This window comes from Trichosurus vulpecula, chromosome 4 (genome assembly GCF_011100635.1).
Source record: "Trichosurus vulpecula isolate mTriVul1 chromosome 4, mTriVul1.pri, whole genome shotgun sequence".
NCBI classification, from domain to species: domain Eukaryota; kingdom Metazoa; phylum Chordata; class Mammalia; order Diprotodontia; family Phalangeridae; genus Trichosurus; species Trichosurus vulpecula.
Window position 1 is genome coordinate 430251463 of NC_050576.1, and position 288358 is coordinate 430539820.

Genomic DNA, 288358 nt, shown 5'->3' on the forward strand with positions numbered 1-288358 from the left:
CTCTAAACAAAGATGTCACAGGCTGAGAGAGAATGGGCCAGCTGGGAACTGGAAGGGACTTGAGAGGCCAATCTCTTGAAAGAGAAAAGTCAGGAGACGGGAGTGTGGAATATCTAGGCATCCAAGCATTTAGGTGGTCAGTAGCCCACTTAGTAGGGCCATGCAAATGGATCCCAACTAGGGGTTGAGCCCAGAGATGATCTTTAGCCATAGCAGGATGTGAGGGAGGAAGCAGGTGAGAAAGTGAGAGCAAGAGGAGAAAGGTGCAGCCTGTAAGAAATGGTGGGGATATGAGACAAAGCAGACAGGCTTCAAGCCAGTCCTGAACTGAGTGATGAGAGATGCATGTGCTTCTATGTGGAAGTGAGCAGGGCAACATGGACCACACTGTCAGTCCCTGGATCTAGAAATTGGCCCCCAGAAAGGAATTGAAAGAAGTGTGAGCTCGTGATGGGGACCAGGCTGCCAGAGCCCAGAGCTGAGCAATGGGTTGGCCCTCTCCTTTGTTCTTTGCTTTCAGGAAGGTGGCTCTGGCTCCCAGGTGCTCACTCTCTGATGACCTCATACCTGACCATTTCTCTGAACTGAGGTATAAAGGGAGTGCTTGCCTAGCAATTTTGTACAGCCACATGAGAAGTAGAATTGAGAAACCCTTCTTGGAGACCTTTCAGATCTTGTGTATAACAGGATTTCATGTTTGCTTCCCCAGCAGGAACCTGGGAAAGGCAACTTTCATAGGGAGAGGTTCCTTGATTCCTCACACCCCCAATCTCACCTTCCAAGAGAACTAGCTTAGCAGTGGTTGTTCACAGGAGGTGTCTTGAAAAAGGAAACTTCAGAAGTGAAGGATGTGGAGTGCATAAGAGGTCCAGACGTTCTGAGTGGTCCCCACCCCTCCCCCAAACAAGTCAAAATGATAGAAAAGGGAATAAGCAAGAGTATTCAAGTTCTATCAAAGTTGCCCTTGAAATAATCCTAAGCCAATCTGAGCATTTATACCAGCATGGAGAACCTTTTCTCTATCAAGGAGCAGAGCTGTAATTAGGAATTCTCATACTAGAGACAAGTACCAGAAAATGGGCCCTGGGAAAATGGTATAAAAATATCCCCAAATCAATTTCTGAAAGCAAATTCAAGTAAGGTAGGGTGGGGAGAGCTCACTTCTCAGGCCATAAACTGTTTGGGGCTAGGGGAGACTGAGACTGTGGGCTAGTACAAGGAATCTAGTAGGGAAGGAACAAGGTTGGGCTGGACCCCGGAAAGGGCCCCATACACAGAGAAATGTTGATAGCGACATTCTTCTTTGTGGTAACAGAACTAGAAACGAAGTAAATGCCCATTGATTGGGGGATGGCTAAATAAATTGTGGTGTGTGAATATTACCGACCTGTGGGAAATGACGAATTGGAATATAAAGAAGCCTGGAAAAACATGAAAAGCTGCAAAATTACAAAGAGTAAGAACAGATGTAAGAAGACACCTCCCTCAGTTATTTTCAGAGGACAGTATGGAATATTGCACACATTTCCAGAGTTTTTCCATATAATGACTGATGAATTTTTTTCCTCTTCCTCTTTTAAAAGTTTTGTCTTTGTTATATGGGAAGGCTCCCTGGGAGGGGAAAGGGAGGAAATTTAGGTGGTATGAAAACAAAAGATACCAGTCAGAATTTAGGTGTGTATTTTTTTTAAAGAAATTCACTCCCCCTCTGGCCCCTCAGGGTTATTTTTAGACCTTAAGGGGAGCTCTTGTGCCCCCCCCTTGCAGGTTGGGGTAGGAGAGCAATTCCTGAGCATGCACTACCCTGAGATCCTATGAAACCCCAGTAGGGACCACTCCTGTTCGTGACCACACTGCTCACTCAGTATTCCATGTTGGAAACCTAGATGTTACCTTTGACTTGATTCTTCTGCATTTTCTGTCCTTGGCAAGGATGGAGTGAGTGCTGGACCCTCGGAACCAGGAGGACCACTCTTCCAATCCCACCTGACACTGCCCTGCTGTGTGACTGAGACAGGTCATGTAACCTCATCAAAACTGTTTCTTGATCTAGAAAATAGGGAAAGTAAACCATACACTTAAACCACAGGGCTGCTGTAAAGCCCGATGGGATTAATCTGTGTGTAGCCTTCACAAATATTAAAGTGCAGTGTACATGTCAGTTATTATCTGTTCAGTTGCCAAGGCCTTCCAATTTTACCTTCACATTATCTTGTCCATCTCTGGTATCAAACTCAAATAGAAAAGGATCCCTGAAGACCATGTATTGACTTAGGAAAGTACAAATTAATATCATCGATGTATTTTTATTTTGTTAAACATTCCCCAACGACATTTTAATTTGGTTTGAGTAGGAGCTTTGTGGGCTGTGAATTCGATGCCTGTGTACATCATCTGTAATGTGCAGACCCTCTAACCTCTCTCCACTGACCCCTTCATCTGGACTCTTTCTGTCTCCACTATGTCCTCCCTCTAATCATTTTTTTCACCTCTTCCAGACTATTCTTAGATCTGTTAGTCATGCCATTCCTAGTGAGCAGAACCAGGAGAACATTGTACACGGAAACAGCCATATTGTGTGATGACTGACTTTGATAGACTTAGCTCTTCTCAACAACGCAAGGTTCTAAGACAGCTCCAAAAGACTCATGATAGAAACTGCATCCATATCCACAGAAAGAACTCTGGAGTCTGAATGCAGATGGAAGTAGACTATTTGCTCTCCTTTTCTTTGTTGTTTTTTTTCTTCTTTCTTGTGGCCCTTCCCGTTAGTTTTAATTCTTTACATCATGACTAATGTGAAAATGTTTAATATGATGTATATGTGGAGACTGTCAGATTGCACACGGTCTTGGGGAGGAGAGGGAGGGGAAGAAAATTTAAAACTCAATCTTATGGAAGTGAATGTTGAAAACTAAAAGTAAACAATTATTTTAAAAAAAAAGATTTACTTCCAATCCATTCAATCAATGGGAAAAGCGCCTGTGTGTTCACCCTGACTGCAGGCAGACAAAGAGGTTCCAGGTCAGGATGAGGAGGTCGTAATCTCACCTCCCAGAATCGTGTGGATATGAATTGATCAGGAGCGCTTTATCCAAGTCTTCTGGTCAGGATGATGAGTAACAGGCTTGACATATTCCAAATTCATTAGCATAGGTTGTCAAGACTGGGAACTGCAGAGTGCACCAAGCTTTTCTCTATCCTTCACTCCTCACATCAGCCTCCTCTTTCCCTGCTACTGTTGTGGTTGAGGGGTGCTGGGAACGGGAACCACATGTTGAGGTCTAGGGGTGCTGGGAACCCCAAAATTGAAGGGCAAATGACGAGGGTCCTACCTCAAATGAATTCAACCCAAGCCTTCTTTCAATCAGAGACACGGTTTATTAAAACACTGGTTGGGGTGGGCAAGAGTTTAAGAATCTGAGCTATTTGTGATGCTTGTATTGTGAAGAGGGACAGACTGTTAAGGAATCTGAGCAGTTGTATTGCTAATGCAAGCAGGCCAGATTCTTAAGGAATGTGAGCCCTTTAGTGGAGGCAAGATGGACCTTTTATCCAGAAGATCATGGAAAGATCTGAATGTGATCTAGGAGTGGCCAAGTAGTCTGGGGTGACTGGAAGCTAGCAGAAGGGGTCTAGATGGAATTAAGGAGTGGGCCATGTGGGAAAGTCCAGGGCCTTTGAGGGGTCCTTTATTAGTGAGGGCCCCATCAGTACCTCTCTGATACTTCAGGGCTCTGTGTTGTCTGCCGTATCTCTCCCACCCCCACATTCCATCACCAACGTGTCAAACCCCCGGTGACTTGGTAGATTCTTTTCCAGCTGTGGCTGGACATCAGTCACTGCACCTGGTGGTTCCAGCCTCTTCAAACTCGAAGGCTTTGCAGTTCAGTAGGACCTTCCAGAGCCTCTGTGTCACTGATGTGACCTTCAGGACTCCATGTCACCTTCAAGCCCTGATGAAGCATCAAGGTCGGTTAGTAGGTGCAATGGATAGCATGCTGGACCTCAAATCAGGACGACGGGAATTCATATCTTCCTTCAAACACTTACTAGCTTCATGATCCCTCTCTGGACCTCAGTTTCCTCATCTGAGAAAGGAGGGTGGTGAGGGCATCTCCCTCCCAGGGTTGTTGTGAGGCTCGAGTGAGATAACGTGTGAAGTTTTGTGCAAGCCTTAGTGGGCTATATTAACGTCAGTAGAGGGAGGGCTTTCCACACTGGGAATGTGCCTGAGAAGCCAATGAAAAAGCAGCAGCTCGTGGCATCTGATTGAGGAATGTCTGAAACCACCAGGGCAGGAAAATGCTGGGATGTTATTGTCACAGGAGGAATGGCGGATGGAAGCCATCCAGAGAAATGCGGGAGGCCTGCACTGTCTCCAGGGCAGGGAGTGTTTGGGCTTTGTCTCTGTGTGCCCCAGTGCACTTCGTCATGCCCTTGGCACCTCATCAGCTATAATGCTTGTTGATTAGATGGTCCATATACACGGCGACTATTGTAACGTACACAAAAACAACTCAGCTTAATTGCAGTGGTCTGCCTTTTTTTCTGGAGGGGAGGCGACAGGGAGGCTATTTTCTTGGTTGAAAGGTAGAGGACAGAGGGGGAGTGGGATGGGGTAGGCAGGGCAAAGAATTACTTGTCAGTCTGATTTACCTAATTGTTGCTCTTTGTTACAAGTGATGGTTTAATGGAGATGGTGTCCTGCTTTGAGAAAATAATTAAAAAAGACATCAAGAAAACTTTGTATATATAAAAAGCCAAGAGCCACAGGTCCGGTATTTGCATAAATGCCACATTTATTTCTTAACTGAACAATGCCTTGAGTGTACACAAACAGTTTAAGACCCTATATTCCAACACTCATAGTTTAAGACATCAATAAAACTAGACTCATTACTTGAGTATTGTTATTATACAGTGGTGCCCACAGCAATCACATATATACAAAGCAAGAGAAATGGTCTCCCAGCACTTGGGGGATGGCATCACAGGAAGAACTCATGTGGACAAACTAATTCATGGAAGCACAGGCAAAAAAAAAAATCCAAAGGAACCACACCTCCCTTCAGTTTTAAAGTAAAGCCTCTCAGCAAATGACACCTCCTGAAGAAAGATAGTTTCCTTCCCTAGCCTAGCGGTACACAGATTGAGAGAGAGAGAGAGAGTGCAGGAGTACAAGAGATGGGTTGACCATTGCTTTCTCTTGGCTTGATAGCATCCCAGCCTTCAACATGGCAGTCATTAGGACAGGTCAGGAGGGCCTCAGAGGGCTTCTCAGCAACTTGTTTGGGCTTAGTGGCCACTTTAGAAAGTATCACCCTGAAGGTGTCGCAGGACATGGTAGGCCCTGAAGAATTCTGATTTCATCTTTTGTGTAAGCACCCAGGTAATGGTTCTAGCAGTTAGGTCTCTACCAAAAACATCGTTACATGATGATGGGCTCTTCCTATGAAGAGCTTGGAATCGATGAGCTATTGACAGACATCTCATGCATGGTCATAGAGACCAGTCAAACAGAGTGGGAAGACACCAAAGAGTGTTTTCTATTGTTCATCTCCCATGGAATTCTATTTGGTCTCAGTCTGGTCTAAAGTCATGGCCAATTTGTATAAAAGAACTTACTTTTGTGGTGGCAGTCATCTCAAGGAAACACTGTTACTCTTTTGAGAAAAAGTTATGTTTTTCCTTCCCTAGTCAGTGCTATCTCATAGTTACATGAGGTTGGGTCTGCCTTGCCTTGGCCCTATGTGGTAGGAAACACTGTTACTCTTTTCAGAAAAAGTGATTTTTTTCCCCAAATCAGGTCTATCTCACGGCTACATGAGGTTGGGTCTGCCTTGCCTTAACCCTATGTGGTGAGAGGTGCTAGAGAATTAATCATTAATTCTCACTTAAAATCATTCTTGATGGTGAAAGGTTATCCTTGTAAATAGATTGCTGCTAGATTATGAGCATTGTTAAAACAATTTCAAAATGTGTCATGTTTATGGTTTATAAATTCTTCCTCATCTTCATCTCTTCAACAATCGCTAGGATTTCTTTGCTACTATTTAAAGAAAAAAATCTATCTGGCAGCTGATTCCTGGACCCTACCAATAATAGTACCAGGACTATCATTTTGCAGTTGGGGAAAAATGTTGTGGGTTACACCAAGGCAAATGAGTTTCAGAATCCTAATCATTCCCATTCTGGAATCAGACCTTGGAGGGAATTATCATAAGTAGAGGTCTACCTAATTGTTGGATTTCAGATCTTTTGATATTTTGTAAGAAATTCACACAAACCCCCAAAAAGTCTACTGCATTTCTTTTCTGATCCCCCTCACCCTGTCCCCCAACCATCCCTCCCCCAAATAACTGTGCTCTGCAGGTTGGCTGGCCTCAGGCACAGGTGTCCTTCACTGATTGGGAGGGAGGAGGAAGAGCATTCCTAGACCATGTTCTTCAGGATGGCTGACCTGACAACATGGCCCTTAACAGCTTTGAAGGCTGTCCGTCACCTTCCCCTAAAGGAGATCCCTTCCTCCTTGGAAATCTTGGGCTCTGGGAGGCTTCAATGCTCATATTACCTTTAGTTGTTATTTCTTACCTTTCCAAGAATAATCTGGAAAACAACAGTAGGCACTTGCAGAAGATGTCTTTCCACTCAGTCAGAACATCTTACTTCACTAGGGGAAGATCTTTTCATTAGGTTTGAATGGAGACAAAGGCAAAGCAACATTTCACAAAAGACCCTTGATTCCAATTCAGAATTGAGAAGTGTTAATTTCCAAAGGAAGCATCTAGCTCTAGGGCTGTCATCAAGATGGTTTGACATGCAGCCTGTGCTACCAAGGGACGTACTTCCAGCTCTTTGTGGGTATCTTTTAGAGGGTAGGGATTCATACGGCTTTTTGTCTATGTGTTACATTTTCTATTCTAGTCATCAGGTTGTCATGAAATACATAAACGTCTCTGTCATAATTCTAGCTTCAAATCATATTTTTGGGGGCTGACATTTGTTCAAAATTTAGTGTCTTGAAAGAACTTGGATCTTCTCTCCTATATTTGTCTCTTGTGAAACACACTGGGGGAATGGAATAACTTTTAAAGGGAAAGTCTTAGAAATAGAGTCTTCTCTTAGTCATGCCATGCTAAAAGGTCAAGGGGCACCATATGTGTTTTTGGAGGTAGAACAAAAAAAACTCCATTCCTATAGCTTGTAAAAAGACAAAGGGCATCTTTTACAATTTTGCTTGGAAGGTGGGTGGTTTAAATGGTTGTTAACTTGTAATGTAGATTTGACTATGGATGGTGACCATGCTAGGACAAAAATGGGCGTGGGGGTGGGTGAGGAAGACCACGAGGAAGAACCAGTACTAACCAGTTGGGAAATATGACACTACTCACATTGACTTGGGGCCTGAGAGACAGAACAAAGTCTCATTGAAACAGAATGATGCCCTGGCCTGAATATTTGTCCTAACAACAATTAGAAAGAAAAGGGACAAGGAAGGAATCAACTAAGAAACCATCCACTAGAGAGTAGAATTTTTGAGTTATTGCAATATCTAACTATTGCCAGAAGTGGGGCAAAACTGAGCACAACTGTGAAATCTTGGCCCTGGGATTGAACAACATTGGGAGGAGGGTAGTTGGAGGAAAAGGAATCTAGAGCTTTTAGTGAGCCTGCTGAAGTTTCTGGAGGTTGGCTTTCTAGGTTATTATGGGTCCATCTTCTCTCTTATCCAAAGACAAATGTATAAATAGCTCAGTTTGGGAATCATAACATATTCACTACAACCAAGAAGATGAGAAAAGGGAAGTGAGAAGCCAGGGTATACACATGAAGATGAGCTATGATTTGGTCTAGTCCTGTGGGTACTCAGCTAAAGGTCACAGATACCTCTCTGGGCAATTGCTGTTCTGAAAGGGGACTGAATGGAGGGGTCTAGTTAAAGCTCCCATGATTGGAGAACATACCAAGTGATGCTCCAAACAATAGATAGTCTAAAAACATTCATCTTTGGAGCTTAATTTAACTGTAAAGTTTGAAACATAACTATTAGCTGAGCAGAGCCTGAACTCAAAGGTATCATTGATAAGAACTGGTTCCAAGGGAACTTCTTGTTCAGTCGATGTGGTTTGGCTAGCCATGGGATTCTAGGGTTCTTTGGTTAGCCAGACTCTTTGGGCCAGATCAACAAGTTGGGGATTCACAGGAGCATGAAATTAAAATTTATGTTATCAGGGGCAGAGGACAAAAAGAAATTCTTTTTACATAGAAAAATAAAAATCAATCACCATCCCACCCACTACCACCTCATCAATCAGTCATTCTCTCATCAAATTCACACAGCCTTCTCACTAGATGGGAGAAGGATAAAACCCTGGCCAAAATAGGTAATGAGACTGAGCCCTGTGCTTCAAGACAACAACGCTGAGTTCATGGGCTGAGTGTCTAGAGAATTTAGAGGGAATTGATGATTTAGTGAGATAGCCCATTATTCTGGAAGGAGCCTTGACCCTCTACCCTGAATTGTAGCATCTGTACCCTGGTATGCTTCCTAGTTCTAAACTAGCCAAGTGACCTCACACTCGGGAGCTCAAATTAGAATCCTATTGGTCACAAAGAGCAGACATACGGAAAGGACAGGCTATGGCTCCTTGGTTCCACTATTAGTGTATTGCTGGATCCTTCCCTGCCATTTTCTTTCCACTTGACTGTATAGTCTCTCTGCAAGGGTCTCTTACAAGTCTCCTGAGCTAGAGGTGGAGAGAATGGTCAAGAGTTGACTCTTCCAGATAACACAGGGCACAGTTCAGTATAACCCAGTTTGGCTGCATTGGTATAGTTTCTTATTTGAATGTAGTAGGTAGGGGAGCCTAGAGAGGACATCTGGGCCCTTTCTATATTACTGCCAGGTGGATGCTACTTTGTAGACTGGCTGCCTCACTCTGGGACCTTCTTTCCATATCTGTTCACCCCCATTTCTCTGGCATTACAGCTTCGGCTTCAGAAATGTCAATTCAACAAACATTTATTGTACACCCAGCGTATGCAAGGCACACTCTGCCTACCTGGTCATACCTTATGGGGCAGAAATAGTGATGAAAAGGATGAATTCATATTTCCCAGGTAAGGAACAACTATCTCCCATCCAATACACTGGTTGGGCTTCAGGAAATAAGGAAAGGGATTCATTTTTCCTCCTTGTGGCCCCCAAACCAGTCATGCTGTACACACACTTAAACCCACATACAAGGGAAAGGCAAAACCATTTGAAAAAGTGCTTTGTCTCTGAGAAGCCACTCAGGTACAGGGATGCATGGAAATCTGTGTGCTAAACATGGGGCATCATGGTGCTGGGTGTGTAGGCAGAATGTCCCAGCTTCCTCTGCACTTTGGTTTGGGTTCGGCTCTGGGGAGAGGGAGGAAGGGAAAGATCCTGGAGAGGATGAATGAATGTCCAATACGCTGGCAGACCTGCTGAGCATGCCCGCCCCGCCCCGCCCCCATCACCCCAGCCAGCTGCAATGTCTGCCTATACACCCCAGCACAGCTGGGACTCCCCTGAACTCTATAGAATTTTTGGAAGGGAATGAAAATGATGTTCTCTGATGGTTGTTCATTTCCCAGAGCTCTCTCTACTTAGGGCTGACCTGCCTCAGTGAGGACTGCTGCTCAATATTTTCTGGAGCACCATAGACCAAAAAATGAAAACTGGAATCAACTCAAATCAGTGGCCATAGGGGAAGGCATTAGAAATGAATGCTTCATAAATATGATAACCAGGGCTTAGGGTTAGGGTTAGGCAGGGATTGGTAGAGCCAAATCTTAAAACCTTGCCAATTCATGGTATTTTAATAATGGATCTATCCATCCTTTAAAAGAAGATCTGATTGGCAGCAGAAGCACCTGACTTGAAACCTTTGACCTTTTGAACACGCTCCAACTCTCTCTACCAAGAGCTTGCTCAACCTAGAAGTAAAACAGTGGTAGCTTCTGCTAATGAGCAGTATAGCCTGTGGGGACAATGGGGTCACCTGACAAAGGGAGGATCAGAAGATCTTGTGCACAAGACAATGGTCAGGCCAGGACGTGGCAGTTTAGCGGCTACCATGAAAAACGAAGGTGAAGACTGTTGGCAGGCTGGCGGAAGAGCAGGTGGTCAGGGCCGTCAATGACGTGACTGATCCAAGGTTAGGGACCATGGGGGTGGGGAAGATTGGAAGGTTGGGAAGGACCCTCCTACTGGACCCGATGCAGTTGGCAAAGAGACGACTTAGTGGAAGATGGTCATTTAGATTCTCATCTGGGCTGTTCTCCTTCGAGAGAGTTTGGATCTGTTTCAAAAGCCAAGGAGGAAACTTAAGTCAGTCAGTGGATTGTGAAAAGGAAACAGGAATTAAGACAGGGATATTTTAATGTAGTGGATAGAGAGCTGGCCTGGGAGTTTGGAAAACCTGTGTCCAAATGCTGCCTCTGATCTGACACGTCCTAGCTGAGGGACACTGGGCAAGGCAGTTATCCTCTAAGGACCCCCAAGAACAGAAGGTACAGGGTGGGTGATAAGCTGCATTGGATGAGAGGGTTTCTTCTCTGAAAGTGCCCTATACCAATGAGATTAGAAGTCTGGTTTTCTAACGTGTATATGTAATATATATATATATACAACATATACATATACAGATATACTAGCTGAGTGACCATAGGAAATTCTCTTAACCTCTGTTTGCCTCGCTTTTCTAATCCATAAAGTGGATATAACTATAGCACCTACCTCTCAGACTCGTAAAGCTCAAAAGAGATGATATATGTAAAACACCTTGTAGACTTTAAAGTGCTATATAAACGCTAACTATTATTATATGCAAATACACACACATATGACTTGATTTCAGTGATGGGGGCCCTTGGTATACACATACGGATGGAGCCCGTAGATTTGGGAAATGATTTGAGAATCACAATGCAATTACACCTTCCTCTACATGATGAATGACAAAGCATTTATTTAGGATCATAGATCTGGAGCTTTAAGGGACCTTGAGCTGGCTGCATCCAGTCCCTTCATTTTGCACCTGAGGAAGCTGAGGCAGAGGTTAAGTGACTTGTCCAGGGTCACAGAGTTAGTAAGTCTGAGACCGGATTTGAACTCGTCTTCCTGACTCGAGGTCCAGCACTCTTTACACTCTCCCACGTTTCCCCTGCGCTATCTTGGCGTGTTCCGTTCTCTGAATCATTCCGCCTGCTTCAAAGCACACTGATGCGTCCCCTCCAACCCCAGCAGCAATTCTAACTAGACTCGGCTCTTAGCTCCCCAGCTCCCTTTTTCTCTTCTCCCCACCCGTGGCCATCCACGGGGGGCTCCGCCCCCGTTCCCACCTCTTCCAATGGGTGAGTTCTTCCCCAGAGCCACCAGCTGGGGACTTGCAGCATCCCCCAGCTTCTCTGTCCCCGCAAAGCCATGCTCTCTTCTAGCCTAGCTTCCGGAGCCACGCTCTCATCCCGCAGAATCTCCTCGCCGGCTCCTAGCTTCCTTTTACGCATTGTCTCCCACCTCTGGAGTGGAAGCACTTTGTAAACAGTGACCATCTTCCCTCAGCCCTTAGCCCATTGCTCAACACAAAGTACGCTTAATAAATGCCTCATCTAGTCGAATCTACACATTCTCATTGTGGCATTTCCCCAGCAGCCTCTCAGGAGCAGGAACTCATGGAACGTCCACACTGGAAAGGCCCTGCGGGCCACCCCTGAAAGGCTTTCCGATATTACTGTACCGGGCAAGGGGCCTTCTAGCCCAAGCTTGCCTCAACGCTGTGTTACCCGTTCCTTGCCCCGCAACAGAAGATTAGGGAACTCTCCAGATGCTAGTGATGGTCAGAACAATTCACTTAGAGCTTGGAGAGGCTGCTGGGGATGGAGGTAAAAGACTGCCTGGCTGGCAGTCAGGAAAGCCTGGGTTTCGGGTCTGCCTCCGGCACACTAGCTGTGACCGTGAGCAGACCGCTCGGTTTAGTGCCCAGGGCGACTTGGATGGAAGTGACAGGATTGCTGCTCTGTAGTGGTGGAGGGGGGCTGCTAGAGGGCGCCATAGTGCACAGCGCTGGGCCAGAGTCAGAAGTCAGCGTCATCTTCCTGAGGTCAAATCTAGCCTCAGACTCTTACTAGCTGTAGGACCCTGGGCAAGTCACTTCACCCTGTTTGCCTTAGTTTCCTCACCTGGAAAATGAGCTGGAGAAGGAAATGGCAAGCCACTCCAGTATCTTTGCCAGGAAACCCCAAATGGTGTCATAAAGAGACATGACTGAACAAGTGGTGGAGGGAGTTTTCATACAAGGAGTTTTCCATATTAAAAATTTTTTAAACAGATTCCTTCTTCCCTTATTAGTGCTTTATAGCTAAAAAATCACACACACACACACACACACACACACACACCCCTACCTTATGGTTCCAGCCAAGAGAGGGTTGAATGCATACAGCCAGTCATGCATGTCCTTGTCACTGTTTGCCTGCAGAAGGATGCCTCGATGCTCAGTGCAGACAGCAAACGTGTTGGGAGTCTAGAATGGAAGAGAATCCGATGGAGATTAGGGCAGCATTGCCAGGGCGTTGTCCTCACAAGGTCAAGAAAATGCAATAGCAAGGGAAGGAGGAAATGCAAAGATCCCATTTCAAGCTTGCCCTTATGTTGCTATGATGGTGGTGCTTCTATGGGCTCCTTGTGCACGGAGTATCCAGAATGGCAGACTTTGAGGTCCAAGCCACAGTGCTGAGCTCCAGGCTTCAGAAAACAACTGGCTTAGAGCCAAGGGGTGTGTGATCAATGCACAGTAGGCAAAGGGTAGGAGTTCTTAGTCTTTTCTGTGTCATGTACCTCTCTGGAAGGCTGGTGAATCCTAGAGACCCCTTCTGAGAAGAGTGTTTTTAAATGCATAAAATAAGATACATAGTATTACAAAGGAAACTGGTAATATTGAAATACTATTATCTATCTATCTGTCTCTATCTATTCATCCACCCATCTATCTATATCTATCTATCTATCTATCTATCTATCTATCTATCTATCTATCTATCTATCTACTTACCTATCTATTTAAAAATCAAGCTCATAGAGCCCAGGGTAAGTACTCCTGGGATAGGGAGTTACCTTCCACTGCAGTACCCTCACCAGTCCTGGCCTATCCCAGAGCACAATCTATATCCATCATGGATCTCCTGACTTTTGGCCTTTCCATAGCTCTCCAAAAAACCTTTTTTCCATTGGCATGGTTTGATTTAAGATCACTTGCCTCATACTTAGTGCTAAGATACAGAAGTGGGTAGGGAGGAGAATGTAGCCTCCTCATACTAAGAATCAGTCCAAAGCAGGGTCATTTGATGGCCCAGAGGACCCATCCACTCTTGGGTCCAATCACTCCTCTACCCTTCTTGGCTGATGGCAAAGGATACCATGGAGTCTCTTGGCACCATGGGGGGAATGTCTAACACTGAGTTCACAGATATACAGAATCTCAGAGCTAGAAGAGACCCCAGAGACCTTCTAGTCTAACCCATATGTGGAAGAGACTCCCTTCTATGTCATGCCCAAGGAGGGGCCATCCAACCTTTGCCTGCTCCTTCTCTCCCGAGGCTGCCCATTTTTCTCTTGGACAGTCCTGACTAATAGCGAGGTTCTCCTTAGTCTGAATTTGCCCCCTCAAACTTTCCACTCATTACTCCTAGTTCTGCTTTCTGGGGCCATGAAGATGTCTGTGGTGTTTGGGGATGTAAGATGCCATGTGTAGTGAGGAGGCTCTTGGGGATGGGGCGATCAATGAGTGTGAAACATCAGGAATGTTTGGTTCCTCATGCCATGAATCTTCCACTTCCAGAGATGCCCAGTCCCAGGCACCGCAAGCCCTCAACTTCTCATCTTTGCTTCAGGAACAAAATTCCTCCTCCCATATTAGAGACACAGCTGAGCAGGTAACAGGGGCAGCGATTTTCCGTGGCATTGATGAATTCCCAATTTTTCAACCCCATGCTCTCCTCCAAAGGTGGTTCTTGGTTTCCTTTAAGCTGAGTGAGGAGCAGACCTATTTGCAAATGTGGGGAAAGCCAGGAATGTGCTGTGTGGGAAGCTGCTAGTGAATGATACCCTGGCCAACAAGTTGGGGGGTGGGGTGGGAGAGAGAAAAATTGGGCTAGGGAGCCACCTGGATTGGGGAAGGAACCCCAGAAGGACTTTGTGGAGCTCAAACATGTCTCCCCTACATATTCCCTTCATTCTTCTCTTGCCAAATTGGCCTATTCACTCTTTCCAAAGTCACATATTCTTTCCCATCCTTATGCATTTAAAAAAGTACCTAGACCATAGGTCAAGAAGACCCTTCACAGAATCATGGACTTTCAGGGTTTGAAGGGACCTCTGTAGGCATTCAATCTCACCTGTACCAGAAAGGAATCTCTACTAAAACATGGCCAATAAGTGGTCATGTGGCCTCTGCTTGAAGGTCTCCAAGGAGGGGGATCCCACCACCTATCCAGGCTATTCCACATCAGAACCACTTTCACTGTTAGAAACAGGGTATTATGGAAGAAAGGATTTTGACCTGGAGTCAGACAGGCTGAGTTTTGGCCCTGACTCTACCAGTAACTAGCCAGGTGATGTTAGGCAAGTCTCCTTTCTTCTTTACACCTCAGCATCATCATCTTTGGACTGGAGTAGGTGCATTGCATGAGCCAGGCTTTCCAACTCCAACGTGCTCTGCTGGTGAGGTTCTGTGCTCTTTGTTCCCAGCACCCCACTACTCCTCCCAGACCAGTTACCTTGAGCATGGCCTGCTGGTCCTCACTGTATTCCACCTGGGCAGTGGAGAGGTTGAGAATGAACCTCTCCACAGAGTCCTTGTCACTGTTGTACATGTAAGCGTAGGGGCGCCTCACCACCACAAAGCGCTTGGCCCAACCCGTTGTCTTGGGTTCCAGAAAGTGTAGGTAGCCCTTCTTGGAGACAATAGGGCTGGAGAAAAGGGAAAAGAAAAGGTTTTACTTCTTGGGGAGTTGTGGAAGATGCATTGGCCTGGAGAGATTCCACCCATCATTTCCCTATTCCCGAGGACTCATTCCCAAGTTTCCCAGGACCTTGAATCTCTCCAGATTCACGGGCAGGAAACCAGCCATCCCAATGTTCCTAGCTCTGCTACTGACTAATTGTGTGATCTCTACCAGGCCCAGAGCCTGGAAAAACTGAGGTTGGGCCTCAAGGAGAGACGTTCAGAGCAGAGTAACATGCTTTGAGGGAGCTGAAAATATGATCCATGTCTTGGAAGCTTCCTCCTCTGCCCAGAGGTGCTCCATGGGTATGGAGCTGGCAAGAAATCAAGAAACCAGATTTTTATGGGTAAATTTTTGAAAAATATTACATTTTCTGAAAAGCTCTTATCACTTTCTCCCTCTGACCCACCCTGTGTACCGTCTGACCTTCACCCATCGTGTCTAGAATAGTCTGGGGAGGCCTCATGTCATGATGCTCTGACCCACCCAGGGCACCATCTGACCTTCACCTATCATGTCTAGAATAGTCTGGGGAGGCCTCATGTCATGATGCTCTGACCCACCCAGGGCACCGTCTGACCTTTACCCATCCTGTCTGGAAGAGTCTGGAGAGGCCTCATGTCATCATGCTCTGATCCATCCAGGGTACCGTGCCACCTTCACCCATCTAGAAGAGTCTGGGGAGGCCTCAGCAACTCAGTTGCCTTTTGGGACCATGTACCCAACTTGAAAGCTCTACCTGGAATTGTGCTCAATGCCTACTGGGTTTCAGCACTTATATTTGGGGTGGAGCAGGGGCATGGAATCTCCTCTAACACAGTCTGAACAGGTCCATCCCTTTTACTCCTGCCTCCCTTCACACAGCAGAGGTGTGAGACCCAGCCTCCATACCTGACCCGGATCTCTTGTATGTCAGGCACCAACAAACGCTGGGGTTCCTTCTCTGCTTCTGGCCCACTGGCAGGAGAGGGAGATTTCTTCTGCTCTCCCTCCAGCACCGGTTCCAGTTCAGGGCTGGCTGGTCGGGAGCAGGGCGGAGGGTTCCTTAGAGAAAAAACAAAGAATATTTCATTAGACAAAAGCCTGCATGACCTGGAGTCAGGATGGACTTGGGTTAAAATCCTATCTTTGTAACTTACTCTCTCTCTCTCTCTGTAAATATATACATACAAATATACACACAAATATACATAAATACACACATGCATATATATATATATATATATATATATATATATATATACATAAATACACACATATATGCTAGCTATGAACCTGTGTCCTCATCTATAAAACAGGGGGAAAGTATCTGGGCCTGACTTCCTCACAGAGTCGTCATGAGCATCAGAAGAGATCAAGAATATCTTGCAGGTATAAAGCATTGCACACAGTGGACAGAGCTGGCTTTGGAGTCAGGGAGGCCTGGGCTCCAGTCTCATCTCTGATTCAGACTAGGCAGCTAGATGGAACAGGGCAAGAGTGCTGGATTCCGAGTCAGGAAGACCTAGGGGTGAGTTCTGCCCCAGATACCTAGTTCCTGGGTGACCCTGGGCAAGTCTTTTATTTTCTCGCTTTTCTCCTCTTTAAATTCTCGGGTTGGATCCAGCATGATTGGGCGATGCTGCCCCAAGTCCAGATATGCCATGCATCCATGACCTGCTTCTCAGGTCACCGGGTGTTTCTTGCTTTGGCTGCCCCCTCAGGTCTCGGTCACTGGGCTTACCTCAGGTCTGCGGCAGCGTACCGGCCTTCAACCAGGGATGGGCAGGTAGAAGATGGAGTGAGAGTAGCTGCACTAAGGGGAGACATGGAAGGATCTCGCAGTAAAGTCACCGACATCTCTGACAGCTGCAGGGGAGAAGGAAGGAGAGACGTGTACTTTTTCCAGGCTTGGGAGCACCGGCTGCTCTCAGAACCAGAGAACAAGCCCAGAGGACAGAGTTGTGAATGACCCACTCCTTCTCCTTTGTTCAGCCCAATGAACAAGGATTTCCAAACAAGCTCTAATCAAAGGCCTTTAGACCACTGCTGACCCTTCACGACTAACATTCAGGCCCTGTGTCCTCAGCAGGCAGGTACAAAAAGAGCTGGAGAAGGACATGGTAAACCACTCCAGTATCTCTGCCAAGAAAACTCCAAATGGGGTCAGGTAGAGTCGGACATGACTGAAAACACTGAACAACACACTTACTAGCTGTGTGACCCTGGGCAAGTCATTTACCCATTCCTCAACTGTAAAATGAGCGGGAGAAGGAAATGGCAAACCGCTCCAGTGTCTCTGCCAAGAAAACCCCAAAATGGGGCCATGGAGAGTCAGACATGATTAAAACGACTAAACAATAGCAGCGACAAACACATTTTTTTGTTGAAAACCCTGAGTCTTAGGAATTATTGTTGGAATCACGTCTCACATTTTTCCTCTAAAAATGTAATCATGGTGCATTCCCCAGCAGAACTGGAAGACCTTCATAGGCATCTTTCCTCGATTTTCCTGGCAGTAGACCCATGGGGGCCCCTGTGAGAGTCCTGCTCCTATGGGCTCGCACAATGAAGTGGATTGTTTTCTCATCCAATCCAGGCCCTGATTATGCCTTCATTTGCCAAAAGAGCCCTTTACTTCGGGATAACATAAATGAGCAATGGGACAGCAGGGCTGAGGCACAATTGGTTTTTTGCTACCTCTATCTGAGCACTTAGTAAATGCTAATTGGATTGGAAATTGAAGTGGAACCTCAACCAGTGACCTTATGCTAAATTCCTGGCAGTTCTGACAGGCAGAGGGGCAAGGGAGAGATTATACTGCCAATAATTCCTGCGCTGCATATTCATCCAGAATGAACAGGGCAATTTCTTGGGTAGACAGAGCCCAGGCTGCTAATGATCTTTACGATATGACGCAGTTTCAAAATGCTGAAGAATTTCACCCCATGTTACTTGTATGCATTGATTAGCACTTGAGAACTGTGGCAGAATATTTCTGTATTTTACAGGCTGTATTTATGACCAGTTTTTGACCGATTGCTATCAGAAGCTACCTTCAGCAGGGGTGGATCACATAGATAAGGTAGGCAGCTCCTGGCTTGATGGGATTTGAGAGGGGCCAAGATGCTTTAATCAGGTAAAAATGCCACTTTCATTTGCTCACTGTAGCCCAGAAGTGACATTGGCTTCTGAAATATCATGTCAGTGTCACAACCCAAGCTCCAGCAGGTTCTATTCAATCTGGAAGCCTCCAAGAGGGGCCTGATGATGGCATATGTGTGTTTGCTGTCCAAGACAAGCCCAGGTTAATGCAGAAGGGCTTGGCCCCCTCTGATGGTTGGTTACTGGGTGATGATAACCCATTATTTGGCCAGTCACTCATGGGAACATCTAATGGGGTGTGGAGGGACTGGGGTCTCAGCTGGTAGAGAGAGGAACTCCAATGATGAAATCACAGATATTTTTACTTACTGAAGAATTTACGAAAGTGATAAATGGGTGTATGTGTTCTTCTGAATGTTAATCCACTGTATACTGCTGTTGAGAGTTTATCTGAACTCATTCTCATATCTTTGACATTTTATTCTTGAAGTGTATCAGTCAGTAAAAATACTTTATATGCTAAAGAATTTCTAGTAAAAGCTGTAATCACTGGTTTTTGAGGAATGAGATATTGGCCAAGTCATCTCATCTCTGGGCTTCCATTCTTCCATTTGTAAAATTTGGGGGTTTAGGACTAGATGGTCTCTGAGTCCCTTCCAGGTGTAAATCTATGATGCTAGGGATGAGCTGGCTTCCTGCCTTCATTTTGGGTATAGAGGAGGATCTGATCTGCTTATTGTCTCCCTGGGCTGGTTCCTGGCACAGCAGGGTCTGGTTTATTAGGACTTATTCCTCATTCCCAAACCCGATAAAATGCAAGTACACCTAATCACATAAAGACAATCTTCTGAGGCACTTGGTCCCTTTGGTTCCATGATGGTAAGTGATCCAGAAACTAGCTTTAATTCACCAAATGAAGGGGATTTTCATTTATAAAATTGTGGCTTCCCTTTAGATTCTGAAGGTCATTAGCTAGGATGCGCTGAGATGCATCCTATGGGGTATGACAATGCTGCGGTGTTCTCAGGGACTGGGAGGGACCCGCAGAACAGGAGGCTCCCCATCTTACCTTGCTTTCACTGGCGCTGACACAGACATGGCTGTGGGTGTACTCTCTGTTGAAAGTGTGCGTGAGGAGGCGAAGGCACTGGGAAGGAAGGAAAAAGAAGCTTCAGTAAATGACCGGTCCTCATAGGAGCAGATGCTAGTCTAAGATGGGAAGAAGGCACATAGTTTGTGCAGGGTGGAGAACTCAGGTTGCTGGGCAGGAAATTTGGTTTTGACATGAGGTGAGGCCTTAAACAACTGGACTCTCCAGGTCACTTGTGTGACCGGCCATTTAGTGAAGGGCCACTTTAGTGACTGGCCACTAGGGAAGATTTACTTGGTCAACTTCCTTGGTCAATTTCTCAGCCAGAAGTCTGTTTTCTCTGCCCCATCCCCACCCCAAATACAGGTTGGAATCGATAATTTAGAGGCTCTTTCAGGGTCTTTTCGACTTCCTCAATCCTAAGATTCCATAAACAGAAGCTGGGTGGATGGAGACTGAGAGGACATGGGAGTCTAGATACCATGTGGTAGGAGGAGCTGTTCACAGTGTTTACCCTAGAGAAAAGGAGATTTAGAGGAGACAGCTTAGCTGTCTGCAAGTGCCTGAAGGGTTATCATAGGCAACAAGGAGTGGAGAGTCTTCTTCAGAGGGGACAGAATTAGCATGACAGAACCAGGCACTACCTCTCTCTGGGCCTTGGTTTCTCACTCTGTACAGTGGGGTAGCTGGGCTTGATGCTCCATCTTGAAACTCCCATCTACCTCTTAACCCTATGACCTTACAAAATAGTGTTTAAGCTGTGTTGGCTTTTAGAGCACAGCCAAAGAGTCAACTAGACTGAAGAGGAGCAGGAATTACAGAGGGAAAGCTTGGTCCTGGGCATAGACTGGAAAGCCTGCTCTTGTCTGGCTGAAGGAGGAAGAAACTCGAGGTGGGCATTCTCTTGCTGTTTTTCTGTGTGATGGTACCATGCAAAGATGTCCTGCCTACTAACAGACTGGACAAGATGTATTCTTAAAGGCATTTCCAGCTCTTAAGATGAAATGTTTCAATTCACAAGAAGGAAGGGAGTACAAATGGTGACCTTCCTATTCCTCAACTTCACTGTTAGTGCCCTCTCTACCTTCAGTCAGACGACTGTGGGGAATTCAGAGGGGGTACTGGCCAGGGCATGCTGAGGTGCCCTTGCCTCTGGCAGTTTGGAAAGCAAAGTGAAGGTGAGTAAACAGCCTCGAGTCTGTGAGTCCCTCCAAGAAGGGCTGACAGTACCTTGGCTGCCAGCTCCTTCTGCCGTTCACTGGGAATGTCAAGGGTCGTGGCGCGGCTCTCAGAGGTGCCGTCTGAGAGAGGAGAGGAGACGCAGGAAGTGCTATGGGACTCGGAATCCTCGCTGGAGCAGGGGGACAAGGTGTCCAGGCCTGATCTCTGAGTTGTCTCCAGCTTTTCACGTAGGAGGAGATAATGTCTTGTCTTTTCAACCTTTGAAAAAAAAGAGAGTATTTTCCAAGTTGTCAGATAGATAATGCTTTTCTTTCCAAACTGCATTCTGTACACTTCTCTGTGAACTGTCATCACGTTCTGGGCCTGGGAGGTGGAGGATAACCATTCTGCTCATTTTACAGATGGACAAACTGAGGCCCATCGAGTTGAAGTCCCAAGCCTCAGGGTTAATGCAGGAGTGGGGAGTAAGACTGAGATTTCCTTAGTCTAGGAACAAACTGAGCACCCCAGGTGAGCGCTCCAGAAATAAGCTACTCCCATTTTCAGTAGCTCTCTCACACTCGACTAACTCCCTTCAACAGGGTAATGATGGCACTATGTGAATTAACGTTTTGTGCCTTATATCAGTTATTTGTTTTGTGACTGTCACTGGTCACCCTAGAACTGTAAAATGACCTCAGAACACAAAAGCCAATGGGCTTCAGAATGCAGTCTGGGCTGTGGGAGCCTTCCAGAATGGCCTGTCACTTACAGACTTTCTGTATTCACCCCAAGGCTGCTCCACAGAGAGGCTTCCCCAGGGTAGTGAAAAGTGAACACGCTTGAACTCTGGAGAGCTGTTGGTTCCGATCTTGCCTTTGACCCTTCCTCAGCTCAAGTGCTTCCTTTGAAAGGGGGTACCTCCTGGTCCCCCTGGTGCTAGGGAGTTCCCCTCTAAGGCTGACTTGGATCAACCTGGTCAGTATCTTGTATATACTCAGTAATGGACATATTGCCCCCCTAGATAGAAAGGAACCTCCTTGAGGGCAGATACTATCTCATTTTTGCCTAAGCAACCCCAGAGCCCAGTGCAGCTCCTGGAATACAGCGGGTGCTTAATAAATGTTTGTTGGTTGATTGTGCAACTTTGGGCACAATCAACAAGCATTTATTTGTCATTTAATATCCCTGGGCCTTAGTTTCCCCATCTGTAAGTTGGGGGGCTGTAATATCTATAGCACTTACAGAGGGAGCTATGTGGTGCCCTGGCTAGAGCACTGGATTTGGAGTCAGAAAGACCCGAGTTCAAATGTAGCCTTAGACACTTAACTAGCTACATGACTCCACACATGTCATTTAACCTCTGCCTGTCTCAGTTTCCTCATCAGAAAAATGGGGATTATAATAGCAGCTACCTGCCAGGGTTGTTGTGAGGATTAAATGAGGCAATAACTGTAAAGAACTTTGTGAAACTAAAAGTACCATGTAAATATGAACAATTTATCATCATCGTTGTCATCACCTTGCTCATCCTCATCACCATAATTGTCAGCATCATCATCCTCATTGTCATCACCATCATCACCACCACCACCATCATCATCACCCCCACCCCCACCACCATCACCATCACCATCACCACCACCATCATCACCATCACCACCACCATCACCACCCCCATCACCATCATCACCCCCACCACCATCACCACCACCACCACCACCATCACCATCACCACCACTACCATCATCATCACCACCATCATAATCACCATCACCATCACCATCACCACCACCACCACCACCACCATCATCACCACCACCACAACCACCATCATCATCACCATCATCACCCCCACCACCATCACCACCACCACCACCACCATCACCATCACCACCACTACCATCATCATCACCACCATCATAATCACCATCACCATCACCATCACCACCACCACCACCACCACCATCATCACCACCACCACAACCACCATCATCATCACCATCATCATCATCACCACCACCACCACCACCATCACCACAATCACCATCACCACCACTACCATCATCACTATCACCATCATCATCATCCTCATTGTCATCGCCACAATCACCATCACCACCACCACCACCACCACCATCACCATCACCATCACCACCACTACCATCATCATCATCCCCATCATCATCATCATCACCATCATCATCATCACCCCCACCACCATCACCACCACCATCATCATCTCTCTGGGCTGTTGTGAGTCCCAAATGAGATCCTACATGTACGGTGCGTTGCAAACCTTAAGGTGCTTAATTGGCAGGTACCTTCTTGCCATGGAAACCATGTTATCATTTCTTGGACATTTAACTTAACTCCTGAGGGGGGTTATAAGAGGGAGTAGATACAGGACTGACCTTGGCATTAGGAAGGCCTGGATTCATGTTCTGCCTCTGACACATACTGACCATGGGACCCTGGGCAAGCGACCAAAGCTCTCAGTGCCCCAGGCAACACTCTAAGACTAAGTGGCACAAACATGCTGCCCACCTGCCTGGACGGAGTTTTCACACCAGAATTTCTCCATGTTTATGGAATCACAAGTCTGTCCTCTCCCCCATTCCACCAAAAATACCCCCAAAGTGGGGGGGAGGGTTGTAAGAATAGATTCTCACCTCCTGAAGTAGACTTAGCTTCTCAAGCTCCCACTGATGGTCCAGGATGAGACTGTCACTGCGGGGCCTCCAGCCAGCCAGGTTCTCCTCCCCTCGGACATAGGCGACAGAAGTGTCCAGGACACGCCGGCGTCTTCTCTGCATGCCTAGAATGACAAGATCACCCACGTTCAAGGCTCCTGCTCCCTCCTTAGATGGCACCATCATCCAGAAGACAAGAGATAGTGACAGAAGTCTGTTCAGTTATTCACTGAATAGCAACTTGGGGGTGATGGAGCCTCTCCCTGGCCTACCCAAGGGACACTCATAACACAGAGAGTATAACCGAAGAGTGAACATCACCAACAATGGCCCATTTGGAGTGAACTGAATGCTATGGGCGTAGGTCGATAGCACCATAGGCTCAAACAGAATAGATTCTTCTCCAGGGAGTTGCCACACTCGGGAGAGCAGTGAAGATCAGGAGGTTGGCCACGGGGCTGCTAGAAGAATTGGTCTCCAGGAGAGATCTAAGTACTTCTGGTCTTTCCTTGTGCTTATCAAACTCAGGCTATAGGGCAGGCCTGGCCCTCCATGACTTTCACGACTTGACCACAGCAAATCTGCTAACCGGGCACAAGTCTCTCAAAGTCTGGATTCTCTCTATTAGCTCAGGCTCCTTTCATAAAGATAACAGGGGCCAGATTAACACCAAAAGGATCTATTCCAATAAAAGACCTGGTGAGTCAACTGAGTCCTGAGGATTTTAGACTCAAAAGTCTTCAAATAGCTTTTGTGGGCATCTAGTTTCCTTGCAGTTCCTTTACTTAGGCCAGGATGTGCACTGACAAGGGTGAGCCTGGGCATTCAGACCCAGTGAGAGGGAGCAGGACAGCTATCTTACCTGGACTTCCAGCATCAGCCACATGGCACAGGCTAAGTTCATACACTCCCGTCACCCGGTTGCTGCAAATGAAAAGGTAACAACCTTGAGCCTGCTTAAGAACCTTTGATTGCTCCCTCTGGCCCCCAGGATAAAGTATAAACTGCTCAGCATGCCATTTAAGGACTCTAACCATCTGGTTCTAGCCTGTACCTTCAGGTTTCTTGCATATTCTATGTTCTGCCAAGAACAGCCTGCTGTTCCCTGAACTCCACCTTTTATCTTTTGCCTCCATCCCCCAGCACAGGCTTTTCCCCAAGCCTAGAATGCACACCCAGCTTCCTTCAAGGCTCCACTCAGGCACCACCTCTTACAGGGAGTCCTTTCCAATCCATTAGTGCTGGATCCCTCCCAAGGTCTGTGTACATGTTCCATCCTGTCATCCCCAGTAGAATGTAAGCTGGAGGCTAGGGACTGCTTTTCATCTTGCCATTGTATGGACGCCCCAGCACCCTGCACAGTGCCTGGCATGTATGCAGGTAAGATAGAGGATTTGTGATTGAATAGTGTGGAGATTCCTGCCCCAAATATGAAGCAAGCTATATTTGATACTGGACAAAGCATGGAAAATCGGAGGGGAACCACAAAGACTGGAGAAGGGCAGATGTTACTGCGAGTTTCAAAAAAGGCAAGAGAGCAGAATCCAAATATTACATAGGCCAGTGAGCTTGACTTTGATTCCTGGGAAAATTCTAGACAGGATCATGAAAAGAGATGGTTGGAACAGTGATGGCAAGAGGCAACCTGGCTTCTTCAAGCACAGGTCATACCAGGCTGGCCTCATCTCCTGTTGTAGCAGGACTACCAAGCCAGCACGTGTTGTGGATGTAGTATACCTAGATTGTAGCAAATATTTTTATTATGTATTTCAACTATTTTTTCATGGAGAAGATGGAGATATAAGACTTAGATAATAATCCCATTAAATAGATTCAGTGGTTGGATGGCCAGACACAAAGCATAATAGTACAGTGAGTAGTGCCCCAGGGATACAGCCTTGGTCCTATGATATCGAACATTTCCATCAATGGTTTCATTAAAGGTGGACATGGCAAGCTCATCCCATTTACAGATCCAAAAAATCTGGGATGGAGAGAGGGACCTCTACCATGATGAAGGACAGAGTCAGGATCCAGCCATATCATGGCAGGCTGGAGCATTGCGCTGAATCCAACAAGATGAAATTTAATAGGAATCAAAGTGAAGTCTGGCACTCAAGTACCAAAAAAGTCAGCTCATCCAATAGAAGATGGGGGAGGCATAGGTAGAAGCAGAGTTGTTTTGAAAAAGATCTGGGGGTTTCAGTGGACTGCAAAATCCATTTGCTTCAGTGAAATGATATGGTAGCCAGATGTGGGGTCACATTAAGAGGAGCAGAGCCCCCAGGAATAGGGAGGTGATAATCCTATTGTTCTCTGCTCTTATCAGACCTCTTCTGAAATAGTATTCAGTTTTGGACACCAATGTTTAGGAGGGACATTGACAAACTATAGAGCATTGAGAAGAGCACAACCAAGATGATGAAGGGCCTTGAGTCTGTGCTATGTCAATAGGTTGAAGGATTTGGGCTTGGAGCAAAGAAGACAAGGGGACCCAGAATGGTTGGGTGTGAGTGCTGGAAGGGCTGCCATGTGCAAGATGGAGACTTGTTTTGTTTGGTCCCAGAGGGGAGAACCAGGTGCAGTCAATGGGTGACAGTTGAAAAGAGGCTAATTGAGCCTTGATGTTAATCAAACTTCATAAGCATTGCTTGAATAGGACTGGATTACTTCTCTTCTACAGCTCACACATCTGGCAAATGCTAAATCCCATAACAAAAATAATGATGATAAGGCAGTTCGTGTTTCTTTTTCTAAAGAACAGAAAAGTCATTTGCTGGCTACTGAGAACATGAATTTTAATCTGTGAGCAAGGACATAAAAGCAATCCTTTCTATTGCCAATATCCCGAGGGTCACTCTAGGGATCAACTGGCCTAGAACTGATGGATTATGGGGATCTGAATAATAGGGAAGGGTCTATTTCTAGCTTGATCATTTCTACTGATTCTTCTTGCTCCTCAGAGGACCTGATCATGGAGCCTGTGTTCTCTATTATAGAGTCATTGAATCTCAAGGATAGGAAAAGACCCTAGAGGCTATCCAGGGTGACTTGTATCTGAGCTGAATTGAGAACTGAAAGGAAACTTACAAGCACCATATTTTCTCTTTTCTTTGCATCCCCAGCATGTAGCTTAGGGCCTAGCACATAGTCAATACATAATAAATAAATGCTTGTTGACCAGCTGACAAGCATTTTATCTTTTCTAAGGCATCTGTTAGGTGACATTTGAAATAGCTCATTCGATGACCCTTTTATAGCATAATGTCCATGGTCCATGTCATGACTAGATCTAGAGAGTGAAGGGAAATTATAGACCATCATGTCTAGCCCTCTAATTTTACAGAGGCCCAGAGAAGGTTAGGTGACCTGTCCAGGATCACACAGCCAGCTTCCTATTTCTATCCTGCTATCACCAGAAAAGCTCCAAGAGGAGGGTCCCAGTGGATGGTGGGCACTAGTCCTTCAATATGGTGTATTTGGTGGGGGTGGTTAGTTCTTACTGAGTGTTTCCCATCTCCCTGAGGGGACAACCAGGAAGGACTTTACCTCTCGGAGGCTCGCAGGCTCCCGCTGCCGAATAGGTTGCGGATGGAACGAGATGCTGGGAGTTTAGCATCCCGGGAGTAGAACACCATGCAGAAATCTTTGGTGATCACAGCAGGCTGGGTACAATTCTCCATCTGAAACACAGCAGGGAAACTCAGAGAAAGATAGAGGAAGAGAGACCCAGTGAGGGCCTTCCAAGGAGTGGATGGCTGCCAGCACCATGGACTGGACAATGACGGCCTCTGCCTCAGTGTCACCAGATCTTGTACATTAAGTCAATGGGCACACTGCATCACATCTCCACTCACAGATCGAGTGGTACCCCAGCCCCCTCAGTTATAACAGGGGACTTTAGGTGGTCTCAACAATCCATTTCAAACTTGAGGCTGCTGTCCCTCCTTCATCTTGTATCTGGAGCATCCCAGAAATGAGCAATACTTTTTAAAGATGATGCTCCATGGGTATCCTTTCCTCTGGATCTCACCATGGAGGCCACTTCTGCCTTCCTTCACGTGTCTGCCTGGACAAAAAGCACTGGGCTAGGCTTCAGTGCAGCTCACCTTCAGGCTGATAAATGGATCAAAGCTGGGGATAGTTATTTCTGGAATGAATGAATTCAGCACATACCCTTGAATGATGAATAGCAGATTTCTTTCTTATTGCCCTAATTTTGAGAATAACCAAAGTCCAAAACTGATGTGGCCTTAGAAATTATCTAACAGAGAGAGGGTGTTGCATTGTTGTGAAAAGAGGCCAGGCTTGGAATCCCATCTCTGATACCTACCTACTAGCTACGTGGCCATGGCAAGTCACTTAAATGCCTTGGGCCTCAGTTTCTCCATCTGTAAAATGTGGATAGGCATACATCTAGAACTATCTCATAGGATTATTGGAAGGATAATATGAGATAAGATTCATAAGGAATTTTATAAACCTTAAAGGGCCTTCTAAATGCCCAGCTACTGTGATGTAATTCAACTCTTTCTTTTGTAGCTGAAGAAACAAGGCTAGAGGGGTCAACAGTTTGTCTGGTTTTACTTACATAGGTAATTAGTGGCAGAGTGTGGGTCTCTGATCCAGGGTTCCTAAGACAAGTCTCCTGCACACTCTATTGTGCTACATTTTGAATTATTTTCTTTCCAGATATTGTGGGATCTACATTGTGATTTTACCTTTAACTGGAAATCACATGATATGAAATATGAACACTTCATCTCTTCCTTGTCAACCTTTCTGGCAGTTGCCAAGGGTGACAGGCATCACTCCATTACATTCACAAATTCCTGTGACTCATTTACCCATCCCCTTGCTCTGCTGGGCTAGGTTTCCCAGGTGCAGACAGAGAGGGTGCTGGATCTGGAGTCACTGGTTGGGAGTCACTGGTTCTTGTTTCTACTTTCTACTTTCTGACATTTCCTGAGGTTCCCTGGGATTTAAACCCTGTGGGGGAGGAGGATTTGGGAGATCAGAGGTAACCAGTCCCAAGCATTTGGGTCCCAGGGCTGGATCCATTGGGCTACTGATGGATTTTGCAGCTTTGCCCTGGGAAGAGGTCAAGTTCCTTGCCTCAATATAAGCAGATAGTGTCATGTAGATCTTCTCGCGATAAGGGGTGACCCGATTCAGCAGGAGGGAGTTGTGCATGGAACTGTCCCAAGCAGCTTCAAACTGGTAAAAGGTCCTGAAAAGAAGGAAACATAGGTAAAAACCTGACATAGGTAAAAATCCAGGCACAGCCGGAGGCAGGAGCCAAACATGCACACAAACACATAGACACACATGTGTGACTAGCAGATATAGCTGCCCCAGAGTGTTGAGGCAATGAAGCCTTCCAGGAGAAGGAAAGGCTGGGCTCCCACATGGCCCCTCGCCAGGAGGCTTGGGGATCAGGGCAAAAGGTGAACAAAAAGGAGCCCATGGAAGGTTGGAATATTTGAGGACCTGGTACCTTGGACAGAGACGGAAATGCTCTGAATGAGAAGGAGGAAGATATGAAGAGTCAAAGAGGGGAGAGAAGGAAGGCATCTGGTTAAATGGAAAGGAACCCAACCCCCTCACTGTTACAGCAGGGGAAACTGAGGCCTGAGGAGGGGAAGTGACTGGCTCAAAGGTCCACAGGTAGCCATGGCAGAGCTGGGATTTGGACTTCAATTCTAGGACCACAAATCCAGCACCGGCTCCTCTTTGCCATTATGTATCTGCCAACAATGGGGCAGCAGGGAGAGGAAGAAGAGAGAGGGAGAGCCCAAGATATAGAAAAGAAAGAGTGATAATGAGGAGAGAGGAGGGAGGATGGACCAAAGGAATTTGTGGAGGTCAGAGAGACAGGGAAAGATAGAGAGGGACAGAGAGGCACAGAGACAGAAAGAGATAGAGAGGTAGAGATAGAAAAGAGACAAAGACAGAGAGACAGAGACAGACAGACAGACAGGAAAGATAGAGAGGGACAGAGAGGCAGAGAGACAGAAAGAGATAGAGACAGGTAGAGATAGGGAAGAGACAGAGTAACAGAGAAAGACAGAGAGACAGACAGGTAGACAGCAAAAGATAGAGAGGGATAGAGGCAGAGAGACAGAAAGAGAGAGAGAGAGAAGAGACAAAGACAGATTCAAAGCAAGACAGAGAGACAGACAGACAGGGAAAGATAGGGAGAGAGAGAGAGAGAGAGAGAGAGAGAGAGAGAGAGAGAGAGAGAGAGAGAGAGAGAGAGAAACTGAGAGTGACAGAGAGAGACAGAAATGAAAGAGTGACAGAGAGACACAGAGAGAGTGTTAGAGAGAGCTGAAAGACAGAGAGACAGATCAGGAAGGTGACTAAAGCCACAGAGAGCTGTCCAGGCATGGGGGATAGTGTCACCTTTTGCCCCTTTGACAGAGACAGAAACCAAAATGACTTCATAGCAGCAACACTCCAGGGTGCCATCTCTGTAGTCAAACACAAAGCATCAAACAACCGTTTTCCTTCCAGGGACTGGAAGGACTCTTTGAGCTATATGAGGATGTTCAGAATGGAAACCAGCAGGGAGATCCCACTCCCACCCCCTGGATGCCTCAGCTCTCTTTTTGGTTTCCCTTTCAGTGGGAATCCCAGCCCTACAAAGGTCAGAATCCATCTTGTGGGATTTGGGAATAAAATGGCTCCAAGAGGGAAGATGTCCAGGAACTGCCTTCCAGAAATCAGAGGCAAAGCTCATTTCTGATGAAGGTGGAGCTGGGACAGTGGGAAAGCCCTGGGTTTATAGCTGAAGGGCCTGGGTTTGAATCCCAGCTCTTCTGCTTTAGAGTGCTAGGATATTGGAGGGCTTCTCTCCCTTCTCTGAGTCTGTTTCTTTCTCTATCAGATGAGAGGCTCTACTGGCCTCTACTGGCTCTTCCAGTTCTAGGTTGACAATCCCATGACATGTTCCAAGTTCCCATTTTTAAAGTCTAAAGGAAGCACAGGGCTTTGTACATTCTCCTCTTTTCACAGTGTCTCTTTGTCTTAACAATGAAACATTAGCTAGATTCTCTCTCTGGCCTAGGTCCCCACTCAACCCATTCTTGAGAGGATATCTTTATCTTTTGTGATCTTTTCTATCAGACTTGAGAGGCAACGTGGTCTAGGGGAGAGCCAGCCTCAGAGCCAAGGAGATGTGGGTTCCAATCCAGCCTCAGACACATACTGATTGTATGATCCTGGGCCCATCATGCCACCTTCTTGGCACCTGTGTAAGACCCAGGCTACAGAGGAGGGGCTGACCTGGCTTAGCTGAAGGAGCTGTCTACATTAATGAAGTCACAGGTCCAGCACCCTTCCCTTCCTTAGCTTCTGAGAATCCCCATCAAATGTCTGGCTTTCTTCCATCTTATATACTTTCTGTAAATGCTTTTCTATGTATATATTATTCCCTCTTGCTAGATTGAGAGCTTCCTGAAGGCAGGGACTCTACCATTTCTGTATTTGTATCCTTAGCACTTAGCACAGTGCCTGGCACGTAGTAGGTACTTAATAAATGCTTGTTGATTGACTGACTGAATATGCTCAAACTCTAGGAGATGAATCCTTGGAAGGTAAAACTGGTATCTAGACATACATTCCTGGTAAAAAGCTTTGGTTTCTTTTCTTTCCTTTAAGATGAGGGAACTAGAGTCACTGAACCATCAACATTGCCTAGCAACATTGAAGATTTCATATCTGAATATACTAAAGAGTTACAGTATCACCAATGTCAGAGGTGGGAGGGACTTTAGGCATCATTTAGTCTAATTCTTTCAATGAATATTGACTTCTGATGGTTAACCCAGGCTACAGGATCAATACTTTGGAAGGCTCCCATTCTTTTGGAGGAGCAATATTCTGGGGGTAGTATTTTCTGAATTATAGATTGCATCTTTAAAGTTGGAAGGTTGTTCCCCCCTCCCACCCCCAGCTCATAATAACATCGAGCCCCATCATTCCCAAATAGCATGATTTCCAAATTATTGGCCCACTCTGGAGCTCTAGAGGAGAGTAATCTGTTTTAAGTCTTATGCATATGCCTCAGTGCAAAATGTCTAGAATTTGCCTTCAAAGATTCTTGAGGTTCTCCTATCAGAGCCCTCAAGCCTTCTCCTGGTTTCCATCTGATTATCCTCCAGAAGACATGGTTCAAAGACACTTTAACACCAACATTCCATCATCAACAACACAAAAGTTAAGCCCAGCCAAAACCTCTTTAGGAAGAACAGGCAGTGCTGGCAAGAGTCCATTGGCTCAGCCCCCTCCAGTTTCCAAGGACAGGTTTCACCAGTTCTTTATAAAGTGGGTTTGGGAGGGCATTTAGGCACAGACAGCTAGATCATTAGCCTATTCTAGATGCCACAGTTGAATGACAGGAGGTCTGGGGTCTCAAACAAATCAGGGACATGGAACTACAAAGAAAAACCAGGATGGGGACCACAGTAAAACACGAATCACTTTAAGGGGGATGGATAGTTCCAAAGGAAAGGTTATAAGGAAACTGGGATTCAGAGAAAACAAGAGTAAAAAGAGCAGGAAAAAAATTAAAGAAACAGAAAAAATAAAAAAAGAAGGGTACAGACCAAGCAAGTGCGGAAGAGAAAAGTGAGGTTATACCTAGTGTCATTTCCGAATGAAATGCTATAGGTGGGAGGCAGCCCAGGACACATACACGGACACACACAGAAGAAATTAAAATGTCAGAAAACACTGTCCAAATGGTGTCCAGTGAGAAGAAGCTAACTCCAAAAAGTCACCAATGTGCACATGACAAAATGTGAGCTGTGTCCAGTCATGGGTTTTGGTGTGGCCAGAATTGTGGAAGAATGTGCATCAACAGGTGGCCAGATATGACCAACTATGCAAAGGGCAAATGACTTTATCTGGTTTCCCAAAGCCTCAGTCCTGGACAGACAATTCACATTCCATGTTAAGGCAGCTGGAGGAGGAAAGAGCTAAGGGAACTTGGGTCCATGTTCATGGAGTTGTGGGTGTAGCCACAGAGCCCTACCCAGAACCTTAGCCTTAGCCCTTCCAGACTACCCCTTCCCTTCACTCCCATGCCAGAATGAGATCTTGGGGGGCTCAGGATAAAAGTGACTCCAAGACAGGAAGATGTTCAGGAGTTGATTCCCATCACCACCACCACCACCAACAACACAGAGAAAGACTTCGTTTCCAAGAAAGGCATATCAACACCAATGCTAATAATCAGTGTCAAAGACATGGATAGTCAGAGAGGCCCAAGAACCCAAGGGGTAAGGACCCTCTGTGGTGAAGAATTTAGAAGTCACAAAACAGTCAATTCAAGGAGACAGGGGAGAAAAGGATGCTTATTCATAAGACAGAGGACAAAATGTCAGAACTGGAAGTGACCTTGTGACCACCCAGACCAAACCAAGCCTGAATAAGGATCCTCTGCTAAGTCATCCCTCAGTCTTTGCTTGAAGACTTCCGAGGAGTAGAACCTCGCTGCCTCCCCATTCAGCTCATTCTACCTTGCATTAGGAAGCTTCTCCTGCTAAATGGGGATCTCTGCTTCCACCTTAATTATGTCCTTTGGTGCTGACAGCCCTCTCCAAACTTGAAGACAGACATCACATCCCAAGTTAATCACCCAGTTCTCCTTCAGCCCAGCCTTGTCAGGCAGGCTTTTCAATCTGACTTCCTCTATACATAGCCTGACTTGTCAATGTTCAGCCTAAAATGAACCATCCAAAACTGGGGAAAAAACCCAAACAAACCAATATTTCAACTGTGGTCAGTGGAAGGAAATGTGGTAGGCAAAGAGCAACTCTGAAAAACAAAAACTCACTAGGGTTCTTGACTCTGACCTCTCAACAGGTCAGAGAAGAAGGTAATGATCAGGTTCTCCTACACACAGCCCTTGTCTTAATGAAGCCTAGGACAGGATACGTTCCCTGGTTCACTATTTTGGGTCTCCATGTCTCAGAGCATTCTCATACTTAGCAAGACTCCCTTCTCTAGGATTGTCAAAAAAGAGTTGCATTTTTTGTAGGATCTCAGAGTCAGAAGAGACCTCCAAGGCAGCTAGTTGATCTGTCTCTTCCTAATGTGTCTGACTTTCATATTTGAACCAGAGACTGGAGGATTCTAATCCTTTTTTATCTCTCACCAGGATGGCTGGGAATTCCTGGTAGCAGCTACTCCCATTTTGTTTGTTTTGGTTTTATTTTTGTTCTTAAATATCCATGCTATCACTCAGCCCTGGGCATCTGGCCTTCAAAGACATTTTGACTACAAGATACAAATACTTGGAGTCTTGTGGCCAAAGCTGTCTCTGTCTTCTCCATCTGCTGTATGGTGGTGTAAATTGGCTTCTCCACCCCATTAACTCACCCAGATCTCACTCCAAACTCATTTCTCTTCCACCTTCCTACCCCTGCCTCACTGACAAAAAGGGTTCTCCATTGTTCCTTGACCAGTGAAACAATGGATTTTTAGCAAACCACAATTCTGAGTCAAGAAGACAGAAACATGGGAACATTCCATTTTCAAGGTTGTTTAAAAAAAGCAGAAAATGGAAGAGCCACACCTTTGCTCATTAGGCTCATGTTTATTTAAAACATGCCAAGCCTCAGGATCTGGAATTTGAATTTGAAAGAAGTATCCATTACTTTGAGCCAACCAACCACTGGTCATCACTGGGCAAGCTTCTTACCCTGTTCCTTTGCAGACACTCATGTTTTTCCCAATCCAAAGCTTTGCTCTGGCAGAAGATGGTGCTGGTGATCAAAGGTGACTAGACACTGCTGATCTAACTGGCTTTGGTCTTGCAGAATGATGGGGAGTCAAGAACCAAGGTGAGCTTTTCTTTTTCAGAGAGGCTGTTAGCCTACAATTCCTTCATTATGCTCCCTCATTACTGTGGCTAAATGCACACTGCTCAAAGCTGACATACAATATTTTAACAAGATATTTAAGAGATCTGCCTCAAGTCCATTTTGTTACTTCCCCAAATGGGGAAGAACCAAGAAATGACCTTGGGATGTCATCAACACCCAATCTACTTAGTGTATGTGGCATCATTAGAGGTGGGAGCTGGTGAAATGATGTGACTGAACTGAGAATTCTGTGGGCTCTGTGGAACACAGCCTGAAACCATTATGTTGAGGTGTCTTTCTGTCTTTCTCCATCTCCTTCAAGCCTGGAAGCAGCAGGAGCCCCACCAAAAGAACAGACTGAGGGGTGGAGCAAGGGGAGAAAATCCACAAAAAGAAACCCAAAATACATATGAGTCAAAAATCAACTAATTGCAGTCAACTGAGTCAAACTGGGTCTAGCAGCCAAAGAGATTCTGGCATCCTGGGCTGATTGAAATGTGCTCAATAGATTGTTTTGTGTGATGTAATAGGAAACATGTTAGATTTGGTATCGGGAGAACTGGATTCAAATCCTGCTTCTGACACTCACTTGTTTCGTGACCTTGGGCAAGTGACTTCCTCTCTCTAAGCAGCCATTTCCTCAGCTGCAAAATAGGGGTATGCATTACCCTCACTCACCATCTATCTCATAGAGCTGGGCCAAAAGTGTTTCTAGAATTCTAAAGAGCTATTGAAATATGAGTCAGCAAGAGTCAGATATAGGATGGGAACCCAGCACTTTGACCGTAGATCTAGGGGAGTCTCCACAGCGCCCTCAAAATTGAGGCATGGAAAGCCAGCCAGTTAAGGACATTAAGCTTGTCTTGGGTAGCCCTCACCTCTGTTTTATATACTGCAGATTGAAAGTTTTCTATACCACAAGCTCATAGAAGAGATTTTGGAGACCTAGTCTAGCTGAATCACTTTACGGATGGGAAAACAGACTCAGAGAGATGGAATGGCTGGATTCAAACCATACAACAAATCTGAGGCAGAACTCACTCTTGAACCCAGGACTCCTGATTCCTTATTTGCAGCTCTCTTTTTTTTTAGCTAGAAATTCAGCCCAAACCTGCATGCCTCTAGCTGAAGACAGAAGCCAATCTTTTAAATACTTCCACGATAAAGTATCAGTGTCTTTTTAATGAGTTCCCATTTACTAGGAGAATGTAAGCCTCTTGAGGGCAGGGACAGTTTTTATTTAATTTGTTTACTCAGTGCCTAACACAAAGCAAGCTTGTCACACAGTAGGAAATTAACAAACGCTTGTTGGATTGAACAGGAGAGGACATGGAGGGAGGAGGGCAAATAAAGGATACATCTTCAATGGTCAAATACCGTGCACTGGGCTCACAAGACAAGAGAGATATTTAGGGCTTGGCTACTACTCATTTGTCTAAATGTTCTGGCCAGGTCTAGGACTTAGATGAGAAGCTGTGTTTTGTTATATGGATGGTATCTCCATGCGTGGTTAATTGTGATTTCAGCAAGCATATGACATTCTCTCAAGGGATCTGTTCTTGATGGGTCTCAAGCTTGGCTGACCTAGAGATGGGAACTCTAGAAGATTTTTTCATGAATGCATTGGCCCTCAACTCATTGTTCACTAAGCAAACCACATTCCAATAACAAGGCCAGGGAAACAGTGCAATCCAGTTGGCATTTTCCTATTCTCTAGCCAACTTAATGGAGCAAATCAAGATCGTAAGTACACCAAACCAATGACATGTTTACAAATAGATTCATAACTTTTCTAGGCAGGTGTCCTTTGACCTCAGAGCCATGTCAGAGCTGTGTGAGGCCACTGGCATGCACAAAGATGACTCTTAACATTCAAGAGCAGATCCAGCGCTTAGGTACTATAAATAACACACTGAAGAGCTGAAAAGGAGGAATCTAAAAGTGTTGGCCTCCCATCCTGAATCTTTGATATGAGATCAGCACAATCCTGCAAAGTCCTGTCCCTAGTGGTGTCTTTCTTGGGCCTTTCTCATTGCAGGGGGATAGAGCATTGGGTTTGAAATCTAGGAGATTTGGGTCTAAACCCCGGCTCTGCCACTTTTTGCCTTGGGCACATCACCCGACCTCTCGGGACCTTGGTGGCCTCTTCTGCAAACTGAGAGAATTGGACCAGTTGACTTCTAGAGCCCCTTTCAGTTCTAAGACTATGATGCTAAGTCATGGGGGTCCTTTGCATTCAATCAACAAACGCAAGACTTCTACTAAGAAGTCCCCTTGAGAAGTCCCCTCTTTATCCTATGTGATGTGATGGGGGCATTGTCTAGTTAGGAAATGGCTGCAGGGCATGACTGCCACCTTCTCTAGTGTTTATCTAAAGAGTGGCTCATTGGAGAATGTGAAACCTAGACCCTTGGTGATGCCGCATAGCCTGGGGCTGCTGTGGATGGAGACAGCTGGGTAGTGCCCTTCTCATAGCATTCATAAGCCTGGTTCAGGTGACAGAAACAGTATCCATCCTTGCCACACTAGCCAACATGAGGAGTCTGTCAGGATTGCTAGACTGGTGGGTACCTCATTAACCCAGCACAAGTGGCTGGCTACTTAGGGGAGCTTCCTTCCTGTATCCATCCATGCACCGGGCCCTCTGACCAACAGGAAGGAAGCTTCCCTGAGTAACCTCCTGGAGTGGGCTGATCAAGTCCTGGTCAACACCTCAGGAGGCACATGTGAACCAGAAAAAGGCTGCCTGGGGGAATGATTAAAACTCTGGTCCACCAACTAGAAGAGCTCAGTTCAAGTTCGGCTACGCCCACGTACCAGTTGGGTGACTAGGACAGTCACTTCTTTCTGGTTCAGTTTCCTCATTTGTAAAATGAGATAGCCTGCATGCTGTCTAGATTGATGTTGGTACTGGTCTTCTACCCATTAGAAGGTCATCAGGGGATTTTCATTCTCTGTATTTGTATCCCCGGTGCCAGGTGAAATAGGCATGTACTAGATGCTTATTGAATGACTGACTGACTGATTGATAGGGCTTTTAATCTCTCTACATGCAGGATCTCCATCTGAGGTAGGCACTGTAGGGATTATGATGCCCATGTTACGTGTGAGGAAATGAGCCCTGAGAGGCCATGACTCACCCAAGGTCACCCCATTTGTAAGCATCAGAAGCCACATTTGAATTTGGGACTGTGCCCACCCCGAGGCAGGGTTCTTTCTAGTCTCCAACATTGCCTGGCTGTTTCACGAGGTGGGGTGAGGGCCACTGAGATTTCACTCCCCTAGTGATGCACCTCTGAGCCCCAAACTTGTCCTTGGTTTGGGGTATCTCCAAAGTCTTACTGTAATTTAGGCTTAAAATGGCATTGGGACTTTGGGGAACCCCTACATTTAGATCTAGGAAGGAGCAGTGGGTTCATCTGGTCCAATCCCTCACTTTTACAGATGAGGAAAAGGAGACTTTACCTGTATAAGGCAGGAGCACTAGAGTACAACAGAACAGAAACTGGCTCTGGAAACAGAGGACTGGGGTTTGAATCCCACCCTTGAACCTAACTGCCTGTGTGACCTGGATGAATCTCTTAGTTTCCTCAACAGGAAAAGGAGGGGATTGGATGAGTAGCCTTGGGATCCTAAGATGTTTCTGGTCACAAGCCCCCTATCAAGATGCTGGGCCTGGCTTTGCCCCTGAGGGCTCTGGACTCCAAGGCCAGCCCTCATCCACTGCACTCCAGTCCAATGTAGAAAACAAGAATGATGGTCAGAATTCACAAGTACTACATCCACAGCCCTTTGAGGCAGAAGGGCAGAGCCCAAACCCAGGGCTCATCCTGCCTCTGCCTCCTCCTGGCTGTGTGACCCTGGATAAGTCACTTCTTGATGCCTTGGAGAGGACATTTCTACACACACAGGTGAAATCCCATCTCCTGATCAAAAGTACTTTCCTTACAGCCACCTGTAGCACAAGGCAGAGTGTCCCATTTTCCAGATGAGGGCCAGTTTACCAGAAATGTGCTGAGGTCACTGAGAGGTGGTTTAGAATGCCTCTTTGCATGCCCAGCATCTGGCGCAGAGGAAGTGCTTAATTACAGCTTGTTGATTGACTGACTAACTGACTGAAACAACTTGTCCATATGGAGCCAGCATAGGCCAGAATAATGACATTTGCCCAGGACATCCTCCCTTTGACCCACCGCTCTCCCTGTGCAGCAGCGGCTTTAGTCAACACTGGTCCCCAGGAAAGGCGAGGACGCTTGGAAAGCCAAAATGAGGCAAGACGGCGTCGTTCTCTCTGTGGTGATGACCGATGGCCGCCATGCCGGTCTTGTCCCTTGGTCCTTGAGGGCTCAACTTCTTACTGGAAAGGATGGAGCCGGGAGCAAACGCCAGGGCAGGATACCCAAGGGCTGCCTCTCCACAGGAAAGGAAGAGAGGATGAGGCTGGAAAGTTCCTCTCAGTGGAACATAAGCCTCTGAAGGCAAGACCTGGGCACAGCACTGAAGGGCTTAATAATTAGGGCCCTTTTGGGGGGAGTTAGAGACATCCATGAAGTGAACTCCTCAAGGGCAGGGATCACCTCCATTTTGAGCTTCAGAGCACTTGATGTTGCCTCTTTCTTGTCCCCAATAAAACTTGTCTCTCAGAGGGCAGGGGCTGGTTCGTTTGTGTCTCTAGCATCTTGTACAAAGGCTTGATACATGTTTGTTGAATTGGGTTGCATTGTCTTGAATTAAGCGTGGGCCAGAGTATGGTATGGAGAGTCAGAGGATCTGAGTTCAAATCTTGACTCCATCACTAACTACCTGGATGACCTTGGCTCTGTGCCTGATGGGTGATCCTAAGAAAGCTGATTCTCAGCTCTCTCCAATTTAAACTTTTTTTCACTTTTATCTGAATCGACCAGGTTGAATTGTTATTTTTTGTGTGCTATTATCAGTTCTATCTAGTTGCTACTGTTTTTGTGGGATGGAATCCAGATCTGGAAGAGATTTTAGGGCAATCTTAAAAGTCATCTTGTGAGGCGGCTGGTGGCACCATAGTGCTCAGAGCCCTGGGGCTGGAGTCAGGAAGACCTGAGTTCAAAGCTGTCCTCAGACACTTATTAGCTGTGTGACCCTGGGCAAGTCACTTAAGTGCCTCAGTTTCCTCTACTTTAAAATGGGGATCACAACACTCCTCCCAGGGTATTTTGAGGACTGAATAAGGTGATAGTTGTAAAGTGCTTAGCACAGTGCCTGGAACCTAGTAGGTGCTTAATAAATATTTGTTCTTTTCCTCTCTTCGCTGTCCCTTCATTTACTCCTCAGAGCAGCCCTGTGGAGCAGGTACTATTATTATTATTATTAATCACCATTTTACTGATGAGCAAAGTAGACCTCAGAGAAATAAAGAGACTTGCTCAAAGTCACAGAGCTTGTGTCTGAGGCAAGATTTGAACCCAGTACTTAGGGAATCCAAGTTCAGGTCTCTATCAACATCCCTATTAAGTGTGTGTGTGTGTGTGTGTGTGTGTGTGTGTGTGTGTGTGATCTAGAAGCCATAAGATGAAGGTTTAACAAGATCTTAAATCTGATCTCTTATTATGATGGAAGATCATGGAAATGGTATCAAACAATCCCATCCAATTTATAGTCAGTGGGTTTCAGGAGAGGAAGAAGTATGTGGACGGTGTCTTTGTTGTTTTGATCCCTTTGTGGAGCAGACTTCCCGAAGCCAGTCATCAAGGCTTTTTGGCTCCATGCCCCATGCTACATTCTTCAAGCCTTTGGTTAACTTGTTTTTTAAAAAATGAGTTCATTAGATATTTTTACTTGCAAAAATTATAGCTTTGAGCCTTGGAGTTGTTCTAATAGATTGGAAGCTCCTTGAAGGCAGGGACAATTTCTTTTAAATGCCTCTGTTTGGCATTTCAAGCTCTTCCCAGCCTTCTCCTTTCTCCCTTTCCAGTTGTTTTTAGCCCATTATCTCTGTCCCAGCTCTCTACCCTCTAGCCAGAGTGGCTTATTTCTGTTCCTTACACACAACACTTCACTCCCATCTTTGCCCGGACTGTCCTCCAAGCTTGGAATGCACTCCCTCCTCTTCTCTACCTCTTAGAATCTCTAGCCTTCTTCAAGACTCAGCTCACCTCCCACCTTTTGCAGGAGGCCTTGCCTGGCCCCCTTCCCTTCCCATGGCTGGAGGACTTTTCCCTCTAAGGTCATAGCTTTGCATGGATTTTGTACATTTATAGCTTAAGTTCATCCTGTCTCCACCATTAGAATGTATGCTTCTTGAGGGCAGAGACTAATTTCACCCTTTTCTTTGTATCTCCAGGACTTGCAGGGCCAGGAACATGGTGGGCATCTTAATGCCTGTGGATTGTTGACTTTATCTTTGAATTCGCAGAACTGACCACAGTCCCTGGGATGCAGGAAGTGCTTAATAAATGCTGGTCGAATTGGATTTGTAGAAGCAGCAAAGCGTAGAATTTGAATGAGGCCCCTTTGGTGGTTTTGGCAGGAAGAGAATGCACTGAAATGATTTTTGCCTGTTTCTTTTCTGTTGTCCATCACATCCTCCTTCCCACTTCTGTACTTATGTGGGGCTGCTCCAGGATGGTCTCCCTTTGACTCGTGGAATGCCTAGGTTCTTTCCAAACAAAGCTCATGCCCCGGGTCCTGACCAAGGCCCTTCCTATCTGCCCCTCACCTCCCACCCCTTCATATTAATACTCTCTTCTTGAAATAGCTTTGCCCAAACATATCTTTAAAGCCTTTAGGATCATGTAAGGTTTCTGAGCTTGGTTCTTGTCTTGTCTCCCCCTCTGGTGCCTAGTACATAATAAAGTACTAAAAATGAATTGAATGGACTTGTTATTATTGTTTCTGAGGCCAGTACTGGGGCTTAGCATCATAAGGAAGCAGAGACAGTCTGGTGTGTGCTGGAAGAGAGTCATGCACATGATGGGAGTGCTCAAAGTCCTCCTACTACAGCCTCTAGTCATAGCAAGTAATGAGAGTCATTTTCTCATTGTAGGTAAACTGAGGTAGGAGGTGGATGAATTTTTCAGAGAATTTTCTCTGGAAGGGACCTTCGAAGCCATCAATTTGTACCCCTTCATTTTACAGATGAATAAAAAAATCACTAAGAAGTTCAAAGGCTTTCCCAGAGACATACAACTAGACAGTGTCTGAGGTGGATTCCAAACTCAGGGCTTCCTGATTCTGAGTCTACAGTTCTATCCACTAGTCCATGCAGCCTCTGTTGGGTTTCTATTAGGAATAAGAAGCCAACTGTCCTTTGCTTTCACTCTTTGCTTTCTCCTGGTTATCATCACTGTGGTTAATTGAGTAATATTTCTGAGAATGGCTGTTTGCCAACATCTAATAGACACCCAGTGACCTCCCAGGAGCAGTATTTACGTTGGCCTCAATGTTGTAGAATGTGGGAAGGAGGAAAACAAGGCAAACGGGACAATTCTTACATCACGAGATCGGATCGATGGACCTGGAGCTGAGGTTTCCCACCATTAAAGAAAGATTCCCTGGAGGAGGAGATTGAAGAGAACAGTCTATTTCTAATGCCTTGGATGGATGGCTCCATTTAGTCAATGCTGAGGATTGCTCTACAATTCCAGTTCAGAGCAGCCTTGTAAACTCACTTCTCTGGCCTCTTTCTCTGTCGCTTCAGTGGATTGTGGGTCCAGCTGAGCTGGTGGCCAAGAGAAGAAAGGCCTTCATTTGGGTTTGCTAGACCTCACAAAATGAAGATCTTTTCAGGGTCCTGATTGGAGCTTTCATGATTCTCTGCCTGCTGCCCAATCTACCAAGGGAATTCTTTGTGTCTCAAACAAACTACTTTACTCTCAAAAATCAATCATGAAATTGAGGTCAAACATATTGCACAAAAGCAGTTCCTTCTCTTTCCCCAATAGAAACTTAAGAGTTATGCAAGGGATCATTTGCACAGCTTGGACACCAACTATCTGATGCTGAAGTCTGCCATCCTTCGGTGTGCCACATTCCTGCGGAGTATGCTCCCTTCCTCCTGGACCAATGGTAGGACCAGTTTATGGGGCTCTAAAGGGAGCGCTAATGGGAGATCCTGAATAAGGGTGGAAAGGCCAACATGACTTGGCCCTTCTCCCCTCCCCCCCATCCAGAAATATCATCATACAAATCTGCTGCTTGCCTCATGGCTACGACAGAGAACTCCTTTGGGTCTGGCCTCTTAACGACTTCAAGCAATCCGTGATCAATAAGAAGGAAGTCTCCTTTGCCCTGTCTGTTTCTTCACCAATCATTCCCTTCGCTTCTATTTGACCAGCTGGCTATTGCTTTCACCCACTTATCCTAGCTAGTCCAAGCTGCTCCTTTCTTCTCTCCACTTTCCATAAAGTATGGGTGCTATGGGCTAGATTTGGATCTTTTAGACAAAGTGGCCCTCCCGCTGCCCAGGTTCAGCTCAGCCCATGCCAGCCTCACATGCAGCCAGAGTCTCATAGCGCTCCTTCCAGGGTCAGGGCAGGTGAGGGAGGTGAGTGCTTGGGATGGGGGAGGAGGCATGTGGAGAGAGTGGGCCAGCATATGTCTACGGGAATGAGAGCAGCAAAGTTGGGGTGGGAGTAAAGTAGGAAATCAGCCAAAAGGATAAAGGAAAAAAAAAAGAAATCAGCCTAAAATAAATAAAGAAAATGTAAAGAAAAGGGGGAAAATGGGAAAAAAAATGACTGAAGAATCGGAGGAGGAAAGGGAGGAAAGCCAGTTTCTCCGGGGTGCAAAGGGTAGAAAAATTAAAGAAATAATTAGGGAGGGAAGGGATCAGTAACAAAGGAGGAGGAGGGAGAAAGGAGGAGAGAGGAAAAAGGAAAATGAGGAGAAGAGGGATTTAAATGAAAAACCAAGGGAAACAAAGAATACCTAGGCATGTCCGCATCAAGAAACTGCCTGCGGAAACACAAAACATTATATGGTTAGTGTGGGTTCAAATGGTCGGCGGCAGGACAAGCAGGGGCTGCGGCCGGCGGGGTAGTCAGGAAGGCACATTGGAGACGAGGTTGCCCCCCAACCCCAGGCCCATCCCAAGCTGGAGCGGAGCACAGCCAAGCCTTGGGCCCCCTCAGCAAGGAGGCCATGACAAGGAAAGGTGAGCAGGAGCCTCCTGGGGAATCTGGACTGGCAGGAGGCAGCTACGTAGCAGATTGCAAGCTGAGCAGCCCTAGTGTAGGAAAAAGGCCTGGGACCCACCTTGGTCTCTTGTTAAAACAGGTCCCCAGGAGAATGTGAACCCTGTTCTCCCCCCAGGCCTTGATTCCCCCTGGGGCAGCCTAATCTCAGAGCTCAGCATGGTGAGTTTGAGGGTAGAATCATAAAACCTTAGGCTTGGAAAGAACCTTAGAAGTCAGGTCCCAATAGTATCTGGGCAGAAATCGCCTATACAATTTTCTCAACAAGTGGTCCAGCCTCCTGGTTTGAGGGCCTGTACTTTTGGGAGAAGTTACTACCTACTGAGGCAGATTATCTACCATTGCACAGCTCTGGTCACTTAAATCCATCCCCATAACTCAATTCTAGTCATAAGCTTGCTGTAGGCAAGGAAGGTCAGTGCTGGAATTCTATTCATTATGGAGAAACAGAATCTTGTGATACCCCGGGCAATGGCCAAACTGAGGGGGCACTGACCAGCTCCAAGGGGTTTCATGATTGGCAAAGGAATATACCTCCTCTAAGACTTTAAAGATGGGAAAGGTCATGAAGGAGAAAGAGGTTAAGGGGTCAGTTCATCCTGGGACCTGCCCTTTGGGATAAATATCAGATGATTCGCAAAAGCAAAGCTGCGAGTGGAAGTCATTTGGGAAAAAACAAGTGACTGGTTTCATTTAAGCCCTATAACTCAGCTGTCCTCCCTGCATCCTTGGTCTTGTGGCTTCCACAAATGAGTCAGAAATTGTGCAGATCAGGAACCCAAACAATGAAGCCACAAACCAGCCTGGCACCAGACCACAGGAGAGGAGGGCTCTTCCATGGTCTGAAGAAATTATTTTTTCCTGGATCCTACTGAAAATCACTTTCCCTATTCTTTCTACAAAAGACAATATGGTTCCTGCCTCTGTTCTTTCTGGCTTACTCATAGGATCATCAGTTTCAAGCTGGAAGGGACCATAAAGGCTCCTAAAGTCCAAAACCTGCATTTTATGGGTGAGGAAACTGAGTCACAGAGAAGCTAAGTGACTTGCCCAGAGTCACACCGCAAGTAAGTGTCTGAGGAGGTGTTTGAATCTCTGTCTTCCTGACTGCAAATGCAGGCATGCAGAGCTCTATCCATTCTTCCTATGGTGCCTGCCTTTGCAGAACATAAATGTGTATGCATGCATGTATAAGTACGTATATATTACATATATAAATGTATGTATGTATGTGAATATGTGTGTAGTGGTACAGAGCATATTTCAAAGTCCAGTTCAGCTGTGAGAACAGTTACATAGTTGTAGGTGATCTTGGTCCTTGAGAATATGTATAAACTCATTTCCCCATAGCCTGAAACAGCCCTCAAAGGTTGTCTGGACTAATTATTCCTGTCCCTCCTTCCCTGGCACTTCTCTGAATTCTACAGACAACATTGAGTTATGGCTGAATGAATGTTTATTGGATTGAGTTTAATTGAATTAATAGCTTAGGAGGAGTCATCCCCATGAAGTCTGCTTGTGAGGAGCCAGACCCCGACCTGCAGTCTCCAGGTTCTCAGTCTAGGTCTCCCCTCCTTCATTACCCTGCACTGCCTCCTAATAGCTCTTCTGGTCATTTTGTCAGAAAATTGCAAGTGAGAACCCTCTTGATCACCAGACCTTTGTATAAGGGAAGATTCACAAAGAGGATCTGAGTCAGTGTGAATTTGGGCATCTCAACAAAGAAGTCAGAAAATAGAGAAAATATGGTTCTCCTACAAATGGCTTTTCTGTTTTGTTAGGCGATGACAAGGCATTAGATTTTCATTCCTTTCAAAGCTTCCCCAAACTGCAAAGTAATCTCTGCTGTGCACATGTAGTCTCCTTCCCCAAATGCCTCTTAGGTACTCTTACCCTAGGAGACGTTCTAGCTGTTAGCACCAACAAAGTCTTCCTGGACCTTTTTACCATCTATGCTAAGCCTTTTCTTAAATTCCCTACTCACCAAACCAAATGTGGCTGCCTGAGGCTCTCTAACCATATACCATGTGTTAGAGCTTTGGGGTCACTTGGACAAATGAAAAACAATTCCAGGCTCAACCCTACCTACCTCATTTTCCTGTAACTCCAAAAGTTCAAATCTGGGCTGAGGCCAAGTACAGATGATAATAACTCCAAGGGAGAAATCTTTGGGACATTAGGCAGGGTTCCATCAGCATGGACTTAAATGTTCCTGTAACTAGAGCCTTCTTTATATGACTTCTGATGTTCCAGTGTCTGCTTTTTTACTGTCTCACTTTTGTACTTCTATTCCTGATTGATTAATCAGCCAACAAACAATTATTAACTGCCTGCTATGTGCCAGGCTTTCCATTACCCCATGCTGATTCTCTATTCAAGAAATGCTTTCAGTAGACTTTTTGGTAAAGCAAAGGATGTATTTGTAATATAAAAACCACCCAAGTTCCTTCATCCAAATTATCCTTACCTTCTTTTAAGGCTCATATCACATGCCACCCCATCCCCTGTGGTCAGTGCACTCTCTTCAAATTCTCGTGCATATACTTGTCTGTTTACATGCTGTGTCCTCCCAATAGAATGTAAGCTCATCAAGAGCAGGAACTATTTTACTTTTGTCTGTGTGTGCCAGGCACATAGCAAGTATGTTTAGCAAATGTTTGTTGATTGATTTCTCAGCCTGCCTCTCCATCCCCACAACCTTATGCCTCTTTGATCAGCTCCCTGTCTCATGTCAACTGTAGCTGCTTCTGTGGACCAGTTCCTAGATGCTGGTTCTCAGCGCATGGATAGAGATGAATATGAAAATTCCTTCTGACACAGACCGTTACCACCAAGGATGATCAGAAATGACTGCAGAGACAAGGCAACTAGTTGACATTATGCTGTAGAATGGGCTGATCAGCTTTAAAGTGTTAATAAAGGAGAAAGCCTGAACAGGCATTGGATAGACCGGCAGTGCTGGATTTGGGGCAGCAGGCTGTTAGTGTCCAATAGCCTCCCTCCTCAACTCTGCCTCTCGTAATTCCTATCCCCTTTCAAAGCTCAGCTCAGGTGCTGCCTCCCATACCAGGTGCATCCTGACTTCCCCACCCCCAAAACACATTGTATTTATTTTGCATTTTAAAAAAAACCCTCTGTGTGTAAGAGGTTCCCCTGCTCAGTGATCTCCTGCTGTATCTTCTGGAAGGCAGACAGCCTACACCTTCAGCCTTCCTCCATCTGAAAGCAGTAGGAGGTCACAGAGAAAGGAGACCATGGTAGCAAGGAGGCTGATGGGGTGATCCCCTGGTGGGGAGGGAGGGAAGCATCTATGATGCATGTGGTCTTCAATCATCTCCAATGACCAGGGATGCTATTCAGACGGAGTTTAGAGGTTGAGAAAAGAAAATTAGGTAGAGGGAAAACTCACCGATCATCCTGAGAGGGCTGGACGTAGCCTGATGAAAGGATGTTGAGCGAGAGGATGTTGGGATCGATGAGGGATTCGTCTGTTTCTGGAGTGTTCCGGATCCGACCTAAATTAGACAATAGAAGCCCCAGTCATCTCAGGGAAAAGTAGGCATAAGGGGATGGAGTCCTCATCCTCAGTGCTGCTTTTGACTAAGTAAAAGAGATGACACTTGCCAACACTATTTCTAGGGATCCTAACTGACCCTGAGGCAGATGGCACATGCTTAGATACTGCTGGGGTCCTTCTATGAGCAGTGCGGAGCCAGAGTTTGTATTAAGTGAAAAAACTGCATTCATTCAGGTGAATGTAAGCTTTTTATTATCTGCGGATGCCTCACTTCTGGATTTGTATTCCTAGCACCTAGAACGGTGCCTTACACATAGTAGGTGCTTAGTAAATGTTTATTGGATAGAATTGGATCTACCTCCCCTTCAACCTTCTTGAGTATTAGAAGTGTAATTACAATTGCATTTTAAGAGTACATAAAGAATCATTTTTCGCTAAGACAAGAGTTTAAGTCACCATGAGGTCAAGGCTGCTGTAAGCTAGTCAGTGGGAGGTGCAGGACCCAAGTTCAAATTCTGGATTCGATACTACCTGCATGACCTTGGTCGAGTTGCCTACCCCCTCTGAGTCTGAGTTTAATTATCTGTAAAATGAAGTGTTGGACCAGATGCTCTCCAAGGTTCCTTTTAGCCCCAGATCTATGATTCTCTGATTCTGTGGTTGGTGACCAGGTTATAAACAATGTGCACTCATTCCCACATCTCCAAATGTTTTACGGATATTTTCCTGTGAATTTGTTGTGGAAAGGCATAATACTCACATATAACTGCCTCTATATACACCTGTATAACTCTGATTACTGCATTTTGCACAGAAATAAGGTAGATAAAGGCAGGGGTGTGTTGGTAACCAAAAATGGGCTCCTTAGCACTTAGTCAACAAGTGCCCTTGACTAGTTTGGCTTTTTCCCCTGAACTGAATGCTGTTTGTATGTTGGACTGGAGTAAGCTTGTCAGCCCCTTCACCTTGCTTCCCTTGCTTAAGCAGATTGAAAGAACCTGTGCTTTCCCTGGCGTACCTTACACCCCCGCAGAAACTGGATGGTTACAAACAGCTTCCGTTGGAGCCAGGGGCTGCTATAGCTACAGCCACAGCCGAAGCTGAAGCTGAAGTAGGAGCTGCCGGTAGCAGAGCTGACCTACGGGAGGAAGCTGAACAAGGACTTGAGGCCAGTGGGTAATCTTTTTACCATAGAGGGGAAGCATGTATATGATTTTGCCGTACACCATCATGCTTCTCTGTGGCCTCCTGGTTACTCTTGTGAGGCGGACTTATTGGGCCTGGAAGCTTTTGATCAATATATCAAAATGGGGATGCTGGTTCATGGGTTGGTTACTGTGGAGCCTAAATATATACTTTGATTCTTCTGCCTCCTACTTTGAGAGTTCTTATATCTGGCGGTTCCGAACCTTTCAGACATATATATGATCCTCTTTGAGATTACAAATCTGCCCTCCTAATACAAGGGGTGGGTTGGTACCATAGTCCCATAAAATTCTTAGCCTCATCCCATCCTACTTCCAGCCTTTTTACATTGTATGAGATTGCTAGTTTGCCTCAATTTAAGAAAAACCAAAATACCAAAAATCTGGAGTGGATCTGATTCAACCCAATCCAACAAGAATTAATTGAGTGCCCACTCGGTACCAGACACCGATAGGGGTGTTTGAGATGCAAAGACAAAACATGAATTTGTTTTTGTTGTCAAGGAGCTCACGGCTCACTGGCAAGACAACCCATGCCCACAGGTAACTCAACAGAAGGTGATTTGAGGAGAGGAATCAGGAGAGGCTTCCTGCAAGAGGGGGCACCTGAGCAAATGATGGAAGGAAGCCTAGGGCAAAGAGGGGGAATGAGATCAGGTCATGTTGACATTACAGATCAATTCTTTGCTTTACCAATTGATCTGCTGGAAGTATTCCTTTAACAATGAAGTCTCATGGTTTGCTGCATGGAGGGTGGGACTGAAGCTGGGAAGAAACTGGTTTACATCCTGGCTTTGAAGCTAGTTGGATGATCAGGCTTCTGAGCCTCAGCTTTGTCTTCTATAAAATTGGGACAATGATATTGATAGTCCCTACCCCACAGAGCTGTTCAGAGGCTCAGATGAAACAATAAATTTAAAGCACATAGTAATCTTTCAGACTGTCTGATATTATTATTTAAATGACAGCATTCCCACTACATTTAAATGTTTCTTTTCTGACCATTAGGCCATTCGACAGAAAGGGAGCTGAGGAAGAGACACTTAAAGGTTAAGTACTTGGACAATAATAATGAACATTTAGGGAAGGAAATAAGCATTTATTAAGCACCTACTATGTGCCCAGTACTGTGCTAAGTGCTTTACAAACATTTGATCCTCATAACAACCTTGGAAGGGAGGGGCTATTATTATCCTTATTTTACAGTTGGGGGAAACTGAGACAGGCAGAGATGAAGTGAATTGCTCAGGGTCACACAGCAAAGCCAGATTTGAACCAGGTCTTCCCGACTCCAGGCCCAGTGTTATATCCGCTGTGGCTCCACCCATGCAGTGCTTTTTAAGTCACTCTTTTCCCAACAATGCTGTGATTGAGGTAGTATGCCAGGGCAATGATCTTTTTTGCAGATGAGGAAACTGAGGCTCAGAGGAAGTAAATAACCAGTTCAGGTTACGCTAAATGTGTGACTAGGCAAGTTGCTTGACCTCTGTTCTCTTCAGTTTCTCATCTGTAAAATGGGAATATCTACCTCCTTTACATGCACTTACCTCTCAGGGTTTTTGTGAGGATCAAATGAAAGAATATTTGTAAAGCACAGTGCCTGTCACATAGTAGGTGCACATAAATGTCAGATTCAGGATTTGAAATCAGATCTCTTCCAACTCCAAGTTCATTTTCTATCTACTATTCTATAAGAAATGCCAAATTAGAGTGCAAAAAATAGTACTTATTTTATAAAGGCTTGACTTTTAACTTGAGTGAGATGCAAACCTTGTGCACACAATAGAAGATGAGGTAATAGCTATTCAGCATGGATAGCTCCCCAACTTACCCACAACTAACTCTCGCACTTCTTTCCAGCGGATGTGGCTGCCAGTTTCATGCACCAGGGTCACCGTGATCCTTCTCTGGATCCCCTGGGAGTCATCAAGAAGAGAGAGAAGTGTGAGAACAACAATTACAACAACTCACATTTCTACAGCAAAATGATTTCTTGACAACAGCCCTGAGAAGTAGGTGTGCAGGTATTCTCATCAACTTCCTGTGACAGGTGAGAAAACAGGCTCAGAGAATGTCAGAGCTGGAAGACAACTCAGTGGCCATATGGTCCAACCTATCCCATGCGGTTTGCAATGAGTGGCTACCCAGTCTTTGCTCGAAGCCCTTCAAAGGAAGAACCCATAGCATCTCCCAGTAGACCATTCACTTTGGGATGGCTCTCAGAGACAAAACATATTTTTCCTGATGTTAAATCCTAAACTCATCTCTTATAGTTCCTAGTGCTGGTCTCTGGAGCTAAGGAGAACAAGCGTAATCAATATTGTCTACATGGCAGCTCTCTAAATACTTGAAGGCAGTTCACTGGCATGTCTCCTACTTTAATCTTCTCTTGTCCAGCCTAAATGTCCTAGTTCCTTCAACTGATCCTCATAAATGTATCATGTCAAAGACCTCCACCATTTTAGCTGTCCTCGTCTGGACATTTTTCCAGCTTCTCAAGGAACCTAGTGAACCCAGAACTGAGCACAAGACTCTCATGTGGTCTGACCAGGGCAAAATACAGTGGGACTATCTATCACTTCTCTGGTCCTGGCTAGGTAATGACTCATCTGAAATGGTCTTGGGGCTTTAGGGGATTGGATAGTCAATGTCCCCAAGGACATTTTAGATGAGTTATCATATAGCCAGGCTTCCCTTATCTTATACTTTTGAAGCTGAATTCTGAACTTGAGTATAAGACATAGAACTCTTGTTACATTTCATCTCATTTGATTCATCCCAGTACTCTAGCCTGCAAAGGTCTTTTTTGATTCTGACTCTGACATCTAGTGTATTAGCTACTCCTCCCAGCTGTGTGTCATCTTCAAATTGGAAAATCCTGCTATCTATACCTTTATCCAAGTAACTGGTAAGAACATTAAATAGTACAGGTCTAAGAACAGATTTATGTTACCCAGGGGAAAGTCATTTAGTTGTTGCTATGGCCAAAAAGCTTGTAGGAAGCATGAGGTGTGGGCAGGGAAGATAACAGATAGCTCAGGATAAAAAGAGGGAAATACCTGATGGAGCAAGAAAGTTCCAAGGCATGGCATCCCTCCCCGGTGGTCTACAACAGCTGGAATATAGCTAGAAGAGAAGAGACCATGAAACAGTCTGTCACAGTGCCCAGAGGAGCAGGGGATTATAGATTTAGGGCTGGGAGGGACCTCAGAGGTCATCTATTCCAACACTTTTATTTTACAGGTGAGTAAACTGAGTCCCATAAAGGAGAACTGATTTCAATCCAATAGGAGATGAGTAACCTCTGCAATAATTTGTGTACCCTGCATATACACGGTAATTTATTGTACATCTCTAAATATCACGGTAGGTCTTTGATGTTGGGTGGGTCTTGCTTCTCATTGCCTTTTCTATAATGAAGACTATTCAATTAAAGATTTGATGGTGCTCTATCAATCAACAAGCATTTATTAAGCACCTACTATGTGCCAGATATTATGTTAGGTCCTGAGTGTACTACAGTAAAAATATCTAGTACTTGTATGAAGGAGCTCACATTCTAGTACCATGTGACCATAGCACTTTAAGGTTTACAAAGGACTTTATTCTTAACAACTTCACTAGGTAGTAGCACAAGACTTATCCCAATTTTTTGAGAAAATGGGGATTCAGAGAATGAAATAACTTGCTCATTGTGCGTGTATTGAGATTTGGATTGTGGATAACTTTCCATGTCACTAAGATCACAGATTCATGAATTTGAGGTCAGAACCAAGTATCCCTTTGCTCCACAAGTCAGTGAAATAAGGACCTGATGGTTTTCTCAGAGCCCCTCCGAATAAGAAATGTAACTCACTCGCCATTGGCTTCCAGCTCACAGATTTCGAAGTATACCAGCAAGTCGTATTTGCAGTGGCAGGGTCCAGCAGTGGGCCGGGTGAGGGTGCTCAGCTTGGTAGCGGGCACTACAGAGAGCCACAAAATGAAATTGGATGTCACAACCAAAATCTTATCAAACAATTTTAAAGCCAAGCCTTTGTCTCAACATCACCCAGAAAAGGAATAGAAGGCAGAATTACTGTATAGTCCCACTTGCAGTATGCATGTGAGTAGATAAGGACTATGAAGAAGTCGGGAGTTTAACTATTTGATTCATTTATTCAACACACGTTTATTAAACTCTCTTATTAGGTAAGGCCCTGTGCTAAGGACTAAGAAGAAAGCAAGACACAGAAGGCATGGTGTTCCTGTCCCTCAAGGAGTTTACAGCCCAGAATAAAGTGCCAAGTCCTTGAAGGCATGGGCATTGTCTTCTCTTTAATTGCCTCTCTCCAGAACCTACTGCTTCCCTCTTTAATCCCCTGGATCCCCTCAGGACAGCCCAGCACCACTTTGCACACAGAACATACTCCATTAATGTCAATAGATGGAACTTGAAGGAGAGAAGGCATATGTTGACATCAATCAATCGATAAGCAACCGACCAACCAACATTTGTTAAGTACCTACTATGTGCCAGGCACATGAGTACATCCAACTAGGGAAAGGAAGGTGGGCTGTAGCCTCTTCAGACGACAGACTTCTACTCATTTAGGACACCAGGGGAGACAGTATGGTGAGGGCTCTGGGGAATGAAGACCACTCTAGGTGACAACTGGAGTGGAACAATGTGGTGGCTGGAGGTGTACTCCATTTGGGCTGGAATCACAGCTCTATAACGTAGTATCTATGTGGCCTAGACCAATTCACACAGCTTCTCTGCAGTTCAGTTAAATCGGGATTGAAGGAAGGCATTGGAAAGACTGTCTCCACAGTCTTTTCTAGCTCTAATTCAGAACCTGCTGAATTTCATCCCATTTCCTGTCAGGCCTTTCTTGCCACCTCTCTATGGCTGCCTCAGCTTTTCTCTTTGACTCTTCTCACTTCCTCTCTGGCTTTCGTGAAGTCCAAAAAGCCCAGGACAGTCCAGTCAGGTCCAATCATTCAAAGTTGCAAGCCCCAATGTCACAGGGAGGCTAGCCTGGCTGTACAGGAGGTCCTAGAGGAATGGACTAGAGCAGTGGGTGGGGAATCACTTGGGTGAGGTCTAGGGGGGCACCAGGGAAGGCTCTCAGATCTATCACTGGGGCAGTGATGGATGCACAACTCAGGCAGCCCCTGGACTGGATGCTGGGGGTCCCATTGAAAGTAGGGGGCTCTTTAGCCTGATTTAGTGAACAACAATAGAATCTGGGGTCAGAGGACCAAGTTTTGAATCCTGTTCTATTACTAACTACCTGTGACCTTGGGCAAGTCACACTACTTAGTTATCAAGTTCTCAGTTCCCTCATATGTCAAAAGGGAAGGTAGGAGCAGAGAGTCTCTCTGTCAGCTTATGATTCTTTCAGTGCCATTGGGAACTCTGCCTCAGTGGCCCAGCTCTCATAAGACCCGGGAAAGATCATAGGGGCAGGAAGGCACCTAGACATCAGCTGACCTGACCTCCCTCATTTGAAATATAGGGAAGCTGAGACCCATAGAAGCAAAGCAAGCAATAAATCACAGAGGTGGGGTTTGAATCCAGATTTTCTTGTACTGAGCCTAGTATTCTATGTACTGCACTGAACTGCCTTGACTTCTCTCTTTCCAAGCTCTGGGTGATGCCAAAAACCCTTCACCCTTTTTGTCAGACTTAAATTTGGCTGGAGTCTGCTGCAGGAAGTCAGAGCTTGGCCAAGATCCTCAAATTTTCTATTTTGGTTTTTTAATACAAATTCTGCAGCCAAACCTTCACCTGAGGTTTGAGGACACAAACACAGGAGACAAAAAGATGGCCCATGTTCATGCAGTCAGGACAAACAGCTGTCTCAGATTGTCCTGGCATCTTTTAGGACACCAGGCCCTCTTGAAGTGGCTTTCACTTGGGAAGGGGCTTACTGACTGGACCAATATGGTGCCTTATTTTTTCCTTCAGAACCTCAAAGACAGCACTGGCATCACTGAGGGTAATTGAGGTATCGTGGGAAGCATGATACAAGAAGATTCATTTAATGTCTCTATGCTCTCCTTCCCCATCCCCCACATTCCTACTACTAGGCCCTAAGAGAGAAAGGGAGGTAGAAAGAACAGACTTTCTCTGAAATCCATCCTGACCCTTCCTTTTCTATGTGGGCGATTTATCTTAGTGACTGTGTAACAAGATCAGGGAGAAAGAGCGGGAGGCTTTGGAATGAGGAGAAAGGATTTCCAGGAGAAAGAGGAGTTTGAAAGTGAAGCCTCAGAGGGGCCTGGAGGGGAAGACTGAAGTCCTTGGCTTTGAGATGGACACAATACATTCATAAATGCTGAAATCTACAGGTCTGCTTAGGTCTCTGCTTAGTGCTTCTTATGGCATTCGTACCTGAGAGATGAGAGGGAGAGACGGAGATAGAATGAGAGACAGATTGATAGAAAAAGAAGCAAAGGTGAGGGAGGGAAGGAAACAGGGGCAGAGATAAATGCTTATTGGCATAGAGACATAGAAAGGGAGGCAAAGACAGAAAGGGACAGGGAGAGACAAGGAAATAAAGAGGCAGAGAGAGACAGAAGCACAGACATGGAAAGATTCAGAGACAAAGGGACAGATATAGAGAGACTGAGATATAGAAACAGAGAGCAACAGGGAGAATTAGAGAGACCCAATGAAAGGCACAAAAAGGGAGGCAGAGGTAGAAAAAGAAAAGCAGAAAGAATGAGAGAGGAAGAGAAGAGAGAGGAGGAAAGATAGAGACTGTAGGGAGAAATAGGGGAGAAAACTCAATGAGAAGGCTAGAGATGCAAATATGGGAAAAGAGAAGGAGGCATGGAGAAGGAGGCATGGAGAAGGATGGAGAATACACGAGAAGGGGAAGAGGAGAAGGGAGAGGAAGAAGGAGTTTAGGCCAGGTGGCTTCATTTTATGCCTGTATCCTAGAGCGGGCTGCACTTGTAGATGTCCCATCTATCTCAGAGAGATATCAATTGGAAAGGAGCTAGACTCTAGTCTATGCTGAATTGGGGTCTGAGGATCATTTCTGCCACCTCTGCTCCCAGAAGACAATGAGAATGGAGGGAAGTAGACCAAGATTGGGTAAAGAACCAGAAGAGAAAAGTCTGAGGCACTGAAACCAAGCCCCATCCCAGGGGGAAGTGCAGTCTTTAGGCTGGGGAGGGGTGGTAGAAGGCAGCACTGCTCACTTCGATCCTGATGGTATTGACTGAAGGAAAGACAGAATTTCAAGCCACCCTAAAGAGGAAGAATGAATGTAAGAGCAAACACCCCAACAGCTCAGGAATCAGGTGATCAATCTCCACCAGGGTTGCACTACCTCTCGAAGGCAAGAGGCCATTTGCCCATGGAGAAATCTAGATTGTAATACTTTTTCCAGGAGTGGGGGTTGAGAAGAAGGGCACCAGAAAGTCCCTAAAATCCCACCTAGGGTCCTGACATCCCTGGCACCTGCCCTGCTCCATGAATGTAGCCCAACCTGATTTCCACCTACCCTGCCTCCCAATCACTACAGTGAAACACTTCCCAGGAAATGTTCATGGAAGGAATCACAAAGCACAGAGATCTCTTCCATGGCTCCTTAAAGGCACCAACTGGGTTTCTGAGCCTTTTTCACAACCCCATCCATTCTAGGCTGTGAGGGATGAGACACAGACGCTTTGCCCTCTCTCAGCAGCAAGGAGGAAGCCATGTTCATAGCTATGAAGGTATGCCCAGAGAGCACCCTCAGCATGCTCCTGTCCAGCGTGCCTGGCATCCAATGCTCAAGTCTAAGGGCCTTTTCTTCATCTTGTGTAGCAAAGAGGAAAAAAACAAAACAAAACAAAAAAATCCAGCCAACATTGTTTGACCACAGCATGGGTGCCCCACAGAACATATGAGAAGTGGGGGACCATTTCAGGGGTGCTACAGAATCACAAGCAAAACAGCTGCGGCATCTCCTTAACTGACCCCCCTTCTGCTGTTCCTTCCCTGGAGTATCAACTTTGCTGCCATGGGACGGGATTCCAAAGAGTACCATATATCCAAGATGAAACTTCAGCCTTGGTTCCCACCCTAGTCTTACCTCATATGCCTGCCAAAATAGCATTCTTCAAAGAACTAGGTGGCAAGGTTAATGTCCTTGTGGAGGGGCTGGTGTTCTGCGTTCCTGACTAATTCCCTCTTGCTCCAATGGCTGCAGTTTAATGTCAAAGCCACAAGCTCCTCCTCTAATCTCTCAAATTATGGTCCTATTTCTGATGGGTGAATGCCCTAGTAATTGGGCAATGTCTTCTCAGAGGACTCTCTGCATGCCTTTTGTGAGGAAATGCAGGGTAAAATGATCTGCTCTTTGACTACGGCTGTCTAGAGTAATGGAAGTTGGTGTCCAACCTTCCTAATCTCTCAGGGAGCTGACTATCATTGTTCTACAATTGCCCAACATACAAAATTCACCCCTTGCCTCACGTATAGGTGCTCTCAGCTGCACTGGAGGGAACCTAAGTGAGGTCATCATAGTCTTAGAAAACTTTTTAGAAAACTGGCAATTTTGGTCTTTTCATTTAGTGATTCAACAGACTAGGAAAGGGACTCATTTGCAGATGCACTCCTTAACAGTTGAGGGAAGCCCAGGTCTGATGTCCCATTTTCTGATGGTCTTTGTCAGTCTGTTCTGATTTTAATGAAGACCACAGTCCCAAGTACCAGCTGGCAGGGATGGGATGGAGCCATTTCAAGGGTATATGGTTTTCCACTGGACACTTAATCATTCTTTTGGAACAACGCATTTGGGGGAACAAACTTTGCCCAACCTAGAGAATTATCCATCCTGGATTTTTCTGCTCTCAAGAGCTTTACAGTCTCAGCTGTATTACTTTCACATTGATCCTTCTACACCCATTCTCCAAGAAAATACTTTTAGAACAGTCAAGAGAGACTAAAGTGCTATGTGAGAAGGATGATCCATGATGTGCTTTGTTTAACCCAGGCCCCAACTGCTGTCTCACCAGGTTAACAAAATTTCCCCTTTGTAATGGGGAAATAAATAAGCCAATAGCCTAGAGGCTTCACTGTACCCCCAAGTCCATCAGTTATTTTGTCCATCAATCACATGATAATAATGTAATTCCAAATGGGATTCTTCCTGGGAAGATGCCATAACTTCAAGCCTAGTTGGACTCAAAGTGGAAAGAATTGGAGAGAGGCATGATTAGGAATAGAGGAGTGTTAAGTGCTACCAACCTGGTTTGGAGAGTGGCATGACCCGAGGGAAATGACGTCTTGATGGTCGTAGAGGACTGTGGACAAAGGAGAGAGCCATGTGACTAAAATCAAAATCTTGAGACTTGAAAGAAAACCAGATTTTGGCACCTCATCAGAATTTCTGCTTAAATACCTCTAGTCATAGGGAATTACAGAATCACTGAATTTGAGAGTTGGAAGGAAGTTTGTTGGCTCTCTAGTGTAACCCATACACCAAAGGAACCCCTACTATAACACAGCAAACAAGTGGCCATTGAGACTAATTTAGCGTCCTGACATCCCTGCACCTGCATGGCTTGCTCTGTTAATGGAGTCTAACCCTAGATCCCACATACTTTGCTTTGTCAGTGACCTATTCCTCAGGATTCTTCACAAAGACACCCAAGAAGGAATATTCCACTACTTCCTAAGTCAGCCTGGGCCACCTTGGGATGGCTCTCATTGTGAGGATGTGTTTCCTGGCATCAAGCCCAAACTGGCCATTTTGAAGCTTTTGCCCTTTGCTCCCAGCTTTGTCCTCAAGAGAGCTCACTATCGATAATAATCAGGACTCAATAACTGGTTTATTGATGGACTTTACTGTCTGATGCCTCCTAATGTCAAGAGCATTGCTTTGATTGCTTCCATCAGAGAATTATGAAACAATTCCATTGATTTTCTTATCTTCAAATCTTTCCCAAAACATATTTCTTTTAGAAATTCAATTTAGTTTATTTTGAATCATTTCAATGAACAGTGTAAAATACACTATATTAGGTACTGGGAATAGAAAGGCAAAAATGATACAATCTCTGCTGTCAAGAAGCATATGCGTGGTGTGTGTGTGTGTGTGTGGTGTGTGTGTGTGTGTGTGTGTGTGTATTCACAAAGACAACAGAGACAACATCAAGTTCAAAGAACAGCTAACAGATCAGTTTGGCTACACTGTATAGAGCACAAAGGGCAATAATATGGAAAAAGGTTGAGGAAGCTGGTGGGCGCCATGCTTTAAGGGCTTTCAATGTCAAACAGAGGAGTATATCCCAGAGGCAATAGGGAGTCACTGATGGTTTTTGAGTAGGGGAGGCACATGGTCAGATCTGTCTTTTAGGAATGCCACATCCTCCTTTCTTTGAAGAGATCATTTGTAAAATATTTGTAAAATGAATCAGTTGGATGAGATGACCTCTGAGGCCCATCTTAGATGGTCAATAGACCAGGGACCCTGAAACCCTCAGGGAAAAAAGTATCTACCTCTAGACTAAATTACATGCTTTCTCTGTCTCTCCTCTCTCTCTCTTTGTTTTTACCTTTCTCTGCCTCTCTCTGTGCTTTTCTCTTTTTCTCTCTTTCCTCTCTCTCTCTCTCTCTCTCTCTCTCTCTCTCTCTCTCTCTCTCTCTCTCTCTCTCCCTCTCTCTCTCTCTCTCTCTCTCTCTCTCTCCCCCTCCCTCCTCTCTCTCTGTCTCTCTCCTCTGTCTCTCTCTCTTTCTCTCTCTCTCTCTGTCTCTCTCTCTGTCTCTCTGTCTCTCTCTCATCAAGCCAAGTTACCAATCATTAAAAACCCTGCATCCATCGCTTACATCTATTCTGAACCCACAGCCAATTTGGAATTTGCCCTCAAGTACAATGATCTCAATGTACCTTGCATCATCTTGGCTGTACCCCATAGCTACTTTAGGTCAGCTTGCCATGGTGCCAAGATCTGGTTCTTTAATGATGAAAATTCATGAAACATAAAAATATCGAGGAGTCCCTGGATAGGGGAGTCTGTTAGAAGGAAGGTGAGGATGAGGAATCAGGTGGCCATAAGGAGAAAAAGACTGTGGTCAGCAAATTCACATGGGTCCATCGAGGGACCAAACTGGGCATGGAAAGCAAGGCATCCATGGTACTTAGATCATCTAGGATGGGGACTATGATAGCTGGCCAGGCTTCTCATCCTTCTTAGTCTCTTTTCTGGAAAGGTGACTGCTAATTTTAAAAAGGGGGGAAGAGGGAACTGATACTATGGCCAAGCGACACACTGTGAAATGCAGGCCCTGGACAGCAGTTAGGGGAGCACAGATGGAAGGATATTTCTAGGCAATGATATTCTTCAAGAGAACTATACATCTGGTCTGACAAGAGAATAGAGCAAAGCAAGAATAATCTGCTGAAGCTTTAAAGGAATTCATAGGACTCTAGCAAAGTCTATAGAAATCCCTTTATTTACATATCCCAGGTATGGGATTGGGTCCCTTGCCTTTTTTTTGATTTGTTTTGATTTTACTGGTGTTAGATAGCCTATCTTTTATTTTACTTCATCAGAGTGGTTTTTATCAAATTACACATTGGTTATATATTGTTTTTGCTCTAAACCCCAATTCTTTTTTTTCCTTTAAAATGTATTTATTTTTAGTTTACAACATTCAGTTCCACAAGCTTTTGAGTTCGAAATTTTCTCCCTCTCCCTCTCCTCTCCTCTCCCCCCAAGATGGCATGCAATCTGACATAGGTTTTACACATACCTTCACATTAAACATATTTCCACATTAGTCATGTTGTAACAAAGAATGGCTAAACAAGTTGTGGTGTATGATTGTAATGGAATACTATTGTGCTATAAGAAATGAAGAGCAGACAGATTTCATAATAACCTGGAAAGACTTATATGAACTGATGCTGAGTGAGGGGAGCAGAACCAGGAGAACACTGTACACAATTACAAACACATTGTGAGACGAATAACTTTGATAGACTTGGCTCCTCTCAGCAATGCAAGGTTCTAAGACAACTCCAAGAGATGGAAAAATCTATCCACATTCAGAGAAAGAATTATGGAGTCTGAATGCAGATTGAAGCAAACTATTTGCCCTCTTTTTTTGTTTGTTTTGTTTCTTCTTCCTCATGGTTCATTCCATTGGTTATAATTCGTCCTTTTTTCGGAGCTAAAATGTCACCACAGCTGGCAACTAATAAGTGTTTCCAGAATTGACTTAAATGGGAAAATGAAAATCCTAACTCTTGGTCTTCCTCCCCAAATATCTGAGCAATCCCATTCTGCAAATATCTGCTCATAGATTCACAGGATTTCTGAATTAGAAGGGACTTAAGAAACCAATGACTCCAACTCATCCCTGAAAAAGAATCCCCAAGATATCTTCATCAAGACGCTATCAAGTCTTGATTTGAATACTGAAGAGGCTCTCATTGTCTCCTAGGGTGGCCGAGCCCACTCATGGACAGTTCTCCTTGGTACAATATTTCTTCTCACGTTGCAGACTCCACCCATTATTCTCTGGGGCCAAGCTGAACAGGTCTGATCCCTCCTCCAGTTCTCTTGTCCCCTCTGAGTCTTTTCTCTTCCAGCCTCAACAGCCATGGTTCCTTTAACTAGACCTTATGACATGGGCTTAAGACTCTTTGATATTTTGGTTGATAGGTCTAAGGCAGGCTTACCTGAGAACATCCTTGCACAGAGGTGGGAAAGGATGCTGCTGGTAATGGCCGAAGACTTCAAATACAATCGGCTGACTCTTGATGTATTCAACAAAGGACTTGGTCACCTCAACTGCAATCTAGCATGAGGGTGGATGGAGGAAAAAGGCCACAGCATTATTATAGAGGACAAAGTCACAAATCTCATGCAACCCTCTGTCCACACAGCTCAGCTCTTATATGTGCAGACCAGAAGCCCACAAGCAGGTACACTTAGTTATGCTCTGGGGCATTTCTTACGAGGGTGTTACAAAGTAAGGCTTCTCTGTTCACAATGCCTGAGAGCACCACACAAATGCCATTACTACCGGTGGTGGTGATGGTGACAATGGACCTTTCTATATAAAGTACTCTCCAAACACGATCACATTTGGGCCTCCCCACTCTAGGCGGCACACAGTCCTGTTTCACAGGAGTTATTTCACAGATAAGGAAGCAGGCTCAGACTTGCCCATGGTCACTCAGGTTGTAAGTATCAGAGGAAAGGTTTGGAATTGAAGATTTTTTCCCTGCTCTAGACAAATAGTTCTTTCTCCCAATTTTCTTAACACACCAAGTCTCCTTTAGAAGAATTTACACTTTCAGAAGCAATTGCCTACAATTACCAAACCGGAGGCTCAAGAACTAGGAAGGCACGATAGTGTCATTAAATATAGAGTGCAGTAGAGGCATCTAGGTGGTGCAGTGGGTAGAACTCTGGTATCAGAGTCAGGAAGACTCAAGTTTGATTCTAGCCTCTGATACTAGCCGCGTGACCCTGGACGAGTCACTTAACCTCTTTCTGTCTCAGTTTCCTCATCTGTAAAATACCGATATTATTACCTCCCTCCCAGGAATACTGTAAGGCTAAAAGGAGAAAATATTTGTCAAGCATTATGCAAACCTTTATGTACTATGTACATGCCAGCTATTATTTTTATTAGCTATTATCAGCTGTAGTAAGTGGGGCATAAGGAGATGTGATCACTCCTTTGTTGAGCCTGGGCCTATGGAGACCAGAGCTCAGGTTGTATGGCCATTGTAAGTCCCCACCCTCATGTGCCCAAACAAGAATCAACGGCTAAGACAGTAATGATGGCCTACATTCTGGACGTGGTAGAATCCAAGAGGCGGCCCTCGCCCTGTATTCTTCAACGGCTCTGTGGAAAAGGCCTCATCGTGACGGTGGATGAAGCTGCAAAACAAGAGAAAGTGATTTTCGGTTACAAAGCGTTTTCTTCCTAACAACTGCACGATGTGGGTCCTGCAGGCATCACCACATCAGCCCTAGTCAGTCACGCAGCCACTAAGTGAGTGAGCCAGGATTTGGATGCAATTCAACCCAGTCCTGTGTTTTGTTTTTCTTTTAGCATACCATTCTTCCCCCACTGATTTTTTTAAAGATTCCATTGGCCTAACGTGCATTGACTTAAACTAAAAATGGTCCAATTAAATGGTAACGATCAGCTTTACTTGTTGAACAGGTTTAGAAAATCTGAGTCTGAATGGCCAAGGGGTGATTTCATTTTCTTTTTCTTTTCAAGTGGTAAAAGCTAATGGCACAGACTTGGGCCTTTTCTTCCCATAAATCATCAATCAGTAGGTTTTTATTAAGCAGCTACTCTGTGCCAGGCAAGGTGCTAGGTGCTTGGGATACAAGCACAAAGAGTAACATAGTTTCTTCTTGACAGAAGCTGATGTTCTGATGGGGAAGGGTAATAAATGCATAATGAAAATATCCAGCACAAATATAAAGTCAGTAAATGCACACATAAATGCATATATGCGCACACACACAGGTGCCAGGGAGGGAGGAAGTTCATTGTTGGAGAAATTTTTAATTAATTCTTAATTACAGAGCTTGAACTCCAGCACTCAGTGAAGTGACGATAAGGAAGGAATCGTTCCAGGTGCAGGGGATGGCCAATACAAAGATATGCAGGTGGAAGATGAAGAGTTACATGTAAGGAACGGAGACAACATTCTATGTTGAATTCTCTTAGACACAAGACTCAGATTCTTGGCTCAGTTATGGAAAGAAAGTATTGGCAGCAGCAGCAAAGAAACTAATAGAGAGAAGGACAGTCATGGAAAGCATCATAGAAACAGATTTAGGGCTAGAAGTAACCCTTCAAGGCCATAAGCCTTTTCATTTTATAAGTGAGGAAACTGAGGCACAAAGAAGTTAAATGGTCTGTCCAAGTGTTGAATTCTAGACTCCATGCTTAATGCCCTGTCCACAATGCCATGTGATTTCTTAAGAAGAAGGAGGAGAGAGGGAGGATTGATGGGAGGACCACAAGGGGAGGACTCACTTGAACTGGCAGAAGATGTCAGCGTACTCGGCAGAGATGCTGGATGCCTGGAGCACTGTCACCCGGAAGGTGAAGATGCTGCCCAGTTTCAGATGGTCCAGGGCAGATTCCAAAGGGCTGTCCACGGCACTCTTCTCAGGGCTGTCTAGTAGCAGATCTTCAGGAGTCACTGTGTGGCGAAAAGCCACATGGAAGGAGGACACACAATTTTCTGGAATGGTCTAATGCCCGTTCCCTGGTACATGATGCTCCATCTCCTACCTCCTGACTCGGCACAAGCCGGTTCTCCCATACATGGGGGACTCTGCCTTTCAGAATCCCTACCTATCTTCAGGTCTCAGCTCCAGAGCCACCGCCTAGAGACCGTTTCTGGTCTCTCTAGTAGTCAGTGCTCCCTAAGATCACTTTGTGTGTCTGCATTGGCTCATCTGTTCACATATTTTTATCTCAACAGAATGTAAGCTGTTTGAAGGAAATGACTCACTTTTGTCTTTGTAATCCCGGTGCCTAGCACGGTGCTTGGCATACAGGAGGTACTGAATAAATGCTTTTGGATTTGAATTCCACAGATTACTCAATGACATTTCCGGAGCTGAGCTTTGGAGATGGCACAGGAGGGGAGATAATATGGGCTGACCTATGTTCCTAGGGAAGGGAACGGTGGCCCCACCAGAGTGGGGCTAACCACAACCGGAGTACTGAGGCAGAAAGAGATCACCGAGGCACAGCTGCGGGGCTAGAGATAAGCCCTCCTTGGGCTGCAGGGATAGAGTGAGCCAGCTTATGCTGGGAGAGGGAAGGCATATGATGGGGTTCTCAGTTAATGAAACAAGCTCCATGCTGTTCAGTGCTGTGAGATCCCTGGGTACTTCCCCTTCCTCTGCTGATGTGTCCCTCCCTCATTCCTGGAAGTTACATGGTCTCCCCTGTTAGCCTGGGAGCCCTGTGGGGGAGCAAGAATCATCTTTAACCTTTCTTTGTGCCCCCGTGCCGGGCACAGCACCAGGAACACAGTATTCATTCAATCAATGTCATTGACTACTGACTATTGATACTCTCAAGGATTGTCAAACTCCCCTCACTGCTGCTCAGTCCCCACATCTTGGACTTTGCAACTTCCTGGGGGACCAGGAGCACCCCATGACACCCCAAGCTATCCCACTACCTGCACAGGTGTTGTTGTTCACTTCGTCAGCAGAGGGTCCGATTTCGGTGACCTGTCCCTGTCCCTCGACAATGCGCAACTCTTCCTGGGAGGTACCAGAACGAGACATCCCCACTACCGGACAGGACTCTGACTGGAACTGGAAGAGATCAGTGCAAGGACAGCAAATCATGGTGACGACGGCAACAAGACAGGGGGGAGCCCCAGAGTATGGAACCCTGGGCCTGGAGTTAGGAAGACCTGAGTTCAAATCCTACCACAGACACTTCTCACCTGGGGGACCCTGGGGAAGTGTTTTAGCCTTTCTCAGACTCAGTTTCCTCATCTGTAAAATGAGAAAATTGGGTGGCCTCAATGGACCCTACATTTCCCTTGAGCTCTATGTTGATGGTCCCTATTGCAGAGTGCTTCACACACACACACATGCTCAGGGAGTAAGTTGGAATTAGAAGTGGGATTCAAACCCACTTCTTTCTGGCTCCATCATCTTGGGCTGCCCCTCACAGTCTGTCCATCTCCAGAAGGGCTGCCCTGTTACCCACGTGCAGAAACAAGCCTTAAGTTCTGTTCTACTGGCTTGCCTCCACCTCGTGTCCTCCCTTCACAGACACCCAGGGGTATCTTGAGGTGGGTTAGACCCTGCCCTTAACCTACACCTTCATCCATCACTAGGGCAGGAGGCAGAAGGCTGGAGTGGAAACAACCATGGCTTGGGAACGGGTCCCATATTGGTCCTTGAGATCCTTCATGGCTTGGGGCAACTTGCTCTGTGACTCAGCCATGGACCTCTGGGCCTGGCTCGAGCATACTGTGCTCTTAGCTTGGGGAGGCCCCTTGTGGGAGGATCAACAGCATGTCCAGACCAAATCCTGGGGATTCTCAGAGCAGAGGGGCCACTGTGGCTTTAATGCTGGGGGTGAGACAAGGAGGTAGACTCAGGGCTCAGAGTAGGCAGCAATGAGAGACCTTTTAATAAATGAGGAGGTTTGAGGACCATTGGCAGAGCCCCCTTTCCCTGGATAGCCTTGAATGTTTTTAGGAATGTGGGTCAACTCAGTCACTGCCTCAAAGATCAAGAGAGGGGACAAGTGCAGGACCCAGAAGAATGTGTGTATGTGAGCACATGTGTGTGTGTGTGTGTGTGTGTGTGTGTGTGTGCACCTGGCAGTGCACACACATGACCATGGACAGGCAAGAAAGCCTGAGCTCGTGTAGCTGGAGCTCATCCAGCAAAGGCAGGCTGCCCAGGATTGCTGTCATCTCCAGTGTAGCGACACTTGCCATCTGGCCTTCACCCCTTTGGACCTCTCCTCTCCTATCATGTGAGCTATTGGGTACAATGGAAGGAGCCCTGGCTCTCAAGTTAGAAGAACTGGGTTCAAATCCTATCTCCAATGTTTACTCCCCATGTGACCTTCCCCTCCATGGGCCTTGGTTTCCTTATCTGTAAAATGAGGGGTTTGGACTAGATGCCTCAGAGGCCCCCTTCTGAGTTAGATCAAGGATCTTTAAGACTCCCTCACACACTGACATTTCAGGATTCTTTTAAATATCTTTAAGTTTTACAAGTTATTCTGAGGTCAACATCAATCCCTTCTATTCCAACAGGTCTCTAGAGTTTCCAAAGCGACTTAATAGGAGACCACAGATTTAGAGGCAGAAGGGATCTGGGAGACCATCTGGTCCAACTCTCCATTTTAGAGAGTGAACTGACCTGCCCAAAGTCATGCAGTCAGTGAACGGCAGAGCTAGGATTGGAACCCAGATCCTCCAGCTTCAAACTCAGTCTTTGTTCCACTGCTGAGGTTACTAACAATAACCCCACAACATGGGCAGTATGGGTAATTCCTCAACCAAAAGTAAGCTAATGTGCATGTATTCTCCACTGGATAGTGGCGACAGCTCCAGGAGAAGGTGGGGGTGGAGTTGGACCCCAGAGATCATCTGGGCTTCAGAGGAGAGGGAGGAGCAGCCTGGAGTAGCGTTCAGGAATCAATGAGAAGCAGACTGGGCTCCTGAAAGGGGAAGGTGCGTTTCTAGGAGTGATGGGAGCTGGAGATGTAAGACGCTAGGAGTGATGGGAGACGGAGCTGGAGAAGGAAGATGCTCTATGCTATTCGTGTCTGGCTAAGTGTTGTGCAAGTAGTACCTTTTCAAAATGCTGATCGTCAAAGGAAATCTTGGCTGTTCCTGATTGCCGGACACCCGAGCCATAGTCTGGAGCTTCTTCATCCGCTGAAAGCAGAGAAAACACAGCGGCCATGGCCATGTTAGCAGAGCCCGAGGACAATCTGGAAAGAGTCAGGGTGCGCATGTTATAGGAGCAGAAACAAGGAGGGGGCATAAGGGATACTCAAAAGGATCTGGGTCTTTCTTGAAGACCATTCTCCATGGACTGACATCTGTCCACCTGCAGAAAGCAGATGTACAAACTGCCTTCCAAAAGCTGAGCTCCTTCTTAAGTGAAAGTGGTTAAAAGGAAGATCAGCCAGAGCTGTATGGGAGGCCAGACAATGGAACTGTGGGGATGGGAAGGAGGCAGCCTGTGTGCCGCTCTGAGGCTTCCTGCAGAAAGAAGGCAGAACTGGGGAGCTGGAGTGTTTGTCATGGACTGTCTCCTTTCAGGTTGATGTTTGCTCTGGACTGGCTCATTAGACTGGAGTTAAAGAGTTGACTGTCTTGGGAGGAAGCTCTCAAAGAATGACAGATTTCTGAAACTGGAGTGCTATGGTTCACGAAGGTCTCACCTGGTCCTCTCACTCTCCCTCCTTGGGTAGAGAGGCTCCATCTACACGTCAGACAAACATGTATGTACATCCAACCTCCATATGGAACAGTCATTGGGGAAGCCTGTGTCCAGTGATCATGTAGGTCCCTTTGCCTAAGCCTCTGGACCCTTAGGAGTTATTTTTAAGGAAGTCTGGGTGTCTTAGGGACACATTTCTGCCTTGTAATAGAAGTGAGAAAAACTCCATGCCCCCCACTGTGGTCTGCTTCCTCCTCTGGTAATTGCTGCTGCTCCTTCCCCCTTGGGGAAGATCTGTGATACATTTTGCAGTATTTAATCGAGCTAGTTAACAGTGAGGGGCAGGGTGGGTTTTAGGAGGTGATACAAACGTTCTTTTTAATTCTTCCGACATTTCTCTGTTGTAGGGATCCGTGCAAAGGACACTGGTGTTAGGCCCAGAAGAAATGGATTTGAGTTCCTACACTGTGGCCATGGGCAAAATACTCCCCTTGTTCGAGTCTCAGTTTCCCCCTCTGTAAGGAGGGGTAACAGTGCCTCCCTTGTGATGTGGTGATTGATACTTTAATAATTTTATGGTAAAAAGGGCTTTACGTCTGCGACCTCATTTGAGCCCACAATAGCCCCGTCACAAAGGCAGCATAGATATTATCCCTGTTTGCCAGATGGGGAAGCTAAGGAATAAAGAGATGATGAAATTTCTAGCCTTGAAGGCTGGCAAAGGTCTTTCTGTACAAACATTGTTTCATTTAATCATCACAACAGCTCTTTGTGTTATACAGGTCTGGCTCTCTCCACTGTACAGACGAGGACATTGAGGTTTGCCAAGGGTCACCCACTACAAAGTGTCAGAGGTCAGTCTTCCCACCTGAGTCCAGTAAACTAGCTTCCACTGCACTTCATTGCCGCCCTCTCACAAAGGAGGCAAAAGGTGCATTGGACTGCCCAGAAGAAGGGATTTTCTACTCTTTAGATCGGCCTTCACTGTGGTGAACTCCCCGTTTCTTGGAAGTGTTCAGACACACTGGACGGTCACATCAGACTGTGGCCGACCAGAGAGTTGCTCTGTTGGGTAAGAGGTTGGGCTGAGTGAGGTCTGAGCTTCCATCCGGCTCTGAAACTGATTCTGGCCCGGAGGTATCCCCAAAGGCAGGTCAAGGTTAAACCTAATGACCCGGTGCCAGCTGATGTCCAGCAGGGAAAAACAATGAGTGATTTCATAAGCCATTCTTCTATTTATAATCCTGTTCCAAAAGGTTGAATGTTATTTTAAGTCACAACTTTGTGTGTTATCAGAGGTGTTTCCAAATGCCAGTGTTGACTGAGCCAGCTCTCAGGGGAGACTCTGACACACAAACTAGCTTGTGAAACACAGACAAAATTTCACTAGAGATCAATAAACCCTGTAAATAAGGTCTCTTGGTGATGTAAGCAAACAGCTGGATTTGCATTTTTAAAGCAACTTGATTCTCAAATATAGTAATTGTTTTCCTAGGGACCCCGCCCAAAGGACCTATGACCTTGAGGAAAACTGAGCCAAAAGGGGCCTCTTTTACTGGATGTAGGGGTCCTTTGGAACAAATACCAAAGGGGACATGGAGCAGAGGGAAAAAAAAAACACCTGGTGGGGGCTGGGTGGGAGCCCCAGGAGAAAGCCTGGAAGTCTGATGGCACTTAGATAATCTTCCATCACCTTGTGGCTCCTGTGGAGGGCTGACCTGGGATCAGAGGGAGTTTTATGTAACAATGAAGACAAAGGTCAGCCTGAAGCAGGCCTCCAAGCTGTGTGGTGTTCTGTTCATAGGATAACAGGTTTAGAGCTGGAAGGAACCTAGTCCAACCTTCTCATTTTACAGATGAAGAAACTGGAATCCAGAGAGGTTTAGTGATTTGCTCAAGCTCCCGCAGTTACTAAGTAGTCTGACCAGCTGCTGCAGCCTTTCCCTATAAGGTTCTTTCCCCATCTAATCTGAAGGTTATCTTGTATGTATCTATTTATTTACATGTTTCCACTCTGCTCCCTTGAGGACAGGAACTGTTCTTGACTTTCTTTGTATCGATATCTCTATCAGCACAACATCCAGCACTTATGGCACCTGTACTTGGAGTCTAGAGACCTGCATTCGAATCTTGCCTCCAACCCTTACTGGTTGTGTGGGCAGGGGCAAGTCTCTTCTTTCTAAGCTTTGGTTTTGGAAGTAATGTTACCTAGAATATCCAACTCCCAGGGTTTTTGTGAAGCTCTGTAGAGATAATGTTTGCACGATGCTTTGTAAAAGCTTTAATTTGTTGTGAGGATTAAATGAACTATTGGAACACCAGCCATTATTCTAATTGGTCACAAGGGGAGCTGGAGAGAGAATGGGAAGGGATTGGGACAAACCCATCATCAGCCACCCTGGAACCAAGAAGCAAAAAGGGGAAGTGCTTGCTTATGGTGAGCCCTGATGTCATCTTCTCATGCAAAGGAACAGATTCAATGATAGTGCAATGTTTGAAGGATTTTGGGTGCCATCTTTGTGCACTCTCCCCGCCCCACATGGACCACAGCCCACCATTGCTGGATGTAAAGACTCTCTTTAAGAGTCTCTGTGCCCAAAACTTCCAACATCCTGAAACCAAACCAGTTAACAAGCATCTCAGAGACGAGCTAGACGTTCTGACTCAGTCTGCTCCATGCCATAACTAAGGTGAAGTAACCACAGCTTTGTCCAGGATGTGGGCATTCAGAGGACACCAAAAATGAGCATGTGCACTCCTTCATCAAGGAGCACAATGGCTGCTAATTCCCTCCGGCTTTTGTCTCACGTACTTGATTTCTAGAGTCAGCATGGCATAGTTGAGAGAGTGGTGGGCCAGGACTCAGGGACACCATATTCAAATCCAGCCTCTGCTGTATTAGCTAGGTGACCATGGACAAATTTCTAGCCTGAGACAGTTCCTTAAGATTTGTCTGCTAAGTCCACAAATGGGCTGTGTTGTCTACTGGCAAAGGAAGTCCCTCACATTGGGGATCCCTGACCTTGATGAAACCCCAGACCATTCGTGTCCTCCTGGTGTGACGTTTGTGTTATAAGCCATGATTCCTGTGTACCTTGAACAACTTCTCCTGGGTATCTTTAGCACTGCTGTCCCTTTTCCTTGAGGTCTTACTTGATCTGTGTGCCGGCCTGACATTTATTTGTAGCCAAAGCCTTTGGGAGCACAGGGTCACCAGGGAAGTCAGAGACTTTCAGAGAGAAGACAGATGACAACTCTTTATGTCAGAGGAGATGCAGATCTGCCATGTGATCTGTCCTTCCCTCCCCCAGTTAATTCATCCATTCATTTGTTCACTTACCCACCCACCCATCCACCCATTCATTCATTTGTTCGTTCATTCATTCATTCATATGACAAGCATTTACTAGGTGCCTCTTATGTACCACAGACTTTGCTAGGTTTTTTCTCAGATGGCTGCCCCACTTTGGAATTGTGTGTACAGGGCCAAGGCCACTGAAGGTCCCTTTAAGAAAAAAATCCCAAACTCCCTATTTTGCAGGGAGGGCTCATTTGAGAGAGAACAGGCTAGAGTTTTGTCTGTGCCCGAGCATAATGCCAAGTCCTATTTTTGCCCTCCTTCTGTTCTCTTATCAGGGTGTGTTCTCTCCAGACAGCTGGATCCCTCCTTAATCATCTAGACCATGTTAGAAGGCTTTATACTTATTTATGAGCTAATTATGGTAGTTAATCTTATATAATTCATCTATTAATATGGAGAGCATGTCTCTGGCTCCAAATCTTGCACTATAGTCTTTGGAACCTGCTGACTCACAAGCTTAAAAGGAGCCATTAGAAATTACAAAGTGATCATTTTGATAATAGGGACTGACAAATTTTAATTGAAGCCCATTAAGTTGGTGGGGTTTGGAGGGGATGGCTTTTTCCTCCCAGACTGCTTTACTCTTATTATAACCATGCAAATTTTAACTTGCTCTTCCGGGATGCTTAGGATGTCTAAGCCAGATGCCTTGTCCTTCCTTCCCAGCAGGTTTTAAATGATGAAAGAGCTGAGGTACTAATGTCCTGAGGTGTAGATGAGGTGAGGCAGGGGAAGCCCTTTGGAGACATCCAGTACTTGGCAAGTGCCAGTGAGATCCACAGAATCTGAAGACCCCCCCTCCCCCTCCCCACCCCCACCTCATGCACACACTTTGCATTTCTTCACTCACACCAGCTTGTCCAAGGCTCTCTCGCTCAGCAACTTCTATTGTAGGAAATCGTTCCTGATCTGCTAGACTCCTCCCTCTCAAACTGCCTTGCATTTAATGACTTTGAAACATCTATTGGGGCATCTAAGGAATGCCATAGCGCATAGAGTGCTGGATCTGGAGTAGGAAGACCTGAATTCAAATGTGACATCAGACCATCTGTATGACCCTGGGCAAAACATTTAACCTCTATTTGCCTCAGTTCCCTCATCTGTAACAGGGGGAATAATGATAGCATCTACCTCCCAGGGTGATTGAGAGGATCAAATTGGATATTAGCATTTGGTAAAAGTGTGGTAAATTTATATTTACGTACTTCATATTTGTGCTGCATATACTTTTGTTTGCACTTCCCTCCCCCATTAGAATACAAGCTCCTTGCAAATAGGATTTGTTTTATTCTTTGTTATCACCACCTAGCACAGTGTCTTGTATATAGTAGGTGCTTAATAAGTGCTTGCTGATTTATTGATTGATTTGGGATTCATAGCACTTAGTGCAGTGCCAGGCTCACAGTAGGTGTTTAATAAATTCTTGTCGATTGATTGATAAAGCGCAGAAGGACCCATGCCCTTGTGTGTATCCAATGACCCCCATAAGAGCTGAAGAAAACCAGTACATTAGAGACCACCTATACTGACAAACTGAGGACCAGAGAGGGGAAGAGGCTTGTCTGAAGTCATACAGGCAACAAGGGTCAATGCCAGCACCATGTTTGGTACCCAGTATTTGATAAATGCTTGTTGAATGAATGAATGAGTGATGAGTGAATCAATGAATGAAAAACTAACAAATGAGTGGATGAATGAATCGATAAATAAAAAATTAGTGAATGGATAAATCAATGAATGAAAAACAAACAAATGAGGGGAAGGATGGATGGATGGAGAGATGAGAATAAATGAAGTGGGAGAAAATGTCTAGATCGCATATCAAGATCAGTGATTTCCAGAGCTACATTAATGTTATGTTTCACAGTCTCATCTAATGTCCTGTTTCATTACTCTGAATAGGCGCTCCTGGTATGCCAGGCCGACTCTCCCTCCAATTCCCATTGCCCACATGGGGAAATGCCTCTTTTCCCAAAGAAACCTCTCAGAAGACCCAAGCTTGGCCGGCATGCAGGTCGGAAGCTTCCCAGGGCATGAGCAGGCCCATCCAGGTCAGAAGGCTCCTCTGGGTCACCCACCTGAGATGGCCTGCACGGCCACACGCAGGAAGCCCTTTACTTCACCCTTCTCACTGACGATGGCCACTCGGTGGACCAGTGGCACGGGGTAGAGCAGGTTGCTGAGGTACACGAAGGCCCTGAGGGAGAGGCAGAGGAGAGTGGTCACTGTGCCCGCTGCTCCCCCGGGGGTCGCCAGGCACACGGCAGGCTGATGGGCAGTTGGCATCATCACAGCTCACCGCTCACACCACAACAGCGCTGCAAAGCAAAATGGAAGCAAGACAGCCAAGGCCAGCCGGAGGAGGAGGAGGATGATGAAGATGAGGATGAGGATGGGCATGAGGAGGCAGAGGGCAAGTAAGGGAAGGGCTGAGCCGTGCGTGCTTAAGGTGGGAAGGTCAGGCTACAGTCGGGTTCCAGGAAGTCGGGTCAGTGGCGTGAACTTGAACTTGGCAGTGACTTAGTGACCCCTCCCCACCACCCCAAGGTAGTACCTTTCAGTCTTTCATCTCCCCTGGGCAGGGAGAGGGGAGGGAATTGTCATCTGGAAGCTAGAAAAAGGACTTCTGGCCATAGAGTTGGAGAACTAGTCAGTAAAAGGTGGTGAGACGGCTGCTGTAGATGAAATCCATAGGGGAAGGGAGGGATATGGGGAGAAGGTCTGGGACAGGCTGCAGAGGAGGAAATTGGAGAGTCGAAGGAGAGTGGGCAGAGAAAGGGAAGCAGAGAAGAAAGGAAGCCGTGAAGTCATAGCCTAGAGCCGCCTACCTCCTGAAGGAAGGAGCACAGAGACCTGTTCACAGTCTGAGAAAGAAAAGGGATTTTCAAGTGGACCTTTCAGCTTGCTGCAAGAGGTGCCCTGGACCTTGTGGCTGGGGATGAAAGGAGTCTGGGGGAAGGGAGGGGCTCGGAGGGGCGGCAGTCATGAGGTCCTAGGTGCCCTTCTACATGGAGGCCCTATCCCTATGCCTGCTGGGAGCAGCTTCCCCACCCCAACCCCCCAGCTGTCGCTGGTATCCTTCCTGGCATTCTGCTGCCCCTTCCCCAACCTAAGGCTCGGGGTCTAAATCTCTAAGCATCTCATCTGTAATACCAGCTGCCTATGGAATAAAATAACCCCAGTTCTTGAAAGGAGGAAGAAGGAAGAAAAAAAACCCATTCAATTTCTACTTTTCTCCAGGTCTGCTTGGGTGCAGGCTTGGATTTTGATGAGACCAAGGTCCCAGGCTGGGTTCTCCATTTAGTAGAGTGCTAGACCCAGAGCCAGAAGGCCTGAGTTTGAATCCTGACTTAGACATTTACAAATTCTTTGAACCTGGGCAAGTCACTTAATCTCTACCTGCCTCAGTTTTGTCATCTGTAAAATGGATTCTGCAGCCTCTAAGTTCCCTTTTAGCTCTATCTATGATGCTATGATCTTTACTTTGTTCCATTAACACAGGCTGACCCCACTTTTAACTTCCCCCAGTTATTTCACAAATGCTAAGCATTGGTGAGATCAGTTAAGTGGATCAGGAGGAAGAGACAGAAACAGAGGAGAGAGAAGGAGAGGGACAGGGAGAGAGAGAAGAAGAAGAAGAAGAAGAAGAAGAAGAAGAAGAAGAAGAAGAAGAAGAAGAAGAAGAAGAAGAGGAAGAAGAAGAAGAAGAAGAAGAAGAAGCAGAAGAAGAAGTTAGAAGAATAGTACGAATCAGAAGAAAAAGAGAAGAAGAAGAAGAAGAGAAGAAAATGAAGAAGAAGAAGAAGAAGAAGAATGGAGGGGAGGAGGAGGAGAAGGAGGAGGAGGAGAGGAGATGAGAATGGGTGGAGGGGGAAGTAGGATGAGGAGAGGAGAGGAGAAGGAGGAGGAGGAGGAGGGGAGGAGGGAGTAGAGGATGAGGGGAGAGAAGGAGAAGAAGAATAAGGAGGATGTGGAGGATGATGAGAGGATAGAGGAGGAGGAGGAGGAGAAGGAGGAGAAGGAGAAAGAGGAGAAGGAGAAGAAGAAAGAGGAGGAGGAGGAAGGGAGGGAGAAAAAAAGAAAGGGAGCTGGGAGGAGAGAGACAGAGAAGAGAGGGGAAGAAAGAGAGAGGGAGAGAAAGAAGGAGAGAGAGAGAAGAAGGAGGAGGAAGAGGAAGAGAGAGAGAGAGAGAGAGAGAGAGAGAGAGAGAGAGAGAGAGAGAGAGAATATGGATATATGGATCTAAGCCATTTGGCTTACTTGCTGCTCTCCTTTCCACAACATTTGATCTCCGTCACATACCTTGGCACGCTCATTCTCCTTGGAACCCTAATTACCCTCAAAGTGCAAGGTCACTTGCCGCTTCCTCCCCAAGACCTCTCCTGACCCCACCTACCCAACTTTGTTTTTAGGGCCTCCCCCCTCTCCTCCCTGCACTATTATCATGCATTTGCTTTGTCTATGTCTTGTTTATGCATTTGTCTATAGTTGCTCTCTCTGATACCCCACCCTCCCCAGTAGAATAAAAAGCTCCTTGAAGGCAGGGGCTGGTTTCATTTTTGTCTTCCTTTTTTTCAGTGCCTAGCCTGGGGCCTGGGAGACAGCAGACCTTTAATAAATGCTGGGCATGGAGACATCAGTGCAAACCCATCCCCGCTCCTGGAAAACCCACTCTGAAAAGCACCTATTTCCCCTCACTGGGAAGACAGGGCACTTTATCTTTGCAGATGAAAGACATATCACATAGCTAATGCAGATGGATGTTGGCCCTGCCCGACCCAGGGGACTGCACACTCCACCCTCCCAAACCACCATGCCTCATCCCCCAACTCTGGTATCAGAGTTCAGACAACAGCAGATATACCCCAGTTTCTCAGTGCTGGATACCAGCTTCTTAATGCAGACACGAACTGGAGGAAAACCTGATGTGATGGATGGACCTAGAACTCTGGAAGGATGAGCAGATGGGAGGAAAGGGGATACATATACAGACAAATACCATAGCTCTTGAGATGGAGGACCTCAAAGCCCATCAAGAACAACTCCCTCATTTTACATAAAGGGAAACTGAGGCCAGCTGGAAGGCTCATCAAGGCCGAGTCCTCATTAAACAGATGGGGAAACTGAGTCACAAAGAGGGTCACACAAGGTAGAGTCTGTGGTTGGATTTGAACCCAGGTCCTCTGACTCCAAAGGCATGTTCTTTCAGAATCTCAGATCAGGAGGCAGCCAGGCTAATCCATGTCAGACAAAAGGTCTCCTCTCCAATAACCCCAACCAGGTTTGTCTATTAGAAGGCTTCAGAGTGAAGGAACCCACTAGCCCTCAGAGAGACCAGCTCTCACAGAGATGATGCTTCCTCTGACCTTGAGCCCCATGTCTGCCCGTGCCATTTCTACCCCATGTTGCTAGTTCTACCTATGGGGCTGTGCAGAATAAAGCTGACCCCTCTTCAACATGGCAGCCCTTCAGTTACTAGCAGGCAAAGGCCCCCAGGAGGGTTAATATGACTTCAATTTACACTAAAGTACAAATGACTGATATTAGATCCTTTCCTTAGATAATTTTCTGGTTGGGGGCAAAGGGGAGAGAGGAGAGCCTCAGCCATCTTCCAAAGGGGCTACATCTCTATCATGTGATATATGGGAAAACCAGAAAGGAAGAACTGTCCATGGACCAATCCCTTTTCTACCTTTCCACTTTTCCCAACCTTACCCAACCCAGCAGATATTAAACTGGTCTATGGCTTGAAACATCCTAGAATGTTGCTTCAAGGGTCCATGTACATAGTGATGAAATGACTGGTCCAGTGTCACATGACTAGCAATTGTCAGAGGGAGGGTTTGAACCTAGGCCTTGGCTGACATTCAGCATTACTTCCACTATGCCACAGTCCCAAACACACTATTATGAAAGCAGGAATGAACATGAATGAATGCTTTCACCTGTTCAGATAATCGCCTCCCCAGTGTGTCTAGATTTCACGTGCAAGATCTCAGAACTCAAGTGGCCATATGTGGACAGACTCTCCTCTATGGTCCTCCGAGAAGTGGCCCCTAGTGACAAGAAGCCCACCCCTCCTGGGGTAGCGCATTTCTTTGGGAGCTTTTTTCCTGACGTCCTGCTAAACTCTGACCTCTCTGCATTTTCTACCTTTGTTTCTCCTGGTTTTATTCTCTAGGGCCAAAGAGTACAAGCCTCAACCTTCACATGGTCAGACCTTCAGATTCCTGAGGGCAGCCCCCTCATCAGCCTTCTGGGCTCTTGGCTAAAAATGCCTGTCCTTAGATGGCACAGTCTCCAGGCCCTTCATTGTCCTGGTTGCCTTCTGGATGGTTCCAATTTAGCAACATCTTTTCCAAATTGGGGTGCCCAGAACTGAGCCAAATGCCCCAGCTGTGGTCTGCCCAGGACAGACGACAAAGGGATGATTAACTTTTGACCCGCATAATTTTCAGTCATATTCATCTGGAGTTGGGATGGGCACCTACTGTCCCCATCTTTTGTTTTCAACAAGAGCTGTCACTTTATGGGGCTAGGGAACTCCTCCCCAGGGGATAAAGCTCCCTTTACCCAGGTGGACCAGGACCGCTGCTCTCTGACTTTAGTCTTAAAGAGCTGCCTGGGGCACTGAGAGCTTAGTGACCTGCCCACGATCACAGAGCTCACGGGTATCAAAGGAAGGACTGGAACCCAGGTCCTCCTGGTTCTGAGGCCAGCCCTTTCTCCTCTAGGAAACACTACCACTCTAGCTTTTGGGTTCTCACCGGAGAATACACTGATTTCTGTGATCACAAGCCTCCATGGAAATGGAGTAAGCTATCTCTGGAAGGATGAAGAAAGTTCTGAGTTCTCCTGCTCCTTCAACCTTTACTTTCCCCCTTCTGGCCCAGGATAATAACTTATGAGCCCAAGGGGATAAAAAACAAAGAGCAGTTTAGGGTCTTTGATCTTCTCAACTCTAGCCAGGAAAATGCCTTGGAGTGAGAAGACAAGAACCACAGATACCACCCAGACCCATAGCCTGAGGGCAGGGCTGACTGGTGGTTAGCTCCTGGAGAGGAGGCCTGAGGCTGATCTCTCTCTCCCAGGGCCTTCCAGCTCTATATTCAAGGCCAATGACCCACACCTCCAGCTGCCCTCCATTCTGGCCTCTGGGGCCCAGGAATGCAAGCAGGGCTCAGGCCTCTGCAGGGGGCTCCCATGTGTGTGGGGGGAGGTGGGTGCTGGCTCTGTTCCCTTCCACAGCTGTGCTCCTGCGGCCCTTCATTCCCCACCAGAGGACAGGGCTGCCTTTCTCTGGGGGCTGAAGGGGCTGAGAACAGCAGATTGTTAACTGGGACAATGTGGCGATTGATCAGTGGCAGAGACAGAACTGCTGTCTCCTTGATGTAACTTCCCATGTGGAGGCAGGGCCCTGGACCATCAGGGGGAGTTTTGCCTGCACCAGGGCTGCAGAGACTCAGTTACAGGAAGTAGCATCCTCCCTCTCCTCTCCTCAGATGAGGCCCGACCCTCTCCTGGGGCTTTTTCTTGGAAAGAGAGAGTTTTCCTCTCTAAAGATACAATGACTTGAGAGGCCAGAGGACAGAAGTGGGAGATCTCACCCTTAAGGTGAGAAAGAAAAGCCTCATTAAGGACTTACACTAAGCAGTGAGAGCTGAGGGAAGGGCCCTGTAGCACGATCCAAGAGGGACCTGGGAGAGGAAATGAGGCTCTGAGAAGGATGCCAGGATGATCACAGATCTGGGGTGGCAGGGCCCTTGGAGACCACCTACCTAGCCCACCCTGGGGGGAGAGAGGAAGGACATCTCGAAGGCCCATTTTCTAGCTATAGCAGAGTCTAGGCTCCTGGCCCCTGAAAGGCCGACTGGTACAGGGAAGGGAGGGCTGGATTCGGAGTCTGATAGCCTGGGTTCTAACTCCAGAGGGGCTGCTTTCTCTCTGTGCTACCTCGGGCAAATCATTCTCCTTCATGTCTCAGTTTTATCCTCTGTAAAATGGGAAGATTGGATGAGGTGACTTTCCAGAACCAGATCTCATAATTCCCTAACTTTTGTGCCACCAGAGCACTCTGCAGGTCCCACGGGCTCTTGCTTCCTTGTCCTCCCCTGTTCCCCATTCAAGCTACCAGGCTAATGACCATATTTTCTCTTTCTCAGTGTCTAGCCTGTAGGCTCAATAAAAGTGTAAGCCTCCTCATGTCATCCTAGCCAAATGATTCCATCTTCATCTTACAACAAACATCAACAGATGATTGAACCAGGACAGGCCATAGGAACATCTTCTCCACGAAATGACTGAAGGGACCTCAGAATCCCACATACCCAAGGTCACCCATCAGGCCATTCATTCAGTCCAGCCCCACGATAGACCCCTCGCCTCCTTATTCTGTGGTCTAGCAAAACCAGCCTTCATACTGTTCCTCACACAGCTCACCATCTTTCAAGCCCAAGTCTTTTCACAGGCCATTTCCATGCCTGGAATTCATTCCCTCCTCCTTTCAGCCTCATAGAATCTCTTAACTCTCCCCAAGACTTGGCTCAAATGCCACCTTCTCCATTAAGTGTTTCCTGATCTCCCAACTGTGAGGGTCCTTCCTCCCTAACTACCTTGCATTTATTCTGCATACAGTGGACACTTAAATTATTGTTGGTGGATCCAGCCGTTCCTTCGACCAGCATTTAATAAGCTATGTGTTTAATACTATGAGCAAGTGCAAACTGCTGGAGACACAAGGGCAGAAATGAAAACATCTTTACTCTAAACGAGTTTATATTCTTCCACCTCCAAAGCATACTGGGGGGTGTGACCCACAGGAGATATCTCTTGGCATTGGTCTGCATTAATCTGTGGTGTCTGCAAGCAAAGCGAAGTGGAAGCTTCCTGAGCTCACCAGATACCCTGAGCCACAGATATGGGCTTCATAGACCTCTGCTGCCAAGAATCATCCCTGGACCTTCCAAAGCATTTGTTTCTTGTTTCCAAATTGCCAGTTCTTTACTGTGAAGCATGGGAGAGAGGGTAATGTGGGGTAGAGTTTAGATTTGGGGTAGAGTCAGGGGAGGGAAGCTTTACAAGGAGAGACAATAGGTGCCCAAGTCACAAATCTATTGGAAGCCAGCCCTGTCTTCTCCTGCTTCCCAAGTTAGTGTAAATCATGGATCTCCACCCTTCCAATGGGACTTGGTATATGAGGTAGAAGGGGAGGTGTCTCCAATTTTCAAGCTCAAAATGAACAAGGGAAAGCCCACTTTACAAAAATCTGCTGAAAAAGCAGAATTAGCCACCACAAACTGAAGACTGTTCTAAGGGGTTAGGAATGAGGATGGATGAAGAATCATGACATTAACCATGTCCTGTACTCTCTGCCTCTACTAGACTGAAGTTTCCATGGAGGCAAGCCTGATACTTAATTGCTTTTACAAGTCTTGTAGTGTCTAGCACAGTGCTTTGCAAAAACTAGGTGCTTGGGAAGTGATTGCTCAATGATTGACTGATTGAATAGATTCTTTCCATGGGGACCTACTCATTTCCCCTTCTCATCATGACCCTAACAGAGTGTTCGACACACAATAGGCCTTTAAGAAACATTTGCTGAATTAGTGGACTGGATGGTACTGTGTTTGTAAGGTTTATCCCAAACGGGAAAGAGCACATCATATCTCAGAGGAGGTGAGGACAATTCGTTGGCATGCCCCAGTTGGCATGGAGCCAGGAGACCCAGGTTCAAATCCCAGACCTGCTGCTTAGTACCTGTGTGACCTTAGGCCAATCCCATCTCCTCTCCCGTCCTCCATGTTCTTATTGTCAAAGGAGAGGGTTGAGCTAGTCCTCTAGCCTGACACCTAGCTGCCTCAGTCTCCCTCTCCTTTGTTGGAGATGTTGTAAAGGTGATCCTTATTCAGCTGTGGGTGGGACACTGAGGCCTTGTACCTCTAGGAGATTCTGCAATCTCTAAGGTCAGTTGTAAACAGTGTGAACTTCTTACAGATACAAATAGTTCTTCATATACCAATGGAAAACCCACTTTGTGGTTTATCTTCAGTAATTGGTTAATGGCAGGCTTCTCCACCCCACCACCATTCCTCAAATGCCCCAACTATCTCCTCTTGAAGCTTGTGTGAACTTAGGGACTGAAAAACTGACAATAGTATTTACCCATTAGGGTTAGAATTAGGAAGAAAATTAGATTTTAAAAATCATATTAGAAACATTTCAAAATCGAGTAGAAATTTTTGCATGATTTTTGGGGGGATCATCCAGATTATAATGAAGCTCCCACCAATGGCATCAATGATCAATTGGCAATATTATCAGAACTATGTTGCTTATTAAGCACAAAGAGAAAAGAGAAAAAATGGTCCCAGCAGAGCCAGGAGTACCTTGCTCCCTGGAAAGAGTTGTCTGAGCTGATTACAGCAACCAGAAATCTCAGATTGGGCAAGGACCTTAAGGGCATTCAGTCCAACCATATACAAATGCAGGAATGCCCTCTGTTGCATCCCTTCTAGTTGGTCATTTGGCTTGTGGTTGGATACCCCCAATGAAGGGAAGCTTACCCCTTTATAAAGTTTCCAGACCCCCTTTCTGGATAACTCTAGTTCATATGGAGCGCTCTCTCTCTCTCTCTCATATTGAGTTGAATCTCCCTTACTACAATACCCCTCATGGATCACAGGTCTGACATTGGAGCTACCCGTGGTCAGGCTTGCATCAATACTGAGCCATACCACACAGCTGGCTCATAGATTTGGAAAGAGCTGTTGGTTCTACAGAAGGGCAGTAAATGCATAGAGCCAATCATCTTTCTTTGGGTGACCACTTTTAGAATGCCACCATGTTGGAAATTGGTGGCCGTACCTAGAGATTTGCGGCTAATTTAGAGGTGCTAAGAAAAACGTGGGAAGCCTGATATCATGTTGGGCACACCTGTTAAGAACTTGAGCTCAAAAGACCCTAGAGACATAATCATGATTGTTAGGAGCAGCAGGCCACAATGGGTGCAAATCCTGACATTTGGACTTTGGCTGTCCTCTTGTCATATGTTGGGGTTTGACAAGAAGATTGTGCTCCCATGAAGGGAGAGGGGACTAAGTTGTTTGGAAAGGGAAAGCCACACACTTCAAAGGGAGGGATGGGCTAATGGAGCTTTGAAGGGAGGTGGGGGGCTGGGTTTGAGTTGTACCACCATGCTCAATGGGATCTCTGGCTGGGGGAAGATCGACAGTTCAGCCCACCTAGTTCCTCACTAAACTGCATTCAACTTAAGGGCATCCTTGGAACGGTCTTGTTCTTTACCCCCCCTCCCTATTCCTCACCCCTGCCCTCAGCCATCCATTTCCAGATACCACAGGATAGCATTTAAGCCAGTAACAGTATTGATTCTTGGGGCTAGAGCAAAGGGGAGTTCTTTGGATTGCATTCTAAGTATGTTCCTTAGGGGCTCTAACTTTGGGAATCAGATTCCTTCCCAAGCTTGAAAGGCAAAGAGTCACCTGGGCACACCTTCTGTATGCAGGTATGTGTTTGTCCATCTGTCTCTCCCCTTCCTGTAGGGGGCTGGAAGAAACAGCTAGGATTATGGAATGCAAGCACCTCTCTGGTCCCATGCTGTGCAAACACTTTCTGAAGCACATTTATGGTTGTGTCAGACACTGAATATTTTATGAAGAGCCTGTTGGTGATATAGTGGCCTCTCACTCCTGGCCAAAGGCTTCTTTCCTGCAACTGATCAGTGGGAAACAAGTGGAACAGAGCCAAGAAGGGGACTGCAGAGGCAGAGAGTCTACTTCTCAAACTGGAGAAGTTTCCTGGTTCTCCCATATGTGAGGACCAGCACATCTGCTGGATGAGGGCTGGGGGAGAATGCCCTCCATCCATCTTGGTAAACAAAAATGGTGCTTTGCAGGAAGACTGGCCTACAAAAAGAGTCACCATACTGACTTAGTGTCAAAGACCCTGAAGACCCTACTGAGATTAGTCTAGTCCAACCTCAATACTATGGATGAGAAAACACTTCTGCTACTTCATCCTATGGCTGTCCCCAGCCAAATTCAGCTGCTTTCTCTCTAGAAGCTCTCTTGGTCCCGAGAGAAGCAGAGAACCTTCCTTCCTGGGCTTTGGAGGCCAACCTTGGCTTCAGCTACCATAGCTGACATTTCTATTGCACTTGAAAGTTTGCGAAGCACGTTACATATATGACACCATTTGATTCTCAAAAGAATCCTTTGAGGCATGTGCTCTACTTATCCCCATTGCACAGATGAGGATACTGAGGCTGGGATAAGACTTGCCCAAGGTTACACAGTTAGTGTCTGAAGCAGGATTTTACTTTGGGTCTTCCTGACTGCAATCCAACACTCTTGTCAACTAGACTGTCTTTCCTGCCACTTTCATATTTTTCATTGTCCCCTGATTATTAGACATGGAAATCCCCAAAACAAGCCTCATCTCTGCTCGGGGCATGCAATGCCCTGCTCAGCCCCTCCAGCCTGAGCACATCCCAGGTTGCCTTATCTATCTACAGCAGTCTTTGGGGAAGATTTATCCTCCCCCTTCATCTCTTCCCTTCTTTTTTTCCTCCTCTCTCCCCTTCCTTTCCCTACATTTCCCATCCAACAGGCTTCTGTATTATTACAAAATGGGCATTTCTAAAGCCTTCCAATCGAAAGCCTTTCCATATCATCTCCACCTGTACCTTTCTTTTCACAGCGTGCTGGCAAGGTTTGGGTTCTAGGTTTCAAGGATCTCTTCAAAATGGGAGTTACTCATCTACTGCTCCAAATGCCTCCCCCAACTCCTTACACTAGGTAGGGTTGTCTGGGGTAATCTCTGGCTCCCTCAGGGCTAACCTGTTAAGTTTCATTACCTTTTGAAGGATGAAGTAGGAATGAAAGAAGAGATTGATTTATATAGACAATCCTCCTCACCCTCAACCCTTGCTTCCTCAAGCATTTTGCTCGAAGCCATGGAAAACAACTCTAGATGAAAAGGAGAGAATGTTAGCCATAGGGAAGAAGGGACAGAGTGGTACTTCCAAACCCGGTATTAGCCATCATGGCAATCTCAGTCTGCTGAGAGGGACAGTGTGCAGACAGACAGGGTGAGGAGCTTGGGAAGTCACTCTGAATCCCTAGACATGTCCCCTGGCTGATTTCTCCCACTGTGGTTTTATCCAAATGGAAGAGATGAATATATCTTGAAGTGACTGAAAACCCAGGAAGGATGAAAAGTGAGGGGAGGAGGGGAGCAGGAATAGAGAGAGAAAGGAGGGTGAGGGCGTGTGGCACTAAGGGATGAGGACAAGAGAGCAGACACTAGCCACAAGATTGGTGAGGTGCAAAGATGGCATGCTCAGACCAAAGGAAAGCCTTTGAAAAGGAAGACAAAAGTGAAAGAACCCCTCCCCCCAATTCTGCTAAAGCTTTGTAGAGAGAGCCAGCAGCTAAAAAAGAAAGAAACTAAAAAAGGATATATGGAAAAAAATCAAAAGACAAAAGACCCAATTATCAACCAGTCAGAGCACAGTTCACAGGAAATGTGGCCTGCACAGCTGCTGCCCAGGGCTGCCCATTCTAAGTCCAACCAAAAAGATTCAGGAGATTCAAAATAAAGGCCCTCCAGAGACCATCCCACAATTGGGGGCTGGGGAGGGAGGTTCTCCTTGTTTGGTTGATTTTATTCACTTTGTAAATTTTGTAAAATCTCAGATTTCCCAAGAGGAAAAAAGAAAAATTGGAAGAACCCAGCTCTTTCTGTTGGAGACTGCAGGAGCCTACATTCCATTTCTTGCCTGTTCCCGGGGCCTTCTTGCTCTGGGTTCTCTTTCCCCTCCCAAACTCCTCATTCTGAAAATTTCCTTTGCTGCAGAAGGGAACCCTCAAAGCTGTCCCAGGTATTAAGAAAGACAGAGTTGGAATCTGGTCTCTGGTTACTTGATGAACCAGACTGACTTCCCTAAAGCCTCCCAGAAAGCTATCTCCTCCCTAGATTTCTCCAGCTTTTACTGGCTTTCAAGACTCCTGGATAGTATACTCTCAGGAAGAATCTTCCTATGGAAAAGCTGCAAAGTCCAGACTAATTTTTGTCCATTTCCAGAGCTTTCTTTATCAAGACCACAAACTGATGAGTTCTGTGACACTGTTTTCCCAGAAGGTCACTTGAAAGCTGATTATTATTCAGGATTCATTGAATGATGCAGTGAAATCCCATTTTATTGACCTTCTCTGCTATATAGCTCCCAGGCTGAACTCAAGCCAAGCCAGTGGTGTTTCCCAATTCAGCCTAGAGATTGGGTGAAGAACTGTCTTGCCTGGTAGGCCCTTAGACACTTTTCTCCATGACCTGAACCAGAGGAAGAGTGAGTTCAGCTTCCAATGGCTGTTATGTTGGAACTCTTGGAGAAAGCACTCTACTCCCTGAAGCCTGGGTCACCTATAGGGCCTCTGAAGATGCCATCTTTCTTCCTCTAACATAGTAAAGTTCCTTTTATTTCGTGCATAATAAAAATGCCCAAATGTTGTCATGTTGCCTTTGGATTGGCCTTTCCTCCTGGCACATCAACCACAGGGCTAGAGCTGAAAAGGACCTAAACTTTTGTCTAGTTCAGCTACTGAATTTGACAGAGGAGAGAATGGAGACCCAGAGAAACAGGGACTGGCCCTGGGTCACACAGGGAATGAGTGGCCGAGTGAGGATTTGAACCTGGTTCTTTGGCTTGAAATCCACCACTGGTTTGACTCTCCTCTCCTTGTACTGCAGGTGTTCTCGAGACATGGAGCTAACAGCATCCCACCTTCCACCTGACTCATCATGAACAAAGTCCTCTTAGTCTGGATGTCTGTTCACTTGCTGCTAGTAGTGATCCCTGGTGTGTCTAGAGCACTATGGTCTCTACAAAGTCCTTTCCTCCAAGTGAACCCATCTGAACCTCACAGCAACTCTGTAATAAGTATGGAAAATATTATCATCCCCATTTGACAGGTGAAGAAATTGAGGCCTAGGAAGGACATTCAATGGTTTGCCTAAGGTCACAGAACTAGAGTCGAACCCAAGTCTCCTAGACTGGTGTTACATATATATGTATATCTATCTATCTATACACACATGTATGTGTGTAGGCACATGCACATATGTGTATATGTGTGTATATATGTGCACAAATACATACTTTTTTCTCACACCCACTAGCCTTTCAATTATTCATGATATAAGAACAGATTAGTTATTTATGGCTAATTTCAGAGCTTGCATCCCCTGGAGTTCATGAGAGCTTTCAGGAGTAACACGAAAGCAACCACAATCGAGAACTTCAAAGCTGAATTTGGTACGCTCTCAATCTCATTTTTGGCAGAGAGGAAAACCAGACTGGTGGTTAGAGGCATGGCTTTGGGCTGGGTTTGAGCCCTTCCTCTGACACATGCTAGCTGTGTGACCATGGGCAAGCCACTTATTCTCAGAGGGCCCCAAACAACTCTCTAAGACTTATCCATAAGCTAAGGGACAGAAGTTATCCATATGCATTGGCAGAAGGAGTGTCCACACTGGGAGTTCCCCATGCCAATGAAATCACACATTGAGAGCAAAAAAGATGACTAGCTTCTAAAACCAAGGTGACTAAGAGCCGAGCACAGCTCCTACTTCTGCTGCCTCCTCCCAATGGTCTTCCTTTGCCAAGCCCTGCGATGGACTCTACCAGACTGCTGAATGGCAGCTGCCTAACCCAATTGGTTACTTCCCCATGATTCCTAAAGACTCCACGTCAATGGCCATGTCAATGGCCCTGCCGCCTCCATGTTGGAAATTGTTCTACTCTGATGAGATGCCCCACACCCTTGGGCTCTCAGGATATCTGAATGGTAGGATCACAGCCTTAAACATCTGTGGAATTGGTGCCCTCACAGGTCCAATTGTGCTCAGACCGCAGTTCCCTCATGCGAAAGAGCTAGTTCCCTCCCAGCATGCTCTCCTGAAACCTCACCAACCTTCCTACTAAACTGAACAGGGGGGAGCGGTCGTAAAATGGATCCCGGCCACCATCACACAGCGAGCACTCTGGAAAGATGTCTTCCTCGAAGTCCTCCTCCTCCTCCTCCTCCTCATCCTCCTCCTCCTCCTCCTCCTCCTCCTTCCCCACATGCTGCTCGTCAGCAGGCTCGGTGATGTCGGAGTCGGGGTTCGAGAAGGTGGGGGAGGGGGTGAGATCAGCCATGCGCTCGCTCATGCATGTGTTGAAAAGAGGAGAGCTGTTGCAGCCAGAGACATCTGAGCTGAGGTTAGTACAAGATAGAAGAGAGGTTAACACCGGCTATTCCAAACTGAGCAGGATAGAGAAGGAAAAAAAATGTAAAAACAAAACCAAAAAACAACCCAAAACCAAGAACCACAACCACAACCAAAAACCCCACCAAAAATGCTGATGTTAGAGATGGGAAGAACAAAAATAAAAACCAGCCCCCCAACCCTGTGCCTTACACAGAAGCTGCAAGAGCTGTCAGCTGGAAGGGTCAAAATGGAGCAATTCAATTGATGGGATCCCCAGGGTGGGCTGGGACTGGGGCAGGGTTAGTCAAGACAGAAACACATTCATTAGAACCAGTGCATGGAGTCATTATCCCACACAGACCCTCCTGTTCCCAGGTCAGGCCTGGCCTGGCCTCTACCTTTGGGGCTAGAGGTCAAAGGAGAAGGGTCATATTAATGAGACCTTTGAGGTGACAGCCCCATGCCCTTCCAATCAGAATGCTGAAGGCACAGGTGTGCATGTGATTCATACAGCACAGAGATGGATGCTGGCAGCTCAGTGAGAACACACACAAAGACACACATATCCAAGGATGCAAAAACCCATCTGTGAGTCATGGATGCCAACAAGGATTCTTCGCCCAGTCTTCAGATGAAGGCTCCCCCTCTCCCCATCCCTTGGCCAATGAAGGAATTGCTATGGACTCTGATAAGATGTGGCCAAGATCCAGCAGTGCTGATGGTGGGGGTGCTTTGGGATTCCAGGGAGGGGGGCTGTGGCATTCAGCTCCCCTCAGGGTGTGTCATTCTCCATCATTGGCTGGCCTAAAAACCCACTCTCTGCTCACCCCCATACTGGGCATGTAACAGAATCCTAGGCCTCATCGTTAGATCAATCCAGTAACTGGTGCCTTCCTAGTGGAGAGTTTCTATATTTGTAGTTCCATAAGAACTCCCTCTCTTTCTGTCTGTCAGGGGAAGAAAAGAATGCTCTCACCTGCCAACCAGCCGGAACCAAGGGAATCGGTCATAGAAAGGGTCCCCACCAGTCACCACATTGTCACAGTCCTCGATAACACTGGAAGGTACCTCGGCCGCCCGGTCATACATCTCACGCATCAAGTCAAGTCTCTGCCTGTAGTGTGAGGAGACAAGTGGCCTGAGGTGGTGCCCAGGAAAAGTATGTGGAGAGGCAGAGTGCCCAGGGACCCAACTGACTCTCCATAATGGTGGAATATGGGCTCAGTTTGTAAATCTTGAGCCCTAGTCACCCCACACTCATTATTATTTAGTGTAAGGTCATCCGCCTCTCCTTCAAGGCTGTGTGGCATGGCCCCCAAAATGAACTTCCCTAATTAATACCTTTAAAGAATCAATCCAAGATGATCAGATCACAGACTTAGGGACAGAAGGGAACTCAGAGTCTAACTGCCTCATTTTTCAGAGGGGGAAACTGAGGTCCTTAGTGGTTAAGTGACTTACTCAAGGTTGCATGGCATCACAGAGTTTGAACTCATGCTCTCTGACTGAGACCATTCTGTAGCCTGCAGGCTTATTCCAGACTGAATTCTTATCCACTTATGGCTATGGATTTTCCCTTTGGGTGAAGCATATGCAAAAATATCTAGAAGGCTGGCTAATAGAGAACGACAGGCACTTTGGGTGTCACAACCCTGAATTTGGCTCAGCTCGTGAGATTCCTCCACTCAGATTTTAGTGCTTTCTTCCCACCAAAATTTATATTCACTTATCTTGGCATAGGTGGTAATCTCAGTAGAATAAAAATGCCTTGGGGGCAGGGATTATTTCATTTTATCCCATAGTAGGTGTTTAATTATTGGATTAAGTGAATGGTCTCACTGTGTTCAATCTCACCACCACAAATCTGAAGAGGCATGAGCCGCCAGGACAGAAGTCTTGACTCACCCACTTTTTTCCAGTCAACCAACTGCCTTCACTGAAATTAGATGCCTACTATAAAGAAGACTTTATTGTTGTTGTTGTTGTTGAGTTGTTTTCAGTTGTGTCACAACTCTCTGTGACCCCATTTGGGGTTTTCTTGGCGGAGATGCTGGAGTCGTTTCCCATTTCCTTCTCCAGCTCATTTTACAGATGAGGAAACTGAGGCAAACAGAGATAAGTGACTTGCCCAGGGTCATACAGCTAGGAAAAATCTGAGATCGGATTTGAACTCACAAAGATGAGTCTCCCTGACTCATCCTTCTGGCCTGGAACTCTATTCGCTGTGCCACCCACCTATTCTAGAATTCATTACTCATATGTAAATCACCCAGGGGACAGCAGGATGGGCTGGGGTGGATTTTTGCTCCTGGGCTAGCTTCTTTACAACATACTTCACTCCTTGCCTATCTGCCCTGATCACTAGACAATCCATGTTCAGAGAATGGAAATTAATAGTAAGATGTTCAAAGGAAAATTAATTAAGAGTGGGCAATCTGTGACCCAACAGCTGCCAGATATCCCCAACTGAAAATATGATTTCCAATTATAGCTTTCTGTGTAAAATCCATACAGCTTTCCCATTCATTTGGTTCAAGTCTCTGCTGCCTCAATATGTCCATTAAAAAGGTAAAGAAATGGGCATTCAGGGACAGATTTGGATTTTTTTCTGGGGTGTGGTGGTCAGGGATCCAGATTTGTAATTTGATTGGGGCAGGGAACTCCCAATATGCAAACTCCCTCCAACAATGTAGATTGGCATTTGGGTTGCAAGTTATCTTATAGAATTGCCTACAGCCTTGAGAAGCTGTCCCTTGCCCAGAGTCAAACCGCTTATATGTATCAGTGGCAGGGCTTGAATCCAGACTTCCCTGACCTCAAAACTGGCTTTCTTTCCATTGCCCCATGTTGCCTCTCACAGAGATGTCTACAATGTCATGTGGTTCTTGGCAGAAGCATGGCAGGAAACCATGAGGCTTCGATCCAGCCCTATTGTCCTTTTGAACATTCTTTACTCTAGTTCGGCTCTATGTAAAGTACTTCACATAAGAGAATGAACACAAAGCAATCGGATTATAATCTTCAAGTCTACAAAGACCTCTCATAAATAGGATGCCAAGTAGTCGTTGCCAATAACTGTGGAAGACCAAACCAGAGGATATGAGAGTAGCACAAATCATGGGTGACACTGGAAAGGCAATTAGGGCCAGAAAATGCTGAGAGGGAAGACCAAGAGAGCCAACCCAGTCTCCATGCCTGGAGTTATTACAAGAAGAGAATGGACAACCACTGTCTTACAACATCCTATCTCACCATAGCTCTAGCTTGGAATTATGGAACTGGGTATTAAGTGCCACAGACTCCTCCTGTATTTCAGAGGTCATGGTGGGGCTCACTGGAGTTAGAGAAGCATAGAGTGATCCAGGTTGAGTGGTAAGTTCTGTTTTATATTGCTGAAAGGGATGCAAGTGAAGTCAGTGTCCTCTAAATTCAACCCCCTGTACAGAGTCCTGAGACAACGTCCCATTGGCCTTTCCTAGTTATGGCTTTGATTCTCACACATGTGTTCTACCTTGAGTAGAGATAACATTGGAGACTTTGCTCAGAAGACCCTCTGGGAGCTTGGCTTCTGGACACCAAAGGGTAGCTCACCGAGAAGTGGATTTTCATGTAATTGTAGTGATAGATTTTCTTATTGGGTGAGATGTGCTCTCTGGGTCCCACATAATTTCCCTCTTCCATTTGAGGAATCTGACACCCCACACAAGCCTTGGCTGGGCTTTGAGGTCTTTGGAGGTTATGCCCACCAAGAAGCACTAGGCATGTAGTCTGTCAGCATTCGGCTATCCCAGGGGCAGTGAAATACAGTGAAAAGAATGCTGGCTCTAGTTGGGGTTCAAATTCCATCTCAGATGGCTACCATTTATGTCATTCTGAGCAAGCCACTTCCCTCCTGTGGGCCTCAGTTTCCTCATCTGTAAAATTATGGGGCTGAACTAGATGGCTTTTGAGATCCCTTTCAGGTTAAGTCTAGTATCCTGAGTCACTTTCCTTCTTTGGGGTTCATTTTCTTCATCAGTAAAATGAAGGGGTTGAACCATATTGCTTCTGAACCTCGAGGTAAAAATCTGCGTATTTGCCCAACTTGTCCCAACCACACAAGGACCTTTCTTAAGCCTTTCTCTTTTCTTGGATTGTAGAAGCTGCCTCCTCAGTGGTTATTCTTTCTCCTCTAGCCTCCCCTTCCCAGATCGTCACCCTTCCTTGTCACCTGACCCCTACCTGAGTTTCTCCAGTGTCCAATAATGTGTAGCACCATTCTTCTGGTCCTGGACCTCAATAGCCACGATGGTTCGTGGGAAGGGTCGTTTTTCTCTTTCTTTGGCAGCATCGGGGGGAAGCAAATCCGGAGGCAGGGGAGAGTAGAGAGTGTCCGTAAGGAGAACAAATTGGAATTGGACCTGGTGACAAACACAGGGAAAAACGTCCAAGCATCTCCAAACTGCTAGGATTCCCAGCTAAGGACCTCACTTACCTTCCCCATTCCCCCTCTCCCCCACAAAATGGCAGCTAAGGGTTGGGATATAAGGTCTTGGGATCTTCACCAGGAACTTTCCAGGAAGCTGAGAGTAGATTGTCACCAGACAGGCTAGTTTAACTGGAGGTTTTTGAACGAATGATCTCATAGAGGAAACTTCATCAGCTTGCCTGGTGTTAAGACCTTACCTGAGAAAGGGGTAGATCAGAGGCCACTTTTTCAGGTATTATGTGCCACCTGCCCCCACATAAAAGATCTACACTTCATTCCTAGGGCCCAGTGCTTTGCAACACGGATAAAACAATGAATACCACCACGTGCAGGTCATGTAATGGAGAGAGCAGCACTATGAATGCAAAGATATTTTTAGTTGGTATAATGTGAAGCCAGTGATCCCTGGGTCTTCATAATAACCTGGGCAATACTTATAGAGATACTCTCAGATTGCTAAACTCTCTCTTTCAGCCTCAATATTGGAAGTCAACTCGATGAAGGTGGAATGAAGAAAGACCAGATGGCACATGGGATGTGGGGATGGGGCATAAAGGTAAAGAGGACACTTTAACTTTGTCTGAGCACAGTCACTGTAGGGAGGTGGCCTCCTCAGTGACAGTACTATGGTTCCAAGTTCTTATACTAGTTCTAGCTCAACTCTAGCAACAACAAATCACCTTACCTTTTTCTTTAGCTCCACGCTAATGGCATTGGCTTCTTTGAGGAAAATGGCATTGCCCCACAAGAGGTCTCTCAGAGATGTGAACTGGTACCACTTCCACTTCCTGAAGGCCCAAAGTGCCAGCTCGAATTCTCTCTCTGTCCACTGGACTGTCAAGAGAAAACAAACCTCACTTGGTCATTCCAGGGAAGGGCAGCCATCCCCCAATGCTGCTACCTGCTGTCCAGTGCCTTCTGGAAAGTCAGAGATGGAACTTCTCTGACAAGGGAATGCAGGGAATGATTTCCAGTCAACACAAGAGCAGGGGGAGGCCATAAGGGAGCCAGGCACCTCCCATCACTTTCATGTTCAAGGGTCTTGCCCACAATAGGAAGCAATTAATGACTGCTTATTGAAGTAGAGAGACTAAGAAAAGATGGCGGAGATGTCCAAGACAAGAAATGGTTTTTAAAAAGTCATACAAGATAATTGAGCAAAATAAACTGAGGACAGTGAATAAGAACATGGCTATTAAAAAAGCAAAGTCTTGTCTTGTCTTGTCTTCAATGGCAGGAGTACCAGGAGCAGGCCCTGCGCCATGGAGTGAGGAGCTCATGAAAAGAGTGGCTCATGAAATGTAAGAAATTTCAGGATAAATTTGGGGTCATGGCATCACAAGATCTGAGCTCTACAGTTGGATGGGCCTTAGAGGTCAGTGAATCCAACCCCTTTGTTTTGGAGATAAGGAAACTGAGGCTTAGAGGTGAAGTTACTTGCCCAGGCTGTCCATTACATCACTGAGTGACCTTGACCTTTTTCCTTGTGACAAACAGATTGGCCGCAGTGTCCCTTCCTCCCTCTGGGTGGCAGCTTCCTCCTTAGTTGTATAATGAGGGGGTAAGCCTGGATGATATCTAAGGTCCCCTCTGAGTCCTCTGGCCCTTTCCTTTCATGGGCTCACCATGGCATGGGCCAAGCATCATGGTATGGGGAAAGGATGCTGGATTCGGAATCACAGAAACTTGGTGCGAATCCCAGCCCTGCCTATCCTCTGCTCCCTCTCTGGTGCTGGCTTCCTCCATTGTAAAATGAGGAGTTGAGCTTGATGGCCTTTAAAGTTCCTTCTAACTTGGAATCTGTGATATCCCTGCCTTAGAGCAGCTGTTTGGGCTGTATTTCCCCTTTCATTGCCAGTGGGTGTCGTGTGATCACAATCGCTCAGGGTAATATTCCTGAAGATATTGTAGGGTACTCATCAAACACATGGACACTGCCACAGACAATGCAGGACAGAGGAGCTACCCACAAAGCCAGGAAGATCTAGGTTCAAATCATGTCTCAGGCCCACACTAGCTGCATGACCCTGGGCAAGCAACTCAGCCTCTCGGGCCTCTAGGCTAGTGGTGTTCAACTCAAATAGAAATGGATCCCTGAATACAGCATATTGACTAGGAAACCACAAATTAACATTGTCTATGTTGTACTGTTTTCTTATTTACTTTGTTAAATATTTCTCAATTATATTTTCTTCTGGCTCTCACTGTACTGCAGAGTGTTGTAGACCAGAGTTTGACACCTCTGCTCTAGGAAATTCTCTGTGAGCTACAGAGAAGGTGCCAGCCAGCACTGGCAGAAGGAATTTCCTCACCCAAGAGTCCTTTATACCAGTCTGCCCTGTCTCATCACTACTGGCCCATTAGTGAATCCTAATGACCAATCTTTTTTTTTCTACTCAGAATCTCAGAACTGGCAAGAATCTCAGAATTTTTTGAGCTGAACAAGTATTCCATATATATATATATGTATATATGTATGTATGTATATATATGTATATATGTGTACATGTATATGTATGTACATACATATATACATATATATATGTATAACAATAGCTGAACAGGTATTCCTTCCTCAGTATCCCCAACAAGGAGTCATTCAGACCCTGAGTGAAATCCTTCCATCAGTAGAAGCCTACCATCTCCTGAGACAGCCTGCAGATAACTTTTGTCATGAGAACATTTGTTATTACATTAAGCCCAAATTTGCTTCTTTGTACCTTCCACCCATTACCACTCCTAGCTGAACATAGGAACCAGGAAACATAGGCTCCTGTTTTCAACTTCTTTGGGCATTCTTCACTTGGAACTGCTCTAGAAAAAGGACGAGATAGAGGATAGAATCCCTTACCTTCATCTTCAGGCTCTTCTTCTTCTTCATTGACCTCTGGGTAATACCTGGAATCCATCTGCTTTTGCAAAGCCTCAAGCTTACTCTCATAGTCCTTAGGGAGAAGAAAGACCAAGTGACCTGTCTGGTTTTCACCATCCCATGTCCCTAACTCAGATCTTGCAAGCAAACTACCACAAGTTTCTGGTTGGGGTATCTTATTAAATTGGGTCTGAGAAGTCAGAATGCTTTATTGAAACTAATCTGAGCTAGTTCTGAGCTCAGTGGCACAAAGGTTACTTCAGGACAAAACCCAACCAAGAAGCTTGCTGGTGTCCTCTGAGTGCCAAGGGAAAGGGCAATGACTCCTGTACCAGTCTCTGCTGCTCGAGGAGGTAGTTGGCTTCTTCTCTCTCCTTCCGATATTGGTCCTCAAGTTCCTGGAGTCTATGAACCAGAAGGAAGAAAGGATAGAATGACAAACTGAAACAGGTACAGAGACAAGATTTTTTTTGGTGATGATATTGACAATGATGATGATGATGATGATGATGTGATACAGTGGAGAAGGTGGTGCTCTTGAAGCCAGGGACACTTGAATTTCAAATCTCAATGCTAATATTTACTAGACGTGTGACCCCAGGCAAATCACTAAGCTCCCTAAGTCTCAGATAGTTTTCTAAGACCTAACTTAGTCATAGGCAGGTTTTAATATACATTGGTGAAAGGAATTCTCACAATAAGATGTCTCCACATTGATTAAACCAGAAATCTTTGATATATTTGTATAATAATAATAATTATTATTATAATTGGAGGACTGGGGTCTGGACTTGTGATCCCATTGGCATAGGGAACTCCTGGTCAACAAATTCACTCTCCCAGTATAGATCAGCACCTTTTCTGTAATTCGCAGAGAGTTGCCTGGGGCTCTCAGAAGTTTGGTGACTTGCCCAGGGTCACATAGCCAGGATGTGTCACAGGCAGGATGTGAAACCAGGTCTTCCTGACTCTGAGCCTGGCCCTTAAACCACTAATGAACCTTGATTTTCAATAGCAATAATAATTCCAGGAAACCCAACCATCCATCTCATCCCAATGCTCCTCACCTCTGTTCCATCTCCTGTTTCATATCAATGCCTTGTTTTTCAAGTAGCTCACGCTGGGCAAAGGCCCAGTCCACTGGTTCTGCAGGTGTCTCTGCGCATGGGGTCCGTTCACGCTCTTGCCGAGCCTGCTCAGGATGGTTGAATCGGAATACATGACTCTTCCCCATGATAATACGGTTTCCTGTTAGCAAAATTAAAAGCAAGATTAACCTGAAGAAATTGGGAGGTCACCCACGGTGTAGGGGGACCAAGGGGAATCAGAGCAGCCTGTCAAGGTATGAGGAAAGGGGCTGGTAAATCTAGGCACCATGGCCAGCCCTTCTCTCTAGATCAGAAAGGAACCACATCTGCTGCTATGAATGTGGTCAGCATCATGTGTAACTGTTGCAATACAGAAACATAGACCTCTTGAGAGAATTTACTGGCAGAGCTGAAATGAGGCCAAGTTTCCTGAATGCACTCTCATCTTTTAAAACAAATTCAGTTCAGGGAATGGAGGAGTAGAGACACTCTGGGACACAATGTGGTTGTTGGGGGTTGAGGCAGGGAGAGGAATTTGCCTGGGTATGGCAGGCCATCAGAGGAAACTTGCAATCTGGAAAGTTCCAACTTCCTTCATCTTTCCTAACTAGGCACTAAGTTCAAGCGTTTCTCAATAAATTCAATAAACATTTAGATTGTATCTTGTAGGGTCTAGCCCAAAGCTCAAGCTTATCTTGATCTTTTTGGATTCTGTCTCTGGCATCCAATGTATTTGTTCTCCCTGCCAGTATCTTGTCACTTGCAAATTTGCCAAGCAAGCTATCTATGCCTTTTATCCAAGTCATTGATAAAAATCTTTACTATGTCATGGAAATGCCTGTTTTATTCATAAATTTAAAATAAATAAATAAATAATTATTTTTAAAAGTGGAAAAAAAAACTTAGACTACACAGGGTTGGACTCAGAGCCATGGGGCACTCCATTGGAGACTTCTTGTTAAGCTGACGGTGAGCCTTTAATGGCTACTCTTTGAGATCCAACATTTGACCAATTCTAAATTAAGATCACTATATCATTGTCTAGGTCATATCTCTCTACTAGCATGACATGAGAGACTTAGTTAAATGCTTCAGGAAAAAAATTATGTTTTCCTCTTTGAGGGAAAGTGGCCTCAGTTGCCAGTACTATTATTATACTTATGATGTGTTTGTAGACCTGTAATTTTCTCCACTAGGCTGGGAGCTCCATGAGGGCAGGGACCACTGTCTTACAGATTCATCTATTGATCTCTCACAGTTCCTAACACATGACCTTGTCCATAAGAGCTATTTGATAACTGTTGAGTGGATGAATTTCCATATGATGAAAATGTAGTTAACGGTGGTCCTGGTCTCATTCCTCCATGACAAGTGAGGCCCCTTCCCCAGAGAGAAAGAACTTACCAGATCGTAGAATGCTTGGTTCTGTCACTTTTTTGCCATTGACATAGGTGTCTGCCCCCTCACACGGTTCCAGGGTCACCACTGCTACAGGAAAGAAACAAAGAAAGAAGTCAAATGGGGAGAAAGACAGAGAAGAAATAGAAACAATGTCAGTGTGGGGGCTGCGGCTCCTTTCAGTTGTCCCAGAGAAGACGCCCATTGGTATGTGCTCCTATCAGAGACAGTAGGTCTGAGTGGGAAGGGTACTGAATGTTGGGGCACTCTAAAGATTGTCGAATCAAATTAAGTTCAATTGAAATGTAATCTAAGTTTTCCTGAAAGGGGGGAGAGGGTAGATTTTCAAATTCCAGAGGGATCAATCACTTTAATGATGTGTCTGGAAAGGGAATGACTTCCCAAAGTCTTTGTTCCTTTCTCCTAAAGTGGGGAGTGGGTAACTTGATGTGTGTGTTGTTCTCATCACAAAGATAGCAGTGGTGGACTTGGAGTCAGAGGATCTGAGTTCAAATATTGGCTGTCCCATTCCCTATCTGTGTGACCTTGGGCAAGTCTCATCATCTCTGTTCAATTGTAAAATGAAGGGGTTGGACTTTATAGACTCCAAGGTTGATTTTTGCTCTAAATCATGAGATCTTGTGTTGGGGACACAGAACTTCCTGAGGTATTTGTCCATTTATGTCACTCAGGTGCATCTGAAGTCATCAGATTGACATGAGGATAAACTTAGAGGGTTACATGGAAGGAGGCAGAGTGGTGACATGGAAAAGAGCCCAACGCTTGGTGCCAAGGGACCTGGGTTTGTATTTTGGCTCTGCTGCCAAGGATAGTGACTTTGGGGAGGTCACTTCCCCTCTCTAGGACTTCGTTTTCTCATCTCAGGAGTTGGGTTAGATGGGTTAGAGGTTTCTCCTAGCTCTGTATCTATACACCTGTGACACCTTTCTGGGCCTGAATTGGCTCTCCTGTAAGCAGGGAATTCAACTGGATGGTCCCCTCTGGGTCTAGATCTGTGGTCCTAGAATAAGAACTGAGAATGATACAGCTTCTAGGGTTTGCAAAGCACTTTCTTCCCATTGGCTCTTTTGATCCTTATAACAACCCTGGGGGGAGGGGTATGTATAGAAGGTATTATCATTTGCATTTTATGGAGGAGCAAACTGAGGCCCAGAGAGCATAAATGACTGGTCCAAGACCACACTGATAATCAGTACAGAGCAGGATTTGAACCCAGATCCTAAAACTTCAGAGCTAGTGCTCTTACATGACAGTTTTGAGAAGGAATAATTGGCATGACTCAGGTGTGGCGGGGGGAGGGGTCCTCCTTTTCTTCGATATTGACATTGGCCATGATCTGTGAAAAGTTAGAACTGACTGCTTTAATAATCTGAGAATATGATATCAGATATGTGAGTCATCATAATGGATGGCAAGTAATTATTCCGTGTAATTATGGAGGCTGAAGGACTGTGACAAACAATCTTCCCCTAAACATTGACATAAAAATAAAAGTTCCTCAGCGTGTGGGATTCTTGTCTCCCACACTCACCACAGTCTGCACTTATTCATCAAGTGCTCACTGAATCTCCTGGTGCCCTTCTCAGAGCTCCCAGCCCTCAGTCAGGATTGGGGACAAAGATTTAGGGCCGGAAAGAATTTCAGCACCTTCATTTTACAGATAAGGAAACAGAGGCACACACAATGAAGTGATTTGTCCAGCTGGTGTGTGAGGAGAGATTTAAATGAGCTCTTCCTGATTCTAAGTCCCTGCCACTAGGTGGCTGCCATTCTTATGCATAAGTAATGAAAGCAGGTGCCCAACAGCTCATCCCTGCTCTTCTATTATGGGTCCTGAGATCTACCCTCCTAAAATCTCTTCTTTGGGCTCACAGATCAGAGAACATAGGGTCTAGAACAGGTTATCAGTGGTTATTGAACCCTCTCCTTCCATAGATGAGGAAATGGAGTCCAGGAAAGGGCAAGAGCCTTGGACGGCCAGAGAGAAGACAGTGCAGAGTTGGGACCAGAACTCCAAATTCCCAATTCTGTGCTCTTTTTACTATCCTATGCTGCCTCTTATTTCCAGAATGCCACCATAAAATGGAACTGATGTCTGAATAGTGTGATGTGCTTATAGTCACAATAAGCCCCAGGGCTTTGGGCACAATAAGCCCCAAAGAGCCTTATGGCTCTTTGTCAAGTGTTTTCTATGTGGGGGATGCCTCATCCCCCACACAGTGAGGAGGGGACTGGAGGCATTATTCTCCTCCCCATTTTACAGGTGAGGAAACTGAGACTCCAAGAGGTTTTGTGACTTTCCTGTGGTCACACATCTAGATAGGAATGGGATGGGATGCAATTCAAAACCCAGGTCTTCCTGATGCCAGACTCATCACTCACATATTTCATATAGTCTTTCTAAGGCATGAGTTCACTTACACTCCAGCAACCAACAATCAGATGAACCAACAGAGAAGAGCCTGAATGAAAAGCCTGTGGGGATAGGCAAGGCTTAGTAGGGAAGGAAGAATGGCTCATGAAGAGGGCATGATACTGTCCGAGGATAATAGATCTGGGCAAGCCAACCATGGAGAGCCATGTCACAAGCATGGCAGGCATTGGGCACTGGGGAGGGGAGCCTGAAATGTAACAGAAAGGTATGGGAAGGGGTGGGATGGGGTCAGAGACAAACTTTTGCTGTCATTTTGCCAGTTCCTGGCAGTGAGTTTGTCAGCTGCTCACCTTAAGAATACCAAGCATTTTCTCTCCACAAAATTCACACTTTTATGCTCTTTTCTATTCAGTTTTTTTTGGTCATAGAAAGGGGGTGAACTTAGAATGTTAAGAATCAGAAGACATGAATCTAAATGGTCACACCTAATGGGGCTGTAAAGATGGTATGAGCATCAGGAGCCATGATTACCATCATGGCTGGGCATACTCATTCCTCTCAGGCCAAAAGCCACGAGGACCTTGCATCTGCTGGTATTTATCATGAGATGATTAATCCATGACACTCAGTGAACCAACTTAAAGAAATTTGGGAGAGGAGACAAATATATCCTGGATTTACATGTTTCACAGGAGTTAGACCTGGAAGGAGAGGTCTTTTGAGAGAGTCTCAGAGCTCATCCATCCAACCCCCAGATTTTTCAAGGAAGGAAACTAGGCCCAGATAGATAGCATGACCCCAAGATCACATTTATAGAATGATAGGACTTAGGACCAAAGGGGATTGTAGAGGTCATCTAGTCCAATCCCTTCATTTTATAGTCAGGGAAATTAAATCAGGGAGTATAAGTGCCTTGCCCAAAATTACTTGGCAGGGGTGGCCATTATAGGATTTAGAATTTATAGTCAGAGAAATGGATTTTAGATATAAAAAATTTCACCCCTTTCTTTGAGAACTAAGGAAATTGAGGTCCAGAGGGGGAAAGGAATCCAAGTTATACGAGACTTATTCTTTTCTGGCCTTTGGAAAGTACCAGACATTGTATCCAGTTGTACCTACTGTACACAGACTGGCAAATTGGAAGGCATGGTGGTCTGCTCATTACCATATGTACACTTGCATTCACACTAGGAGAATCCACTGAATGAGCCCATATTTCTACAGAATGACACTCAGGCACCTTCCCTGACTATCCATTTGGTTTGCAAAGGGCTATCTCAGCAGCAGCCGGCAGTGCAGCCCAATTCCTTACCCCAAGGCTTCTTTCCCTCTTGTTGTTTCCCATTGATCAGTGGGGGGTGGGGGGGAGAAAGAGCAATAAGGTACCATCCACACTTCCGTTGAGACATGTCTTGGCAAGAAACTCATGCAAAAGGGTGATGAGAGTCTGACTTATTTGAGGGAAATGAGATGGAAATTCCCAGGCCCATATTTGACCTGCCCATAAAGTCACATTGCATTTTTATACCTGTCTTGATAGAAAGGAGATTGGTGGAAGCTCTCTCTATTCACAGGACCTCAGGATCCTGGACTGAGAGTTGGCATTCGAAGTCCTTCATGGGCTTGTTCCAGGTCCCCTTTCCAGGCTTGTTGCATATTATTCTTTCTCATATGGTCATGTTCCCACCAAACCTATTTTGAATGTTCTTGCCTTCATTTAAATGTGAGATCCTTGAGGGCAGTGACTATTTTTTGTCTTTCATTGTATCCCCAGTGCTTTGCACAGTGCCTGGCACACCACAAACACTTACCAAATTCTTGTTGATTTATTGACTTGCCTGATCGATCTTTCCAAAATTTGTCACTTTACCCCCTGCCTTTGGGCATTTGCCCAGGTTGGCTGCCCTGGCTCGAATATTCTCCCTCCTCACTTCCACCTCTTAGAAGCTGTAATTTCCTTCAAGGTTCCTGGCAAAATTTTACTGATTCCCCTTGGCTGTCAGAATTTTTTCCCTTCTCAAAATATCATGTATATATTTTTCTGTGTATATGTTGTACTCTCCCTTCCAGTAGAATGGAAGCTCCTTGAGGGCAAGAGCTCTTTCATTTTTGTCTTTGTGTCTCTTGCACCTAATACAGTTCTTGCTAAATTCATGCTTGTTGAATAAGATTGGACTGAATTCGTGGGCATGGATCCTAACACGGCCTTCAATCAAAGAGAAAGAGATCTCAGAACTTGAAGGTCATTGGAAAGGCAGGTAAAATCTGGTGAGGGGGAAGGCAAAGCCACAAAACAGCATTGGGACCAGGGGATACCTTCATTGCCAGCCCTGGTGTCACTCCGGAAAATGCAGTGTTCTTCCTTTATGAAGTGTCCACTAAGGACGATGTCTTGTCTCCTCTCTCCATCCTCTCGGCCAACTCTAAATACAGAGGCACAGGTTGTTAGCATTCTCTAGCTATGACCTATTACTGAGTGCCACTGCTGCCTAAAGTTATTCCACCCTCAGAATGGAGAGAGACTGAGAAATGCAAAGAGAAGATAACTTGCTCATTGCAACACTATCCTAAGATTTAGAATGAGAATGGTGTTTAAAATGTTCAGTGATGTTTGGACAATCCTTTGCAAGGATTGCAAGGAATGAAGCCCAGAGAAATGGAGGGAACATGACGGGATGTCTTTGTATCACTGAGCACAGGTCCACATTCCTCTATTTAAGTATGCCAACAAAGCAGATCAGGAGGATGTGGACTGGTGTGTGCTTACATTTGCTATTTATGGGGAAATAGAGGGATCCAGGCCACAGAAGCAGTTTCTTCTTCTTAGGACAGATAAAGCTTCTGGGGAATCCTGCTTAGCTTTAACTGATCTGTGACTCAGTTGACCAAAAAGTGGCGTCCTCCATTTGGTTTCCTGTTCTAGTTAAGGCTTCTTTGAAGCCCTGACCATGGTCCTGATTTTGTACTTCTTGCTTGAGTCACAAAAGGAACCAAATGCTAGAGGTACCACTCCAAATGCTTGAATACCTTGTACTGATGATGAGGCTTCACACTATCAACTTGGAACATAAAACAAGCTTCCTAAAACATTGATGTGATTAACAATCCCTTTCCTCAATGCTTTCCTGACAATGCTCATATCCTCTTATATGTTACAATCACCCAAAATCTGGAATCTGCTTTGCTTTTTTCTTCATATTTCTAGTTCCTATCATAAGGCCAGCACTTACTAAATGCTTTTTGAATTGAATAAGTGACACTGCATTTTAACTGCATGAGAGAGCCACTGAGCAAGGAGGAGCCTTAAGAGTCATCTCGTCAAGTCTCCCCTTTCCCCCACAAAAGAAGCCCCACCCCCCATCATCAACAGATGGTGTACTAGGAAAACTGCCATCCTTATGGCAGAACTCCTGGGGTTTGACTGAAGAAGATAAGATAAGTACAATGGTGGAAGATGATAGGGATATGCCCCTCCCCCACCCCATAGGCTCTTAGCTCTTGGCATGGATAAAGAGAATATTATCCTCAACTAAGGAAAAGGCAGCTGCCATCATGGCCTAACTTCTTACATAGGTTAACAGAAGGCTTTCCTAGTGGTGCTGTCTCACCTGGTTATTCCATCTTTAATGTAGTACAAAAGGCACTCAGACATCAGAGGATCTTCATTCAGGTTGACAAGATGAGGTGTCTAGAAAGAAGAAAGATGAATACTCTTTTCTACAGTGAACTTGTGAACTAAGCATTCATCTGAGTACTTTCTCCCCCTAGAGTTGCCCAATGATCTATCTAGTTATTGCCCTTGGTAAAGGGAGGGCTCATTTCTTCCCTAAAGTAGTCATAGAGAGAAACAAAAGGCACACACAGAAAACCATGACAGCAAAAGACTTGTAAAAAGGACTAGAATCTTACAATACAAAGAACAATTTCTTCCAAGTTTTCAGCACAGCACTACTGAAAGCCTATTAATTCAATTGGTCACAAGTAATCCACTATTTAGACCTGAGTTTAGCACTACATGCATGGAGAGAAACCTAAGAGCCCAGACTCCCTTGCATGCAGAATATTCCTCAGGAATGTCTCTGCTGGACACATAAGTACTCAGGGTATTCTCTGGGTGAGCTCAGCTTCTGGAAACCCAGTTGGAATTCTTCAAGTTCCTTCAGTCTTCTGACCTTGAGCCCTGGCAGTCAGCTCAGACTCTCAAGCTTCTGGGGAGGGAAAATTGCAAAGGGCGGAGAAGTCCTGGCTGCCTGAAGGCAAGGTCTGTTGAGTGATGGAGAGGGAAGGACAGAACTGAGATGGAAGGGTGTAATTCTCTGCTACGGAAGAATCTTGTGTGTGGGAAGGATCTCTAACTGAGTCCAACATGGGTCCAGTCACTCTGTGACTCTCATTTTCCTAATAACAAAAGTGCTGATATTAACCAACAGGCAGTGAAGGGGCTGGGTCTTTCTCTAAGCTCATGCTGTGGCACTATCCAGCTGTCCTTGAGAGGGTACTCCACCTTCCATACTCCAAAGTGAGCTCCTATAGCTCTAATGGGGAGGACCCACTGTGGTTGCTAAGTGTCCATGTTGGTTTAGAGACTGGCTTTCCCAACCTCCTTTTCAGTCTGCTTGTGAAATGAGGCTTTCCTCTCTCCTCAGTTCCCATTTCCTCATTTCTCTCCATAATGAGAACACAGCTTGCTGTGCCTTGACAGCTATCATATCAGGCTCCTGCATGTTCTACAAGAAAATCTACAGATTTTCAGAATTGGAAGGGTCCTCACTGGCTCTCTAGCCCAACTCACTCCCTTCTCAGAGACTCACCTTTACAATATATGTGACAAATGGCCATCCAGCTTTTGCTGAAAATCTCCAAGGAAGGGAGCCCACCAACTCTCAAGGCAGGCCATTCCACTTTGGGACAGCTCTAATTATTAGGAAGTTTTGCCTGGCATCAAGACTCATTTTGCCTCTTTTTGACTTCTACTTGTTGCTCTGGTTCAGTCCCTGGGTCCAAGATGAATCTAGTCCCTCCTGACATGAGAGTCCTTCAAAGTTCTTGAAGGCAGTTTAGTTACAATGTCCTGCCTAAGTCTTCTTTCCTCCAGGCTAAATAGCCCCAGGTTCTCCAGGACCTTCATAATCCTGATTGTTCTTTTCTGCATTTTGTTCTTCCTATACAGTGGTGCCCAGAAACTGAACACAATACTCTAGATAAGTCTGACCAGGGTAGAAGACAGTCAGAGTACCACCTCCATTCTGGAAGCCCCAAATTGCATTAGCTCCATCCAAGACAGATTGTTTTCCTATTCAGCACAATGTATAACATTGCTCTCAATTCTCAATTTTTCTGGGAGCTTGGGGCTTTTTATCTCTCCAAGGTTGCTCTTCTCCATCCCATTCATCTTTTATCCTTTACTGCTGCAACTGCACCTACATTGCCCCAGACCCTGGGGCAGAATCTCATATTAAAGCCTTCAGAATTTGGAAGTTTTTAAAAACAACAACAAAAGTCCCCAGAAAATCTACAGACCCCAGGGAAGGTTGAAGGGGCTGAAAGATAATCCAGTCAGTCCAGCAGACCCCACTTTCATGGAGCATTGGAGAAGTTTTGAATGAACACCATTCCCAATAGGTGTGCCATGTATTCCAGATACAGGTCTAACTTCCATCATGAGAAAGAGCCAGATGGAAGAAACTGAGAGCACAAGGGGAAATCGCATCCCTTCTCAGTGGTGGCTGTTGGACATATTGAAAGCACCAGCACACTTCAGGAGATCAAGGTTTAACCAAAGGATGCTTGCTTGCAGCACATTTCTAAACATTTCCTCCTGAGGTAGAAAATGATCTAAATGTCCTCCCAAGAATCAGGGATCATCCAATTAGATTTCAAGCTGGAAAGAATATTAGAGATCCAGGCTCCCCTCACTTGCCAGATGACAAGCATAATGATTCGCCAAAGGTCACACAACTAATGAAGTGGAAAGAGAGCTGCCTCTGCCCCAGTGTTCCTTTTGAGTACCTAGGTAGCCAGGAATTTTCTAGGGAAATAATTCTCCTGGGGATTTCACTTGAATTTGGGGGGGTATTCTCTATCACACTTATATAGCCAGACACCAAAGATACAAACAGACAAAATCTCTATCATATCTCAGTGGGTCAATGAGAGAGGCAAGGATGTTTGAAGAAGGTATAAATGGCCACACAAATGAAACATTTTGCATACAGGTTTATCTACAGGAAAGCACAAAAAGACTTTGGTGCCTTTGACTGATCTCTTCTCCACACTGTATTCACCAGGTGTTCTGTGACCAATTATTTTATCCTGAGCCACCACCAAAAGCTATGGGAGTTCCAAACACCTGAGCTTCTCAGCAGCATTTCAGCCATCACTGCAGCTCACCACCACACCAACCTGCCTTGGGGAATACACCCCAACACTCTCTAGGAATAAGTTCCGGGGGGCTAAGCAGTGGAAGCTAAAAAGATGAAAGGGAGAGATCGACATAATGCAAGCAGTCTGACAAAGGCCAGCTGAAAAGTACAAAGGGATCAATTCAATCAGTTCTTTAAAAAATGAATCTGTGGGAAAAGAGATCTAGTGATACAAATAAATTGCACATGACACCCTTAGTAATGATGGTGATGATGATATTCGCTAGCATTTATATAATAGTTTAAACAGTTAACTTATGTTAACTCATTTGATCCTCACAACAACTCTGGAAAGCAGGTTCTGTTATTATCCCCATCTCACAGATAAGGAAACTGAGGCAGAGAGTGGTTAAGTGACTTGCCCAGGTTCATACAGATAGTACAAACTTGAATGTGAATCTGAGGCTGGATTTGAACTCAGGTCTTCCTGACTCCAGGTCTATCGCTCCACCCACTGTACCACCTAGCTGCTCTTTATACACTAAACTTCCCCTTAAGGGTAGCTATGCTCTTGAACTTGCCTCCATAGACAGTAAGGAGCTGCTGAAAGATTTTGAGAAGAGGTGCAACATGGCTAGGTCACTATACAGGAAATCCTAGTATGGCTGTGGTTTCAATATTCTAAGGACAAAGGACAACCTCTGCAAAGGCATGAAGGTCATTGGACTAAGAACAGTAAATAGAAAAATTCATGTAACTTCTTCAAGCCTCAGTTTCCTCATCTGTTTAATGGTGGTTATCCTATTTGCTGTGCCTTCCTAACTCCCAGGGCTGTGGTGAGGCTGGCATTCTGCGAAGTTGAGGGAACTATAGAAATGCATCCTCCTGTTATGATAGTCCTAACAATGGAACTGCTACTCAGCACTTACTGGGTCTCAGGATTGAGATTTGAAAAACAGAACAAACACAGCCACATTTTCCTCTTTTGAAAAAGATTTGCCATGAGGACATGCCATAACAGAATTGAGTTCAACTCATCTGCCCAATGCCAAACTCTGCCAAAGCCTCCTTGATCCCCAATTCAATGCCTGCATCACCAGGAGAGAGAGGAAGAGTGATTTTGAAAGCTTCTCCTACCTTTTTGGGAGAGAACACACCCAGGGTGCCTCCATCTTCCCTCATGGCCACACCCATTTCAGCCAGCAAAGCCTCCCTGGAAAAAAGCAGAAGCTAGAGTCAGAGATCAGCATGGGTCATGGTCTGGCATTCAGACCAATGAGAAGTTGGGTAGGTATAGAAAGTCTAGAAGGAGCCATGAGACCCAAGGGATCAGATACTAGTGTGATATGACCCAAAGACTAGGAAAGGGAACAAAAGGGGAAGGGTCAAAGGAATACAAACTTTAGGTCTAAAGTGAAACAGGGTGAGTTCTCCTGACACTTAGGCAAGGAGCTGAAGGCCACAAGTGTGACTTATCTTATTAAAAAGTGAATGTAAAAGACATTTTCTCCAGAATTCAGATCTTAACTTTTCATGGCTTTAAACACACAGACGTCATCATTTTTCACTCATCCCCAACCATCAGTGACTACTAACATTTTATCTTTAGATTTTCCTGCCTCAGTCACCAGCCTTCCTGCTCATGAATCACAGAATCCTAGAGGCAAAGAGACCTCAGTGGTCATTTAGTTTAACTCATACCTGAAAAAGAATGCCCACTACAACTCACCAACCTAGTCTTGAAGACCACCAAAGAGGTGCCCTCCCCCATGAGGCAGCCCATACATTCATCTCTATGAAGCCTCCATTCCCTAATTCTGATTTTGCCCCTTTGGACCAAGCTGAACATGTCTGTTTCTTCCAGGGCAGCCACCCAGACATTTGAGTGAGGCTATCATGTTGCCCCGAGTCTCCTCTTCTCCAGGTTAAATAACCCATGTTTCTTCAACTGATTTAGATGTGGCATGAATTCAATGCTATTTTAGCATCTTGGTTGTCCCTCCTCTGGATTCTCTCCAGCTTGTCAATTTCCTCCCTTAAACATGGTAGCCAGAACTGAACACAATACTTCAGATGCAGTCTGATGAAGGCAGCGTCAGAGATGTAGAGCTGCAAGGGCCTCAGAGGCCATCTAGTTCAGAGGTTTTTAAGCTTTTTTGTGTCATGGACCCCCCTTTGGCAATATGGTGAAGCCAAGGATCAAATGTAGCATATTAAAAACCAACAATGACTGGTTAGGGGACCTCAAATTAAGAACCCTGATCTAGTTCAATCTCCTCATTTTCTCGATGAGGAAACAAAGGCTCTCGGAGGGTAGGTGACTTTAACAAGCATCAGAGTTCTGATTGGAACCCAGGGCTTCAGACTCCAAGGCCAGCATGCTTTTCTTTGTACTGTGCTGTGTCTAGTCAAGCATGAGAGTTCCTTCCAGGAGGGACCATCACCCCCTTGTTACTGATCTATAATGATCTGTAAATAAGTCCTTTACTATGGGAAGGGAGCTCTGTTTCAAGGTGCTCCGCCCCCACCATCCTGGCAAAGAACTCTTTGGCAATGGGAATGATTGTCAATAAATCTGCCCACATAAATAAGAGCTCTCATGTCCTACTTTGGGTTTTCTTTAAGGGAGTCTACATTTAGCTAAATATGCTTTCCATTAGCAGGCAATTTTCTTTCTAATTCCCTTCTGTCAGATTCATCCTGTGTTTTGTTTCTGAAGGGTCAGGGATTCTGAGGTGGACAGGACCCCAAACCCCAGCTGGTAGATGCTAGCAAACTTAGTAAATTCGGTTGAAATTTTTTTATAATGTTCAAGCAATTTTGACTGACTGGGTTAATAGAGATGACTGGGTAAACACATCTAAAATGATTGAAATTAGACCCTCATTTAGGCCAGTAGGTTTTTTTTTTAACAGAAAATGGAACTTTACTTATTATGCTAAAAGAGGTTGAATCAGAATTCCTGGTAGGACTTAGAACAAAGTGAGAACCTGTACCATAAGATACTTTCATGTCAGTTCTACAGATGAATCTGTAGCTTCCAGGAGACAAAAGTGATGGTGGTAGGCTGACTCATTCAGTGGCTGAAATGTCATTTAACATTCTTAACAAGGGGAAGGTCAATCTGTGGGGCTTACTCTTTCCGATAATCATAGTCACAGTCACCGTCATAAAGATAGCCCCAGGGCAGAAGAGGTGCTAATATTCAAGGGAGTTAAGTTGGATCACTTCAGAAATGCCACTGCAGGAATCTTGCCTTCTCCCTTGAGGTGTGTTTTTTCTATCCAATCTGGCATGAATCCAGAATGGTCACAGAAATGTCTAGAGGACAATAACTGGGACTTTGTTCAAGCAGTAGGTTTGTTTTTGATATTGGCAGAAGTCACTGGGTCCTGGGTTTAAGGATATGAGAAGAACATTCTTAGTGGGAAAGGGAAGTTACATTGGTTGAGGCTAGACTAAATGTTGACTAAAACATACTTCTGTGTTTAGGAAACAGGAGCTATCTGGGCTCTGGTACCATATTTGCCTCAAACTACCTTTTTGACCTTGAACTTCTATGAGGTGCCTTCCCTCTGTAAAAAGAAGAGGTCCCCCAGAGGCAGCAGAGTGGAGTGGAGAATGTACTACACTTGTCCATGGCCCCACAGCAATAAATTTTGAAGATTCTAGACTGAGTCAAGACCCAGATTTGAATTCTGTCTTTGCAGTTAAGCAGCTGGGTTCATGGGATACATACCCTTATGTCCTCTCCCTCCATCCATCAGTCCAGCCCAATCAGCTCCTTCCTGCCCTCCCCTTTGAAAAACCATTTAAATCCCCATCCTAGGAGAGCATTTGGAAAAGTGCATGAGGACGCTCTCATCTCTACCTTTGCTATCAATTAACCCACGGGAAGCTGGTTATCATTTGTTCAATAATAGTTAACTGCTATCCAGGCCCCAGACTGTGCCCCAGGGCCCCAGACTGGATGCTTGTGATTCCCAGGATGCTCACCTCTCCATCCGGATGGCTTCTGTCCTGCGCAGCTTCTCCTCCCAGGTCTCATTCAGTTCAGCAATGATCTTTTCAGTCTCCTGCAGGGACACAGTGTGTGGGAAGATTGAATGTGTGAGTAATTGGTCCATACCAAAGGAGGGACAATTAAGGAAGCCAAGGAGTGCAGAAATGTTGGGGTTAGGTTTATACAATGCTAAATAGCCAAATAAAAAGGTCTGGGGGTTTTTAATGGTCAAGTTTCTAGGTATCTTTCAGTAGACTGGATATATGAGCCCAAGTGAACAAAATAGATTTCTGACTGAATTTTTCATTGGTCTTCTAGATGGTTAGATTCTGCCTAAGATAAAGTGAAGTATGAGTTAAAAAAAACTGGGAAGAATAAAGGCAAAGAAAAATGGATGGGATGAAGAATAAAGTAAGGAATATGAGAGAAAAAATGGTCTTTTCTTACAGAATGAAATACGATTGACTTCTGGAAAAAAAAACTAGAAGAGGGAGGAAGGAGACATCTTATGCTGGCTCAAGACAGCTTCAAGTTTCTTAAATCACGAAGATTAGGGATTGTTTTTATGCTCTCAGGGACTGCCAGAAGTCAGGCAATAGACCCAATAGGCCATCCTTGAGTCCTGCCTCTGTTTTCTGTTAGATCACAAAGGAGCTGGTTTTGGTGAGTGACACTATCTGGTTCGTACAGGGACCTTTAACCTACTAGTCCCAGAAATGTCAAGGAGACACCGTCAAGTGTCAGTGGAGCTGAGACAAATATTGCAAACCAGCTGATTTGTCTGAGTGTCTTTGGGTAGCAGCATTGTCATGCCTCATTACTCTCTCTCATTGTACAGCCAGAGCCTAGACATGGTGTGGTGCATAAAGTGTTAGACCTGGAGGCAGGAAGAGCTGCTTTCAATCCTTCTTCTGGGCATACTTATTATCTGTGTGACCCTGAGCAAGTCTCTGAATGTCTCTGAGCTTCAGTCTCTTCTTCTGTAAAATGAAGCTACTCCTGAGGGCAGGTTTGGTGTGAGGTTTAGATGAACTAAGGCATCTGAAACTCTCTTGGCCGACTTTCTGGTGCTCTCTATTTTAGATCATGACCATCCTTCACTTAGTCAATGTTGGCCCCTCCCATTAGAACAGAAGCCCTTGGAAGACCAAGACTGTGCTTTTTCTTTGTCTCAGCACAGTGTCTGCAGAAAGGGGGGCTTGATAATGTATGATGATTAACTTATGGATTTATTTTGTTGCTGTTGAGTCATTTCAGTTATGTCCCACTCTTTGTGATCCCATCTGGGGGCTTCTTGGCAAAGGTACTGGATTGGTTTGCCATTTCTTTCTCCAGCTCATTTTACAGATGGGGAAACTAGGGCAAACAGGGTTAAGTGACTTGCCCAGGGTCACACAGCTAGCAAATGTCTGAGGTCCTCTGGGGCCAGCACGCTATCCACTGCACATATAGTTGCCTGATGAATTTCTTGCTGTCCCCAAAATAATATTAGTTGTCATTTATATAGTACTTTAAGGTTTGTGAAGTACCCTGCTTGCATTATATTACTTAATACTCATGACAGCCCTGTGTGGTAGGTATTACTACTGGTAACTCCATTTTACAGCAATGGAACTAAGGATCGATGCCTTGGCTAAGGTCACACAGCCAATGCCTAAGGCAGGATTAGAACCCAGGTCACCTTGACTGCAAGTCCAATGCTCTATCATTATCATACTTCTCTCTAGTTAGCTGGTGCAAAGATTTTTCTCTTCACTCACCTTCAGCCTCTCAATGGCTTCTTCACTGCCTGGAGCAAACAGCATCCGCTCATGGAGGCTGGACACAGAGGCCGCTCGGCTGGATAAGGCCGACAGGGAAGATGAGGGGCTCATGCCCACCAAGGCGTTGGTCACTGTGGAGAGATTGTCAGGGCGTTGACTCAATTCTGCCACGCCAGGGTTACCATTATTGTTCTCAAAGTCGGACATGTCTATGGTGAGGAAGGGAGGAAGGAGGGGGACAGACAGACAGAAGGAAGAGGAAAAAAGCAGAAAAAAAGAAAAAAAACGTAGTTGGGAAAAAGCAACAAGGTGAAGCAAAGAGAATGCTAGAAACCAAAACAAAGAAAGCAGGCACACAACAACCCCTGCCATGTCTAGGCTGGCCTCTCTTCTCAGCTTTGTAGACTCTGGGCCTTCTGGCCGGGAGAAGGTTGCCTACCAGCTTCTCACCTAAACTTTGGTGCCTGACGGTCACTGCTTCCTCAACGACCGCATGGACTTGCCAGTTGGTCCACATAGCCCTAGCTGTGTCTCTGTACCCTGGGTCTAGGGTGTGTATCAATGGCTCAGCCAAACTCTCCAACTCATGAGCTCCCATTGTGGCCAAGGTAGCTAGCCTCCATTATTGCATGGCAAGTGTCGGCCTCTCTCAGAATTAGCACATAAAGGGTATTCCTTCACACCTGTGTTAGCCTTGACATGGCTTGGTGGCCTTGCTTAATCCCACCTCTTGGCTCTCAATACCTCTCTTTGATACCCAGGACCCTTCCTTCTTTCCTCTTCTAGCTTCTCTCAAAGTCATTGGCTTCCCCCATCATCTCCCAGCTGCCTCCCAGATACTTACCACACTTCCTAGGCAACATCTACTCCCTTCCTGTACCTCACTAGCCCAAAGTGATATCAGTTTTCAGTTGGTTCCCTGACTGTTTCTACAATTTTGTCCCTTATTCTTGGAGGAGTTCAGATTCATACCTCTGTCACTCCTACTGGTGAGATGTGCTTTTAGCCTATTGGGAAAGTAACTTAGAATTCCAAGGTTTTTAGACCTTCTTTGCTGCCATGTTCCATGGCCATATCTAGTTCATTGGGATTCTAAAGAAGACTCAATGACCCTCTTGGGAAATGCTCTGGAGGAGTTGGAGAGGAGGCCTTTTCTTTTTCTCTTTCTAGGTTCAGCACATTATTTAACTGACAACACTTGGCATGTGAGGTGCCCCCTGCTCTAACAGGCCATTGTAAGCCACCATGGAGGAGTCCACTTCACCAGGCACTTGGGGGCAGTGCTAAGAATCTGGTTCAGAGGAGCACAGAAATTCAATCTTTGTGAGCTAATGAGACTTCAGGCTGTTTCAGACATGGAAAAACAGAACTGTGCTCAGTCTAGGATTTCTTCTTTTGTCACCCGGGTCACCCAAAGGATGCACATGGACAGCTGAACATGTAGCCCTCCATTTTCTTGGGACTGGGGATCAAAGATTGAGTTTCTGGGCCCATCCGACAGAGATTCTAGTTTTGCCCTCTAGCTAAGGTGTGATCCCAGCTGCTCACCTCAATTGGTTACACAAAGGCCCAGGCTGCAGGACCATCAGCCAAGCAAGCTCAAGCTCTAGGACAGGGAAGATGATATCTCATGTCTAATAGTACCACCATCATTACTTCCCTGGTGTTCCTTCACCACCAGCCCCAGTATCTCCTAAAGGCAGTTCATCAGTGCAGATGTGGACCCCTCCCAAAACAGCTCTATGGCCAGTAAGCATGACAATAGTTCTCCAAACAGAACTAGCTCTCATGCCAGCCCTAGCAGATGCCAACAAGAACAGCAGCAGCACCAGAAGCAACACAGCAGCAGCAGCAGCAAACATAGCTATAGCATGGAGATTGTTTCACCAAAAGTTCTTTAGGAAAACAGATGTTCCCTTGTGGCACCTGGGCTCTGGAGAGGGTGCCCAAAGCATTTCTTGGACAGGCCCAGAGTCAGAGGCAGTGAGTGGGGACAGAGCTGGACCAGGGGGCTCTGGGATCTCAGAGCTGTCACCGACTTGCTGTGTATCTCCTGGGGACAGTCACAAACTCTCTGGACCTGAGTCTCCTTGTAGCCCAGAAGGGAAAGGTTGAATTAAATGATCTCCATGGTCCCTTCTAAGCTCCAACATTCTTTGATTCCTACTCTGACCAAGCTTATTCAAGGACCCTGAAATGGTCCTCATTAAAGGACCAACTTTTTGAGAAGACTCTATGTTGTGGCTCTTTCTCCTCTCAGAATGGGAGTCTCTTTGGGTTCAGTAAAAGCAGTGTTGACTGCACATGGGAAGGGAGATGGCAAGCCAAAGGATGAGCTGTAAGCAGTCTTCCAGGTCTGGTCTGTCTGTTTTTATGCTGATCAGTATTATCACAGCTTGGCCAATGCCTCTCTTCCCCAGAGCTCCCTCTTGGTGTGATCTAGCAAGCTAGCTTTTGTTGTCAGAATTCCCAGACTTCTCACCAGGATCTACCCTCCAGTAACGAGCTTCAACATTTTTAGTTGGAACAGGGCTCAAGGGATGTTCATCGTGGATGCTTCCTCAATGCCTGGGGATCATTTGATCAAGGCCTTTCCTGCATGGTAGAGAGCTCTAGACTTTCTGCTTCATTTGCACCTACTTTGGGACCTCAGGGTCACCTCTGCTATAATCATAAGGAAGAGGAAGACTTTTGTGAAGAGACTTGATTTGAATTTTACTTCATGTCTCTCACCACCATCAAAGAACATGCAACTGGAGAAGGTTCAGTCTGGAGGAACCCATGACTTGATATGACTATTGAGAATCTTTCTGCAAATTCCAGCCTCATGGCTCAATCCTTAAATTGAAGCAGTACCTCCTGTCTCCAGTGAAATTCTCATAGAGTAGCCAAGAGTTTCTATGAGCTCCTGGAGGGGAGAGGGCCCCAGATATGTAGTCCTGAGGGCCAGCTTAGCTGATTGCTACCTCCCCACCCTAACCCTTCACATTTCCTTTAGGAATGATTGTCGTGGCTCAGCTATCATCTCCTCACCTCTTTGAATCCCTCAGCCTCCTCCAAAGCTTAGTTCAAGCTCTGCCTTCTACAGGACACATTGCCTGACCTACCCATCTATGAATGCTCTATATCCCTCTGGCAATTACTTTGTATTGAGTGACAGGAACCCGTGATTTCATTAGTATAGCCAATTTCCAGATGAGGAAATTCCTTCTATCAATGTAGGTTGGCCCCTTTTCTGAAACACAGTCTTTGAGAGTTTCCTAGAACCTATCAAGGTTAAATGACTTACTTAGTGTCACATAGCTAGCACATGTCAGAATTGGGACTTGAATTCAAGGTCAGATCTCCAACCACTAGCCAATGTACACAAATACTTGGGATTTACCCAAATATGTGTATGTTTTCTTTATCCTACTAGTAGAATGTAAGCCCTTTGAGGGCAGGGGCCTTTTTATGTTTGCTTTTATATTTCCAGTATCTAGCAAGTGTATGGCACATAGAGTCTTGATAAGTCTTTGTCGATTAATTAATTGAACAATTGGAACATAAGCCCTCTGAGGGGTTTCTTTTTGTCTCTGAATCCCTAGAGGGAGTTTATGGGAACTCATGGAGAGGAGAGGCACCTGGAGAAGTGTAGCACAGCGCCTATCCCAGAGGCTTAATAACCATACATGGATTGATCAGAACATAAGTTCCTGGAGGGTAGGGCTTGCTCAACTTTTGCCTCAATCACCCCAGTACCACGTATGGTACTTCAGATATAACAGAGGCTTAATTAATGCTTGTTATAGAATTGAACTGAATTACCTTCAAACCTCCAACAGGCAGCCATCTTGCTTCCAGGCACACCCTCCTTCCTTTCTCATGAAAATATCTGCCACTCAAAGTCATTCTCCCCACGCCTCCCTGCCCACTCCCTGACCAGCAGAACCTCTTCCACTTCCAATTCCAGACTTCACCATTGACCTCAGGGTCCCTGGCAAATAGAACAAGTCTTCCCCACAAATATTAGGGGACTCCTGCCCTATAGAGCCATAGCAGGCACTGGAGTCCCAGAGAATGGCTCACTGTCCTGAGAGGTCAGTGATGATTGTTGAAGAACGGGAGGTCAAGCTTGAGCTGGTCCAGGACCATTGGCTCAAAGAGCTACAAGGGGCCCCACAGGCCAACTGAAAGTTGAGCAGGAACTTTCCCTATACTGCCCCAAACAAGTGGTCCTCCAATGAGTAGGAACCCCCTTCTGAGCCAGCCCTTTCCACCTCTGGAAGCTCTCATTGTTAATGCATTTTTATTTATATAGAGCCAACATTAGCTTCTTGGCAAATTCCACCCATTATCCTAGTTCTGCCCTTTGGGCCAACATGGAAGGTGACGGTGATGTTGGTCATCTATTGTCCAGTGACTTTCATGCTCTTTCCTTCCTCAATCTTTTTTAGAAGCACTAGGACCCTCCTCTTCCTACAGCAATTGAATCCTAGATCTGGAGCTGGAAGAAACCTTAGAGCTCATCTAGTCTAGCATCCTCATTTGGCATGAGGGAACTGAGGCCTCCAAAGTTAAAGTGACTTATCAAAATTCACCCAGGTAGTAATAGGCAGAGCCGGTGGCTCTGGACTTCTCTTTCATCCCATGGGCCTGTGATTTGGAGGGAGATGCAAGAAAGTGGCAGGAATGGGAATGATGGCTGAGTAAGAGGACAGGCATCTGTTTCCATGGGGATGCCAGAGCCCGGCCATGGCCCACAGTGGCAGACCTTGGAGTGCCCATCTAGGGTCCCCATCCCATGCTGTACTTATGTTCCTTGACAATGACTGATTCTCTCAGAAGCAGTGAAGCACACAGAGATATCAGCAAAGGGAAATACACACATTTAGGTCCTCCCGGCACAGTGTTGGCTAAGAGAGGCAAGGAAAGGGAAAGTGGGCAAGAAAAACAAAGAGAACAAAACAACAACAGGTTTAACTCTAGGATTGGGAACTGGAGCCAATAAAGTCATCCCTATCAGGCTGGTGGCCGCAGGATTTCATTTCATTTGGTGGCATGCTGGGGCACTCTTCCTGCCCTCCCTTACCCCCACAGCTCCATCAAGCTCTAACTCTCACTTAGGAAGGACCTTTCTTGTTCATCCTGGTACTTACCCCACACTTGGCTAGTGACAAACCTAGCCCTGGGAGCTCGGGAAATCCCTTACCTTTCTAAATGGGCTTCCTCCTTCAGAGGAAGGGGGCTCACTTGAGAGACAGGGCAATTGATTCCTAGGAATCAGAGTGTGGATTGTACTTCATCCCTTGGAACCAGGAGGCACTCTTGCAGGAGTGGAGAGGCCAGACAACTTAACACTGGCCATGTAGCAGTAAAGGGATGAAAGGAGAGAGGGGGAGGGAGAAAGGGAAGAAGGGAGATAGGGAGGGAAGAAGGGGTAGAGGAGGAGAGGGAAGGAGAGACTCCCAGAGAAGATCTTGGGACAGTTGGGCTTCCTTGGGAAAAGTCCTGATTTACTAGGACTTCTATGTCTGAAGTCCAGTTGCCTCAGCCCTTCAACTAAGGGACATGGAACTCTAGTCAATGAAAATGGACTATGTAGAGCAGGAAGGATCATAGGATACATACTGTCAATGATGTCCCCAAGCCCCTGGGCATACAGGAGGTCTCTGAGGCGAGCCACCTCATCCTTCAGCTCTCGGATTAACTTGTTGTTGGGATCCTCATTTATGACAGCATTGCACCGGATCTGTTTGGCCCGGTCAGCATATCTGCAAAGAGGAGAGAAGTGCTCAGTGGACAAGACAATGTACGTTGCTTCTTGGAAGACTTCCAACCAGAGGCCACACAATAAATATGCTTTGTGGACTTGGACCATCTTGAGGAAGCAATCATTGGATCCTAAATCTAAGTGACTTCAGGATACTTAGCCCAATCCTCTCATTTTACAATTGAGGAAACTGAGGCCCAGGGAGGTTAAATAACTGTCCCAGAGTGAGGACATTATGGAGGACAGGAGCGAGAGGCTCTGAGGAGTTCCGGAGACTTTGGATAAGTAGTTTAAAAAAAGCCAACATGCCATGGCACTAGCTGTTCATGGGCTCCAAGGATCCTACCCAGGGATAGATTTCAAGAGATCCATGAATGTGGATGGGGACAAACAATGACATCTTTATTTTTGTTAACCTCTAACTGAAATGTAGGAATTCTTTCAGTTAACAATGTAGGCAACAAACATGATTCTGAGAAGGGCCCTGGAGACTTCACTAGACCACCCAAGGGACCAATGAAAGACTACAATAATAAATAAGGTTGAGGACTCCAACCCTAGAGATGACAACTCAGAAAGAGCCTCGGAATTAAACCCCACACTTGGTGATTGGTAAAAAAGTGGGAATAGGGTAGCTTGGCAAAGAGATTAAGAAGAAGGCATGAGAGAGGCCAAAGACAGATAGCCTATCCAGCAGCATGGGGCCCATTCATCAGGAATATGCTCTTGGAAGGTGCTGGACCTAGTGAGCATTGAATGACATCACAAAAGTGGAAAGCTTAGGTTTTAAGAGATAGGAAATGACTCATTATTGGTGTGGGAGTCACTTCTGAATCAGCTGCCTGTGTCAGTCAGACAGACCACCTACTTGTAAGATCAAAGACCAAATTACCTTGGAATCAGAATGAAACAATAGGCACTTTGGGGTTCCAGATGAGAGGAATGTGGTTGCTTTGGGCCAAGTGCACCCGATAAGGAGACAGGCCTATCTTAGATAGTATTTGCTGCAGAGATCATGGAATGAATCCTAATTACCCTTCATTAACTCAAGCTACTTCTAGAGCCTTTGATGAGATTATGGTGTAGGCATTCAAGGTCCTGGTCTGTCTATCTGTCTGTCTCTTGCATATGTACAAATGTGTACACACACACATAGGCTTACAGAGCTAGAGCTGGAAGAGACTGCAGAGACCTCATTTTACAAATGGGAAAGCTGAGGCACAGAGAAAGGGAGTGACCAAGGTCATAGGATCATCAACATGGAACTAGAAGTGACCTTCAAGGCCATGTAGTATATAAGCCTCATTTTAAAGATGAGGAAATCTAGGCTCAGAGGAGGTATGTGATTTGCCCAAAGTTACACAGATTGTAAGTGGGAAAATCAGCATTCAAATCTAGGTTGGCTGACTCCAAATTGACCACTAATGTCCTTGTAATGAGGACAATTTAGCATCAGGTGAACCATAGTGATCTCCCTGATTTAGGAGCTGCCACCCTCAGCCATGCCTCTTCCTTCCCGGGCACCTCAACGCTTTCCATCCCATCTGTCCTCTTTCAACCCTGGTCTATGGCTGCAGCCAAGATAACCCACTGTACTTTTAAGCAGAGGGTGGGGTAGAATGGAAAAGAGAACCAGGGGAAAATGCCTGTTGTTATCCCTCTTTCTCAAAGCCCTGAGCTCACTCCCTGAGTTGAGGGGTTGTGAGGAGAAACATTCATTGGATTTTAACCAGTGAAGATGAGGGAATGGGATGTAGCTGGGGTAGAGTTTCCTACGATGGCCACATACGTCACTCTCCTGCCCTCAAGAAGGGTATAAATGATAGAGATTATCCCTTCTCCCCCCCTCCCCAAATCTTACCTTAGGGTGCTGAGGGTCTCATCATAGTTGATGTCTGCAGGGCTCAGAGCTGCCACCATAGCAGTTCTGGAATTACCCCCTGGTAGGAAAAAACAAAACACCCTCAGCACCATGCCTCGCACAGCCCATCCCCATTCACCTACTCCCATTCTAAAGATGAGGAAGCTGAGGCCCAGGGAAGGGACATAATCTTCCCAGAGTCATACAACTGCTACATATGTGGAGTAGAACCATAGGAACATAGTTAGAGTGGACCCAACCTCAGAGGCCATCTAATTCAATGCTTTCATTATATAGAAATGGAGACCAAGTGTCAGAGAGTTAGAGACTTGTTCAGTGTCCCAAGGGCGGCATCAGAGGTGAAATTGAAGCCCAAGTTCTCTGACTCCAAAGCCAGGGCTCTTTCCCCCATCTCACACACACTCCTCAAGCTCCTGGCATCCCGAGGGGCTAATCCCAGATCTTGGGAAGGCTTGGAAATTGGATCAGCCCTGCAGGTTTGCATTCTGCTTATCTCCCAGGTAGAGTAACAATTTCCCCAACCAATGGCCCATCATCCTTCCTGAGAAAAGTGGATAGAAGAAGCAGCAAACTAAAGCATTTTCCTCCTCAGGCAGCACAGCTGCTTAGTGCCCCTGGAGGCTGGTTGCCAAGGAACTGCAGGAGGAGGACAATGAAGGCTGAATGTGAAGCCTCAGAGCTGAAAGAAAATTTCTTACCCAAATTTTCCCGGAGGAGCCAGGTCAGCACTGAGTCTCTGTATGGTATGAAATCAGTCTTTTTCTTCTTTTTATTCTGTAGGAGGAAAAGGAAGAATCCGAGGAGGTCAAGCCTGTGAGCCCCTTGGCAGGTAGAAGACAGGTATGAGAGGCCTAAGCCCAGGTACCAACAAGAAGCACAATGGAGGCCAAGCCAGTCACTCCCACCCATCGCCTCTGCAGACAGACAGAACATTGTTGCTTCTACTGGCAGCCTTTGCCTGGGGCTGAGATTGCAGGGATACAGGCCCTCAAGGTTGCTCTCCATCAGAGGCCCTCTGAGGCTCAGGAGTGCCCTTTACACTTGGAAAATGAGTAATGTGTATCTCTTTGCTTTGTCTCCTAATCATCAGGTTGAGATGGATAGCACACAGCCTCAAGTGATCCTTGGGTTTCACTGAAGAGGTTACTACTACTGAGGTCTTTGTGTTGTTCACAGGGAGAGATAGTTGAGGACCCAGGGAACTCAAAGTCCACTGTTTGACAAAGGTGAGCAGTAGACAGTAGATACAATTACATGATGCTTGGGGCCTCACCCAAGGGATCCCAAGAGGTCAACTAGTCCATCCCATTGCCAATTGTGCATCTTGTCTTTTAGACATCTAGGAGATTTTCAAAAATGTCTTTTCATTTTAAACAGGGTCATGATTTGAAATGAATACCCTAGTTCATTTTATGTTTTATCCCAATCACCCCATGGGTTGAGGAGGAAATGATTCCAGGTATTAAAGGAAAGTTAACCAAGGCACAGAACCATAAATGTTCTGGCTCACAGTGGGAGATAAAAGCAGAAGTATGAGGTTGGGGGAATTCCAGCCCAGTGGCTTTCCTATTAGATGATCCTGAGTTCCCTCCCCAATCTCAAGACTTATTTTTGTACTCTAAGATACCCTTTAAAGTAGAGAACACATATAAAAGAGAAACAGAGACACAAACCTTGTTTGGCCCAGAATCCTGGAAAAAAACAGAGAAACTAACTTAAAAATGCTGAGAAAAGCAAATCATGATGAGCTGATAGGACTTAGACGCCAAAACAATAGACAGAGGAATGAATTGCTGGCATCTCTAGAGTAAACCATCCCTCTAGACCAGCTGCCTCTCCCTCATGCTGGTCCTGGCAAGCAAGCCAAAGAGAATGTGTCTGTCTCAACAGCTGTCTGTCATATATTATAAAATAGCAGAGGGAAGGGGATTGGAAGGGCTCCTGGCGACTTGGACTTCTGCTAATAACCCCAAACTATCCCCCAAAAAGCATAAGTTCCCAGCGCTCATGGAGAAGGCCACTGGATCCAAGAATAAAAGGTTTCAGAGAAGGAAACCCTGGCTCTCAGAGGGTCTGAGAGAGGTGTCCAGGATGAGCAACTTCCTTTTCCCTAGGATTGCCTGCCCTAGTACTTATCGCAAAATTTCTGTATTATCACCCAGCTGAGCGAGAGAAGAAATTGGCACTATACCTGGCTGGGGTCTACAAGATCTTCAGGAAACTAATACACCTGATCTTTAGAAAAGATAGACACATGAAGCTTTAAAGTCATTTTTTGCCCCTATCTTAGGCCCATAGCAGAGCTGGTATGGTGGGGCCATGAGATCATTCCTAACTAACCAGTCTGTTCCCTTGAATAAAAATAGCCCTTGAGCCAAACTCACCATTTCAGCTAAAGCAGAGATGACTTTTCCCAGTGTGGTCAAGGACTTGTTGATGTTTGCTCCTTCCTGTTGGAGAGAAGAAAGCCCCAGCGTTGGAAAACAAGTCAAAATAGATTTTCTTTAGAAGCTCTGTGTGTGTGTGTGTGTGTGTGTGTGTGTATGTGTGTGTGTGTGTGTGTCTGACTGAGGAAACCTCAGTGACTCCCTATTTCCTCTAGAATAAAATCCAAGCTCTTTTCTTTGGTCTATAAGACCCTTCACAACCTGGTTCCAGTCTTTCTTTTCCAGCCTGCCTTCCCATTACTCTACTGAATGCTCTCTGCATTCTAGACATATCCATTTACTTGGTGTTCACCAAATATGTCATTTCATCTCCCATCTGTGGCCCTTCATGCCTGGAATGTGTGCGCTTGTGGGCATGTGCAGACACACACACACACAAACACACACATATGTGCATTTGTAGCTGACCAGAGACCTGCTAAATCTGTTAAAGATGGGAAAACCCAAATCCCTGGTTGACTTGATGAGGACCTCCTGGAAAATGGCACTGACTTTGTTGTTAAGGCTTTACTTATTTGGGCGTTCCACTCAACCTAAGTCCTTCCTGTTCCTTAGACCCTGTAGTGCTCAGGGTAATTGCCAGGTTTGATTCTATTCCTCATCCCAAGTTCTAGACTCCATCTTGCTAGGACCACCCCAAGGGAATGAGCCAACCCTCATAGTTGCTAGCTTACCCCAAGGGAAGCACTGTAATCTCAGACCAATGCTATTTTCTTCCTTATACTGTTGCCTGATGGGCCTGCCATCTTCCCAAAAGGGGAAGGCCCTTTGGCTCCATGAAATTAAACTCAATAAATATGTTAAGCTTTGATTTTGTTCTGTGCACTAGGGATAGTACAGAGACAAAAATGAAATGGTAGAACCCCAACAAGTACATTCTATGGGAGAAATGCAATAGGTAGACAGATGAATAAATACAAAGTAAACAATTGAGAGAAGGAGAGAGAGAGGAAAGAGGTGGAGAGAGAGAGAGAGAGAGAGGGAGGAAGAGAGGAAAGAGAGGAGAGAGAGTAAAGGAGAGAAGGAAGGAGGAAGACAGAGAGCAAAAGGAGGGAGAGAGAGAGGGAGGAAGAGAGGGAAGAGAGGAGAGAGAGAAGGAGAGAAGGAAGGAGGAAGAGAGAGAGAGCAAGAGGGGGGACAGAGAGAGGGAGGGAGGGATAGGGAGAGGGAGAGACAGACAGAGACAGGGAGACCGAGAAAGAAGGGGAGCTCAGTAACAAGAGGAGGGTTGTAGGATGGTCCATGAGCTGGGTTTTGAGGGAAGATTCCAAGAGGCAGGAGTGAGGAGACCTTCAGCCTTGCTTCAGGGTCCTGCCTTACAGTATGCTGGGGGCCAGGCTCCCAATGGTACCCCACACATTCTGTTCTTGGAGGTGCAATTGGGGGAGACTTCCCAAAGAGCAAAGTCACACTCATCTTACCTTGAGGCGTGTGCCCTTGGCTCCTGTGGAGTCAGCTCGCTCACTCCCTGCCAGGTCAACGAGGCTGATCTTGCTCACCTGAAAGCCAAGTCAGACCAGATGTTAAGGGGCACTCTTAAAGAGGGTAAAGAAGAGCAGCACCCAACCAGGACATTTGTGACCCCATGCCTGGAGCTCCTTGTGATCTCTGAGGGTCTGAAGGAGGGCGGAGACTTCTTGAAGCTTATGAGCTACAAACACATACTATGAAATGGAGGAGGATAATGATTAAACAAAGGGGGAGATCTCTTTGAGCTGGGTGAGGGGGGCAGCAGAGAAGGCTTCCTTCCCACAGGAAGTGACATTTGAAGGAGGCCTTGAATGATGGGTATAACAATGATTATTGGTGTTTGCACAGCATTTTAACATTTGCAAAATACTTTATTACCCCCCCTTCCATTTTATAGATGAGGAATTAGAAAGGTGGGGTGACTTGCTGATAGTCACACAGCTAAGTGTGAGTGGAGAGATTTGAATCCAGGCCTCTCTTAGCTCCAGGTCCCGCTTTCTGTGATCTGGGAGAATATTTGTGACTTTTTTCAGAATCTTTCCTCAATGCCTAGATTACAGGCTCTTTTCTCCTTTGTGTTTGTCATTTCTTTAGGCCAAATGGAAGATTCCTTTCATGCCCTGCCAAGATTCCTGGCTTTGTCCCAAAAGCAAAAGCCTTGTGAAAAGAATGTGACTGTTTGCTAGGACTGACATAAATGAATCAGTGATTGGGCACATCCCCTCATCACTCCTTCCCCTAGTCGGCACCCTCTGTGTTCCTGTGAGATTCTGTGGCCCCTGTCACCCAAATGTCACCATGGTTTGAACCAGGACAGCTTAGCAGAGAGTGGGGGCTTGTTAATTGGTTCCAAATGGGGACAATACTCATGGCCTTCATTCCAGGTCACTCCAAGACCAAGGGGCAGATCTGACAACAGGAAAGATGGTGCCTCTTCCTGCATGCCCAGTGCCAGGCCCCAGCCAGGCTTTCAGGAGGAGAGTGGGAGTATGTAGATTGATAGACAGATAGATAGATGTATATATATATATATAAAATCACTAAATGCACTCATTGATATTTCTAAAGTTTGCAACATATTGTACAGGCACTAACTAATTTGAGCTTCCCAACCATCTTTTGAAGTCTCTACTCTAGGTCTTATCCTACCATTTTACAGATGAGGAAAGTTAAGCTCACAGAGTGGCGGATAGGATCTGCACCTGGTCACACACAGAACAAATATCTGAGGTCTTCCTGGTTCTTGATCTGTCACTTCTAACCATTGAACAGCGCTGTCTTGTCTAAGCCTTTCTCTCCGTGAAACTACGAGGTCTTCACTTCCTGATCACCAGTAAATTAAGGCCTCAGGTCACTTACTTTTTCTGTGGTGATGTTCGTCTCAGCATCGTGGCGTTTCTGTGTGAAGATGATGTTAAAGACAGCGTGGGAGCGGCTGCTGGTCTCATTCATGTTGGTGGCAGCCACCGTCCTATGCGGAAGAGAATGGGAAGTGTTAGGAAACTCTTAGTCTTCTTAGCTTAGCTGGCCATCCACCATCAATGAGGCAGGGGAACTGTCCATGGTTCTGGACAGATCCTAGGATCCTAGATGGAGAGAGCTAGAAGGGGCACTGGCAGTCACTGAGTCCAAGCCTCATTTTATGGAGGGAGGGGCTGAGGCACAGAAAGGGGGAAGGGAACAAGCACCTATTAAGTGCCTGCCATGTGCCAGGCACTGTGCTAAGCCCGTGGCAAACATCATGTCATTTGATCTTCATGTTTGAACAACCCTGTGGAGCAGGTTTTATCATAATCTGTCTCCATTTTACAGCTGAGGAAACAAGAGAGGAATTTGCCCAGGGTCACACAGCTAGTGTCTGAGACTGGATTTGAACTCAGGTCTTTCTATGCTGCCTAGCTGCCAAGTGCAGGAAGGTCATGAGATCACAGAATCAAACATGTGGCATTGGAAGGACCTTAAGGACCATCAAGACCAACCCCCTTATTTATAAAATTTATAGATTAAAAAAACTGAGGCATAAGGGGGTTAAGTGACTTGCTCCCAGCCCCACAGCCAGGCAGGACTCAACCCACGTCTTCCTGGTTATAAGGCTGGCTCTATCTACTGTGCCACAAGTATTTGTCAGTGGATTTGGGAGATTGACATCTCCATTAGTTGTTATATGACTGTGGACAGGTTACTCCTCCTCTCTGAGACAGTCTTTTCCTCTGCCAAACGAAAGGGTAAGTTTTGATGAGATCCTTTTCAGCTTTATTTAGGCGTTTTTGTTCTGTTACCTCTAAGATTAGATATGATTTGGGTTCTCTATGTTCTCTGGCCCCCTGAGAAGACAGATGGATGCTTCACGGCCATCCTGGTTGCAGGAAGAAGGGACCAGGAGCCAGATCTCCATGGTAACCGGGCCTCATCTGAGAAGTGGGGATGTGGCTGAATAGCAGGGACTTAGTGGGGAAGATATGATTCATTTCTAAACCATCAAAGGTAAATAATCCAAGCATATCCTTCCTGTCCCTTCCTGTACAGTCACCTCCTAGGCCAGAGGCAGAGCTAATCAGCAGGCTTGGGCTTCCTTCCATTAAGGCAATTCACTAAGCACTTGGAGGGTACCCACTGGGTGCTGGATGCTGCTAAACCTGAGACAGAATCAAACATGAAACACTCCCTGCCCTCAAGTCCTTACATTCTAATGGGGGGGAAATGTGCTCAGGAAAAGTGAATACAAAATACTGGGGTAAGACCTACACTTGTGAGTTCATTGGTATAGGGAATTCTCAGGAGAGGAAATTCCCTCCACTAGAGCAAGTCTGCTCCTTCTCTGAACTATAGTCTTAATGGGTGGTTCACAACCTGGAGATTAAGTTACCTGCCCAAGGTCACACAGCTGGTGTGCGTCCAAGGAAGGACCAGAGCCCAGTTTTTCCTGGCTTTTGGACCACTTTGCCATCCACTACAGCAAAATACTTCCCAATATATACACAACAAAGACAAAGTAGCTGGAGGTGGGAGTGGGAGGAGATTAAGAGCTGGCAAAATTGAGGAAAGCCTCTCAGAAGAATGTACTTCAGCTGAGACTTGAAGGGAGGCAGAAGGTGAGGTAGGGCATGTACCTAACTTCCAAGAAGTCCTAGGTTAGAAGGAAAAGCACTCCAGGAATGGGGGACAGCTTTTGCATAGGGGAGGGGTAGATGGAATGTTGTTTATGAGAGGAATCAGACTGAAAAAGTTTAACAGCCAAATGGGATTTTTGTCTTAGAGACAATAGAGAGTCAGTGAAGCTTCTTGAGAAGGGCAAAGACACAGCCAGACCATGCTTTAGTATCTCAATGTGGTGTTTGTGTGGAGGAGCGATTGTAGAGACTGCCCAGGCTGGCTTTCCCAGGGAGCAGGCTAGTGCCACTCTTTTCCTGCCCAGGATGAAATACTAATATTTGGGGTTGACATGATTATCATCTAGGACAGCCTCAGAATTTGCCATAGTGACCCCAGTCAAATGTAAGTCTCTTGCGGGCAGGGGCTAGTTCAATTTTTGTCTTTGTATCCCCAGTGCCCAGTCCACTGTCAATCATTTAATCAGGGATCAATAAATGAGTGATGATTCACATGGCTTATACTTGGTGATTCTCCAGTGTTGATGGTGGCAGCATGAGGGGGGAGGCAGTGCTAAGCAGAGGGTCCCCACTGCCCAAAGGAAGCACAGAATGTCACAGGGTTGGAGAGTTGGAAGAGACCTCAGCCTCTCGTCCAGCCCATACAGACACACCTGAGTGGTCCTGAAGCCTCTGAGAAAGAGTTCTAAGGAGGCAGAGCCCACCCTTCCCAAGCCATGGCTGCCCATTTCCAGACAGCTCTCATCACTAAGATTTCCCCAACCTTCGGCCTAGATTGGCATCTTTACAACTGCCTCTCTCACTCCACTGCTCCTGGGCCTGTCCTCTGGAGTCAAGCAGAATAAAGCTACTCCCTCTTCCAAATGCTAGCCTTTCAAATGTTTCAAGACAGCCAAGTGTGGGCTCCTGAGTCTTCTCTGAGTAAACATTCCCAGTGCCTTTAATAAATCTTTGTATGACATGAATGTGCTATCAGCCTCCTAGAGTCTGGCATCCATGCTGGGAGTCCAGAACTCTTCAGCTCCAGGCTGGACACTCAGAATGGAGGTCAGGGATTGGGCTATCAGGCTTGTTCAGAGGTCCTCATTTTTGTCTGGGTTCCTGGTTCTGGTACTTACAAGGCTCTCTGAGCCTCAGTCTCACTATCTGGGAGGTAGAGAAGCTCTCATTTGGACTACTTACCCCCAGAACAGCTGTGGGCATCAGAGGAGCTAGGAATATAAAAACAGTGAGTCTCGTTTCTAGAGTACTCACGTGGTGGCCAAGACCTTCAGGCATGGCATCCTTAAGCTGAATGCTCAGAGAACACTGTATTCTGAAGAGGCCACATTGATACAAGCCTGAGGAAGGCGTCTTTATCCACCAGAGCTGTGCATACCTGCTGGCCATCATTGGCCAAATTCAGAACTTTGGGCTCGATCAGTGGAAGAGCAAAGACTGGAAAAATTCCCTCCCCCCACTGCAGCTGGCAAGCCAGGCTGAGAGACGGAGAGCTCTCCTTGGAGTTCTTTGAAAAGGAAAGGAGGCTGGCTCAGTTCCCAGAACCTGCAGCAGCCCTGGTGAAAGGAGCATTGAGGCAAATTCCCAGTGAGGGTCACTGACCAGGCTCCTGCAGCCAGCTGGCAGGGGCTAAGAGTCTATTCAATGAGGCTAGGGGATTGGGGAAAGGGTGGGGGTCTCTCTATTGAAACCACCAGCAGCCTTTTCATATCCCAAGGCTGTTGGCCTCAGTGGGGTAGCTCTTTCCCACAGAACCAGCACTCAAGCTGGTCAGTAGGAACCCTGGGCTTAGAGATGAGAAATGGTCAGCAGGGATTAGGATGGCCATCCCAAAGGATAGCTGATCCAAATCACCAGAAGATTTGGATTCTAGTCTTGGTGACAGAACTTCCTAGCTGTGTGACCTTGGGCAAGATACTTAACCTCTGACCTCAGCTTACTCAGATATAAATTGGGCTAATTCCTACCTACCTTGTTGCTCAGAGGAATGAATGTGGCAATGTTCAGGAAAGCACCATGATAATGATGATGATAGAGGCAGCCAGGAGGAGCAATGGATAAATAGCTGGGCCTGGAGTCAGGAAGACCTGAGTTCAAATTTGGTCTCAGACACTTATTAGCCATGTGACTCTGGGAAAATCACTTAACCTCTGTTTGCCTCAGTTTCCTCAACTGTAAAACAGGGATGTTAATAGCACCTAGCTCTCAAGGTTAATGTAAGGATCAAATGAAGTAATATTTGTGAAATGCTTTATAAACCTTAAAGTGCCACAAAGTGCTAGCTATTATCAATATGATTTCAAGAGTGCACTTTCTCAAAGCTGTATAGCCACAATTCTGTCTGAGTCTTGTTATAATCCTGTACTTGTAAACTGCAAATTACCAGCAGCAACTCCTATTTCTCTCAAGGTTTAAGCTTTGCAAAGCACTTTCCCCACAACAGTCATCTGAGCATTTTGCAGGTGAGGAAACTGAGGCAAACTGCCACAGAGATGGGGCGGATCATACAGCTCTAGAAAGTGAGCACAGGCCTTCCGACATCAGGTCCAGCGGTGCTCTTCCCACTGACTGCCTTAGGCTGTCTTTCCACAGGAAGGTAGGGATTCAAGCAGAGATCCTTTGACCTGAACCTAGCCTACTTTCCACTCAAGTATCACTTTGTAGCTGAAGAAACTAACCTGGAGGTGAAGAGATTTGCATGGGAGCACACAACTGGTTACTAGCACATTTGGTCTGGTCTGAACCTATGATTCTAGCAGCAGCAGCAGCAGCAGCAATTCTCAATGCTGAAACTCCTTCCACCAGTGACTGTTGATTACTGCTTTGTAACTGTTGTCTTAGAGTTTGGAATACTGAGAGGGTAAGTGGTTTGTTGGATTGTGCACTGTGGGTGTCAGAAGTGAGATTCAAAGCATTCTTCATGATTCTACAGCCAGCCCTCTATGTGACTCTGCCCCACTAGTCAGGACAAAGCCCAGGTCTCTTGGCTTACAGTCTAGTACTCTTCTCAATGTCCCATGCTACCTTTCAAAGAAATGTTTGCTGTGGTCACTCAGGGTCAGGGATCAAGAGGGACCCCAGCTTGTTCTCCTCTACCATTGTGATGGGATAGGAAGATCAGAGCATCCTGGACAGGGGTGTGCTGGAGCCAGCTCTAACCCCCTCCTCCTGAGGGCCCATTGTTAAAATTTCTGTGAGTGTTTACACCTCAGAAAACAACAAATGCTACAATCCCAGTTTTGATGTATTGTTTTGTCAGTTGTCTAGACTTAAGAGATGGAGGAAATCTTCCTAGTGCAAATTCAATTTAAAAGTGTGTCTTGGGTACATTTTCCCCCATGGAGCTTATTGTTAAACCCTCATTTCAGATCTAGAGCTGGAAGGGAAGCCCAACTCCCTCATTTTACAGAAGAAGAAAGAGGCATGGGGGTGTGTTAAACGGTGACTTCCATAAGGTCACACAGCCACCAAGAATCTGAGGCAGAATAGGAACCTGGGTCTTCCTGACTCCCAGCCCACTGTCCTCTCCACCAAAGTGACATACAATGCCAAGTGGCAAATTAACAGCAGAGATATTAATGACAGTGCCTGGCATACAGCAGGTGCTTAATAAATGCTTGCTGTAAGGTTGTCAAAATGGAAGCAGTATCATACCCACTTTATAGAGGAGGAAACTGGGGCCCAGGGTCAGGCAGCTGCTCTGAGAGAGGCAGAATTGTATGGTGGGTAGGGAACTGGGCTTAGATTCAGGGAAACCTGAAAAGCAGCCCCTCATTAGCTGTGTGATCCTGGACAGGTCACAACCTCTTTATGACTCAGTTTCCTCACCTGTCAAATGACAGAGATGGACATGATGGTCCCTGGTTCCTTCCAGCATTAAAGCTATATAGTACTATGTACTGCATTAAAGTCTTGGAGTGGGATTTGAGCCACAGTCTTCCTGTTCTTGGTCCACTCACTACCTCTCATCTATCTAGTGCAATTCATAGAAGACTCATTATGGCTGTGTTCACAGCACTTTCCCAAGTGTCTCAGCTGACTGTCATGATGACTACCCCTTTACCTCTGCTTTGGTTTCCTCATTTGTCAAATGAGGAGGTTGGACATGCAGAGTAGACCGGCAGAGATTGCAACCTCCACATGAGAGATGAGGGGATTCTGACAGCCTAGAGAACAATCCAGGGATTCCCTGACTTCCAGGACTTTTCTCTCCCCTCTTCACTAGGGCAGATTCCTTAGAGATGGAGGGGAAGGGGGCCAGAAGGAAAGAGAAATGAATAATTGAGTCTAAGAAGAGTGATCTTCCCCTCACACACACCTAGCTTTGTTTCCCGAGTCCATTAGATCTTGGATGTCATTGTAGGAGGTGACAGCTAGCTTGGAGAGGTCTTCCACATATGGGCCCATGAGGGGGTGCTCCCTCACTCGAAGGTTGCCCTTGTTTTTGGGGTTCAGGAGATCCCGGACTCGCTCACAGTAAATCTCCATGTAGCTGACCTACAGGACAGGGAAGTAAAAAAGGGGCCATTGGTGAGAGGTGGATGCAGAGGTCCTAGGTATTATCCCAGAAGGCACTGAGGTCCTATTCTATAACTGGACTCCACACCAGGATTACTGAAGACTGGGAGAAAAGTATACTTGTTACTATCACGACAAAGTGTGTTTGGGATCCCAGCCCACTTTACTGAGACTAGGATATCCTGAGCCCCACCTGTGTGTGTGGAGCATGGTTGGGTACTTTGGGTAGAGTGAGCAAAGGAGGTGATCTGGCTCCTACCCACTTTTCTGTTCTCATCACCCACTACTTCCATCCATGTGTCCTATTTTTCACCTAGTTGGGCTACTCCTTTCACCATCTGACAAACATTCCTTGGGCTTCCCTACCTCCATGCCTTTGTTCACTAGGTTCTTATTCCAGATCCAGCAGAACACCTCCTTCAGGGAGCCATCCATGATTCCCCAGCTGGCAGCATTCTCAACAACTGTGTCTGTACCACCAGAGCACTTCATACCTCTCTCTGGGCCTCTTATCTACAGGCTTGTCTGACCTCTCTGGCTAGTTTGGAAGCTGCTCAAGGGCAGGGTGTCTTTTTCATCTTCCTGACACAGGATCTTGCCCATAGTGAAAACTCAACATGTTTCTTATATGAATGTGTGAGTGAATGAATAAATAAAATAAATAGGGCATTAAATCAACTGCCTTTTCTTCATTCATATTCAGAGGTCAAACAAGAGCTGTAACAAGGTGAGGCAGCTGGAATTGTGCCCTAGATCACCAACCTCCTGAGGGGTGTGCTGATATGCTTCCTCCTTGTCTCCATCCCAGAGATTCACATTCTCTGCCCAAAATTTGGTGGCACCACAAGGGCTCTTCTTTCTACATACTCTGCCCCCTCGCCTCACCATTGCCCAGTGTGGTTCAATTAACTATCCTCTGTCAATGCACTCTCCCCTCTGCTCCCTTCACTTCCTCCAGCTATGAAGTGGAACCATCCCTCTCCTGGGGCTCACTTTCCCACAGGGGGTGCTACACCTCCACCTGATTCTGCCCCCCTCCATGGCCCCATCCCTGGGGGATCCCACTCCTGGGAATTGGCCGGAATTACTAGACCTGACTGGGAGAAAAATTGTCCATTGTCCCACCCTCACTCTTCACCATCTCTTCCCTCTTTACCTCCTCTAGATGGTCCTAAACTGTCACCTCTTCCTCTCTGCCCCATCCAAGGCATTGTTCTGGTCAGGGGAATGGCAGCCTCTGATCCTTTGCTCAGGAGGACCTACTAGCTTGCATGTTCTCTGCATCAACCCTTCTCCCTCAAGCATTGGTCACACAACTCCTTGTCATGGCTCTAGGCAATTCTATGTCATTTTCAAGTCAAGCTCAGGCCTTTTTGGATGCCCACACCCAGGCCACCCTAGGGTAGAAGGGCATCTTTACCTCTACTGAGTAGGACATGTTGTCATTCGTTGTGTCATTGATTCGAGAGAAGAGATCTTCGCAGAGCTGTAGGGAGATAGTTTGAGAGAGAGAGAGAGAGAGAGAGAGAGAGAGAGAGAGAGAGAGAGAGAGAGAGAGAGAGAGAATCAGCCTCATTCCTCCTATTTCTTCAGTATTAGTACCCATAGATCTCTGTGTTCATCTGGGAGTGGGGTGGTGAAGGGCTCTGGCATAGAACAAAGACCTCCAGAGGCTTTCCAGATCTTTGATCATTGCCAAAGTCAATGAAATCCTCACTCTGCAACCCACCTGGTGCTCAACCTCTCTGACCTGAGCTGACCTGGTCCTTGGATAGCAGACTCACAGCCCATCTCTGAGCCCACACAAAGTCTTTCTGGCTTAGGAGTACCTGTCAGATCTAGCACTCTATTGGCCAAGCCTTGGAGATTCAGGGGTCGTTCCCCATCAGGATGGGGTAGGCCCTCTTGTTAGTACCCAGTTGATATTCTGAGATAGGAAACTGTTTGACATCTGGCATTCTAAGCCTTTATTTGTCAGTGATGAGTTATTCTCTTGTAGGACACTTGGAGGTGATCAGATCTCCATCTGTTCCTGGGTCAGAAGCTCAAGTCTGTAGACATCTGTGTTAGGAGGTTGCATGTTGCCTTGCCTTTCCAATCTGGTACATCTATCCCCATGGTCCTCAAGTATCGAGTGACTCCGAGGGCATTCTGGGCACTCAGGTTGTATGGAATTGGCACCAAGTATCCAGAGTCTCTGAAGCTCAGCTCAAAGACCATCTCCCTTATGAGGCTCTTCCTGATTCCCCTACTGCTAATGCTGCATCCCAAATTATATTTATTTGTTATATATTTTATGATTATTTATATATATATATATATATATATGTGTGTGTGTGTGTGTGTGTGTGTGTGTGTGTGTGTGTGTAATGCCATTTGCCTTTGTGCAATATAAACTCTTTACAAATAAGGAGTTTCTTTCTTTCTTTATTATGTTTTCTTCCTTCCTTCTTTCTTTCCTTCCTTCCTTCTTTCCTTCTTTCTTCCCTTCTTTCTTCCTTCCTCCCTTTCTCTTTCTTTCTCTGCCTTCCTTCCTTTCATTTCTTTTCTTTCTTTCTCCATTGCTAGCACAATGACTGGCCCATAGGAGGTACTTAAATGTTTATTGGCTTCCTGACCACAGGAATACAAATCAAATGCCAGCCCCTTATCCTAACATTCAAAGCCCTACATAATCTACCTATCCAGCATTAGAAATTATTCCCTTCATGAACTGCACCCGAGCTAAACTGGACAAATTGTCATTTTCTCTTCTCATACTTGGCTCTTCCATCTCTTCACTTTTGTGCATACTGTTTCTCATGCCTGGAATTGTCTCTCCCATTATCCTAACCATTTGAAATCCTTTCCTTCCTTTGAGGTCTAGCTCAGATGCTACCCTTTCTATGAAGCCTCTTCCAGTTCTCTGCCCCATTTCAAGCTATAAATGATTTCTCCCTTCTTCTTGGATCTCTGATGTGCAATCATTATGTGACATGTAGTATAGTTAATTTTGTATTTGTCTTAAGCCTCATTAGATTGGAAAATCATTAAGGGTAAGGACTATACACTATCTGATCTTTGAGCTTCCTTCAATGTGGTCTTTCAGCTTCTACAATCAGGACTCCTGGTGTTCTCTGGTTCTCTGAGATGCCCAACCATTGTCTACAAATCAATTGACACACAATTCCTTCTCCTCACATTCCTAAACTTGTAAAACCCAAATGCAAGAGTCCCTCACACAGAGACAATGGAAAAAGCAACTCTTTCTTTCCTTTTTAAAAAATAATTTTTTTTTATTTTTAGCTTATAACACTTTCACAAATTTTGAGGTTCCAAATTTTCTCTCTCTCCCTCTTCTCCCCCCTCCCACCCAAAACGGCATGTAATCCAACATAGGTTCTACATATACCTTCTCATTGAACTTATTTACATAATAGTCCAGTTATAAAGAATTATAACCAATGGAATGAATCATGAGAAAGAAGAAACAAACCAAAAAAGAAGGAAAAAAAGAAAGCAAATAGTTTGCCTCAATCTGCATTCAGACTCCATAATTCTTTCTCTGGATGTGCATAGCTTTTTTCATCATGAGTCTTTTGGAGCTGTCTTTGAACCTTGCATTGATGAGAGGAGCCAAGTCTATCAAAGTTAGTCCTTACTGATACTGTGTGTCTGTAATTGTGTATAATGATCTCCTGGCTCTGCTCCCCTCACTCGGCATCAATTCACATAGGTCTTTCCAGGTTGTAATCAAGTCCATCTGCTCCTCATTTCTTACAGCACAATGGTATTCCATTTATATACCACAATTTGCTTAGCCATTCCCCAACTGATGGGCATCCCCTTGATTTCCAGTTCTTTGCCACCACAAAAAGAGCTGCTATAAATATTTTGTACATGCTGATCCATTTCCTACTTGTGTGATCTCTTTAGGATACAGCCCTAGAAGTGGTATTGCTAGGTCAAAGGGTATGCATATTTTTATAGCCCTTTGGGCATAGTTTCAAATTGCTCTCCAGAATGGCTGGATCAGTTCACAACTCCACCAACAATGTAACAGTGTTCCAATTTTCCCATATCCTCTCCAGCATTTATCATTTTCCTGTTTTGTCATGTTAGCCAATCTGATAGTAGAGAAGTGGTGCCTAAGAGTTGTTTTGATTTGCATTTATCTAATCAATAATGATTTAGAGCATTTTTTCATATGACTATAGATATCTTTAATTTCTTCCTCTGAAAACTGCCTGTTCATATCCTTTGACCATTTCTCAATTGGGGAATGACTTGTATTCCTATAAATTTGGCTCAGTTCTCTGTATTTTTTAAATATGAGGCCTTTATCAGAGACACTGGTTGTAAAGATTCTTTTCCAATTTTCTGCTTCCCTCCTAATCTTTGTTGCATTGGTTTTGTTTGTACAAAACTTTTCAATTTAACATAATCAAAATTATCCATTTTGCATTTTGTAATGCTCTCTATCTCTTGTTGGGTCATGAATTCTTCACTTCTCCATAAATCTGACAGGTAAACTATTCCTTATAACAACTGTTTCTTTAACAGGGAATAGAATCCTGGGAAGTTGTAGTTTAACCATCAGCTAGAGGGAGTCAATTGTGATGGTGAAATACCCCCAAGGAAAAATATACAAAAATCCCCAATGACCCTTAACGTGGTGGTTTTAAGGATGACATCTCACATCTAGCTTATATGGGGACTGATTTAGGCTAGGTATGCATTAGTTGATAAATATTCTCACCTCCTCTGCTACTTGATAATTTCCTCATTAATTCTTTACCCAGGTTCTAAGTCAATCAAGGGGAATCTTCCAATATATTCTCATAGGTAGAAATGCACACACTCTCTCATTAGTTAATTAGCAATGAGCTCCCATCTCACTTTATAATATATCAGAAACAGGTTGGGTTTTTTTACATAAACTTCTGCTATTTCTCTTTTTAAAGTTCAAGTCTCATGTTCTCAATGACAAAATGTCAGTGTTCCTGCTAATACAATGTGTTATAGCAGCAACAAATGCATGAAAAATGAGTATTGATGAAATATCACAGTGAATAAGGTTCATAGCCAGTCAGCTCTAGGTTCTTCAACAGCAGGGGAAAGACATGTGGAATAGAAAACTATCTCTGATGCCTCCTCAACTCTAGAGAGATAGTTCTCTCAGGACAGTAATTCAAGTCTTTTCTTCATAATATGTCTTCACAAAATGAGAGTTAAATAAGTTTTCTCAAAATGTCTCTTAATAGGACAAGAGAGTAAACTAACATTGGAGGAACTGTGAGAAAATAGGCACACTAGGGCACTGTGGGTGGAGTTGTGAATTGGTCCAGTCATTTTGGAAAGTCATCTGTAAATATGCCCCAATGTTGCTAAGATGCCCACACTTTGCCCCAGCTATACTGCTAATAGTTCTGTCTATACCCCACAGAAATCAAAGAAAGAGGGAAAGGACTGATATGTACAAAAACATTTGTAGCAGCTCTTTTTGGGGTTGCCAATATTGGAACCTAAAGGAGTGTCCTTTCGGGGAACAGCTAAACATATTGTGGTATGTGAATATAAAGAAATATTGTTGGGCAATAAGAAATAGGGAATGGACAGTTTGAAAAGAAACTGGAAAGACCTTTATGAATGGATGCAGAGTGAAGTGAGCACAATGAGGAGAATAATGTATGTAATTAGAACAACATTGCAGAGAAAAAATAAACAACTTGAAGGCACCAGACCTCTGATCAATGCAATAATGACAAACCAGGAGTCCTAAAGAGTGAACGTCAAACATGCCGCCTACCTCCTGACAAAAAGAGAAAGACATTTGCAGACATGGCCATTGTGGGAATTTATATTCCTGGACAATGCTGCTAAACACTGAGGGATTTATCAATTCATTTTTGCTCAACTGGAGAGAAGTTTTGGGAGGGATGGATTGATAAACAAACAAAGAAACAAATACATAAGCAAAATTTAAATAGTTGCCCTTTAGACTCTCCTTGACAATTGGATGAGTCTCTCAGGACAAAATTCTCTAAGTCCTCTCTCTGTGCCTCACAGTCCCTCAATCCACGAGAGTTAACTCTTTTGTGACTGAGAGTTAAACTTTAATTTCCTAAGATTAGATTCTCATTTTTAAAAATAAAATTTTGTTTTTACTTGCCTTCAATTCTCCCCTGCCTATTCCCTCTTAAGGATACAGTAACAGTACTCATAGTCTCTGGGTTAGGGGTTATTAAAGTTGGGATAACACTTGGTTTTAGCTTTTTTGTCCCACTTCATTCTACATTTCCTAAAAATCATTTTCTCTATCAAGACAAAGTTAGTGTTCTCTTTCTGCCTGAATTTAAGTTGATTTTGTGATTTTGATTCTTACCACTTTTATTAAAAATGGTAATTTCTTTAGTATCCTGCTGTAACCAGAATGGACTTTGTTTTCTTTGAATGACTCAGCTTACCTCATCGAGCTTCCCTGGACACCGGGGCTTGCTCTTCCGGGGCAGGAAGCCCAGCAACCATGCCAGGAATCAGAGAACTTCCTGTGTGATGAGTCATGGGGCTGGCGGAGGGGAGGTGTGTTAACCTGGTCTACGCTAGGGGGAGGGGCCAAGTCAAGAACCTATCGGCCCTGGTCATTCAGGCGGCACTTGATGATGTCAAAAACTCTATAAGAGGGGAGAGGACAGCTTGAAGATCCTCTCTTCCTTTTCCGGTTGGAGCCAGAGACGCCTACAGCCGAAGCTGAGCTGCCGGTAGCAGAGCTGACTGGAGGCTAGTGGGTAATCTTCTTACCGTAGAGGGGAAGCATGTATACGATTTTGCCTTATACCATCTCGCTTCTCTGTGGCCTCCTGGTTACCCTGGTGAGGCAGACTTATTGGGCCTGGAAGCTTTGGATGAAAATATCAAAATGGGGATGCTGGTTTGTGGGCTTGTTACTGTGGAGTGTAAATACATGCTTTAGTTCTCCTGCCTTCTGCGTAGAGAATTCCTTATATCCTGCAGTTCCGGACCTTTTAGGCACATATGAGATTCTCTTTGAAATCATAAATTCTACCTTCCTAATATACCTGCCCTGACTTCCTTGACTTCATTATCATCCTGGCCACACTTACCTGGGGGATAATGCCCTGCTGATCTTTCTCCTGCTTCCCCATCATGGTATAGGATTTGCCAGCACCGGTCTGCCCATAGGCAAAGATGCAGACGTTGTAGCCTTCAAAGGCATGTTGCAGCATCTCTTCTCCGATGTCTTGGTATACTTGTTTCTGTGATGCATAGTTGATGTCTTCAGGCTGGGAAAGACAGCAAAGATGTGAACACACATGAGAGGAAGAAAGGGGAAGGAAGGCATGGAAGAAATCATGTCTTATAGATTTAGAGATGAGAGAGACCTTGGAGGTCATTTGGTCCAATTCTCTCTTTTGATAGTTGAAGGAGTGGAGGGAATCAGAGAAGTTATATGACCTGGCCAAAATAACACAAGAAGCAGTAAGTAGTAAGCAGAATCAGGATGAAAGACAGTACCAGGGCAGATCTTTACCTTTGTTGGTGCAGATTGTCACTATATTGGCTACAGGTCATAGGCAACTGCACTGAGACCCATGAGATGACAAAGATTTAGGAAGTCCCAATCCCATTGGACAGATCTTCTATGAAGGACCTTGGGGAGGATATGGACGAGAAGCATGCAGGATGTTAAGGCATGCATTGGTTGCCATCTGTCACACTGGAGGGAGTATCCATACTGATAAGACCATTTTGATAGAAGCAAGCTCCTTGAGGCTAGGGACTGTTTAATTTTTGTCTTCCTATCCCTGGTCACTGGCATAGTGCTTGGCACACAGATTAATGAATGATTGTTAAATTGCACATCTGTTTATGTGTTGAGGTATCCCAAGCAACCATCTTCAGTTCTATTTGCCTTTGATTTGAACCAAGGAATAGATCACAGAATATTAAATCATAGAGTGCAGTCTGCCCAGGGTCATCCTGTGATTAATTCCAGACCAGCCGGATAGTAAGAGGCCAATGGGCATGAGAAGTCACAGCTGTTTGTACCCAGTTGTTGGGCCATGATCTAGCATTTCTTATATTTGGGCTCTGCCAGGCAAAAATGGAACCAAACCACCCTCTCCCCTGGCAAGTTAACTATAACCAAACCCTTTCCTGGCTCACACCTAAAATTCAGAGTTTGTCAATAAGCAGATTTCTTTTTGCATTCAGTCATTCACCTAAAGACCCAATTCCCAAGTTTGGAGACAAGTCTCTTCCTGCCTTGGGGCTGCTTGGTTTTCATGTCTCCCCTGCTGTATGTCTGATGCCTAAACTTTCATGGGGTTTCTTCCAAAGAGCAGGCAATTAGAGGAGCTGCTCATTTCCTCTGTCTTGATAGCTAACAGCTTTTCACAGGTGTTTGTGCTTACCGTGGTATGTGACCAGTAGGAATAGTCAAAGCTGAAGCTTTTGGGTGTCTCCTTGGGCTGTTTTGGATTGACAATGGCTGGAAAGGAAAGAAAAATAAACAAAAAGGTGAGGAAGCTATTACGCGGTGGTGGGGTGAATGCCTATGATTATGGCTCACCATCTTTAGAGGAACCAACAAGAGCTTAGCCTGGCAAAACTGGGTTTTAAGACCAGGTGCTTGAACACCAAATGCAGAAATATTTCCAGTGTCACACTGTTCTAGGTTCCAAGAGGATTTCTACAGCTGGGTATCCTGCAAACAGTTCAAACAACATATCCCAAATAAAACTTATTTTCTCTCCTTCCCTCACCCCAAACATTCTTCTTCTGGCTTTACTATTTCTATCTCTTCTATCACCACTCACCTTGTGACTATAAAAATGGAAAGTGGGGAGGGGCCTTTAACACTTTTCTCTGGGAGTAGGTCATGAAGAAAGGAGAAAAAGATTTGAGCATATAACAGCATGACCTTTTGATCATTATTGGGAAAAATGTCACTTATTGGAGGGGACATCATGATTCACAGGCATCTGAAGGAAAGAAATGGGTAGATAGATTGTTATTGATTAGATTAGCTAGATAGATAGATTGATTAGTTGAAAGGTAGATGAGAGTGACAGAGTAAAAGAGAGAAAGAAGATAGATAAATAGATAATAGCCAGTTAGAGCATGTGCTTACTATGTGCCCAGCACCAAAGCAAGATGGCATCTCTGGCAGATGGGCTTACAGCCTCCCCAGCAAGAAGTTGGAGCTTGATGGCAACTGTGCCATGACAGGCAAGTTGGATGAGCTGACCTATGCATGGGTCAGACCACATTTGTAGACTTGCGGTTAGTTCTGGACACTAACTTTTAGGAAGTATATTGATGAGCTGGAGAAGGTCCAGAGGAGGGCCAACAAGATGATGAAGAGCCTTGAATTCATGCCATGTAAGAGGGGGTTGAAAGATCTGGGGAGGTTTGACCTGGTAAAGGGAAAACTTAGAGGAATGTGACAGCTGTGTTCAAATATTTGAAAGGCTATCATGCAAAGAAGAGATTAGTTTGGTTCTGAATGGTCCCAGAGGGTAGAACCAGGACCATTGGATGGGAACTGTAGAGGCAGATTTCAACTTGGTGTAAGTAAGATTCCTAATAATAAGAAGGGAATGTGCTGGGATGGTGAGTGTAGGGCAGTGGGTGGTGGACTCCCTTGCCTGAGAGTTTAATTCAAAGGGAATGTTATTGAAGTGGTTCTTTTGAGGGCACAGGCTGGCCCAGATGGCCTGTGAAGACCCTTCCTGCTCTGACATTCTGTGATTCTTTGGCCTCAAAGGGCCCTTCTATAATCATGTGTTTCTCCTTTTGAACATAAATCAACGTGTCCAGAATGAAGGGGGATGCAAAGGATCCTCAAAATTCTTCCAGAGAGTTTCTTTGCTTTCCCTGGCAGAGCACCTTTTTATGCTCAACCTCATGCCAAGGCAAATTGTCTTCCTGTTCCATGGGTTTGGCTGAGTCTAATAATATCTGGCCTGTCTGAGGTCAAGTGCCCATTGTGCATGACCTAGAATGAGGCTGACAAAAGGGAGCGGGAAGGATGGGCTTTAGAGAGGACACTCTTTCCTGCTTTTTCTCTTGCTCTTTCCTCCATCTCTGCCCCCACCTAGCCATGCTCTCATTGCTGCCAGCTGTTCATGTATACCTCCAGCAGTGGGTCAGTTGATTCTCTGGTCTGGAGCCTCAAGCCTAAAGAAACTGTCAGCAGCAACACCATGCTGGGGGAAACTCAGAAACACGGCCAGCTTTCACACTATCCCATTCCTGACAACTGTCAGAAAGTCTTTCCGGAAGCCTATTCTCCCCACACAATATAAACCCAGTTCCTTTAGCTTTTCTCCATTTGCATAGCATTCTAGGATCATAGATTCAAAGCTGGAAGGGGCCTTGGAGTTCATCTGAATTTAACCCTTTCCATGGACAGATGAAGAAACAGGCCCAGAGAGGTGAAGACATTTGACATTGATTCACTTGTTTGTTCATTCGTTCGTTCCTTTGTTTGTTCATTCATTCATTCTTGACTTTACAGTTACTGAGATGTGTGGCAGAGTAGCTAGAACTCTGGACCTGCAGCAAGAAACACACCTTCACCATTTGCTAGCTAGAGATGTATGGCAGAGTAGCTAGAACTCTGGACCTGCAGCAAGAAACACACCTTCACCATTTGCTAGCTAGGGCAAACTCACCAAACCTATCTGAGTTTCTATTTCCTCACCTGGGAACTGGAAGTGGTAAATACCTCTACCTACCTTTCAAGATGGTCAGATAGATCAGGTGAGACGATTTGCATAAAGAATTTAGCAAACTCTGAAGTGTAAACTTCAGTGACTATTATTTTTACTGGTGCTACCTTAGGTAAGTCATTTCTCTTCTCTTGGCCTCAGTAACATAAAAACAATACTCTGCCTCCTTTGAGGATCAAGTGAACTCATAAATGTGGAAGCTGTAAACAACAAACCACCTTATAAACATGAGATATTATTACTACTGTATCCCTATTGCTTAGCACTGTGGTTGGCCCAGAGTAGGCACTTAATAAGTGTTTGCTGATTGACTGAAAACAATCCAGATCACTTACTCACAACTCCAAGACAAATGTATTAAATTCCTACTCTGCCCAAAGCCTTGCACTCAATGCTTTGGTCATTTTTGTGTCTTTCTTCTGAATCTTCTCCAAATTTCCATTTTGATTCTTCACTCCTTGAGCTCAGAGCTATAATAAAGTCCAGAGAGATGCTAGAGAAAATGGCCTTAGAGTTCTGCTGGCTTATTCAGAATTAGCTTGCCGACTGCTGTGTGGGGTCATGGAAAGAACCCTGGACCTAAAGACTCTGCGTTCTAGTCCCAGATCTTCCATTTACTATCTGTGTGCCCAGGAGAAACTCATTTAATCTTCCTGAGCCTTAATTCCCCCATCTATAAAATGCAGATAATCGTTCCTGCACCATGTGCCTCAAAGGAGTGCTATTGGAAAGTCTATGAAGAATTGCAGTAGTCCATAGAAACTTACCATTATTTGGCTACTTGGTTTGCATCCACTCTCTCCCTCACTTTCACTTGCATATCCAATTTCTTGCCAAGTTTTCTCATTTTTACCTTCACAGCATCTCATACATTTCTGCTTTTCTCTATTCACACAGCTTTCATCCTAATCCACAACCTCATCACCACTTCCCTAGACTATTGCAATACTTTCTTATTGGGCTCTGTAAGGGCAAGCAAAGTGGGACTTTTTGCTGTTTTTTCTTTTGGAGTTCTCCTCAGCACTAAGGCAATCAAGTGATTTTGATTGAGTCTTGCCTTTAATTGAGTTAAATGAAGAGTCTTTGATGACTTGCTTAAGTCACATGGAAGCCTAAGTCACATGAGCTTGAGTCACATAGTTGTGATGCCTTCTGACCCTGAAAAAGTATATATATACTCTGAGGTTAGCATTTTGCTTTGGGGCTCACTCATGGGAAGTGTTCATGTGATGTAGCCAGATGAGACTTTGGGTAGCCGTTAAGGAGCTCCCCCACTTTGGAAACCCAGATGTTGGTGCTTCTCTTTTTGGTAACTATGTATGTATGTAATGGTCAGACAGCTAGAAGCCCTGTCTGTTGATTTGTGTATTTTCTCTGCTTGTAATTCCTGTTTATAATTTCTCTTTGTATTTTCTCTGAAGTTCAGGGTTCTGACTTTTCCTCTGAACTAAGTAAATTATGTATATGTTTAATTAAAGTAAGATTGTTAACCCCTTTAAAGTTGCTTTCCTTTACAAAAGGAGATCAAAGAATCTGTGCTAGAAGCCCTCCTGTGTGCTGGTGTTATTGGTTTTATACCCCCACAGTGGCTTCAAGTAACATTGTTGTTACAGGCTCTCTGCATCAGGTCTCTCTCCACCCTGAACTTATCCTCCATAGAGCTGGAAAAATGATTTTAGGGATTTTCTTAAATTGTAGATCTGACCATGTCACATGCTTCATCCCCCTGCCAAACTCCCATGGCTTTTTCTGGGAACATCTTGAAGCCATGCAAAGCAACTGAACATGATGGGAATTATTAGGGTCACAATTGCCCCCTCCCCACCCTGTTCTCCTTTCTCTCCAGCCTACCTGGGACCACTGACAAAAATCCCATCCTCTCTTCCAGTTCAGATATCCATAGAGACATTAACCTAGTGCTTTCTATGATGGTCCCTTATTCCTTAGAGTGCAGATGGAGTCTTAATTGTCACCATAAATCCTCGTAGGAGGAGAGAGGATGCCCCCTCCTCTACCAGTCCTGGGAGGCAGACCATTCTAGCTGGTAACAAAGAGCTCTTTGAGAGGAAAAGGGCAGGGGGAATGAGCTCTTTGTGTGTGATGTTGGTTCCATAGAGATGCTAAATTAATGATGAAGCCTTCTCAGAAAGCACTTCAGTTGCAAGGGAACTGACCTGGGAAGAAAGATCAAGTTGACTATGTGTGTGTCCCTTTTCAGATAAGCTAATGAGGAGACAAAAGTGTAGACCAGGCTGGGGCAGACAGAAAGTCTCCCATGAGTTTAGCTCCTTGTCAGCTCCTTGAGGACAGGCCTCTTTCATTTCTTGTCTCTGTATCCTGTGCTGTTAGTATAGTACCCGACATATAGTAGGTGCTTAAGAGAAACTTCATTAATTGATTGATTGGAACCACTTCAATAAGTCTGATAAAATTCTTGCTTGGTTGTAATCAGAGCTGCTACCTGGGCATGACTTGGGCTTTGCTCTAGGGCACCAAATCTAGAGGGGTCTGAACAGAGAGTCTTTTTCAACAATAAAGATGCATAAGCTTTCCAGGGTGCCTATCTCCTTCCATGGACACTTCCCTGCCCCTCTGAACTAAGGGTATATTTCATCCTGCTCATGTTCTAATTCCCAGTGACAGCTCTCACTGGAATAACTCTTCAGAAGGCTTGAAGGATTTCCATGTTAGTTCCTTGATTTCCATGTTAGTTCTTGAGACAGTAGTTGGTCCAATTTCCCTGATGCTAAGCCAAGAGGCAGAGTTTCTCCAGGGCTGCAAATGATTCCTGTCCTTTCCACCCTCTCTAACTCTAGGAATGCAGAAAGTCCAATCAATAGATCCCAGGCTTGGAGTCAGATGATTTGGCTTCAGAACAAAACTCTGATGTTTCCTCACAATACAACCATGGGCAAATCTCTTCATTTCTCTGGGCCTCAGTTACCTCATCTGTAAAATGAGATAGTTGGCTCTGAGAGCCTCTAAACTCCCTCTCAGCTCTACATCTATGACCTTATGACCCATTCAGGATGTGCCCCATTGCCTTATGGGAAAATCTGACATTGGCTTTTATGAGATTTGTTAATCATGTTCACATTGACCCTCTGCCCATTCGAACAGAGAGTGGGGAGATAGGAGAGAAAATAAAAAAAGTCCTGCCTGTAAAAAAATAATAGCAAAATATCACATTTCCATAACCACTAAAGGTTTGTAAAGGGTAAGCGTCATGGTATTCACAGTTCCCATTTGCTGGCTGATGGAGTCCCTAAGCCTTAGCAAATCTCAGAAATAAAGGGCAATTTGATTCAGTAAGAAATTTGTCCTTTAGGACTAAATCCAGCTTAGAAGCATGCAGGGAGGGAGAGAGGGCCAAGAAGGCAAACGGATGTGCTGTAACAGATCTAATGCCAACCAGTGTGCCTGGCACATAGCAGGCACTTAATATAGCCTGTTGATTGACTGATTGCTAATAGGTCTCTTCACATTGCACTACCCTCCAATTAATGAAGACTGTTGCTAAAGGCCAAGAACATAGCCATTGATTTCCTGTTTAGGAGCCTTGCTGGGTGATGCTATTAGTAAGTTGGCCAGAATAGAATGCACACACACACACACACACACACACAGAAACACACACGCACCTCGCACACTTTGGAAGGCAAGAGGATGTGTTTGGCTGGTGCATCTTGGGCAGAGTCATCTACACTGGAGCTTTGGCATGAAAGCCCCAGCCACATCACTGAAAGGCAGCAGAGCAGAGAGGGCACTAGATTTGGGGCCAAGATGACCCTGACTCATATTCCTGCCTCCGGTCCTTAGGTATGAATTGGGTGCTGAGCAAATCTGACTTTTCTGAGTGTCACTCACCTCATTTGTACTACAGGGATGATATCTATCAGATTATACATGATAATATATATGCATATATATGTAATATCACCTACTTCATAGCATTGTTGTAATGATCAAATGAGATAAGGTCCATAAAGTGCTTTGAAAACCTTCAAGGGCAAAAGAAATGCCAACTCTCATTATTATGATGATAACCATTCATCTTATTTTTCTTATTTTTTTCAAGAATAAAAAGGTCCTGGGAAAGTCAATTTTCTAATACCATATTTTATGTTTAATGTCTTGTGGACTATTGCACAAAGGGATAAAATATTTGCTTTTGTAATTGAATCAAGGCATTAGCATGAGGTAGAGTCACTAAAAGGATCTATGCTACAACTCCAATTCCAGCACGAATGAATGGGATGACATACATTTCCTGTATGGTTTTAATGTTTTTTGTTAGATCTTTATATTTTGCAAACTCTCTTTTCCAGCTAGCTTAGATTATGAGAATTTCTAATGACAACTTCTATTAAAAGCACTGTTCTTAAATTTTTATGGAACAGAATTGTATATGAGCAATTGATTGTCAATGAAAGGAAGAAGCTTCTCTCTCTCTCTCTCTCTCTCTCTCTCTCTCTCTCTCTCTCTCTCTCTCTCTCTCTCTCTCCTGTTGCCTTTCTTTTACAAAACAACGAAGACCATATAATCTCCTTTGTCTTAGCTGCCACTAACCTCGGCATTGAACTCAAAGCTCAGTTCTAAGAAATCACCCTTCCCAGGTCCTTGTGACATCTGTTTTCCTCCTCCTTTTAGCTTTATTTTTATTTTGTTATTACTTTTCATTGTCTTATTTTACCTTCAAAGTCACAATATGGTTTGCCCCAGGGTTCTGGGCCAGGAGCCAGGAGACCTAGTTTTCAGTATGTACTCTGGTCTCTCATAACTGTGTGACCACCACTAACCTCTCTGACATGTGTTTCTTCGGAAACTTGCATTTCTGTTTCACAGAGTGGTTGTGAGAAAAAAGCATCTTGCTCTGCGGATGATCTTGAATCCATTTAGTAAGTAGGTGTCATATAAATGGATGTAAATAAAATTAAATACTGAAGAACATAGGGGATGCTGTTCTGAGGTGGTCTCTCTCACCTACATGTTGTTAGTTCCATGGGGATGTTGTGACAAGTCAGCAAAAAACAAATGGAGTCCTGGGCTGCAATAAAAGAGGCATCACTTCCAGGAAGTCCCTCTATCTTCTGCCCTTCAAACGATAGCTACACTATTGAGTTCAAAATTTAAGATGGACTTTGATAAACTGAAGTGTCCATGGGAGGGTGACCAGGATACTGAAGGACCTCAAATTCATTTTAAATTAATGAAAACTATTTATTAGGCATTTACTATGTGCTAAACTGGGGATTTAAATACAAAGTCTAGACAATGCCAGCCCTGAAAGAGCTTACATTGTAACAGGGCAGAAAACAACACATATCAGGGAGTGGCAACCAGGGAGAGAGGGAGGAGTGGCTTGGTCTGAGAAGTCACAGGATGGGGGAGTGGAGGCACCAGGCAATTGATTGACCTGATCCTTCCAGGAATGACCATGTTGTTTTGATTACTGTTCCCAGAACTAGGGAAGGAAGGGGTTGGGATGGGGGAAGGGCATGTGTGGATGGGAAATGGCCAAAGGCTATTGCCTTTGCTGCATCTGGGGATATAAGGGAGAGAAAAGGATGGGTTGGAGGAACTGGAGAAATTTAGCCTGGAGAAGAAAAGACTCAGGAGTAGGGGCATGATAATCTTCTTCAAATACTTGGGGGATTGTCTTGTGGAAAAGGCATTAACCTCATGAATGCTTGACCCCAGAAGGCCGAATCTGGAGCAATCGGTGAAAGCTTCGAAGTGGCAGATTTAGACCTTATACAAAGCAGAAGTCTCTAACAATGAGCACTATCCCGAACTGGAATCGACTGCTTTGGGAAAGTGAGAAGGAGGTCCTTAAGCAAAGGCTGAATGGCTACTTATCAACTTGTAGAGGGGATACTTTTCACTTACAATTTAGATTAGAAGACAACTGATAAGTCTTCCAGCTCTGAGAGTCTGAGCTTTGAAGAAGCTTCAGTCACAGGCAGAAATTTTACGTGATGTTTTGCTGAGGCTGAGTACTGCTGTCCATGGTGCTCAGAAGGAGGCTCAGGTTAAGTCCTACTCCATTGCCGTGGTCAGCCACACCTCACATTAGCAATCACTCTTGTCTGCTTATGCCATTTTACACCTGATAGGAAACTAATTCCCCTTGGCTAATGGACCTCCCACCCTAAGGTCTCTATTGGTATTTAAAATCATGATCATAATAATACTGAGCAAGAGAAAAATGGAAAAATGGGGAAAATCACTCCTAACAACTAGTTGGTCTAATCTCCTCAATGACCCACTTTTTCCACACACTTCTCCTCAAATGATTATGGTTGGAGGACACTCCGTCCTCCTGGTTTTGCTTTTTTTTTTTCATTTAGCATTATTTCATAGAGTTCTTTCTTTGTATTCCTCATGCTTGTCAACGTTAATTTCATTATACCTACAGTATTCCGTTCTGTTGATGTAATACAATTTATTTAAACATTATCCCATTGTTGGACATTTAAGTAAATCCTTGTTTTGAAAATTGTGTGTGTGTGTGTGTGTGTGTGTATACATCTGTTATTAACACCTTTGGTATTTTTGAGGTTTTTGACAATTTCCAATGATGAAATCATTGGATCAAAAAATAGGACATATTTTGTCACATTTGCTGCACACTTCCATCTTGCTCTCAAAAAAATTCTACAAACTGACATGAACACTAGTGGTGGATGATTGTACCTGTTTCTCTGCAGGCCTACCAGCATTGAATTTAATTGTTTTTAATTATTTTTGACAATTTGATGAACATACCACCACAAAGTTGTTTTATGTATATCTCTTTGATCATTTTTCAAAGAATTATTAACATTTTTGGTTATTTCTTTTGAAAATTGTCTGCTCATATCCTTTGATCTCCTGTGGACCAGGATTTACCATTATAACTCTTTAATAATTCCTTATATCTTTTATCTGTTACAATTTTTGTAAATAATTTCCCAACCTTAAAAATTTTAAGTATGTTGGGTTTTGTCATACATTAAAATTTAGTTTTAATGTAACCAAACTCATCTTATCTCCCAATAATTCCTTCCATTAATGAGTTTTCAAAATGTTACTCCCCAATTGAGATTAATATTTAATTACATATTATTCTAATTTTTTTTTTAGAGTTTGCCTTCTATGTTTAATTTTCTTACCACACTGCAGTTAATAAGAATATATGTTACAAGATTGGGTTCAAATCCCTTTCCTGTTAAATTGATAGCCAATTTTCCCAACTATATTAACTAAATAAAATTATTTCCCTTGTTTTTATATTCTGTTTATCAAAATTAAATATTTGACATACATTTGATATGCATACATACCAGATATTCAATCAAAATATATACCAAATATTTTATTTAACTAGTATAGTTAGGAAAATTGGGTATCAATTTGGTATGATATATATGTATATATGTGTGTGTGTTTGTAGACATATATACACACAAGACAGCCAACCAAATAGTGTGTATATATGTATGTATGTACACATGTATGTATATATACAAGTAATTTGAGGTATATGTGTGTATGAATACACACACCCTAAATTCAACCATATGTATATATATATAAATATATGTACATATTTGTATGTATGCATATTCTATTGCATAGATGTCTGTCTGTCTATATTTCTGTCTCTGTCTTTCTGTCTCCTCTCTGTCTCTACCATTGTTTCAGACTCTTCTCATCACTTTGTCTGTTTCTGTATCTCTGTCTTTGTCTCTGTTCCTTCCTCCCTCCTTCCCTCTCTCTGCTCTCTCTTTCCCTCCCTCCCTCCCTCTCCCCCTGCACTGCTCCCCCTCTTTTTCTCTCTCTGCCCCCCTCCTCAATCAGTGCCAACTACTTTTTTTAATGATCAATTCTTTGAAATATGTTTCAAAGGGAGTTTGAGGTCCCTATTCATTAGCTATTCTCTTTGATGTGACCCTTAATATTCTTGCCTGTTTGTTTTTCCACATAAATTTCACTTACAGACTGCATAGACTCATTTAGCACATAATTATAGTGATTTAGCATTAGCTAAAACTATTTATTAAACTTATCTCCTCAAGTGTAGCAAGTTCCTTGAGGGGAAGAATCCCTCCTCATAGTTTTAAGACAAAGCAGAAGGCACTGACGTCCATCCAAATGGGCAATGACTAGAAGAAGGACTCCATCATGTTGGGGAGAGGACATAGAGATAACTACACTGGAAGGAGAATATAGGTTGGGAATCTGTACAGGTTGGAATAGGGAAGGAGTCCCATATCAGTGGGACCATAGATCCACCAAGATGCATAAAATGACATCAAAATGAAAATGCAAGCATTCTTGCTCAGTCTTCAGGGCACTCCCCTTCCCAATACACAATGGAATTTGGGGAAGCTGTTTCCTTTGCATCTTCATCAAGACTTATTGCGTGCAGTATAGTCTAGTAGAAGCAACAGAGAGCCACGTTCCAATTCTGGTTCCAATCTATTACTTCTGTGACGCTTGACAAGTAAATCTTCACTGAATTTTCAATTCAGTGAATATTTCCCTAAGACATCATACTTAAATTATATGTGCCTTACACACATGATCTCAATTCATACTCTTTGGGTCCTCTGACTGTACTGTGTGTGTGCATGCATGTGTGCATGCATGTGTGTGTACATGTGTCCGCATGTGCACATGCTCACCCCAGAAGACCTCAGTACACTCAACATTAAATATGGCAGGAAGGCCACATAGTAGAGAGAACCTGTTTTTGGACTCAGCAAAGCTGGTTTTAAATCCAATCTCAGACACATACTTAGTTTGTGAACCTGGGCAGGTCACATCATTTCTTTCAGCCTCAATTTGCTCCCCTGTCAAATGGGACAGTAACATTTCTATTGTCTACCTCCTAGGACTGTGGGAAGGAAAGCTTTTTCTATAGAAATTGGAGTTATTTGAATGTAGCTCATAGGGATTCAGGACCAGGCAAGTCCATCAGGGTCTGTCTTGGCCCTTGTTCAAAAATGTACTGTCATTCTCAGCAAGGGCCTAGAACATGACCCTGCATCCCTGTGACTTCTCAATGGTAGATAAGAGGATTGGGACCCCATATCTCAAAGCCCTCTTTGTCTTTCTTCCATACAAGAGCCTATGGGTGAATAAAATATAGATATAAAAATTATGCAAATGTCAAAACCCTGCCCACACTCTCTGCCCACTCTTTTCAGTGAGAAAAATGGCGATCTGTGCAATAATCAGCTTTTGTCCTTGGATAGCTCTTCAGGACCTTTGATGGTGCAGACACAAACACATCAGCCTGCATTTTATGTGTGATTTAGTTTGCTTATTAAATTAGCAGGCTTGATATATTCTCAAATTGGACAATTTGGAAATTCAGCCAGTAATTTTAAGTTTACTTTGACTGTTATCCCAGAAAATATGAGCCGGTAGGGACCTCAGAGGCCTGTGATCCACCTTGTACCCAAATAGAAATTTCTTTTACAACATCCTTGACAAATGACCTTCCAATATCCTGGAGGGAGAGGAAGTAGCCCAACCCTATTTGGACACCACCATTCGGACACCACTATCAATTCTGACCCTAAATGCATTTTTCTTTACATTGACCTGACATTGATTTCTCTCCCACCCTCTTCTCTGCTCTTAGTTCTTTCCTCTGGGGTCAACCAGAACAAGTCTTGTCTCTCTCCTACATGCCAGTGGCCCACATACTTAAAGGCAGCTCTCGAGTCCCCTTGAGAATTCTCTTCTCCAGAATAAAGATCTTCTAGTTCCTTCAAATGATCCCTCTGTGGCATGGCCTCAAGGATCTCCACCATGCTGGCTGCCTTTCTCTTCACATTTCCAAGCTTATCCACATCCTTTCTACAATGTGGCACAGAGAATGGAACACAACTCCCAAAGTGATTTGAGCAAGGCAGAGGGCAGTCTGTACCTGGGAGATGTTTGGTTAGCCACAGTATGGAATGGAGTCTCTTACTGTGGATGAAAATAATATTAATTCAGGCACATGGGAATGGAATCCATGGATTTGGCTTAGTAAACTTATCCTAATTGACTGACTATAATGAGATGCTGCCTATAACCAACTGGCAGATCCATGTTAGCAATCAGATTCTTGTACAACAAAGACTAAATGAATCAAAGATTCTCTATCCTGCCCCATATAGCATTGTGAAAATACTTTTCCTTAGTTTACACACAAAAGTTTGAAAGACTTAAAAGCTTTGATCCATGTAACAAAAAGTTACTGCTACAGATGACCTATGGTGGTGCATGGTACCAACATCCTGACAGAGAGCTGATGAATTCAAGGTACAGAATGAGACATACATTTGTAGACATGGCAAATGCAAGAACTTGTTTTGCTTGACAATCTAGATTTGTTACGAGGACTTTGTTTTTCTTCTTCAATGAGGGAGATATTGTAGGAGGGAAAGCCACCTATCAAACCAATCAACAAATGTTTACTGTGCATTTAATACATACTACAAACTGGGCAAGACATGATGGCAGACACAAACTTGAATACAACATAGCTACTCTATTCAAGGAGTTTACGTTGACATACAAATGAATATTCTAGGAATTTGGAAGTTAAAGATTGGAGCATCAGAAAAGACTTTGTGGATAATGGCAGTTGAACTTCATTTTTAAGGACGAACAGGGCTTCAACCACCTGACATGGGAGTGGGCTTTTGTAAATGTCACAATCAACCTCCAAAGGAAGTCCAACTCATTACCAGCTAGATAATTGATGGGAAGTTTTGCCCTACAGCAAGCCTAAATCAAAATTTTCTGATAATGCCCTTGGACTCAGACTCACCAACTCAACTCTCTCTCCCATATGGCAGCCCCGCCAATACTCGAAGACATCTTTCAGTACAACTCCTAAGTGTTCTCTTCTCCAGCCTGAGGATCTCCCATTTTTTCTCTTGATCCACATTTGGCATGGTTTTCTATCACCTATCTGGGGTTTCCAGTCTTTAAAAAGTCAGAAACTTACATAAGCCCTTCCCCAGCTATTTTCGTGGGGGACAGCCTGTACAAACACACAATGGGAGAGCAAATGTCATAGGGTGTAGAGTAGCAAGATGCTCAATTTGGCCAGACCAAAGAGTGAATGAAGGGGAGTGATGCTTTAAAAGATGAAAAGGAAGTTGAGGCCAAGTTGTAAGCTTTAGATGCCAGACTGAGGAGCTTGCATTTAATCCTTGAGGTAATAGAGAGCCACTGGAGTTTATTGAGTGGAAGAGTAATTACATTTCAATAATAGTTTGAAGGCTTGATTTATTTGATGCTTCTGGCTAAAAGGGCCCCCTATGCCAGTGAAACCATCCCAGTTTTGATCTGCTACACAATGGATGTGTAGGAATTTGCTGTCCAAGCAGGGACTTTAGCACCAGATTCAATGATAAACACAAATTCTAAACATCAGCACCAGAAGCAAAAAAAAAGGACAAGCACACACCCATATATAACCCGCCCCACCCCACACACACATGCCCATCCCTACCCCTGCCCCAAACCCTGACAGCAACAGAGGAATGTGTAGAGACATAATGCTATAGTAAACCTACTCAAGCAGTTGTTTTAAAGAGATTCTTTCCAAGATGACAGAGCTGGGGAACTTTTGATCTTGTTCACTCCCCCTGAATTCTTTTCAAAAGCTGAAAAAAGCCCCTAATTTCTCTCCCCTTGCTTTAGTGTATGAGGCAGTATTGCATGATGGATGGTTGTGTCAACAAGAATGGGATTTGAATTCAGAAAGCCATCGGCCCACAAGGGCATGATGCCCTAGTCAGACCACATCTAAAGCCCTCACTCAACTTGGAGGGACACACTGTGGGAGGGGTGGTGATAAGCTGGAGAATTTCCAGTGGAAGTGGAGCAGAGTGGTGAAGGGATTAGAGATTGGGCCATGTGAAGAATGGCTCTTGCAAATCTTTTTGTTTTTAATTTGGAGAGGAGAAGACTTGGGAAGAGACCCATCTTTGGGTGTGTGAAGGGCTGTCACCTGGAAGAGAGATCAGTCTTATTCTGCTTGTCTCTAGAGGACAAAACTAGGAGTGATGAGTGGAAGAGGCAGATTCTAGCTTGATATAAATAAAAACTTCCTATCTGACTTTGGCTAAATAGTTTTACCTCCATGGGCTTCAGTTTTTCCCTGTGTAAAAAGAGGGGGGCAGAGTTGGAGTTGTTCCAAAGGGGAATGATTTTGCCTTTACAGGTAATGAGTTCTCTATGTCCCTTGTCTCTATGAGCCCTTGTCCAGGATGCTGTAGAAGATCTCTGCTCTGGAGTTCTCAGAGATTCTTTCTGACCCAGAGATGGTCCTGAGGTTTTATGAGCTGATTTCTTTGGATTCCTTCCAGTTCAGGGATCCCTTGTCTACTTAGCACATCTGGACTGTCTGCTTCAATGGCAACCAAGGTTTGAACCCAACACAAGTCATTTGCTTGCCACAGCTGAAGAATCCACTGCCTAGAAGCCACAAAATGTCTTTCACCTTGGCCCACCATTTTCCAAATTTGCTGTCCCACAGGAGGACACTGCCAATCACCCCAGCTAGTGAGAAAGGCAAAGGATGTGTGTGAGTGATGTTGTAATGTCGGTCATGCCATCATTGCTTCCTGGAGTCCAGGGAAACTTCTGAAAGAAGGGATGTGGATCAGGGGATCACAGACTGTTGGAGCTGGATGGGACCTTGGGCATCACAGAATGAGGGCAGGAGGAGCTGGGTTCCAACTTCACCACTGACATTTGCTGCCTTGTGAACTCTGGGAAGTCTCTCTGCCTTCCTGGGATTCAGTTTCTTCCTCTGTAAAGTTAGGGAGGAGGGTACAACTAGACAACATTTGATACTCTTCCAGCTCAGGGTCATTGAAGCTAAGTTCCCATGACCCTACACATTTTACCTCTCTGTCTCCTCTTCTGCCCCATGGAAGAAACTGAGGCCCAGAGACTGAAACTGATTTACCTGAGGTCACGCAGCCAGTAAGTGGCAAATCATGATAGAAGCTGCAATGTATTATATAGTGCTTTAAGATTTACCTAGTGCTTTACATGTTATCTCATTTGCTCCTCACCACAACCTTGTGGGACATTAACATCTACCACTTTACAGATGAGGAAACTGAAGTAAACTGAGGTCAAGTGACTTGCCCAGGGTCATATGGTAAGTATTGAGGTGAGATTCAAACTCGGTTCTTCCTGACTCCAAAACTCCATCTGTGTGCCACTTAGCTACCCCTAGTGGAACCACGACTAGAACCCTGACTTTGTGGCCATCAGCATGGTGTTTCTGTTTGATGTGTGTGTGTGTGTGTGTGTGTGTGTGTGTGTTTGTGTGTGTGTACAATGCCCTAACTTGTGACCCCAACTCCAGCCCTCTATCTGCTCAAGAGCTTGCAGCTCACTGGGACTGCTGCCCGCCTGCCCAGTTTTGCTGATACAGGGAGGAGACAATAGTAAAAACGGCCCAACAAAGAATGCCAATCCTCATGAAGGTCACCAAAGCAGCTGGGCCAGGAAGGGTAGTGAAGGGGACAAAGGGCAGAGGTTGTCCCCGGCCTGAAGCTAGAGATGAATCCTCTGCATCCCACCTTCCAGCTCTCACAGTAAAAGCCCACCCAGAGCACTACAGGAAAGCTCCAGGGCCTTGTGTAGATGCCTGTGCCCCCAATACAACCTCCAGCTGCAGAATTCACCAAGAGCAGCGAAGCCCCACATCTCTTTTGTGGGTGACAGTATAACTAAGTCTGTGAATGCAGACCACATCACGGCAGCCCGGGCCGGAGGAAATGCTAAGCTGTTTGGTCAGGCCCTCCAGTGACCCACAGGGCTGGCTAGAGTGGGATGGGAGCAGGTATCCATCAGTAGCAGGGGTGCTCACGACAATCACCTCCTGATAAAGGGCCTTTTCCCCTGCAGTCAGGAACTTGGGAGACTAAAGGATCTAGGCCCATGCCACTCCCCACCCTCACCACATGCACACACATGGAACAGGAGAGACCACTGAGACATCTGCTCAGCCTGGATCAAAAGGTAAGTTCCCACCTTCATTCACATAACCTTTGAGCCTCCTGAGAGACAGCCAGGCATTTGAGGTGCCCTCCCAGGGCGGAGGATAGGCCTCACCCTCCATCAATGGGAAGAGAGACAGATGGGCAATGGTGTTCCATGAGCGGATACAGACAAGATGGTGTTGGAAGGGGAAGGCTGGGAGAGAGTGTAGAGAGAGGGATTCTAGGGTTTCCTCCTTCTTCACCCATCACATATTCAAGAGCTCTCAGGCATATCCTAAACTGTCCTAAACAACAGCCAGTTATAAAGCAAAATTAATTAAATCAGGGACCTATCTCTCTCCTACCCTTCACAACCAAACTCCCAGAAAAAGCCATCTCCATTCCCTGCCTTCACTTCCTTTTCTCCCACTCCTCACCCCCTTGCAATCTGGCTTCCCACCCCAATGCTCAAATGTCAGTGTTCTTGCCAATGTTGTCAACAATCCTTTAACTTCTAAAACCCAAAGACTTCACTCAGGCCTCCTCCTTCTTGACTTCTCAGCTAGACTTGATAATGGTGACCACCTTCTCCTCTGGGATTCTACTGATTTTTCTCTTTTCTGCCTATTTGGCTTCTCCTCTCCTTTTAAAAAAAAATATTATTTATTTATTCGTAACATTCTTTTTTTTTAATTTGAGTTCCTAATTTTCTCCCTCCTTGTAGCCTCTCTCCAGAAGGCAAGCAATATGATATTAACCACACATGCAAATCACACAAAACATATTTCCATTTTAGCCATTAGCCCAAAATAAAGAAAACGAAAAAAAAAATTCTGCTTCAATTTGCACTCAGAATTCATGAGTTCTCTCTCTGGAGGTGAAGACCATTTTGCATCATGAGTCCTTTGAATTGTCTTGGATTATTGTATTGATCACAGTAGCCAAGTCTTTCACAGTTGATCATCTACAATGTTGCTGTTACCATGTATGTTTCTCCCACTTCTGTTCACTTAACTTTGCATCAGTTCAACTAAGTCTTCCTAGTTTTTTCTGATACCATCCCCTTGGTCATTTCTTATAGCACAGTAATATTCCATCACAATCAAATACCCCAAATTGTTCAGCCATTACCCAATGGATGAGCATCCTCTTGATTTCCAGTTTTTTGCCCCAACAAAAAGCTGCTTTAAGTATTTTTGTACATATGTGATTTCTCTTTTTCAGCCTCCTTTGCTTGGACCATCATCCTTAACCCACTGCATCCCCAAGCCTAGGGGCCCTCCAAGGCTCTATCCTAGATTCTCTCTTGTTCTTTCTCTACACCCTTTCCTTGTAGAAATCTCACCATAGGATCTCTGTGATCTAGAACTGATCCTAGACATAGAACTGGAAAGGATCTGAGAGATCATCTAATCCAACCCCTTATTTTTATAGAGGGAGAAACAGAGGCCCAGGGAGGGAAGGCTATTTGGCCATTGACCGTCAATTAACAAGCATTTATTAAGTGCTGACTAAATGCGAGGCATTGGGGACATAAAGAAAGGTTTAAAAAAGGACTGGATCCTCAAAGGGCTTACATTCTTTTTTTTTTCAAGGGAAAAGAGAAAGTTTATTAGGGATTCACCACAATGGGCTGTCTTAAGGAATCCCCCCCCTTCCCCCTTGTGACGCCTGTTTCCACAAGCCGGCCAGATTCAACCTACTGAATTAGATTGAATCTGAGCACCTTCATGGAGGCAAGATGGAGATTATATACACAAAGATTGTAGGAGGGATTGAGGGGTGGTCTGGGGTGACTAGAGGAGGGGTTTAGGGAGGGTCTTGAGGGGGAGTCCAAGGAGGGCAAGGTGAGGTAATGGGATTAAGGGTGGGAAGTAGCTGCACAACAAAGGGCGAGGCTAGGTAGAGATTTGGGCCTAATGTTAATGTGAGGCTTGTGGCCTTAGGGGAAGGCCAGATCCAGTTGGAAGATTCAAGGACAGTTCAAGGGGGCTCCCAGAGACTGTATTCCAGATTCAAGGGGGTTCCCAGAGACTGTAGGGCTTACATTCTGATGGGGGAAGCAACATGAAAATAAGTATGCACAATTTCATAAACAGTAGGAGCAGAATTTGAACCAAGGTACTCTGATCCTGTCACACACTGCTGCCCTAATCATCAGTTCTCCTGGCTTCCATTATGATCCCTTTGCAGGTCACTCCCAGGTCTACATCACATACCCAGCCCTTGTCTCCCTCACCACATGCCAATGAGACATCTCCAAGTGGGTGTCCTCCAATCATCTCAAAGTCAACATGACCAAAGCAGAAGCCATTATCTCCAACTCCAGTCCCCTAAACCTGCAATATTAGCTTCTTCAGGGTAAGGACTGGTTTTCATTTTGTCTTTTTATCTCCTGTACCCAGCAAACACAAGCACATAGACACATGCCTGTTGGATTAGATTGGAAGTTCTCAGATCTCCAGGGATGAGCCCCTCTCCCCTCCATGCCACATCAGCATCTTGGGGTCTTTGTTTCCCTTAAAGTCACCATATGATGAGATCTTTCTTTTCTCTCACACCAGAGGCAAAATACCTAGTTTTACCTCTGAAAACCACCATAAGAGAGGTGTCAACAAAGTGCTCATGGAGGGAAAAAGGGATAATGTCCAGTTCTGAGATTCAGAACAGACTCCCTAGAAGAGAAGGCACCTCAGTTAGGGTGGCCACCCTTTTGATAGGTGGATATGGGGAAGTGTATGGAGGAGGGCAGGAGGAGGTGTTCTGGGTGTAGTGGAGAGTGTAAACAGAGACACAGAAGCATTGAGGCATGGTTCAAGTTTGGCCAGGGAATAAATGTGATCAGGAAACTGAGGTCAGTAAAGAGAAGCTGAGGCCAGAAAATGGAGAGCCTTGAAAGGCAGGATAAGAAATTTGAGTTTGATTTAGTAGATAACTGGAAGCCATTGGAAATACTGAGAAGTAAGTAATGCGATCAGGGCTGTGCTTTGGGAAAACAAATCTGGGAGTGGTATGAGGGATGGACATAAGGTGGGGAGAGTCAGGAGGCAGAGGGAGAAGAGTCAGGAGGCTGTCTCCATAGGCCAGGGGAGAATCTAGGTTCAGAATGATGGCAATGAAAAGGAGGAGATGTCTGCGAGGGGCACAGGGGAAGGAGGAACACCAGGACTCAGTGACTGATTCAGTGTGGGGGCTTAGGAGAAGACACAAAAGGTGCCTCTGAGGAACTCAAAGATGGTGCTGCTATTAACAGAAATGGGGAAGTCAGGAGGGAGACTGGGTTTGGTGAAAGAGATAAGGCAACGTGGGAATGTGAAAAGGGTATTTGGAATCAAAGGATCTGGGTTCAGATCTCATCCTAGTCACTTACTGATTGTGGGATCCCAGAGGTCGCTGCTGGTACAATGGATACAGTACTATGGTGGGAGTCAGGAAAACCTGAGATCAAGGCACTCACTAGCTGTGTGACCTTGGGCAAGTCATTCGACCTCAGTTTGCTCAACTGTAAAACGGGGATAATAACAACACCTACCTCACAGGGTTGTGAGAATCAAATGAGATAATACTTGTGAAGCACTTAGCATAGTGTCAGGCATACAGTAAGTGCCACATAAATGCTTAGTCTGTCCATTCCTTGTATAACTGTGAGCAAGTCCCTTCACTCCCCCCCCCCACTCCCAGCCTCAGTTTCTTCTTCTATGAAAGGAGGGAGATGGACGCAGTGGTTTCTGAGGACCCTTCCAGGTCAAGGTCTCAGATCCTATGGTTCCGACTGTGCTTGGCCTAAGCTGGATCTATATTTGGAGAAGTCCTGAAGGAATGAGGTCATTTGGAGCTATGCCTGAGAGTCTGGGCAGATCTGAGGCAGGTTTTAAGCTCCAGGGAATAAGGGGGGTTGTACAAAATTATCTCTCTCACCCCCTGCCTTTATTCCTGTCTCCTGCAGAGACACAACTAGGGCAATGCCACCAGGGCAATGCTTCAAGTAGCCACAATTTAGAGGACACGCATTATACTAAGAGTCCATTAGCAGGGTGGGAACGACTAGGCTTAGTACCTAGCTAGTGAGAACAGTTAGTTAAAATCAGAAGCTACTAGCCAGGTGAGTGCCCAGGACCAGGTTAGCTGCTCCCTACATCTGCCCCATCCAGTTTTTCCCTCCTTCCCCACTTTGGCCTCCCCAGCAGTGCAGCCTCACGTGTCCCAGGCTCTCCACTGCCAGCTTTCTTCAAAATGGACAGAGAGCATGTTCTGTGCTCCTTGCTCTGGTTACAAGAGTCTCTAGCTATGGCCTGTTCCCCTACAGCCCATCCCATGACACCCAGAAGCAGACTCTTGCAGACTGTGCAGGTACCTCCTCCTCCAGATTCAGACACTTTGCTTCGCTTCAACTCTACCAGCACCATGCTGGGCTCCTCTGGTGACTTCTTTCACCTCTCCCTTTTATGTACTGTCTTCTCTCATTAGATTGTAAGCTCCTTGGGGGCAGGAACTGTCTTTTTCTTATTTCTATCCCCAGTGCTTAGCATAGTATCTGGGTGCTTACCTATGGGTGCTTAATACATGTTTATTGTAGTTTGTTGTATTGCATTGTATTGTATTGTAAAGGCCATACACTATAGCCCCTTCTACTTACATATGGGCATACTGAGTCTCAGAGATGGGAGCTGACTTACCCAAGGTCAGTCACAAAAGTAGAACCTGTATGCTGAATGGAGGATGGCAGCCATGATATCCACAATGATGCATACAAAGGCAATGTGGAGAAGCATCCAAAGGGATTCACTGGAAGAACCCATTTAGATCCAGGAGAACAAGCACTTTGTGAAACCTCTCCCTGGCCTGCCCCACCTGCAGTGGAGCACTGCTCAGTCAGAGCATGAGCTCATTCTGGGGAAGGGGGCCTGGGAAAGTGGCTTCCAAGTGCATCCTCACATCGAGAGCACAACTGCCCTCCTACTCTAGGGAAATTGGAAGCGGGGGAGGTTCCCAGTCTGTCCTACAAAATGCTTTGTGATATTGGGAAATTCAGAGCTTCCCTTGCCAAACATCTTCCATTTCCCATTTCCTTGTAGTTCTATCATCACTGAGCCTTAGAAAAATGTATAAAAGATCCCATATTCTTTATTATCCATACAACCAATCAGCCAATGTGTGCTCAGGGATCAAAGGATCATGAATGGAGAGATGGATCAGACTTCAGAAGGATCTAGTACATTGCCTTCATTTTACAGATGAAATCTGGGTAAAGGAAAGGATCAGAGATTTAGATAGATGTGATCTCAGAGCTTACTTAGGACAACTTTCTCATTTTTACAGATGGGGAAACCGAGGCCCAATTAAGGTGATGAGACAGTTGAAGTGATTTGGCCCAGGGTCACATAAATAGTAAGTGACAAAGCAGGATTTGAATCCAGTTCTTTTGGTTACAAATACAGCACTTCTGCTCTCCCCACCATGCTGCTGAAGGCAAGTCCATTTTCATTGTTTACACTTAACCACATTAGTGAGGTCTGTGTGCTTCTTAACAAGTGATATATAGAAACCAGCTATCAAAGATTTGGGATTAGGGCTTTCAGTCTGCCATCCCCTTTCTCCCTTCTATTAGCACAGATAACAGGGGGCTGGATGCATCTGAGAAGCTTTGGAAGAGAAGAAAAGCAGGTTCATTTACTCATGTTCAGCAAACATGTTTAGGCAATTCCACGTGCAAAGCAGTTGGAGAGAGGTGGTGGTGAACATGTCAGGGAACAGAAGCAAAAGGGGAAGCAGCAGCTAACCCCTGCTGTCAAGGAGTGAACAGTCACTGGGGTCAGGAATGAAGCTGGCACCATAATGATATGATGAAAAGAAGTCTGAACCTGGAATCAAAAAGCCCTGTGTGAATCCATCCTTGCCACTCAATGTGCGACCTTGGAGAGGTCTCTTAACTTTTGGGGGACTCAGTTTCTGGAATTAGACTAAATGACCTCAGAGATCCCCTCTGGCTTGAATCCTTCCATGATCCTTCCAGACCCCCTCCATTTCAGCCTGTATAGCTGACATCTACAGGAGAGGCTAAGTGACCACTTGGTGTTTCTTTAGGCAGGGGTTGGACTGGCTGGCCTCTGAGATCCTTTCCTGTCCCAACATTCTGCCCCATAAGCTTGACCCAGCACACATACATTATCTAATTTGACTCTCCTAACAACCCTCTTCATTTGGCACTGTTGGAATCATTATGCCCACTTTTAGATATGGAAAATGAGGCTCAGAGAAGAGATACGAGGAAGAGCTTCCCAAGATTTCTTTAAACAGATGACTACTCCCACTTACTTCTGTTGCTTCATATGGGCACAAATGATCCTGCCAGAAGGAATCTAGAGATGATTGCCAAAGATTATGAAGACTCAGGCACCAAACTGAAGACCACAGGGGCACAGATGGTATTTTCATCACTGCTTCCCATTGAAGGAAAGGGATAGAGAGGAGACAAAATTGATTTGGGAAAAGAGCAGCTGGCTAAGAAGGTGGTGTCTGAGAATGGAATTTGTATTTCTGAACCGTGGCTCAAAATATAGAAATAACAGACCCAAAGCTAGGGATGGAGAATACCTAACAAGGGCTGGTTAAAACGAACTTCCTCCAGTTCTCCACTCCACCTTCACCTGTGGTTAGTGACTGAATGTAAGGTTCACAGCCCGCACAATAAGAACGCTGATGTTCTTCTAGATCTCTCAGGAACAGAGCCTCCCTCGTTAGAGCCAACTATCCGCATTCAGCTTTCATACTGAGCCTGAAATGAGGATATCAGAGCCCCACCTTCTCCTTGCAGGACAGGTATAACCTCTTACAGAAAATCCCCCATACTGGTCATTCCCAGATTTTGGCACAAGATGCCGCAGTTCAGCCTTGCAAGCAAAGCCAAGAAAACTTGCAAGTCCTTCTTCCATTCTTCTCAAAACCAGATAAGTTCCAGTGTCCCTGGAGGTGTGGATATGAATGCTAAAATGCAATTACTGACCCTCTCTCCTGGGAAATCAAAGAACAGCCAGTCCAGGTCTGGGGAAATTAACTAGGTGTATTCTGATGTGTTTGAATTGCTCCTTCCCTTTGTCTTTGTCTGCCTCTGTCTCTGTCTGCCTCTGCCTCTTTGTTTATGTTTCTCTGTCTCTTTCTGTCTCTGTTTCTCTCGGTCCCTGCCTGCCCCACCTCCCTCTCCAACACCATTGGTTAGAGGTTAAGAATGTACAAGACAATGTGGTGTTGTGGAAAGAACTCTGGATGTGGAACCTGAGAACCTGGGTTCAAGCCTTGATTCTACCTGTTACTGCCTGGGTCACTTAACATATTTGCATCTCATTCTCTTCATCTCTGAACCAGCTGGACTAGACAACTTCTCACATCATTCCCAGTATTGACATTCTAGAGTTTTGATATGCAATGTTCCCATCCCTGGAACTGTGTGACCATTGAGAAGATCACCCACTCAACAGGATAAAAGTGAACACTCGCCAGGAGCTTGCTCTCCTATGGGTCACAAAGGATCTTCTGATGTTGCTTTTCCAAAGCATCTAAGGTCTTCTTCTTACCACTATTCTGCCATTCTGTAATGCCCTCCCCACGTCATTTATAGAACCAATCACATTGAATTTTAGGGGACTTGGAAAAAAGATGTCAGCCCTTTGGGCTTCCCATGGTGAATGAAATCATGTTCCAATGCCACAGAAGGAGGAGGAGCTATTTGCATAGAAGTGAGAGCAAAGGATTGGAGGAATCATTAATTCTCTCACCTTCACTTCAATCCATAGAAGGCTCTTTCCCAGCTTACAGTTGAGTTTCAGATTTCATCAAACTCAGAATAATTGCCCCAAGTTTTTTGCTTCATCTGAAGAAAATGCTAAAGGGTTTGCAGAGAGGTCCTCTCTCTGATCATTGAGTTCTCTTGTCCCTCCTGCCATCACTAGTGGCCAAGGTGCCAACCAAATGTCTTTCTTCTACCCTCATAGCTTTCTTCTGTCCTGCTATTCCTGACTTTTCTCTGCTTTGCCACTGTGGGTCTCTGGCCAACAGCTGGACTGGAGCAACTACAGAGAGAAGGGCTTCTCTCTTCCTTACTGATTGCGAGCACCATCAACATCATGGCAGCACATCTGCCTCATACTCCGTGGTTTGTGCTTCCCACCATATGAATTCCATGCATTAGCAAAGAAATAACAGCATCAGTTTGACAAGAATTTATTGAACATTTGCTCTGTCCTGGGCATGTCACTAGTTTTTAGGGACAGAAAGATGAAAAGTGAAATGATTCCTGCCCCAGGGACCTCACAGTCTAGTCAGTAGTGCTGTGCTTCATAGGCTGATTCAGCGAGCTCGAGTCTTGCCTTTCTACTCTACTCATCTGGGAATTCCTCAACTCCCAATTGCAAAGGGCTGCTTATTCAGTTATAGAGCAGCATGCTTTTATTCTTCTGGATAGTATTAAGTGGTCTCGGCCCTGCTAGGAGGACCTCAGTCATTAGGGAATAATAGGAGTGGTGTACTTGGAACAGGTGGGTCCTTCCAAGCATCCTAAAACACATCTTGTAGAAGAAGGGAATAAGCATTTATTAACCACCTACTATGTACCAAACACTAGACTTGGCACTTTACAAATATTATCTCATTTCATGACTACCTAATATGGCCCTGGGAGAGAAGTCAGAGAGTGTAGGAGAAGCTTGAAGGGAAAGCTAATGAGTCTGGAAGTGAAAGGCCCTATATTTTCCTATCTTGGGTCGATCCCTTTGTTTGAAGTTTGATGGTTTACAGATAAGTGAGAAGAAGCAGATGATGTGTGTGTGTGAGGATGTGAATGAGTTCGTGTGTGTGTATATGTATGAGGATGGTTATATATGTGTGAGTATGTGTACATGTGTGAGAAGGTATGTTTATGAGAGTGAGCACAGGTTTGAGTGTGTGCGTGTGTGTGTGTGTGTGTGTGTGTGTGTGTGTGTGTGTGAATATGCGTGTATGTGAATGGGCATAGTAAAATCAAGTCCTGTGATAAAGATTGGGGATTAACCATTGATTCCAATAATGTAATTGATTTCTGCCCCCCCCCCCCCAATTAGATGAGAATGAGCCAGAGCTTTACTTCTGTTCTAGAGCCTGAGCTGGAGCTAGGAGCAAGAAGCAAGTGGGGAAAGTCATCAAGCCAGGGACAGGAAATCTGTCCTTCTGAAACCTGAGCTCTTGGTCGCCTCTGCCAACAACCAGCCACGCACCAGATGAGTTTCACCCAATGCCTGTGGAATACTCATCAGGGAAAGGAAAGGAGCCCCAGTCTGGCCAATACTCACTCGTGGTGCTTCCTGTCATCTGGATGATACATTTCGAGTCCCGGCTCATTTCTCGAGAATTAAAGGGGCGTACTCTCACTGCCACCTTTACTGAGGCTCCTGCCATCTTGGTGGTCCTTCGTAGTGGCTTTTAGTTGTAGGAGGGACTTCAAGAATAAATGGAAAAACCCTGGAAGGACAAGAAAGATGAATGACAAGTGTTAGAAAAGCCCAGTGAGCAGCTGCTCAGAGCCCAGAATTTGGAGAAAATGTTGGTGGGTTTGGTAGAATCACACGTTCATACCTGAACCCAAAGTTCTAAAATACTTGAGGCAATCTGAGTCAATAAACATGTATTAAGCTCCTACTCTGTACCAGGCCATGTGCTGAGTACTAGGTTACAGAATGGATTTCTTCCCTTTGTTGCCCATCTCCTGTCAACAGAGGCTTCAGCAGCAACTCAAAACAAACAAGCCTCAGAAGAGGCAGTGGGGTGATAGAGAGATAGAAAGTAGATAGAAAGTAGTAGATAGAGATAGGAGACAGACAGAGAGAGAGAGAGAGAGAGAGAGAGAGAGAGATGGAAACCTCAATTCAAATCCAGCCTGACATATATTAGCTGTGTGACCCTGGGAAAGTCACTTAAACTGAGTCTCAGTTTCCTCATCTGTAAAATGGTTCACAGTGGTTGTGAAGAACAAATGAGTTAGTAATTGCAAAGTGTTTCACGCAGTGTCTGGCACATAGTAGCTTATATAAAACCATATTCCTTTCTCTCTGGAGAAATATTTGCACCATTCTACTCAAGTATTGCATCTATGTCAGCAAATTTCCATAGCTTTCCTTTTGAGTTAGCTGAAGTGACTTAGTGTTCAAAACCATCTGTCAATAGCGTTTAATCTATCGCAATCAATTGGCTCTAAGTTCAAGTGCCTTGCAGTTAAGTAGCATCAGTTGCTTTCAGGAGATAAAGTGAATTCCCCAAAGGAAAAGCTAAAACAAAACAGATTATGATACTCTCAGGAAGGCTTTCTGGGTGAGAACAGATGAATCTCAGGCATTAAAAATTATTGAGAAGTCTTAAAAGTGGAGATGTCCTGAGTTACCTTTCTATGGTAATGTGGGCCAGGAGTTCTGGTAATACAAAATATTAATGTTTTGATATCCTCACTCTCATAACCACTTCCATTTTAGGAATGAGAAAATGAAGTAAAAGCAGAGAATATCAGAGTTTGAGAATTTAAAGAGACCAGAGCAGACATCTGGTCCAAATGCACCAGTATTCCAAAGGATACCAAGTGGAACAATGGCAAATGCAATGAGATTATGCCTCCATAAGGCCAAATTCTTTGCTTTTTTTAAATGTGAAAAATTTGTCTTGCCATCTTCAACAGAATGGACTCCTGATTTGATGAAAACAGTCAATGCTGTGGAGCCTCAGGCCCAGAGTACCCATACATCTAGTCCAATGCTCTGGCCTTGGGAGGGTTTTGGTAAAACTTCACTGCTTGACTCACTAGCATCATTTTTATGGAAATAAAATATGGCTGCTTGTGTCTACTAAAGATACTTTCTTTAATTAGACATATAGGAAAAGATTTGTTCTTTATGGCAAATACAACTGCAGACCCTCACATGTAGAAAGAGCTCCAGAGATCATTTAGTCCAACCCATGCCTGAACAGGAATCTCTTCTACAGGATTCCCAACAAATATTTATATATGGCCCCTATGTGAAGACTGCTAGGAAGCCTAATTCATTTTTGGCCAGCTCCAATTGGTAGGAAACTGTTCTTGATATCAAACTGAAATCTCTCTCCCTATAGCCCTACTTCTGCCCTCTGAGATTAAGAAAGTAAATTCCATCTTTCCTCCACATATATTTTCATACACTTGAAGACAGCTCTTATGTCCTCTCCTACGTCTTTTCTTCTTTAGGCCTCCAACGAATCTAAACCCAAAAGTACATTCACCTGCCGATCTGACTAAAGGTAATAGCTATATACACACTGGCTGAGTTTCGACCACTGCCTTGAATGGATGACAAAAAAGTTCAGTGTCAGCAGGAATCACGGACTCTGTTTCTATGAAAAATTCACCCTATTTCCATGAAAAAAAAGATATTGATGATCCAGTTCAGTGTTCTTTTAGCTGATCTTTGTCTAATGAAGGACTCTGGTCCCTCACCATTCCAGCTACCATCCTTGGGATAAGTTCCCATTTCCTAAAATGGAGTCCCTAGTCTAAAGTCACTGTGACCAAGGAGAGGACAAGGGGATGATTGCTTCTCTTATTCTAGACACCACATCTCTCCCAATGCAACTTAACTGAGACCACTTTGGGGAGCACCATCTTACATGGTTGATGAATCATCACTAACATAGATATCCAGCAAAAGTTTGCAAAGCACTTTACAAACAGGACCTTATTTGATCCTCACAACAACTCTGGGAGGCAGGTGCTGTTATTATCCCCATCTTACAGACGAGGAAGTTAAAGCAGACACAGATTAAGTAGCTTGTGCAGGGTCACAAAACTGGTAGACATCTTAAGCCAGTGGGGTCTTCCTGATCCCAGGTCCAGTACTCAATCCACTTTGCCATCTAGCTACTTAGGGGTTGATTAATGGGGAAGGGAAGTGAATAAGCATTTATGAATCACCTACTGTGTGCTAGGCACTGTACTGTGCTTTTTACAAAGATTATCTTATCTGATCCCCATAATAACTCTGTGAGATAGGTGCTATTACGATCTTACACCTGAGGAAACCAGCACAAATAAAGAGAGAGGAAGTGAGTTGCCCACAGTCACACAGAGTCTGAGATTAGATTTAAACTGAAGTCTTCCCGAATTTCCTGACTCCCTCCTATTCTGGTGCCACCTAAGATAGGGGAGGAGACGGACTCAGAATCACAGAATGCACATGCTTAATGACATCTTGGAGATCATCAAGTCCAGCCTCCCTCCCATTTTACAGATGTGGCAACTAAGGCCCAGAGAGGGGAAATGACTCATCTAAGGCTATCCAGTAATTTGATGATAGAGCCAGAGTGGGAACTCAGAATACTTTCTTCCAAATCCAAGCTTACATTAATTACATTAATAGCCCCAGATCTTTTTTTAAACTTTATTTCTTATTCTGATCTTAAGAAATAAAGCAAGCATTACCATAACATAGTAGAATAGAAAAAAGATGATTGCATATGAAACTGCAAATCTATTATGTACAAATTACTATTCCTTTTAAATATATAATAATGTTATCATGAAATTTTTTTTTCATTTTTTTCTTCTCTCCTCCCACTCCTGCTCCAGAGATGGCTACCATTTGACACTACTAACCAACCAACCAACATGTATAATATATGTATGTATCTATATAAATACATACAGATACACACATACATATGTGTGTATGTGTATGTACATTATATATACGTATATGTACATATGTGAAACCATTAAATACATACTTCTATTTATTAGTTCTTTCTCTGGATGAAGATAGCATCAAATTTTGATAAGGCCATGCTTCCCCTAGCTTGCATTTGTACAATTACTGTTCTGAATCTGAGTGTAGGTCTTTACATTTGTCATATTAAATTTAACCCGATTTAATTTGGCTAAATGTTACAGCTTCTGGAGATATTTTTTTGGATCCTGATTCCATTTTCCAACATAGTGATATGCCTTCCAGCTTTGTATTACTGACACATTTTACATGTATGTATGCATGTATATGTATACACATATGTGCAGATATACATAATATTCTGTATATTATCTGTGTAATTTATGCTTTCAGCACTTTTGGAGCACTTTAAGATTTGCAAAGCACTTTACATACATATATCACCTGATCTTCATGATGACCCTATAAGATAGGTTCTATTATTATCCCCTTTTCCAGAAGAGGAAACTGAGGCACATGAAGGTTAGGTGACTTGCCCAGGATCATACAGGTATAATGTTTTATAAAGTATTTTTTATAAAGTCATTGATAAGCATATTCACATCAAACCAGCCCAGGATGACAACAACCCCAGGGCATAAGTTTTTAAGAGACTTTCAAATCATCATAGCCTTGAGCATTGAGGGGGAGGGAGAGTTGTACATTGATTTCTGATAATTCTTTGTCCTCTTTCAATGCTCTTCCTGTTCTACTTACAGACAAGAGAGAATAGAGACTGTAAACTCCTTGAGGGTAGGTACTGTCTTTTGTCTTTCTTTGTATCCCCAGGATTAGCCCAGTGACTGGCATAAGTTTGTTGTGGTTGAAGCATTTCAGTCATGTCCCCTTTGGGATTTTCTTGGCAAAGATACTGGAATGGTTTGCCATTTCCTTCTCCAGCTCATTTTACAGATGAGGAAACTGAGGCAAACAGGTTGAAGTGAGTTGCCCAGGGTCACACAGCTAGTAAGTGTCTGAGGTGAGATTAGAACTCATAAGGATGTCTTCCTAATTCCAAGCTCAGTACTCTGGAGCTTAATAAATGTTTATTGATTGATTGACTGAAATATCTTCCTGGATGCTAATCTTTCTTTAGCATCTTCTGGAATCTGACTAGAATCAAGCATTTGGTACCTCCGTTATTGCCCTTATCACATCCTAATGTATGGTGGAGATATTGGTGTCCTGGCTTGAGCTAACAACCTCAGTTGGGAGACTGAGACCCTGGAGGGGAAGGGCCATTCCTCGAGAGGCTTCTCAGTTCCTGCTGTCCTGTGCACAGAGAATGTCATAAACATTGCTGCTTCTCTAGGGATGTTTGTTGGGTTGAATTACTCTGCCAACAGGGAGAACCTTGACTTCACTTTTAAAGGCCATATTAGACAGCTCAGTTGAGCAGTGGGTAGAGCAGTGGACCTGGAATCAGGAAGAGATGCATTCAGATTCTATCTCAGACACTTAGCTTTGTGACCCTGGATAAGTCACTTAATCTCTGTTCATCTGTAAAATGAAATACTATTATTATATTTCTCATCCTCATTATACATTGGATTTCTGTTTCCCCACCTCTGATTTAGCAGGGCTTGACTTGAATTTCTAACACTATTTCCAGCTCTGGCATTTTATGATCTCATGTTCCTAGGATTGATTGAGGCTTAAAGTATTTACAGGCATCAACCAGGGCCAGGCAGAGGGATGGCTGATATGACATTGGGCAGGCAGCAAAGAGAGGAACACAGTTGGCCTTGTGATGAGTTGTCATGGCATAGGGTGAATTCACTGTAATATGGCTCCAGAAAGCTTCCAGTGGAGGGATGATGAGGCAGGCTATGTTAAGCTCAGTGAGGCCTCCCATATCTCCTTCTTAATTGTTTTTCCCACCAATGACCCAGAAGCAGGGCTGGGAAAAGAAGCTTGGTCTCTGGCTGAATGCAGGCTCTGTTGGGCAGGACTGCAGCAATTTTCTGCAAATGGCACTGAAATCTGGAAGTCCCCAGCTGCCCACCATGACAGCAGGCCACCTCCTATCCCCATTTCCATTCTCACCCCATCTCTCAAGTCACTTTCCAGCACTATGCATGCCCATCTGCTATCTCTGGTGCCACCTAAGATAGGGGAGGAGACGGACTCAGAATCACAGAATGCACATGCTTAATGACATCTTGGAGATCATCAAGTCCAGCCTCCCTCCCATTTTACAGATGTGGCAACTAAGGCCCAGAGAGGGGAAATGACTCATCTAAGGCTATCCAGTAATTTGATGATGGAGCCAGAATGGGAACTCAGAATACTTTCTTCCAAATCCAAGGTTCTTTCTCTTCCACTGACACTCTATGGTCTTCCACAGAATGCCTTCTCCTGGGCCCTGAAGGTGAATCCTTAGCAATTCAAGAGATCGCACACACACACACACACACACACACACACACACACACACACACGCACTGAATTTGGAGTTAGAAGACCTGGGTTCCAGTCCCAGCCTGACCTTTGGTTTTGCATAATGGAAAATTCCCAAACTACACAAACTGTAAAGTGGGCTGCTCTAGGAAGCAGTGATTCCTCCTTGCTTGAGGTCTTCAGGATAAGTGACCCACTTAGAAGGGAAAAGAAGACTCCTCAGATACAGGTTGACTAGATCATCACCGAGGTAATTTTCCACTCTAACTCTGAGATACTGTGATTGTTTTTAGACTCTGGGAGAGAAAATCTTTCTCTCTCTCCCTACCTTCTCTCCCTCTCCCACCTTTCTCTTCTCCTTCCTCCCTTTTTCTCTCTCTTTTCTCCTTTCCCTCTCTGCCTCTCCCCCTATGCACACCAAATCCATTCAGAAGCATTTCTAGAAAAACAACCAATCCTGAGATTTTTTTTTACTTGACTTTTTCAGCAGTTTTTGAAGAAGGCAGTTTCTTGGCTCTGGATTGTAGAGAGGTGGCCCTTAATAACTTACATTTACCTAAGTGTTCCTTCCCAGCTTCCTTCTCTTCAAAGACAGGAAGTTTCCAATTTAGAAACATGCTGTTCATTGTTGGTTTGAAGCCCTGTGCAAACAGTGCTTATCAATTGCTTTAAACATTATGAATTACCAACAATGTAAGCATCATTTATGAATTTTTAAACATTATAAATTCTAAATAATGTAGACATTGCTTATCAATTGTTTGAGTAAACATAAATAATGTGAACATTGTTTACCGATTGTTGGCTTAAACTTTTGAAAAAAAAATGAGAGTTTTGCAAGAGAATCATGAAAAAAGAGTCAATAGAGTGGGACAAGATATACAAAAATTTGCCAAAGAAAATAACTTCCTAAAAAATAGAATTGATCAAACAGAATAGGAAGTACAAAAGCCCACCAAAGAAAAAATTGAACAAATGGAAACAAATGACTCTATGGGACATCGAGATACAATAAAACAAAATCAAAAAAGTTTAAAAATAGAAGAAAATGTAATATTTCTCTTTGGACAAACAACTTACCTAGAAAATTGATCTGAGAGATATAATAAAAGAATTATTGAACTACCTCAAAGCCATGATAAAAAAGGCTGTACATCTTTCAAGAAATTATCAAAGAAAACTGTCCTAATATATTAGAACCAGAGGGCAAAACAGAAATTGAAAGAATCCACTGATTGTTGCCTGAAATACATCCCAAAATGAATACTACCATACACATCATAGCCAAATTCCAGAGCTTACAGATCCAGGAGAAAGTATTGCAACCAGCCATAAAGAAACAATTCAAATACCATGGAGCTACAATCAGGATTATGTGGGATTCAGCAGCTTTCACATTAAAGAAGCACTGGGCTTGGAATATGAAATACCAGAAGGCAAAGGAGTTAAGATTACAACCAAGAATTGCCTACCCAGCAAAAATTGAACATAATTTTTCAGGATAAAATGAATTTTTAAGGACATAGAGGACTTTCAAGCATTTATAATTAAAAGATCAGAGCCAAGTAAAAAAATTTGACCTCCAAATACAAGACTCAAGTGAAATATAAAAAGGTTAAAAAAAGAAAGAGAAAACATAAGAAATTCAATAAGATTAAACTGTTAATATTTGTATATGACAAGATAATATTTGTAACTCTTAACTTTATTAGAATAAGGGCAATTAAAAGGAGTATATGTAGACAGAGGGTGTGGATATAAGGTGACTTTGATGGGATGATACCCCAAAAAAACAAAATAAAGGGGTGAGAAAGAAAAATGCACTGGAAGAAGGAGGGGGGAGAATGGTGTAAATTATCCCACATAAAAGAGGCATGAAAGAGCTATTACAAAGGAGGGGAAGATGGAGAAGAGGCAAAGTTTAAACCTTACTCTCATCAAAATTGGCTCAAAGAGAGAATAACATACATACTTGGTCAGAGAAATCTATCTTGCTTTATAAGGAAGGATTGGGATAATAGAAGGAGAGGGAAGACTGACAAAAGGTAGGATATATTGGGGAAGGTGATGATCAGAAGTAAAAGACTTATGATGACAACTGGTATAGCATCTAACTTTTTGAAGGATAAGTTCAATGAATTACAGGAGGAAATAGATAATAAAACCATACTAGTGGGGGACCTCAACTTTCTCCCTTCAGAATTAGATAAATCTAACCAAAAAATAAACAAGAAAGAAGTTAAAGAGGTAAACAGAATTTTGAAAAAGTTAGATATGATAGGTCTCGAGAAAACTGAATGGGAATAGAAAGGAATATACCTTTTTCTCAGCAGTACATGGCACCTCCACAAAAACTGACCATGTATTAAGACATAAAAACTTCACAACTAAATGCAGGAAAGCAGATATAGTAAACACATCCTTTTCAGATTATAATGTAATAAAATTACATTCAACAATGGAAAATGGAAATAGAGATTAAAAAATAATTGGAAATTAAATAATCTAATCCTAAAAACAAGTGGGTCAAAGAACAAGGCATAGAAACAATCAATAATTTCATTAAAGAAAATGAAAACAATAGGACAATATATCAAAATTTATGAGATGCTGCCAAAGAAGTACTTAGGGGAAATTTTATATCTCTAATTGCTTACATCAATAAAATAGAGAAAAAGCAGATCAATGTGCAACTAAAAAAAAACTAGGGAAAGAATAAATTAAAAATCCTCAAACACAAAATTGAAAATCCCAAAAATCAAAGGAAAGATTAATAAAATTGAAAGTAAGAAAACCATTGAACTACTAAATAAAACTAGAAGCTGGTTTTATGAGGGAAAACAATAAGATAGATAAAGCATTGGTTAATTTGATTTTTAAAAAGGAGAAAAGAAAATCAAATTACTAGTATTAAAAAATGAAAGGGGTGAGCTCACCACCAACGAAGAGGAAATTAAAACAATTGTTAGGAGCTATTTTGTCCAATTATATGCCAATAAATTTGACAACCTAAATGAAATGGATGAATATCTACAAAAATATAAATTACCCATATTAACAAAAGAAGAAATAAAATACTTAAATAACCCAATCTTACAAAAAGAAATTGAACAAACTGTCAATAAACTTCCTAAGAAAAAATCCCCAGGACCAGATGAATTCACAAGTGAATTCTACCAAACACTTATAGAACAATTAATTCCCACACCATGTAAATTATTTGGAAAAATAGGTGGAATCCCACCAAGTTCCTTTTACAACACAAATATGGTGCTGATATCCAAACCAGGAAGATCCAAAACAGAGAAAGAAAATTACAGACCAAATTCCCTAATGAATATTGATGCAAAGAGATTATAGCAATATATCGCAAGGATCATACACTATAACCAGGTGTTATTTATACCAGGAAAGCAGGGCTCGTTCGGTATTAGGAAAACTATTGGCATAATTGACCATATCAATAACAAAACCAAGAGAAATCATATGATAATCTCAATAGACACGGAAAAAGCCTTCAACAAAATACAGCACCCATTCCCATTAAAAACACTAGAGAGCATAGGGATAAATGGTGTTTGCTTTAAAATGACAAGTAATATTTATCTAAAACCATCAGCAAGCATTATCTGTAATGGGGATAATATAATCAGGGGTGAAGTAAGGATGCCCATTATCACCCCTATTATTTAATATTGTACTAGAAATGTTACCTATAGCAATAAGAGAAGAAATAAAAGAATTAGAATAGACAATGAGGAAACAAAACTATCACTCGTTGCAGATGTTATGCTTAGAAAATCCTAGAGAATCCACTAAAAAACTAGTTGAAATTATTAACAACTTTAGCAAAGTTGTAGGATACAAAATAAACCCACATAAATCATCAGCCTTTTTATATATTCCCAATAAAGTCCAGCAGTATGAGACAGAAAGAGAAATTCCAGTTAAAATAATGGTAGATGATATAAAATACTTGGAAGTCTATCTGCCAAAACAAAACCCAGGAGCAACATGAACACAACTATAAAACACTTTTCAAACAAATAGAGTAAGATCTAAACAACTGGAAAAAAATTAATTGCTCAAGGGTAGGCCAAGCCAATATAATAAAAATGACAATAATACCTAAATTAATCTATTTATTCAGTGCCACGCCAATCAAACTATTAAAATATATTTTATAGAGTTAGAAAAATTAACAATATAATTCATCTGGAAGAACAAAGCTCATGGATATCAAGGGGATGAATGAAAAAAATGCTAGAAGTAGTGATCTACATGTACCAGATCTCTCACTGTATTATAAGTGGTAATTATCAAAATAATCTGGTACTGGCTAAAAAGTAGAGTGGTGGATCAGTGGAATAAATTAGGTACAAACAACATTATTGTAGTAAATGACCATAGTAATCTTATATATAATAAAACCAAAGATCCAAGCTTTTGGAACAAATACTCATTATTTGACAAAAAAATGCTGGGAAAACTGGAAAATGGTATGGAAGAAGTTAGGTATAGACTAACACCTCACACAGTATACCAAGACAAGGTTAAAATGGGTACAAGATTTACACATAAAGGTTGATACCATAAGCAAATTAAGAGAGCATGGAATAGTTTATCTGTCAGATTTATGGATGAGAAGAATTTAGGACCAAAGAAGACAAAGAGAACATTACAAAATAAATAATTTTTATTATATAAAATTAAGAAGTTTTTCACAAACAAAACCAATGCAACCAAAATTATAAGGAAAGTAGAGAATGGGGGAAATTTTGCAACAAGTATCTCTAATAAAGGCCTCATTTCTCAAATATATAGAGAACTAAGTTAAATTTATTTTAAAAAAAATCTAAGTCATTCCCTAATTGATAAATGGCCAAAGAATATTTTAAGACAAAGAAATCAAAGCTATCTATAGTCATATAAAAGGTGCTCTAAATCAACAGAGAAATGCAAATTACAACTCTGAGGTACCACCTCACACCTATCAGCATGGCTAATATGACAAAAAAATGGTGGATGTTGGAGGAGATGTGGGAAAACTGGGACACTAATGCACTATTGGTGAAATTGTGAACTGATTCAACCATTCTGGAGAGCAATTTGGAATTATGCCCAAAGGGCTATAAAATGCTCAAACCCTTTAATCCAGCAATACCACTGCTAAGTCTATATTCTAAAAATATCCAAAAGAAGGGTGGAGTGGAAGGATATTTATATAAAAATAATTATAGCAGCTCTTTTTGTGATGGCTAAGAATTGGAAATCAAAAGGAGGCCCATCAATTAGGGAATAACTAAACAGGGTGTGGAATATGATTGTAAAGGAATATTATTGTGCTATAAGAAATAACAAGCAGGATAATTTAAGAAAAACATGAACTGATGCACAGTGAAGTGAACAGAACCAGAAGAATGTTGTACACAGTAATAGCAGTATTGCTCAATGAAGAATTTTGAATGGCTTAGCTATTCTCAGCAATACAATGATCCAAGAAAATCCCAAAAGACTAATGATGATGCATACTATCCGCCTTCAGAAAAAGAACTGATATTGATTTAATACAGACTGAAGGATGCTATTCTTCACTTTCTTTCTTTTTTGTCTTTTATTCAAATCTTCTTGTGCAAAATGACTAATGCAGAAATGTTTTACATAATTGCACATGTATAACCTATATCTGATTGCTTACCATTTCAGATAATGGGAAGGGGAGGGGGGGAAGGATAGAAAATAAAAGAAAATAGATGGTGCCCTACCCCTTAATCCGGCAATACCACTACTAGGTCTGTATCCCAAAGAGATCCTAAAAGAAGGAAAAGAACTCATATGTACAAAAATATTTATAGCAACTCTTTTTGTGGTGGCAAAAAATTGGAAATTGAAGGGATGCCCATCAATTACGGAATGGCTGAACAAGTTGTGGTATATGAATGTAATGGAATACTATTTTTCTCTAAGAAATAATGAGCAGTAGGATTTCAGATAAGCCTGGAAAATTTATATGAACTGATGCTGAGTGAAGTGAGTAGAACCAGGAGAACACTGTACACAGAAAAAGCAACATTGTGAAATGAGCAACTTTGATAAATTTAGCTCTTCTCAGCAATGCAAGGCTCTAAGACAATTCCAAAAGACTCATAATGGAAATGCTAACCACCTCCAGAGAAAGAACTATGGAGTCTGAATGCAGATTAAAGCATTCTATTTTCTCTTTCTTTTTTTTGTCTTTTCTTTCTCTCAGTTTTCCCCTTTTGTTTTGATTCTTCTTTCACAGCATGACTAATGTGGAAATAAATATTTTAACAAGATTGTACACATATAGCCTATATCAGACTGCTTGCTGTCTTGGGGACGGGTGAAGGGAGGGAGGGGGAAAATTGGAACTCAAAATCTTATAAAAGTGAATATTAAAAACTATCTTTTCGGGTAATTGGAAAAATACTATTAAATGGAAAAAAGAAAATAGATGCTGCTCGTATTTTCTACATGTGTGTCTTACTACCCTAAAAAGGCCTAAATTTAAACCTGCTCTTCCCTTAGATTGTGGGAAAGTGAGAAGTGTGGGGAAGTGAACTGTAGGGTTTTCTTGGAGGAAGTTTTGTACCAAATGTTCTTACTAAAACCACCTTAGTAAATACTTTTGCTAAAAACCTTTAAAAGTATGCCTGGTTCTGGGCTTCTCTCACCTCCGTTTCTGCACTCTTCTATCTGAGTTCTTCCCCCTTCAGAATCGTTCAACATCTTTATGGTGTATGCAACATTGTAACAAAGTCTTGCAACCAGGTCAGCCCTCCTCTACTCACATGCTCTAAGGTCCAAAACCACAGGACTCCTCCATCAACCAATCGCATCACTTCTATTGCAGCTCATTCTACTGTCTTCATGGAGATTTCTCTAACAGTACCTGGTTTGACCCTTACAGTATTCCTGTTAGGTAGGAAGGTCAGATATTATTGCCCTAATAATACCACATGATGCCAGACAAATGAACACTGCTTCTTTTATTTGCTGCCTGCAGTGAAGAATGGCTAGAGAAAAAGGAGAAGAACTCTCCCTCTGACATAGACTGCTGTGTGCCTTAGCCTAAGGGACTGCTTTTTATTAAATGGAGATGAAATCCTGAAAAATTAATTAAGATACTGGGCTAAGATCCAAGGATCAACCATGTAGAGTTGTTGGGAAGAGGGAAGGATGAGGAAGATGGACCAGGAACTAGTAACCTGAAGAGATATTTATGACGTAGATTCATAGATTTAAAGCTCAGAGGGAACTTAGATGTGCATAGTCCAATATCCCCATTTTCAGATAAGGAATCTGAGGCCCAGGGAAATAATAGAATCATAGATTTCAAACCAGAAAGAAGTCATTGCGACACAGATTTAGAGCTGAAGGGACATTAGAAGTCAACTAGTCCAACATGTTTATTTTACAGATGAAGAAACTGAGACCCAGAGAATTTAAGTGATTTCCTCAAGGTCACACAGGTAGTAAGGAGCTGAACTGAGATTTGTACCCTAGACATAGTAAGAACATAATGACTGACTGTATGACTATCATATGGAAGAGAATCTGCCTTTTTCTTCTTGGACCCAGAAGGCAGAATTAGGAATAACAGATGGAATTTGCAAGGAGCCTAATTAAGGCTTTGTAAAAGAACATATTTCCTGATGATTAGAACTCATTTAGCCAGTCAATAAGTATTTATTAAGCACCTACTATGTGCCAGGCACTGTGCTAAGCACTAAGGCTACAGAAAAGAGGCAAAAGACAGTTCCTCCCCTCAGAGAGCTCAATGAGGAAGACAAGTAACAAACATGTACATAAAAGCCACATACAGAATAAATAGAAAAAAAGAAATATTTAAGAGAGACAAGACACTAGAATTCAAAGGATTGGGAATGGCTTCCTGTAGAAGTTAGGAAAGTCAGCAGGTGGGGATGAGGAGGGAGAGCATTCCAGGCATGGGGGATAGGCAGCTGGAGAAAATTCTTAGAGCCAAGAGATGGAGGGTCTAGTTTGTGAAACAGCCAGGAAGCCAGCCTTATTAGACCAAAGATACATGTAGGGGTGTAAGCTATAAGCAGACTGGAAAGTTATGAAGGTCTTTGAATGTGAAACAAAGGATTTTGTATTTGCTCCTGAAAGCAATGAGAAGACACTGGAATTTGTGCATGCATGCGTGTGTGTGTGTGTGTGTGTGTGTGTGTGTGTGTGTATGCTTCCGCACATGACTTGCTCAGACCTGCCAGAACTCTCCAAGTGTGGAATTCATTTCAATTCAATTCATCAAATGTAATTTCTCTTCCTTGGCATATTTTAAACAGAGGCAGGATGATCACTTGCTGGGTATGTTATAGTGGAGGTTTCTGTCCAGTCTGTATCACACTAGATGGCCCTCCAAACTCCCATATTCTGTGATACTAGAATTTATTAAGCTCCTACTATGTACAAGGTACTGTGCAAGGCAAGAAGTGATGGGTCTCCCTCCTCCGCCCCCAACATGTATATAGACATACAAACACCCTAGAGATCTCTAAGGTTGAATGATCACTTGTAATTAATTAAAGCCTTGGACAGGTGCTAGATGACTCAGTCAAGTCTTGGATTCTTTAATTCTTTCTTAAATATCACTCCCACTAGAAAAGTCTTCTAAGAAGTCTGGAGCTGTTACCGAGAAGAGCTTGTGTGAATTAAATAGCTGAGAAGATGCCATTGCATTCTTTTCTGAAGGCATCAGGTTTATCAGATTGTAAGCTTCTTGTGGGTAGGGACAATCCCTACTCTTTCCTAACATGAGGACTCTGTATGACCTAATAAAAATTGCTCGTATATATCTATATCTATATCTATATCTATTTATAGTGCTTTGAGGTTTGCAAACACTATATGTATATATATACATATATATATATAATTTTATGTTGGGATAAAATGAGATATTTCAACATTAGCTTATTTTATAACACAATATTCAATTAAATAACATTTGGCTTGGCTTTTCGATATTGATCCCAGACCAAAGAGCTATTACTATTCTTCTGTGTAAATGACAAGGAAAGGGGCATCAACATGCATGGACCTCTCAGAACAACAGAGCCAAGGGGATCCTAACTAGAATGAAGTAATAGCTGGCGTGTTATAGCTATCTCTATCCCCTGGATAGATAAGAGTCACACAGGATGGGGCTACAACCTGCATCATCAGAGAGGACATGTGGTGGCCATGTATGAAGTCACAGAGATGAGGGAGGAGAGGAAGAAGAAGAAGAAGAAGAAGAAGAAGAAGAAGAAGAAGAAGAAGAAGAAGGAAGAAGAAGAAGAAGAAGAAGAAGAAGAAGAAGAAGAAGAAGAAGAAGAAGAAGGAGAAGAAGGAGGAGAAGAAGAAGGAGAAGGAGAAGGAGGAGAAGGAAAAGAAGGAGGAGGAGAAGGAGGAGGAAAAGGAGTGCCCTGATTTCCAGCCTAGCTTGCTCTCTCCTGTCCCAGTCTTTGCCTTTGTAGATTTTATCCCAGTTTCATTATCTCTCCCCTGAGTCCAGCATCTAGAAATTTCTTGTGTTGTGCCAGCTTCTGGAGCCAGCTGCCACCAAGATGTCTTTCAGCAGAGATGGCATTTTCCCCTGGATCAGCACTAAACCTTCTCACTAAATTCTCTGCTTTCATATGGAAGTAAACGCTTACAGAGTTGAAAAAGGAAAAAACCCAACCTCTTCGTTTTAGCACATTTCTGTTTTAGGTGGCAAGTTACAACTCCCAACCTAGAAGTTCTTTCTTTCCCCTTTTGATAGCCTACTTGATGGCATATGAGCAAAAATGAGTCCTGCAGATGAACCTCAAGGTGAGCAGTGGTCAGTTTCATGTCCCTTCCCTCTGACTATGGACTTTGGGCAAAGGAAGTGGATGTCAGTTTCAAGGCCCTTCCCTCTATGTGGACAGCAGCCATTGTAAGTTTGAGCCTGCCAAGTACTTGGGCTGGTCAAATAAGGGAAAGAAAAACACTTGCTCAAAATTACTGAGGTATTTGTAAAGCACTCTTAAACCATGTAAGTGCTTATATTAGTGGTGTTATAATTCCCAGGGACTTGCTGGTGCTAGCCTAATAAATGGGTTATATCATGAGCTGCCATATTCTATGAGAACAGAGGAAGTGGCAGAATGGTGATTGTCTTTAAAAATGGAAAAACTTAAGCCCTGACTTCCTGATCTGGGCTCATCTGTGCCTTTAGGAGTCACAAACTCAGTGGCAGTGAGAACAGAAGCAGTACAGAGCAGGGAGCATTAGGAATCAGATGACCTGGGTTCAAATCCTGACTCAATTCTATGATCTTGAAAGTGTTTTCTGACTCTAAATTGGTGAATAACTAAAACCACGAATAATTAAAGGTCGTATTCCCTATGTGAACCCAGGCAAGTCATTCCCCCTTTCTGAGCCTTGGTTTGTTCATCTGTGAGATAATTAAGTCAGACTAGATGAGCCCTAAACCCTTTCCTAGCCAGGTCTAAGCCTGTGACTCCAGTACCTGCTAATATATCCCAGAGCTGCCCTTCTGTCCTATATCTCTAGGTTCCTCCTCATATGGACAATGAAAGGAATTTTACAGATCCTGTGACAAGAGGGAGAGGAAGAGAGAAGGTCTACAGAATGGAGGGAATTCTTGCCTATTTGAAGTCATCATTTATGTCATGGTTCCCTGTTCCTGTTCGCCTCAAACATCCCTGGTCAGTGTGGATGCTCAAATGCTCCACATGTCAATGGATCTGTGAGCTCACTGATTTGTATGTTTCCTCTACTGATGCACCTTCCAACCCATCCATGCCTGCCTATCATGCATTCAAAAGGAAATGTGGAGAGCCCAATGAAGCAATGCATAAGCAAATTCAATGTGTAACAGGTTGGAAGAGGGTCTCAATTTGGGATGTCATGAGTATAGGAAATGCCCAAATGGGGAAACTCCCTCCACTAATGCAGGGTGGCATCTTCTCTGCAACTGAGAGTCATAAGAAGTTGCCCAAGGCACTAGGAGGCTAAGTGACTTGCTCAGGCTCACAGACCTGAGATGTGTCAGAGGTAAGACTTGAACCCCGGACTTCCTAACCACAGGCTTATCCACTACGCCAAACTCCCACTCACTATTGAGTGGAGTAAATCCAAGTTTCTGTAACATATTGCAAAAATCAATCATCTCCATCAGCCCATTGGTGCTTGAGACTAAATAATCCTCACCTTTAGAAAACCTCAGAGAATCTAATATTCATCCACTTGTCCATGTAGCCATGCATACATGCATCCATCTGAAAGAAATTATTATTTTCAATTATATTAATAACCAACTATGAAACTAAAGTTGATTTTTATCTTTTATTTCCTCATTCAGGGCCCAGCCCTTGTAAGTCAGCCAGTCACTGAAGGACATAGCTGATAGATGAAATTGCCCTAATCCTTGGGAAACATGCTCTTCAATCTTGGGTAGGACCCTGCCCAACTAGGAGACCTTGCTTCTGTTTAGAGTATAACCAGAATCTAATCTAAGTGAATTTATGCCCCAATGCAATAAGCCCATGTCCTTGCACCCCTCCACTGGAGTTTAGGGTGACCCAGCTCACGAAGAAGAAAACCAATCAGAGTGGTCTGGGTGGAGATGGTTTCCTCTGTCCAGAGTGCTGGAGGTGGCTGTGTCTCGTGATCAAGCAACATAATCCACAGGAGGAACTGAAGACATTCAGCCCACCTCCTCACTAATTGTTCACCAATCAGGATTGATTTCTACTTGTTGGAATACCCCCTTTCCCAAAGGTATTTAAAACAGTCCATGGCTTTGTCTTTGGTTACCAAGAGAAACCACTGACCATTGATTTGTTGATTATTAGCTAGCCTAATTAATAAATTAATTATTAATTAGCCAGAAACTCTGTCTCTCAGGTTTTTCATTTCTCACACAACCATCTATTCTACAAGTATTTAGCAAGCACCTATAATATACAAAGCATTATAATATTCATTCAGGCTGGCCATCTAAACACCAGTGTCATGGGCATGACATGTAGGCACTAAGACATTAACCTGGGCATGTACCATCTTGATTTAAAAAAATTCTCCAAAGAATCCCCCCTGAATGAATGACCAATGATAATTTTTCAGGCTTCTGGCATCCAATACCTTGGCTTCAATATGTCAGGGGATGTGCAAGAACCAATGAAAATACTGACTGGAGAAAATATTCACACACACACACACACACACACACACACAGCATTAACAAACTTGATTTGCCTCCAGATTACTCCTGTCACCCCAGTATTCTTTGTCTCTCTAATATAATTGCCTTGACCAGAACAAGTTATTGTTTGCCAAAATGGAGGTCCAAACAGCATATTACTCCTGCCACCAGATGGAGGAATGGCCTTTAGAAGATAAAGGAGCATTTGGGGCATAAATGGCCAGTTATGAAGATGATATCTGGGAACAGAATTAGTATTTTTTTAACCACAGATCAAAATAGAAGAATAACAGCTGTAGAAATAGGGTGGCAATAGACTTGATGTCAATGGGATGATAACAGAAGACAGAGAGAAGATAGAACTATTCAACCCTCATTAGGCTTTTCCCAAAGCAGAATTATCTTCAGAAACGTAAGTACAGGGAGTTTAAAAATCCCAAATAAGTACAAATAGGGCAAGATAATACATAGTTTCTTTCAATACTTTCAAGTCACTGTGAAAAATCATAGAGAATGAGAATGTACTGGGCAAATAAATCTACCCCCCCACCTCTCATTCCCCTCCCCACTTAAAAAAAGGAATAGAATGGAGTCTGTGTAAGCCAGTGAAGTTGATTTCTTGAAAACCTGACAAAATACTGGGTGACTCATGAGCATTTAGAAAGAGAAGTAGAGATTGCTAAGAGCCAGAAAGGGTTCCAAACTAACCTCATTGCCATTTTATGGGATCATCAAACTGGTAGATCAGGAGAATACTGGAGAATCTCTCCTTTTCCTAGATTTTATTTTGTTATATAATTTATAGATGCATTTTTGACACTTCCAAGGAAACACACATACTCCTTCCAAATAAGAGAATTTGCCATACCCTACTGCTACTCTACTTACTCCCACTAGGACCATTGGGCTTCCAAACACCACATCCTTAATCCCTGGAGAAGTTAATCCATTTAATTTTGGAGCTGCCACTCTGAGAATAAGCTATCTTAATTTTGAAGTAAGTGTGTGTGAAGTCATCTAGACCACCGTATCTAGCCATCTCCAGACCAGAACATCTGGCCATGCACTTGGTCTATATTGCTATGGCTCTATTTCCTTATGAGCCCATTCACCATAAGATCCACACTGCCTTCCTTGGCCACCACTCCTCAATGAGTCTCTGCACATTAGAGTGTAAGCTTCTGTAAGGCAAGGACTGTCTCCCTTTTTGTATTTTTATCTTCAATATCTACCACGGGTCATGGTGCACAGTAAGCACTTAATGAATGCTTTCAAATAAAATAATTAGTGTCATTTAAGGAATATTCCATCCAAAACAGTTTTCAGATTGTTAACCTCAGAGAGATCCTTTAGACTTAATTGGCTGATGCCACTTATTCCCTCTCTCTTTGGGCCTCAGGTTCCTTATGTGAGAAATAAAGATGATCTTTGAATCCCTTCTGGTCCTAATATTCTGTGCTTTATGACCTACAATTAAAAGAAAAAGTCACAAAGCTGGTGGTTTAAAAATGAGAATATAAGGTCGTAAGAATATGTTGGATTGTTAGAACCTGATGAGAAGTTTGTTGGAGCTATTGTGCTCCAAGAGAGGAGATACAATTGGCATATCCCACCCCGGGGGAGGTCAGGCTTGATTCATCAATCAATAAAGTGAGATGTGAAGGCACAGCAGTCCGGTGGAATTTAAAGCAGTGGCTCCTAACCTGTGGGCCATGGAGCCCTCAGGGACAGCGGAGTTATTGCAAAGGGGCCTATAAATCTATGGATGAATCAATATCTCAGTCTGTAGACAATAAATATCCTATATAGCTATGCAACAAATGGTTGAGAAGCCCAGTTCTAGATTTACACAGATTAGGTCCAATCCTAATGGCCTGAACACAAATGCATCCTTGGTTTGTGACCTGACTTCACTTGGGGATATGGTGGCCATCTTCAGTCGTTCTGACGTGTATATGGCCACTGGACTCAGATGGGTCCGGAGGAGAAAGTGAGTCTGGTGACTTTGCATAGTACTCCCTCACTTAAATGCAATTCACTTTCATGTCATGGCATCACCTCCATGTTGTCACAGTCCTCTTCGGGAACGAAGGACAGACAACAACAACAAACAACAACAGTTTGAGAATATAACCTGGGAACATCAGAATCTATCTCCTGCTTAGGTCTGTACAGATGTAGTTAAAGGGCCTTCAGATACTGTTCAAGTACACAGGCTAACAATGTATATCATATTTAGGACTATGAAAAAAAGAGAAAGAGAAAACAAAAGAGAGAAAGAAAGAAAGAGAGAAAGAAGGAAATCCCAATCCCAAGGATTCACAAATGCTCATATACAATCAAGACAACCCCACTTTTCTTTCCAATGAATTCCATCTTCCTCCAGGAAGCTATACAAGCCTCTAGACTTATATCAGCAGCCTATGGTTGAGACTCCCCTGGAAGTCTTAGAGATGTGCAAGTCAATCCCTCATTGTCTGAGTGTCCCCATCTCTTTCAGGGGTCTGTGCAGTCCTCTGGACACAGAGTGTGTAGAAGACAGTTGGTTCCTTAGACTTGGCAAGGTTGGCAGCTCTTCTCTCCCCCCCCATCCCCTTCACTCACTCACACACATGCCCCAATGGAAGTCTTACCCCTGGAGCTGCTGTCATTTCACTTACACATGCAGTCTCTTCGCTTCTCTTGCTAAGCTACCTAGCCAGAGATGAAGCTCCATCACAAACAAGATGATCCTGGTGCCTATGGGGACATGAGTGGGCACGGACAACAAAAGCAAAGCAGGACATGAGATGAGTTGAATTATTATCGCTAGCATTTGCCTAGTGTTTTAAGGTTTGCAAAGAGCCTTATAAATTTTATCTTATTTGATCTTTACAACAGCCCTGGGAAGTGGGTGCTATTATCCTTCCTGTTTTATAGTTGAGAGGACTGAGGCAGACAGAGTTAAATGACTTGCCCAGAACCACATAGCTAGGAAGTATGAGAGAGAGGATTCTAAGCCCAATACATCCTAATTCTAGGTCCTATCCCATGCTTTTTCTATTGGTTATATTAAGGCCCTAACGAGGCTGAAACCACTATCTCAACCCCTGTGTGGGCTGGTTACCTTTGTTCTGTTTCATAGCCATGGACTGTACCCCCGACCCCAGTCAGACATCTCACCTGGTAACAGACCTACAGAACGTCAAAGCTGGAGGACACCACTGACATCATTTAGTGCAGCCTCCTTGTGTTACAGACTCGATCAAGGTCACCCAGCTCCTGAGGGGCAGGGATGCAGCAGGTGCTGATTCCAAAATGGAATCTGCTCTCAGTGAGTGGATGGCTCAGTGCAGACTCATCACTGCCCTGGAAAAATCTCCCCATCAATTAAGTCATTTGCTGTTGGAGAATATCACTCCAAGGGACCATGCATGTGAATTGCAGATTACTCTGGCTTCCTCCACTATTAACAAGTATCAAATGCAAACGCTGCTTTTATGCTGCATCTTCCCCCTTCTCACCCTCCCTCACTTCTTAATCCCACCTCCCATAATCTGAGGGGTTTCTCACAGGCTCATCCCTTCCAAAGACAAAAGGAGAGCTCTCTCCTCAGGAAGCTTGTAAAATGTCTCTGGTGGTGACACAGCATCATTATTTTTAGTAGAAGATGATTCTAGACAAATCAGCGATTGCCATTGTTAGCGAAAGCCTGTCTGATAAGAAAAATTGGCTAAGAGCAGTTAATGAGCTGTAATGACTCTGCTTCTCTCTCACACCTGGCAGGGCAGGCAGGCTGAAAACCAAGGATGAGCGATGGCCAACCGAGGGCCAGAGCTGGGAAAGAATATAGGCTGATCAGCATGAGACGGGTTGGCCAAAATGGTGAGAGGGAAGGGAGGTGGCTCACTGAAGGGAGAGAAGAAACAGCAACATAAGGTAAACATCTAGCCATCCTGGGACATGAAGTTTGATGTAACAATTACTGTGGGGGTAGGGGAGAAAGAGAGAGAGAGACACAGAGAGAGAGACAGAGAGAGGAGAGACAAAGAGACAGAGACAGAGAAATCAAGAGATACAAAGAAGGCAGAGATGGACAGAGAACTAGAGACAGGAAAAAGAGACACATGGAGAGGTTGAGGGAGACAGAGAAGGCAGAGAAACACAGAAATATGAGATAGAGACAGAGAGATGAAGGGAGAGAGAGATGAAAAGAGAGACAGTTTTAAAAAAAAAAGAAAAGAGACACAGAGAGAGAGGGAGAGGAAGAAGAAGACGGAGATAGATAAAGACAGAACAGAGAAATAGACAGAAAGAGAGAAGAGAGAGAATCAGAGAAAGAAAGAGGCAGAGATAGAGATAGAGGTAGAGACAGGCAAAGTAACAGATACACTGTATCTGTTGTAACAGAGACAAAAACACAACAATGTATAGTGACAGAGAATCAAAGACAGAGAAAGAGTGACAAAGAAGAGGAAAAGATCAAGAAGAGCTAAGGGGAATGGAAGATTGAGGACAAATGAGAAGAGATGGGAAGGAGAGAGTGAAGGAAGACAAGCAGAAGAAAGAGAACAGGGCACCATCTGCAGCACTCCCAATGGTACCATAGAGCCAGAGGGGCCCAGTCCTGTGGTCATCTCCTCAGTGCCCTCACTTAACCCTAGGTGAGCCCTCATTGCCTTCACTGTAAAACAGGGGTGGGTGAGTGGAATGAGACCGTACACATGGAGGCAGGTGCTTTGTAACATGTTTGTGTGTTGTAGAAATTTGACCTTCTGGGCTTTCCAGGTCATGAGGTGGCCTCACTGGGTGTGCTCCCTCTACAGATGACTTAGTAGGGGGTCTCTGAGAGTTGCCGTGTCTAAAAAAAGTATCCCCTTGCAGACAATCCAGTAATGAGGTTCTGAACCCAGCTGGGCTGGTCCTCAGACAACGGGCATACAATTCATTCCTGGATCTGAATCCAAATCTGTCCTGCTGGGAAGGACATCTAAAGCCTTGACTCCCAGGGGCTGCCTTCTGGAGTCTGAGTCCAGGGCCACCTCCAAATCACAAAGAGGACTTTGGTGTCATATAGACAAAATCCTGGGGGGGGGGGAAGAAATCTTCCTTCTTTCAAGACTGGAACACTAATTACAGAACCATCTGCTGCCAGATCAATGTTTCTTCTGCAGAGATCTGCAGTGCCACAGGGTTTGATGCTATCAGCACTGTGTCATCCACAAATAGGAGCCTTTGGAAGACCCTACTATCTACAGAGAATCCCTCCTTTGGCTGGGAATCTGAACTGGATCTCCTCCATGATGGTGGAGAACATCTTTGGTGGTCATAACCTCCTTGTTTTGTCCTTTGCCTTACATTAGTGATGAGAGTAGGATTGGACAAGGTCATCTGTTATACCCAAAGGAAGCTAAGTGGAACAACAGATAAAAGCCCCAGACTTGAAGCCAGAACATCTGAATATGAATCTTGCCTCAGACACTGGCTATGTGACCTTGAGTAAGTCATTTAACCTCTCTCAGCCTCAGTTTATTTATCTGAAAAATGGGGATAATAGCATCTCAGTCCAGGGTTGTTGAGAGGCTCCAATGAGGTAACACACACAAAATGGCTCAAAAACCTGAAAGCACTATATAAATGCTAACTATTCTTATTATCAGGCCTTTCGAGGACTCTTACAGGATTAGAACATGTGCCTTGTTGGAGCAGAGCCTTTGAGGTACCATTGTGCCCTATTCAAATGAATGCTTTGTTTAATAGTCAGATTTTAAATGCAATAGGTTCTGGAATTCTCTGCATCTCTGAGCTGATTGTGTGATTCTAACGATGTGGTTTTCTATGGAAGATCATTTGCAAAAGTTTCACTAGGTGGGCATCTAGTTGTTGATTTCTTCCTTTGACATTTGACATTAATAAAGTCTGAGCCCTCCCCCACTGTGATTTTAATATCCTCTTTTCTGACATCTTGAGAATTGATCCTTCATCAAGCTCTGGAGTACTGCAGCCCCTCCAGGTTAAGATTCATAGTTAAACAAGAATTTGGCCTAACCATTCACATAGAAAAAAACAAGTGGATGAAAAATACCTGTTGTCCAGGCTACGCCAAGCCGTTAGATAGACAGCCTACAGAGCTGGTGATTTCAGCTATTTCTACAGCACATTAAGGTTGTAAATTACTTTTTCACAGCAGCCCTTGGTGGGGGGAGGGATGGACGATATTATTATTCCCATTTCTTAGAAGAGAAAGTTGAGTTTGAGGAAAGTGACTTGTTCAGGGTCACACGACTCATGTTTCGGAGGCAGTATTTGAACGCAGGTTTTCCTGACTCCAACTCCAGGATTCTATCCAGTGAGCCACCTCACTAATGCATCAGAATACAGACCTTGGACATATACTGGACCCTAAGTTGGCTCAGCGTTAAGCACACAGTAGGAGCTTGGTAAACAAGCCAAGTGATCCGGAGGCCTTGTGATACCGAGATCCCCACTCGCTTCCTCATTCCACAAGTATTCACCTGTGTGCGAAGTGATGGTCTGGGCCCTGCAGGAAATGGAAGCTCAGAAAATGACTTCTCCAAGGTCACACATCTCAAGGCAAACCTGGGGTTCTGACCTAAGCCTCTTGTCTCTAAGTGAGCTTCTCATTGCCCCACACTGCCTTCTCAGGTGGAGAAGCAGTACACCAAGGGCTGGACTTGTAATTAGAAAGACTCCCATTCAAATCCTGAGTGAGACACTTACTGGCTGTGTGACCCTGAGAAAAATACTTAAAACAGTGTCAGCCTCAGTTTTCTCATCTTTAAAAATGGGGTAATAACCACAGCTGTCTCACAGAGTGGTGTCAAGATCAAATCAGATAATGTAGATAATAGAGTTTGTAAACATTAATGTGCCATAGAAATAGATCATCACCTTCATATTATTGGGCCATGAAAGGAGCAGGATGGTCACCCATATGGCCTCCTTCATTGGAGTGAAGACAATGAGATGATACAGGAGAACCAAGAGCATCTTTCTCATCATCACCCACACCTGGGTGCCAAGACTCCATGCACCTGGTGACAGCCAGCATTCCCATTGGCTAGTGACAGCCAGCATTCCTATTGGCTGGTCAGGAGAAGGCCCCTAGGGGAAGGCTTCAGACAAGAGATAGTCAGGGCAGAGGCAGAGAGGCTTCAGAGAATGGCCAGTCAGCCCCCAGCCCTTCACCACTCTCTGGGAGGTCAGCCTCCAGCCCAAACAGCCCTAATCCTCCCCTTGGCCTTCCCACACAGTTTGGTGCAGTGCTCTGGGCTTGGTGGACCTGGGCTTCCATCCCACCTCTGACATTTACCCCTGCATGCCTGGCCAGTCACTAAGTTTCACTGGAACTCAGTTTCCTGAACTATAGAAGGAGGGTGTGTGCAGGATGACCTCTGAGGTGCCTCTTAGCTCTGAAGGTATGAGCCCCAGGCTTCTTCTGTTTCACCCCCTGAGGATAATGACCACGCAAAACTCCAGAATTCCAGTGAGAAGGGATCTCAGCAGACAGAGACCAGCCTTTACTTTTCAAACACTCCCTTCAATAATACAACCTCAGCCAGTGGTCATCCTTCCCTTGCTTGATGACTCTAGTGAGAGGGAGACCACTCCATCCCAAGGCAGCCAATTCTCTTCTGCCATGGCTCTAGTCATTAGGAAATCTTTCCAGACATCAACCCTGGACCATCCTGTTTGCAACTTCCACCCACACTTCCTAGTTCAGCTCTCTGATACCAAGCAGAACAAGGCTCACCTCTCTCCACACAGCCCTTTCAGTATTTAGAAGCACCTCTTCTAGTTCCCCAGACCCTTCTTTGTTTCAGGAAAACAAGTATCCAAAGTCCCATCAAGGGATTTTCTGCTAAGGGGTTGTTCTCAGCCCACCAGCAGGGGCCTCTCATTGTGACTGGGGCATCTCCAAGATAGCACAACATTCAAGAGTACTTACTGATCATGCATGGACACACGCTCTCTCTCTCTCTCTCTCTCTCTCTCTCTCTCTCTCTCTCTCTCTCTCTCCAAGAGCTTCAATTCCCAGGGAGCATGATGCAATGACTTCTTGTTTGGCAATACACAAGATAGTCACTGGTACACACACATACACTCACATCTGTAAGCATCAAACAACAACGTAGGGAGGAAGGTCGGCTCATTGCCTTCATCTGGCCGCCTCTTCCTGAAGGTTCCAAAGCTTGGCCTTGTGACCAAGCAGCCCTGCAGGCTTGGAGACCTGCACCATTATGGATTTTTGCAGCCCAAATCAATTGTTTGATGCATTAAGTGGGATGAAAGCAGCAAACAGATCCCGCCGTGGCCCAGACGTCCATAGAGGGGAGCTTGGGGAGTGTGAGGAGAAGGTGGGGAGGGTGGAGAGCTGCCGAGCTAAGGAGAGGACTGGGTGGAAAGGACACTGGCCTCGGAGTCGGCAGATTAGGGTCTGCCAGCTGTGGGGTCCTGGACCAGTTACTCACCCTCCCTGGGCCTCACCTTGTGTGTCTGATGAGATTAGCCGATGTCTAAAGCCATTTCCAGCTCCATCATCCAATGATTCTCAAGAATAGAACCAGCTAGTAAGGTCTTTCACATAAACCCAACAACCATACACTTCCCCAGAGTGGGCCCAGACATTTTCCTAAAGCAGCCTCTGTATTAATCCCAGGACCCAGACACACCAGCTACATGCAGCATTATTAGGGGGGTCTGATGATCCACTCTTTGAGAACATTTGTGAGCATAGCCCTGGCTCCTGGGATGAGATTAAGAGCTGAGACAGATGTCAGGAATCATGCAGCCCAACGCTCTCATCTGCAGAGGAGGAAAATTGAGTCCTTGGAGGGAAAGTTACATGCTGGGATTTGAACCCAAGTTTTCTGCCCCCAGATCTAGGGCTCTCTTACTATACTGTATGATGAGGAAAGCTGCTCTGGGGATGAGAAAGAAGCAGAACCATCCCTGCCTGCCTTCCACCTGGCATTCAAGGTCCTTCATGACTGCATCCAGCACCTCCCTTTGACGACTCATAGAACACTCCTCTCCATCATGTAACCCACCCTCTGACTAATTGACACAAGTCTCTTCCTCAAGTCCAGCCTGTGTTTCCTTGATTTTGTGTCTTCTTCTTCCTCCTGTTTGTAGGGAGGAATTCTGGCCAGGCTTCCAGGCTCAACTCAAACAGGTCCTTCCAAAAGGAAATAATCTTAACCTCCTTTGGACCGTTAATGCTTTCTTTGTGGTGGTCAATCTGAAATCAGGCAAACCCTTCGTCTCTATCTGCTTAACTACTGGCATCTAACTCCCAGGGCAAATGACATAAGCTATGTAAAGTAAGCCACTTCCCCATTGTCTGCCTCAGTCTGCCTCAGTCGTCTGCCTCTGTGAAATGGGGATAATAGGAGCTTGGCTGCACCAAACAGCGTGTAAAGGAGAGTCATGTGCAATAAACCTGGTAAGGAAGACTGGAATCAAATTTTGAAGGGTTTTTGAAGGGTTTTCAAAGGCCTAACCAAGGAGCTAGAATTTGATTCTAAAAGCAATAGGGGCCCCTGGAGCTTGAACAAATGAAGGAATGAATGAACAAACAAATGAATGAAATACCTAGGGAATAAAAGTGAGAGAGATAATCACATAGTATTACCTGAATACAAAATACTGAGGGGATGTATAATAGTGACATGATCACTGGGGAATAGGATGAGTCAGGGAAATTTTGGGGGAAAGGTGAATATTAAAACTTATTTGTTCATTCTTTTGAAAAATATCTGGGTTGTGTGGGCTTAGAGATCTAAATCTCTAAGGAAAAATCCTCTGCTGCCTTAGACTCTGAGTTCCTAGGGAGCTAATTCAGGGTCTGTAATTCTTCCTGTTCTGAGCCTGGTACAGCCAGGAGAGAGAAGCATTGGAGGAATGCTCTTTCTCAGTGATATTTCCCGAGGAAACAAGCCTTGGAGGAAAGGGATCTCTTGTGCTGGGAGGGACTGAGCTCTACTGACCACCCACCCACCCTGGGAATGGCATGGAGGTGCTACCAGGAGTGAAGTTAGACCTGGAATGGCATTAAAGTGGTCCTATGATGACTAAGGTGATGTACTCCATTACACAGAATGGAAGGGAGTCAGGGCCAGGAGGCCCAGGGTGTCCTACGCCTCATCCCTTCATCAGTAGATCAGATCAGAGGACTTTCTCCAATGCCGCCCAACATTTGTGACCCCAGAAGCACTTCTTATGGCACTGAGCACTGAGCCTTCAGCCTAGTCATTCACCATGTGACCCTCTAAGGTTCTGGAATTACTTACATGGAGACTGTCACTCCCAAAGTCAGGCCAGGTCAGTGACAGAGGGAGAACCTTGAGAAGGGCTCTCCTCCCTCATCTCTTGCTTTCCTGAGAGCATCCACTGGCATCCCAAAGCCTCTGGAAGCATCTTTCTGGGTCTCAGTTTTCTTCCAGTTTGAAATCTAATCAGGAAGGGTTTTCTGAGCTCCCTAGCTGCTAATGTCCATCTTTCCTCTCCCCAATCTGCTTTACATTTCATTTTACATACATTTTTATATTATATTTTGTCTTCCTGGAGAGAAGGTAAGCTCCTTGAGGGAAAAGACTGTCTAATTTTTGTTCTGATATCACCAGTGCTTAAGACATGTTTGTGAATTGATTTATCCAATGATTGTCATCGGATGCCTGGCCTGTCTCTTCTGCCATGGAAAACCCAGAGGAAGAAGATGGCCCTGGAGGTACTCAAACAAAGGCGTGACTGGCCTTGGCATACAGGAGGGATGGGTGGGTGGGCAGGTTTAGGAGAATTTGTGCCATGAGAATTCAGCCCTATGGGAAGCATTAAGCTTTGTAAGAAGACAAATTTGGAGTTGCAGGGAACCTTGGCCATCATCTTGTCTAGCAGAGGAAGCCTCTGAGGCCCAAGGTGCCACAGTAAATGACAGTCCCAAGGATGTATCCAGGTCCTTCAACTCCAAGTGGCCACTCTTCCCTCCTCTGGGTTTAACAACAATGCCAACAGTGACCGAAAGAGTGAAGCTCGCTGAGATCTCAATAGACCGGAAGGTCTGAAAGGGACGTCGCATCTATTATGTCATTTGATCTTCAAAGGAATCTCGGAAAATAGATTTCACAGATATCATTTTGCCAATTTTATAGATGAAGAAACTGAAGCCCAGAGAGGTCAAGGGATTTGCCCACAGTCTCAGGGGCAGGATTTCAATCTATGCCTTGTATCCATGAACCATACCCTAATACATTTTCTGAAGGGAAGGGGTGGGGAGGAGTGTGATGGATCTCTCAGTTGAGTTCAGCATCCTGGGTTGTAGCACTGTGATACTAAGGTGTCCTACACATTCCCACTTAAAGTCTTAGACGCTTATTAAATTGGAGACCTGGGGTGGAAGGTACCTCAAGGAATATCTAGTCTACACCACCCCTCTCATGTTTACAGGGGAGATAACAGAGAAGTGGCTTGTCCAAGGTTCCAGGTAAAAATTGTCATAAGCGGGTTCTGAACCCATGCCCTTGGATCATAAGTCCCCCACACCAGCCTGCCCCTACTCTTCTCTTTTTATCTGCTCATGTGTGAAACTGCTGTTCTGATGGAAGGAAGAGAAGAAAAGGCTGCCACTAGACTGGGGAGGCAATCATCTGCTAGAGGGTCCATGGGCATTTGGAACTGACCTTTTCCTGACTAGTCACAGCCTTTTATTAAGGGTTGTTTCTCTGCTTTGAGTCTCTCTCTTCACCTCCACTCTAAATGGGCTAGTTCTGCAGTCCATTTCTACACAGTCAGCTGACTAAAGTGAGGAAGACCAAGAGCAATCCCTCAGCCCAGGGAAAGATGTCAGCTTTTCTCTCCCCGAAAGGCCATTCATGGTAGGGAGTTCCCTGTTTTAGCCAATGGTTATGTATGTAGAGTCTCATTTCTCTAATGAAGTTCAGGTGGCATAAGGCTGAAGGTAGAGGGATGGAGCCAGATAACCTCTCAATGTCTAACCTTTCCAATGTCTAAGAGATCTAGGAGTCAAGGCAAGTGGGGGTTTGTCACTGGGTGTCAAGAATTAGGAATTGTCCATATTTGTTGCTGGCTAAGAGATGCCAACTACCCCATCACTAACCATCCAGACCATATTCCCTCTCCCATGGTTTTGTACAGTCCTCAGAAAAGGGGGAAAACACAGTCATTCAGGGAAGTTTTCATTTGTCTGGAAGCTCAAAGGAGATAGGGTGGGCTGGGGCACCAGAAATATCAGTGAGGTTCATCCATGACATTCCTCACTGAGTTCAAGCACTGAAGAGGATTAGAGCTGATCTATAAGCTGCTCACATGTCATCATCTACTCTGTCCCTGTCCCACAGAAAAACACTGGCAAACAGTCCCAATGGAAAGACAGACAGAGACAGACTTATGGGGTGGGGAGGGAGAGAGAGAGAGAGAGAGAGAGAGAGAGAGAGAGAGAGAGAGAGAGAATATAAAGCAGAAACACCAAACTGGATAGCATGTCCCTTAATACAAGAAATGACAGTATGACGCCTCCAGCAAAATGGCCGCCCCTCAAGCACAATTTTAAGACCCAAACCAAGATTTTCCTTTTTCCCATTCCAATCCCAAGTTTCTATTTTTTAAGCAAGTTGCTTCATTTAAATCTGTTAAAGTATCTATTATTTTTCAATCACCACCCTCAGCCTTGTCTCCTTTGAGGTACCATCCCTTTCTGTGCCTGAGAATGGATTGGAGCCCATTGCTTAGAGAGATTCTGAATCCCCTCTTCGCCCCCAACAAGGTGTTCCTTTAATATGTTTGCTAAATCCTCTAGTTAAATCTCCTCCTGAAAAATCCATGATCACATCTGCCCCCTCCTTCTTTAATCCCAGGCAAACCACCTGGAGAATATAGAGATTTAGGGTGGATACAGCCTGGTCCAACCAGCTGGATATTCTGAATTCATCTTCTATATTCTATTTCATTTACTGAAATTTGATTTTCAGAAGAAATTGGCTTTAGGAATCCTATCAGGCTAGGATTAGGATGGTGAGTGGGTGGTAGGTGAGCAGGGAGTGTTTCAGCCCTGAGCCGAGTAGCCCCTCTCCTAGGCCCTATGACTCGGCATTCTCATCACCGTTTCTCTTGCACATAGTGCAGAGAACATAAGGGTGGGGTAGTGACTAGAGCCAGGGCTGCCTTTCCATTTTCCCTGTCTAGATTTCCTAGCTCAGTCTCTCGCGCTATCTGGAAAGTGGTCCTACCTCTGGCTGCAAAGAAGCCCAGCTCCTCTTACTGAGGATGTGTGCCAATGGCTAACCTCTGGGGACAGGGGGGGAAGCGGGAGTTGGATGGGTGTGGGGGTTGGGGAAGGAGGATAGAAAGGGTGAGTTGTACTGAGAAAGCAAGGAAAAGAATGAAGGGAAGGGAGAGAGGGCTTAAGTGGGAGAGGGAAAAGGCAGCATTCAGGGTCATTTAGAAATAAACCCAAACCTCACTCCATTGCTAGAGTGGCCCTAAAGGTCTTCATCATTTAAAAAAAATGTTTTATGGACAGGATGTAAAGCTCACCTACCCCAGAGTGGTGGGGCATGAGCCAGGAAGACCAATCGATTTCATCTTGGGTAATGAGAAAGGAGCAATATTCATTATTTACCAGGGAAGCGATTTCGCCTCTCATTCTGCCCCCTCCAACTCTCACTCTATGGCAGACTTCCCCCAGGTCCAGCCTCTCCCTGGCTGTTTTTATTGCACTTCAGTTCCTGTATCTTCATCCCCAGAGAGTCCTATTCTCATCCTTCTCCCTCCCTCCCTGATCTCCATCACTACCAACACCACCCACATCTCCATCCTCATCGCTAACTCCCCACTTCCCAGGCCCCTCCTGCCTGCTGCAAAGGTTAACCAGAGACCTGTCAGACTAGGCGTGGTGACGCCGATCGCCAACCATCCTGGACCCATCTGCCCCCTCCCCCATAACCACTCCCTGCCACAGCCCTATATCCTCAGGGATGTTTTTCTGCTGTTGGGGGGGTGGAGATATTTGGGTCCTCCCCTGCATCCTTCTCTTGCCCACATGATGCGGCAAGGTGGTGGTCGTGGGGATGGGCAGGTAGGCAGTAATGTTAATAGAAAAAGTGTTGTTTTTCCCTTCCCCCTCCACCCCCATTCAGGACTTGGGCACAAAGGCCCCGATCCCTGTGAATCTGCCTCATTGTTCTGCCCTGAAACAGAGCCAAGTGCAGGCTGGGGGCGGGGAGTGAGGCACAGAGGGCCCGAGGGACTGGGAGGCAAACGCATAGTGTCGGCTAGGCGAGTTTCTCTCCAAGAGATGCCCAGGGGATGAGCGCTTAGCCCTCTGCAGAAGCTTCCCTGCCTTGATGTGTCAACGGGCGATGCCTCCCCCACCCCCACCCCAGGTTGCCCCAAGAAGCTCCCGGGAGCTGGGGCGGGGGGTAATGGCAAAAAGACATAGAGGAAGGGCGAGGACCCCCACCCCCCGGACCCTTCTGAGATGTGGGGGAACACACACCCATACACACAATGCACACATACACGCACACGCACACACGCATACATCCACCGCAATCCACCAAGGCGAGCCTCTTCTGCGCTTACCGCCGGCTGCGGGTCAATGGGTTCTGGCGCTCACGCCTGGATCGTCGGCGGCTGGCATCGGGGACAGCTCCCGACGATGGCGCTAGGGCCGGGCTGCGTTTCCTTCTGCTCTTCCGAGACGCCTGCCTCCTTCTCGTGACTGTCTCTCTGCAGGTTCACTGCTCACCGCTCCCCCTCCCGCCCTGCCTGCCAACCAGCCCCCCCTCCCTGGCTGCCCGCCGGCCCCCCTCCCTCCCTGCCTGCCTGCTGGTTGGCTGAGCCGAGCAGGCGAGTCCGGCCGTCGTCAGCTTGCAGGGATGGATGGGAGGAGGCTTTTCAGGGCTCAGCTCACAGCTGCCCTTGCTGGTGCTGATGATGGAGCTGTGACATCATTGCTCCCAGGAGCTGGTCCGCCACTGCAGAATTGCCTCAGCCACCTGGGAGAGAGAGAGGGAGCGAGAGGAAGAGCGAGGGAGAGAGGAGGGAAAGAAGAAGGAGAGAAGTAAGGCCATCCTTGGCCCTGGCCATTCGTCCATGCAGTTAGCCTTACTCTTCTCCCACCCAAGAACCGAGCATCTCTATCCCGCCAACCTCCCAAGTTGAGATAATAGAACCCTTATCAAAGTTTGGACTCCTGAATACACTGAGCATGTGAATGCTCCCTAAGAGAGTTTGAGGTGGGGGAAAGACCTTGTCTTGTACATATTTGTTCCTCACCTCACCTCCATCAAACCTAGCACTGACTACAGGCAGCTGCTTCATCTAAGTTTGAATGAAGGCATAAATTATACTCACACACACATATACACGCACCATGCATGTACATATACATATACCTAGGACTAGACGGCCTCTAAGTTCCCTACCATCTCAAGCTCTATGGTCATCATTCCTTAATTATAGTTTCTGTCTCTCTGTCTCTGTCTTTCTCTGTCTCTGTCTTCTCTCCCATATTTAGCTACATATGTGTACCAACCCTTTACTGCATATGTTTTCCCATAAATTGGGGCTATTTGCTTTCCTACAGCCTTTCAAAGGTCCTTACTTCTAAAATCCCCTTCCCTAGCAGGTTGATTGCAAAGAAAAAGAAAATGTTTAGGGATGGAAATGATGGGAGTGTCTTCTTTCATAGGAGTGTCTTGAACTTTTCTACATTTTCAAAAAAGCTGTTGGGCTTTCCTTTATGAGTAGCAAGTAACTGCTACATCCTGACCCTCAATCATGCTCACTTAGGAGTAAGGTTCAAATTTTAGCTCTGTCTGTGCTTATGTCCACTTAACATGAGTGGCTGTTGCCCAGAATATGATGTGTAGTTCATTGGAAAGCCTGTAGGTCTTGTCCATTATTATACATATTTTGACCCTGTATTCAGAAAATATACCATTTTCAGAGAGTAATAGAGAGAAGAGTCTACAATCCTTGTCTGCAAAGGAGACAAGGTTGAGGGTCATTGACATTTCTAAGCCACATATAGACAAAGACTTTCATCCAAAATTTATCTTTTTCTCTCTGGTTCTCAAAATTTTTTATTCTGTGATTTTTTTATTACTTTTTTTATTTTCTAGCTTTAAAAATTACATGTTTACTTTTATCAGTCCTCTCTTTTCCTTTTTTATTGATGTATTTTTTTCAGAGCATTTTCAAAGAATTTTTTCAGCCCTTTAAGGACTGAGGACTACTGTACTACTAAACCCTAAAATTTTATATATGGTCTCGCCACATTGTCTCTTTATATTTTACTCATATGCTAATTGTTTCTGATTTGTTTCTGATTTTTTTTTTTTGCTCTCTCAGTCAGAATTTCATTGCTTAAGTCTTCACATACCTTTTGTTTGTTTTCTCTGCATAAATTACTATTTTGATTATATTGGGGTCTGTGAAGGTCTTTGGTTGTATTGGGATCTCTTTAACATTTCAGCCCTTTTACATTTAAAAACAATTTATCTGTTCCCTGAAAGGCACAGATAGATATGGAATTTTCCTCACCCAGGAATTACCTATACCAGTGAAATCACAGTTACAGTCCTGATCCCTATCATATTGTGTATTTTTTTAAAAAAGATATTGTATGATTATGAGAAATATGTCTATTATTTAGTGTTTCCAATCAAAAGGTGCTGCAAATCTTTTAAATTTAACTTCTTCAATATTCTATTCAGTTCTAAAAATTTACCTTTTGGTTGTATTTCTTTTAGATTTATCTAGCTCTAAGAGAAGAACATTAAAGTCTCCTACAATTCATGTGTTCATATCTATAACTTTTTTAAAGTTAGCTTTTCATTCATAAATTTAGGTTCCATGTCACTTTTTGCACAGGTTTAATAATCATTGTTTCACTGTCTATGGTGACTCCAAGCCTAATGTAATTTTCCTGTTTACCGCTATCTGAATTCTGAAGTTTTACTTTTTCCTTGAAAGCATATTGCAACTCCTGCTTTTTTTTGAAAGGGGGGAATCTTCTGACACTTGGTAAAATTTCAGCTTCTTGTTTTCATTCTATATGTGTCTTTAATTTTAGATGTTTCCCAAATGTAGCAAATTTAGGTTTTAGTTTTTAGCCATTCTATTATTTTTCATTCTAGTGGGCTGATTAACTCGTCATTTAAGTTTATAGTGGTTAAGTCTTCATCTTTCTCCATTTATTTTTCTTTGTATTTATTTTTATTCCACTCCAGCCCTTTATCCCTGAAATCTGTTTTGCTTACATTAGATTTGAATCTTTTCCCACAAGCTTACCTTCCCAGTCCTATTTACCTTCTCTCTTTCCCAAGTTCCTCAAATTTGCTTAAAATGTTCATTACTCTCTTCATTTTTACTTATGTGTGGCATTTCTCTCTTTGTCTTCTTTTCTCCCTCTTTGTTGAACAGTGTTGAAGATTTGCCCTGGGGAAGTGGTGAAAGGAAATGATAGAAAATTGTGGAAGAAGCAACAAGAGAAGAAAGAAGAACATGAGTTTATAAAGGAGAAGGAAATTGTGCAGGCAATTTGGAAGGGTCTCTGAATTTGTGAGATGAAAGAGAAGGATAGAGGATGATGTGGTTAAAGTCAGAGAGAGGGATGCCAGAGTGAGATGGTGGCATATCCTTGAGAAGGCTGGCTGCTGACTTCTTGTGTCCTGTGCCAATGACGGGCTAGCTGAGACATGAAGGTGTCAGAGGTCTCTGCAATCAAATGGACAGCCAAGAATAAGAAAAGCATTAACCCTCATAATTTCTGCCTTGCACTGGATCCTAAGTGCTGAGAGGAGATTCCCCAGACCAGGGTCCTGACATTTCTACATGATTACTGGCTGTGCCAGGTATGGGAGCTAAATGGGAGCTTGAAAAAGGAGTCACAAACTTTTACATGCTCAAGCTGGGTCCCAAACTGCATTTCCTAGAATTTCTGGATCAGAGGGATGATGAGGCTAAGAACTTCATTGGTAGACTTTTAGTATGCAGTACTGCTTATTTACTTATGATTCTATGCTGAATAAATATAATTGTGTGTAGTATAGAACCATAATTATTTGCTTTTGTGGAGAACCAACTACATTATGCTAAGTTCATATGATTAAGGATCTCTGAGACACAGTAAGTTCAGTAAAGAAGTTGGGTTTGGCCAGCAGGTGGGAGCTGCTCAGAACTGACTTCTGAGTAGAGCCCACAGAATTCTCAGGTTTTGTGGATAAGAAACTGCTACACAATACAAAGAGGTAGAACTAAGGGGTGGAAGGCCATATACCCTATAAGAATCACAGTGATCTTATCACTTACTCAGAGCTTTTGTTCAATGAGGCATGGATGAACTACGAGGATGACGACAGTGCTCCCAGGGACCCCAATCCTTTAATGGGATCAAGCATATGACTATAGTCATCCTTAAATATTTATTTACTTGCTTGTTTGTTTTCATCTACTTGCAGCCATTCTTTCTCCTTGCTCACATAAGAGTGTAGTTCAAAATCCTTCCTACATTTGTCTCTCCATCCATCACCTTTACTTAAGCAATGCTCTTATGTGGTGTACAAGAATGGGTACCATGTATGGTACCCTATAAAGTGCTTATATGGTATCCAAGAAGCGTTCATTTTCTGTGTTCTAATTTCCGGGCTATTCTGAATCTTATCTTCTCATTTATGGGTTATGTAGTTAACATGTTTCTTGTTTTATTTATTTTCTCTAAATTCTTTATGAAAGGTAGGGCTTCTGGAACAGAAAAGTTGGATTCTCCCATCTTCCTTTTCTGTAAATGCATTTCATATATAACTTCATTCTTTCTTCCCTTTAAATTTATTTATTTTGTTGTTAGTAATGGGACCTTCTTCAGTGGTCTCACTCCTAGAAATATCAGTTCACAAAGGAAAAGTGTGGTGGGAGTCACTCTGTATCTTATTGTGAGGTCCTTTCACTTACAATGTCCACTTACATGGACTAAATCCAGTATATCTTACCTCTAGATCTAAACCCACACCGCCATCCCAGGGACTCCTCTTCTGGGTAGCACAACACTTTTTCATAGGCAATGGTCTCCTCAGGAGCCCATTTCTCCTATACTTATCATTATAAGGTCAATATCTCTTCCACAATGCACACTATGGAAACATCCTTCAATAGTATCCCTTTCCTTTTCTTGTACTATGAGGGAACGGTCCCTTCTACTCTAGTCTCTCTCCTTCATGTTTGTTGCCCTACTCTCCCATAACCGCCATACTTTACCGGAGATGGAAGAAATAGCTCTTCCTCATCTACTCGTATCTGTGCTAGGTGGAAGCATATCTTCAGATCTGCTCTGTCTTTTGCCTTCTTATTCCTCGCTCAATCAGCATCTCATTGTGTTATACCCAATATAATACGACAAACATTTTTAAACACCTATGTGCCAGGCACTGTGCTAAGTGCTTATGCTACAAATAAGAAAAAGAAAGACAGTCCTGCCCTCAAGGATCTTACAGTCTAATGGGGGAAGATGACAAACAAAAGGAAGCTGAAAGGGGTTTGGAGTATCCCCCCCGCCAAGGGCATGATGATGGTGGAGTTGAAACCAAGCAGAGCAGCTGGCAGGAAATGAAGAATTGGCTGTGCTTCTGTGCCCTTTAAAGGGAGGCTTTGGGAGGAGTTGTTTGCTCTGCCTGTAGCCCTCTAATCAAAGGGACAGAGGCAGCTGAGGGTACTGATGAAGAATGAGCACCAAAGCTAAAGCCATCCCCTTGATGATAAGTTTCCTGGTGATGAACTTATTCTGAGTGGGGGGTGAGGGATGCTGCTGCTGAAGCTAAGCAAATTAGCTGGTGAATTAGCTGGAAATGAAAAATTGGCTATGCTTCTGGGCCCTCTTTAAAGGCATTTTTTTACTCCACCAGCCCCTCCTCCCCCACTGAAGGATATCGATTCAGTTCTAGAGGAGCATTAATTTTTTCCCATGAAATATCAAATTCTTTTCTTCTCTTTACTCTGTATCCTCATTATATTTTCAGATTCTTAGATATCTTTGCACCTTTTCCCTGTTGAATTTTTTTAAACGTAAACCCTCTATAGGTTTCTTTTTTTCTTTTTAAAATTAATAGCCTTTTCTTGCTCTAGAGAAAGGCCTCGAAATCTGGGGTTTTGGGGAGGCCCATGAACAAAGATGGGAAAATTTTCATCTTTATATTTAATAACCTCTAACAGAAATTTAACATTTCCTTCAATGGAAAATTATTCTGAGAGCAATAGGCTTCACTGGACGCCTCAAAGGGTTGATGATATACCAAACAGTTCTGTACCTCTGGCCTCAAGCATTGCAATGAAGCCAATGGGTTGGAGAATAAAATTGTAGGAGTAAAGAAGGTGGAGGAATTGTGTGGTTCTTTTGCCTAAAAGAATATTGAAAGATATTGGCAAGGAATGGAATGGAGAAGTCATGAGCCAGGCACTAAAGTCACTGACAAAGTTAAGAGGGTATTTATGGATTGGTAGATGATGGAAACCAGAATGGGCGCAGGGCAGTATGAGCAGAGTGCCTCCAATGATATGTCTAGTCAAGGGATGGGAAATGGAGTGGCCAAGAGAGGAGGTGTCTGCTGGGGCTAGTGGATTAGTGTCTCTATATGGATGTCCACTTAGGGCGAAGTACAGTTTATTACATTGCCAGTATGATCTAAATTAGTTGGATAGCAAATGTGAAATGAAAGACAGAAATAGGAACAGGGAACTTGAAGGTGAATTGGGTCTCATCTCATCCTTGATTCTATAGTATGGGCTTGAGGAGTTTCTAGGAAGGAAGCAGAAGGGACTTAAACCCTAGTACAGACTATGACCAAGAAACGTGATCCAGTGGAGATGAAAATAGCACGTTTATGTCCAGTCCTCCAATTAATATAACCTCTATTTGTGGAAGAGTACATGCTGGGTTTATGAGGAAAATTTTTTTGTAGCTATCATTTTTATGATCCCCCTTTGAGTAAATGCCTTTACTAAGAGTTAATTAGCTGATTGTTAGTAGAAAGAATTCCAGTGGAGGCTGATGAGCTGTAGTATTAGAAGGGTGATCCCAAGGAGATACCCTTGAACTCTGAGACTATCAGCTTCCTTCAGTGACCCAACCCATGAGTTTGAGTACAAGTTGGAGAGGTAGACAAGATGGGGTGCTACGTTATGTTCCTAGGTGATTAAATTTAAAAGAATTTGAAGAGCTGTTTCCCTTTCAATGTTGCTTTGGGGAAAATGGTCGCTTAGGCAGGCTAGGAAATAGCATTGCCATTTTGGCAGATGGAACTTTCAAACCTGTCTTCCTTTTCTAAATCCAACACTTTTAGGAGTTTCTCACACATTGGAAATGCCAGCTTTGTCCTGCCTTATAGTCTTGTTCATAGGGAATATAACTGCCTAGCCGTGCTATGGTTGTCTCAGAAATCTTCACTGTTAACTGAAAGGACAGATTACAAAACTGCCTGTAGCAAGGGTCACCCCTGTGACATGTGTGTTCCAGTTCCCAAATGAGTGATTCAAAGGCACTGAGTGCAGTCATACAGGATCAGGGAGGAGGGAGGGAAGGAGAAAACAGACAAATGGGGCCAGAGTTGTTATAGCAACTGGACTGATTTAACTGGCTAGAGGAGGGAATGCAGAGGGCTGTAATCACAAATACTAGAACCCTTGTGTTCATCAGTCCCTCCCTCCCACTTGCATGCCACAGCCTGGGAGCTGATTGGAATGGCCAATATTTCCCTGACTGTAAACACTATGTCTCAGGCTAGGCCCTTGTCATCTTTGGGGAAGAATTTCCCAAGAGCGTTTGGTGTTTGCTTTTCTCTATGCCAGCCTCTGGCCTGAAGCAGGAGGGCAAGTGGGTGAGTGCAGGGACCATGGACTCTGTGGCACTGTAGCCCCTCCTGACATTTCCTTTTAAATCGTAGGTTCTTGGAAACTTCTCACTGCAACCAGAAATGCAGCTTCTAAATGAAATCTCAGATATTGGCATTTGAATATGCCATCCAGCTGAGATCCTGAGCAGATCCATCAGACATGCTAAGCCTCAGGGTTCCACAGGAAGATCCCCAGCCTATGGCTGGCAGCTGGCAAACTCCCAAAACCTTCCCCCTATCCTCCTACATCCTGGGCAGTCAGAGTCAGTATCCACTGAGGCAAAAATCCCCCTCCTCTCCCTTGCCACCTCCACGTATCTCTCTCTATTCCTCCACAGACCAAATCCTCCTGTTAATCCCATTCCATGGTGCCCCCTGGGAACTATTTCTATTACTGTTATCAAATTCGCCTTCATCTGAGAGCATGTGATCTCACAGTCTTTCATTTGTATGTGATATTGTGGCAAAGTGGAGACAGCAATAGACTTGGAGGGCTTGGGTTCAAGTCCCACCTTAGATTCTTGACTATCTCTGTAACCTTTGGCAGCTTCTCTGAACTTCCACTTCCCCATTTGCAAAATGGGGGTGATAATAGGGTTGTTGTTAGGTTCAGATGAGAAAATGTATGTAAATCATCATGATATCAACGATTAGTGGAAATATGGCTCTCAATGGAGTACCTGTCTCTAGCTGCCCTCTTTGCTACCGGGTGCTCTAATTCCATGACTCTCAACCCTCTGGGTCAGGTGGAGGAACAGGCATTCTGGCTGCTGCTGACTTACCATCCTTTTGGCCTTATCCCTCATCAACCTTTCCTCCTTCAAAACTTCACTCCATTTGACTATGTCAGCTGCTCCATATTCCTGAGTTAGTTATCTACCGTTGTCCACATCATTCTCTCCTTTCTCAAGAATTTCAGTCCTTGACTCATCGTATTTTTCTTCATTCTTTCAACACCTTCCCCAGTGTTTTCTAACTAGAAGATGCTCAACAGATGCTTGTTAATGGAGACTAGACTGATCTCTTTATTATTCTAATTTTTCCGGCTGCTGTTTTTAACTTGATGAAGGAATATCTATCTAGAACTTCATGTCCCAGGTCCAAGGTTTCTGCTTCTTTTTTGAATAGGGGACCTATTGGAGTCAGGTGTCAACCATCAGTTTTTTTAAAATTTATTTAATATTTTATTTCTCCCTAATAATGTGTAAAACAGTTTTTAACATTCTTTTTTAAAATTTTGGGTTACAAATTCTCTCCCTCTTTCTGGACCCTCCACTCTCATTGAGAAGGCAAGCAATTTGATATAGGTTGTAATTGCAGTTATGCAAAAATATATTTCCATATTAATCATATCATGAAAGAAAACAGACCAAAAAAAAGCCAAGGAAAACAAAGAAAAAAAATATGCTTCAATATGTATTCAGACTCCATCAGCTCTTTCTCTGGAAATTGACAGCATTTTTCACCATAAGTCCTTTAGAATTGTTTTGGATCATTTTATTGCTAAGAGAATAGCTAAGTCATTCACAATTGATCATTGCATGATATTGCTGGTACTGTGATAATATTCTCTTGGTTCTACTCACTTCACTATGCATCAGTTCATGTAAGTCTTTCCAGGTTTTTCTGAAAGCATTCTGCTCATTTCTTTTTTTTTTGTCATTATGATTTTTTTAATAACCATAAAATCTAATCCGATTTCAGTGTAGATTTTTTAAAAATTTATTTAATATATTTAGTTTTCAGCATGGATTTTCACAGGAGTTTGAATTACAAATTTTCTTGCCATTTCTACCCTCCTGCCCACTCCCAGATGGCATATATTCTGGTTGCTTCTTTCCCCAGTCATCCCTACCTTCTGTCATCCCACTCCCCTCCCATCCCCCTTTCCCTTCTTCTCTTGTAGGGCAAGATAAATTTTTACACCCCATTGTCTGTGTATCTTATTTCCTAGTTGCATGCAAAAACTTTTTATTTTTGTTTTCAAACATCTGTTTTTAAAACTTTGAGTTCCAAATTCTCTCCCCTCTTCCCTCCCCACCCACCCTCCTTAAGAAGGCAAGCAATTTAACATAGGCCACATGTGTATCATTATGTGAAACCCTTCCACAATACTCATGTTGTGAAAGATTGACTATGTTTTGCTCCTTCCTAACCTATCCCCCTTTATTAAATTTGCTCCCTTGACCCTGTCCCTTTTTGAAAGTGTTTGTTTTTGATTACCTCCTCCCCCCTGTCTGCCCTCCCTTCTATCATCCCCTCTTTTTTATCTTTTTCCTCCTTCTTTCCTGTGGGGTAAGATACCCAATTGAGTGTGTATGGTATTCCCTCCTCAGGTCAAATCCGATGACAGCAAGATTTACTCATTCTTCCTCACCTGCCCCCTCTTCCCTTCCTACAGAACCACTTTTCCTTGCCACTTTTGTGCAAGATAATTTGCCCCATTCTGTCTCTCCCTTTTTCCCTTTCTCAATATATTCCTCTCTTATCCCTTAATTTTATTTTATTTTTTTTAGATATCATCCCTTCATATTCAACTTACCCTGTGCCCTCTGTGTGTGTGTATATATATATATATATATATATATATATATATATATATATATATATATATATATATCATAGACACACATATATATAGACATACACACATATATACACATATTCCTTTCAGCTACTCTGATACTGAGGTCTCATGAATCATACACATCATCTTTCCATGTAGGAATGTAAACAAAACAATTCAACTTTAGTAACTCCCTTATGATTTCTCTTTCTTGTTTACCTTTTCATGCTTCTCTTGATTCTTGATTCTTTTCTATTCAGCTCTGGTCTTCTCACTGAGAAAGCTTGAAAGTGCTCTGTTTTGTTGAAAATCCATATTTTGTCTTGGAGCATGATACTGAGTTTTGCTGGGTAAGTGATTCTTGGTTTTAATCCTAACTCCATTGACCTCCAGAATATCATATTCCAGGCCCTTCAGTTCCTTAATGTGGAAGCTGCTATATCCTGTATTATCCTAATTGTGTTTCCACAATACTCAAATTGTTTCTTTCTGGCTGCTTGTAGTATTTTCTCCTTGATCTGGGAGCTCTGGAATTTGGCAACAATATTTCTAGGAGTTTTCTTTTTGGGATCTTTTTGAGGAGGCGATCGGTGGATTATTTCAATTTCTATTTTACCCTCTGGCTCTAAAATATCAGGTCAGTTCTCCTTGATAATTTCTTGAAAAATGATATCTAGGCTCTTTTTTTGATCATGGCTTTCAGGTAGTCCAATAATTTTGAAATTATCTCTCCTGAATCTATTTTCCAGGTCAGTGGTTTTTCCAATGCAATAGTTCACATTGTCTTCCACTTTTTCATTCCTTTAGTTCTGTTTTATAACATCTTGATTTCTCATCAAGTCACTAGCTTCCACTTGCTCTAATCTAATTTTTAAGGTAGTATTCTCTTCAGTGGTCTTTTGGACCTCCTTTTCCATTTGGCTAATTCTGCCTTTCAATGCATTCTTCTCCTCATTGGCTTTTTGGAGCTCTTTTGCCATTTGAGTTAGTCTATTTTTTAAGGTGTTGTTTTCTTCAATATTTTTTTCAGTATTTTTTTTTTGGGTCTCCTTTAGCAATTCATTGACTTGTTTTTCATGGTTTTCTTGCATCATTCTCATTTCTCATCCTAATTTTTCCTCTACTTCTCTAACTTGCTTTTCCAAATTCTTTTTGAGCTCTTCCATGGCCTGAGAACAGTTCATGTTTTTCTTGGAGGCTTTTGATGTAGGCTCTTTGACTTTATTGACTTCTTCTTGCTGTATGTTCTGGTCTTCTTTGTCACCAAAGAAAGATTCCAAAGTCTGAGGCTGAATCTGAGTGCATTTTCACTGCCTGGCCATGTTCCCAGCCAACTTATTTCACCCTTGAGTTTTTCAGCAGGGTGTGACTGCTTGTAAAGAGTACTTTGTTCCAAGTTTGAGGGGATGTGCCATTGATTTCAGAGCTATTTCTATACAGCCAGCTCTGCCACACCAGCATTCCTCCTTCTTCAAGAACTGCCAACCCAGACCTGACGAAAATCGTAAGCAGGCTCTGAACTCCTGCTCTGATCCACCACTTAATTCCTCCCACCAGGTGGGCCTGGGGCTGGAAGGAACTGCAGCTCTAGTTCTGTAGCTGCACCTCCCCCTGCTGCCCCCGGGGCAGTGGCTGAACTGCGAACTCTTTTCACTCTGTCCCCAGCAGCTTTTCCCACTAACCTTCTCTGTTGTCTTTGGTGTTTGTGGGTTGAGAAGTCTGGTAACTGCCACAGCTCACTGATTCAGGGCACTAGGGCCTGTTCTGCCTGGCTCCTGGTCTGGTTGATCCTCCCGCTGCCCAGGCTGGGCTCCGCTCCCCTCCACTCCTCTCCACTCCATGTGCAATAGACCTCATCCAGCGACCATCCAGGCTGTCCTGGGCTGGAGCCCTGCTTCCCTTTGCTATTTTGTAGGTTCTGCAGTTCTAGAATTTGTTCAGAGCCATTTTTATAGGTTTTTGGAGGGACCTGGCGGGGAGCTCACACAAGTCCCTGCTTTCCAGCCGCCATCTTGGCCCAATCATCAGTTTTTAAACCAATAGATTGTCTACATTTGTTTGTCTACTCTAAGGGAGTCCTGAACTGAGCATTTCCTAGAGCTCTTGGGTTTGAATCAGGTTCTGTACTTGTCGGTTCTACTTGTATGCTATTTCTCACACCCTTTCCTTCTTTCCACCTACTCATTTACCATTGTAGTTCATATTCTCATTACTTCTCATCTGGAGAACTGAAATAGTCTCTTCATTGGTCTCCCTGACATGTGTCTCCTCTCTTTAGCTTACCCCCGGCGCAGTTGTCAGTCACTGTCAGAAGTGCAGACCAGCCCATCACTCCTCTCCTTAATAAACTGCAGTGATCCTCTACTTGCTTTAGAGCAAATGGAAATGCCTGTTTGGCCTTTAAAGTCCTCACAACCTGGCTTCAGCTTGCCTCTCAAGCTGCCTTGTTCATGTACTCTTTACTCCAGCAAAACTGGCCTTTGTGCTGGCCACCCATCTCTGTCTTTGCACAAGCTGTCTCCCATGCTAGAATGCTCTCTCTATCTACCTCCAGCTCTTAGAACCTCTAGTTCCTCCAAAGCTATGGTCAAATATCTCTCTCTCTGTCTCTCTCTGTCTCTCTCTCTCTCTCTCTCTCTCTCCCTCACACCCACACACCCACACCCACACACCCACACACACACACACCTTTTCCTGATTCTCTTGGCTGTTATTGCCCTCCCCTCAATAACTCCTATTCATTTTACATACTTGTTTTTATATGTGGACATGTTGTGCATGTTGTCTTATATAGGGGCTGTACTCTTGGGTCCAAAAAAGTCAACTTTAGAAACACAGGACATGGCAAATCATCATTAGACAGAGTTTGTCTGAAAAAAGAAATCTTGGAGTTTTGTAGACTGCAAATGCAACATGGGTCAGCAGTGTGATGTAGTAGCCAAGACAGTTAATGCCACCTTGGACTGGCTAGGAAAGGCATAACTTCCATGATCAAGAAAGTGATGGCTCCTCCATACCCGGCCCTACTCAGACTATATTGTTAGTACCAGGTATTTTATTATTCAGTTAACAAACATTTATTAAATGCCTACTGGGCACCAGACATTGCATTAGGTGCTAGGTGCTAGAGATACAAAGAAGTGAAATGGTCACTGCCCTTAATGAGCTTACATTCTAATGGGAAAGACAATATGTATGTATATAGGTATATGCAAAAGACATACAAGACAAATGCAAGGTAATCTTGGGAGGGGACAGGCCCCAGCAGGAGCTGGGGTGGAGGGGACAGTAAAGTCTTCATGACACTTAAGCTGCATCTTGAAGGAAACCAGAGAATTCAAGAGAAGAGGAGGAAAAGCGTTCAAGGAATGGGGAAGAGCCAGTGAAAAGGATTGTTGTGATATGGGGTTCAGTGCTCAATGCCCCGAGTTTTAAGGAGGACATTATTTTTTCAAATATGTTTTTTATTTACTTTATTAAGTGTTTCCCAATGACATTAAAAATGCTAACATTATTTTTTAAACATTTTTAGTTCTACATTCTCTTCTTCTCTCCTGGCCCTAACCTACTACTTGAGAAGGCAGACAAGATAAGAAGGGCATTATTAAGCTGGAGAGAGTCCAGAGGAAGGCAGCCAGGGTGGTCAAGAGTTTTGAATCTATGTCCTAGGTGGAAAAGGTGAAGGAACTGGGGCTGATCAGTCTGGAGAAGAGAAGATTCATGGGGCCAATAATAGCTATGTATCAATATTCAAAGAACTGTCTTGCAGAAGAGGAATTTGATTTATTATAGTTAGCTCTAGAGAGTAGAACCAAGATGGAAGGGGCAGAGGCAAATTTAGTCCCAGTACCAGGGAAAACTTCCTAGCCATTAGAACTGTCCAAAAGCAGAATGGGCTACCTGGGGAATGGGCTGGACTCCATCCCCTACATTTTCAAGTAGAGGCTGGATGACCATCTGTTGGGTCTATTATAGTGGTGATTACTTTTGTGAATGAATTGGACTAGACCACCACAGAGATTTCTTCAAACTGTCAGTTCAGATTCTAAACATCTAAGTTCTTCTGCCATATTCCCTGGCAAATAGTAGGCACTTTGTCTGTGTTTTCCAACTGATTGATGATGCCATCTCAGGATTTCTGGGATCTGGAGCATTGGTGGGTATGTGCCCACTTGGTATATATTTGATTATGCACTGTTTTCCTATTGCTGTTTTGTTAATGATTCTATGCCACTGGTAAAAGCACTATTTGTAGCTATCTATGCATATTTGTCAGCTTCTCTAGAAATTGACTTCATAGTGTTCTTCCATTATTTCATAGTGGAAGCAGTGTTTTCTAGTCAATGGGGGCTCTGAGCTATGCTATTTGAGTAATATCATGCATGCCTAGAAAATAAGTTGGTGTAAAGCTAAAGAGAGAGAGAGAAGGTATTAGGGGAAAGAAGATCACTGACTTTCCAAGAAGCATAGAGCTGTTGCACCTCCTCCAACACTGTATTACTAGGCTCTCAGATGCAATGTCTACATCTGTAAAATTGAGGTAATTGTACCTGTACTTCCCAGCTGAAGAGGCAATAAAAAGCAGGCCTCACAGTCAGGCCCATGGTTCTATGGTTCAGTTATACACAGACTTAATACAGGAAGGTCAAGCAACATTTATTGAGGCTTCTGCCTTGGCTTATGTTAAATACGTGTGAATGCTTTGGGGGAGGTACCCCACATTAATGAATGTAATCACATGAGATTCAGACTGAATCAAAACTGAATCAAATAATTAATTCATGGACCCAGAATATAATCACAAGGTATTAAGGATAAGATTGATCACACATGACTGGGGGGGGGGTTTGTGGGTGCTAAATAAATATTTATTGAATCAAAAATGAACTAGAAATGTCAACATATCAGAAATAAGCAGCTCTATCTGAACAAACATCTAGAAATGATGTAAGTTTATAGCATGAGTGTATGTCATATATACATATATACACACATATATAAATGCTTAGTAAATATTTATTTCACTTTATCTGAACTCAGTGCATGGCTGATATATACTTTTCTACATAGAGATTGAGGTTTTAACCTATACTTGATACATAGGGAAAGCTTTATTCTTCTGCTGATGATTAAGTTTTAATGTTAAAATAAGATTCTCTATATTATATTTTTATCCCCTTATGAGGGAAGAATTTCAATTACAGAGTAATACATGTTAAGAATGTGTGGATAAGGCCTTAATCAACTCCAGAGGATTAAAGTGCTTTGGATCTTAGATGAAAGCGAGTGGAACTCATATTCAAAGCATCTTGAGATGACTGAGAGACTAAATGTATCTCTGGGCATAGGTATGAAAATAGCAGCTCAATTTGGGAATTTATCAGTCCAGTGGTGGAGGATTTCGAGTTTGGAGTTCTCCAGTTTGAGAACTGAGGTTAGAAGAGGAGAAGATAATAGACACCTCAAAAGTAACTACTCTTGTGAAGGGGAAGCAAGGACATAGACAGACACACACCTCCACCGATATATTATCTGTAAAATTGGTAGGAGAGAAATCATCTTGTAAGAAACACACAAAAGACAGAGAGACACAGAGAAGCAGGGGCAAGGGAGAGAGGATGGAGAGAGAGAGAGGGAGGGATACATATTATATATATAATATATTATATATGTGTGTGTATATATATATATATATATATATATATATATAGAGAGAGAGAGAGAGAGAGAGAGAGACAGAGAGAGACAGAGAGAGACAGAGAGAGACAGAGAGAGAGAGAGAGACAGAGAGAGAGAGAGAGAGAGAGAGAGAGACAGAGAGAGACAGAGACAGAGACAGAGACAGACAGACAGACAGGGACAGAGACAGAGACAGAGGCAGAGAGAAAGTTAATGGAGGGAGACGGCTTTAAGGAAGGCAACCCCTTATGGTGAAGACAACTGCCAGATATGGATTCAAGAAAGACATTTGGGAACCCAAATGAGCAGCCTATACAGTTGAGAACTAAATCTAAGGGGAGATACATGAGGACTCCACGAAGAGAGAGTATTTCTAGTACTAGGGGTTGTGAGTTTCTTCATATATTCTCTAACCATGACCCTCACTGCTAGTGGACTCTAAATTTGAGCCTGCTCTTCTCATGTACCTCTATTTGTGTATTTGTGGGAGAGTATGTACTAAGCTTTGGAGAGAATCTCTTGTAGCAATTGTTCTTGTAGTGCTGTCTTAATTCCTTCGTTAAAAGTTAATTAAATCTACTGCATGATGGTTAATGAAGAATACAGTAATTGTGGGTCCATGAGCTATAATTTTAGGAATAGCCTCCCAGAATGTTGTCCCTGGAATCTTTTTTTATTCTTTTAAATTATTATTTATTTATTCTAAATGTTTTTTCTTTTTAAATTTTGAGTTCCAAATTCTCTCCCTCTCTTTCACCTCCTCCCTACACACTTAGAAGGTAAGCAATATATTAATTATATATGTAAAACCATGCAAAACATATTTCCACATTAGTCATTTGCAAAAAAAACAACAAAGAAAAATTAGATGAGAAAATTGTACTTCAATTTTCACTCAGAGGTCATCATCTCTCTCTCTGGAGGTAGAGAGCATTTTGTCATCATGATTCCTTTGTAATTGTCTTGGATTAGAGTATTGATCAGAGTAACCAAGTCTTTCACAGTTGGCTCTCATTACAATATTATTGTCACTGTGCACAATGATCTGTTTCTTTTCACTTTATTGTGCATCAGTTCATATAGGTCTTTCCATGCTTTTCTAAAACCACCCCCTTATCATTTTTATAGCATGATAGCACTCCATCAAAATCATATGCCATGACTTGTTCAGCCATTCCCCAATTGATGAGCATCCCTTCAATTTCCAATTCTTTGCTACCACAACAAAAGCTGCTATAAATATTTTGGTACATATACGTCTTTTTAATCTTCCTTTTATCTCTTTGGGATACAGACCTAGTAATGGTATTGCTGGGTCAAAGGGTATACACAGTTTTTATAACCCTTCGGACATAGTTCCAAGTTGTCCTCCAGAATATCTAGACCAGCTCACTACTCCTCCAACGGTTCATTAGTGTATTTGCTTTTCCTCATCCCACCCAGTATTTGTAATTTCTGATAGGTGCGAGGTGGTACCTCAGAGTTGTTTTAGTTTGCATTTCTCTAATCAACAGTGATGTAGAGCGTTTGTTCATGTAACTATAGATAAATTCTATTTCTTCTTCTGAAAACTACCTATCCATATCATTTGACTGTTAGCTGGGAATGATTCTTATTTTTATAAATTTGACTCAGTTCCCTGCACATTTGAGAAATGAGGACTTTATCAGAGAAATTTGCTGTAAATTTTTTGATAGTATTTCATTGTCTATGGTACCTTTTAGAAAAATGTAGTTTTCTGCTTAGTTACTTTAATTAGGTCCAATTTTACTTTTGCTTTGTCTGAGATGATGATTGCTACCCTGTCTTTTTTTAACTTCAGCGAAGTATATTTGATTCTTCTCCAACCCTTTATTTTAACTGTTAGATTCTGGTTTCTAATCCATTCTGCTATCTGTTTCTATTTTATGGGCGAGCTCATCCAATTTACGTTTACAGTTATGATTACTAGCTGTGTATTTCCCTCCATCCCATTTTCTTCTATTTCTTCTCTTTCTTTTTAGTTTGTCCCTACTCAAAAGTCTATTTTTCTCCTAACCAACATCTCCTTTAATCTGCCCTCCCTTTTATCTCCCTCCCCCCCCCACTTTTTTTTTAACATCTTCCCCTCTTAGTTCACTATTAGGTAAGATATATTTCTATTATTCCCTCTCTGAATCAATTTTTTTTGCTTTTAAGAATTCTTTTATTTGAACTAAAAATACTTATTCATATATAATCAATGGTATGTGCAAAGAAAAAAATACTGAAGACAATTACATATTAACACTTAATTTTTTAAAAAATTCTTTACATTTCTTTGATAGATTCATGTGCATGATTTACTTACAAAGTATCTATGTGCAATGATTTGGGATTAAAAAAAGATAAAAATTTATACAGAAATCAACGTTTTCTAGACTGTATCCAAAAAATGTGCCTCCAAGGATATACTTAGCACAAGTCAGTCAGTATCAATAGAAATATGGTACTTTTAAAAAGCTTTTCTTGTTCCCACTTCCCTCTCCAACAACATGGAGTTTTCTTCTGAACTATCTTCATGATTTTTATCATCCTGATTGAGACCATCTTGGCTGACCAAGTCATCCTGATCCTTTTCTCCCCAGTGTTCTCCTAGTTTATCTTTATCGAGGCTTACTTCATCTTCAGAGTAGTTTTCAATCTTTTGGTCTGTCAAGTACTCTGCGTTTTGGCCTTTCTTTGAAACAAACTCATCACAAAGTCCTAGTCCTTTTAAGGTGTTAGAGTAATGCTTTTCTGCTGATATTCTTGCATTTTTCTGATGGCTTGCTGTCTCCTTCTCGAAGACATGGTGGGTCTGGGAGATTCTGATTCACTTGATTCACAAAGGGTATACTCGGTCTTTGAGCGCCTTGACCGTACTTTTCCTCAAGGAGACAGATAGGGCCAGCGTGTTTCTTTTAATCGTTCTTCATCTGCTTCCAAAATTTTCTCCTTTTTGGAGGGGATCCGCAAAGTTAGGAGATCAAATGGCTCACAGACTGTGGTAGGCCTGGGATTCTTTTGCTCCAAGAGCTGCTTCTGAAACTTCGTGTGGAGGGTTTCGAAGTCGGGCACCTGGTACTTGACTTTGTTCCTGTACCTGGTCTTCTCACCCTGCTCTGGGTGCTTTGGCTTCCTGTTGGAGGGTGACTGGTGAGCCTGCATGTTTCTGGGCAATGACGAGCTCTGTAAGAGCTCCTGTGCTCTCATGTGTACCCTAATTTCCCTGAAGAACTCCTCCTCCTTTAGTCTGTTGCTGTGAGTTGAGCTGTAGGTGGACCTAGGAACGGGTTTGGCTTTAAACTGATTCTATCTCTTTTCAGGCTTCGGCATGTCAGCCAGCTGCACCTTGCGAGCTTCTCTCTTCTGCTCTTCCCTTGCAATAAATGTAAATGGCTTTTGGGAGGCCAGAAGGATCTTTCTGCTTCTCTCCTTCACAGTCTTCTTCCTTTCTTCGTTCTGCTCCAGTATCTCATGATAAAGGGGGAGGAAGACAGACTCCGGCACAGGCTTAACTCGGAACCTTTTTTTCCGAGCTAGCTCTTCTTGTTTTTTCAGCAGTTTAAATGCCATCTCCATCTCTGACTGGGATTTGAGCCACTCTTTTTTTCTTGTCTTCTCGGGTGGTCATTTGAAAGGGCTTAGGCGCTGTAATCTTTGGCACCCACTCCTTTGGTTTCTTCTCTGGCTTTTCAACTACTGGTGAATCTGAACTGTCAGAGTGAGTGTAAGTATAGTCCTTCAGGGAAAAGTCATTCCACATACTCTTGATGTATTCCTTAGCAGAAGTCATTATTTTTAATTCATTCATATTTTCTTTTTCTATATCGGAAAATCCAGTTTCAGACATATCTGATACACTAATGGAAGAAGGTTGATTCAAATCAGGCTCGGAAAATGATTTTTGCAAAATGGCAGGTTGATAGGAGCTCATCCACACCGAGCTAAAACATGGGCCAGGCATTTCTTCCTTCTTGGTCTCTGGCTGCACTGCCTTTAAGTGTAATTTATTTCGATATTGTTTCTCCAATTTTGCCATCGTTTTCATGTGGGCTGCCTTCAGCTCTTCAAGCTTTCTGTAATACTCTTGATTGGAGTCACAGATTTCAGAAGTGCTCACTGAGTCCTCATAGCTCCTATGCTCTGAAAATTTTGCTCATCCACCAGAGAAACGTCAGTATCAAAATCATCCTGCCTGGTGTAGTGCCCAAATCTCTGAATCAATTTTGATAAGAGCATTCAAGCATTACCCACTCCTCTTTTCCCTCTCCCCTGTAAAAGATCTTCCTTTTTAATGTGAGAAAAATTTCTCCACTCTACCTCTTCCTTCCCCTTTTTTCTAGTGCATCCATCTTTCTCACCCCTTCATTTTTGGGGAGATTATTCCAACGTAATCAACTCATACCCATGCTCTCTGTCTATGTAAACTGCTTTTTAACTAATAATGATAAAGTTCTTAAGAGTTACATATATTATGTTCCCATATAGGAATATAAACAGTTTAGCTTTATCAAGTTCCTTATGATTACTCTTTCATGTTTGCCTTTTTAATGCTTCTCTTGAATCTTATATTTGAAAGTCATTTTTTTATTCAGTTCTTGTCTTTTCATCAAGAATGCTTGAAATTCCTCTATTACATTACGTATCCATTTTTTCCCCTGAAGGATTATACTCAGTTTTGCTGGGTAGGTTACTCTTGGTTGTAATCCTAGCACCTTTGCCTTCTGGAATATTGTATTCCAAGCCCTTACTCTTTTAACATGGAAGCTGTGGCTTCATAATATTTGAACTGTTTCTTTCTGGCTCCTTGGAATATTTTCTCCTTGACCTAGGAGATCTGGAAATTGGCTGCAATATTCCTGGGAATTTTCATTTTGGAATCTCTTTCAAAAGGTAACTGGTGGATTCTTTCAATTTCTATTTTACCCTCTAGTTCTAGAATATCAGGGAAATTTTCCTTGATAATTTCCTGAAATATGATTATTTATGCCTATTTTATCATGGCTTTCAGGTAATCCAGTAATTCTTAAGTTATCTTTCCTTGATCTATCTTCCAGATAAGCTGTTTTTCCAATGAGATATTTCACATATTCTTCTATTTTTTTCATTCTTTTGATTTTGTTTTATTGTTCCTTGATGTCTTATAGAGTCATTAGCTTTCACCTGCCCAATTCTAATTTTTAAGGAATTATTTTCTTCTTTGTACTTCTTTTTCCATTTGGCCAATTCTGTTTTTTAAAAACTTCTTTTTCTTCAATGAATTTTTGTGCCTCTTTTTCCATTTGTCCTATTTTACTTTTTTAAGGAGTTCTTCTCTTTAGTATTTTTTGAGCCTCTTTTGTCAAGCTGTTAATTCTCTTTTCATAATTTTCTTGAATCACCCTCATTTCCTTTCCAAATTTTCCTCTACCACTCACAATCTCTTTTGTTAACACTTCCAGGAATTCTGCTTAGACTTGTGTCCAATTTGTATTTTTCTTTCAGACTTTGTAGCTGTTTTCACATTGTTGTCTTCTTCTGAGTTTGTGTCTTAATCTTCCCTGCCACCACAGTATGTTTTTAAGGTCAACTTCTTTTTGTTGTTTGCTCATTTTTCAGGCTATTTCTTGACTTTGAACTTTATATTCAGGTTGGACTCTGCTCACCTGGGGATGGGTAGGTACTGTCCCAGGCATCAGCCTTTTTGTGTGCTATGGATTTTAGAGCTAGTTCTGGAGGGTCTGTAAGTTTTTGGTGCTTCCAAGGTTGTGTGACCCAGGTAGAGGTGTTGTCACTGCTCTCCTGGTCTGCCCTCTGCTCTTTACCCAAAAGGGCTCCCGTTCCCCTGTAGCTGCAAGTGCTAGCACTCCTTTTAGCCCTGGAACTATGCCCAGGTTTCCCACGCCCTCTCCTCTCCACAGTCACTCCTCTTCACCTCTGGGCTGAGAGCTCCCAAAGCTTCTGCTGCTGCTGCTGTTGCTAACCTCACACGGATGTGCTCTGGACAGGCTTTCACTCCAGTGTTACAGACCTTTCCTGCCTATCTCCTAAGTTTTCTTCAGTCAAAAATGTCTCACCCTGACCTTTTATTGCCTATGCCTCTCCAAAATGTGATTTGAGGTCTTACTTTAAAGTTGTTTGGAGGAGAATGTTGAGAGAGTTCAGCTGGACTGCTGCCTCTATTCCATTATCTTGGCTCTACCCCCTTGTCCCTGGAATCTTTGGGAACCCAACCTATGAGTTCAAATCTAGGGAAGTAGCCTCAGAAAGAGAGAGAGAGTTACATTTGGTTTGGATTGCTCATTTAAAACAAAGTCTCTGATTGCTCTTTGACTTATGGGAAGAATGCTTTTCACAGCCAAGAACAAAATGCTGCAAGTGAAGGCTGTTGTGGAAGGCTCATTTTAACAAATCAATTGGTTAAAAAAAACCAGAGAATTAACATCAATAAGAACTGACCTGTGGTTTTGGTGCTGAATTCTTTAAATTCTGAAAAGATTAAATGCAGTTTGGTGACAGACATACTCTACTAAGGTCTGGTGAAATAATGGTAGAATAATCCTCCTCTTCCTCCTCCTTTTTCTCCTCCTCCTCTTCCTCTTCCTCTTCTTCTTCCTCATATTACTGGCTTAAATCTCTGGGGTCATGTTTACAAAGCATTTTTCTGCCCCCTGAACCCTTCATGGAAAGTAGAATGCAGTTCTCAGATGAGACTCAAGCTGCATTGTCATCACCAACAAATATTGACTCAGCATTTGCATTGCACTATTCTAGGCACCTAGTGCCAGGGAACTAAGAATATTTAAGTCCAAATGACCTGGGAACAAAGAAATAAGCCTGAGATGAAGCCAAAGTGAGATAAAAAAGTTAGTTTAACAGTGAGATAGGCAAAAAAATCTTGAAAGTAATAAAATGTCTGCCATGTCAATCTTGTCATGACAGAGCATGCTTGGCAATGGATAAGAAATATTGGTAAAGCAGATATAAAAGAAAAATATGCTAAAATTTCTGGAGTATTACTGGGGGCAGGGGTGGGTGGGAGAGGAGGAGGTGGCAGCTGGCATAGTGGAAAGAGAACAGAACTTAGAGTCAAGAAGACATGTGTTCAAATCCTAGCCCTGATGCTTTCTAGCTGTGTGACTTTGGGCAAATCATGTGACTTCTCTGAAACTTGCTTTTCTCATCTGTAAAATAAGGAATATAATACTTGTAGTTACTAACTCAAGGAGCTACTATGAAGGTCAAATGAAGTAATCACCAGTGGCTCCCTATTATTTCCAGGATCAAATAGAAACTGTTCTGTTGGATTTTTAAAGCTTTTAAAGCAACCCTGCCCCCTTCCTATCTTTCCAATCCTCTTATACTTTACTCTCATGTACATTTGCTCATCCAGAGACACTGGCTTTCTTACTGTTCCTCCCATAAGACTCATCATCTGCTGACTCCAGGCATTTTCACTGACTGTCTCCCATGCCTGGAACTCTCTCCTCCCTCATCTCTGGCTCCTGGCTTCCCCGGCTTCCCTCAAGTCCCAGCTAAAATCTCTACATCATTCCCCTTACAGATGAAGGAATCGAAGTAAGCAAAGGTAAGATAACTTGCATTAGGTCACATAGTTGACAAATTTCTGAGACCAAATTATGACTTAGGTTTTTCTGAGCCACAATCATCTCAGTGCCAAATAGTACATTATATTAGGTTCTAATTTGCCACAGTTATCCTATTTAGTCTCAGAACAAAATTTTGTCCAAATGAAATCTGAATTTTTAATCACTAATGGTAGCATTTAAAACTTAAAAAAACTTTCCCCAAGGGCCATTGGTTGGCAGTACTTCAAAATTTAGAGCCCATTGTTATCAATTAATTCAGTTTCAAAGATTTGTGGTGACACTCCCAGCTCCCCATAACTTTCTCTTTATTTACTTTTAAATCACCTAAAAAGCCAACTCAATTGTTTCTGTTTTCTCAACCTAAACCTACTCAAATACTTAGAGAGGGTGGCCTCACCTGTTTGGAAGACATCTACTTTTTTTGTAGTTTTTTTAAATGGGATGGACTTTACTTGACTGCCTCGAATTCCCAACCTTAGGGTCCATGAGGATTTTATATTCCCCATAAAACAACTAAAATGTACCCTCCTAATGGTCCTTCCAGGACAGAATTTTAGTTTACTATCTTCAAATAATTCCACACTGCGAATATACTGCTATAGTTTCCATATCACAAAGAATAACAATATAATGTTTCTCATATCCTTATCTTCAAAGATCAAAAACTTCCCTCAAACCTCTCTTTATGAAGTCCCAAACCCCTTTTACATTCAAGCCCTTCTTGCTTAAACTTTCTCTTTTTATTATTACAATCCTTCAATACTGCACTTGTCTTGTTTCTTTCATATTCTCTTCGAACACTTCCTTCGCTTCCTTCTATGTGATCAGTTTCTTTAAATCTTTATTTCCCAATCATATCCCAGACTATCTATAGAGCTAATCTCTACTGTACTGAATTTTTCCTTTGCAGATTTCCTTATACACAAATTAATTGCTGAACTTTTACTTCTTAAGTTGCATAATCTATTTCAACTCAGGCAACTTAACTACTAATCTACTCAAACAATTATTTCAAACTAGTTTCAATTCTGTTCACTCTCTAGTAGGTAAGATCACCTCCTTAATTAGAACAAAACATCCATTATCTCCAATAAGGGGAGAGAGGCTTGTGCTCTTTGCTTTTAATCTTCATCCTAGCTGCAAACCTCCAAAAATTCATTAAGATGTATTAGCAGTGATAAAAACCTTTCAACCACAACATGAAATTTACAGTAAAGATATTACATTTCAGTTACAAATTCCAATATCTAATTCATTTATAATGCTGCTTCACAATTTTTCCTTGAGTGCAGCTGGTCAGAAGCAGTGGAAGAGATGGTGGCACCCAGAGGTCTAATGGGTCTGTAAAGTTTAAACACCTTGTCTGTGATGCACTCAAAAGGCACTGAGCCCATTTCAACAGATTGAACACAAAACACAAGGCAGGCAGCCTGCAGTGGTTTATCCCTTCTGTTGAGGGATGGCAGGGGGTGGGGAGCAGTCTAACTTTTCCCATCCTTAGTTGACAACTTACAAATGTCTGGTCTATTCAAATAACAGTTAAGTTCTGTTATATCATTCACAGAAGCAACACAAAGCATTTTTCCAAATTAAATTTTACTTACATTTAATTTCCTAACCTAAGTTTTTCCTTCCCTGGGCGAGAAGCAAGATAATTCTTAAAATTTAGATTGTAAACTGGCTTTGAAATATAACCCAAATTGACTTCCCCTTCTCCAACTTGTGGTTTTGTGATATACAGTAGGCAGGGGAGGTAGGACTGTAGTTGGGGCTTGCAAAGGTATAATCAGGAGTGGGGATGAGTCACCAGGAGGTGGAAGACCTTTTTAGGGGTATAATGCCCCTGTGGAGTGGAGTCGAGATAATGATTCAGATTTTTCCCTTCCTTTGTTCTTTCCCTCAAATACATATATGTCAATGCTCCTAAGTTTGCACTTTTCATACTACCTACAGCAGAAAGATGGATATATTACTTAATTCCTAACAGGGATTGGTTAACAAAAGCAGGGTTAATAATTTCTACATAATGTTGTCTGAATGGATATAACTTCAAATCCTGCCTAACACTTCTATATAGTCTATTATAAAATGGGTAGGAGCCTCATCTTCTCCTTGACAAGTCATTCGAAACGTACTCCAATTAACATCCATACTTGAATTGGAGAGTTTAATATCATTTACAGCCAAATCTCTAGTGTCAAAACACACACCAGTTCAAAAATTTCTTTCTAACTTGATTTGTATTTAACTTTAATTTGTAAAACTCCCAAGTATCTAATTAGATGTTCTGACAGAACTTATTTACTTTTTAGTTGTTTCCTGATTTGCACAGGCTTTTCTCATTTCGGGAACCAGAAAAGTTCTTAAGTGCCAGATAACTTTCAACTGCAAACCTGTTTTTTTTCCCACTTTGGAATTTCACTGATACTACTTTCAAACTAGCTTCAACTCCCTTACCTTCCCCTTGCACTGAAACAGTAAATCTGTCACTTTCCAGGGATAGAGTGATAAAAGATCAAAGTATTGTTTCCCTGTAAATCATAGTTTCATTTTCATTTTTCCTTAAAAACAAGTTCTACAGAGAATTACCTCAAAACTCACTAAAACATTTCAGTATTTATAAAAACACTCAAACCACATTTTGGAAATTCACGATAGAGAAATCACACATCAATCACAAATTTAGTCTCTAATTCGTTTAGAATGTCATAAATCTTTGCAGACCAGGAAATAAAAATTCCCTCTTATCTGTGTCTCTTGTTTACTTTCTAACTTGGCCATAGTTAAAAGATAGGGAGACTTTTTTTCTGAAGAAAAAAGTATCCACTCTCTCCTTCAGCTGACTGGGCTTTAGGAAAAACTTCATTTGACTTATAAAACACAGATAATACAAGACAGACACAAGAATACTTAAAAATCAGTGTGTATGAGTTGAAATCCCCTTTCACACCAGATTTGAGACTTTCCTTATATACCTTAGGCCAATTTTACTTTATTTTTAGTTACCCTCTTTTTGATTGGGAACATTTCCCTATTTCCAGGCTTTCCCAACTCCTTCTCGAATGGAAACTGTCCCTGTTTCAAGGCTCAATAAGATCCCTCCCAGTTTGCATCAGGAGCCCCCCACTTGGGGAGGAAAATTCTCCAAAGGCTTAAGTCCCTCAAGGAGATTTCCCAGAGGGATCTTTTTTGCCAATAATTCACAAAACACATTCAACACCAAAACAGATAGGCAAAATTGCAACTTTCCCAAAAGTATGGGGGCCTCACATTGCTCAGAAGGGTTGGGACCAAGAGACAAGTAAAAATTCCACCTGAGTGTTCTAAAGGGGGTTCTCCTAATAGGTTGCTCCAAGGACTAGCCTCCCTCCACCAATCTCTTCATGGTTGCCTGCTGTCACAATTGAAATTAAGGTAAACGAAGGTTAAAAGCTCCAAGCATGATCAAACTACTGGTAACACTAGCAGTTACCAATACAAGGAATCTTTAGCTCCTCAGCAAGCCAAAAATACCCTGAATGAAGGCAGACAGACCATTCTGATAGACAAAAGGAGAAGCATCCAAAAACTAGAAGGCAGCACCATAGATAGGGAAAACAATATGTTTGGTTACAAAGTCAGAAGTATCATAGATAGGGAAAAGAATATGATTGGTTGGAATCAGGAATGTGGGGCTAGCAACCACCCCTCCTTGCATCTGGCTAATTGCTGATTGATTTTATCCACCTCCATGTTAGTGGTACCTGGATAACAAACCAAACTTCCTTGAAGAACAACTAGCAGAATAAAGATAATGGGGAAACTGAACTTCTAAGCATAACTCAGACAGAAAGACTGAACTTCTGGTCCTCTGAACTTATGAATTTTACTCAGAGAAAACAGTTATGCAAAATGTCAGTGGTTGGTACAGAATAGGATCAATTACAAAATAGAATCAATTTGATTTTCTCATATCCCTAAATCCAAGGAGTTCTACCCTAGAACCTGTGACTTCTTTGTACAACCAGCATGACTGGATCATAATAGGACTTTTGCTGCGGTGATTAACTACATCCCCTCTTTGACTATGAGCACATCGCTCCTTGACAATTAGAGATTCAATTCCTGGTTATTCTCAGCTGTAAAACACAGACTATACTCCCAGCAGTAAGGAGATATTTGTGGGGGCTTGGGGATGGGGAGGGACTTAAAGCTACCATTTTAGTTTACCCTAGAGGTTGCCATCATACAAGTGAGTATTGAGTCAACCCAATGGAGCTACTGTATGTTGGAAACCAGTTCTGATTGCCTACCCCAAATCTCCAATCTACTTGGCCCTGCAAGAAGTTATCAAATTATGTTACTGGACCTTCTTCCAATAGCCATTTGCTCATTACTGTTTTCCATAAGAAATTGGAAATTTCTCCCTAAGAATCTGCCCATCAACTTCCCAGGTTAATCTACTAGTTCCTGACCTTAACCCCAGTACTCATGGAGGGACATGAGAAGTTCACAGTCCATACCCTGGTCTCCGAAGGACAACAAAGATGATGGTTTTAGTACGTGGCCAATTGGAGGAGATACAGGACAGACAATAGCAGCCACCTTGCAATGCCCCTCCATTGGTCCATAGTTAAAATTCCCATAAACTTCTATTCCACAACCATGGAAAAGCTACTAAGAAGAACAATAATTCTATGTTACTTGCTATTGTGACCCTCTCCTCCACTCTCCTCTCCTTTACCCACCAAAGGGGTAGAGCTTGTTGACCCACAACAAGTGGTGAGTGGTGAGCAGCATAAACTATTTCAGATCCCCTAAAATTATGTCCCTATGAGAGTTGCCTAACTTTGACCTTTTATACACTGCCCACTCCATTCCCTCAACTGTTTGGTTCTCCTACATGGTTCAGCTTCTCAGCTTTGATCTTGCTTACCCCTGCTTTGAATCCCATATTACAGATTAGAATTTGTTTCTTCCAACTTCTCTTGATACCACTGTGTGCTTCATCCCTGGTCTATACTTCCCAGGTATTGCTTTGAGAAAGATTTCTAGTTGGCTGCCATTTTGCCTGCATAGAATAAATCTTGCAAGCATGTGTACTCAGTGGTTATCTTTATCCAGTGATCAGAACAGTTTACATAACTCAGGATTAAAAATAAACTGTTCATTGGTTTTTAGGATTTCTCAAGCTTTAAATTGATCGATGCTGTTGGTGTCCTTTGGGACCTTTGACTTATGGCCCTAGCTCACACTGCATTTTTCAAATATCTAATTTGACACCTTCCAGAGAAGAAGAAAACAATTCCTCCCTTGCTTCTACCCTACCCCACAAAATTCAAGATCCCAGAGAAGAGCTGTAAATCTCTTTTGACCTTGTGCTCTGAATGTGTTCATCAAAATTCTCCCCCTTCCCTCACTTCCTCCTCCAATTCTTTTAATTCCATTTGAGTAAGAGTAGTGATTACTTCTGGTGATTCCTCTGCTTCATTTCAGGCTTTTAACTGGATCCAGGCAATTCGTGTACCACCAAATCATCCCAGTCTAACGTGAGGGCTAGAGGAGAGAGAGAGAGAGAGGGAGGGAGAGAAGGTGAGAGAGAGAGAGAGAGAGAGAGAGAGAGAGAGAGAGAGAGAGAGAAACTGAATCAACTTTGCCTTTGAGATTTTCTCCTGTATCTCCACATGTGGTACTGATTGTGACATTTGTTTTACAACCCTGCACCAGAAGTAAGAAAAGGCAGTTGCTCATAAAAGTTGTTGGAGGGCTGTTGTAGGCTTTTGCCTGACCTATCACATCCCTCCTCCATGGTAGCCTGAAATTACTATAAGGAAAATTGCTTTACTAATAAAATGATGAAAGTCAGCTCCTCCCTCCCTCTGTTATTGCCCTCTTCTCATCCCTCAGTTGGGCCTGGGGAAAATCTGGGATTTTCTAATGTTATTGTAACAGAGCACAGGCTCTGACACATCCTACCTAGTTAGATAGATGGGCTCTGAGATGGTCCACTGATAGACCAGCATGACCACCAGCCAAGATCAGTAAAGAGAAACTCATCCCTCAGCTGGCTGCAGATTTACTTCAGCCATGGAGAGCAATAAAGTAGAAAAGTTACCATCTGTATCAATGATAGGTAGTTCCACTTATTTGGAGGCAGTGCTAATCATCAGAGTGACATCCATAGATTTTAGAGATCTCTGAGAAAGGTTTCTAACATCAATGCTTCTTGTTGTTATTCAGTCATTCCTGTTGTGTCCAACTCTTCATGGCTTCATTTGGGGTTTTCTTGGCAAAGATACTAGAATGGTCTGCCATTTCCTTCTCCAGCTCATTTTCCAGATGAGGAAACTGAGGCAAACAGGGTGAAGTGACTTGCCCAGGGTCACATAGTTAATAAATGTGTAAGGCCATATTTGAACTCAGGAAAGTGAGTCTTCCTGACTCCAGGTCCAGTGCTCTGTGCACTATGATGCCACCTAGCTACCCATCAATGGTTATTACCCATCACAAATTGGTATGGGTGAATTTGGAAAGGTAGGGGAGTCCAAAGCATGGGATTCAGAGCCATGAGAGCTAGGTTCATGCCCTATTTACCTCCTGTGAGACCTCAAGCAAATCATGTTCCCTCTCTGCGCCTCTGATTCCTTATCTATAAAATGAAGGGGTTGAATAAATCAATCAGTCAACAAGCAATTCCTATGTGTTAGGTTCTGTGTTCAGTGCTAGGCATACAAAGAAAGGAAAACACAATTCCTGCTCTTAAGAACCTCACAGTCTAATGGGAAAGACAACATAAAAATGTCCTATATAGAAGATATAGACAGAGTAGATGGAGGGTAGCCTTAGAGGAGAGGCATTAGTAGCTGAGGAGGAAGGGTGGAAGGACTGGGAAAGACCCCTCAGAGAAAATGGAATTGGATTAATTCAGCACCCACCTTCGTAGATGTCTAAGGTCTCTTCCAGTTCCAGATCCTAATAATCTGTAGAAATGGAGGCTAAGAGAAGAAAGGTAGATAAAGTTAGAATTGAATTCCTTCTCACAACTTCCTATCCTCCTGTTAACTATTGAGCATTCATAAGGAACCCACTGACACCTGTAGGCAGGGTCCCTGAATCATATTCTGAAGCAACCTTTCCCTGTCCACCATACCCTCGATATGGAGTGCTGGCAGCCCAAATGTAATGAAAAGTCTATATACAAGCCACTGATTATACAATAAATGATCTGCTATTTTGTTATAATAAAATCGTCATCACCATCTTTACAGCATTGTCTTTCTCATCATCTGTCATCATCATCAATTGCTTTATCTCTATCATCATTATCTTATCATCAATCATCATTTTCTTAATCAGTTATCATGATAATTGTAATATTTAATTCAGAATTATCATGGCCTCCTTTCTTCTTTCTTTATTTTGCCTCCTCTTTCTCTTTTCTCTTCCTGCTTCTTCTTCACCTCTTCTTCTTCTTCTTCCTCTTCTCTGCTATGAATCATCTTAGAATCTGGTGGATCATGGACTGGCTTGCAAAATATCTAAAATTAGTACCAAGTTAGATGAGAGAGTCCAAATAAGAAGAGAAGAAGCCACTGGCTATAATTGCAGCAGCTCCAATGTATCATAGAAACAAACTATTGGACTGAAAAATGGGAAATGGAAAGAAGGTGATATTGACCCTGATTACTACCATCTGTTACTGAAATTTAACTCACGTAAAACAATTGCCACAATGATTGGGCCAAAAGAGCTCAGAAAATGTGTCAGCCAGAAAATGCTTGATCCCCTTCCCGACCAAGGGTGAAGTGAATCTGTAGTCTGTGCTCATTCATAAAACATTAGGAAAAATGAAAATCAAAATGTAATTGTGGTATCTTCTTATTAACTGGGGGAAAATAGTTGAGGAAAAACATGAGCCTTTGTGAGGATGGTGGCAACTCCAGTTTAGCAGGATCAGTGTGAGATGATTTGTGGATAAATTGTAAGGATGACAAATGGGTATGAAGGAGACCAGAACTTGTGATAACAGTGGACCCTCTATGACATCTGGACTCTAATGTTTCAGTGGGTTTGGGGAAAGGACTCTTTAATAATCAGTGACCTACATGTTTAGAAAGCCTGAGATAGTGCCTACCAGCTATTAAACTGGCAAAGCTAGTTAGTGTGACAAAACTCACTGCCTGTGGGGCTGTGAAGGAGTAGGTATGCTAATACACTACTATTGGAACTGTGAATTGATACAATCTTTTTGGAAAACAGTGTGGCATTTTGCAATAATAGCTACAAACTGTCCGTACACTTTGACCCTGTGATACCACTGCTTGGACAACATGCAAAGGATGTTATTGACAGAAAAAAAATATTCCTGTAAAAAACATTCCTATTTTTACCAAAAGAAACTGAAAACAAGAAAGAAATTGTGGAATATAAATGTGATACAATATTAATATGGATAAAGAAATAATAAATATGAAAGAGATAAATATAAAAAGATATAGGCAGAAATGCAGATGGAACGATGCAGAAGCAAATATACATACTGACCCCATGTAAAATTATGTAAAAAAATAAATCAAATCTGAAGGGCACAGAATAAGAGCTTTTTATAACATTTACACAGGCCTTGGGATTTTGCATAGTACTTAACAGACAGCTCATTTGAGGCTCGTGACAACCCTGAGAGGCAGGTACTACTGGTACCTGCCACCACTTTGTAAATGAGGAAATGGAGATGCAGAGAAGGAAGATAACCCACTCCAGGTCACTCAGCTGGGAAAGGTCAGAGTCAGGATTTGAACCCAGGCCTTCCTGAATCCAAATCCAGTACCGTTACATCCATTACACCACATGAATTGGTTGGAGCAATTTTTCTTTTGCCAAAGTCAACATGTACATTTTAAAATAAACTGTAAATAACTTGAACTTACAATTTTAGCAACATTTTAAAAATTTCATTTATTTGAATTTACTTATTGGTGGTTACTTAGTTTAGAAAAAATTTTATTTAAGAACCAAGAAAAGAATGCTAGGATTTAAAGATGGAAGAGACCTTTGAGACAATTTATTCAGTTACTCATTGGACAAGCACGTATTAAGTGGCCTGGTATGTGCTGGGCACTGTCCTATGTGCTGAGGATACAAATACAAAATGGAAACAGTCCCTGCTGTCAGAGTTTACATTCTCTTCTACTCAAATCCCCCCATTTCTCTTGGCCTCAGTTTTTACAATTGTAAAAAAAAATGAGGCGATAAGACTAGGTGACCTCTGAAGGCGACTTCAAGCTCAAATCTATGATCTTACAACCATTTAAAGAAACTAAGGACAAGAATGTTGACATGATTCGCCCAATGTCATATAATCAGAGATTAAAGCCCAAATCTTTGAATTCTTATCAAAACACATCCCAGATCTATTCTGTTCATGTGTTTAGGGAGACTGAATTTTTGTCTGTGGAGATGCCAGAAAAACGAACAACTAATTCCCATTGTCTACTGAGGCCGACAGAACTTCGAGGCCTATTTCCTGAGTTCTCTGTCAGGGCTGAGGTTTCAGGCCTCTGGAGCACTAAGTCCAGGTGTCTGGCCAGGTGTGAAGTCAGGTGTCTGCCCAGGTAAGCTCTGACACCACAGGTTAAGCTGAGTTTGCAAGAAGGACCTACAATGACTATTCCCCATTGCAAGTATTCCTCCATTTCCAAAAATTTGCAAAGACAAATATTTTGACTTTGAGTCTTTTTGTTAAATGCACTGGGGAACCAAAGCTATTTGATAACGAGTCTTTTGTAAATGGAAGAAACCTCCATAGTGAGATAAAATCACTCCCAAACACAGAGGTTCTTAAGCTTTTTTTGGGACATGGACCCCTTTCGTAGTCTGGTGAAACCTGTTAACCTCTTCTCAGAGGAATGTTATTAAATGATTTAAGGAAATACTAAATTTTATTTAAAGTTAGTGAAAATAGATGTAATTTTTCCACCCAAGTTTTCAGACCCCCAAATATCTAGCTACACATGGATACCAGGTTAAGGACCCCCCTGTTCTTGTTACTTTCTTTGGAAGGATTGAATTTTTGCCTGCTTTTCTGAGAGCAGTACAGCAGCCGAGAACTGTGCATCATGGGCATTGTAGTGCATCTCATTGAGGGGTGGTATTGACATTGAGGTAGGTATTTCAGAACGACTGTTCCTTTAAGGGATGCTCAAAACCATAGAGATTTCCCAGGTCCCCAGAGAGTTTTCCAGAGGTCCTCAGTTGTAATATTCAGGGATCTTAAGCAAGGAAGAGTCCACCACCTCCTGAGGCAACCCCTTAGACTTTTGGCCAGCTCACATTGTTGGGAAGGTTCACCATGTATTAAGTCTAAATCTACCTCCTTGCAAGGTGCAGCCAATGTTCCTAGCTCTAACCCAGGGGTTCTTAATGTCTTCTGTGTCATGGAACCAACCCTTTGATAGTCTGGTGAAACCATCTCAAAATAATGTTTTTAATTGCATGACATAAAATACATAGTATTATAAAGAAAAGAAATTGTATTGAAATACAGTTATTATCAAAATATCAAAAAAAACCCCAGAACCCAGGTTAAGAATTCCTGAGTGTCAACTCTTGGGCCAAGCAGAACAAGCCTATTTCCGGCTCCACATGACAGCTTTTCAATACTTGAAGAGGGTTATTGTGTCCTCCCCTCCCCCAAAGTCTTCTCAAGTAAATCCATTCTCCATAGCTCTCCGGTCCTTTCCCCATTCTGGTTGCCTTCCTCTGGAAATTCTCCAGCTTAGCAAAGCCCTTCTTACTTAAACCGTGGAGCCCAGAAATGAACACAGTCCTCCAAATGTGGTCTGGCCAGGGCAGAGATATTTTCTGATCCAATTCATCCAGACAGACCATAATGCACATGGAGTTTATTGAGAATCAGAAGAAAGAAAATGTCACTGAACATCCAAATTGGCAGCAAACGTGCTTAGACTCAAACGCTGGCTTGATTCTCTGCAGACAAGTGGATTGACCTTGAAGAAAAGGGGCTCGGGGATCAATTTCCATTTGATTTTTTTCTGCAGGAAAGATGCCTCATTAAGCCAAGGCAGAAGTCAAAACTACCCTGACCCTGTGGCTGAATAAGCTTATACCAAAAGTTGTCTGTTGAGATGTCTGGTGGCCTGTCAGCAGCTGGGGCATCCCACAGCTGCTGTCAGCCCTTCTCTAAGACTCACTTTCTTCATGGAAGGGATGGTGGCAGTCACTGCCAGTTCCGGCAATGACTTCCAAAGATTCATTAATTCCAAAGCAGTGCTTAGAGTATGGGGAGATAATGCTGATTTCCAGGCAAACTCTCCAGCAGCATAAATGCATTTCTAATTATAGGGATCACAGAAAAGGCTTTTTCTTTGGCAGAATTTGTTTTGCTGACACAGGAGCTGACTGTGGACCTAGGGCCATATCCTCACTCTTTCATATATGAGTTGTATGACCTTGGACAAGAGTTTGACCCCCTCTGAGACTAAATTTCCTCACTAGCCAAGTTGGTGGGAAATTTCTTGCCCTCCCTCCCTCCTAGAACTTAAGAATTAAATGTGATGCTGCATACAAACCTCTTTTTCAACCATAAATTCAAGATTAGAAAAATTAACTAGATGCCTACTATATATCATGCCTTGTGCAAGGCTCTGATGATATAAAATAAAAAAAATGGAAACAGTTGCTGACCTGGAGGAGTTTACTTTCTACTGGAATGTCAACTATATATGTAAAATGTATACGTGCCTATGATTATTCACGTAAAAAATCTAGTTGTAGTTCAGAAAAGGGGGAAGGAATGAGCATTGTGAGAGCAGCTACTAGGTACTAAGCCCTGTGCTGAGCACTTTTTTGACAAATATTATTTCATTTGATCATCATAACAACCAGTGAGGTAGGTACTATTCCCATTTTATAGTTAAGAAAACTAAGGTGAGTAGGGTAAGTGACTTGCCCAAAGTATTTAGCTCCTATCTGAGGACAGATTTGAACTTAGGGCTTCCTGACTCTAAGCCTAGTGCTTTATCCATCACAATACTAGTTGACTCCAAGAAGAAGAAAATTGTATTTGTAAGGTTGGGGGTAGACCCCAGCCCAATTAATTACAGAAGCACCAGATGTTTTTATTGGCTCATTCACTCAATCAAAAGTATTAGTTGTGAACAATTAGGTGAGAAAAGTCCTTAGCCAATTTAAAAGAATCCTAGAGGTCATTGGTTGCAAACAAAAGGTACCACATAGGAAACAGTTCATGATCGATTGAAGAGAATTAGTCACACTCCATGGGGGTATGGGTAAAGCTAGAAGACAATCTGGGAGTTTGATCAGATCAGTATAGCTGCAAAGAATTTCAGCCAAGCCCCTGAAAGAAAATTGAAATCAATTGGGGGAAATAGAGAGTTTCTCACTTTCTCTCTTCCCTAGATCTTAGATGACCATGTGAATTGGGGAGCTTCTGAGGTTCCATCAGGCATCCCGGGTTTCTGAAATTGTTAGCAGAGTCTGCTTGAACCGGTTGTTGGAGATGATGGAACAGTGACCGTGATACCCACAAAGTTCAGCAAACAGATCCCTCTAAGCATGGAATAAAGAGACTTTTAGTACCTTCTCTCTTTAACCGCAAGTATTCTCTACACATTTGCCTCATTACCTTTGAACTATGAGTATGAGCCTCATCTCCCCAGAGACCTGTGTGAAGGGGTAAACTTTGGTCCGTTTTGTCATCGCTGCCTTTGCTCTCTCTATTCGGGGAATACCCTTGCCAAATGCTAATTAAGTCTGTTGGATAATCAACAGGAAGTACATTGGTGAGGGCCTATGCCTGATTGTAGTAGAAAAACACTATTACCCCTAAAATCCTGAAATAGGTGGCGGCTGCTCCCTGGTGACAGAATTCACTCATACAAGTGGGAGTTGGAGACATCGTCCAGGTGATAGTACTGGAAAATTTATACTTAATATAAGTTTAGTCTCTGGAGGTCCTCATCCCAAATTCTACTCACTGACAAATTGGAGATTGGCCACTAGAGATTTATGGTTAGAAAAAAAGAGGAAAGGTGGGGAGGGGGTCTTGTGGCAATGTAAATGTTTGGAAAGCACATTTCAGAGAGTTTAGAGAAAGGATAGGTATGAGCCCATAGACTCAAGTTCTACAGATGAAGTCATTCCAGAATTAAGAATGCTGTCCAGAAGGTATTAAGAATGATTTTCTGCAGTCATCGAGATAAATATCAGAGGAAGCCAAGCAGATATGTCTTCACCCAATGTTGTAGGGATAACTCTCAGGGTTTTGTGGTTTTCAAATTCTATAACTCATGAGCCCCCATTGGTATGCTCCACAACATAATCGAGTAAGCTAGGTAGCCCACCGGATAGAATGCTGGATCTGGAGTCAGGAAGACCTGAGTTCGAATGTGACCTCAGATACTTACTAGTTGTGCCACTGTAAGAAAGCCACTTGACCTGTCTGTCTCAGTTTCCTCATCTGAGAAATGCACTATAATAGCACCTACCTCTCATGGTTACTGTGAGGCTCAAATGAAACAATATTTGTAAAGTGTTTCGAAAACCTTGAAGAGCTATAGACTCGCTGCTGCGGCTACTGCTACCACTCTAGTAGTAGTAGTAGTAGTGGTAGTAGTAGTAGTAGTAGTAGATCATCAATTAGTCAGCCAGATCTAATTAGCTGTTAGAAAGGGGTATAAGGTGGTATAGTAAAAATAGTTGATATAAAAATATCTCCCCAAAAGTCTGTGACACATTTTCCCATAAGTACATGCAGAGTCCAAGGGAAAGTGGCCTCAAGCTTAAAGATCCCATGTGGCAAAGAGGTAATTCACCATTCCTGCAGTTCCTGTGGCTGGATAGTCTCCTTCGGCATAGTCTAGATTTTCTGCTGGCTCTTTGTAGAGCCTTAGATCTGTGTCCAGTCCGTCCTTGGCTTTTGAAGCAGACACTACCGTTAGCTCTTCCTGAGAAGCTGCATTAGCATCAATGGCAAGGTGGAAAGTTTTCTAGATCTCCAAAATTCATATGTGTTCATACATACACACACATGTTGTATATTCATTCCCATTTAGTTTAGTGCTTTCATTCTCTTTACCATCCAACATATTTAGCCAAACCTATAATCCTCGAACCACCTCTATGTCTCCTGTGTTTATCCACCACCTGTGGCCATGTGTTCAGAACAAGGTTAATTAAAGTAGGCAACATCTGGCATTGGTGGACCAAGGGGAGTGGACCCTGCTCTAGTAAAATAATAAGTGACTCTCATCCACAACTCTAGCTCTGAGTCTCCCTGATGTTAAAGTTCATTTATGACTATCTGTTCATTCTCTTTCCTGGGAAGCAATTTCCACACTAGTTGGGAAGCAATTTCTTCTGCTGCTGCATTTCAGGATGAGTGATTTCCCAACCCAATGGGAGCCAATGGGAAGCTTCCTTTGACTGTGGATGTCATTGATTTGGTGGTTTTACCATCCCCAGAGTGGTCCTTTCTCTGCAGACACAGAAAATAACACCATTACCCTTGTTATGGAGTCCTCTGATGAGAGAGAGAGAGACAGAGAGAGACAGACACAGAGACAGAGACAGAGACACGCAGAGAGAGACTGAGACAGACAGATAGAGAAAGAAGGAGAGAGAAAGAAACAGAATTTATGAAGTCCTAACCATGTGCCAAGCTCTATACCAAACACTGGGAATTGCAAATGTAAACAAAGATAGTTCCTACCCGTAAGCAATTTATACTCTAAGGGAGGAAGATAGTCCATAAAAGATCCTGAGACCAGTGGGGCTCAGTGGTCTTCAAAGTCCCTTCTTGTTCTAAATCTACAACCTTCTTGGAGCAATTGGAGGGCAGGGCTTGTGGCTAATAAAATCAGGGTCACAGGAGCTGAGTCAGTCAGTCAACAAGCTTTTTTTGAAGCACTCACCATGTGCCAGCTGCTTTTCTGGTTGGGACCTCAAGGGCAGATTCCACAACCTTCTGAAACAGCTCATTTCTCCAGTTCTCTCCAACAGTGAGAAGTTTTTTCTTATATCAGGCCAGAAATTGCCTCTCAGAAAGTCTCTGTTCTCTGCAGCCAAGCTGAACAAATTTGATCCCTCCTCTATGCGGTGGCCCCTTCAATTCTTGAAGATGGAATTGTGTTGACAGCTGCTCAATTACTTCTCCCCCAGGTGCAATTGTAATCTTACATTCTTTTCAAGGGAGACAATGTGTACACAGGATCCTGGATGGAAAGCCAAAAGGGACCTCAGAGGCCATCCCAACTCAACTGAGTGCATTAGGGTAGTGAAGTGACCCACCCAGCATCACAAAAGAAAGATGGGAAAGAGCTAGGATTTGAATCCACTCCCACTAACTCTAGAGTCACACAAAATAGCTCTAAGATGGCTTTGGGGGTAAAGGGAGCACCAGCAGCACAAGACTGCTCTGGAATGGAATCTTGGAGGAAACCAGGAAGTCCTAGGGACAGACAGAAGTAAATAGGAAGTAAGTTCCATGCCTGGGGGACAACGAGTGCAAAGACAGAAATGAAGAACGGAGTATTCAGGTAGACAACAGAGGAGAAAGTATAGAGAAGGGGTCTGGGATGGCCATATCCTTCCTATAGCACCGCAGTGGGGAATTCTCTCCCCTTCTCCTCCCTAGGTTGTGACATCCTCCTGGGATGGTTCTCCCAGTTCATGATGAGAAGGTGTCTTTGGAATGGGGTCTGATGATGACTCCCCCATTCCATGATATTTGAACAGGATGTTCCCTGGAAACTAAATCCTTAGCTGAGTTCAGGCTATGACCCACCTTCAGGAAGCCTCTAGCTGAGACTGCATCTTTGCCCCTCTCTCTTATGCCACCCATTGCTCATCTCTTCCAGACAGAACTGGCATATGCCCCAACTCTGCCATGATGAGGCAAAGTAGGACACAAGTTACATTTATTAAATGAGGCATCAATATACTCAGGAAGACTGTCACAGTGATCTGATAAACTAATTCACCCAGATATGCTCATGGCTCTTTCCAAGAGCATCCCCATTTGAACCTGACTGCTCAAGATCTTAATCTCTAATTGTAAAATTTCAGGCATCATAGCATGGAGAAAAATTTAGGCAAAGGAAACTTCTTGGTCTTTCTTAAATCAAACTAGATTACTTAGCCTGCCTTCCCCTCTGAATTTACCTCCCATCTTTTCTGTGTCTATGCATTCCGTGTACTATATAATTTATGTATAATGATGGTCACATAATTATTACATATATAAATATTTTCCCATTGTCTCTCCCATTAGAATGTGAGCTCCTTGAGGAAAAGTTTTCCCAATGTCCAGTATGTAACACAGTGTTCGGTACATAATAAGCTCTTAAATGCTCACTGAATCACTGATCAGTTGAATGATAGTCATGAAGTAAGAGATGATTCTGTCTCCTCTTTTCCCTTATGATGTCCAGACATGAGCAGGGATGTATGGCAGAAATCCCATTCATTCCTGATGCTTGATGGATTTATGCTCAGTTGAGACAGTCTGAGGGTAAGAACAGGGAAGTCTCACTTCCAGATACTTGGATTTTGATGAAATCTGTGCTTTCCTCTTGCCCTCTACCCCACCCTAAAGCAAAGCAAACTTGCTTTAACAGGGTTTCTCCCTGCCCCCAGCCAATCCATATCTGAGATATAGACATAGTGAAGACAAGCTAAACTCTCTTAGAATTAGAGCAGCCCCAGAGAGGAATAGGTTAATGGGATATTGGGGGGAGGGGCATTAGGAATGGCAGATGGTCCAAGCCTAGGGAGGTGACTGCCCCATGGTCCTCTGCCCTGGCCAGACCACTTCAGGAGCCATGGGCTCGGTCATGGCTGATACAGAGTAGAAAGGACCTTGAACAGCTGGAAGACATCCAGCGGAGGACAGCACCAAAGGTGAAGGACTTTGAATCTGTACCATATGAGGACTGATTGGGGGAAATGGGAATGTTTAGCTTGGAGAAGAGGGGAAACCAGACATGTTCTCAGGTCTTTAAAGGGCTGCCACATGTAAGAGGAATTAAATTTGCATGGCTTGGCAAAATGGAAACTGGAAGGACGTAAATTTAGGCTTGATATAAACACATAGATCCTTCTTAGTAATTGGGCATCCAAAGTAGAATGAGTGAGCTGCCTGTCCCTGTAGAATGCTGAGCAAAGACTTCAGTATGCCTTATTGGGCATGTTTAATAGTGAGGTGTGGTTAGGCGTGGGCAGAATCATAACTAGGAATTTCTGAGCCTAGAACTAGTATCATCAAGCATGATAGAGGTATGGGAAGAGTCCTAGCTCTGGAGTCAGGGCCCCCCAGGTTCAAATCTTGCTCACGACCTTATGTAAATTTCCTTTAGCCTCTTCAAGCTTCAGTTTCTTCCTTTGACAGGTGAGAGAGGAGCGTACCATGACTGCTGAGGTTTCTTCGAGCTCTGAGACTATGAGCCTAGAAGGATGTCTCAGTTTGGTGCTTAGGGAATGGATCCTGGAGGCAGAGTTCCTTGTATACTCTTGTGAGGCCACTCCAGGGGAGGCTGCCATGGGGCACAGGGGACAAGGACAAGGCAGGTCAGATTCCTCATAAGCTTCTATTTGAACCAATTTTTCTTGCGATTTAGATGGTAAATTCTTTTGTTGCTCTGTGCTTAAATACTGCACATTTTGGGAGTGCCCTTTAAACTCAGTGCCCTAACAGCAAAGCCCTGCTTACCCTTCCCTAGTTGTAGCTCTGAATATGGGTGGAACCACATGACTTCTGACATATTTGTTACAAGGATTTTGTTTTTCTCTCTTCTTTTCCCAATAGGATGGGCATGAGGTGGTGGAGAGGAGGAGAGAAAATATATTCCTGTTAACTAAAAAAAATGTTTTTAAAGGAGATAGATGTCGGGGCAGCTAGATGGCACAGTGAATAGAGCACTGGCCCAGGAGTCAGGAGGACCTGAGTTCAAATCCGGCTTCAGACACTTGACACTTATTAGCTGTGTGACCTTGGGCAAGTCACTTAACCTCGATTGCCTTGCCTTCCCCCTCCAAAAAAAATAAAGAAGACAGATGTCACTTATAACCCTTGAAAATCGGTGTGTCAAAAATTAGATGTTTCAAAGTCTAAGAAAACACAAGTCCAATCCCAATTCAGATATTACTGGCCTTTGTTATTCTGGTCTCTTCTTATCCTAATTTTTTGTTTCTCTCTCCCCAAGCTCTACCCCTAACACAATTCTACCGGGCACTTTAGGTATTGTGAACTTTAGTCCAAACAAACAAAAAAGTGGACAATTTAATTTTTAACATGCCTTGTGACAGTTCTGTCTGATTCCAAATAAAAACACTCATCCTGGCCTCCTTCTGTGTTCAAGGAGGTCCAGCCAAAAATTGTCTTCACACTGGAGCCCATTTTGAGTTGGATTCATCTAAGATCCCTTAACTGCTTTGCTTCCCTGGGCAAGCTGACTTACAGATTCTGTCCCACTCACTCTCCGATGGTGTTTGGGTACATAGATTTCTGAATGGCCATGTTATGCTACGAAGAAGAAGAAGAAGAAGAAGAAGAAGAAGAAGAAGAAGAAGAAGAAGAAGAAGAAGAAGAAGAAGAAGAAGAAGAAGAAGAAGAAGAAGAAGAAGAAGAAGAAGAAGAAGAAGAAGAAGAAGAAGAAGAAGAAGAAGAAGAAGAAGAAGAAGAAGAGGAAGAAGAAGAAGAAGAAGAGGAAGAAGAAGAAGAAGAAGTTTCTGTTGTCCAGGAGTTTACATTCTACTGTGCAGATAGATCAAGCAAGTATGAGGTAATTTAAGGAGGGTGAAGACACTAACAATCAGGACATTCATAGAAGACTGCATGAGGAAGGTCACCAGTGAATGAGGCTAACATCTCCAATTAAGAGCTAAAAGTAGGAGCACTGAGACCATTCTCCTTCTGCCCCTCACCCTGGAGAAATTCAACGAGGCTCCACATGAGAATTTTGACATTTCTGTTCTATTTTCCCTCATCAGGGAGACTGAAGTGGTTGCTCCTTACTATCTGTTTAACTTTGTTCAAGTCACTTATCCAATACAACCTTCAGTGTCGTCATCTGTAAAACGAGGAGGTGGATTGGATGACCTTTAAGGTTTCTTTCATTTCTTAACACATGATTCTTAGGAACTCAGGGCTGACCCATTACTACCTGTGGGATGTTGGCCAAGTCACTTATTCTAGATGGTCCTCAGTTTCCTCGTCTGTACAATGAAGTGGTTGGATGAGATGAGCTCGAGGTCCCTTCCATTTCTTTATATGTGACCATTTGAGACTCATGACTGCCCCATCTTACTATCTGTGTGACCTTGGGAGGATTATGTGGTCTTTCTGATCCTCAGTTTCTTCATTTGTCAAATGAGTGCTGAGGCTACATGGCCTGGAAGTAAGGCCTCTCCTATCTCGAAAGTTATGGCAATTCTGTAGCTTAAATCTGTCATTGGTCCTATAGCAATTGTGCTGCCTTCTCCTAATGTTTCTGGGCCCTCAAAATCCATCCTAGGGTTCATGGTCATGAGCCATTCACTAGGCTTCGTTGGACTTAAACAGGGTCTAGACCAGGCTAGGCTGAAAATGGAAACTGGTATAGAGCTTCCCAAGAGCCTATGGCACAAAGACTCATCTGTACAAGTCCAACCTTTTGGCAGGAGATAGTCTATGGCTGGGAATGTAGGAGTATGGGAGTAAGGAATGTATGGAGTCACCATAATCTTTGAAGATTCAAATATTTGGTGAGCCAAAGGGCAATAAAGAACCATAGGGAACACATAGATGGGGGCAATGGGCCCAAGAAGTGGCACAGAAGTTGCCAGCCAAGCAGATGGATCATAAGGAAAGGGGTTGAGGTCATCCTGGGAGAGAAAAAGAGAGAGGGAGAGAGAGGGGTGGGGAGAGAGACACAGAGGGAGGGAGGGAAAGAGAGAGAGAGAGAGAGAGAGAGAGAGAGAGAGAGAGAGAGAGAGAGAGAGAGAGGGATTGATTATGGATGGACTGCCCAAGGCTGGAATGATGAACTGTCCAGAGGAAGGAAATGCTCAGGGGAGGCAACTGGGACCAAAGATTTAAAGGCATAAAGAGAAATCACTGTGGGCATTTCCTAGGTTGATTTAGAGCCTCTGGATCTCCTGAAGGGTTTGGGGTAGAGGCATTTGGTTGACCCTTAGCTACCCACAATGAGAGGCAAATTTGCCACACAGGAGCTCCTGACTGGTGATTAACATGTTCCAGAACACTGCTTTTGAACAATATCCTGCTCTGGGTAATGCTTACTTTTTCTTCTTGCCTTTGTTCATTCATTTATTTAACAAACATGCATTAAGCACCCATCATAGACCAAGCACCATGTTGGATACTAGGGTAGATGCAAAGTTAATAGGAGACACCAAGCCTGTCCTCATGAAGCCTACAATCTAAAAGAGAGTACAATGCTGGCATTGGGCTCAGACAACCTGGTTCCAAATTCTAGCATCTGTCACCACCTGCGTGGTCTTGGCCAAGTCACTTAAACTCTGTAGCCTCATTTTTTTCAAGATTCATAAAATGAGAAGATAGGGCCTGCTGGTTTCTGAGCATCCTTCCATCCTCAGATCTTCAATGAAAGGTCTCTCTCTCAGTCTCAGTTTCTCTTCTGTATAATGAAGGAATTAGGGGGAGGGGGCGAGAACAAGAAGGTGGGAAGGAGAGAATTTAGAACTAAAAATAAAACAGAATTGAATTTAAAAATGAAATAAAATGAAGGAGTTGACCTAGGTCTATGATGCTGTGATGCCCATCTGGGCCCCAGTTTCCTGAGGAGGTTGGAGAAGTTAGTTGACTTCTAAGCAACTTTATGAGGCCTGGGAGTGGGGGAGGGGTAATTGGCACAAATGAGGTGGTAGCAAAGGCTTCATGGTGAAAGTGCCATTTGAGTCAAAATATCAGATCATAAAATCACAGGATTTAGAGTGAAAGGAACCTCAAAATCATCTCATTCAAGCCCTGAATTTTACAGATGAGGAAGCAGGGGCTCAGACAGGGCAGGTGGTTTGCCTAAGGTTGCACAGCCAATGAGTGGTGGAGCCAGGTCTCTTAATATGGTTCCTAGGCTTAGAAAACATCCAAGACAGAAGGTTTTTCAAGTCCGACTTGCTCAGTTGCTCACCAGAGAGTGAGCCTGAGGTTTAGAGATGGGGAGAGCCTTGCTCAAGATTTTACAAATAGGATTGAGTTGTTGATAGATGGGAGCTGTCTGAAAAACAAACCAAAAATGATGTTTGTTTTTCTCCCTAGGCTTTGTTAGCCAGGTGAGAGAAGGATGGGGGCAAGGGGCAGTGAAGAATGAAAGTCAATCCTTGCCCCAGACTTTGCCCAGAATGCCAGTCATTCTTTCAGGGTGAAAGCTCATTTTGGAAATGCCATAAAATCCCACCCCCACCGGAACTGGGAGGCAGGTGGAGGATGGGCTTGACTTGGCATAAAAGGAAGGGAAGCCCAAGGGAAGAAGAGAGGTCTTGATGGTGAGACATGGAGCCAGGAGCCCAGCAGTCCCAGGACCCTCTAGGGGCAGCCATCGGAGGCAGAGGTGAGTGCTGAGCAAACCTCCTTTGGGAGTGGGAGCCAGAGCCAGCCCTGCAAGGATGCCTAGCCCCATAGACCTCTGGGACTGGAGCCTGAGCCTGGAGAACAGGACTATGTACCCACAGAGAAGGACTTTGGCCTCTGGGACCCCGGAAGGGGCTTGATTTTGATCACATCATTGCAGCCACGTAAAGTCTTGAACTTGGGGTCAGAAAGACCTAGGTTGAATCCCATTTAAGTTGATTAAGCAAGTCACTGAGCTTGTTCCAGCTTCCACATGCAGATGGGAGTGTTACCTGTAGTACCTACCTGGCAGGGGTGGGGAGTTGTTGTGAAGATCAGATGAGATAATGTTTGTAAAGTGCTGTGCAAAAACCTTGAGACACTGAAGAGAAATATACAGAGGAGCCTTCAATGCGCCCCACCTTCCCCACCTCCATCAGTCAGTATAAGGGCAGGATGGGAGTTCTGGCGGTGTGGTATAAACACGGTGCTCTGCACTCCCAAGATCTGTTTATGATCTCTTTATGAACCTCTTTGATTTGATTAAGAAGGTAATAGCTCCTGACCAACCCCAAGGGCTGTTGGAGTAGGGGCTGAGGGTGGAGCCACCAAGCTGCCTGCTGTGCCCTGCTTCCACCCCCCATCCTGGTCCAAGAAGGCTTGTTATCTAGGTGGGAAAGGTAGTGGCCCTTCTGGGTTCCATTGGGTTTGCAAGCCTCATCTTTGTGGACATCTGCAGCAGAACTCATTATTTTAGATGGGAAAGCCAACTTCCCTAAACCCAAGAACCTCTTCCTCAGGGACTCAGTTTCCCTTCTGTAAAATGAGGGAGTTGGACTAGATGACCTTCACTGAGGCTTCCAGCTATTGTTATTTTGTGTCTGTGGAGTTTCCTCATCTGGAGTCCTCCCCCCACCTCCATGCCAATGAAATCACAGATTTGAGTCAAACAAAAAAATCATTACTCTGCCTGCCTACCTCCCAAGGTTGAGAAAAGAGCCCTAAAGAAATTCGATCTGTCCTTACCCACCCCACCCCTTTCTTCTGTCATAGCTCCAACTTCCACCGCCTTCCTTCCACAAGCTTCTTCACCTTCAGAGCCATCACTGTTTGAGGGATAGAACCCAGCACTGCCCCATTTTATAGAGGTGGACGCTAAGAGTCAAAGGGGATAGAAGGTTACAGAGCTTGTCCTCAGGTCCTATGGCAAGTAAAGACACGAGAAAAGGCAGGGCTGCTTAGATCTAGACTTATTCCCTCCCCCTTCAAGTCCCCTTCCTTCTCTTCCCATCATGCTTCTCCCTTCCCCCTTTCTTCACTCCCCTCCTTTACTCCCTCTTATTTCTCTCTTTCTTCTCTCCCCTCCTGTCTTCTCTTTCCATCCTTTGAGCCTCATGCCCTGACCCACCCCCCTCCAGAGGACAAACCTGGAGATACCAAGGATCATAGGTTCATAGATCTGGAGCAGGAAGGTTTCTTGGAGCTTCACCAGAGCACTTCCACTGTACCCTGATGTTGGGGGCACCCCTAACCCTGGACAAGCAAGAAATTAGCCGTTCCTCCCATTGGAAATAATCATTTTCTCTGAGGTCACAAATGCCTTGGTCCCATTCTCTTGTTTTTTTCCACTCTGCCTCATTTTATGGTGATCTGTGCACAGGTAGGAGTGAGGAAGGCTCATCGGAGTGGGGCCAGGATGTGAATATCTCCTGCACTTCCAGCCTGCACCAGATGGGGAAACCCATGCTTAAAAAAAGATCCAGTGAGCCTCCGTATTTCTATTTGAAGGGCAGCTAGGTGGCACGGTGGATAGAATGCTAGGTTTGGAGTCAGAAAAATCTGAGTTCAAATCTGGCCTCAGACACTAGCTCTGTGACCCTATTTGCCTCAGTTTCCTCATCCATAAAATGAACTGGAGAAGGAAATGGCAAACCACTCTAGTATCTCTGCCAAGAAAACCCCCAATGGGGTCATGAAGAGTAGGACAGGATAGACCGACAACAAAAGTATCACATCACTGAGAAGTTGGCACTGCCCTTTGCCCCATTGCCTGTATTTAAAAGAAATATGTCAATAAAGAGACAGCAAATCTTTATTAAGCACTTACTGTATGCCAGGCATACGTGCTGTGCTAAGTGCTGAAAACACAGATATTCCTTTTCGCGGGGAAAAGCACCTTGAAGGACAGTGGCCCCCGAGAAAGGGCTGGGTGCTTACCACCTTCTTTAGAGACATCCAGCACTTTCTATGGAGATTTTGTCTGTCCCTAGGAAGGAGGTAATAGGGCATCCTGGAAAGAGTGTTGGAGCCAAATGCTGGCTCCCACACTGACAGTCTGAGTGACCACAGACAAGGGACGGCTTCCTCGAGCCTCATATCCCTTATCTATGAAGAGGGGATGATCACCAGCCTCCCTCCAAGACAGTCGGGTATAAGCAATGTGCTTTCTAAGCCCCTGAGTGCTGCCCAAGCATAAGGCATGACAGCATCCTTTAGGCCTTTAGAGAACATCCTGGACACCTCTAACAGGCCAGGATTTAACACTGAGGAGGGGACCGAAAAGGATGAAGAATGAAATAAAGGGACAAAGGAGCTTCCTTGTGGCCATCTGCCTAGGGGCTCTGACTGCAAAATTTGTGTGGAGGTAGGACTCGAATCCGAGAATGGCCCCTTGTCCACTCTGTCATACTGTCCCTGTGCATGCACTATACACTGCAACATACAGCTTCCTGCCATCTCCCCACCCCCATGCCCCCAGGCAACAAGCAATCGACACCCAGTTATAATTCTTCCTCTGGTACTTGCCACAGAAAGTCAGCTATGTAGTGGTGAGATAAAGAGCTGGACACAGAGTCAGGAAGACCTGAGTTTGAATCCTACCTGAGATACTTACTAGCTGCGTCACCCTGGGCAAGTTACTTCACCTGTTTGCCTCAGTTTCCTCACTATCAAAATGAGAATAGTGCTGACCTTCCAAGGTTGTGTGGGCTCAAATGAGATAATGCATGTAAAGTGCTCTGTAAACTTCAACAAACCATATAAATAGGAGCTAATATCTGCCCCTCAAGTGTGAAAAAAAAACATAAAGAAAGTGGCTTTATGTGTATTTCTTGCACAGCTCACTTGAGTGGACAAAAGAACAATGTGGTGCTTGTTTAAAGGGCCTGGCTTTAGATTTTGACAGAATATTCTCTCATTCTGTCCATCCTCCCTCTAAGGACCAGCTGGAATGGAGGTGGGATCACAGGTCACAATCGTCAGAAGCAGTCGGGTGGTGATGAATGATGCCATTATCCCAGCAGAAGTTGTCATGGCCAGTGGCCGAATCACTGCTGTTCTGCCCATTGGAAACAGAGTCCAGAGCCCGGGAGAGAAGGCAAGTATGAGAGCAGCCAAGCCCAGCCCCAGGAAATCCTGGGGGGTGTTTGGGTTCATGCGAGGGTGGGCATGGACAAGCCTGTACAACAGAAACATTTGCTGGCACCTGTCTGCAGGGGCAGCTCTCTGGGCTTTGTCAAGCATAATGACAAAGGAAATATTCAGATTTTGAGTAAGAGAGTAAATGGTTTCAGGGATGCAGCCTTACCTGCAAGCCCAAATTGTTTGCTCAGATCTGCAGGACTGAATGGTCAGGATTCCTACCATTTACCCATCCACTTTTCCCAAGCAGCTCAACCAACCTGACCTATCTATCCACCTGTACAACTAACCAGGAGGCCTCCTCTTTCCTTCCAGGCCCCCTAGGCAAGACAGCATCAACTACCTGATCATCCACCACTGTGGGCCTGCACACCACTCACGTGCTTTATTTCACCCACTGGAATGGATAGATACAAATTCCTCTCTTGCCCTACCCCATCACACTGTGCCCAAGCAAAGATTTTAAGAGATAAATGCAGAGACCCTTTTCTTGTGTATGGGTTTAGAGGTGTTGGGTGCCAAACAGGTGATAAGCTTTGGGAGTTTCTGTCCATTAGCCACCACACCAGACTGGACTCACCCTGCTCGGCCCCTTAGAACAGACCTGTGGAACAGTGGGTACAAGTTGCTGCGAAGAGACACATGAGGCTCAATGTCAGGAACAAAACTTCCTACCAATTGGAGTTGTCCATGGGTATAGGCAGTGGGCTGCCTCTCATTGGAGAGCTTCAAGCATAAAGGAGCTAGTGCCTGGCTGGGTGTGCTGTAGAAGGGTTGCCTGTCCCCAGTTGGCACAGGATTGGTCAATGGATTGATGGATCCAACTCAAGAGATGCTGAGATTCTAATCGTGTGCAGGCATGCCAGGGAGAGATTGGGTCTAGTATTCTGGCTGCTTCATAAGCCTTCATTGGACATTGTAGCAGAATGAAAAAACCACCTACCTTGCTACCCTCTGTCAATTATTTCCGATTCATCTTGTAAATAGCTTGCTTTGTTTGCTTGTTGTCTCTCTCATTAGACAGTAAGCTCCCTGAGGGCAGGAACTGTCTTGTGCCTCTTTGCATCCTCAGTGCTTATCACAGTTCGGGGCACGTAGTAGGTACTTAATAAATATTGATTGATTTGTTGATAGCTATACACAGACAACTTCATTCCTTCTCAGAATGAGCATTGCTTAGACAGGGGTGGAGAATTCTCTAAGAAAAACCTACAGTCAAAGGGTAACACCAACATCCACCAAGACACATCTCTCTTTAGGATGCCAGGGTCTCTCTCAAGATGCCTGGCCTCAACAACACAGCTGTGTGCTTAAGGCATGACAGTGGTTATTGATGCGCATGGCTCAGAGAGAGGACTTGAGGATGCCCCCAGGTTTGTGCCAACCATAGTCAAGACAGGTTCATGAGTCAGACTGAGCCAAATCAAAGTTTTACCTCATGCCAGGGCACTGGTCTGACCTAGTCAAGCACCCTTTGGTTATATTTTATTGGTGTATTTGCCATTGACTGAGCTCTCTGCCCAAAAGTAGTAATCATGGAGCTATTGAGGCCCAAGGGGGCAGCTCAGCTCTTGTTTCATTTCTGCATTTGTTGCCAAGAACAATGATCTTTCTTTGGACTGAAAAGTACATAACAAAAATGGCTAATAGAGAGTTGATAGACAAGATAAGTAAAGGGAGAGTAGAAAAGCATCCAGATGTCCTCAAGGCATCTGTTCCAACTCAATTCTGGCCTCAGGTCCTGAAAAACCTGGTGGGTGTAATTATGGAGCCATGCTTAGAAATTTTTGAAAAATCATGGAAAAGTGGGGTGGTGCCACAGGTTTGGAGAAGGAAGATGCAGTCCTGATTTTCAGAAAAGAAAAGAAAATGGAGCCTGCAAACTATAAGCCCATGAGCTTGATACCGGTTTTTGGTAAAATTCTAGAAGGTATTATTAAAAAGGTGGCTGATGAAACTCTAGAAAAGGAAATAACAACCACCGGGAGCAAGCCAGACTTCATCAAGACCAGATCATGCCAAATGAACTTCATCTCCTTTTATGACAGGGATATCCATATTACCCATATTTTGGCCAAGCTTTTGATAGTCTTTCATGCTATTCCTATAGAAAAGGTGGAAAGCTACAGACCTGATGACGTGTCAAATACATGGATTTGGGCCTAATGGAATAGCCAGAGTCATCCATCATTTAGTGACTCTTTGGAAGGAGGCTTCCAGTGCCTTGATTGCCCCCTGTGCTCAGCCCTAGACTGTTCAGCCTTATTACCAATGGCTTGCTTGAAGATATAGTTTGAGGAGGCTTTTCAGATTTGTAGATAGGACCAAGCAGGAAAAAGCTAATCTATGGGATGATAGCCAGGCTTTAAAAAGATCTTGAGAGGCTAGAGCACTGGGCTGAACTGAATAAGATGAAGCCAATCAGCCAAGTATTTCCTAAATACTGTTATGTACTAGGAACTGGGCAAAAGGCATAAACGTAAAGACACAATCAGGTTCCAAAAAAATCACATTCACAGATGCAGCATGAGGACGTTGGGGATGTTGCAGCTAGCCATGAGTTCATTAGGAAAAGGGGATTCAGAAGACCCCAAAGCTGAATGTGAGTCCATAATGTTATGTGGCAACCAAAAAAAAGGCAGTGCAATCTTGGGCTATGTTATGAGAGGCATAGCCCAGAGTGTGCTGGTAAATGTTTAACTACTGGCTCCCCTCTCAATATACACAGGACATACTTTTAAGTTTAATCTGCATTATTTTAAATTTAATCTGCACCTCCATCACTTTCCTAAGTCTCTAGACCATCAGCAAACTCTAAATAGAGCCCTGACTTGTAGTTTGCTGTGTCCAAGCTGTTAGTGATCATACTGAAAATTTAACAACTGGCTCTCAGAGTCAATGTGAGCTGACTCTACCATACTCTAGGGCAGAACTTCCAGGAATAAGGAGGTGATCATGCCACTGCCCTCTGCCTTGGCCAGACCTCATCAAGTGTACTGGCTTTAGTTCAATGCACCACAGTTTAGGAGAATCATCGATAAGCTGGGTAACCTTTAGAGGCAGGCATTTGGATAGGCCTTTAAGGTCTGCCAAGTGCTTTACTTGTATTCTCTCTTCTGAGTCTCTTAACAATAGCTGCTATCGCCCTCATTTTAAAGGGTCACACAGCTAAAAGTGTCCCTGGCAGGATTTGAACTTGGATCTTCCTGACTCTTCTATTCAAAGCCCTCTAAGTATAGTGTCCAGGACAGGGAGGTGAGATTCCCTCTGTTCTCTGCCTTGATCAGACCACAGCTAGACTAGAGCCAGAAGGCGCTGTGAAGGCCATTTGGCTGAAGCCTCTCATTCTACAAAGGAGAAAGCTGGGAGGCAATGGGGCTTGCCCAGGGAGTTAATGTTAAGACCTGGGTTAGGCCCTGGAGATCCACATTCCTAGCCCAGGCTCCTTTCCACAGTAGCCACTACCCTCAGCCTGGCAGAGCTCCAGGTCTTCACTTGAAAAGCAAATGTGCCTCTGATATGACTTTGAGCACAGAGGCATTTTTAGAAAAGTGCTTCTGGAATACTCTCTTCCATGTCAAATGAGATAGTGTGTGGAGAGCCCTTTTGAAATGTAAAAATACTGTAGAAGTGCCAGCTTTTGTTGTTAGCATTGGGATCATTCTTTTTAGCAAAACCTATTTCACCAAACCAGAAGGTAAGAAATTGGCCTGGAATCAAAATCACCCTCCAATCCAAGAGCCAACTTTCAACTGGACGCCCTCCAACAGTCGTTTCTAAGCTTCCTCGTCTGATGGAAAGGCAACTCTGGGGTGGTGAGGAGGAAAGACTGTAGGAAAGCATCTGAATAGAACATTAAAACCAAATGCAGAAGAGAGCAGAAGAAAGTTGCAAAGGGGGCAGAGACAAACAAGATTGTTAAAACAACTGTGTTAAATTGAATAGATAATGAAGGAGCTGTCCATGATTGAGATTCAAGGTTTCATAGACAATCTTCTCTTTTCTGTTGTTATTTACATATAGAAATATTGATTGTCTAAATTCATAATAAAACATTTTAGGAAAAAGGATAAACAAAAAAAGAGAATATTAAATTTGGGGCCAGATGAGTTGGTTTGGAGTTGTGAATCTTCCATTTCCAACATTGTGATCTTGGTTGAACATGTCAGATTTCCTCCTTGGTCAAATGAAGGCATTGGACTAGATACCCTCTCACTGATATGCCAGTTCTAAATCTAGATCCACCGTGGCATCTGCAGTTATCTCAAAAGTATATAAACTTCCTTAAAACAAAATCAATATTAATTTACTTTTATCACAATACCAGGCAGCATTGTGTGGATGTGTTTGTGTGTACCTGGGTTGGGTGTGCTTCCTATTTAGGGAATAGTAGTCACCAAATTACAAACAATAAGGTTCTAATGCCAAATTAGGTCAAAGAAATCCCTAAGAGTAAAGTTAAATGATTATTTTTTTGAGTTTCCAAGATTTCCTCTCTTCTTCCACCAATCCCTGCCAAGGACCATTTCTGGAAGCCATGATTAATTTGGCCACTGCTATTCAGTGGGGCTCCATCTCTGCCCAGAGAACAGTTTCTTTCTAGTCTGTACTTGGGCATCTTAGGACCAGCCACAGTCTTTTTTTGCTCTTGGAAACACTACCATCCTGGGGATTTACTATCTGCTCAAAGGAGTTTGCCTAATTCCCTCCCCCACCCCCCTCCAACTTCCAAAGTCCATTCACAAAGTGGCCAATTTTCTTGAGGTTCTTTAAGGAGATCATTACATATATGGCATTCTAGCTTGTAAGATTTCTGTCATCCCTCCCCCATATCCCACTGACACCAAATTCCTAGAAGTGTCTTTGGCTCAGACTCAGCTCTTTTCTTCTCATGACACCAGGGGTCTTTTATATAATCCATTCAGTGCTAAGGCTCCTCCCTCACTTCATTTTCCTTTCTCTCTTTTCCATCCTTCTCCAGGTGCTCGATGTTGGTGACTTGGTGGTCATGCCTGGCATTATAGACTCTCATGTGCACATCAATGAGCCAGGACGCACAGCCTGGGAGGGATTCCACTCAGCCACCAGGGCTGCAGCTGCTGGAGGCATCACTACCCTGGTGGACATGCCACTGTACGGTACCCTGGAGAGTGGGAAGGATTCTGGGAAATGGGGATAGGGATTGGACTTCAGAAATGGGTGAGGTGGTCTACAGGCTGAAGAATGAACCCAAAGGCTCCCACAAACAACTTGCAGGAATACACAGCCTACCTACTCTCTTGTGTTTACCAACATTTCAGTTTTATGTAACTTCAGAATTCATTTACATAGGTTTAGAGCCAGAAAGGACCTTAAGCATCATCTGATCTTCCTTTTATGGAGAAGGAATGTGAAATAACAATGATGATAATTATGAGCATTTGTATTATGCTTATACATGTCATATGTTACCTATATGTTTATAGACGTTGCCTTGTTCTATCTCACATAAAAAGCTTAAGGAACTTGCCCAGTTTCAAAGGCAGTGAATAATAGAGTCAGGATGTAAATGTAGCTTCTCAGATTCTACATCTCAAGCTCTTTCCATTGCTCCATATTGGCCCTCTTGTAGAACAGCATTATGGTGTGAGGGACAGAGAATATGACTTGGAGTTAAGAATACCTGGCTTCAAAATTTGCCTCTGAAACTTACTAGTCATGGGACCATAAGAGAAGTCCTCTCCTTGCCTGGTCTTAAGTTGCTTCATCTATGGATGACAGGGTTAGATTAAATGTCCTCTGGGTTCCCTTCCAGATTTACACCAATGATTCTGCCACTTAAGCCCCCTGAGACTCAGTTTCCACATCTGTAAAGTAGAAATAGGTTGTGAGGTACAAGCAAACTTTAGAGTGTCAAAGTCAATAGGTATTATCAAGCATCTACTCTATGCCAGTCATCAGGCTAAGCAGTGGCAACCTCTGTGTTACATGGAAATACGTACAAGGTCACTTCAGTGGAAGGGTTCCCATCATTTCCTATGCACCATATTTAAATGAGGAGATTAGGTCATGGTTGATGGTCAGAGCCATCTGTCTCCAGCATCCAGATGATTGAGGTGATCACACTGGCATAAGGCATTGGGGGTGCTGGGAGCTGGAACCCTAGTGGTGGTACAGAGAAAACCTTGAGTCTAGAATCAGAGGATCTGGGTTTGCGTCTCTCCTCTAATGCTTATTCCCTGTGTATTCTCAGGCACGTCACTAAGCCTTCAAGGCCCTTGTTTTTTTCGTGTACAAATTGAGGAGGAGGCTTGACAAGGTGGCCTCCACAGACCAACTCTTTCTAGGATCTCTGTGACAGGATTTCCCCCATGACCATCAGATCTTAGTAAAAAAAAATGGGTGTCAGGCTGATAGGTCCACACACAATCAATGTGCAAGATCCCTCTCCTTGCTCAGGCTAGAGCTCAATCAGAATCCAGTGACTGGCACTTTGCCCCGGGCCATAGAACATTGGAGAGTACCCACTACATTCGCTGCTTAGAAGCAGCTGAGTTTAGCACCTAGTTAGCAAGAACAATTTGTTAAAGTAGGAACTCCTGGGAGCTGATCTAAGGATGCATTTCATGCCCAGGAACAAACTGCTAATTTAGGATTCTTCCCTCCTTTGAAATTGCTGTTAAGCCAATCTCACCTGTGTGACTCGCATTAGGGGAAGCATATCCCACAGTCTGCTGGGCCCAGGGCCCTCCCTAGCCCCCCGGGACAGGCCAGTTCCCTTCCCAGAGGAAGGGCGTGTCTTGTCCCCCAGGCCTGGGCACCACATGCAGATGGACACACATGGACAGCAATTGAAATGTGTGTCTCTGGGAGCTATCCTTGCCTCCTGCTGGGGGCATCTTAGAATTTTAGTTCACAAGGAGACAAGATGCTATTTTGTTCCCCGTTTGGGGGTCTTTGTCCAGAGAGCTTTCTGCCTATTATTGGTCATAGCCTTGCTTGAGAGACAAACCTTTAGCACAAAGCCCAGGCTTCCACGACCTCGACAAAGCTTCTCATCTTCTTATCAATGGAAGGATGGAGAGTGTAGGCTCAAACACGAGTTTGGGAATCCTAAATATTAAGGGTATTCACCTCTTCACATAGGCAAGACATTAAAGTCTTCTAAGACTTGGGGCTTTAATCCCAAACAAGAGATCTCCAAAGGAGGAGGTTTGACCACTTGTTGGGAATGTTGTCGAAGAGATTCCTGTCAAGGCAGCCAGGCAGAACTATAGAGCAAAGTAAAAAAGACCTAAGTTCAAATCCTGCTGTGTGACCTGGCCAAGTCACTTCCCTTACCTCAGACTCAGGTTCCCTATCTATAAAATGGGAATGATGACCATATCTATAAAATGGGAATGGGTAACAATCACACCTACTTCACAGGGTTGCTGTGAAACTCTAATGAGAACTCTAAAATGCTGTGTGTGTGACTGCTGTTCCCAAGGTGCCTCAGAGGCCCCCATCCATGCTGAAATGAGGTGAATCTGCTCTTTAGCTGCCAGGGGGAGGGACAGGGGAGGAGAGAGGTTGGCTGCTCAGCAAGTGTGGGAGGTGAGACATCAGAGATGGGTAAAGGGGCATTAACTGAGATGTGCCCTTGGAGTATAAGGGAATAAGTATCTACAAAATAAGTGCCTACTATGTGCCAGGCACTGTGCGCTGGGTGTTTTTTAAACAATTATTACCTCATTTGAGCCTCACAACAGCTTTGGGACGAAGGTGTTTATTATGTTCCCCATTTTACAGTTGAGGAGACTGAGGCAAATTGGGATTAAATGACTTGCCCAGGGTCACACAGCTAGGAAGTGTTTGAGGGCATATTTTAACTCAAGTCTTCCTGCTTCTAGGCCCAGTTCTCAATCTACTAGGCTGCCAGCTGCCTCTTAAATCATTATGCCATTAGTCAGTATTTCCTTGGCCTGTGGGTAGAGCCAACCCTGGGTACAGTGAATGGAGGTGACTGTCCAGCCTCAGGCTGGTGGGGGTCCACTCTGCTGTGACCACCCTTCTGGGCAGCAATGTAGTAATGAGGAACTGCTGCCACCCCAGCTGTGGGTCAGATTGATGCCCATCTTGTCCACAGGGGCTGTGGACTCTACTGCATGCCTGTTTTATCCAGCTGCTGCCAATGCCCAGGTTTAAACATTTAACTTTTAGCATTTAGTTGCCATTGTTAGGTTGTAATGACAAGACAGGGTTGTCAAAAGGGGAGGGTAGGACATGACAGAGCAATGCTCAGTCCCATGTAGGACCCTTTAGCTTAAGAGGCAGAGTCCCAGGCCACACGTCCATAAGTATGGCTCGATGTAACAGTTCTCCATTCTTCCATACCTCCATTCATTGGTTCATTCAAAAGGCATTTCTTTTTCAGCTCCTGCTTGTTAGTCTTTATAATACATGGATATGCACAGAGATAGAGAATCACAGAGTAGGACCACCCAGGCTAGCATCCCAGAATTCCAAGCTCAAAGGGGCCTGACCAGGAATCCCCTGTACAGGCACCCCTGTTAGTGGCTTTCCAGCCTCTGTGTGAAGACCTCCAGGGCTGGGGACCTCATCATTCCTAAGACGGCTCATGCCATCTTAGGCCCCTTGGGTTGTAAGAAAAGTTTCCCTTCCATTAAGCCTAAATTTCCCTCTCTGCAGTCCCACCACCCATCCATCTCCAGTGCCCCTGGTTCTGCCTCTGAGATCAAACAGCAAGGTTAGTCCCCTTCCATGGGACAGCTTCCAAATCCTGAAAAGTGACTGTCATGACTCTTCCCTTCCCTACATGTGGAGTTCTAGATAATTCAGTCCAATCCCCTCATTTTATACTGGTGCCTAAACAGTGCTGAACTGAATAAATCCCTTCTGTATATACATGAGCACACACACACACACACACACACACACACTTAGCTCCCCTTAATTCCCTAGAGAGAGGTTTCCATCCAAGTCTGGGCTTCTTTTTCTGTAGCTCTTTAAAAACTGTGGTGTGGTGAAGAGGGGTGTTTTCTCAGAGAAATGAACTGATCAGAACCTCCTAGAGATGAACGTAGGGTCTTAGAGGACCCTTTTTAATGAGGGGCCTTGGAACTTTGTGGAACATAATGGGTTCTACCAAAGCTCGCCCAGGTTTGCCCCCAGGTAATGACTATCCCTTCCCATTTGCTGTCCAGCACGGTCACGGACCACCCCAGAAACTGTCTCTTAGCTTCCCCTTTCAGGAATTTCCTGGAATTCCGTGTGAACCAACACTGCCCTCTGCTGGTAGACCCTGGCCCTCAGATGCTTGTGAGTCCTAGTGTAGGATCACAGCTGTAGCGCAGGAAGAAGCCCCTCACTTCATAGATGGGGAAACTGAGGACCAGGAAGTGGAAATGACCAAGTTCACCAGGGTAGTGAGTGTCAGAGGTGGGATCTGCAAACAGGCCCTCTGTTTGCTCTCATTCCACAGCGCCATCTTGTCTTTCTCAAGATTAAAAGGGATGTGGAAGCTTCTGGCGAGAGATTTGCACTGAGAGCTTTATTTGTTTGCTGAACTTCATACCAATGAGTCCTCTAAGGCTGACCCATCCTGCAGTTGCTGACATTTCTGTGACCTTAAAATGCTTCTTGCCCACAGGCTGTCCTCCCTCTCTCCCTCCACTCTTCCCAAAGCATTATCCAGGGCTGCCAGATCTCCCGGAGGTCTGCCTTCCCTGCAGTCTAAAAGGGCACAGATGGCCATCCATGTGCTCCCAGCACTGATCAGCCCAGCCTATATAGAGCTCACACAGCTTTGGGGAAGGGTGCTCTTAGCTGGGGGGGAAAGCCCACTAACTGATTTCTTCTGCCTTTCTAGGAATTGCCAGCCACCAACAACCACCTTGACCAATTTCCACACTAAGCTCAGAGCAGCCAGGAAACAATGTCATGTGGACGTGGCCTTCTGGGGTGGGCTGATCCCTGGGAATGCTGTAAGTCATTCACGCTGTTTGCTTTCCTGGAGTTAAATCCTCCCCTGAAAGCCTAGAACAAAGCCTGTAATGTAGAAGATATTCAATAAATGTCAGTCATTCAGTCAATTAACAAGCATTTATAAGCCCTTTCTGTATACTAGAGGTGCTAAGTGCCAGGGATACAAAGAAAGGAAAAAACATGAGTTTCCCCTCAAGAAACTCACATCCTGATGGAGGAATCAACATGCAAATAGCTATGTACAAGCAAAATATAGGCTCCCTTTACCATTTGAGTAATTTTTTTCTTGGCATGCACCTGCTTGTAGATATCTTTTTCAAAGTATAGTCCAAAGAACCCAAACCAGTCACCATGTGGCCTGTGCAGGGCTGATTATAAATGCATGATAAAGTTTTTATGGGGACTGTGTTTCCTGATCCCCAAATAACCAAAATGGGCTAACAAAAGACTGTCTCTTTGCAACACCTATTCAAGGTGCATTTTCTTTTACCAATGCCACAAAGCTGAGATGAAAAGCTAGTGCAGTCAATGATAGTCAGGATGCAAAATATCATGACAAAGCAGTCACCAGGCTGAATCAAACAAGATAAAACCTGATGGGGACAAAAGTTAAATATTACAATCAGGTTCAAACAACAAATTTCACAAATATATAAAGTAGGGGGAGGTATGGCTGACTACAGTTTGTCTGAAAAAGATCTGGATGTCTTAGTGGATTTTAAGCTCCATGTGAGTCAGTGGTGTATAGAAGCCATCAAAGCTTCCAGGAATTAGGAGATGATGATCCTGGAGTGGGTCTGTTCTGGACACCACATTTTGAAGAGAACATTGTTAAGGTGGAGCATGTCCAGAGAAAAGTAATCAAGATATTGAAGAACATCAAGGTTGTGCCATGTAAAAATTAGGTGAAGGAAGTAGGGATATATAACATAGAGAAGAGAAGGCTCAGGGCAGAATGTGGATGAAGGTTTCTGTCTTGAATCACTTGTGGAAAACGGAATGGATATACTCTTCTGGCCCCATATGGCAAAGCCATGAACAGTGGGTGGAACTTTCAAAGGCATTTTTAGTCTTCATGTTACGAAAATCTTGCTCACAGTGAGAGCTATCCCAAAGGTGCATAGGCTGCCTGAAGAGGGCATAGGCAACCCTCTTGGAGTTCTTTGAGCAGGAGGATTCCTTTTCAGGTGTGGGTTGGACTTAGACAACTGAGCTCCCTTTCAACTCTGAAATTCTGTGACTCTATGACTCTCAGAAAACCCAGGACATAGGGTCACTCTGATGATATTTTGAATAATTCACTAGGAGAGGAATATCGCTTCTTCTCTTGTGTGGGACAGCTTCAGGAAGGTGTGTGTGTGTGTGTGTGTGTGTGTGTGTGTGTGTGTAGGGGGTGGTGTTCCAAAGGGACAAGTGCTGGCTCTGAAGATTCCTCCCCTTCCCTCTTGACTCAGAAACTGGAATTGATTCAGTTGGATATTTAGATAATAACAAATCTTAATCTGAATGGCACTGAGAAAACGACAGATTTTGTTGGAGCCCAGAAAGTCCCCGATATACTGTTCCCAGTCCTGACCTAGTTAGGTCCCTTGTGGGAATAGAAACTGTAGCATAATCAGGTGGGATTCTAGAATCCCCCAGTGTCTGAGCTGGGAGGGACCTCATCCAAAGCCTCCAGTTTGTGGCAAGCCAGGTCCTCTACCTATGGCTTGCCTTTCCACCACCTTTGTTCAACACACACCAGACACTTGACCTGTCATCTCTCTTGATTATATAGGAAGGTCATGGCTTGAAGCTTTCTTATCTTCTGTCTCTTTTAGGCTGAACTCAAACCCATGAGGGAGGCTGGAGTGCCAGGATTTAAATGTTTCATGATTGACAGTGGGGTGGAGGAATTCCCTCATGTCAGAATCAAGGATTTGCACATGGCAATGAAGGAGCTACAGGGAACAGACTGTGTCCTTCTGGTAAGTGTCCCTCTCCTCAGCAGTCATTTCCCAGGCTATATGTTGATATCTCCCTGCCTGTGGATTGATTGCAGGGGGGGGGGGTGGAGGGAGGGGAGGAGGAGGTGGCCTAATCAGTTTGTAGCATCTACTCATTCAAAATTGTCAGAGAATCATAGTCAAGAAATGAAAGGAACATCAGAGGTCAACATGTGGATAGAGTTCTGGCCTCAAAGCCAAACAATCAATCAGTAAGCATTTATTAAGCACCTACTCTCTGCCGGGTACTTGTGCCAAGCCCTAGAAGCATAAAGATCTGAGTTCAAGTCCCATCTCTGACACATACTGGCTGTGTGATTCTGAACTAGCCACTTAATCTCTCATTAATCTGGATAATTCTCTAAAACTATACATTTCAAAGAAAGTGCTGGCCCAAATTGGTAGACAAAGTCACCTAATTGGGGAATTCCCAAAGTCAATGAAGTCTGTGATGAATTGGTACCTAGTAAGGATAAGGCACAATGCTAGTCACTGGAGGAAATACAAATTGACCTCATCTCAGCTGGTACTTGAGTAAGAATCCCCAGGATAATCTAGCCACAAGTGGGGCCATCCAGCCTTCTCTTGGAGACTTCTGGGATGAGGGACCCCACCGGTTCCTACAGCAGCACATCACTCTTCATAACAGTTCTCATCATTAGAAAGTTTTTTCCTGATATCAAGCCTAATCCATTGTTGTCGGTTCTGCCATTTGGGAGATAGTAGAACAAGGTTAATCCCTCCTCCATGTGATAGTCCTTCAGATACTCAAACCTCTCATGTCCCCTCTGAGTCAGGCTAAACAGCTGTAGTTCCTTCAATCAATGGACTCAGGGGTCTTCCCAGTTAGCCTTCCTTGGGCTTCCTCCAGTCTGTAAAAGTCTTTCCCAAATGTGGTCTCCATAACTGGATGCAATTTCTTCAGCTGTAGTTTGACCAGGGCAGAGGAAATTGAGACTATTACCATGCTCTTTCTAGACTGATATCTAGAACCATTCTGTGAGAGAGACAGAGAGAGAAAGGAAGGCAGAAAGAGCAGAAGAGAGAGCGGGGAGAGAGGAAGGGAGAAAGAGGAGGGGAGAGAGTGGAGAGAAAGAGAGAGGAGGGAAAGAAAGGGAGAAGAGAGAGAGGAAGAGAGAAGGGGGAGAGGGAGAAGAGAGATAGAAAAGAAAAAAGAAAGAAGGGAGACAAAGAGAGGGAGAGGAAGGGAGACAGAGCAGAAGAGAGAGAAGGGGAGGGGAAGGGAGAAAGAGGAGGAGAGAGAGAGAGGAGAAAAAGAGAGAGGAGGGAAAGAAAGCAGGGAGAGGGAGAAGAGAGAGAGAAAAGAAGAAAGGAGGGAGACAAAGAGAGGGAGAGGAAGGGAGAAAGAGACAGAGAGAGAGAGTAAGGGAAAAGGGGAAGAGAGAGGAGGGAGAAGAAAGGAGAAAGGAAGAGAGAGAGAGAGAGAGAGAGAGAGAGAGAGAGAGAGAGAGAGAGAGAGAGAGAGAGAGAGAGAGAGAATGTCACAGTTCTGACTCATACTGAGCATGGGCTCTGCCACAGTACCTGGTCCTTTTTTCACAAGACATGCTGACTGACCAAACTTCACTTCTTCTATCTTAGGAAGCCAAGCTCTGGACCCAAATTCTGCACTTCATATTTATCCTTACCACATTTTTTATGAGACTTGGCACATCATTCTAGCCTTTTGAGATCTTTTTGAATCGTGATTCTTTCCTCCAATGCGTTAGCTCTTTCCCCCAGCTGTGTATCACCATAGTTTTGATAAATATGCCATCTATACCTTCACAAAATAACTGCTTTAAAAAAGGTTGAAAAGGACCAAGTCAAAGACTGGTGACACTCCACTAAATCAGATAGCTAGCTAGAGCACTTATGATATGCTAAGGACTCTCCAGATCTAAATTCAAGTAAAAAAAACCCATCCCAGCCTTCAAGGAGCTTTTATTCTAATGGAAGAGATGACATATATAAAGAACTGGAAAATGGGATAGGAGCAGAAGGAAGAAGGGAAAAGAATATGCACATAGGGGCAAGGCTACTATCAAGGAGTTAGAGAAATCCAGAGAGGGAGGAAGGAGCTGGGCTCTAAATGAGCATGGCCTAGGCACTGCTAGCTCTTCCTCAAGGTTCATCTCTAATACAGCATTATACACACATACATACATACACACACATATATGTGTGTGTATGTATGTATATGGATATATAATATTGCTAATAATTAAATATATGTATATATACATATATATAGAAATTATTTCATTATGGATCTTCCCTCCAACTACGCAGATTGCCACCCTCCCATCCTGTGTGCTTCTTGTCTTTGTCCTCTCCTAAGTCTGCCATGGAGCATATGTCCAATAAGCTGAGGTCCCTTCCCCCTCATGTTCTCTTGACATCACAAGGATAACAACCTGACATAAGAACATGTGCCATCCATCAGTGATCCCACCCAGGACATGAGCTGTCTGTCAGTTATCCCTCACTTAGCTGGATTACACCAAGTATAAACAAGTTAGGATTGTGTTAGAGGCAACACAATTTTAAGGGTATTGGGAGTTTGGCTCTCAAGGTTCTGAAAGAGAAGAGCATTCCAAAGGCCTGGATTAAATCCTGTACCTTGCTAGTGCTAAATAAAAGTGACTGGGAGAGTATTGATCCACATGCTCCTTTTCCTATGTAATTTCTTCATGAGAAGAACCTGCACAGGTGGTGAGAGCATCTTTGGTGAGGGTATTAGAAGGAAACCGGCTGGCTTCCACAAGTGATATTGACAACAAACCACATCTATACCATCATATAATTGACTGAAAGGTGCAGAGAATGCCAAATCCCACTGTGATTCCTCTTCAATGCCTATAAAAAGACATTTGGCACGATAGAGAAAGACACTGCCTTCAAGGTTGTGCTCCAGCAAAATGACTCACATGAACATGTCAGAATGATAGAATATTGCCTGAAAGCAATAGCAACAGAGATAACTGTATTTGACAACCCTCTGATCCTTAATATCAAATGAGGCATAAAACAGGAGATTGTGGGCTTGTCCAAAGCATTTACAACTGTCTAATCCAGAGTCCAATTTGAAGAAGGATTCCCTAGAGATGGGGAAGATATTATCGATGCTCTTGTGTGTACTGCCTCTAAAAGGACATCCATTCCACTCAGAAGAGTTTGGCCTGGCCATCCACACAGGAAAAACCAAGTGGATGAAGAGTGCCTTTTGTCTAGCCTAGGATGTGAAATGAAATAGACAATGCTTCCATCAGAAATACATACACACATATATATATACATATATGTACATATGTAGGGCACATATACACATACATACACATATATCAGACACTAAAAATGGACAATTGAACATTATTGAAAGGGAATAGATGGATGAGACTTGGGAAAAATCCAGTCTTTTAATGCTCTCAAATTTCCTCCTAGGACAACAGGCTATTTTTTTAAAAATTGTTTCATCTTCCAGTGAAATAGTAGAGTTTCCCCAGAATTTATGTTCAGGATCACGAAAGAGGGGAGTAGACCAGGTGACCTCCAAAGTCTTTCAGTTCCAAGTCCATGTCTATCCTGTCCCTTCCTGCCCTAATATTTTCTAAGGCATCACTGGATAAAAACAGTTATTTAAAACTCCCCAAGTCTCCAAGACAATCATATTATCACAACAGGTTGCTCATGGATGTCATCTGGTAATAATACGGCGAGCATTTATACAGCATCTTCTGTGTGCCAGGCACTGTGCTAAGCACTTTACAACTGTCTCATTTGCTCCTCACAACAACCCCGGGAGGCAGTTGCTATTATCTCCCTTCTACAGAACAGGAAATTGAAGCAAACAGGAGTTTAGTGACTTGCCCAAGGTCACACAGTTAGTAAGTATCTAAGGCTGCATTTGAACTCAGGTCTTCCTGACTGTAGGCCTGGCGCTTTAACCAGTGCACCACCTAGCTGTTCCTAAATTTGGAGAAGAATCGGTGAAGAGGAGGTGCCACGGCCTGGTGGCAAGATCACTGGCTTAGGATTCTGATGCTATTATCAGTTCCCTGTACGACTTTGAGCAAGCCTCTCGCCACAGAAGGTGGTTTTAGATTAGCTGGCCTCTTTCAGCCCTCACATCCTAGACAAAGACAAATGCAAAATATGTGCAGCGACGTCAGAATGCATTTTAATATTTCCTGTCCCCTGGACTCTTTTCTGCAGTTTCACGCAGAGGAAGAACTGGATTTAGAGAAAGCTGTCATTGGAGGTAGGCCACTATGGACCTAACTTTCTTTGATTCTAACTTATGTTATTATACCATTACTATATGTTATAATTATAGTATCATCCTTAGTATTCTTATTCTAACCCAGGGGTGGGGAACCTGTGGCCAAGGCCAAGGCCACAGGTTCCCCACCCCATAATCTAACCTAGGGCACTGTTGTCATTCCTTTAGGTAATATCAAAATTATCGGGGTAATGAGAGGAAGGACCAGGACTTTGTTTTATTTCAATTCTTAGTGATTTATTTCGGCTGATGCCAAGAGTAACAATCTGGGACATGGCTGTAATAGAATCATTTCCTGAACCAAATTATCTCAAGGGGCTGTCATTGCAAAGACATGAATGACTAACTAAAGGGATGCTTAACAAGTTTCCACTGGAAATATTTTCTTTGCATACTGTGGAGAAGTAAAGGAAGGGAGACAATATTTGGTTCTGCCATGAATGACTTCTCTGCTTATCAGTCAAACTAGGTGCCACACCACATATCATGCTTCACATGGGTAATAGGAGTCCTTTGGGCTCTAATATGTTTTGAAGATCTTAGATGAAAAGAGCCTCCTCATCCTTTCTACTCTCCCATTCCTCTTTGTGGTCTGAAGGTGGGTTCTCAAATGCCCTCAGAGCTGAGGCAGCCACAGTCTGCCCTTAGAATAAGAGCCCAGGCATAGACAGGGTCTGTATTTTCTGAGGACTAGCTGCTCTTCACCTGTAGAGGCTCATCACCCCAACATTGACCTCCAGGTGACTCATAATTTGAGCCATAGCGACCCATGGAACATGGCCTCCTAAAATGGAGTATAATCTGTGTTGCTGGAGTGATTTTTACAGTGATGGAATCACAAACCTGCTGAAGTGGTACTTAGCAGGGTTGTGTAAAGATCCTGAACTCAGGAGCCAAAGAACACAGGATCTAATGCTTCCTCTTGTACATATTATCTGGGGGATGTTAGGCAAGTCACATAGCAGATCTGGGTCATGTTTCCTCATCTTTATAGCGAAGGTGTTGGAATAGATGACCTGGCAGGGGTTTTTCAGCTATAAATTTATGATTCAGTTAACTACCAAGCATTTAAGTGCCTACTGTGTGCCAGGCATCGGGGATACAAAGACAAAGAAGTAAACAATGATACTTCTAGGACAACCGAGGAAATTGTCATTCACTTTTACACCAAACAACGAGCTGTTCTCTGTCTTGCCTAGAAACCAGATTGTCCCTGAGCCTCATGGGATCAGGATCGCAGGATCCAGTCCAATTCAGTTGACATTTATTGCAGCATAGATTGAGGCTGGGAGGTGACATTAGAAATCAACCTTTTACAGATGAGGTTCAGAGTCCAAATGACTTTGTTCCAGGCCACACAGAGAGTAAGTAGCACAGCATAGATTTGAACCCTGCCCCCCGACTCCAGATCTAGCACCCTATCTACCACACCATGCTGTCTCCCTTTAACAGGAAAATATTTCTTGTGGCCTGAGTTCCATGGATGGAAGGTCCATGTAGATACCAAACAAATGGCATATCTTTCCACACACTGCACGGGTTGCCACAAGCCCAGGCATCTCTGAGATTCAGGCCTCAGAGTGTTGGTCGTTCTGTGGGTCACCTCCATCTCTCCCTTTGTTCTCTGTGTGCAGAACCCTCTGAGTATAGCACATTCTTAGCATCTCGCCCAGATGCTATGGAGGTCAAGGCCATCCAGACCATCTGTGACCTCTGTCTACAGTACAAGTAAGTGGGAGAATGCAATCACCTCATAGCAGAGACTTGTGGGTCTCACACAGCAATGGGATGGGAAGGCAAAGTAGGAAGGTTGTTATTCAATGACACATTCAAGGCTCACTGGCTCTGCCCTCTGTATGGACAGTATTTGTTGTACTTAGGGCACCACACAAGGTTAAATTGGCCTGAATGGTGTCCTTCATGCATGATGCTTCATCTCTGATCTCTGTGCTTTTGCCCTGGCTCTGTCCCATGCCTGGACTGCCCTTTTGCCATCACCTTTACCTTTTAAAATCTCTGACTTCCTTCAGTATTTAGCCCAAACATCACCTTCTGGAGGAGGCCTTTTCTCGTCCCCCTTCCCCCAAGTTGGTAATGCTTCCCTGCTATGGTTACCTTCCATTTACTCTAAATGCATCACGTGTGTGTGTGTGTGTGTGTGTGTGTGTGTGTGTGTGTGTGTAGGAAGATAAATGTAGATATAGATATAGACATGTGTGTTAAGTTCCCCATTAGGTCGTAAGTTCCAAGAATTTATTAACGGTGGTGTGTCCAGAGGAAGACAACCAGTATATTAAAACGTCTTGAGTGTAGACCATATGAGGACTGGATGAAAAAAGTTGAGATGTTCAGTCTGGGAAAGAGAAGCCTCAGGGGGAACATGGTAGTCGTCTTTAATATTTGAAGGACACTTACTTGGAAGAAAGACTCTACTTGTCTTTCTTGCCCCAGACAACTAGACCAGGATCAAGGGACAGAAGGTACAAAGAGCCAGAGTTCAATCATCTGCAAGGAAAGGCTTCAAACGATCTGAGCCATCCTGAATCAGAACAGGTAACCCTAGAAGGTAGTGAGTTCTCCCCTGCTAGAAGTCTTCAGGCAGAGGCTGAATGCCCTCAGGATTGCTATAGGAGACATTCTTGTTTGGACATGACTCAGATGAGATAGATGCTAAGTTCCCTTCCACTACTGAGGTCCTAGGATTCTCTGATTCTTATGACACCCCAAGCCCACTTCTCTTGGCTTCCTGTCCATGCTTATCCATAAGCTGGCCTGGTTTTGTTCTGAAGGGTCAGGGTGGCCCAGGGGAGGCCTTGGAGTCTGACAACAGCTATAGCTGCAGCTGTGGCTGGGTGGCTATAAGACCAAAACATTTCTTTGGAATGAGGGTTTGCCTGTCTGGGCTGGGGAACAGTGGATCAGGCCCATACCATTCCCCAGGGAGCTGTTCCCAGCTCCAGGATGGAGCATGACTGTGGAGTCAGTCACATAAGGCATAAAGAATCCAATGTCCAATGTCCAATCAGAGACCTCCCTCCCAATGGAGTCATTTTGGAGCAGTTTACAATGAGCATTCTGGGAGGATGGCAGGTAGAGTGTCCCACTGTCTTCCTTTTCTTCTCCTGTCCCAGGCCAAAAAAGGAAACAGAAGAAAGAAATGGACAAACTGGGAATGAGCCTCAGTTTAACAAATCTGACCCTACCCTCAATAACATCAGAAAACGAATGCACAGGCTCATAGACTTAGAACTCGGAGGGTCATTAGAAATATTGAGTCCAGTCGCCCCACTTTACAGATAAAGACACTGAGATTAAGTGATTTGTCAAAGGCAGCCCAGGTCCTAGATGGCAGAGTTGGGATTGGAAAGCCAATCCTTGTACTCCAAGGCCATGTCAATTCCATTGCTTTGCGAAACATCACTGGTTCAGTTCATCAGTTCAACAAAATAATTGATATGATTGATCAACCAATCAACCAGCATTTGTTAAACACCCACTTGTGCAATCCTTCCAGAATTACCTCCAGCTTGCCCCATCAATATCTTGTTTTACATAGTTATTCTGCTCTTCTCTGCCCTGCTTTGCATCCTTGGGGCTTCGCACAATGGCCCATAGTAGGTGCCTAATAGATGCCTGGACTTGGCTTGTCACGCACCGTCCTAGGCACTGGAGATGCAAAGACATAAGTGAAAATAGTCCCTGCTCCTCATGGAGCATGGTGGAGATGGCACAGAGACAAGGTCTCTGTGAGAGATGACACAGACCCTGCTCCCAGGAAACATGTAACGTAATGGCATTATAGGGGACAGGAGAAAATGTGTTAAACCCTCTTTCCCTTTGCTAATAGGGTGAGATGCCATATTGTTCACCTCTCCAGTGCACAAGCCCTGCCAATCATCAGGGAGGCCAGGAGGAAGGGTGCACCCCTCACCGTGGAGACCACCCATCACTATCTCTCCTTGGCTGCTAAGTATGTGCCCCGTGGTGGCACCCAGTACAAGTGCTGTCCCCCAATCAGGAGTCAGAAGAATCAGGTGACTTGTGGAGAGCTACGGGCAGGGGGAGGGATGGGGAGAGGGACCAGAACTCCTTGACCAAGGCAAGGCAATCCCTTTTCTTCAGCTTAGAGCCTTACAAAGTTGCCTAGACCCTGTAGAGGCAAAGAAGTCTTTCTCTAGGCTCACATAGCCAGTGTCTGCCAGAGACAGCACTTGAACCCAGGATTTCCTGCATCTCTATCCACTACACACCACACTGACTCTCTTTCCCTAAGGGTTCACAGCATTATATTAATGCCTTTTCTCATACAGAATGTTCGTTTCCCTGATAAATCCTACTTCATCATCTTTGCCTCTGCCTCAATCCTGGTAGCTAGTATGTCATCGATGAAATGAGATAACTTGCGGAAAGTACTTTGCAAACCCTTGAGCACTGTAAAAATGCTAGAGATTCATCTGCTTTTCCTTGAGTGGTTTAACATTTATCCAATTGTCTAACAGGGACCTTCTCCCTCACAAGTGGCCCCTGACTTTATCGAGCTCTCCAGGCAGTGTGGCCGTGTTTAGGAGGTCCTTATTCCAGTGAGGGATGAATCTTGTTGAAAAGAATCCAAAGAATATCCATGTTGAGGATAGAAACCGGGACAAGAAGTTAACTCTTTCTAGCCTGGAAAGCAGCACACCTTCTTGCCGCTTCCTGAGAGGTACCAAGAAGCCCAGGACAAGTCACCCCTTAGGAAGCCTGACCATGGCTTGTCTTTCCCTCTCAGGATCAGCTGTGGATGGCCTTACAGGAGGGAGACATTGACCTGGTCATCTCAGATCACTCGCCCTGCACAGAAGACCTGAAGAACTTAGAAAGTGGTGACTTCCTGCAGGCGTGGGGCGGCATCTCCTCCTTGCAGCTTGGTAAGAGTCCTCAGGAAGGGGCTCTCCTTGTAAGAAGCCGGGTGGAAGCCTGCCTTGCAGTGGACAGTGGAGAGAGTGTTGACCTTGGGGTCAGCAAGGTCTGAGTTTGGATTCTGCCTCCAATACTTCCTCGCAGTGTGAGCCAGACACGGCACTTCATCTCTTACAGACCCAGCTGCCTCCTCTATAAAAGTGGACACGAGGAAAGCACAGGAGGTTGTTGTGAGAATTAAACGAAGCCACACGAGCAAAGTGCTTTGCAAACCTCCAGTCTGGAAATGCGTGGTGCCGCGGTTACCGTTACTGTTGCCGTTGTTATGATCCTTATTTTTCTACAGCTTTGGGGATTCTTGCTCAGGTGTGGGATGGACTAGGCAGCCTTTCCACAGCACAAAGCTTTGCATACAGTAAGCGCTTAATGAATGCTTCATTCATTCATTTCAACTTGGAATCCTCTGACTGAATGTCATTTCAAGTCCTTTACATTTGTCCCTCACTATCCCCCAAATTCTTTTTCCCCCTTCTGGCTACTTCACTCACTGCCCTCTTTACCAAAGCAACTTTCCTTTTCTACAGTTTGACGCCTCGGGGTGGGTCTAATCTGCTGCTGCTATATGGAGTCATTCTGGGAATTGCTCAGACTCTTGGATGGGCATTGAAAAGTTAGGCTTCTAGTCCTGGCTTTGGGAGGAGGTAGCCAGCGGATCTTAGGCAGACCCCAGTCCACCTCAGAGAGAGCCCTCAGCTGGCAGCCAGAGATGGGGGTCCAAGGCTCCTCTGATCTGCTGCTGGCTAGGCACATGACCTTGTCCCTATCAATCTCCTTCTTTAGGCATCCCTCAGTTCACTCCCATGTAAAATGAGGCATTTGGACTCCATGATCAAGTGCCTGAGTGAAGGTTTCACATGTTATCCTAGGGAGCCATCGATGATTTTTGTGTAGAGGACAAGGAGGAGACATGGTTAAATCTGATTTTTAGGAATGCCAACTTGGCAGCTGTTGAGGGTGAACTGCAAAGAGCCCACTTGGGAGGCTATTGTTATATTCAGGTGATGAAGGCCTGAAGTGTGGGAGCCTAGGGTGGCTGTCTGAGTAGAGAGAAGCAGGCAAAGCAGGAGAGGCTGTGGAGGCAGAGCTGATAAGACCTGGCATGATTAGACATGGGTAAGGGGTGACTGTGCCTATTTTCCCACCTGTGAAATGGGCCTCCCATGTCTCTACAAAAGTGTGCACTGCAGAATGGGCTCTCCTTTTCCCAGAAGCCAGGCACCCCTCTTCCTTTTACATTGAGGCCTGTGTGCCTAGGTTTGACTGTGCACAGCTTTGGGCCTCCTGGCAGCCCTCTTCTGCTACCCAGGCCCTGTGACAGCAGCAGCCTGCACACATTGGCAAGTTGTCTCTGGCAATGCCCTGATGAAGCTCCCACCTTCCATTTTGTGGATTTGACAACTTCTGGGGAAACTATAAGGCAAAATGTCGCCCCAAGTGACATTTTCACAGCAGAAACCAGCAAAAAGCTTGACAATGAAATGGTGAAAGAGAAGGCTTAATTTTTCCATTCTCCTTCTGTGACCATGAACCATTAGCCCTCAGTGCCTCCCGGGGGTGCCCCTCTGCTCCCCACCCAAGATGGAACCCCTTCCTGACCTCCACATCCTACAATCCCAAGCTGCCTTCAAAGCAGCCATTGCTGAAGTTACCAGTAATTAGGCCCTTTTCCTGTGAAATAGCCTTCCATTATTTTGTATTCACTTGTTGTTTGCATGTTCCATTCCTCCTCCCTCCTTCCCAACTGAATGGAAGCTCTTGAGGGCAGCCAGCACTGAGCCCAGTGACAGCTCATAGTGGGTTCTTATTAAAGGTTTAACTGAGTCAGTCTGAGAAGGGAGATGCAAGCCTTCTTTTAACCAAGTGTGTTAGTCTCATGTTGTGTGTAGATTCAGCAGACACTCACACCCGTGATCCCTTCCCATCTGTGTGCAGGACTCCCACTTTTCTGGACCTCAGCACGACTCAGAGGGTTTTCCCTTCATGATGTGGTCAAACTTATGTGCAAGAATCCGGCCAAACTGAGTGGACTTGAAGCCCAGAAGGGGTCCTTGTGTCCAGGACAAGATGCCGACCTAGTGATCTGGGATCCAGATAAGGAGTTTGAGGTAAGTGAATACCACAAGATGTGCACACAGACATTCTAATCCAAGCTAGAGTGTCATGAGACTATGAGAAGGGTAGGAAAGACTATGGGAGTTCAAAGCACAGAACCCCTTGAAGGTCAGGTGGGAATAGGGGAGATCCTGAAAGTTGAGAGGTCACATGGAGGAAGCAGAATTGAAATTGGGCTTTAACGGACAGAACCTAGAGAGGAGGTCAATAAACTTATATTACTATAGGAATAAAATGTGTCAAAGCAGGCACATGGCAGAGGCCAGCCCCAGGTCTAGCCCTGCCCCATCCTCCTGGAGAGATGGGCTAGCACACTTCTGGCCATTATTTCTATGTTGTGATTCTATTCAAATCCAATTCAACAAACATTTCTTGAGTACTTTGTATGGAGTACTGTGCTAGGCCTGAGGAGGGAGTAGAAAAGCAGACATGGTCCCTTCCCTCAAGGAGTTTACATCCAGTGGGTGCACAAATGGCTCTTAACCACCTAGGTGATCCCATTGGTAGAAGTGGTGAAGCCAGAAGGAGGAGAAGGTCTGAGGGGGTAAAGACCATAAGTTCAGTTTTGATCAGGTTGAGTGCAGAGCGTTGGTGGGACATGTATAGAAGCTGTACAAGAAGCAGGGTGGAGGGGTCCTAGATTAGAGGAGAAAGCTCTGGACACTCACGTCCAACTGGGTCCTCCCTCCTTTGGCTCTGATGGGCTAAGGGTCATAATGTTTAAGGCTCCCTTCCCTTCCCCACCCACCCCCAAGGAAGGATGAGAGAATTAGGCAGATTAAATCATTAAGATGCGTGTTTTTTCATTTCAGGTCAATGAAAAAATGATTCAGCACAAAAACAAGGTATGGGGGGTTTTGTTGTCTCATTTGCACCACAGGGCTCCTGAGGGCAGACTGGAAAGGGGGTTTCCTACCCAGGGCACCGTGCCCTGGGTGCTAGTGGGCTCTGGAGGCTGCCTCTGTACACCTGGGAAGGGGAGGAGAGATTCCCCTCCAATTATCATAGAATCATAGGAAGTGACTCAGGAGGGTCTCTCACCATCATGTAAGGTCATGTTTGAAATATCTGAGATGGAGCCTAGAGTCTGAGCATTGGAAGGAACCTCTAGGACTGTCTAGCCCAATTTATACCTGAGCAAGAGTCCTTTGCATTCACACACACACACACACACACACACACACACACACACACACACACATCCTGGCCAAGAGTTCTCCAGCCTTTCCTTGAAGGTCTCCAGTGAGGGGAACTCCCCTGCCTCCCAAAGCAGCCTCTTCTACTCTGATAAAGCTCTAATCATTAAAAGTTGTTCTTCTGTCCAGCCAACATTGGCTTCTCATTAACTCCACCTTCTAGTCCTAATTCTACCCTCTGGGGCTAAATAGAATTGCTAGTCCCTTTTCCACACTCCACCAGCCCCAAGTCCTCCATTTTCCTAGCTAAATATCTCCAGTTTCTGCCCCCAATCCTCCTGTGCCATAGTCACCATTCTCCAGGCACCCTGCTCACCCTCCTCTCTCTAACCTTCCCAAACAGTGACACTCAGAAGTCCCCCCAACAATCTGGGGGGTCAGACCAGGGGCAGAGGGCATCTCCCCAGTTCTGGGCTCTTGGCCTCTCTTAATGAAGCCTCAGACAGTGTTCCATACCCTCTGCTATCGAGGCCCATAGTTCTCCTAGCTATCTTCGCTCTGAATCATCTATCTTCTCTCACCCTCCATTTCCATATCTGTGAATTGATTTTTTAAAATTCATCAGAACTATCCCAGTTGGCTCCTTCCTTAGAGAATTACTCTAAGGAACAAAGGGAAGGACTGACAGGAATCAGTCAGCAAGCATTTCTGAAGGGCTTGTTGTGTGCGGGTCACTGTTCTAAGGGTATGGATAGAAAGCTAACTATCCCTGCCCTCAGGGAGCCTACATTCTAACAGAAGTGCTGTCATAGTTCCATTCAGACCAACAGGAGCTATGAACATCCTGAACACTGAAGAGGAAAGGCCACCTCTTCCTTCTTGTCCAAGGTTTCCCCACATGTTTCACTGCTGACTCCAGTGTAGGGTAGGAGACTTCGAAGCAGGGATAGAGCCTAGAACTGGACTAGGCACCAGGACACCAGTTTCTAGTCCTTGCTCTGCTAACAATTGGTGCATGACCTTGGGCAAGTCACTGCCCTCTGTGAAGTTCTCTTCTTCTCTGAAAGAAGGAGGGTGGCGTAGATGACCCCTCTAAGAACTGTCCTCCTGAATGAGAGCTTGCTGGCAAACCTCCATGAGGGTGGCCTTTTCACAAGCATCTTGTTTCAATCACAGCTGACGCCCTATCTAGGCTTTCACCTTCATGGAGAGGTTTTTGCTACCATTGTCCACGGCAACCTGGTCTATCTGAATGGGGAGTTCTCACCAACACCACTCGGGAATCTGCTTCTGGTGCAAAATGACAGACCCAAGAAAAATAGCATCTCCTCCTCCTAGCAGTGTTCAGGCTCAGCTGAGGTGCCACCTCCTACAGGAAGCCTCTCCGGATGCCTCCTGCCTCACTCTCCACTGCCAATGTTACTTTGTACTTACCTTGTATATATTTTGACCTTAATTATCTATATACATGTCAGTCCCCACCCCTCACTCCCCAGGAGAATAAGCTCCCTGAGAGCAAACACTGTTTCATTTTTTCTTTCCATCATCTGTGGATACACTGTGGCGATTAATAAATGTTTATTGAAATGCATTGAATTGAATAGATAATAAAGCATAAATGTGACCATGACTCGACTTCTCAGCCGAGCTACGTAAACCTTGCCAGAAGAAAGACACATTTCAAGGTGAAGAGGAAAATGGTGTGACTAACTTGGTTAATTCCAAAACTCCCCAAAATGTCATCTGCTGGCTAGGGGCCATCTGGTGTGTATCATGTCCAAGCACTCTAGGCATGTTCAAGGGAACAATGAGTCACCACGGAGTGAGTTTATCTCTCTAGGTGACAGTTTCTAAGGCATAAGTCCCAGGATGCTGAGAAAGTTCCCTCTGCCTGTAATGATGCCTGTAATGCTGCAGCTAGAGATAAATTCCATTGGTTTTGTCTCCTAAAATTCATTGAGAAGGAGAATGCCTCAAGCATTTTAGGGAAGCAGCAAAGTACAAGGGAATGAAGGCTAGATTTGGAGTTAGAGGTTCTGGGGGTGAAACTCAGCCCAGCCATGTATTCCCAGGGTGACCTATGGCACTTTGGGCCTCAGTTTCTTCATCTGTAACATGAGGAGGTTGAACTAGATGACTTCTTAGGTCTCTCTGATTCATCTAGGTCCTTTCTAGCATGCTATGGCTCATTTTTCATTTATATTTAGTGTGAATGAGCTCATTGGCTTTTGTTGGGGATAGGTTTTTTTTTCAGTCATGATAAAGGTTTATTATGAAAACAGGCTGGTGGGAGTGGGGTGGGGGAAGGACTGGGACAAATGTGTACACACCCACACACGTCCTGGCCAGCCCGGGAAGAGGTAAGCTTAGGTGAAATAGCGTGGCTTCTTGACATTAATGCCATACATGCTGAGTGCAGGGGTCAGGTCTTCCACAGTCAGAGTATACTTTTGGTCTCTGCTCTTGCTCCTGGAGCTGCCTGAGGCAGTGCCCTTCATCTTGCAGTGTTGTAAAGCATCATTGGCAATGTCAGAGATGAACTTCTGGGCTACCAGGGAGATGAGCCAGACAATTCTGGGATCAGAGGCTTCAAAACCAGCACAGTTCAGGTAACAGCCAGTAACAGCATCTGGAATTGTGGGTGTGTAGTCTTCTAGTTGCATAAGGAAGTCCACCAGGGGTGTACTAGACACAACAGGCTTGACCTCTCCATTGGCAGCACCAGGTAACACATACACCCCATTAGACATGGCACCTTCAGGGGGGCCATACCCCCAGCTTCAGATACTGGGACCGAGACCCACCAGTCGGATGTGTCCCCCTGGCCAGGGCCAGGGCCTGCGCTTCCTGCGGGGCTGGCCTTGCTTTCGGCTCGGCGGAAGCTGGTGCCGGTGCTAGGGTTGGGGCCAGAGCAGGGGTGAGTGTGAGAGTCAGGGCCGGGCCCAGTGGGGCAAGGGCAGAGGGGTCCGCGCCACTGCCACTCATGGCACCGGGCAGGAGACGGGGAGTGGGATGGAACCTGAGACCGAGGACTAGGAGGACAGAACCTGGGGATAGGTTTTGACTGTAGAAGGAGAAGACAGTCAGAAGACAGGCTCCTGAAGGGAGGTAGTAAAGAGATGGCTCCTCTGTCTTGGGAATGGACTCGGCTGCTTTGCCATCTCGAAGCACCCAAGGCCTGTTGGTCCATTGTGACCATGAGTCGTGGAGTTGTTTCCAAGACGAGAGAGAACTGTCTGAGAAGCAGTGTGGTACAGAGGACAGAGATTTGGACTTCAGACCAGGAAGTCCTGGGTTCTTTCTGGTCTCACCTCACAGCTAGACTAGGTGTGTGACCCTGGACAAAGCTCTTACTTCTCAGTACTCTAAGCCACTCTCTGATATTATTAACTGTAGAAAAGGTGCTGTCATGCATTGGGTGGAGGGAGTTTGCTCTCCAGGGAGTTCCCATATGGGGAAAGCACAGGTGTAGTCTGTACTCATTTAGAATGCTACGGAAAGTGGGACTGGATGCTTCAGGGGACACTGAGTTCCCCATTGATGGAAAGATGCCAGTAGAAGTCAGGTGACCACTTGATGGAGATGCTATAGTCAGCATTCTTTAGTTAGGTCTGGCTTGGATTCAATGGTGGCCCCTCAGGTCATTCCCGACTCAAAGAGGGTGATTCTGGAAAATACTAAGTTCCAAATGCAAATTGGCCCACCCTGGCTGGACATTGGTGAATTGGCCCAAACGGGGCTATCTCTGAGAAAGGGGGAGGGAAAAGGGGAGGGAGAAGGAGGAGAATGAAGGGGGAAAGGATAAAAGGAAGGGAAAGGGAGAGGTGGGAAGGAGAAGAGAGGGAAGGAGGAAAGAAAGAAAGACTGTCATGGAACCAAAGAGTAGTGAAGTAAGCTTGGCAATACAAGAGCTAGAGATTTCAAAGAATGTTGCTTACATCATTACAAGGACATCATAGATAGATAGATAGATAGATAGATAGATAGATAGATAGATAGATAGATAGATGCTGTTCTTCTACAAGTGAAAACAAGAAAGAATTCTTCTTAGAGTTAGCTAAAAGGTGTCATAAGGCAAGAGTGATGGGTTTCCTGGGGTCAGGAGAAAACGAGTTCAAATCCAGCCTTAGACACTTACTAGCTGTGTGACCCTGGGCAAGTCACTAATCTCTTCCTGCCTCCATTTCCTCATCTCTAAAATGGGGATAATAACAGCATGTACCTTACAGGGGCATTGTGAGGATCAAATGAGATATTTGTAGAGCACTTACCACAGTCCTTGGCACATAGTAGGTGCTTAATAAATGTTGTTGCTTAATAAATGTGCCCTGCTCCTCCTCCCAACTTCATATCACCCCTTGGAGCTGTACAATGTTACAGAAGAGGAATCAAACATGTAGAAGGCAACTTCTGGTTTCCTTATAAAATCAAGGCAGGGTGTAGAGTAGTTGAGCCAAATTCGTGCTTTGAGAGGGGCCCAGGGGTTCTAGCCTTGTGTCGTGGCCCCCTCTGGCAGTCTGATGAAGCCTATGGACCCCCTCTCAGAATAATACTTTCTAATTTTGGTTGTTTAGTTGTTTCAGTAGAGTCCAACTCTTCCTGACCCCACCAGGGGTTTTCTTGGCAAAAATACTGGAGTGGTTTGCCATTTCCTTCTCTAGATCATTTTACAGATGGGGAAACTGAGGCAAACAAGGTGAAGTGACTTGCCCAGAGTCCCAGCTGTAAGTGCTTGAGGCCAGATTTGACCTCAGGAAGATCAGTCTTCCTGACTCCAGGCCCACTTTGTGCACTATGGCACCACCTAGCTGCCTTAGGCTTTTTAATGCATCAAACAAAATTCACAGGATTGCAAAGGAGACCACTTCTGTGGAACTACTGTTATCAAGATACTAAAGAAATGGGAAAGCAGGGACTTCCATGAGCTCCCCACCAGGTCCCTCCAAAAACCTATAAAAATGGCTCTGAACAAATTCTAGAACTGCAGAACCCACAAAATAGCAGAGGGAAGCAGGCATCCAGCCCAGGACATCCTGGATGGTCACTGGATAAGGTCTATCACACACGGAGCTGGGAGCAGAGTGGAGCAGAGCCCAGAGTGGAGCAGAGCCCAGTGTGGGTGGTGGCAGGACCAACCAGACCAGGAGCCAGGCGGAGTGGGCCCTAGCACCCTGAATCAGTGAGCTGCGGCAGTTACCAGACTTCTCAATCCACAGACACCAAAGACAACAGAGAAGGTTACTGGGAAAAGCTGCGGGGGTACAGAGTGAAAAGAGTTCCGGTTAGGCCACTGCCCCGGGAGCAGTGGGGGTGGTGCAGCTACAGAACTACAGCTGCAGTTGCTTCCGGCCCCAGGCCACCTGGTGGGAGGAATTAAGTGGGGGATCAGAGCAGAAGTGCAAAGCTGGCTTAAGATCTGAGTCAGGTCCAGGCTGGTGGTTCTTGGGAAAGGAGGAGTGCTGGTATGGCAGAGCTGGCTGTATAGAAATAGCTCTGAAATCAACGGCACATCCCCTCAAGCTTGGAACAAAGTATTCTTTGCTCTACAAGCAGTCATACCTGACAAAAAACTCAAGGATCAAGTAAGTTGTCTGGGAACATGGCCAGGCAGTGAAAACAGACTCAGATTCAGTCTCAGACTTTGGAATCTTTCTTTGGTGACAAAGAAGACCAAAACATACAGCAAGAAGAAGTCAACAAAGTCAAAGAGCCTACATCAAAAGCCTCCAAGAAAAACATGAACTGTTCTCAGGCCATGGAAGAGCTCAAAATGGATTTGGAAAAGCAAGTTAGAGAAGTAGAGGAAAAATTGGGACGAGAAATGAGAATGTTGCGAGAAAACCATGAAAAACAAGTCAATGACTTGCTAAAGGAGACCCAAAAAATACTGAAAAAAATACCGAAGAAAACAACACCTTAAAAAATAGACTAACTCAAATGGCAAAAGAGCTCCAAAAAAGCCAATGAAGAGAAGAATGCCTTGAAAGGCAGAATTAGCCAAATGGAAAAGGAGGTCCAAAAGACCACTGAAGAGAATACTACCTTAAAAATTAGATTGGAGCAAGTGGAAGCTAGTGACTTGATGAGAAATCAAGATATTATAAAACAGAACCAAAGGAATGAAAAAGTGGAAGACAATGTGAAATATCTCATTGAAAAAACCGCTGACCTGGAAAATAGATCCAGGAGAGATAATTTCAAAATTATTGGACTACCTGAAAGCCATGATCAAAAAAAGAGCCCAGATATCATCTTTCAAGAAATTATCAAGGAGAACTGACCTGATATTCTGGAGCCAGAGGGTAAAATAGAAATTGAAAGAATCCACTGATTGCCTCCTCAAAAAGACCCCAAAAAGAAAACTCCTAGGAATATTGTCGCCAAATTCCAGAATTCCCAGGTCAAGGAGAAAATACTGCAAGCAGCCAGAAAGAAACAATTTGAGTATTGTGGAAAAACAATCAGAATAACAAAAGATCTAGCAGCTTCTATATTAAGGGATTGAAGGGCTTGGAATATGATGTTCCAGAGGTCAAAGGAGCTAGGATTAAAACCAAGAATCACCTACTCAACAAAACTAAGTATAATGCTCCAAGGTAAAATATGGACTTCCAATAAAATAGAGGACTTTCAAGCTTTTTCAGTGAAAAGACCAGAGCTGAATAGAAAATTTGACTTTCATATACAAGAATCAAGAGAAGCATGATAAGGTAAACAAGAAAGAGAAATCACAAGGGACTTACTAAAGTTGAACTGTTTTGTTTACATTCCTACATAGAAAGATGATGTTTGTAATTCATGAGACCTCAGTATCATAGTAGCTGAAAGGAATATGCATATATATATATATATATGTGTATATATATATATATATATATATATATATATATATATATATAGACAGAGGGCACAGGGTGAGTTGAATATGAAGGGATAATACCTAAAAAAAATCAAATTAAGGGATAAGAGAGGAATATATTGAGAGAGGGAGAAAGGGAGAGATAGAATGGGGTAAATTATCTCGCATAAAAGTGACAAGAAAAAGTGGTTCTGTAGGGAGGGAAGAGGGGGCAGGTGAGGAGGAATGAGTAAATCTTGCTCTCATAGGATTTGACCTTAGGAGGGAATACCATACACACTCAGCTGGGTATCTTACCCCACAGGAAAGAAAGAGGAAGAAGATAAAAAAGGGGGGATGATAGAAGGGAGGACAGATAGGGGAAGAGGTAATCAAAAACAAACACTTTCAAAACGGGACAGGGTCAAGGGAGAAAATTCAATAAAGAGGGATAGGTTAGGAAGGAGCAAAACATAGTCTTTCACAGCATGAGTATTGTGAAAGGGTTTTACATAATGATAAGCATGTGGCCTATGTTGAATTGCTTGCCTTCTTAGGGAGGGTGGGCAGGGAGGGAAGAGGGGAGAGAATTTGGAACTCAAAGTTTTAAAAACAGACGTTCAAAAACAAACAAAAAAAAGTTTTTGCATGCAACTAGGAAATAAGATACACAGGCAATGGGGCCTAGAAATTTATCTTGCCCTACAAGAGAAGAAGGGAAAGGGGAATGGGAGGGGAGTGAGGTGACAGTCAGCCAACTGGGGAAAGGGGCAACCAGAATATAGGCCATCTTGGAGTGGGCGGGAGGGTAGAAATGGGGAGAAAATTCATAATTCAAACTCTTGTGAAAATCAATACTGAAAACTAAATATATTAAATAAATTAAATTTTTAAAAAAATTAAAAAAATAAAACACATTGTCTCCCAGAATAGAGTGGGAGCTCTTTGAGAGCAGCGACCACTTTTAGTATTCTGTTTCCAATGCTTAATACATTATTTTCACAGAGCAAATGCTTAATAAATGTTTTTTAATTTATTGATAAAAATAATACTAAAGAAAAAGCTCCCAGCCCCTGTCTCTGTGCTAAAGAGAGGCTGGACTTTACCCCTTCTGGCCTCCTATTTCCTATCCATCCCCAAGTCAAACTCTGTCACATGGTCACTAGCTGAGGAAGGCATGCCTCCAGGTTACTTCATGGGGTTGTTGGGAAGGAAGTGCTTTGAGAATATTAAAGAAGACTGGGAGCAGAAATTAGGGAGATATCAGAGAGCTGGTGAGATAGAGACCCTCTCCAATGGCCTAGGCCTGGAGTTTCCCTTTCTGTGTGCTCAGCCCTCGGTTTGTTGCTGGCAAATACTTCGGCCAAGGAGGAGGGCTTCAGAACATACTCTGGGCCTTTTTCAATAAGGACCTATGGGCTTGTCAGTTGGGCAGGGAATCCACAACCGCACCTTCTTGTAGAAGACCCTGCCCACTTAGTGGGGAGCAGAGGAAGCTAGGGGGTGGGGAGAAGAGGGGACAGAGCCCACATCTTGTTTCATTTTGTTGACTCCCCAGGGATCCCACAAACAGTCTAGAGGCTACCAAGAGTGCCTTGTGTGTCAGGCTCTATGCTCAGCGCTGGTTGTACAAGGACAAGGAGACAATCCTACCCTCAAGGAGAGTACATTCTAGCTAGCATACAACAAGAGGTCCTCTGAAGAGCTCTGGACTGGGAGCCCATTACCTGGGTCCAATTTCCTGGGGCTGTCCGTGACAAGGGCCCAAACACAGCATTGGCAGGGAGCAGCAGCCTAGACAGCCTTCCCCTCTAATGAGCACCTACATTGCTAGAGCACTGTCAGGTTTTCCTTCAAATCGTTTTATCAATTTTATTATATTTTGAACTCACAATAACCTGGGAGGTCAGTCTATTGTTGCCCACTTTAAAGGTAATGGAACTCTAATTTTATTTCTTCTTCTAACCCTAATTCCAAGTTTCTATGATTTCTGGCTCTACCATTTCCATCCATCTATCCTTCAGTAAAGCACTCCTCAGGCAGTGAGGTACAACAGATGGAGTCATGGCCTTGGCCAAAATCAGGAAGGCCTGTGATTGGATCCTCCCTCACACACTTACTGGACATATATACCAATGTGCCTAATTGCTAGCATTTATATAATACCCTAAAGTTTGCAAAATGCCTTAGAAATATTATTTCATTTTATCCATATGACAACCCTGTGTGAGATGTGTGTTATTATGATCCACCCCACCCATTTTACAACTGAGGAAACTGAGGCAAATAGAAGTGAATGACTTGCCCAGGGTCCCACAGGTAGTGTCTGAGACTGGATTTGAACTCTGGTGCTTACTCCCTACGTGGCCTTGGCAAACTACTTAAGTGCCCTGGGACTCAGTTTTCTCAGCTGTAGAATAGAAATAGACATCTTCTTGGTTCCCTGGCAGCACTAGATCTACTCTGCTTTATTCTCCACCTAGATTGCAAGCTCTTTGAAGACAAGCATCAGGATCTGTGTCTTTCCCTCCTTTTTGGGTTTTTTGCCAAAGATACAGGAATGATTTGCCATTTCCTTCTCCAGCTGATTTTACAGATGAGGAAATGGAGGCAAACAGAGTTAAGTGACTTGCTCAGGATCACAAAAGTGAGTGTCTGAGGCCAGATTTGCACTCATGAAGTTGAGTCTTCTTGACTCCGGGCCTGGCACTCTTTACAGTATGGAGCCATCGAGCTGCCCCCTCCCCTAATAGAGTACCCAGGGGTTTATTTGTTTGATTTGGTTGCCAAGGAACAGTCCCATGAATTACCTTTGGGAAACTGCAAAAGTTTCACTGTTTATTGGTTGGTTGGATTTTAATGCCCTCAAGCTTCTCCTTGAGACAAAAGCCCATCTTTCTAGCACCAACAGTCTTTGGAGCGTTTTGGCTGTGAGCACAGCATGAAGACCCTACCATCTCTGAAGAATAGGTATTGAGAATCCTCGGCCAACGGGGAGACTTGTGCCCATGAGAGATTGCTGAGCATTTAGAATGAGGGACTGGTGGCTCCGGAGCTCTGAGTATAGAGATAACAATAATCCTCACATTTACACAGAACTTACCGTGTACCAGACACTGGGCTGAGTGCTTTCCAAACACTCTCATCTGATTGAATCAAGCAGCCGGCATGCATGAAATACTTTACTGTGTGCCCAGCGCTGGGGATACCAAAGCCGCCAAAGCTAGTGTTGATGCTCAAGGGGAAGGAAGCTTGTAGAGAGATGGGTGGGAGGCTGCAGGTCCCGGAGAATGCAGTGGGATGCCCTGAAACCGTTCTTTGCCTCCTGCACTAATTTTTTTTTTTTTGTTCAGGGTGGACTCTGCGCAGGTGACTCTTCTCAGCCACTGGGTGTCGCTGTTTCTCCACAAACACTCTGTACTTTGGGCGGCACAAACGCCAGTCTTTTCAGTCTCTGTATTTCAGAATGCAAAGGTTCAGAGTATTTAGAGTTACTAGGACCCCAGAAGTCATCGGCTCCAACCTCTTCATTTCATGAAAGGAAACTGAGGCCCAGATAAGTGAGTAGCAGTACAGAGAGGAGCACAGAGCCCTGGATTTGACATAGGAGACTTTGCCACACACTAACCCATCCCCCCACCCCAGGCCTCAGTTTCCTCTTCAGTAAAATGAAGGGTCTGGGCAAGCTGCCCTCTAAGGTTCCCCCAAGCTCAGCATAGAGGATCTGCTGCTCTTCCAGCTTTTCAGCTCTCGGTTTCTGGAGAAGTTTAGGTTTGTTTCTGAAATCTCATTCAGTTCTTGGATTCTCTCCAATGCTACAGGCAGGACCATAGGATAATTTCTTGTGACCTCGATAACCTGGGTTCCAATTTGTGATAATGGCCAAGTCATTGTTCCCTTTGGAACCTCAGTCTTCACATTGAGGAAATAGGGATGATGATTCTTGAACATCCTACACCCTAGAGCCGTGACTAATGTGTTTGCCAAAGCCCAACGTGCTGGAGCAGTGGCAATGATCATCATTATCACGGGAGCCAGGAAGCCCTGATCAGCTGTGGCCTGGTCAGTATCCACAAGAGAGGAAAAGGAGGAGCTGGCATTCAGGGGACTACAGGAACCTATCAGACAGAAACTGAGCGAACGGCGGTGAGAGAACACACTTGGCTCTCCACTCACGCTTCTGAGATACTGAAGTGGGAATTTTGGAGAAGGGTCTTTGTACGGGGAAATTAATTTCAAGAAATTCTGAAATGCAACTTCTTACAGAGGGAAAGGTCCAAATCAACAGACATCACAGGGCTTGCATGCATTTGATGGGAAAAGACACAGGTCTGGAGACTCAGCCCTTGCATTCTCTCTGGGCCAGGGAATCCAGGTGCTCAGACTGTACCGCTAATGAGGGCAGGGACTCTGGGCTTGTTCTTTGAGACTCGCTTTGCTTTGCTCTGGTCCCTGGCCTCGGGCTGTGCCCCCCTGCCCACAATAAGTTAGTTCATCAGTGTGTCCTGCTGATTACAAGAGGGTCAGCCCCAAAGCCCTCACACCTAGAGAAAAATGGCTCAGAGGGCCCCCACTCCTTCCCAATGGCATTATAGGATCCACAAGGAGCCAAAAACCCCTTCATTATACAGATGACAAGATCTAATTGATTATGAAGGACAAAAACATTGTGAAGCATCATGACGAACTGGGAAGGACACTGGCTCTGGTGGCTGAGTAGCTGGGTCTGAAGTCAAGAAGGCATGTAGTTAAATCCTGTTCCAGATACTTGATGGCTATGTGACCATGGGCAGATCACCACCTCCCTGGATGTAAGTTTTGTTACATCTAAACTGGGAGGGCTGGGCCTGATTCCTATGATCTTATTACTTGAAGCCAGATATCCCTTGCAAGTCTAATAATACAGACTGATGTAGTCCACTATTCCTTCCTTCCTTCCTTTTTCTTTCTTTCCTTCTCCCTTATATCTTTATTTCTTCTTTTCTTTTTCTTTCTTTCTCTTTGTTACTTTCTGTCTTTCCTCCTTTTCTGTCTTTTCCTTTCTTACTTTCTCTCTTACTTTCTTTTCTTTCCTTCATTTCTTTCTTTTATTAGCACCCCTGCTCACTGCATTTTCCTTCTGTTGTTGGTTTGGGTTTTTTTTTAGTTCACAAGATTTCAACACACACACAGTTAAAGATCAACCAAAGCCAAAGGGCACCTATCATAGAATAGTAGGGCTGGGACAGTTCACTGGGCTTTGGAAGCATCTCATTACTCAATGTTCCCAGCTAGTTGACTCTTTCTGACCTACCTACGTGAGAACTCCTGAGAGGAGGCCAATTTGCTCTCTCCTTGGCTCAGCAATAAGCCCCCTCCACGCACAGCATGGCCTGTAGTGCACACAGCAGCAAAACTATGCTTGGCAGACACTACCTGGGCTGGAAGTGGAAACAGACATCTCCTTAGAACATTGATGCAACCTAGAGAAAAAAGAAACAGAGACACAGACAGAAGAGAGATAGAGAAAGGAGAGAGGAAGAGAGGAGAGGGAGAAGAGACAGAAAGAGAGAGAATGTGAAGAATGAGACAGCAGAGAGATAGATGAGAGAGATTGTGTGAGAGAGAGGGAGAGGAAGAGGGAGAGGCTGTGTGTCAGACAGACATAGTGAATATGAAGAATGAGAGAGACAGAGGTAGAGACAGAGGGAGAAAGACAGAGAGAGAGAGTAAAGGAGAAAGGCAGCGAAAGAGGAAGGGAGGGGAGAAGGAGAGGGAGAAGAAGAGGGAGAGGGAGGAAGAGACAAGAGTAAGATAGAGGGAGAGACAGAGACAGAAAGAAAGTTGAGGCAGCTCAGTGTGCTTGGAAAAAAAGAGGGAGGTAAGCAAAGTTTATACAGAACCAGCAGAAGGTAAATGATTTAGGAAGCTCCAACCACAGTGACCATTTATGCCCAACTGGCCTTCCAGAGAAAGCCGGGGGAAAGGGTACATAGTCTTCTTTGGAAAAAATGTTTCCTGAGATCTTGGAAGCTGAGGCATTTCAGACATCTCCTGCTCAAAGACTCCTTTGTGCTGCCTGGCTGGCGACTGCCTTGAAGTCCAGAGGGCCGGGAGGGGCAACATTCCATAACCTGTTAGTGTCCAAGGTGTTTCAGTCCTCCTCTTTCCTTTCCCTATTTAGTTGGTGAAGGTGCTAGTCCTTAGAAGCCTTGTCTCATTTGTTGACAGACCCAGTGTGAGTCCCAGTTCATCAGCTTGTGCTACCCACTGTTTCCCATTCATCTGTAAGGGGGCAGCTAGAGCAAAGTTCTAGGCTAGTGGTGGTGAGGTGGAGTATGAAAAGGTCAGTCTTCCTAATTTGGTGAATTCGATGGGTCATTCATGGGGTTAGGTCTGCTCTCTCTCTCATCTCTACAGCATCACACAACCAAAGCAGAAGATTCTTCTGAGTTCCTGCATCAGAGGAAGTCAGGCCCAAATAGGACTAGCTTTTATCTGCTTTTGCAACCCAATTTTGTATCACTTGATTCTGTTCCTCTCAGACAGGAGCCGCATTCTGTTCTCTGCGTCTTTGCAAGGGCAGGAAGGCACTCTCCTCGTTTACCTCTTAAAATCTCTCATTCCCTTCAAGCCAAGGATCAAGCCCAGCAATTCACATGAAGCCTTTCCTGGGGGCCCCCACCCTCCCCCCAAACCACCTTTCTTTATTTTGTATATGTTCTGTTTACAACTGTAGCAATCTGTTGCCAACGCCTGTCAGTTTCATCTCCGCACTATCTCTTGTCTATTTCACCTCTGCAACATCGCCTGTCTATTTCACCTGCACATCTCTTCAATACGCCCCCTTCTCTCTTCTGACACTGCTACCCCACCTAGAGCAGGTCCTCGTCATATCACACCTGGATTATTGCAATAGTTTCTGGAAACCCTGCCTATCTCAAGTCTTCCCCTACCTCACCAGTCCATCCTCCATTCAGGTATCAAGGTGATTTTTCCTAAAGTACACATCCAATCATGTCATACCCCAACTATCACCCCTATTCAGTAGCTCCCTATTCTCCGCCCCCCAGGTCAAATATAAAATCCATAAATACTGTTTGGATTTTAAGGCTTTCCTAACTTCCCACACACACACAACACCCACCCTTCCAGACTTTTTATACCTTAAACCCCACCCTGCCACAGTACTCTGTGATGCAGTGATATTGACGTTTCTGTTCCTCACATAAGACACTAGACATTTTCACTGGTTGTCTCCTGTGGGTGGGTTGCTCTCCCTCTTCATTTCCACCTCCTGGCATCCTTCAAGCCTTAGCTAAAAGCCCAACTTCTACAATTAAGTCTTTCCTGGTCCCCACCGAGGTGCTTCCCCTCTGAAATTACCTTACTTTTTCAGGCAAAAACCAAACAACAACAATGAAGGAAAAACTAGCACGTCTGGTGTAAAGACTTGCTAAGCCGTGTTCAGGGCTGCTCATTCACCTTTGTTGTCCACCTGTCACCCACCTCTCACCTGTGGCTCCAAGAAGCTGTAGTATGCACAGCAGCCACACCGCAGTAAAACTGTCTAGGCAGACAGGTTAAACTAGGTTGAGGGTAACAGAGGGTCTCAAACCCTTCGGTGAGTTGGGGGGGGCGATCTACCCTGAGCATGGGAAGACTTCCCCCGGCAGAATGGGTGAATATGAACAGTTTGTTCCAATGGTCATGAAGGTGGTAGAAGTAGGCATTGTGGAATGCTTAGGGCTTGGTAAGACATCAAATACTCCAAGGTCATCCACTGCACCCTGAGCCATCACTAGTCATCCTGACTTTTGTCTTGCCACTGGACTTTGATGACTCTGGAAGAGAGTGAGGCTGATGATTTTGTGCAACTGCCTCATTTAAATCCAATTCATGAGCGAATAAAGACACCACCCCCGATTTCATTGGTCCTCTTCGAAAATGAAGGACAAACAACACCTTCCATTGACACTGTATATAACTAGTTCATACACAGTAGTTTGCATGTTATCTCTTCTCTCTCTTTAGAGTGGGAACAATTTGACACAAGGACAATTTCACCTGTCTTTGCCTGGAGCTTAGCATACTGCCCAATACATAGTACCCACAGGAGTTGCAGGCAGGGTAAGAGTTTATTAAACTTTAATAAATGCTTCTTGATGTGACATGTAGACTGGAGCTATCTGAATTCCCACTTGCACTGACCAGATGGGTCCCCAGAGAGTGTTTCCTATATCCCCTCAGGGATCTAGGCTTAGCCTCAGGGTTGAGGGGGTGTTTTTCCAAATGTTATCTAGATCTTGAGCCCCCACCACTGTGCCTGGTCATCAGTTAATATCAGTTGGTCAGCCAGATGTACTAGCTGGCATTTATATAGTGCTTTAAGGCTTGAAAAGGGTTTTACATATGTTATCCCACTTTATCTTCACAACAACCCTGGGAAGTAGAAACAGCTATTATCTGCGTTTGATATGTAGGGCAACCAATGTTGACAGAGAGTAAATGATTTTCCCAGGGCCACACAGTTTATAAGTAACCAGGGCAGGATTTGAACTTCTCTTTTTGTCTTCAAGTCCAACATTCTATTCACTGTACCACCTAGCTGCCAGAAATGCTAGGCTCACATAAGCCTAGAAAAAGCTGGCCTAGAATGGTACATGACTGAGGCATGCCACAGAAACCTTCTGAATGGATCAGGGGAAGGGGCCAATGGAGCTAGGAAATCCTTAGAGAGCCCTCACTTCTTAAATGACTTGTATTTGCTCATCTGTGTGAAGCTGCTGGTGTAAGCTCCCTGAGGAGAAGTACTCATTCTTTTTCTGGGTTGTTGTTGTTGTTGTTTTTTTTTTTTGTATTCTCACAGCTTAGGACAATGTCTGGTGCATGGTAGGTACTCAATAAGTACTTGTATTGAATTAAATGACAATGCTATGAAGGGCCAGGAAAGAGACTGCTAAATATAGTAAACTACGTGGGGTATGTGTGCACTTGTGTGTCTGTGTGTCTGTGTGTGTGTGTGTGTGTGTGTGTGTGAGAGAGAGAGAGAGAGAGAGAGAGAGAGAGAGAGAGAGAGACAGAGACAGAGACAGAGACAGAGACAGAGAGAGACAGAGAGAGAACATTTGCTAAGTTCTTAGTATATGTGAGACATTGGGCTTATGTATGAGACAGTGCAGATACAAATGCAAGAAAGCAAGGCAGTCACTTCTCTCAAGGCATTACATTTTTATAGGGTAAAGTAGTACATGTAGGGATTACAGAAGGGAGTGGGAATACACTCTCACTACTTGCCACTATAGCTCCTGAGTCCCCAGAGGTGTGCATCCCATTTACACAAAATCAGACTCTGTGATACTACTGACTCTTAAAAACTAATCCATTTCATTTAAAATTATCATTTACTTCATAATAGGGCAAAATCAATAAATCTCACAGCATTTACTCGATGGAAGCCAAAAGAAGGGCAATCAAAATGTAGCAATCTACCCTAAACGTGGGTAACACTTTTCCACCCTTACACACAGTATATGTGTGGGGAAGAGTAGGCACACATAAGAACCTAGCAAGGGGCACATCTGAAAGAGATGGGATTTGAAATGACTTTCGAAGCATAGGCAAGATTTAGAGATAAGTGGGGGGAAAACATTTAGCACAAGAGAAATAGTGAGAGAAAAGAGAGGCAGGTCAGCGGGAGATAAAATATCTGCAATGTGTGTCTAGGATATTTAAATTGATCTCTGGCCCTGGACTCAGTGCTTATTATTATTTTGACATCATCCCAAGCACTATTGGCCCATGGTGATGATGAAAATGTTGAGACATCTAGTACTCATCAGTAACCGAACTGTTTGGAAATAGTTTGCTCACCTAGGACATTTACAACAAAGCAGTCTAATGGCCTATTTAAAATTAAAGTGACCTTTTGTTTCAACAATCTGGCTAGCAGCTTCTGTGGGGGTATAAGATTCACCCACAGCCAGCGCCCAGAAAGCTGCCAAAAGCACAGGTTCTTCTGATCTGCTTAATTAAGGAAAGCAAGGTGAAGGGGTTGACAAGCTTACCTTTAATTCAGCATTCAAATATCATGCAGTTAGTTCAGGGGAAAAAGCCAGCACCCTGAACTTCAAAACAAAATGCAAACAAATTACAAACATCAACAGACTTTGTCTGATTCAATCCCAACACATAGTTACCAGAGTTCAACAAAATCTCAACATCCAGGTTTACAAGCTGGAGGGCTCCTTAGCTACAGCTGCCTGGAATCTCCTCATCAACACCATCTCCAGAGCCTCCCCCCCCCCCCAACAAATGGCTCTGTCCTCCCTTCTTATAGGGCTTCAGACATCATCAAACATCAACTGAATCACCAGAGCTCAGGCTTTGATGATTGGTTCTTGACTTGGCCCCTCGCCTTAGGACCCTGGGAGGTTCACATCCACATGGATTATGTTAACACCTAATGGGGTTTGGGCCTGGGGCTTAGCACCTAGTAAAGCTCACTGAGATAAATTGAGTCACTCAAAGAAAACAAAGGCCATTCTGGTTACACCTTTCCTTAGATGAGGCTTGCTTTACACATAGAACCACAGTATGCCACAAAGGCCTATGTGTGTCTTGTTGTGTGAAGCACCCACAGGCTCTGTGAAAGTACAGTGAGATCCCTTCTTCAAAAACCAAGCTAGACAACAAATGCTGAGTGAGTGAGTGGCTACTTCATATGATTCCTGGGGTGCCAGGAAGAGCCCCTTGCTTTTCTGCTATGTATCAGTCACTATGCTCAATGGCAGTAAGTCAAAGTTCTAGGATAAAAAGAAGAAAGAGAAGCATTTCCTGTCATAAAGGAACCTACTTCTACTGGGGAAAACAACATTAAGATGGGGAAAAACCCCATAAAATTTATGCAAAATAATGACAGGTCAGGAGAGAAAGGAGAGAGGGAGAAGGAAATAAGTGGCTAATACTATGCCAGATACTATACTAAGTGATTTTTTTTTACAAATACCTCATTACCTAGCTAGTGAGGAGGTCAGCATAGGCTTCATGGAGGAGGTGGCTTTGAAGGAAAATGAGGTTTCTGAGAGAGAGAGAGGTAAGGAGGGAGAGTATTTGAGGCATTGGATATAGCCCATGCAAAGGAATCATGCCCCTGCAAATACTCCTGGGAAAGAACCCATTGGCAATTTCATACTAGCATGAGAATGCCTGAGATCAAGTTTTAGTTGGGGTCATGGGGTAAAGGCAATGGATGCTTTATGACAGGGGAGAAGATAGCAAAAATGGGGGTGGGAAGGCCTCTGTCCACTTGCTCAAATACATCCTATCAGAGTACCACAAGTATTAGACCTTTATATTTGTCTCTAAAGGTCTCTTGTTAAAATTTAAAACAACAACAAACCAAAAAAATCAGAAAGATTAGTTGGTGTTACTACTTCCCACTGGGACAGCTGCTGAGAGGGAATGGATGGAAAGGTGTGCTGGAGGAAGCACCCAGTTCCAGGAGCTGGTGTGAGCTCCTGTGTGAGCATTTGCTAAACAATGTGAACACTATTAAATCAGGGCTTGATTTAAATCTAGACTTAAGAAAGAGAGAAAAGAAAGAGAAAAGGTTGATAATGAAGATTAAATGTAAAAATGTGTCCTGTAGTACATGTGTGTGGTAAACATTTAGCAGCACTCTCGGTGGGGGCCCACCTAAATGCTATTGAAGGGCAGTGAGTGTTCAGCTCTAGAAGTGAAGGGTAGAGGGTACACCGAGAGGGTCTGGTGGAGAAGGGGAATGTACCAATGTGGGGGAGTGGGGAGGGAGAGGGGAGCAGCCCCTCCTCAGAAGTCCTTGCTTATTTCACTTGTCGGCTTCCCTCAGGAATACCTCAAATCCGGGAAAAATTCTTGGCAAACATTTTCACTCCTCTTGGGTGCCATTACACACTTCCTGGATCCTGGCAAGCTTTGTTATCTTAAAGTGTCACTTTGAAGGGCCAATGGGCACCTCCTAAATTCATAAAACTCTACCATAAAGAGGGTTGAAGTCCTGAATCCTGTCCCACCCACCATAAAACTGGGGGCCCTCCTGGAGGGAGCAGCCGTCCTCACAGTGAGGGAGCTGGTCGCTCTCCGAGGCTTTTCATCTCCTTCCAGCCTCAGGCAGCCAAAGGTTGGCTGCTTGCACTTTCTTGGCTGGCTCCATCCCTCCCTTGAGGAGAGTGTTGGCAGCACCTCCTCCTGGGCCCCAGATGTGCACCCAGGGAAGGGATTGCCTGCCTGTTGCTGGGATTCGCAGCTCTGTAAACTGTGGCTTCATGAACATCTGCCCTCTTTCCTTCCATGCTGGGGAGCTTGGCAGGCACTGCTGAGCCCTGT

At 44.2% G+C, this 288358-nt stretch overlaps 2 protein-coding genes and 2 pseudogenes across 2 annotated transcripts; 1 reads left to right on the plus strand and 3 right to left on the minus strand.

Annotated features, from left to right (window-relative positions):
- Positions 1–4777: 4777 nt before the first annotated feature.
- Positions 4778–196766, minus strand: KIF1A (kinesin family member 1A). The gene is made up of 50 exons (XM_036755422.1): positions 196589–196766; positions 180997–181064; positions 163939–164107; positions 138303–138379; positions 136992–137171; positions 131309–131374; positions 129689–129867; positions 123620–123731; positions 122212–122289; positions 120728–120793; positions 120017–120034; positions 119042–119117; positions 118323–118401; positions 116320–116462; positions 115578–115604; positions 110707–110918; positions 108940–109019; positions 106081–106156; positions 102190–102269; positions 100898–101004; positions 96193–96276; positions 94768–94948; positions 94033–94105; positions 93680–93773; positions 91514–91662; positions 90582–90760; positions 87337–87474; positions 72173–72291; positions 66137–66222; positions 63988–64126; positions 62823–62991; positions 61612–61702; positions 60490–60608; positions 57051–57106; positions 51678–51786; positions 50881–50947; positions 49653–49737; positions 46509–46614; positions 31705–31728; positions 28177–28291; positions 26611–26744; positions 23924–23985; positions 23041–23186; positions 20438–20647; positions 19187–19264; positions 16757–16881; positions 15925–16077; positions 14806–14998; positions 12436–12554; positions 4778–10331 (listed from the first exon to the last, which is right to left on the minus strand). Exons 3-50 carry the CDS (start codon positions 164042–164044, stop codon positions 10289–10291), a joined length of 5208 nt encoding a protein of 1735 aa, XP_036611317.1. The 5' UTR covers positions 164045–164107; positions 180997–181064; positions 196589–196766; the 3' UTR covers positions 4778–10288.
- Positions 196767–214870: 18104 nt separating this feature from the next.
- On the minus strand, positions 214871–216379 carry LOC118847383 (annotated as a pseudogene).
- A 24789-nt stretch (positions 216380–241168) lies between these two features.
- Positions 241169–270805, plus strand: LOC118846301 (allantoinase, mitochondrial-like). Its single transcript, XM_036754673.1, has 12 exons — positions 241169–241316; positions 244534–244691; positions 249717–249868; positions 254586–254700; positions 256522–256668; positions 260902–260947; positions 262603–262696; positions 264816–265002; positions 265737–265875; positions 267860–268032; positions 268852–268884; positions 270352–270805. Exons 1-12 carry the CDS (start codon positions 241259–241261, stop codon positions 270511–270513), a joined length of 1464 nt encoding a protein of 487 aa, XP_036610568.1. The 5' UTR covers positions 241169–241258; the 3' UTR covers positions 270514–270805.
- A 736-nt stretch (positions 270806–271541) lies between these two features.
- Positions 271542–272160, minus strand: LOC118845313 (annotated as a pseudogene).
- Between the last annotated feature and the right edge of the window lie 16198 nt (positions 272161–288358).

What these genes read in the sequence shown, in the direction of transcription:
- LOC118846301 (XM_036754673.1), top strand. Translation starts at nt 241,259, where the DNA reads ATGGAGCCAGGAGCCCAGCAGTCCCAGGACCCTCTAGGGGCAGCCATC. An exon ending in TCCAGAGCCCGGGAGAGAAG is followed by an intron (nt 244,692 to 249,716) that starts GCAAGTATGAGA and finishes ATCCTTCTCCAG; the next exon opens with GTGCTCGATGTTGGTGACTT. An exon ending in TGATTCAGCACAAAAACAAG is followed by an intron (nt 268,885 to 270,351) that starts GTATGGGGGGTT and finishes TTTCAATCACAG; the next exon opens with CTGACGCCCTATCTAGGCTT.
- KIF1A (XM_036755422.1), bottom strand. Translation starts at nt 164,044, where the DNA reads ATGGCAGGAGCCTCAGTAAAGGTGGCAGTGAGAGTACGCCCCTTTAAT. An exon ending in GCGTGGAGCTAAAGAAAAAG is followed by an intron (nt 90,761 to 91,513) that starts GTAAGGTGATTT and finishes GTTTGTCACCAG; the next exon opens with GTCCAATTCCAATTTGTTCT. An exon ending in ATACAAGAGATCCGGGTCAG is followed by an intron (nt 14,999 to 15,924) that starts GTATGGAGGCTG and finishes CCTTTTCTCCAG; the next exon opens with CCCTATTGTCTCCAAGAAGG.